The 255,779-nt window shown below is 37.3% G+C and overlaps 1 protein-coding gene across 1 annotated transcript; it reads left to right on the forward strand.

Moving 5' to 3' along the window:
• Window positions 1-35,807: 35,807 nt before the first annotated feature.
• dntt (deoxynucleotidyltransferase, terminal) lies at window positions 35,808-169,680 on the forward strand. The gene is made up of 9 exons (XM_041267774.1): window positions 35,808-35,972; window positions 39,803-39,973; window positions 48,527-48,598; window positions 50,518-50,641; window positions 52,898-53,030; window positions 76,144-76,246; window positions 88,267-88,515; window positions 99,963-100,046; window positions 169,053-169,680. The coding sequence occupies exons 1-9, from the start codon at window positions 35,904-35,906 to the stop codon at window positions 169,137-169,139; spliced, it is 1,092 nt and encodes a 363-aa protein (XP_041123708.1). The 5' UTR covers window positions 35,808-35,903; the 3' UTR covers window positions 169,140-169,680.
• Window positions 169,681-255,779: the final 86,099 nt, after the last annotated feature.

Consider the following 255,779-nt stretch of genomic DNA (forward strand, 5'->3'; position numbering starts at 1 on the left):
AATGCAAAGTCTTCCACATAGGACGCAAGAACATTAGAGGCAAGTACAACATGAACAGTAATGAAACAGGACGCTCTTGGCGGTACAGCACTTGGGGTAGTAGTGGACGAAACTCTTAAGTTAAGTAGACAGTGTGGAGAAGGTATACAAAAGGCAAATAAAATGTTAGGTTACATAGCCAAGACAGTTGAATCCAAAGCTAAAGAAATTATATTAAAATTATACAATACACTGGTATGACCACAACTAGAATATTGTGTACAGTTCTGGACCCCATATCATAAAATGGCCTAGAGGCCTTGGAAAGAGTATAGAGGAGAGCAACATGATTAATTCCAGGATTAAAAGGCATGTCATATGAAGATAGACTGAAAGAGCTGAATCGAATAGAGGCATTTAAAATTGTAAAGGGGTTTACCAAAGTAACTGCTGAGTATTATTTTTCACAGGTCACAGAGAACAGAAGCTGAAGAAGGGTATATTCAGAACGGAGGGGAGAAGGAGCTTTTTCACAGAAAGGGTGGTGAACCATTGTAACAAGCTGTCGGACAGTTGTTATTGAAGCAGACTCTCGGATCCTTCAAGAATAGACTGGGTGCAGTCATGAACAATATTGTGTAACCCTCTCTGTGACCACAATAAGACCTTTAGCTAGCTGTCTGGAGGAACAGCAGGGGATTTAGTCATGGATTCCCAGAGATTTGATTTCCCCTTAACCTGGTTAATATTTTTTTTTAACTTGTCTGAGTGCTAACAGATCACGCTGGCACCAAGGCGAGCAAGCATAGAAGGAATGAATGGCCTTTTCTTCGTTCTTATGTTCTTATGTTGTAGTAAAAGTAATTAAACCTTAAATGCATCTGCCTAGCAATCAATTGTTTTAATGATCTTTCACAAATTTTTGCATGAAACAAACATTAACATATTAACTTTGCATTAGGCAGCTTACATTGTAGCACCTTTGCTAGGAACAGATCATTTTGCGACAGTATAAAGGTTTCAGTAAAAGAAGTTACTTACGGTTGATGAATGAAATTAAATCTGATCAAATCACTGTCTTTTAGGTTCTAAAAAAAAAAAAAAGAAAAAAATAGCAGATAACAAATCCACAAACAGATTTCATACAAACTAGAAAACTAAGTACAGTATATCAAACAAACAACTGCCAATTTGGAAAAAAAAAAAAAAAAATTATATATATATATATATATATATATATATATATATATATATATATATATATATATATATATATCACAGAAGTCTTTAAACTTGATTGTAAAGTCATCTGGTCTTCTTGCAATTATTCTGTGGATGTTATTTTAACCAGATTTTTCAAGGGATGTGGAAACTGACACCGTTAAGGTGAAACTACCCACGGAAATTCACCTAACCTAACCTTTAACCTAGTGCAGTACTAGATATCATGTTTTTAAATGAAAATACATGTTTGCTGCAACATTTTTTTCAAAACGGAACATTTGAGATAGTGAATGGAAGTGAAGGCCAGGTAATGTGCTTGAAATTATTTTGTTTTCGCTGCAACCTCTTTAAGCATACAGGAGAACAAGAGACTCTCCTATTCACTGACTGTATGATTCAGTGATCTTGTCAAATTAATTTGCTAATAATGCTTTTACTGTTTGTTTTGAATAACTAAACTAAAACTGTTATAGGAATAGGTACAGTACATCAAGTTTTGTGCCACCTATGAGAAATGAAGTTCTGTAAGTCCAGTCCACGCTGCAGGTCCTAGGAAGCTTTTTGGTCATTATAGAACACAAGAGTCCAAGCTGCAACCACTATATACTGGATCATAAAATTGTGAAGACTGGGATCCTCTCATGTTAAAGAGCAATGGTGCAGGTATGACATATGCTACAAACTAGAAAACAAGCAACCCAGAAGGTTAATTTAAGGACCCTAAAGTGTGCAAAGGAAAATAGGATAAAGGTGGGGGGGGGGGTCAGTTTCACTTAGCATCTTTCCTGTACTTTGTCTTGGTAAATAAACAAAAAACACGGACACCTGGAGGAAAAGTATTGTTTTGATCCATTAAAAACACTGAAGGTGTGACAGAAACCGATAAAAGTTTCAAAGTTGTATTACAAAGTTGTGCTGAAAAAAAAAAATGCAATACATCTTTTTGTTTTACAAAAGCACCAATATTAAAAAAAAAAAAAAAACTAAAATCAGTTTATTTGCAATAAGAACCACTCAGAATGGTTTAAAAGAGGTATATTCTTCAATAACTTTGTCCTTCAAGTGTCCTGAAAAACTGAATACAGTTCTATAGCACCACCTGCAGGATTTTTTTAAAATTTGTATTTATTTATTTTTGTAGCACATGCCAATATGCCAAACTCCAAGAACTTATACTCTATATATAAGAGTATTAATATTGAGAACATTTCTGTGATGTCAGATTTAGTGGAAAACTAACCTTGCATTGAAAACATCAAAGTTCTTGATTCAATGCTTTTTTTTTTTTTTTTTTTTTATGTTTTACTAATGACAGGAAAAGCATCTAAACATGTTCTTAAACATGTATGTTTATAACATAAATTAGAGGCATTAATATGCACATGTTATTTCATATATTCCCAGATTGCGACACTCAATAACCTTTAGTGAAAATTACACTTATAGTGTAATGACAGTACTCTTATTTAACAAAAAAGCAAAACATATGATTTTAAAACAAATAACAGTAGGATTTCCATTATATCTGCTAGCACTCCTTAATGAGCCCCCACCTCTGCACAACTAAGAACAAAAGCAAGCTGCGGTCTTTATACCCTGCAGTCATGCAGGTGAAGCAACTTCAATCACCTGATTGGCAGTTGGTTAGCCAATCAGGGTCAGTTGATGTTAACAAGCAAGGGGTTAATCACAAACACCCAGCTGGTTAAAACCACACCATTTCTAACTATATTCAAAAGCTGTTCTCCAGATAAAGCAAACATTATAAATCAACCCGTCACATTAAGTATTCTAGTAGATATTTTCCTGTGTACAGATGCCATCCCATGCATGGGACACATGGCACAATTTTAAAGTTAAAAAACAAACCAATCTCATCAATTTTATGTTTAACAGTAGTACCTGAGTACAGTAAGTTAATATGTCATATGTCTTGTTATAATAGACATCATTTCCCATTGTCTGAGCAACCAGAAACCCTCAGACACCCAAACAAGTTACAACACAATTGGTCTAAGAACTGATGCAGGCTCCTCCTCCTTACCCCAGTCACTATGAATACTGTATGTATCAGCAGCTAGTGATAATAGGAACTGCCCCACAGCCCCACTCAATAGGCCAGCAATGCACCAAGTCTGTGTTCCAGCACACTTTCACAGTAGGGGCCTGTCAATAAAAGTTTACTGCTAGATACCACCGCAACAGCATGATTATCAGATATAAAGCCAAAGGGTCATATTTACTGAGCTTTATCTCATGAGTTGTTTAAAGAGTGTTTGTTTAAAGTCTGGTTTTATGAACAAAATACAGTTTGAACTCTATTACACTCAATTGCTCTTAACAAAGCTGATAACAGTTTAAAATGAACACCAGGCAGCATTTTATTGAATTAAAGCTGTATGAACAGGGGCCAGTGATTTTTATGTAAATGATCTACTGTGGATTAAACATATTATTATCATTATTATTATTTATTTATTAGCAGATGCCCTTACCCAGGGCGACTTACAGTTGTGTACAAAAAATACATATCAATAATTACAGAACAATTAAGAGCAAGATATAAAATACAATGACTTCATTCCTAATAAAAATCATGATTCATGATAGGGTATCCCCAGGTGTGATTTGGTAACTCCATTTTTATCACTGAAAACTAGTGCACAAAATTACCATAGAAATTTGCAACAGTAAACTTTTTTTTTTCTTTCTAAAGGCTGAAAATAAATAATCCCTTTAGAAATGGTGTGCCCATAGTGACCCAATAGCAAGTTAAAAAATGTGTCTGTGCCACACGAAGAAGTAAAATCTCTCCAAGGCAACGGTAGTTTTCACAGGTGCTGGATATCAAATTTATAGTATGCCATTCTTCAAAGTACCTGCGGGTGGTGCTCTAAACCAAATACTGCACAGTATAGAAATATAAGAGGACTGTTCTGTATTATTTATAAAGAAACATTTTTTAAAAATGGAAGTGTGTTCAGCCACAAATGAGTCAGGGCCACATTTTGCTGATAATTAGTTTAAGAAGACAGACTTTTCATTTTGTTTACTATATATTATCTAACCATAAACAAAAACGAAACATATATAAAAATATTGGTAAACTTAACAATGCATAAATAAATAAATAAATAAATAAATAAATAAATAAAGCCTGACCAAAATTATTCATATACAGAGTGGCTTAAAAGTGACATACAAGGGGAGAATTGTACAGTACTCTGCAGAAACCATGGAGAAAAGAAGAAAGCACTATTAACTATGGACAATCTGTGCAAGGCAAAGTCCCCTTGGTGATGTATTAGGATATACCCTATGAATATTTCATATATACTGTATATCTATGTCCTTTTGTTGTTTATATGTTTTATTTATAATAGAACTTCAGTAGAATAACTTTAGTAACTATGCAGTGGAATGCAGCCAGAAGTTCATGTATTTATACTGATATTGTCTATACTGATTGTGGTTAACACCATGTTCAATAAATCTTGCCTGTTGTGCACTGTCAGGTCCTATAAAGGAATGTCCAGTTTTGAAAGAAACACTTGTTACACTTGTTATTTGACAATACACTAGGTTAAAGAAATGCTTTCGGACAGTGGTGCAATCCTTTGGTCATTTCCCCTGCAATGTGATTTTGTCCCTTCTCCTTCAACAGCTTCTTTCCTGTTATTATTCAACCAGTTTTTTACTGACATGCAATGACCCAGAAGACACTACTGTGGTGAAATGACAGAGGAAGTGTGAGTGTAACAGATATCCAAAGGCATGGAAAACTTTTTTTAACCTAATGAAGTAGCAGATTTTTTAAAATTCTAAATAAGTATTTCTTTAAAAACTATACTTTTGCACATTTGAGACTGAAATAGCTAATGGAAGTCCTGAACAGCTAATACCATTGTTTTTAATGTTTTACCATGCCTCTCTGGGGGTTTACAATGCTTTCATGATGCTAAACTTTTATAAGGGTGTCGTCTGCTTTATCTGCAGTGTATGCAATATGCAACCTTTATACCTTTTTTTAATCCTATAGATTGCTATTGAAAAGCTAGGACAAACCTTGAAAATGTCCCTGACAGCATACTATATTCATAGCCCTCATGTCAAATAATGTTGAGTTAATGCCAACTTGCTTGTGACACTGGTAGCAGTGTTCTGGCAGGTGTAACTGTATAATAAGCTTTTAGCTACTGTATACAAGTACATAATTGTATCAGAAAAGCATTAAGGTTAGGGTTAGGGTTACGTGAGTTAGGGATAGGGTTAGGATTAGGTAACTACTATGTAAATACTCAGTAAGTAGAGACACTTAAAGTAAAGTGTTACCCAATCTAATTTAAATCTGTTGAAACTAAATGCTAGGAGTAGTGATCCAATTCTGTATATAATTCCATATTTAAGAAGTTGTTCCATTGTGCCCATGTTAGAAGTACTGTATTAGGTATACAGGATGTGTTTCCTGTAAAATATTATAATTATTAACACCATATATAAGAAATGCAACTCTTTTTCTTTTTGCCTTTGCTAGATCAGCATTGTGGAGTTTCCTAAGAAATCACATATAGTGTAAAGTTGTTAGTGTGTATTGACCACTTCATGTCTCAAGTCCATTTACATCACATATTAAAACAATTTTTGGTTAGAATATAGCACCATAAATAACCCTGGATGTATGTTATAATTATAATTTTAATTATTATTATTATTATGAAAATTATTAAAATGGATAGTAATTGATTAGTTATTATAACTTTATAAACAACAAAGCACATTAAAAGGGGAATTGATGATGCAGAAATCCTTGGTTCAGCTTGGTTTATCCCTTCAGGGAATCCACAATAACATTTCTTCCCAATATCTGTGAAGCCACGCATCCAAATGTGATGAAATTTGATTTTGACATTATTTAGCAAATGTTATTTAAGAGTATTCAATTCTGGTGTTATATGGGGTGTCTGTCCATACATTTCTCCATCTGTTTGTCACATTTTTACATGAATCTTGACATTGCAAGGAGTTATTCCACATACTATAAATCATTCATTTTAATTTCATTTATAATGTCACCTCATTTGCTTACCTAATGACATTTAGGTCTTAAATACAATTTATGCAATTTTCATTAAGTTATTCATTTAAATTCAATACTATTCTGTAAATATAGTTGATATACAGCTAAGGCCAAAAGTTTTGCATCACCCTATATAATTAACAAATTCTGATTCAAAGTCGAATAAAACCTGCTGAATAACATATTGAATTACATACAGCTTTGCTATTTTCCATATTCATATCTCCTCAATTAACAGTTGACAAAAATTATAAAATGTGATATTTCAAAATCTACCATGAAATACTGTGCTACTATTATGGCTTCAGGTAGACTTTTTGCCTTTCATTTTGTAGTTTGTTTGATTACATGATGTTAAAAAAAGGTCAAAATGATGTTAATTTATTAATTTTTGTATTATTATTATTATGTCTCAATCCTAAACTTCTCAATAATGCTACAGTTTTTAACATAGCTGTACTTCATGGTCATCCACTTTATGACATACTGACAGCTCTAATTTAGAATTCATAGCCATGACAGAGGATATATGTTACTGACACACTTGCTAAATTAGATAAGTTCAGACAGCCACAGGCTTTTCCTGTTACCCAGTATGTGTAATTTGAAACAAGCAGTTCAGTTTATATTCTGTCAAGGGGAATACCCTGAAGAACAAAATTTGCTTCAGAGCTATCTAGATGATACACTTTGAGAAGCCCACATATGGTGAAATAATGATAAAGGCGCTTTTATATTTAAACAAATATGTTCAGTCCTCTTACTGGGCACCCAGTTTAAAGCTCGTGAACCAGCACGGCCAGCTCAAAATCAGCAAATCCCCAGCACTGACCAGCAGTACCTCAATGGTCATTTCCATCCAGGGAGTCATTCATGTTATTGTGTAATATTAAAAAAAAAAAAAAAAAAAAAAAAAAAAAAAAGAAATAAAAAAATAAAATAAAATAAAAAAATAAATAATAGTCAAAGTGACGTGATTGTTTCGAATTTAACAAGACACATTCATGCTTATACAACTTTTAATCTCATTTCAGTTCACCGACAGGGATATAAGCTATAATGGCAGTGCATCGCAGCAACACAAACCACTAGCATAGTTGGCTTTGTTTTGTTGCTTGTCCTAAGACATTCTTGTCAGAGACGGTCAGATTATTTGAAACAGCTTAAAATGAATATATAAATTAACATATTAGTCAGAATGTATTATCACTCAATAGTATCCCATATAAAAGGTTCAGATATCAAAAGCATAGAAAAGTGTATTAAAACAAAGTAAAAGCATGGTAAAGCATAGGCAAGCCTTGTACACAATCATGAGGAATGGTAAAGCACATTAATGAACATGTTAAACCTGGGTAAGCTATGGTAAATGCATAGTATAACCATGGGAACAGCATTTGAAAAGTGCAAAAAATATTATGGTAAGTTTATAAGGGATGTTGCTCTTTATTCTATTTATATTGCATAAATGTGTTTATCTCTTGTTTGCTTAAATATATTGAATTAGTCCCTCTGTACATTTGCTGCTGTGGTTTTGAGCACTTCCTATATGTTTTTGTGTGCTTCAGGGCAAAACAAGAAGTACATTCATAGATATGAAACCCTGTTTTTCATGACTCATTCCAATCAATATAATACAAATGAAAGTTCCTCTACTGACTTTATTAAATACATAGAAGATGACTGTGTTTAACTCATTTAACTCACTGCTGAAGAAGCATCCATGCAATGCTCTGAATCTTCCCATCTAAATGTATCCCAGAGTAAAAGTATTGAAAAGTGTAATAAAGCATAGTGAAAGCATGGTAAGACATAGGTAAGCAATGGTAAAGCATATTAAGAAACATGGCAAACCATGATAAACTATGGCAAATGCATATTATAATTAAGGGAAAACTGCAAAATAAATGTACAACTTCACCTTGGCAGAAGGGCTATGCCATTTGTAGAAAAATGTTTAACGTCAGAAACGCATAATGGGTGTAGCTGTGGCTGGAGTTGATGAAAAAGCTCTTTGATGCTATTAGTTATCATTAGCTCCATGTGTTAAATATTGTACCAGTCTCATTATACTGTTGTGCATTGACATCAACTTTTCAAGCTGGCATCTTCCCTTAATTTGTTTGATAATTTATTAGTTAAAATGAATCGATGTTAAGCTTAGTCGGCATAATGAAGTAGCCCAAAGGATTCAGAAAGCTGTCAGAAATATGCTGCTGCTCAAACTGAAAAGAAAGCTTAATATTAAATGTCCTGAGCACACGACAGCTGTTAAACATCAGCGTAATGTCATAGAATTTTAAAGTTTTATAAATGGTTTAATGACTCCTTGCACATAATGTTTCCACCTGGCAAAACAATGTTGGGTAATTATTTAAGTTTTACTGGTTTGAGAGCCAGATTAAATATAATAATTTTCATTAGCAGAACTGGTACTGGGCCTAGTAATGTAAAAGTTAATGGAATTAAGTTAACAAGAACTATGTTATTAGATAATGGCAAGGTTTGCAATCTTTACAAGTAAGAATATTTGACATTTATGCTGTGCTAACCCTAACTGTAACTTTAACTCAGGCCTTAAATGGTACATTCATGAGAGTAATTTAATTGAGAGAAAAGGACACATTTCATGCTATATTACATGTTTTTTTAAGTTATGTTATAATTTAATGTTACTTTAAATGTTATAATTTTTGGTACTGCATATCCTGTTTTTACTATGACATTTTTTGTTATACAGTTAAAGGGATTTTTTTTTTAATGAAAAGGTTGATTAAGTAGAGATTGGAATAAAGCTTATTAAGATGTAGAACATGATAGATTTTAAAACTGTTGACAGCCACTGAAATGAGAGAGCCCAAGACATTTGGTTGATTGCTCTCTCATGCCTTCATGCCCCAGCAATTTTTATCTCCCTTCATTTTCAAACACAAAAGCTCAATTGATATGTTCCACTTACTTAGACCACTATCTTGGATCTAAACTGAGGTCTGGTTCAACACCAGTTAGACCATTATATAGGTGTATATTAAACCGTACTCCAACATTCAAGATACTTGAGATTAACCTCATCTCATCTCATTGACATGGGACAGAAATCTGTAATGGCAGTTGTTGACACAACACTCTCCATTACGTAGGAGGAGAGTGTTGTAAGGAGTAGGAAGGATTTAATATATCGAAAATACTTAGAAGATACAAAGGATGCATGGAAGGAGTATGAAAGTTTTTGCATGAAATCCTTCCGTGTCCTTGGGACATACTGCAAAGTTCTTGCTTTAGACTTGCCTTATGTAGTCTTGCGTGATCCTTTCCTAATCCTTGCATTTTTATTTGGTGTGGGGTCCAGGGATGTTCTTTGGCTGATAGTCCTTTTTAAGCTGTTAGCTCTGGGTCAGAAGTTTGTTGTTTTATTATGTTATTTTTGTGATCCACTTCCTGACCACTTTAACTGATTATGTCTGCCTGATTGGATTTGGCTTTACCCTCTTTCACCTTTGTAATTTTACCAAATCAGGACAGGCTTTTCCCTTTGTCCCTAAATGCTGTGATACAAACAGGGTTTATGAATACAGATCATGCAGTAAATGGAGAAAAAATATGTGGTTTTAGTATGTCTTCAGAAAGAAATAATAGTAATGCTGGACTAGCAACAATTGGGAATAGCTGTCACAATTACCCAAGATTGGCTCCACTGGTACAATACCCTGCACTGAGACAGTATGGCGATACAAGGTGTCAAAATATTTGTGGGAGGGTCATGTATATTTCAAATTTTAACTTGGATCGAGTCTACACCAACTGCTTAGGTGATCAAAACGTTAGATTTTTGTAATACTATAGGTCATATTCACTGTTTCAAGGGATACTTTACGAAATGTTTTTTAAGATTTTTTTTTTTACCTGTTTGTAGTTTGTAAACCTTATTTTAACTGTTTTATAGGGTTTATTTGTTTATTTTTTAAAGTATTGTTAAATCTAAGAAGATTATTTAAACCCATCTTGAAAAAACATTCCTTAAAACTGTTGTGTAAACAGTGCTACTGGGAGTGTTTAGTATTTCTTAATCTGTACTGTATCTTTAATTTATACTTTGAAGTAAAAAGCTTTGCAAGTCACCTTGTTGAATATTCTATGCGGGTTATTAAAAGGTTTAGCCAATAATACATTTGAAAATAATAAATTAGAAACTTAGAAGCATAAGTATAATTAAGAAATTAAGAAAAATACTCCTTCATGTTGACATGCAAATATGTAAACACATCTACATTTATACTCTGCTGACATCGCTGAATCAAGTTCAAGTACACAGCTCACAGTTGCTGTTGAGGTATAATGTAGTTTGTAGTGTTTCTCTGTAGTTCCTCAGTCATCAGTTGCAAGATTTCAGGTCGGTAACCTTGGAGACCACAGGCCACGGCTCACAATTTGGTCATCAAACTGTGCAATGGAATAATTAACTATGTGGGACACTGTCTTGCTGGAAATAGGTGTATGTTCTAATTTCATTATTCTAATTTATTGTTGGGTAATAAAACACCCTTGTGTATTACACCACAGATTTGCAGACAATAATAAAAAAAAAATAATAATTATAACTTACCAGAAACAAACGTCCATCAATCTTCATTCTCTCCACTGTTAGGGCACATTCTTTCATTCCATTCTGTTTATACAAAAACTTAAATGAGTGCACCTGCACCATCTACTACAAAACACACATCTTGTAGTGTGTTATAAAGTCTATGTATATTTAGCGTCACACAAATAGCTTGTTTTTGACTATTAAAAAGCTTTTTCTAGCCGAGTACAGTTAAACAAAATTACAATAAATATACCCAATACATGCAAATATAAATATACAGTACTATAAAAATAGATTTCTAGTGACTAGCTCCAAAAAGCCAATTGAACACTGTGCATTTAGATTACATAACCCTGTATACACACAGCTATGGCTATATCCAGGCTATATGGACATAATTTAGATATTTTATTTAACATCATATAATCAAAGAAACTACAGAATGTTATTGCAAAAGTCTACCAGAAGACATAATAATAGTACAGTATTTCAGGTTAGATTTCAAACTGTCACATTTTTCAATTTCCATCAGTTTTTTGTAAAGTACATGGAAAACTACAAATGGTATCTAATTAATTTGATAACACAACATTATTCAGCAGATTTAATTCAACTTTATGAAGTGAAATTAATTCTGTAGGTTAATGCATAATTTCTGGCCACAGCTGTGAATGCATAATCCTTCAGGATCACTTTGAAACCTGACATAGCATGCCCACAGTGTTCTTAACATTACTGTGAAATGTGTTATCATATCATTTGTTACTATGATACTGCACACATTATATAGTTGAACAGATATCAGTAAACATGTGTTAATAGCTACCATTCACTGTCATGCAGTTAAAACACTACATTTTCAATGAATATAGTAATTAGAGCTTTAACAAATGGAATGACAGTATGTTATGAATACTTATCTGGATGTAAGTTGATTTTCAAAGTGATTAAGATGTGTTATGCATGTAGTTATACAGTGTTATGCAGCCTTTATGAAGATGTTACAAATGCCACAGTGTTCAACTCAAATAGAGCATTGCCAGATCACCCTATCATAAAGATGAACCATTTCTTCAGTAATTGAGGTATTTCACTAAATGTTGTATACATATGACAGATTTAGATATGAATGTGTGTGTGTGTGTGTGTGTGTGTGTGTGTTGTCAAACCTGCTAAAAACGATTCCTGTTGATGTTACCCTCCACTTATTACTACCACATTGAAATGTCCTGGATAGAATATAATGGGAGTGAATGGGGGCAACCTGATAATATCACCCCGTTCATATCTCACCCTGGTTAATACCAAACCAATTTATCAGAATACTGATTTCCACCCCACTTATAGTAATATCCCAAATAAAATAATTACAAGGTTTAGATTTAAGTATGTAGGGTAACGTAGGCTAAGACAATATATCATATTGATGAAATCAATATTTAGGCCGTCATCTTTTGAAGTGATGTTCGTTTGTAAAAAAGTATATAAGTATTATTATGTTAAACACATTTGGCAATGGGTGAGACAAAATTAAAAAATGCCTATAGTTGTAGATATCCATTATTAATATTTACACTTGATATCTCAGACATGTCAAGCAGGAATACACATTAGATATTCTATTATCTAAATGCAACATGTTTTCAAACAAAACGTTGCTTGTTTTATGGAATATTTACAATTTTGTAAAGTGTAGGAAATGAACACTCTGAACACTGAGAATTCCAATGACGAATGGTTTCTATGGTGACTTCACAACACATAAACCAATTATTTCAAGAGGCTGTTCCTTGGTTGCATAGAAGAAGACTGAGAGAGTTTTACCTTACCTGGCTCAGGAAATTCGCCACTTGTTTCGGACTCCAGTTTTCAAAGCTGTGTCTTGCTGGAAGTCTTGTAGCCATGTTTACTGTCAGCAGAGGAAGTTTTCAGTCAAACATGCAATTTAAAGTGGACATGCACTTCACTCGGTTTCTGTTTTGTTCAGCTGCTTCACACTGACTTCAATGAGGAAGTTCTTCAGTTTGACAATGAAAAGTAAAGTGCACGCCTTTTTAGACTGAACTGTTTTTTTTTTTGTAGCTGGGTGGATTGTTCTTCTAATTTGTTTTGTATTAGTATTGCTTTTAATTTTTTTTAAGAAGAACACTTTACTTTTTATATGCAGATTTATGAGTAAGACAGCAAAATTAACAGCAAAGTCATATTTTTAACAAACACCACATGAAGGGAACTTTAGGTGGATTTTCCGGTATAGATATCTGCATCAATTACAAGGTAGACCTTTTTATGAATAAAATGCCACTTAATTATGTATATTTTCAATAAACAACATTTATAAGCAATATGCCATAAGAAAAAAAAAAAACTAAACAAAACCAAAACATTTATTTCAGAACTTCTTTGTTTTGATTCAGGTTTACAAGCTGACAGTAATGACAGAAGGGAAGGGGGACCAATGTTTTTTTTAGTTTTAGCCAATTATAATCCCCCCCCCCCACAATTTGGAATGCCCAATTCTCCTCATCTCAGCAATTCCTTAATGACTCAGGAGACCAGAGTATTCATTAGGTGTCCTCCAATCTCACGACCAAACCAGCTTCCTTTTTCATCCTGGAAACTGAGAACAAAGGTCAGCAAGCTACTGACCTCTGGAGGACAAAGGTCAATCCTGTAGGTGTCTTCTCTCAGCTCACTGGGCACCTGACCAGCAGGGTTTGCTGTAGAGCGATAAGGAGATACAGTCCCTGCTGGTTTTACCTCCTTAACCCAAGTCAATATTTTGTCAGACATTTTTATTTCCACACACTTATAAATTCAGTCTTGGGGATTTAAAATAATCTAGCTCATTTGTTATTCCCCCTATTCCAGTATGCATGCTGATACATCGGGTTGGGTGAATTTGAACACTGCAGAGCCTAGATTGAATAAATTTAAATAATAATAATACCAGAAAATAATACAATACCAGAAACACCGAAACAATCAGTTCTGAGTAACTACAGGTCTGGATCAATTAAGGCTGATATCAGATAACAAAATGCAAAGCACTGTATTGCTAAACATTCATCCTTTGAAAAATCAAACAGAAACAGGTGATCTTAAATTTCAACAACTGTAATTAAAAACATTTATTGGAAATGCTAGATGTGCCCTTTGGATAGGGATCCATAGTATAAAAAACAAATATGGTAACTTCTTATTTTGAGTTACAAAAATAAAGAGACACAGTCTGTGACTGAATGCAATATCATGTATCGGGCACTGGGTTATCATTGGTCTGCCAATATCTTATAACAAGTTCCCTTTTTTATTGTATTTTTTATGGGTCTCCTTATCAACTCACTTCCTTTGTAATGTAACTTATTGTTAAGATTTTATTTGTTCTGTAAAAACAAATTACCATGATTTTCATTACAGGAGAGTAGGTATTAAAACTTCATGCTGATTATTGGACTCAGCTCTCGACAAGATAAGCACCAACTAATACATAGCTTAACTTAACTTTTACTGTAAACTAATGTGATCCATCTGTGTTTCCTTCCCTCTGATGATGTAGATATCCTTCTGCCTGGTGTTGATGGCTGAAGTGTAATGCCGGCTCCAGGGGTCAGCCATTCTTGGGGCATCAGCATGACAACCGCCTGGACTGAGCCGAGTCGGGCACTTTTCTAGGATATTCAAGTGGACACCTTCCATCCTTGGTGTTTTGTCAACTAGCCCACAACACCTTAAGAGGGCTGGACAGTGATTCTCGCATCTCAGCATCACCCCGCTCCTTCCCCCACTCAGCTAAGCCCAACTTACTTACCTTCCTTTACATTGACGTTGCTTTCTTTCTACGATGCTTAAAGTCCCCAACCAGAATCTTTTCATCTCAACCACTGCCAGTTGCTACTCCTCTCTGCTGCTTCAGATAAGTTCTTCACTGTGCGTCGCAACTCTTGACCACTGAATCCGATGTATCTGAGAAACCGGGTTGTGGAGCGTGCCACAAATCCTCGACAACCCACCTCCACTGGGTAATAAAGATACCATCAACAATGGGAACAAAAGGGATTTTGTAACAAGAATTTCAGTGACCGTGAATTTGATAAAAGCCATGGTGTTGCAATGGGTGGCCAGTGTCACTACTTCCCTGGTCTCTAGTTCTGAAGCATTGCATTGATAAAACATTTTGTAGAACTGAGGATGCCAACTAACAGTTTGAAAATATGTTCATTTCATGTTTAACAATATATATATTTATTTGTAAAAAGCAGTTCATAAGTCACCTGACATGCAAGGTCACAGACATGTAAGAAAGCAAAACAATGGCACTGAATTTGCATCTCCTCCTAGTGGCTGATGAGTTAGTAACACTGAGATCAGCATAAGCCATGTACTTACCTCTCAACTATAGAGCTTGCTCTTCAGTTGAATGGTAAGGCGTTTCACTGATTCACATCCAGCCCTTACCTTTCTATTCAATCCAATGAGATCCCAGCTTTTTTCAGCACGCAGCAGTAAAACCATTGGTATGGCTGACACCTTGATACTAAGGCAGGGCTATTTTAGCATGTTTGTACCACCAGCCACAATGATATTTGACATTACATACTTTGTAATTTTGGTTTGTCAGTCTGCTTCAGAAAAGTGGCTTTATTATACTGCTTCGTAATGTTGTAGCCGTCAATCTCCAATAATAAAAAAAAAAAAAAAGGAAAACAACCTTGACTCCAGAATGCTTCAGTAGGAATTATCATAAGGAGAATTAACACATCAAATTCAGTCATGGGTTTATATATATTTTTTTTCACACAGAGTGCAATATTTGCTTTTGTGACTTTGATCACAATTTCTTATAGGCATTTTGATGCATTTGTTGGTAAATCGATTTATCCTGTCACTTTGGAACCAATGGTTTTACCATGTACTAATCAGTGCTGTAAGAAAAATTCAAGGTGACTGTGGCAGGCTGGCGAGTGGATAGAGGCCCAGAGACAGAATGCAGTTAAAAAAAAAAAAAAACTTTTATTATAAATAGATACAAAAATAAAAGAGGCCAAAACAAAGGAATTGAAACAAAAAGACAGACAAAAAACAAAATGTACAAAATAAAGTTTTCCAGGCTGGGCAATGCCTTCACTGGATTTAGAAAATTGAAAAATCACAACCAACAAAACACCAACCTGCTTCCTCAACTCCCTCCTCCCAAATGAGAAGCAGAGGCCTCCTTTTATGTCAGGTGTCTGGGCCTTGATTGATCATTAATTAAACTAATCATCTAATCAACCCCAGCCACCTGAACACAATGAACCCAGGCAGGTAGGGGAAATTAACCCCATCCTTGCCAATTTAAAAAGGGCAGAGCTTTGCTCTGCCACAGTGACATTTAAACTGATCTGTTCATTAATGTGTTTGAATTAGACATCACTTGTGACAGCATCTCACTCTTTGTAAAATTTTTACATGTGTTTATGAATGTAATCTGTCTTATGGAACAGATTATAAACACATTTCAGTATTTGAACACTGTATGGTTTTTTTTGGTAACATCCTGCTTATAATTTCTTTCATAAGATGTATGTTTAGTTCTTAAACATTTGGCTTCACAGTGTATCTGAATGGATCTAGAGTTCATATGTTCTGCAACAGCACAATATTTAACTGAGCTGAGTGCTGATCAGGACAATTAACTGAAATAATAATAAAAAAATCATTATTTAGGCCACAGTTTAATTAATTAATTGTTAAAAGCTAGCTCACTAATGTGAAGGAGTGAAACCATTTAACCCATCAAAGCAACCCAATAACTAAATATTAGCCTGGGATCTTCTCTACAGACTGATATAAGCTAGAAAGTTAATGATCTTTGCTGGAGATTCCACAGGGAGCGTTGCATTGGATCTGTGCTCTTGTAGGTTAGGGATGAACATCAGCAGGGACTGTTTCTCCTTACCCCGCTACACCAGCCAAGCACCTGGTGTGCTGAAAGCGGAAACCTGATAGCTGGCCATGGTGCTCCAGGGGGTGGTAGCTCGACGACATCTGCTGTCAAGCTCCTGGGTGTAAAGAGATAATTCTCTTGGGTGTGGGTTCGAAGGATGCCCACTGACGTTCAACAGGGCGTTTGTGGGACTGCTGCAATGAGGGAACATTGCACATTCTAAAGCGGGGGTATTATATTGGTTCATAGCACTATGGTACAACCTATCTTTGTCAATGTGGTTCCATTGTCAATTGGTAAGTGTAGAATAGGGTTACACCACTTGCTCCTGTTTATAATTAAGTCTACAAAAAACATCAGTTTTTCTTGTTTTTTTTTTTTTTTTTTTTCTGGCCTCCTCTCTGATACAGCCAGCACAGTTCTTCAGCAGAAAGATGGCTGTGCTAAGCCATGTTTCTAGTCTGAATTATTATATTATTACCATTATTATTTTTTTTCTATATAACAGGAATCAGACATGAATATGACAAGCAAACCCTTCACACCCCGTGGTTGCAAACATAACCCAAATCATGAGAAATATTATATATATATATATATATATATATATATATATATATATATATATATATATATATACACACACACACACACACACACACACACACACACACAGTATATATATTGTGGTGAATTGCCCTCTGGTCACAGATTTTTCTTTCTTTAGCAAAGACTTGACATCCAGAATGTGGTGAAACGCCGTAGCGTGTGTTTATTATTTACAATAATAAAAGAAAACAGAAACAAAAAAAAACCTAACCCGTTCTCGGGCTCTATCTAAACAGGTGTTGATATTATCTAAACGCGAGGCAGGCTAAGCCTGTTCCCTCATCATGAAAAACAAACCAAAATCCAAAGCCATAGTCCAAATACCTCTTTCTGGGTGTTTGTTTCCCAGTAAATCTATAACAAATAATTTTCTCAGTTTACTATCCCGGTCGCTAACCAAACTCCTCACGCTCGCCCAACATTCATAAAGACAGGCCTTTAAAATACTATTCAATTACATCGTTAACACAATTGACAAGACATTAGATTGATTAATTAATTTGAACTGGAGCCATCCCTGACTCCAGTAGTTTTCCCCATGGTCCTAATGCCCCCATGAATGGTCTTTGTACCATAGTAAGTATTTATTTTTAACCATCCTTATTTACTTTTTTTTTTACTTCTCCTTTATTAACAAAGTGCATTTTTTAATCCCACTCTAGGTTTTCCCCAAAACACTTTACATTATTTATTTACCATCCAGTTTGTTTATATTGTCTTTTCACCTTTTATGAGTTTCAACAGGGAGCCTTACTATATATATATATATATATATATATATATATATATATATATATATATATATATATATATATACACAATGTATACAATGTAATACAAAGTGTGGTTGTGAGCTTCTATACAGTAGTTGTGCACTACTATAGTTCTCAGGATATTTTGACAATTGTTTCCATGTTTCTCGGTGCTTTAATTCTTGGTTATTGGTAAGAGCATTGGCCTGGGTTAGTTGACATAATGTTAGATACATGGAATACTTTTTTTTTTCAGTATAACAATATGTTTACAGTTGAGGAAGAAAGTTAAAATAAAGCATTTTGTAGTATTCTTATGATTAATAGCACAGGTAGGAAAAATTCCCAGCAGAGCTGATATCACTGAAACTGTAAATTAGTTGCCTAGAATTACAGTTACAAGTTGGACTGTCTTCCCAGAAATGTTCAACCAGAGAACAAAGGTTGAACACAATCTTCTCTTCGCCCAGTGTTTCACTGTGTTTGCAGTGAAAAATCAATATCTAATAAAGGGCATGTAAAATCAATATACAAAAAACAAACACTACAAGCAATTAAAATCTGAACAAAAACACCTTCACAGTAAATTCAGTTAGAACTCTAGCAAGTGAAACTTTTTAAAAATAATTTGTATCATAAATGTGCAGCGGGACCTTATCCTTGACAGGTTTCTGATTTGAAGGCCATGAAGAAAATAAAAATCACAGAGAATTGTTTTTTTTTTCTCTGTTGTAACATCTAATCGAAAAGTCAAGGGAGATACAAATATGGTTCACTAGTTTCAAACCATACCCTAGTCTAATCTGAAAATACAAGGTCCTTCCCCGTGTTGCATTAACACAGTTTATGGCATAGCAATATTTCAAACACCCAGTCTCTAGTTTTTTATTTTACTGGAGCTTTTTGGTGCCTGCACAGTAGTATTATGGGCAACTACGAAATCCTGACTATAGCCCAGTCTATTTCCAGTTCTGTATCCAATTAAAAATCCAATTAAACATTTAATCAATGGCTTGTAAATATTATTAAGTTGTTTATTTCTAGTTTTGCATGTTTATTTTTTTTTTATATAGAGAAAATGGTTCTTGTGAATAACCCCATAATATAATCAAGTACTAGCTGTACAATAGTATCCTCTAGTGGCAGACTGTAACAGCAGATACACATTCATATGCAGAGGAATCATTAAAACATCTATAAACGTGTTATAAACATATAATACTGTTTTATAATAATAATAATAATAATAATAATAATAATAATAATAATAATAATAATAATAATAATAATAATAGGTTATTGCATTACACTGTTATATGTATATACAGTATAAGGCATTTATATGAAACTTTATAAAATACTTCCTTTCAAGAGAGCTCTGTATGTCTATGAAATGTGTCTATTAATAAAGAAAAGTAGACAATTACACTCTACAAAACACATGTAATAAGAAGTTAAATAATTAAGAAATTGCATAATCTGAAATTGTAGATGGCATAGCCCTGAAAGCAAATACCTGAGTTGTTTATTTATGATTTGGTATAGATGCTATTACTGTTTTCTTCATAAATCATTTTTGGCAGGTAATAAATTTATATATGTTATAATGTTATAATATTGCCACATTATGGACCAACATTTCTGCAAACAATCTGTAAAAAAATGAACAAATTCATCAAAAGTCCTATTAAGGATTCAACTGACAACACTATTTCGATTATTAAACTATTTCATTGAAATACAGGCCCTCTTCAGAGAGAAAGATCTTGATTCCTCAGTATACATGACACTTCATTTGTCTGCAGTAACATGCTTTCCATTGTCCATTTCATGAAGTTTTCAGCAAACTGAACAAACAGAGCTGTCAGCCTTGGCAAATCCAAACTGGTCTAAATGGTGTCCACTGACTGTAAACAATGTTCTGTTCCCTGGAGCTTCATGAACTAGCCTATTGAAGGTATAAATAGTTTCATGATTTTGTTAATCTGTGCCTGAGCTCTTGGCTGAAAGTTTAAACAGGAATATAAAATATAAGTAATGCAATGAAGGTTGCTTATAGAGATTACTAAATGAACTCCAACAACAATATACACCTATGGTCAAAAGTTTAGCATCCCCCAATGGAATTAACTGTTTTTACTTCATAAAGTCAAATGAAACCTGCTCAATAATGTTACGTTAACATGTTGAATTACATACCGCTTTGTAGTTTCCCATATACTTAACAAAAAAAGTTGCAATTCAAAATCTAACTTGAAATAATGTACTATCATTATAGCTTCCAGCAGACTTTTGCGATATCATTATGTAGTTTCTTTGATTATGTTAAATAAAATATCTAATTTATGTTCACATAGTTTTTTTTTCAAATGATGTCTCAATCCTAACATTCTAGGTGATGCATAACTTTTGGCCATAGCTATAGTGGCAGTACAGTGGCAATGCAACGGTTTTAAACCAAGAGTATCTCAAGGGCAGCTCCAATGGGAAATTTAAAGAATGCAGTAACACATTCATATTTCAACAAACCAGTGATATTGCAATAGTATGAACCAATTCATAATGGAAATCCATTGTATCAAATCAGTACCAGGATAATATACAGGGAGCATCTTTTGGACATTTTATGTTGGATGCATAGCACACAGCTGTATTATAGGACTTTCTTGTCAAGTTTATGAATATCATACAATAAACATTTTTTTTTGCTGCCACGTTTGTTTTAACTTGAACCACTCTTTCAAAATTTGATATCTGAAACATCATGTGAAATACTGACTTCATATTTGCAATGTTATATGTTTAAGGGTCATAGAGGCTATATGTGTGTGTGTAAGGTCACACTGTACATGCGTGTAGGAGTACCATACTGTACAGTATGTCCTGGGAAAACATGTGTCCCGGTACTTGTTAGATGGTACATTAGTATATATGCATTATAAAGTAACATTCACAGATGTTTCTTTGTTTTTGTTCATAAAAACTCTGATATCTTGTTTTACTGCAAATAGTCATCCATTCTAGATAGTAATGTGTACAACATGCCCTATTAAAACTGAATGTAGCTGTTTACCAATAAAGCCTTTCTTAGGTATTTCATTTTCTTCCTGTTTGGCACTTCAGGCAGTTTATTTCAACTGTCTGTAATCTAAAAAATAAAAGACAAAGGAACACAAGATCAGAGTGGGTGTCTTTCAGTTTGAAGAGGGTAACAACAACAAACACAGGCGAGGTATCAGACGAAGGTTTTGAAGAATAAGTTTAGCTCTTGAAATTTTATTCATGGCATTGCTTAACACTCCTTTTTTGCCGCCCATGAAAAAAAGGCAAAAGCTGAAAGTGCCATGTCCCTTGCCTAAATACGAAATGAAATTTCGTGAAAAGGGCATATTTCTCATTGAAAGGAAAATGGGGTCCTCCAGAAGACAGTTTCTCACCAATTTAGCAAGAAAGAAAGGTTTCAGAGTAGAAGATATGATCAGGTATGTATTGTTTTCCAGTTTACAAGTTTGACACGAGTGAACAAAATACTCAATATTTTACTCTATAAAGATAACCTTGAAGCATTTACTGCATAGTGAAATAATACTACAGCCTAATACCTTGCAAATACGTGTAAAACATGGTCAAATAAACATGCTGAATCAAGATAAATAAAAAATATGTAAATAAAAAATATATTGGGAAAACTGAATAATTATATTTGAAATGCACCTTTTTTTGTCTATTAGAGAATTTACCTATTACAATATACTGCAAGCTCAACCACTCAATCATAACCAGCTTTTATGATTGCCAGACACACTGTTTTAATGCAGTTATTTCTGTAGATGGGAAATAACTTTATCTTAAGGTCACAACTCTTCATCCCTGAAAAAAAAAAAAAAAGATTTGTTTTGACTTTAGATATGAGACATTTTGTTTATATGTTTTACCACAATGGTATTCATTGAAATAGTTTACAAAAGATAATATGCCATTTATTTTGAGCTATAGAGAAATATGTCTCTGTGTTGAGTGTTGTTAATTAACACAATAGAAGTTCTTAACACATCTAGTTGTGTGGAAGTGTCTGTCGGGTGCTGCTCATTTCAAAGCCACAGCTGCAGCACAGGTACCGGTGGGAGTTTATAGAAAACTGGTGTAGCTGCTGTTGGCTCAGTTAAAATGGCATCATTCCCAGATCTGCAGCTTGCAAGTTTATACATGTATACAATGTGCTTGATACGCGTTTGATACAAAACCACAGGAAATAGAATGTGTGCACCTCAAACTGAAATTTCTCACAAAAACAAACAAAACATGCCGGTACATAACTGTTATATTATCATTTTTCAAAGTACTGTTTATAGACCCTGTTAAAAAAAAAAAAAAAAAAATAAAAAAAAAGAGTCCTAAAAAAAAATGTGAACAGCGTAAAAGCATGGCCACATTGTGTACCAGGTGAGTTATACAAGGACTTTCTCCTCATCAGACTACAGTAGACCCTAAAGACCAGGTGCTTATTGAGTTCAGACGCACCTGCAGGGCTGGCCTTTGTCCTCCAGAGGCCAGTAGCTCGCTGACATCCACTTTCAAGTTCCTGGGTGTAAAGAGGCAATTGGCTCAGTCGTGATATTGGAAGGGATTGGAGGAAGTCCACTGACAGAATGTGTGTGACGCGTGAGTGTGTGTGTGTGTATGTGAGTGTGTGTGTATGGGAAAGGGGACACAATGCTGGAAAAATTAAATTAATTAATTCAGTTCTCCTGAACTGTTGGGAGGTTAGATAATTGGGGGCTCTAAATTATAAAAATAATACATAAAACATAGTTTAAACTCCTGAGCATCTCATGTGTAAAATAGAACTCTGCAGCCTAACACAACAAAAACCATATATATATAGTAATACAGCAGGGAGGGGGTTAATATCCTCCCTGCTAAAAACATGTGAAAATGCACATCAGTTTACTGTTTAATTATTAGTTATCCCCTGCACCTGGTGTTAATTGGAAATTAGAGCCAGGTGCAGGGTATTTATAGAGAGCAGCCAGTCTGTTCGGGACTGCTGGTGTGTGAGGAGCCCGATTGTAGGTGTGCGCAATCGTAGTACAAGGTAGAGTGTGAAGCCCTTGTGTGTGTTTTTTGGTGTTGACAGGGAAACGGTTTAGCCGTCCTGTGTGAGGTAGATAACGGCTTGTGTTAGTTAGGGCTCCAAGAAGGAGCTAGGTGTTTATCTGTTTTGTTTAATTTTTGATTTGCGTTTATTAAAAGTGCGCGTCAGCGCTGTTAAAATCCAGTTTTGGTCTGTTCTTAAAGGGGCAACGAACCATGAGAGTGGCATGGATCTTTCACTATATATATATATATATATATATATATATATATATATATATATATATATACACCACTCCCTCTGCAACAGGGCCAAACAATTTGCTGCATTCACATTCAAGGTCCTAACAGTGAATGCTAACAATTAAGAGAATTCCAGATTCTTTCACATACATTATGGGTTGTGTGACACTGCTGTTAATCTGTCAATTCCAGCAAACAGGGGTTGTCAGAAATCGTAATAACAAAATCTGCTGGATGATCTTAAAATGACTATGTGGAAGATATATGTTCAACCTTTAAAGTAAGAGAGTGCAAGCCTTTATTCCATCTGGTGATTACAAAGTCCTTTCAGAACTTTATAGCTCATACTTTCAGAATATTATAACATGTTCTTTAACTCCTAAAGACACGTCACGATTTTAAAGGGATACTTTATACTATTCCAGAAAAAATGCTCTTTTTCAACCACTTATGAAAGCTTAATTTCTGAAGTTAAAGTCTGGTGGAAATAACTTTTTAGTGACAGCATTCAAGTACAACACTTAGAGTAGTCCACTTTATTTAGATGTTAAAATATGATAGTTATCTAGCTATAAACACACTTTCATAGACAATTGTAAGTTTAGTACACTGTCTTCAGTAACTAACATACATGTATTATTTAAAGGTAATGCAAACCTCGATGTTGTGCAAATTCAGAACAAAGGCAATGGAAAGAAAAAAAAAATACAGGAGAGAAAAAGTGGCCATTTGCAAATCCCAAATTATTAATGTAACAAAGTGCATGTGCACTAAATTAGTAATACACAAATAAATACATACATTCATTAAAGTACATTGAGATACATTCAGAAATACATTAACATTTGTACTGTGTTTATGAAATCTACGTACATATTAAAATTCTAATAAAAAGGCAGCATACTGTCTCTGAACTTATCTACATTCAAATACAAAGTTTAATAACACATAAAGCCAAATGTACTTCGTTTCACTGTGTCTGTTGGCTTTAATTATCAACATCCATATATTTCTTCCTAGCAGAATTAAAATACTCACATTTCATTCTGATTAGATGGCATTTTATTAACACTTCAGTGCTGTATCTGGAACATGTTGCTATGGTTATTACAGTAAGGGTGTCACACATAGAGCTTGAACTGATAAACCTATAGCACAGATCATTTTACAGTGCCAGGGCATCCACCTAGATTGGGCATAGCTTGTGAGCTTGTGGAACCTTTCAGCTCAATGGGACTTTTCCTCTTGACCCCCTACTCTACATATATATATATTGAGAGACAGTAAGTGGGACCAGGTGAAAGACTTTGATTTGAAAGATCCCACTGCACATGACTTTGAATAAGGTCTGGTCTTGCCCCAAAACAAACAAAAAAAAGACAGAAGGGAATGTTGATGCTAATGAATGGTAACAACAAGAAAGCCTTGGTTATCTTACTTACAGTACAGTACACCTTGAACACCATAAAGTACCTTCTGTGATTCATGAACCAGTGGATTTCATTGGTACAGTACTTGTTATTTAATCTCTTTCACATAACTACTGAATCAGCTCATTAATTCATTAATACAGTGGATCGACTTTTCCATTATGGACAAGTGCACACCATCAAGAGTCATCTGTGAATCTAATTACATACCTTTAATTAGAATGGGAGAAGTCAGGAAATGCTGTTCTTGTGATCCATCTGTTATTAGCGTGGACAGCTTCTCTTCTGAGCCAAAGACTGCAATGAGAAATCTGGGTCTAACTCTTGACCCAGATCTTTCATTCGAACCTTACATTAGGAATGTAACCATAGTGTAATTTATCAATCCAAGAAATATTGCTAAATTAAGACACTCACTTTTGCAACATATCATCCAGAATTGATTACTGCAATTTCCTGTTTACTGGTGTTTCAAGTGATGTCTTATCCTGATTGCAGCTTGTGAAAAATGCAGCTGCTAGGATCTTAACAAAAACAAAAAACTATGACCATATCACGCCTGTCTTAGCATCCCTACTTACACTGGTTTCCAGTTTGGTTCAGAATTGATTTTAAGATCCTGTTAATAACCTACAAAACCACAAATAAATCAGTCCAATCTTTTTTGAATGACTTGTTGATCTTACATGTTCCCAGATGAGCACTCCCATCACAGGACGCTGGATTGCTCACTATCCCATTTTTTTAAAGAATATAGCCGGTAGAGCTTTCAGTTATAGGCCTCCTAAACTTTGGAATAAACTGCCTTGTTCCATAAGGGAAGCACAAATCATTGCTGTTTTTAAAACAAGACTAAAACAGACATTTTTATACTCTAGCCTATTTATCTTAAACATTACTTGTCTGCAGCTTTTATTGTTCTGTAATAACTGTTTTATTGTATTAAGCGTTTATTCTTGTTGCCTGCAGGATTCTGTTTTAAATTGACAATGCACTGTTTTTTTTTTTTTTGTTTAATCACACTGTTAAGCACCCTTTGACAATTCTATTGTGAAGGGCGTTATACTAAATGAAGATTGATAGATTGATTGATTAAACACACTTCTCCCATAACTTGGAAATCCCAGTGCTGTTCAAGACTATAATATCAAGCTTTAAAGCTGTCCTCTTTTGTTTGATGCCGGCAGACAGTTTAAGCAATTTTCGATTTGTAGTTCGAATCAGGAACCCACAGTTAAAGAGCAATCTCTCCCCTTAACTTAATTTTACAAAGCTTACAATAAATTTGAGTAGTTCTTATTGTACTCATTCTGCTTTTTTGTATGTTATTTTTAACATTCTTTGACAAGTCTACGTTAAGGTGCTCTTACTGGAGTTCAGTAGTTGCTCTTCATTTCTACCTGCCTTCCAAAGTATGTAACACAGTTTAGATCAGCCAGTGGTTTTTAAAGAAGAGCAAGCACCATCCAATGAAATGCTATTTTGGATCACTTTTGCTGTTGTATTGCTTGCACTTCACAGTTAAGCATTGTATGGTACTGGTACTTACTAATAAAAAGACACTTTTTTTTTTTTTTTAATTTTCAGAGTGACCAATTATTATTTTGATTTATTTTCCCCCAGTTTGGAATGCACAATTATGTTTTTTCTCCACTCTGAGGCTGTGTGAGTGTCCGCCGATCTCACAAGCCTAATGCCAGAATCACTTTTACGCCGAACAATCTGGAGCAGAGGTGGGCGGGATATTGATCCTGGAGAACAGTGATCAGCCCTGCTTTTTATCCAGTTTGAATGTGCTCAGTGTTTGGCCAGTAGGGTTCACTGTTGTGCAATGAGAAGTAATCCCTGCCAGTTTCCCATCACTCACCCCAGGAGTGTCAGAGCCAATGTGACACCCCTCTTCGGGGTCCCAGCAAAGTTCGGCCTCTTTGCACAGCCTGGACGAGAACTGGCACCGTCCAAGCCGTGTGACTCGTCCTGCATTCCCAGCGGAATTTTAACTGGATGAGCCACTCGGGAACCCCAAACTTTTTCATATTTTAAAATGTTTATCTTGTAATATTGAAGATACAACTAAATACAGAAACTATAATAATAATAACTCTTTATTTGCAAACCAGTCACTGTACTGTCTTCAAATTGGCAACAGCTAAATTGGAACTAGCACCCAATGGTAATTGATAATCTCTAGAGTGTTACTATGGCTAAGAAGCAAGGAGATTTAATTGCCTCCAGCTTCAGATGTGATGAATTTTGCACTTGCTTTCTTGCCCTGACCACAGTGTAAAGCTGACATTCCTTTAAAAGGTCTGTTGAGTTAATGGAGTGTTAAATAAGTTTTTTTATGGTTTTATTAAGCTCCCTTGTATCTTCACCCAGGACAGCAGATGGCTTTCGATGAACTTCCTGATAATTAGTGTCTTTTACCTGTTTTCCAAAGCAGAACAGAGCCACACCGGGAACTGTACAGAGTCTTCACAGTGCGGTTAACGGGAGCCTAGGTTGTTTTCCACTGCAGAGCTGAGCTGTGCTTCTGACATCACACGCAACTAAAGACAGTTGTTATTAATTATTGTTATTAATTAACTCAGCTTGCCAAAAGATGTGCAAACAACTGGTGTTCAAAAATTAATAGACTAATGGTACAGCTGTATCTTGTATTTCTGTATTTTGTAAATACAGTATATTTAAGAATCTCTTATCTACAAATTTAATGATTATATCGACTTAATTAAGTTCAGTTAGTTCTGTTGAAGGATACAAAACATGATTTTAAAAATATGATTTGCCAAAGATATTTCGTTTTAAGGATAGTTGCTTTTTTTTTTTTTTTAGAGTTGTTTTTTGTTTGGGTGCTTAAAAAAAGAAGCTGCGCCAGCCCAATGAGAGTCCTAGTTGTCTGGTATAGGTGTATTTTGTTTTACTATAATTCTGTAAATAAGTTTAGAATTTTTTGTTTTCTGCATTTTTTTCTTTATATTAATATAATAAAGGTCAAGGATGAGACATTTGGTAAAATTTTATGTTTTTGACTGTGTGCATTAAGTGTATGGTACCCGCGGTTTATGCCCATTTGCTTCAAATCGTCAGAAATTCAGGTTTAAACTTTTATCTGCCTACAGAGAAACTCGAGCCTGCACTTCCTTAGCGTCCCAAGGCTGTATTTTTCTTTCCTCATACTCGATGCCCGGCATGTTGTTTGTCTTTGTGGAGTGTACTGACTGACGCAACGTAACGACAAAAATCCTTAACCTTGCCCCTGGCTCGGCTTGGCTCGCAGCTGGATTCCGATGTCTTGTGAGGATAGAGTTTCACGGTTTGGTTCTTGCTCGGCTTGACAAACAGCCAGTGGAGAACCATCCATACCAGTATGGAGAAGGGGTATTTATCTGTTTGTGGAGCCTAATTCATTGCAATTGGTTATTTCTCTAAAGGAATACAAAAGTGCAGATTTTGCTTTGCTACAAAAATTATTTTGGTAAATTTGGGAGAAATGTACCTTTTTATATTCTGATTCCTTTTGGCATAACATTACAAAGGCATTGGGGCAGATGGACAAATACACTGGCTGCAGAATAAGTTTACCCCAATCAGACCATTTTGCTTGAATTATCCTTTTTTGCAGAATCACATTTTTGGGTGTAATGAAGGACAAATGATAGATAGCTTTCTGGGAATCACTACATTTGTAGATCATTTATCTTATAAAAATATTTAGCATATAGTTTAATATGAGTCTTTTCAAGGATACCAACATATTTATTAAGCAAGTGGTCTGTGGGGCAAAAAATAACCTATTTTCATCTTGTTTGCTTTTATTCACCTGTCCCAAGTGCAAATTAATCAGTAAAGTGAGAGACAAGCATTTACACAAATGACTATAGGTAGCACACATATAATATAATATAATATAATATAATATAATATATATATAATATAATATAATATAATATATATTACTTTGACAATTCAGATTTGCTACACTGGACAAACCCACTTATTGGCACCAAAATATTTTATTACAGGCCCACTTTTATTTGCAATTACCATTGACAGAAATGCTTGTGTTTTTCCCATGCTGTTTAGTGATGCTGTCACCCATATTGTGGCAGAGGAGAATTCCCCTGATGAACTCTGGAAGTGGCTTCACAATAAGAACCTGGGGGACCTTCCTGGTGTTGAAGTTTTGGACATAACCTGGTTTACTGAGAGCATGGCAGCAGGGAAGCCTGTAACTGTAGAAGACAGACATCGCATTGGGGTAAGTGCCAGTCCTGTTCATGTGAAGTCAAGTGTGGTTGTGGACATGAGCACAGACTCTATTTAGAAGTGTTTGGAGCTATTGAGCACTAGATGGTGCTGTATAGGCAAACAACAGATGAAATACAAGCTGAAAATAAGTGTGAAGCAAAGATCAGTATGCTTTGTTCCACTTTATAGCAACTGTGTGGTACATTTGTTGATCTTACTCAATGTTAAATTTGAATTCAATATATTTTGTTGAATGCGTATCTGACACAATGGTTGGAAACCCCTTATGACAATGCAATGATTCTGTACGAAGGAGCAATGGTAGCACATTAGCAGTTAAAATGGTAATATTTTCATATTTTGACAAATCAGTGGATTCTCAATCTGTTAATCGATTCACTGAAGTACTGTGGTACCACATCAGTGCCACTATGCTACTATACTGGAAACACATGTAATACGTTCAAATTGTGTGTAGGGTGTCTCTTATTGTTCTAAAATATGTCATCTTATGCATGGGCAAGAGGACCATGAAATGAAATGGAGAGATTTCTCTAATAATATGAGACATCTTTCACACAACATATTAACTTATGAATCACAAAACATAGATTTTTCTTTGGAACTACTATTAAACATAATAAAGTATTGTTATTCTCTCATATGCACTATGTGCAGGATGACATCTGTACACAAGATAAGATGTACTGGAATTTAGACAAACCCTTTATACAGCTCTCCTAATTCAGGTATCTACAATACTCTATGAACATTCATAGAGAATAATCTCTGTTCCAAATATATTGTGTTGCTAATGGTATTTTACACCCGTTTCATTGTGGTAATAATCACAAGTTGATAATGTCATACAATTGTTGTCATTACCTTTATTAATGTCTCAGTGAACTAGCATAAGTGAGATTCATTTGAAGAACCTCAAGCTTGCCATTTGAATCTAATGGCTATGATAAATGTGTAAATGGTTGAATTCTGAATGGAGCAGGCTTCACGAGAGGCATTAAATGCCAGTGCATTAGCAATAAGAGCAAAGTATTTGGTTTCTTTTTGCCTGAATTAACTTCAATGCCCATGTCCATTTTTTTTCTTGTATTCATTTTCATGTCAAGAATCAATGAAAGTAATTCAATTTCAAGAAAGACACTGAAGGAGATCTGCTTTAATTCTAATGGTAAATGAAGGTCTGATGTTAACTATTTGTAATGTAACCATTAACATTTAATGAAGATCACTTATACCATGAATAACTGTAGAACATAACATAAGCATACTTTGAAAGGGTTTCTGAATGAAAAGATATTGTCTGGAAAAACATGAAGAACAGTCTTGTACACCTGAAGGTAATCTGCATAGTAACAGAAGATCTGTAGCAAACATAAAGTACTACCAGCTGTATAATTTGTATGATTCTGTATGACACACACTTCCACAATGTTTAGAATTCACACCCTAGCCTTTTATTTAATGTATTATGCCTGTATTTAATGTATTTGCATTGTTTTTTGCTGTTTGTATTTAATGTACCATGCCCTGTATATCACTGTATTTAATGCATTTTGCATTGTTCTTCACTATCTTGTAAAGCCCTTTGTGATGGTGATCCACTATGAAAGGCACTATATAAAATTAGCATTCATTGATTGATTGATGTAATAGGAAATTATGTAATATTCCATTTCAGCTGGCAAAGTATTTGTATCTTGAAGATGTCCAGTCCATATAGGTAAATGAGGAAAACAGAAGAATCAGAAATAAATGTTGTTCAAGTATGATATTCTGGGAACAACAGAGCAACCTGTATGAAAACACTTTTCAATGGTGGGCTGCAAAGTCACTCAGTAGATGTTCACAATAGGGTGATATGCATGGATTTGCACAATAAGCGAAAATGTTGATGAAGAGAATAGTGTTAATGGTAGGTGTTCGACTGAATATGACATTATAGTTTAATTTGTGCTTTGGGATGGTTTGCCATGAAAGGCGCTATATAAAAAATATGAATGAATGATATTTGGTTTTATGCGGTTGTAATGCCATTGGTCTGTTAAAATGGAAAAATGTTACTACTGTGGTTCTGTTATACCAGTGGCTGATCCCATTGTAGCCGCCCTTGTCCTGTCCTTGCACTTTGTACTGAAGGTACATCCATTAAGGATCATTTGGTAAGAGTTATCATTTATAACCATAGTGTCTCACACCATTTTGCCTAACTGTGCTATGTTAACTAATATCAGAAGAAAATGAAATGTAAATTAGCACCATGTTCTCTATTCAAACTTGCACAGTAGCATCTTTATTTCAAGAGCACCTGTACTTTTGTATAATATGCCAAAGAAAATTGTTGCTACACAAAACATGTAATGTAACTGTAACTATTTTATTTTTTTTGCTTGAAGCTATCATTATAAAAATAGAAAAATGTAATGCATCCAATGACGCCTTTTCCAGTATGTGCTATGTATTAATAAGCTTGAGGAAATTTTGTTGAGAATGGTGTAACCGAATACATGGTTCCTAGTCCCCAATTTTCTTGGCCAGATATTTAAAGCAACCAGAACTCAATCAGTATGTGACACAAATTGCTGTGTGGTGACATCAGGCCAGATGCAGGAACATAAACAAGCAGGCAGGTACTGAGGGGCAAAAGCGCGGTGGCGTCGTGTTTATTTCAACACAAAAATAAAACAAAAGGTTTAAATAGAAGCACTGCTCACAGAGCAAATGAAACAGATAAACAAAGTCTCAAGCACAAAACAACCTGAACTAAACAAATACGGTGCTGGAGCTTCCAGCACTCGGAGCAGTTGTTTTTATTTTTGTTTTGTTTTGTTTTTGCTTTCCGTACTCAAACTCACTCGTGCTCTCACTCACTCACACAAACACACACACACACACACACACACGCACACACACACACACACATCCTTCCATCTTGGAAGTAGTCTTCCTCCAGATAAATTGAATTACCACTGAATTCAGTCAAATGCAGGACATATAAGAATTCCAGTGAACAAAGGCTTTTTCAAGGCAGTGTATTAATAATCATCAATTTACAAGCGAAAGACTTACGTCACTTTAAGATGAATTCCCTTTAAAATTAAATATATGTGAGCCTCTGGCAGTAGCATTTTTGAATGTAGCAGATTGACCTAAGATAGGTGTCCCAGCAGGAATCTATGCTAAACACATGTACAATTTACAAGCTGTTGGCTGTCTGCTTGACCGCCGGCATTAACTGAGTACTAATCACAGGCGTGTTGATAACATATTCTACCTCACTTTAACCTGCTTGTTTATTACTTCGACTTTTCTTTCAGCAAGTCTGCTTTATCCAGGAGCACTACAGACTTGTTTTAATGTTGTGTCAGAGCAGCATGCGACACAGTACGGTAGAAACCATGATTCCTCAAGTTTCTCTCGCAAAATCCATCATTATATTATTGACGTAAAAGTGACTTAGAATTTGCCATTTTTTCCTCAATCTTCAAATGTAAGGTAAGTTTTTGGAATAAGATTCCAAATGCCTGCAAGTGAAGGCAGGTGAAAACCCCACAGTGCTGTGGGGAACCGTTCAAAACCTTACTGTTATCTACAACATAACATTTTTGACACAGATATTTTTTAATAGTGACTAGAGTCTATTGCCAGGCTACAGTATTAGTACTTTACCTATATTTATTTTGGGTTAATGGCAAGATCTTCCTTCAAACTGGCACTTACCCAGCCAAATGCAACTGTGCCAGTTTGTTCTGCCAAAAACAATCTTGTTTTGGGCAGAAAACCAAGTTTAGCTTTTTTTGGCCTACACATTATTTAGACTACAGAGGAGGCCCAAATGCTGATACAGTGCTTCCTTGTTATAAAACACCCCTTTATACCATGGAACTGGTTTTAAGGCATTATGGTAAGGACTGCCATTTGCCCCATAGTGCCATTACACTAGCACTTATATTCTTGTTATACGGCAGAATACAAATTGCACAGGCTCTTAGACTACAGCACAATATTTTGTAAAAAGAGCTTTTTCCACCCATATTAAATACCAATTCAGTTACATCACAATGATAATGCATTATACCTGGTGCACATGCAGTAATAGCACGAGAGCTGCTAGTAGAATGAACCAAATAGTACCACAGTCGTTTTATCACAATTGTATAATCCTAATCCATATTTGCAATACCATGGTACCATATTAAGACCACTACACATGTATTGTTCAATGGCATTATAATGGTATCCCAATGGTATTTCTTTTCATTTTTTTACAAGGACAGTTAAAAAGCACAGCTTTGAACAGCACTAGTGGTTCATAGATAAAGGGTAATGGAGATTATATGAATTTTCAGTTTAATACAGATTTGCTTGAACACAATTGACATGGAAGCAAGATCTAATATTACTTCAACAGTATGCTTACACTACTGCATATTAGCAAACCCTCAAAAATAATTTAAGAAACATACAGACCTACAGTACATGTAGTTGGTGCACCCTCATTACATGTGCGCCACCTAGGGATTAGTGTATCTTTGTAATACAGTACCAGTACCAATATTACATTTTGTTAAGCTTTTATATAAATTTCACATGTACACTTTAAATTACGTCTCTAATTACTGTGTATTTACATAGTTAATAGTGTGTGCTTACACATATTTACAATGTTGTTATGCATAGTTACATTGTTATTATGCATAGTAGTTACAATGTGCTTAACATGTACATCTTTTTGCACAATATTTGTAATATATTTCATCAGAAAAGGGTTCGGGTTAGGTTTAGGATTACATAATGCAAAAAAACTTTGCACATTAAGTACATTGTAACTATGTGTAATAACATTGTAAGTACATATGTATTTTCTAAGTTACTATATACATACACAGTAATTACAGAGCTTGTGTGAGCTTATCACACAAGAAAACTCTTTTATTTTTGATCATTACATTATTTGAGGATCCTGTAATCTGCTGTACATGTACAAAGCAAATTCAACCCTAAATGTTGCCAGCACTAAATATACAATCCAATTAGATCTTTAAAATAAAACCCAGTGTTTTACAGACCTTTACAGAAAGCAACTGTACACTAAAGATATGTATACACTCATAAGTAAATATGCTGTATTTTATAGCCTAAATATGCTGGAAAACTAAAAATGCAGTTTTCTTTAGACATATAACTGTTGCTGTAGTCAATTACCTAGGTCCCAGCTGCGTGTTGGACATTAAGGGCTAAATAAAATAAAGAGCAAATCAGTCAAAACATGATTTTTTGAGACGTCGTAAACTGAAACAGACGACAGCATTAGTAATTCCTGTTTGTTGCCCTAAAATGTTTCTTCAACGATTTAAAAACAACACAGCCATTCTCCTTGAATGCATGTCCTTTAAATTTTCAAGCTTCTTTGTGACCCTACCTGCTTCAGTTTCTGCTTGAATGGACCAGTCACTGAGTGGCTGTAGTTCTCATCTACACCCTGCAGCTACAAACACCTGTTCAATTTTGTTGTCAATTAACTTGTTGAGTACAGACTGACTGCAGTCACACAGTGAAGACACTGAATAGTGCTGTAATCCTCTGTCAGGCCCAGATTCTGTAGTGCACACCAGTGATTTTGCCATGCATACCCAATGTCTAGAAACTGCACTTTTGGGTGACTGTGGGGACCTAGGCCAGCTTAGAGCAGCTGAGGGAGTAAGATGTCCCCATTCAATATTTTAACAACCAGAACAGCTATCTCCCTTTTGTCATTCAAGCCCTTGAACTCAACCGAGGAGAAACATTTAATAATGCTTTTCAAAGTTTATATGGTCCCATGCTTTTCCTCTGGTAATATGCACTTACCATAATCTGCTGTAGTTTACCATTTTTATAAATATACTTTACCACACCCATCTGGGCTTTACAGCGCTTACCTGCTGTAGACTTGCCATGCTTTCACTATGCCTTTTCATGCTTTGCTATGCTTTTTCTATGGGAAACATTTATAAGGGCATTTCAAAAATCCAATGTAGTTGTATGATTACTACTATATTTGTTCTACCAAAGGCCCTGTAAATATTATGAATATTATGTTTAAAACCCAACTCATTTTTAAAAATAGTATGAAGAACAAGTCCCTGTCATTGTTCGAAACATTTGAAGAGAACTGTTTACAGTATTGTATTATCCCTAAACATCCAAGTTGCCCCAGTATGGTGAAACCAAATGTTTTGTTAGGTTTTAACATAGATGAAAACAGCAATAACTGAGAATAAAAAGAATGACATTGTAATGTTAAGGAAATATTAAATATATTGATCTTACAAAATGTTATACCTAGTATACCTCATGCTGTATACTTCTGTATGCATTGCTTTACAGTAATAATGAAACATGCAGTAAATGGAAAACAGCTGCTGTTCTAATCGGGCAATGTAGTGTTATATAACCAGTGAAGTACTGTATAACTTTCCCTTATTTCAGTAGCATGCCAACGTGAGTCTTATGGGTCAAATTTAGAATCCTCTCCATGGGATTTGTTGGCAGTCGGGGTGACATAGCGCTGTATTTATATCCCAGACCAGAGGGATGCAATAAGAAACAGGATGCCAAAAGAGACAAACCGACATGTACAGTAGAGGAAACAACAAGCATGATTTTATTCTTGAATCTCTAGGTCCCAGAAAGCTATCCGGTGGTTGACAGCCTCCCAGTGCCTCGGGCCATGGAAACAGTTTCTCAATATGCATGTCAGAGGAGGACAACATTGAAGAACTACAACAACATATTTACGGTAACATATAGAGAAATACTCATGCATAAATGCAATTACACAGTAGCTGGGCAACTTGTCAACATGCTCCCATGAGATTATATGATATATATATATATATATATATATATCTATATATAACATATAGATATATTATATATATAGTATATATATATATATATATATATATATTTATCACCGTGGCCCAAAAATGTTTTCTAAAAGATTTCATTCACTTTTGAAATAAGAGTTAGGTGTCAAGAAATGATTTATTATAACAAAAAAATAAATAAATAAATAAATAAAAAATACCTGATTGTAACTGTGAGCAGATTTACATGAATATTTAACAAAGGCATTAACCAACAAATGTGTAGCATCTGCAAAAGTGCAGTGATGAAAGAGTAACAGCTGAAACCAACATGAAATCTGACATGTCCATTATAAAACAACTTGAGGTGGCACATCAACAGCAAAGGGCACCTTTATCAGAACCATCTGGACAGCATGCGGTTTGGAAATCAAGGCTGGAAGTAGCCCGATTTGGGAATATCCTCACAGGAACCAGAGACTGTGTTTTCCACATGCTGCTTTACTGAATGCCATCTACAAAACAAATCACAAGCATTCTATGCTCTAGTATTCGGTGCTGAATTTACACTGCTTACAACAGCAGAGTAATGACTTATACGAAGGAGATTGAACTGGGAGGAGTCAGACTTCTTTATTATACATGATAAATAAAACAGTTTAGAGAAATACTTTTGCATTGGTGCTAATTTATGGAGCTGCTGTATAAATTGAAGAGCCAGACTATGCCTTTTTCAACTGCCTGTCAATAACACTCTCCTTGACCATGGTTGATATACAGTACATTATTTAACATATTTGGATGAGTGTTAAACAACCACATAATACCCTATATGTAACAGTAGACCGCAGAATTACCAACAGTGACAATACAATGGATTTGTCACAAATACTGCTTTGTTTTCCTTGAATGGTAGCACATTGGCATCTATATCTATTTAAAAGTATTTTTACTGTTAATTTTAATGAATAGGCAAGTTCAGGGATCAGCTTATCATCTGTTGTGTAAAAAGATTTAGTTATTACAGATATGTTACTCAGCCCATTGTGAGTCATATTTCCTTCAATTGGATGTTCCTAATAAGCTTCGGCCAGATTGAAGGTGATGTATAATCAGAACAAAAGCAGTTATGCGTATATATAGACATTGACATTTCCATCATAAGATTTAATGTGTGTGTGTGACTGGTTCAGACCACTCATCTGCTGCCGACCCCTCAGAGATGTCCTTGGCATCAGCGTTGTTCTCTGAGGGTTCGATATTATATCAAGCAGATGTAGAGCTGACACAAAAATTCATACTTCTTCTGGCTCGGCTCTCGCTTTCTTAACTCCTCAAAAACTCTAATGAGCCTGGAGTGCGTCTTTTACATTCTATGGCTAGAGCTTTAATTACCCAGTAATACAATAATTACGTTAAGGCTCCAGCCTCATTCCCAGAAGATTTCTTAGGACAGCGATTTAACCCCGTCGATGCCAACTATACTTTATGAAACCGGGTTTTTTTCAAATAATAAATAATAATGACGGACGGTTTCCGTCTGCCTGCACACAAATACATATACTAACACTACTACTACTACTAATAATAATAATAATACTAATAATAAAAGGGGCGGGCACCTTGCTACAAGAGCATAAGCAAGGAACCGTACCATAATATCCATTCAATGCGTGCACATCATGCTATCACTATTGCACCTTCCATGCATTGACCGCACCATTCTAATATTGCTCAATGCAATCATGTGACATTTTTTACTAACAAGATTGGGCAGTATATCTGTATGTCTGTTTCTGTTTGTCCCAAATGTGTATTGAAACTCATTAAGAATTTGGCCAGTTGTGTGAGGAAATATGGATCAGATCATAAAATAATAAACACTTTGGCTATCTATTATAAGAGGCTGGTTTTAAGTTCATAAGTGTGTATATATGGCTTCTAACTCTGTATAAAGCACAAGGGTTTGAGGCTTTAGACAGTTTAACATAACTGTACTCTGCACGTGTTAATATAGCTTTAGCTTCTTACAGTTTTACTTCAGAAGTTATGATTGAACTTATGTATAAAGCCTGAGATGTATGCAGGCAATGCTTAAAGAACGTTGGTATCATTTGTAATTACTGTGTTGCGAACAAGAAATAATCTTATTTAATAAAAATCTAACTTTACCCGTTGATAAAATTACTTAATAATAAGGCTACGCAGTTACTTTGATTAATTATGTTATCATGTTTTAAATTGTTAGGTATTAATTAAATAGAATAATACTAACTTGTAAGGTAGGGCTAAGGAAAGGGCATGTGTATGCTGAATCAATGGCATTTGCTAGTTTTGCAACATCAGTTTATGACCTTGGGTATGCCAATAGAAATGTCAGTGACCTGGGTGAAAGTGCAGGTGGCTGTACTTATCACTCAATGCAGAATTGCCATTAATTGGCACTGAATTGTATAGGTGAGGAAAATGCAGCTTTTCTTGTTGTGAAATGCACACAATGTTTGCACACCCCAATTATGAACTATTTAAAATTTAAACTTTAAACTTTTACAATTACTGTTTCTTTCAACTGAATATAGGTTGATAACATAATTAAAATGTATCATGATTATAGGTGATAATATTACATTTATCTTAAAAATGTTCACATCAACTTTAAGCAATTGACTTAATAGTCCACTTACTACAACAAACCAATATATCTGTATGTGTTTGAAGACAAGTCTTATGTATATGTGTCACTGGCTTACTTGTGTACAAATGTGTAGAAAGCCATTAATTACCAAAGTTCAATAAACATTGCACAGTGGCCCTGGTAAGTCAGTATGATGAAGCAAGTGTATTGATTAACACAAGGGGTAAGCAGGAAACAGTGGCTCTTTCAGCCATTTCCATTATAGGACTTCCAACCCATTTCTTGTTGTTGAATAATTAAGGACTTGGTCTGAACAAACTCCAGTGTTAGTCATTCATAGGGGTATTAGGATTTCTGCAGGGCCTGATCCCACAGTAATGGACTGATCCTTCAGTAAAATGGCAATGCAAAGAGTAAAACTACTTGCAAACAATGGATGACGTGAAGGCAAATAACTGGCTATCTAGACTATCAGCTTCAGCACAGCAGTTCTGACACACAAGGATATTTGTGCTACACAGCATGTATATATATATATAGAAACACAAATGTGTATTATAAAAATGGTCATTCAAAATCTCAAATTGGTTGACAAAGGATACAACTCTGGCATTATCTCAGTATTAATCCTTGGGTCAGAACTAATTAGGTTAATGTATCAATTCATTGACTGCTATTGTCCCTTTCTCTATGTAGTTTTTATTTCTAGGGTGGTTATTGTGGTCAAGTAAAGTTGTTGTTGGAGCTGAGCCAGCCTAGAGGCCATCAAAGAGAATCAACTGATAATGAATGGAGAGACTTTTTTTTTTTAATATACAGTTCCCCCAGCATGAGAACCTGTGCTGAATGAGAGTAGAAATAACATTTTATTTTCTTATAATTCTTTTTTTTTATGTTTTTTTGTTGGTAAACTTGGTTATCAGTCATAAATAATTAAGAAAATAAATATACATGTTGTGATGGGGCTATTAGATTTTAATCTACACAAAATAAATACAAAAAGGACAGTTTCTTTATGTTGCATGATATTGCAGCAAGGGTTGAAATGTTTACTGAAATAGATGCAGTATTTCTTTGACATAAATGCACTAATTCTGATCTCTCCTGACATGCTTTACTCTACAGGATGCATTTGAGATTCTGTCTCAAAATTTCGAGTTCATTGAGAGTGAAGGACCTTGTCTGGCCTTTATGAGGGCAACCTCAGTGCTGAAATCCCTTCCTCGCGCTATCCACAGCTTGCAAGACCTAGAAGGCCTACCCTGTCTGGGAGACCAAATAAAATCTGTCATTGAGGTAATATTCTACCGTTTCCTTTTAAATTGCTATTTCTTTTGACAGATTCTCGGCTGGCTAGTCTAAGACCTTTCACACAGTGGTACCTCAGTACCAAACTGAATCTGGATTTTTGCTCAGACCACTTATTGTCCCTTCATCAAGTGTGGCAGTGCAGAATTATTGAAGCTGTCATTGAAGCAGCTCTGAATAAAATGTGATCTGGTTTATAAAAATCTATGTCTTGATTAGGACAAAGCTGAATAAGGATATCCACACACTGGATGCATTGCAATTTGACCTATGAAAAAATTGTACTTTCGCTGCAACACTACCTTTCACACAAGTAGCGACAGGTGCGCCCGATGTGATAAGCAACTCTCCTGCTGGGAAAAAAATCACAAGTATGATAGTCCTGTTATACAGCTAAAATATAGAATACATAATAGCTTTTCAGAATACTTATTTCAGTAAAGGTAAATGAATCATACACACCAGCTATATCTAGTTCCCTGGAAATGGACTGGCAGATGTTGAAAGATATACATTTAAAGTGGAGATTCAGCTTTATAATAATACAAAAAATATTACATATCATGCATAAAATGAAAAATAACATGCAAACACTAAATCTAGTGAGATAAGCTACCTCTGCTTATTGGGTTTAGGTAAGATTAGATTAAATGTCTTCTTACTGACTTTTAAAGACTCGCTGTCAGCTGCATAGCATAAAGAACTACCGGTAGTTCAAATCAAAGACTAATTTGCATTAAATAGTATTTAAAAATAATATTTAAAAAAGGCAAAGAGAAGAATTTCATACCTAGAAACTGGGAATCTAGGTGGTGTGGTCTTCATGGTTTTGACAAAAGATGTAACCTATTAGTCAACATATATATTTACAATATAAAAGTATGTACTAAATTTAAAAAAATGTAAAAAATAAAATGTTGTCACAACAAGATTCGAACAACATACTGTATTTTTAAATACTCTGGTGATCACGGGACAGGCGATTTTAAGCTGAATACTAACTATCTGCAGAATTTGTGGATAAAAAGAAAGAACTAAGAAAGTACTTTAAGATAAAAAGATGTAGGACACAGTTTACTATTCTGTGGATATGAATATATTCAGATATATTGTGGAATATACACTCAAAACATAATTATTTATTTTATTTATTTATTTGCTTTTCATATAGTAGTATCTCAAAGCAATGTACAGTACATAGTAGAAAATCAAACCACAGTACATTTGTAAAATATATTACACATCTACCACAATCATACCATTTAAATAACATATTTAAACAACAGTATAATACCCTTGTGATGCTAATATTAAAGAAGACGAGGTTCAGCAGTATAGTTCGGTTTTATTAAACGTGGTGTTTCAGTGCTGTACAGACGTTCTATTTTGTTATCCATTTCTCCAGTTTCTCTGAGTTATGAATGTACCAGCTTTACATCTTTTTTTTTTACGTATTCTCATTTTGTTGCTCATCAATGAACATTTCTGTACGGTGGGTGTTGTCAAGTGATTGAAAACAAGACATTTTGTGTTTGAATTGAAAGTGATGGTCTCGAGGAGTTGAATGGGTCAAAGTTCAAGTATATTTTCTACTAGAGGAATTATCATTTTTTTTAAATCATCACTACTGTGGTATTATGCCTATTTTTTTAGAATGGCTCAGGATGCAAATATTGCCTTCATCATATATATATATATATATATATATATATATATATATATATATATATATATATAGTGGTTTGCAGAAGTATCCACCCCCTACCAATGATGTCACATTTTGTTGAATTACAAATAATGTGTGCACAGTTTTTCAAATGAACTTTTTTTATTTAAAGCTGTAGTGGTTCAACTGAACACTGCTATATGAGGAGGAGGTTCAATGTCAGCAAAAAAAATGTCAGAAAATGAAATTTACTGGTTGCATAAGTATTCAGCCCCTTAAGTCAGTACTTGGTAGAAGCACCTTTTGCAGGAATTAGGATGGTGAAATTTTTGCCCATTCTTCACGGGAAAATTGCTCCAGTTCTGTTAAGTTTGTTGGGGAACGTCGATGGACTGTAATCTTCAAGATACATTTTCGATTGGATTCAAGTCAGGACTTTGACTGGACCATTCAAGAATATTAATTATCTTCTTGTTCAACCACTCCAGTGTGGCTTTGGCTTTGTGCTTTGGGTCATTGTCCTGCTGAAATGTAAGTTTCCTCCCCAGTTTCAGAGTCTTGGCTGACTCAAACAGGTTTTTCTCAAGGATTCACCTATACTTTGCACCATCCATTCTCCCCTCTATCATGACAAGCTTTCCAGTCCCTGCTGGAGAGAAGCATCCTGTGGCAATGTTGCCTGCCCCTGTGTGTATTTCAGTGTTATATATATTGCGTGTTGTGTGTTAATGTTGGTGTATAGTCATTGGTACACGGGATATAAATGGGTCTGTGGAACATGAGTTTGTTTAAAATGTATATTTGTATGTAGGCACGAGGATTGCACAACACTTCACGTGCAGGTAAAATGTAATAATATGTGAGCACGGGGAATTGCAATTCACGTGCAGTTATATCGATACTCCCATGATTGATTAGCAATCGAGTCTTGGTACAGCTGCATAAAAGTTGCATGTTTTTACTCTCTATGGGTTGTGTGTTCGGTGAGTGGAGAATGGGATTGGAGACAGAGGTAATAGTAATTATAATAGTAGCTCACCGTGTCTGTCTGTGTAGTCCGTTTTGTTTGTCTTTTTGTTTTGGCTACGAGTGCCGTGTCCTGTGTCTTGTTTGTCTTTCAACCTTTTATTTTCTGTTTGTTCGTTATTTAATGCTGAGTGAGAACAATCGCTCAGCTTCACCAAACTCCACCTCTCTGTTGTTTATTTCCTGGTTCCTGGTTTCTGGTCTACTGTCACCCACTGCAGCCGTCTTTGTGACACGTTGGTGCCAGAAGCGTGATTACCAGTGCCTCCTAGACGAAGACCAGAGCGGGAACAGCAGTGTTTTTTTGGAGAAAAAAAACCCCCCAAAAATCCCAACAACAAAAATGGAAGGCTGTAGAGATGGCTGCACTGAGCTGGAGGAGCTCCTCAGTGGTCTGGAGGACCAAGGCTTGTGCCTTGCCTGCAGGGTGTACGGGCAAATGGTGGCTGTCTTGCCTCTTCCAAAAAGAGGAGGAGGAACTGGTACAGGAGAGGAAGGTGAGGAGAAGGAGTGACAGGAAAAAGCTGCAGCAGCAACTGCAGCAACAGCAGGAGGAGGTCGGGGATGACTGTTGGGAGTTTTTTTTAAAGAACCTCGCTGCGGAGACAGGGGGACCATGAGCGTCCTGTGCCCAGGTGGGGGACCGTGAGCGTCCAACGCCCAGATGGGAGTACCACGATAATCCAAAGCCCGAGGGACTGCTGTTTCCACCTCCACCAGCAGAGGAAGAATGCCTGCTGGTTTCTCCCCAAGATGGAGAGCCGCACCAGTCCCCTGCAAGAGAGGGAGAGCCGCACCAGTCCCCTGCAAGTGAGAGAGAGCTGCACCAGTCCCCTGAAACAAGAGTAGACTACACGCCGGTCCCACCTCCATCGCCAGGAGACTACACACCGCTCCCACCTCCCACCTCTGGATGCCTACCTGGCTTCGCCCAAGGATGCCAGCCTGGCTTCGCCCAAAGATGCCTGTCTGGCTTCACCCAAGGATGCCTGTCTCGCTTCGCCCGGGGTTGCCAGCCGCTCCACATCGCCTAGGGCTACTGGCTCTGCTTCGCCTGGGGTCGCCGGAACTGCTTCGCCAAAGGTCGCCGTCAGCTCTGCTTGGCTGCAGAAATCAGTGCCGGCTGAGAATGGGAGAAAGGTCAGGAGGCCACCTTCCTCAGCAGCCTTTCCGCTGCTGGAATTGCCCCGGCTGAAGAAGCCTCGTCATTGGCAGCATTTCCGCTGCCAGTGGTACAGCGGGAGGAGAGATTCGCCCTACTGTCAGCATGTCTGCTGACAACATGGCCAATAGCAGCCTGGCTACTGGCAACATTGCAGCCCATGAACCCCTTAAAGTCCCCGTTCTTGGCCCAGGACTTTGAGCAAGACTTTTGGGATTTTAAGGGGGGAGATGGCCATGGGGGCGGATATGTGGCAATGTTGCCCGCCCCATAACATGATGGTACCACCATGCTTGACAGTTGGGATGGTGTTGACTGGGTGACGTGCAGTGTTGGGCGCCAGACGTAACGTTTGGAATTTAGACTGAAAAGTTGTCTAAATGTCAGCATGGTTAATAAGTAAATAATTATGTTGATTTTAACAATATTTTAACAAGTTTACTACTTTAGCTGTGTTCTATACGTTTAAGCACTGCATTCTTGAAAAATATGTAATTACGTAGCTCCATGAAATTTACAATATTCACTTGTAGACTTTAGAACACACATCAAAAGACAAAATAACTTTATATATTATTTAGTTTTTAAATCTTTCACTTATTTATTTCATGATAGTGTGTATGTGAGTGACATTTTCCTTACGTGTGTGTGTTTATTTAAGTACAGAGTAGCAGAGAGGAGAGAAATAGGTGAGGTGTAACTCAGGAGAGAAAGGCAGTGTGAGCAAAGGGAGGAAGACAGACTAACAGATGAGACTGCATACATAATGAGCCGCCTGATTCATGACTTTTTTAAAACAAACCCCCCAAAATCAGATTCTGAACAAGGTGCTGTTGCCACAACATCAAATGCTCCAACTACACAAACTGACCAAGATGTAAGCAGTGAAGAAGATGATTTAGACATACGTGATTCAACTCTGCAAGTCCGCTCCTCACAGGAATAACGAGCCAACCTCAAGTTTCTAATTTCAAACAAACAAGGCAGAGAGAACTACCTGGACCTTCTGATATTTCCCAGACAATATGTATAATTTATTTGAACTCTGACCCCCAAGCCCTTCTGTCTGGCACCCCTTTGCCTCCCCACTTTCAGAATCCTGGAGTCACTACTGATAGCACTATTTACACTATATCATCTTAAAAGCAAGGGCGGTCGTTCATTCTAAACCCTGGGTCTCCGAGCGGACCGATTTATAAAGCAGCTTTAAACCCGTGTTTATGGCCACAGTCATCATATAATACAACTTTTGCTGTCTTAGTCGTCAGCATTTTTACAAAAAAAAAAAAAAAAGGTTAGCCTTCTTAAAGTAGTACTGTAGTTTATAATAGAAGTCCCAAATGTTCTCTTCACTGCATCACAAGGATGACTGACTGAAATCAGACAATTGTGCAGGAAATGTGTAGTTGACTCTTGACTGCAAACATTTAAAATACGCGCCGGTTATCACAGACTTTGATTCGGAGTGTACCAAGAAAGCTGGTATCTAAAGAATTGGAGTGGACTCTGATTGTTTTTGTTCCTAGTGCCTATTCAATTGAAAGACTAATTTGATTTCCACACAGAGAATATTGCGCTTCATTGGTGTCAAGGCACCAAAATTAGACGGGTTGGGCGCCATATACACATTTTCATAACAAATCGGTAAAGATTCTTAAGTTAATTCTTAAGGATATTATCTTTAAGTATTGCTCATCCTTGTTAGACAGCTTTTTGGGTCTTCCAGTCCTGGGTTTGTGACTTACAGATGATGTTTCTTTGCACTTGTTGATTATGCTTCGGATACCACACCTTGAAAATCAAGGGTAACACTTTATATTAAGGTGCTGCTTATTAATGTTTTATACATGGTTTATAAATGTATAACATATGCTAAATAGCTATGTTATATAGTATTAACAAAGCATTATATATTGTTTATAACCATGCAATAGCCATAGACAGAATTAGTTTGTATAAAGGGGACAGTTTTTAGACACCTAACCTACTTTGTGATGTTTAATCGTAATTCTGTCTATGGCTATTGCTCTAATGATGCCAATGTAAAACCACCTTTAGTGTCAAGCCCATCATAAGCAGTCCTAAATGCATAACACCTTTGTTAAAATAACTCTAACAAGTATGTCATTAAATGCATCGCCCGCCACTGCTGTAAATTCTAAGTTAGGAACAGTTGAAGACCACGACGTTTACCAATGGCACAGGTATGTACAGAAAAAGAATTAGCAATAAAATATTTAATTCCAATCTGATAAGTGATTCTCCAGATATATGTAAAAATGTAAGAGTGACATACATACAGTACACATATGCCTACACTATATCCATTCTATAAATTACGAATTCATTCTTTAAAATTAATTGGAGGCAACATGTTGAAATAGATCCATTGCTGTTTGCATTAGTATATATTGGTTAAGTGATTGGCAGATTTAAAAGCTGGAGGGAGTGTGAATCCTTACAGCTTGAAACTATCTTTGGTGAATGTAAACAAAACAACTTTCTGAAAAAAAATCGAGAAGACTAATGCTTATCCAATTGACCTTTTAGTTTTACCTCATAATTTATGAGTGTTAGTTATGGATAAAGAATGCATAATTCTCAGGGTTTTTTGTTTTACCACTGGGAGTCCATTTAACTTAATGATTTAAGAAAAAATCTAGCCAAGTCTAATTAAATATTATTTAATGAGATAAGACATTTTTTAAATGCTAAATATCTTTGCCTCATCTTTTAACTCTTTTTCTAAGAAAAGATCTGAAAAGCCAACAGAATGTGACTTTATTTTGAAGAAATCCCCACTGTTGTTTTGTTGAATTTGAGGGAATATTTCTAGCTGAAATGCCATAAGGCAACATGTTTTGGGTAGGAAACTGACAAGTGAATTGTATTCCTGCTGTGAGCGTCTATCCACTCAGCCAACCCATAGTGTGCTGGCCTGAAATCTGTAGCTTTGCTCTCTTGCCTCAAGTTATATTATACCTCTCCCTCCTCCACGCTCTCTCTAGGTCAGAAAAAAAACACACTAAAAGACACAATTTGGTCTTAAAAACACACAAACGTTACTTTATTGCTTAACAAAAGCAGCATTTTAGGTTGTTAATGAGCACACTGCACATATGGTAACAATGTGAATCACCTGCCATAACACTGTCAGTAGGCGTTAGAACAGCCTGATTGGCACTGATTCAACATGATGAGTCTGCTGGGTGTTTAATTAGACCTCGAGGGATCTGTCAGCTTCACATTACCATCTCTAATTTCTTCAGGGAAACTGAGGGGCACAATCTGCAGCGCAGTCTGTTCTCTACAATTGAACTTAGAATCAATGCTTTTGGGGCTGTTTCTTGTGAATCATCATTAGTTTGTGCTGATCTGGATTTGCCTTCTAAAGGAACACTTACTATCAGCCCTTCATCAAATTTGATACATTTTCCCATCTGGACTGAAACTGACTTGCAATAAGGAGATGCAGCTTTTATCCTTACTCTAAGGGAAGCTGGGATTACAGTTTTTATATCAAAGTGTATCAGATCTTCTATCTTGACTTAAACCGAATTTCGACTAAAACATACTTTCAAAAAGGTGATGCAGCTTTTAGATATTAAAGAATCCATGGCAGGGATACCACTTGGAAAACAAATATCAGTGTGCGACAGTCCACTTATACAAAAGTGTTTGCTACATATTCCAGGTATTTAAAAAAACAAATAAAAAATTGTCAAACACCTGTAACAGCAACAACCAAAATCCGTTTTAGTGATTTTTTCTTGTTTTTTTTCTTTTTTTTAATGCTGGTGCTTTTGTATTTGGCTTGTATAAAAACAGGCAAAATTGAATATTGCTAACCAAATGCTACATGTTCTTCTATTGAATTTATTTCTGGATATATTCATATCCAAATAATGTGCCATTAAAGGAAAGCAAAATTGAGCTTTCCAAAAGGTTTCTACTTTCCTAATGGATGCAGAGGCCAGGTTTTTAGCGATAATACACCAGAGCTGAAAAGAACAGGAGGAGGACAAATTGCAGCAAATGGGCTGTCTGGTACATTGATTACTTGTTATGCTAGTACCACCCCCAACATTTTGGAATACATGAAAGTTATCAGTTACCCCAGTTGAAAGCTTTAGTTACAATTCAGTTTTATTCAAGACCATACCTGATTATCACTTATCAGAAGCTTCTGTAGCCATGACTGCACACACATAACTGATGTTTCCCGAGGAGCAATCCTAGAAATCAGGACTTGATGGGTTAATCTGAAGAACAGACTCCACTGCAGATTTCCAGGCTCAATTTAAAGGAAGTAGGGGCTGTAATCTTATCATTGTGGATGGTCACATGCAGTATCACTCTAGAACAATTTAGACAAGTTGACTATTCTGGCTGCCAGTGGTAGCCTAGCTGACAGCAGTCTAATAACATGTGTTTCGGTTTTATTGGGCCAGATTCATTTGTAAATGGAAAAACAAACCAGTGACAAATGATTATATCAATTTGGTATTGCAGTGGTCCTAGGAACAGTTTTCATATTTCTTGCTCACTTTATAGTGAATATAATACATTTTATTGTGTGTATCAAAGAATCATGAAACACAGACTGATCAAACCAAAAGTACTGTTTGATAATCTTGGCTGTTGTATTATATTAAATATTAACAGCACTTGATTGGTTTGATTTCAGGATATTCTTGAATGTGGAAATTCTTCTAGGGTTCAGGATGTCTTAAGTGATGACAGATATAAAGCATTCAAGGTAAGTTTAGTAAGTTATTTCTACTATAAAATGCCTCTGCTTTTACTGTTAAACTTCAGCAGTACTAATTTATAAAATTCCAGGATTCAAATACACTGTACATTACCCTACTGTGTGTCTCAAACTGCACTAAGTGCAAAGCCATTATTTACATACAGATAATGGAAAGGACTGACTTGTTTTTCTCATTGCATAGAAACACCTTGAAATAGTTAGCCACAACTGTTTGTTTAGAATATTTTGACATATTCTCAGTAATTGCAACCTTTATAAATAATAAAGCACAGCTTGATAAAGCATAGGGGATCATTAAAATGCACATACAGGTAAAGTAAAGCATATTAATAAAGGAAACTACTGCTATTTTTCTAATAGGCCTTCTAATAAAATAACTGTATACATGGGTTACAAAGGGGAAGTAGTAAGACAAATGTTAAAAAAATAAATTAAAAAAAACATTGAATCATAGAGAATCAAACTTTCAGAATTCTGTTTACAATACAGGTTTGTTCAGGCCACAGAAATGTAAATTAATCAGACATGCAATCTTATTGATGGTCATGGTCTGTTATGATCTGAGAACCGTGATTATTATCCTATGAGGAAGTGAATCGTGAAACTCTTATGTTCATGCAGACAAATGCAACCCATTGCCCTAAAAACACGTTCACATTCACATGTTTCCATTCATATAACAGAATTAAAAAGCTCCAAGTTGGTCATTACTTGATATAACATGTCTTGTCTTTTTTGCCTTTGGCTCTGCACATCTTCAGCTGCAGCTGCAAACAATTATCTCCCAGGTATAAACCCAGTGCATCAGGATTTAATGTTTAACGAAGAAACTGGAGCAAACTCATGTTAATTCTGGTCTTGAGGCTGTAAAATGACACTGTATAAGTGGATCAGAAGAACACAAGAATCATTGCCTGCAGTTCATTTTCTCAATTGATTTTATTGAACTGAATTCAATAAGAACAGTGTTAAAATGTACAAGTATATTTATTTTCCAGTTATCATTAAAAATTGATTTAAGGAGAATCTCTGCTTCCTATATGCAGGCAGTGGGTTACATATGGTAGGAGATGCTCATTATTCTACATAGTATACTGTGGTATTTATGTTAGGGTATTGCACAAGAGCAGAACATAATTTATTAAAAAATAATGTCTTTTTTTTTACAGTTAACAGTTAACATAAAATGAAGCTTATATATAAAGCAAAGCCCTGTCTAGTAAACGTTCAAGTGATTTCCCTATGTATAACTTGATAAAAAGACTTAAAAAATAATTCTCACCTTGCAACTTTCTCAAAACTGAACTATATCAAATGGATAAAGTAAAGAAAGTCAAGGGTGAAGTGAGAAATGTTTGTTTGCAGGCTTGGTTTTTAATTAAAAGATGATGTTTAGGTGGTAGATGATAGAACTTATAATTAACTATACATGAATTTATAATTAACTATACATAAATTAAGTGCTGAAAAATCTCTCATCAACAGTCCCTGTTGTTACACTAAAATAAAAATATTTTTAATACCACAGCATGCCAACTCCTTACTGTTAATTATCACAGAATCTGCTTAAGACTTCTCTTATAGCTGGGTGTGGGGGAGGATAATGATTGCAGTGTAAAAAGTGAATTACTCAGCACTGGAGATGGAGAAAAAGTTTCACTGCAACTGATCCAACTCAGTTCTGACACCCCTTTCTAATCGTCAGTGAGGTATTCCAAGATTATTGCTACTCAGGGTCTATGAGACCAGACGATAAAGCTAAAAGTGGTGAAAAGTAATTAACATAATTTAAGGTAGGTAGACAACTGGTATTCGAAGACACGCAAATATATAATTTGTGTTTACTCAATATTCTTCATAAACATTAAACTCAAGTGATTTTTATGGTTTGTTCTTCCTGATAGTTGTTTACAAGTGTCTTTGGGGTGGGACTGAAGACTGCTGAGAGATGGTACAGGAGAGGTTTCCGGTCCCTTGAAGAAGTCAAAGCAGACAACAGTATTCATTTTACAAAGATGCAGAAAGCAGGTAATGAGCACATTTCTCACTAATTTCAACGATAATAATAATAATAATACAAATAATAATACAACTAATAATAGCAATAATAAGGAACACACCGAACTGTACTAAATGAGGCTGCAATTGCTTCACAGGGTTTTGAGGACATGTGTCAATGACTAACACCTTTATGTACACTTTATTATTGTCTTTTCTGCTTTCCCTGGCTTCTCACATTAGTTTTAAGGCAGGTTACTATTTCGGACAACCTTTAGTGAGGGACTGCTGTATAAAGCAAAGCACTCCTTAGCCTACTTGGTTTCTTCTGTCACTTAATGTCACTTGTGGGCACTAAGAGCCCTGCATTCCTGTGCTCTCGGTACTGCAGCATAACAGACTGGAGAGGAAAAAAAGCAGGAGTCTTAATCTCTTTCAACACAGCTGGAAGCAGATACAAACACAGACACTGGGAGCTGTGCTAAAGCTGCAGGTGGTACTGTTTGCGAGGCTTAAAAATAACTTTTCAAAAATGTGGTCCGTGTGCAATCTGTTCATTTGGCTTCCTTTTATCTTCACTGTATCTTGTATGTGATTAACATAGCTGTTTTAATTTTCGTTTAAATTTTGAAAAAAAAAAAATTAAACATGAAAAAAAACATGTTTGTCCCAGAACTAACTAGAGCTTGCAAAAAGAAAACAAATAGCCCTTTTATTTTACAGAAAATTAGTTCATAATGTCCATAGCTGAAACACACTGTGCACTGAAGCCTGATATGACTACACTGATATGATTCCCCTTCTCTGCCATTAGGAACCATTTCAGAACAAATTTTTGCTAGAATAATTAGAAAATAAACTTTGTAAGACCCTTAGACAAACATTTCAACTAAAAGTATTTGAGTATTTGGTACTTATGGTGGATAGTTAACAAATAAGATAAAAAACTAAACAAAAACAAAGACAACTATAATGAATAATGCAGAACACATATACTAGGATATTAAGCAATGAAATGGTAGAAAAATATACACGAAGTCTCTCTTAAAGTAAGGAGCCATTTCCTCCTATATCAGGAACAAAAGAAATGCTGCTGGATTAATGTTTAAGTAAGTGCAAAATTCTTATAAAAAAGTTAACTAGTAACCATTCAAACAGAGCAGGGGATCTGATTTAATATGTGGGATCTTCTGTTTCATAAAATCAGGATATGTTGCATTGATGTCAGACCCAGCACTTTGAATTGAATGCGATTCTCAACTGGCAGACAGGAAATGCTAATTATTTTTTGCATTTGAATCCAGGGTGGCCAAACTACCTGATCAAATTAACGGTGAATAACATTTTAATTATTTAGCAGGAACAAATACTACAGAAAATGTAGAAGCTGTAGAAAGAATATTGTTCTGTGCTACCTACAGTGTACTTGATGTTTAATTTCTCTAATGTGTCATTTGGTTTGATTTTAAATAATCTGTATTTGTGGCCATGGATCCTATTCTCCAAGCTTTGACTTTAAAGAAGTGTTATAACCACAAAACTGTTCAAGGTCATTATTGTTATATTTAATAATGGTCTTGAAAAGTTTCAGTAACTCACAGGCTTAATCCTGAAAGCTTTTCACTCCAGATCATCATTACCACCATTCTTTCATGAGTAACACACACCCAGTAAAATCATCAAACCAGAAATTAACAATTCAGACATTTAATTTAGGATAAAACATGCTAAAAACGATTTGGAAGAAAAATATTTGAGCTTTGTGTTAAAGGCAATATCCCTAGAATAACATATTAGATTGTGCTGCCATTATACATATAGCAGCTATTAAAAAGTACTACATAACAAAAACTACAATAGTGTGCAATTATTTAATGCTACATTATAAATAAAAAGCCAAGAACTATAAGTTATGTTATTTTAACTTTTCAAACAGATTATTCCGTTACTTGGATTTAGCTGTCCACAGAAATCAGGTGCTGACAGTCAGTTGAGGATTGGTGCTGGCTGGGCTAATTTATCATTCAAAGTGAAACAAGAGAAGAAACCGCTGCTAGGATTTGTGACGATTGCTGCTTTTCTTAGAACAGAAATCCAAGCAGCCTATTCTTCTCTAGTTTCTCTTGAAATTGTAAATTTGCCCAATCAATACCAATAACCCTCACCTGATTGGCAGCATCTGATATCTATGGAGAGCTCAGTATGAATACGCGAATAATTCGTTTGTGCTGCTCTAATTCTAAGGTTTGGCTCAATAAGGTTTATAATGGGTTCTGCTTTTGACAGGTTTCCTGTATTATGATGATATTTCAAGGGCAGTCAGCCGGTATGAGGCCAATGCAGTTGGTCAGATTCTGGAGGACACGGTTCATCTGTTTGTGCCTGATGCATTGGTTGTAGTGACTGGTGGTTTCAGAAGGTACAGTATGACTCAACTTTGACTTTACAGAAAGGTTGACCCTTTGTCGATATTGTTACCACGTGGTAATGGTGCAGTGGTGCTATTCAATGGGCTAAACTGTCAAGTTTAATTGCTACCATAACATATCTTTTCTTACTTCCCATGGCTTTTGTAAATGTTTGAATACAGTTAAACTTCAAAGCTAAGAACACAATGAGAATGGATGAATTGCGTAAGAGGTGTACCAATATTCATGTTTCCGAGTATTCCCTTTAAGAAGTTTTGGAGGTTCCACTGTTCTACGTCGTTGCCTCCTGCGGTCTATGCATTCCTGCAAATTTATTTTTAAACACAATTACAACTTTTTAGATTTGTTTTATCCATGTTCCCTGGATACTTAAACATCCGTGAAAAACATTTTCCCTTTCATACTTTTGTATTTTCTATTGCTGGTAATGCTGTGATCTGCTAATGGTTTAGCTAGGGTTATCTCACTATTATACTTTTCAAACAGCCTGCTATATAAACCCTAGTTCAAGCACTTTTCCCTGTATGCTCCAAGTCTTTTCGAGGGTGGCACTCAGCAAGCTAAAGGGGAACCCCAGTCAAAACTCAAGACCACCAAGTACAGTTATTACCCCTGTCCAGTGACATTCGTATTGAACCAATAGGAATTGTGACTTGACCTCTCCAATTAGAGGAAAAAAATAAAAAAATACTTTTGAATGAAACAAACATACTTTGAGTTAACTGAATACAGAAACTATATCACAAATTTCCTCACTGTTTGTCCATAATACATCAGTCAAGCAGGAGATCTAAGAAAGTACTGTATAGATTTCAAATAATTTAATCTCTTTTGGGTTCTTTTTAAAAATAAATTTATACTCCCTTTCCTGTTCAAAAAAATCCAGAAGAGTTACAGTCTAACCATCCTTTAACTTGTCAGTGTTGGTCCTACACACAAAGTGCAGCTAACACAGCTAAGAACTAATTATTCATCCACCAGGAACATCATTGTCTTTTATCTTTATCTCGTAATTCTTCCTACACATTCGAGTTTAATTAGAAAGCAACTTCTTTCGGAAGATGTCATCTGAGGGATTTCTTGAACAGTCTCCAGCTCATTGTTAGAGTACCCGAGAGAGGAATCGGGTAATGATATTTCTTTCCTGTAACAGCCTGCTGTCAAAGGATTGACTCAGAGCTGCATTAAACAATTGCCTTCTAGGTTTACCAATCTGTTACTAGAAAAAAAATTATTTACTGAAGTTTACAGCAGGACCTGAATTTATTTATTTTTGCCCCAGAATACATATCAAGCTATGCCAGTTTCCTCTCAACAATGGAAGAGACTACTTTTTCTGATGTTTACTGCAAAATAATATATCATATTATATATATATAGATATATATATATATATATATATATATATACATATATATATAATTATATATGATATGTATATGTATATATATATTTATACATATATTATATATATAATAATATATATATATATAATATATATATATGATATATATATATATATATTGCTTGGCATATTATTTGAAATTGTATTTCAACTAATGCATTCTGCTTGTTACTTAGACTCACTTTGTATATCATACTCAGTCATCACACCCTAGTTACTAGGATACTAAACACCTCTTTGTCCTCAAAAGTACTACTACATTTGTTCTTATTGGTATTTCTGGGGGCAGTGTTGAATGGCAAACCGCAGAGCCATATATACAGAGAGTTTGGTCAACTGTCGGCATAGGCACCATGTTGTCACCAAACAGGTGCGTGAGGAAATCGATGAGGAAATCTGTGGTACTAAAACTTTTTTTTATTTCTAGTAATAAGTTATTAAAATCGCATTAAAAACATGGTGGCTGGGTTCATTTTTATTAAAAGAAAATATTACCGATCGATCATCTGTAAATTGAATGTTAACCCTTTGCTAAATTGATTTTGTTTCTTCATTACCCAGGCCTGTATCTTATAAAGAAATGCCACCTTTAATGTATATACTTTCTATTGATTTGGATTTATTTATTATGGGTACATTTTGTTCAACCAATATTTTAAAATTCCTATCGCTTTTATTTTCATTTTGAGATCTTGATTTCATACTTTTCTTTCAAACTCTTACAGACTTAAATAAATCAACAGGACACATCATATTTTGAACGATTGTAATTTGTTTGTATATTTGGAAATTTGCACACTGAAAGTCTGACGTGTCAGGAAACCTTAATGCCAACTCGATGTTAAGAAAATCAATGTGAACATAAATAAACAAACTCAGTTAATATGCCTTTTCTAGTTTAAAATAATCTAAGCTGTAAATTATATTAAAACATTGTCTTCTACCTGCCTACCCGAGTAGCCTAAGTGCTGTTTTGCTGGTTGGCTTCTGAGCTGTGATAGAAACTGTATGAACTTTTTTTTAGAAAGTTTATTATTACAAGGGAATCGGTGAAATGTCAAATCTTCTTGGATTACAACAGAGCATTAAGGCATGACGAAACACTTTTTAAAATGTTTTTTTTACCAGTATAAACAAATGAAAAAAACAAAAATGTTGATGTTTGTGTACATTCCCCATACAGCAGCACAGTATCTTTGATAACAACATGGCGCCTGTGCCGTCAATTTAGGTCACGTGAGAGGGACTGACCAATCACCTGCGAGGATTCGCTGATCAAAAATGATCAAAGGTTGGCCAGACTCTCTCTATATATATGGCTCTGGTAAACCGTTACATAAAGATTACACACTGCATATTACTCAGAGCTGTATGTTGACACCAGGGGTGTTTTAAACTTTTGAGTTTTAAAAAGTTACCAACCCATATAGAAAATAAATATACAATAAATATATTTTAAAAATATATTTTAAATCATATTGAAATATTAAAAACTGGACACAAAAATATATTGAAATGCATCATAAAAATATATAATCATATATTTTTAAATATATTTTAGACAAACATTGAAATATATTTTAAAATATATCCCACATATAGTATGAAATATAAGGGATCATATTTTAAAGTATGCTTCCACATACTTTGAAATATGTTGGGAATACAGTATATGTTAAATATATTTAAATACATGCATTGTCCATAAAATTAAATATCAGTCCAGAATATATTTATAATTCTCCAATCTATATAATATACCATTGGAATGTACATTTGGAATATTTAAACATATATTTGGAATGTTTTCCGAAATGTATGAGACATATTTAAAAATATATTGCACTATATGACATATATTTAAGAAAGAGATGACAGTATATTACCAGGTATTTTAATATATTTTACTGCAATATATTATTTTTCAGTATGGGAAGGTGTGTGAAACCAGACAATCATGTGCAGAACAAAGTGAATGTAAACAACAAGAAGAATATATTAGCTAAGATAAATGATCCACTATGCCACACCTATACCCTTCTTAATGGACATCTTTCCACTCAAAAAGGATATGAGGATGTAATTCTACATAGCATATCTGGTACAACGTATTCAAATTTGTACTTACCTGTCATTATAGAGTTGTTATAGAGAGTGGAGGAAAAGCTTAGGCAGGATCAAACTGACTTGTCTCATTTAGTGTAGTTCAATTTCTCTCACAAATTTCAGCTAGTGGGTGGTCCCAGTGTGGGATGCATACGCATGCAGACTTACAAAGGAATTCAGGCCATTCTGGTTGAAAAAACATTAAAGTGTGTGTAGCTTTTTAAATCAGTAATGGTTAATAATTCAAGCTTTTAAACTCAATTTTAGGTTTTATTTAGTAATGTCCCGTCCAAAGTGATTTAGTTTCATGAATTATTCCTAGTTAGTCAATAAAAATGTAAACTTTTACTGTTTTTATAAACCTGTTTTAAGGAATGGATTTATGGAGTATTTATTAAAGATTTTATAATAACGTTCTCTTAGGTTATTAAACACTGCTTTGAAGAAATAACCCCCTTTTTTTTTTTTTTAAAACAAACAGCATTAATTTAATCAAAATAGGTTTTAAAAAAAGTCTTAAAATCCAAATCCAAATCAAAATAGGTTTTAATATAGTCTTAAAATCTAAATCTACTGTATACCATTGCATTGTTATATGTATGTCTTTTTTTGTGCTACATCGTTTTATGTAATTACTAATGTCTTACAAGGTTACCAACAATCAGCTGCACAGGATTGTGCCCTGGTACTATTTAATAATGCAAAAACAGGCTGTTGTGAAAAGATGGTGTGTATCTCTCAGGGACTGGTTCGAATGTTGTTGTTTATTTAATGGTCTCGAAGGCGGGTTTAAATGGGATTCTCAGCACAGCAGGTAAAAAAGAATGAGGCATTCAAATGTCATCACTGTCTTCTTTCATTTTAAGTTTTCTATTTTTGATCAGATCAGAGATTTTAATCATGGAATTTTAAATAGCAAATCACCCAAAGCAGGGGATTGGGAATGTTTTAAGACTAATTTAATGCATTCACCCTCCAGGCTACAGTGTCATCGTTGGCACAGGCTGGCAATATGTCTAATCAGTATTTCTCGTATGTTTGGGTGAGAAAACACACTACAAAGTACAAAAGAAAAGTACAATAACAAATTAATTGAATACTTGTTTGCATTATATTATTACTAGCGAAAGAAATTCACTGACAGGAGACATTTCTTTTTATCAACATTTTCTTTTGGTACGTGACGCCACCAAGTGTAAAGTGAAGACAATACATAAAAAAAAAATAAAAAAAATAAATAAATAAAAAAAACAACTATCAAATTCTTGTGAAGAATTTGACACTGTATTTAGTAGACACAGGTTTTCTTGGGCTGCAATGGTTCAACTCATCACTGTCTGATGTATACTAACATGGGTCTCTATCATTGCAGTTTAGTCTTATTTTGCCTCTATGCTTTACTAATGATAATATATTTGCAATCCATGTTAGCAAGTGAAATTATAAACATTATATTTTAAGGAACCCTGAATCAATTTAGAAAATTCCTCTTATGAGATGTGCCAGACAGTTCTGGAATCGGTTACAATTTCACATAGTTTAATATCTGATTCAAATGTAGGCTACCGTAAAACTTCAAATAATTGTCTGTTTCCAATAAGCGGCAGGTCTGCTGGCAAATATTGTAAATAAATGCCGGGTCTCTGTCATTGCCATTGAATAAGAGGAAGATGAAGAGGAGTTTGAGAGTAATGACCTGCTAATAAGTGACAGCAAGTTTGTACAAGTTTGAGATAATACAATAAATAATAATATTGATACAATAATGATACTGATTGCATTTATTTTTCATTTTAAATTTTTTTTGTAAAAAAACATTTCAAACTTTTATTATTATTATTATTATTATTATTATTATTATTATTATTATTATTATTATTGTGTTTCAAGCATAGCCTACATACCAGTGTAATGATATCTACAGAGCTCTTTTAGTCGATTTACCATAAAAAACATGTATAAGTTTCTCCAGTGTATAAGTCGCTCCCCCCTTTTTAGAACCCCCTAAAAATACCTAGAAAATAGACATATACAAAGGTTTTTACAATAACTATTATTATATCTAATTCGGTTTCTTGTGCGTGTTTATTTTACGTTTTGCACACTGTATCCTTATTAACCAGTGCATATAAAAAGACTGTAATAATACTTTTGCTTTATACCTGAGGATGTTCAATACAATGTCATTTTGTTATAAAACAAAACTGTTACTTAGTTCCCACTGACACACAATCGTTTATTGATATTTTTAATAAAATTTCGGGAGGAGGGTCAGACAGCAATCTCTGTGTCACAAATTGAATCATTCAATTTACACATTAGCTAATTAAGATAGTTAGCACTACAAATACCCTCTTCACTTTCCACTCAGTTGTGTTTCGATTTCATCGTAAATGCACACATCACAGTCAATATTCTGGATTATTCCGTTTCGTCGGATGATGATCTATTTGCATTTTTCCTGGAGCCGAGATCCACTCAACCAGTTCAACCAGGCCTTCCTGGGCCAACTCCACGACAACGGTCGGCGGTATTTATCACTCTGAACTTCTCTGCCCAGATGTCTGCTTCTCCTGTCTGCCGTAGCTCACGCCTGGCCACTCATTCCCCCACAACTCCTGACATCAGAGACTGGACGATCCCCAGGCTCCAGCATTATCTTTGTAGCAACAACATCACTTTTAAATCTACAGCACGTCCAGCAGGCCCCCATAGTGGTCCGTCCATCTGTCCGTTCCCCCCCCCCCCCCCCCCCCCCCCCCCCCCCCCCCCCCCCCCCCCCCCGTGCAGTGACATCCCTGGCCATTATGGGCATCCAGCAGGCCCTCATGGTGGTCCCCTCTCCTCCAAATAGAACCTTTCAGCTTCTCTCCTCTCACTACAGGCATCCAGCAGGCCCCATAGTGGTCCCTTCTCTGTGAGATGCTTTTCTTCTTTCAGCTCAGCAGCAGTTTATTCAAAACGCTTATCATTTTTGAGTTCATTCTAGCTCTCGGTCATTTTAGGGACATCATATGCGAGTTCTATCCCGACCGCCGGTGCGAGTTGGTTATTGTATGGCCATCATTTTAGACTTCTCAGGTAGATTCGGAGGTTCCCATTTCTTTGAATACTGCAAAGTATTTTCTACCAAAGCCGCTGCCCATCTCCAATGGAACCAGAGCATCTACTGGGGCGCACTGGACCAATACATATTCTCCTGTTTTTCACAGGTCTTCTTCTTCTTCTAGTATGCTCGGCACGTAGTTCAACTGCTCACCCCACTGACCCTCCACCCTGTCCCCTCATGTCCCTCCCTGACAATCCTCCTCATCTTTTCATCCCCTCCAGATCAAAAGACGATCATGGCTGCAATACTGCATACTCTGGAGGCTGTCAGATTTGTAATAACTTTAACAAAGGAACCTGTACTATTCCGCCTGTAACTTCTTTCATTTCCGCTCACCATAACTCCAGCACACCAAGCATCAGTAGTTTTAATCCCTCTCGAAGATTTCTCCCTGCAATATGTAAAAATCAACCACGCCATATTCTTAATCAAAATTGTTGGGGAAGCCAGCCATGGGTTTAACAAACACATTTTTTAATCATGCCCTTTTAGCCTGCCCTCACGGCACCTCTTCAGGGTACAGTGGCTTTTCAAATGTTATCTTTCTGTTCGCTTGACGTTCGGCTGCAAAAGCCCCCTAGCATCAGAAAAGACCTTGGGTCCTCTCACTTCCATGGAGTTTCTAGGCTTCACCCTGGATTCCCAATCTTTTTCAGCCTCGGGGAGCAATCATATTGTTTCTATTTCCACTTTTCTGTCCGGTTGCCCTCCTACAAATGCAATCTTCAGACTCTCCTAGGCCATTTAAACTACGCAATGAGGATAATTCCTCAAGAAAGAGCTGTCTCCTACCTTCTCTTGATCTCTTCTGTTGATTCCCTCAAATATGTCATACTCATGGATCCTTTTAGCCGCAAGGAACCCTGCCTGTGGAAGCTCCTACTGAAAGTCTGGAACGGCATTACTTTCTTTTATGTCGAGTGTCTCCTGCTGCACGAAGACGTTCAACTGTTCACAGATGCAGCTCTCTCTCTCGGCTTTGGAGGATACTACAAGGGAAAATGGTTTTCTACTCCATGGCCCAAAGAATTCATCAGCATTCCTTTCTCCGATCACTTCTCATCATTGTACAAATGTATTCAGTTGCTGTAGCCGCATTCCTTTTGGGGGTCTTCCTGGGCCCCAAACATCCATTATTTTCCACTCAGATAATTCAGCTGCAGTTCAAATTAACAAAGATTGTTCATCCTCCCACCATATAATGATAATATTCAGAAGGATTATTTGGTTACCTGTTACTCATCGGTTCATTCTCAGAGTTGAACACATTCTCAGCCACCTGAATGTAATCGCTGATTCTCTTTCTCGTTTCCAACTGTACAGATTCAGAGCATTAGCTCCTGAAGGCGACCTCCTGCCAACTCAGTTTCCTCCCTTTTTAGACCTGATATTCATGCGAGCCACCCGCTGCTTTACCTAATTTTGCAGGCTCAAAAAACAACTCTTCTCAGCATCAGTCCCCGCTCACTGCAAATATACTGGTCATCTTGGAATTGCATTCCGTTCCCTTCATATTCAATTCCTGTAGTGTCATCCTATACTATGTCCATTAAGAATGGAGCTATAAGAGTTTCCTCCATCAATATTATAATTTCTGGCATTCAGTTTTTCTACAAACTCATTTTCGGCATCGCAGCTCTACACTTGGCAACTCACACATTTCTCTAATCCTGAAAGGACTTCAGTGGCCAGAATCTCTTTCTCCCCATGCTTGCTTACCTATCACCATCAAACCCTTTTCTCTTAGCCTTTTTGGGTTCCTTAGGTGCTCCAGAGTCTACATCGCTCTCAAACTCAACCCTCAGATTCACCCCTGTATCTCCGACTTTGCAATTACCTCATCTGATACCTTTTCCTTCCTGCTCAAAAGAAGTAAAACTGTAGAACTGAGCAGTTCTTCGGTTATTCCTTCAGAATTATAGCAGCTTCTTGCCACAGAGTTCCAGGATCCCTTAGTAAATGGTTAGGTTGTTGGTCATTCAGTGCTTACCAAGTTTACATTAGAACAAAAATGCTTTTACAAAAATGCACTCTTCAGCGTTAGTAGCCTGCCCGGAGGAAGGGCAATCGAATCAGCCATAGATTCCCAGAGGTTTATTTCCAAAAAATGGGTTTTGTTTTCCTCTCCTGCACGCTGATAATCATTTGTTAAAGGTTGGCTAAACCTTCAAGTGGGCTATATTTAATACTAATCGCGGCATTGAGACCGGCTTGTTCTTTTTGGGAGTCTTTGCCTCGTCCATTTGCCAGGCAGCGAGCCCTCAAACCAAGTTAGGTTTGATGCCAAATGAAAGCGTATATACAACATAATTCTCTGTAAAATTGCATACTCTGCATTTTCCACAATAAATAGTTATACTAAAACATTTCGTGATTGGTGTTTGTCCCGAACTACTGAAACATAGTTACTGGAATGTTAAAATTGAGTTACGATGTTGCTACAAGGTTGTGTGTTAGCGGCTTCTCAATGACTGCATGAAGCATGTGAAGCTAATGATCTAATATAAACTCAGGTCTCAAATAATCACCAGTCTCCAGTAAGTACCAGGTCTGCTGATAAATATTATAAATAAATGCTGGAGGCGTTTAATTGAAGTGTTATGGTATTTTCATGAAGTGTGTGTCTCCTTGCTACGTCTTAAGTACAGCTACAGCACTATACAGCACTAATAAAAATAATAATTAATAAATAAGTTATGGGGACTTTCATGCTTTTGTTCTCAGTTTAGTGAGTGGTAAAGACCAGCAACAGAAATGGTAACAGTCCAGTCCATGAAGAGAAAAGGAAAGTGGCCTGGAGTACAAGTTCACCACTATCCATGCTGTATCACAGACTAGTTTGGTGGCCTTAATTACAATACATTTTTGCTAAGATGTAGACCTAATTACAGCAATATCATAATTCACTACCTCAAATCTAACACCCAGGGGTCGGTCTCTGGTAGCAGCAGCAGATACAACCACTGCAAGTAGGAACATGAATAAAATGGCAAGGCTCCCCGGGTTAAAATGTATAAATAAAACCATGCAAAAAAGGAGACCAAGTACGTTACCATGTATGGTAATAGTGGAATTACAGTGCAGTGTAATACTGCCAAATTGGGAGTTTTAATGATTATGTCATGGGGATAATAAAAATATATTATTAACCCAAATGTGGAAACTCTGCAATCATTACTAAGTAATTACCAAGTAATTCTAGAATAATGACCTCATGATATATGAATAAAGACTGCAGTGCGACGCTGTATCGTTGCATAATTGACCATTACTCTGCAATTCTGAAATAATTAAACTATAATATTTCGATAAATGCCTGAGTTTAAGAATCTAATTACAAATCAGTAGTTACTTCACTACATGCGTATAATAAGATTTCACGTAGTTAATAAGACTGCAAGCGTCAATTTTATCTGACATCTGCTTTTCAAAACTGATTCTTTTAATACCAGTACAGATACACAACAAAACAATGTCGCTTCCAAAACAAACAACAGTGGCTTGCAGATATCAAGATTTATCTGAGCAAGACAAGGATAAATTTGTGGAAGAGCAAAATGTCACAATTATGTACAGTTAGGTGTGCTTTATTCCTTGTGTAATATACACCCTCTAATAGTGCACTCTTTTTGAGGGACAGGTAATTTTGGCAAGGAATTCAATCTGAGTATGCTTGCTGTTGAGAATAAAATATGGATGGAAATTGACAGCTAATCTTTAAGAAGTGATTAAGTATCATATGCTGCTTTGCTTCTGTGAAAATTAACACAGTGTACTGTAAAGTGCTTTGGGATAAGGCAGATATACTGGCAGAAAGGTATTAGTGCCAAACAAGTAGATGAGGTCACTGCAAAAGACACTAAGCGAACTGAAGTCTGTACTCAGTACCTGATAATACCAGTAGTCAAGCAGACATCAGAAACGTGTAACCCTTTACTACATTGCAGAAAATAATTTAGTAGACTGCTGATTTCAAATTGCAGCTGTGCTGTTTGTTAATATAGCTTAGGCTTCTTCATAACTCATAATAACTATTCATGTCAGCATGCCGTTTAATAACCATGTCATTCCCTTGTCAGTTATACAGACAACATATGGGTAACACTTTACATTAAGTGTCTCTAATTACTGTGTATTTACATAGGAGTTACTTATTAAATACATGTGCACTTACACATAATTACAATGGAATTACCCATTGTATTGTATTTATTTTTGCTGTTTCCAAAACAAAAAAAATACCCCCCCAAAAAAGAGTTAACATAGACAACGTGCTTGTGTAACTGTTACATTTGGAGGCTGTGTGGTCCAGTGGTTAAAGAAAAGGAGCTTATAATCGGGAGGTCCCCAGTTCAAATCCCGACTCACTGTGTGACCCTGAGCAAGTCACTTAACCTCCCTGTGCTGTCTTTTGTGTGAGATGTGGTTGTAAGTGACTGCTGTTGATAGTTCACACACCCTAGTCTCTGTAAGTCGCCTTGGATAAAGGTGTCTGCTAAATAAACAAATAATAATAATTTGTTTAATAACATGCTTACATGATATCCTACTCCCACTGCAGGCTCCTCAAAACCAAACCACAACACACATTAGATGAGTTCTCAGATCAAGGGTTCCTTTATTACTGTGAAAAGTCAGCAGTCTCTGCATTTATGACACATGAAGTTGTTGATCAACTTTAGATCGGATTTACAGGAGGAAAAATAAACTTGCCGTAAACTTATTGGATCCTGTTAACATTTTACATATATATATATATATATATATTTATATATATATATATAGATTAATATATTATATATAGATATATATATATATACACACACACACACAGTGGCTTGCAAAAGTATTCTACCCCTGACCAATTCTCTCATATTGCTGAATTACAAATGGTACATTGAAATTTTGTTCTGTTTGATATTTTATTTTTAAACACTGAAACCCAGAATCAATTATTATAAGGTGACATTGGTTTTATGTTGGGAAATATTTTTAAGAAAAATAAAAAACTGAAATATCTTGCTTGCATAAGTATTCAACCCCTGTGCTGTGGAAGCTCCCAGTTTGCACCGATGAAAGAAATTGCCCTAACGAGGACACAATTACCTTACCATTGGCCTCCACCTGTGAACCATTAAAGTTGCTGGACATTTTCTGGATAAAAACCCCACTGTTGAAGGATCATTGGTAAGGCTGTGAATCTGAAGGAAAATGAAGACCAAAGAGCATTCTACAGAAGTTAAAGATAAAGTAATACAAATGCATAGATTAGGGAAAGGGTACAAAATAATATCCAACTGTTTGGATATCCCATTGAGCACAGTTGGAACAATAATCAGGAAGTGGAAGCTGCATCACACCACCCAGGCACTGCCAAGAAAAGGCCGTCCCTCAAAACTCAGTGCTGAAACAAGAAGGAGACTTGTGAGAGAAGCCACAGAGAGGCCAACAATCACTTTGAAGGAGCTATAGAGTTCAGTGGCTGGGAGTGGAGTAATGGTGCACCAGTCAACCATATCAAGAGCTCTGTATAACACTGGCCTGTATGGGAGGGTGGCAAGAAAGAAGCCATTACTCAAAAGGTACCATCTGAAAGCACGTCTGGAGTTTGCCAGAATGCATGAGAGTGACCCAGCTGTGATGTGGGAAAAGGTTTTGTGGTCAGATGAGATCAAGATAGAGCTTTTTGGCCAAAACTCACAGCGCTTTGTCTGGCGCAAACCTAACACTGCCCATGCCTCAAGAAACACCATCCCTACGGTGAAGTATGGTGGTGGCAGCATCATGCTGTGGGGATGCTTCTCATCAGCAGGGACTGGGCATTTTGTTACAATTGAAGGAAGCAAAATTCAGGAAAATACTGCAAGAGAATCTGCTTCAGTCCGCTAAAAAAACTGAAGCTTGGGAGGAAATTCACCTTTCAGCAGGACAATGATCCCAAGCACAAGGCCAAAGCAACATTGGAGTGGCTCAAGAACAAAAAGGGTGAATGTCCTACAGTGGCCAAGTCAAAGTCCTGATCTCAATCCCATTAACAATCTGTGGCACTATTTGAAAATTGCGGTCCACAAGCGTCATCCAACCAACCTGAACAACCTGGAGCAAATCTGCCAAGAAGAATGGGCCAAAATCACTCCGACACTGTGTGCAAAGCTGGTATATACTTACCCCAAAAGACTTAAAGCTGTTATTACCAAATATTAATGTGTGGGGGTTGAATACTTATGCAAGCAAGATATTTCAGTTTTTTTTTTTTCTTAAAAATATTTTCCAACATAAAACCAATGTCACCTTACAATAATTGATTCTGAGTTTCAGTGTTTTAAAATAAAATATCGAACAGAACGAAATTTCAGTGTACCATTTGTAATTCAGTAATATGAGAGAACTGGTCAGGGGTCTGAATAAAAACGTTACAATGGAAATGTGTTATTAACACTAAGCAATCTTCCAATCTTAACAAAAGTTTTTTTTATAGCATCTTTTCTTTGCTTTAAAGTCACAATGGTTAACAGTTAAGAGCCATTAGTATCTCGTGTGTATCCAGTATCTATAGAATATATGAATCGTTTCGGTTATATATAATGATAAAATAAACATGCACAGTACAAATAAATCATATTACATTTGTTCATTTTTGACTTTTAACAAAAAAAAAAAAATTAAAAAAAAAAAAAAAAAAAAAAAAAAAAAAAAAAATAATTTTAATTAAAAAAAAAAAAAAAAAAAAAAAAAAAAAAAAAAAAAAAAAAAAAAAAAAAAAAAAAAATTAAAATTTTTTTAAAAAAAAAAAAAATTAAAATTAAAAAAAAAAAAAAATTTTTTTTAAAAAAAAATAAAAAAAAAAAAAAAAAAAAAAAAAAAAAAAAAAAAAAAAACAAAACTACTATATTACTGTATAGCACAGGGTAGAATTACATCTTGTTTAGTTGGTTGATACTGAATAGAATTTGTAAAAGAATGTACGTACCCTCAATTCTTCTTTTTTTAAAATGCTAACCTTACGTCTGGCAGAAATCCTTTCGTTTTGGGGGATGATGTCAACACAGATGAGAGACTTGGTTGTTTATCACTCAGTTAACTCAGTTGTCTTCTTCGGCGTGTGACACATTTGCTGCCGTATAAAGTAAACTACCCAATGGTGTGCAGTTGGTAGGTGGCCTGCTCGACAAACTAATATGGCCCTGTTTGCTTTCTCACATCCCATAGCTTCCATATTTCAGAGGTAATTTTTGTTTCTTAGCTCTTACTGTTGGTACAGTTTCCTCTCTTAATCTGGGAATGAAACCAAAGGGTCTAGCCGTCTCTAACGTGTTGAAGCAGTGGTTCACAAAGTGAGCCGAACACAGATGTGACCATTTGCTCAGCTTCTTCCAGACTCACGTAAGTTGAAAAGATTTTGTCAAAGCCCTGGCAGCTTTTGGATTCTTTGAACACTTATGCAGGTTAAAACCATCTTGGTTTGTATTGCTCCATCCACCTAAAACACATCGGCGTGGCATTATGGCAAAAACCGAACAACTAGTTAAAAGCAATTCACGGATTGTATCGTTGTCTTCAATGTGAATAGTAGTAAAATGTTGGATTCATTCACATCGTGATGATTTAATTGCTAAATTACCTATTTTTTAAATTGGAAATTGAAAAAAAAGACACATCATATCGTATTTATTTGATATCAAAGGATAGTTTAGTGTGAACATAGGTATGGGTGTTTGGATTCTCCTTTCAGAAAAGTCTCCTGGCTGGGCTGGAACTGAACTGACATATTCAGATTGTGGCTTTAGGTGACTGTGGTTTCAGCACCCTGGGGTACTCGCAGTGGCTCGCTCTGCTGCAGCACCATCTGCCCAGCCAACCTGCCACACACTAGGCTGTCTGAAACACGTAAGACAGACAAAATAGCCCACTAGCAGCCCTGCCACAGGCCCTTTTTGGCAACTTTTGTAGAGCATTAGCATAACCACACAAGCTAGTTGATTATGGTTTATAGTCTCTCTGCCTAAATGAGACTTTGCCACCATCAATCTTTTGATGAGGTTTGCACCAGATATTGATAGACTTTAGGGGCTCGGGTGTATTGCGTAAATTTTCCAAAACCCTTGTATCCAGCAAATAGTTACTAAATAAAATAGTAGTTAAAAAATAGTACTTAATTAAAGACTGTAGTACATGCCCCCATTTTTTATAATCATTTGAATGAAAACAAAAATAACTACAAGGTTGCCTAACATGACAAATTACCCCAATGTGTACATTGAAATGGCTGTCCTCACAGATATACAGTACAAAAGGCCAGTCGATGGGTATTTTAGGGGAAGGGTTTCTTATAACAAAATGTTGTTCTTCCACAAGGCATATACACATTTTCAACTGAATTCAACAAGCTGTTCACAAGTTATAAGAGTCACAAGCTTTTATACATATCAAAACAAATATCCATATATACAGAATAATATACAGTGCTCCCCCTTAATAAGCGTCCCTTTATACCACATAACCAGTTACAAGGAGGGATGATTGTGGTTCCCATTTGCCCCATAATGCTAGCACTTTCATATTTGTTATAAGGCAGAACAGAATTAGCACAGTCTTATTAATTAGTCATTTAGCAGAGGGGGTGAAACTGCATCAACAACTGCTGCTGCAGAATCACTTACAAAAAGACCTTGGTTTTACTTCTCATCCAAAGGACGAAGGACAAGGAGGTTAAGTGATTTGCTCAGGGTCACACACAGAGAGTCAGTGGCTATGGCCCCCGACTTTAGAGTTAGAAAGGGGGAGCAGTGTATAAAGCTTACACAACTGCTGTACTGTTCACTTATTCTTCTCTGTGTTGTTACACTTTTTGAATAATATGGAGATACTCATCCACTGTCAAGATTTGAAACCATCCAACTTGTCAACCATAAAGTTCCCACACAGCTCTCACTTTATCTGCTGAAACATCACAATTACTATCAAAAATGAATTAAATGGGTGCCTAGCTGTCAGAAACTGTAAGATTTAAAGAAGATAGCCATATTCCATTGCACAGCAGTTCTGACACCTACATTGAAAAATCTGATGGTTCGGTGGCTTTAGAAAAGGGAACTGCAATGCCAGTGCCTCCGGTAGTCAAGCCGGGCCCCAGAACTTCCCTGGCAGTACAGTACAAACATATTTATCTTTTGGATTTGGCATGTTTCATTCTGATATAAGTTCAAGTATTTCTGTGTAGTCAATTCTCATGAAATGTGACTGTCACACAGCTTTCCATACATGTCCTCTGCCAGTGGCTTGTGTGATGTTTTAGCAAACTCCCAAATCTCCAAAACACACTAGAGAAATTACAAAAAAAATACTGGAACTTGGAAACATTTGAATATGAAAAACAAAAGAAAATATAGACTGTCAGATGCACAGGACAGCTACAGTTATCATTCAACACTCAAAAGCACTGTTTGAATGTTAAAATTATTTTTTTTTAATGTTTTTATATGTAGGAAGCCAACTTAAGTGGTTGGCCGCTCAATGAGTCTTATAAATACTGTAACAATGGTGGGAGCTATGCTTTCCAAACCAAAAGCAAGTCATCTACCAGAAAGCAGGGGATGACGGTAGAATCTAGAAAAAAGGACACTGAGTGGCTTACAGAGCTGAAAATGAAATACGTACATAGATTGATAAAATAATACAGTGATCTATTGCCAGAGAAGAAACATTATGACATTAATGTGCATCGCATTTGTGAAATATTGTCGACATGTATGTTTCGCATCAGGATTTGTTGTAAATCTTGTTGAATTGCTGCTTAATTTATGGTACAACAATATTTTTTGAGCAGCACACTTCCTATTTTTTTAAGAGCAATAATGTTGGTATCATCCAGTTTACACAGTAGTCATTTATTCATTTGCAAGTCCTTTTTTACTGTAGCGTTTGGTCCCTACACAATAGTTGCCGTGACCCTTTTTTTTTTTACACTACCATATATATTACGAAGATCTGAATAGAATAAAACGGTTTTATTAAATCAATACTATGCATGGAAAAGGTTTAGTCTAGTCAGCATATTAGTTCTGTAATAGCAAAAGTTCCATCATGGCTGTATTTAACTTCTCAAGTAAAAAGTTATGGTTTCAGTGGTAACTTATGCTAAATAATTAAGTTGTCAAGATCCACCATTAGAAATAAAACATTTCATCAATGGAAAGAAAGCTATTGACATATGGTCACAATTTATTTTGCTGACAACTGAGATTTAAAAGCAGAATATGCACAGATGTATGGCAGATGAAAGCTCCGTAGCCTTTGCTCTGATGCACACATGCACCAGCTGAACTAACTTAATTAAAAAAAAAAAGATGTCATCTGTATTTTTTTTTTTTGTCGTTTGTTCTTTCAGCATTGATTCTCTTATTTATTGTGGTAAACTGCATGACTGGAAACTGTATATGCCTAATTTACATGCACAGCAAGGTTAATATTTTTTTTAAATGACTCTGGAAAGCAGTGACAATGTTTGCTGTTTTGCCAATTAAGAATGTGGTAGGAAATACCCAGAGTCTGCAGGTGCTTTGCGCTTTGCTGAATCACTTGAATTTTATTGTCCTCTTTAGTAGTTCATCTGTGGAATGAATAGATCATTAATCATTTTATAATCAATGTGCTGAATAATTGGGCACATTCATGAACCTAAATATTATTTAATAGCACAGTTATTTCTTAGCCCCCCCACCCCTCCCACATACACACACACACACACACACATACATTACATGTTTAAAAAAAAAATAAAGTAATTGTGCATTTTTTAAAGAAACACATTTTATAGTTTCTATACCTTATTAACAGGAAATCTGTTTTACGTCTTGTGACATTTCACCTGAGCAGCATTTTACTGACTGAATGCATGTCAGTTAATATGGGAAGCAGCTTGTTGGTTAAAGACAGGAAAGAAGCCACTGAAAGGGAGGGAACAATTTTACCATCCAGGTGTAATGACTAAGCAAGTGCAACAACACGAACACAAGAATTTTTACCAACGAGAGAAGGCCATTTGGCCCACCTATGCTTATCTGGTTCCTAGTGGCTGAAAACTTAAAGGAGGTTTCTTTAACCAAGTATAATACCAGATATCATGTTTTTAATTTAATTTATTTTTCCTGGAGCATGTTTCTTTCAAAACTGGGCATTTGAGACTTCTTTATGTGCAAATGGAAGTGCACTACAAGTACAATTTAAGTAAGATTTATGGAATTATTTTCTGTGAGATGACTACTCCTGGTTGGGTAACTTTACTGTAAGCAGAGTTATAAATATTCCGTTATTGTTGAATTATTATAAAACTAATGACTGTTGTGATGGCATGCTAAAGTAAATTGCTTTGTAATTATAACAGTCATTGATAGACCACAGGCTTTTAGAACTGTAGTGCCAGTTAAAACTAAACAGAATAGCACAGAGCACAGGCTTAGTCCATACATTCCCTTGTAGGTTGCATGATGGAACCAGAATTCACAGTTGTGTGACACTTGCCTGTTGGTTTTGTTGCCACAGCAAGCTTTACCCAAGACTCTTGCCGTCTAGGGCACTTATACTCACTCCCTCCCCCTTGTCCGGTGTCACCCGTTCTGCTCAACCCAACGCGTAATCCCAAAATAATAAGAAAGCAACCCTGTTCTGCATAATTACCAGAAGTAGTCGTGGTTTAGTTGGACAATGCCCTCTGGGGATTACAAATGAAATTATTTTTTAATCATATTAATTAGAATTAATTAATATGACCTAAAAAAATGCTTTGATTCTATTTACAGTGGCTCTCAAAAGTATTCACCCCCCCTTGAACTTTTCCACATTTTATTGTGTTACAACATGGAATCAAAATTGATTTAATTAGGAGTTTTTGCCACTGATCAACACAAAAAAGTCCATAAAGTCAAAGTGAAAAATAAAATCTACAAATTGTTCTAAATTAATTACAAATATGAAACAGAAAATAATTGATTGCATAAGTATTCACCCCCTTTGAGTCAATATTTGATAGAGGCACCTTTGGCAGCAATTACAACCATGAGTCTATTTGGATAAGTCTCTACCAGCTTTGCACTGGACACTGAAATTTTTGCCCATTCTTCTTTGCAAAATTGCTCAAGCTCTGTCAAGTTGGATGGGGACCTTTGGTGAACAGCAATTTTCAACTCTTTCTACATATTACTAAACAGTTAAAATTTGTGTTTTGCTATACAGTTTGAAACAGATTTATTTAGCTGCCAAAGCAGTTGATTTGACAGCTATAAATTGGAGATGTTACAGGATACAAATTTAACCATTTGCAGTCCATTTATTCAGCGCTTGTCAGGCACGTCAGGTTCAATTTATTTACACATACGCTGTTTATTTTACACACACTGTTTAAAATATTTCTTTTTCAGAGTAAAACCAGTTTAAAAGGCATTGAATCGCAAAAGGACACTCAGTACTGTATCTACAGCCAAGCCCCACCCCTTGTTTGCTGTATTTTTCACATACCTCTTTGTAGACATGCATTCTGATAAATCCTCTCCTGATCACTCGTTTTATCACCAAACTCCCCAATAATGCGATCCAAGTCATTATTTTATTACTACAACATCTCCAAAAAGCTCTGCAACTGTCCATGATATTCTTTGAGCGCTTGATGCAGAAGCAGCGACCTCCTTTGTTATGTCCGTGTTATCTCTTTTTCAGTTTCGTTCGGCTCCTATCGGTCTCACTTGGCCATTGAAAGGTTTTCTCGACTTTTTCCGGAGAAAAAACAACTAGAGACCTGTGCTTTTTGATGATGTAGGACCTGGTCCGACATAGGACTGCAAAGGGTTAAAAGACTGAAAAAGCAATTTAAAAATCTATTTATACAATGTGTGTGAGAACACATTTTACTTTACTTCTGAAATAAGTTTAGCAGAGGAATGTGAAAGGAATGCTTAAAGAAAAGGGTTCTGGGGTGAAAGTTTGCAACCATGGCAACTTACATTGAACCGAGGACCTCTTTTACTCTTCCAAGCTATAAGAAATAGAAGAATGCACCCTATTTAAACAATTAACTTTTTTACTGGGATTTCAAACACATATTATTTTTCTGGTTGGGATTATCAGGTTTATTTTAACAATAACATAGTCCATCAATTTCCCTCTTGCAAATCCCAAGCCATGAACTTTGTGCATAAAGTTCACTTGGGCCTTTTCAATTGCATTTTCACTCAAATCTCTTTTTTCCCTCTCACTAACTAATATATAGTATAAATCTTAAATGAAAATATTGGATTTCTTTACTCACAAGGTCACGAATAACTATATATAAAAAAATCTACAGTATATTTAATATATAACTTGGACCACATATTTTTATGGGTTATTGTGACAGAGATCGAATGATTCTTGGTATTAGATCTCCCTCCCAAAGCTGCGAGGGTGCTGTGTAAAGCTTTGGAAAACAAAATCATTAACCATCATTGCACCTGTATGTCGTTGTCTGTCTATTTCTTCTGCACTACTGCATTGCCTTCACCTGCACACACTTACCCACTTTGCCAGTTATTTACTAGCTTTGCTGCAGGAATACAGTTTCCAGAATTACAGTAAATCAAACTATACATATAAGCTGCAACATTTCTGTTTTTATACTTGAATGCTAGACCAGAGTCCTATGCGGGTCTGATTTTTACAACCCACTTCTGTCCCCTACTGTAGGACCTGACCTGAGCCTGCAACCCACTGCAGCACAGTCTTTTTACCCGTGACCTTACCCGACCCGCTTTAATAAGACCTGCAACCCGACCCGAACCCGCAAGTGTTTGTCCTTTACTTACTGCCTGTGCTGACTGTCTCTCTCATACTCTGACATTCACACAGATATCTCTACCATTTTCCACAGATTGAGTTTATACAATACAGGCTATACAGCATGGTAGCTTTCTCTAGTGGTCTGGATATATTTTAACATAGTATATTAACTATCTCTACTTACATTGCTATAAAATACCTGTCTATTCCTTACGTGCCACCAGTTGAAAGGGAGCTACACCTGTACTTTCACAGAGATGACGTACCAGTTTTGTGGTTGTCGTTCAGAAAAACATGATGACTGATTTTACAAGCAACAAATCCAAGTCACATGTTCATTATTTTCCTTTGCTATGAGTCCAGAACAATTCCACACTTCTGATTTACCTCTTGAACTATTATCCGCCACATTATATAAACCCCGCACTATCTTTTGTTTCACTTCATCTGCTTACACTTTTTTTATATCACCAAGCAGATAAAAGAAATCGAGAACCCTGCTTAGTCAGCTGACTTCTCCCTAATCTCCTCCTGCTCTATTGCAGGAAATACCGGTACATTTACTTTCTAATATATTATTTGGGTGAGGGTTACAGACCAGTATGCTGAAAGGACAGAAAAAGTTTTTGGTGATTCAAATTCAGACCCAAAAATTACATTTTCTGACCCGCACCCGAACTGCAAACCACAAAAAGGTTTGATGTTCTGATCCTGAACCCGACCTGCTTTATGGGTCACCTGCAGGTACCTGATCTGATGCGGGACTCTATACCAGACAACACACACAACAGGATGGTAAACAGGTAATAAAAAAAACAAAACAATGTAAAATGTAGAAGGTATAAAGTATTATCTTGCATGTGAACCACAGCAAGGAGATCAGATGAAAGCATATTCCCTGCAGTCTGTGATTAAACTACTTACTTTTTCCACTTTACTGTGAACTTGGCATGCCTCAGTGAATTCTAAATGTGGATCATTTAAATGTTTTCTATAGGCAATTAAGCATAACATGGTGACCTTTCAGGACTTCTTAGCTATCTCATCTGATACTGCTTGACAAATATTTCCCCTCACGTAGCTTTACTTATCTTTACCATTCTGATACCAGTTGTTGGTATGAAGATCAAAAAAGATTTATGCGTGGAAGTAACTACAAAAACAGCTCCTGCTTCTGCTCTCACTTATGTATTCCTTTGTTCTAAATCTTCAGCTTTCATTCATGCTAATATTTGATGATGCTGTGCAATGCTATAATTTCTCTTTTGAGTTCTCCTATTGAGTTCTTTAAACCTTGTATTTACTTATCACATTCGTAACTTTCATAGTGTGGTATTCAAGATTGTACTGGCATTATTAGCAGTCATGTTGTGGCATAACAGCTTCCTGAACCACACGCTTATAAAGCAGTATACAACACTCAAGGTCATTTCAGCTCATTAGAACAAAGATAGCTATTAATGTGCAGTATTACCCATCAACAGCACAAATCTGCCAAAGCCATGTAAATATACAATCAACTGTCATAGAGAATATAACCAAAATTAATTATTTCTGTTGCTTTCCCTCAATTTATGTCACTTAATAAGCTTACATTTGACAAGTCTGCCAAAATGCCCAAAGCACATAAGAAGAGTTTAGGTCATGGTCGGTTCATATCATTAAGATTTACAAATCAAGCCTAACAATCTATTTTCTTTTTAATTAGGTATTTACTTAGTGGTATCTCAAACAGTTTTAATTCAACTGCATAGGAAAGAGTACACCCAATAAGTATTAATAATCATATTCCCAGTTTGAAAATTCACTGAAAGATTACACAGTATAATCAATGAAAGCATGAGACAATATCATGTCTGTTTGTGTTTCAATGGAATGGCTTGTAAATACTTTCTTTTACTAATTTCCTTATTCTTTTACAGCACTGTATCTATTATTCATTTTATACCATTTACAAAACATTCAATAGCACAGAGAGGAAACATTGAATAATTAAACACAAAAATGGGGATTAAAGTTAGCTTCTAAAATTACAGCCATTAAAGTATGCGCATTGTAATATGGACAATACAATAAAATACAAATTGCTTTGCTGTGAGTGCACACATAAATCAACTAATATAAACATGTAAAAGTTGTATTGAAAGTTTTAATCGATATGCTGATCTTAAGTATCCTCAGTTTTTTGCAATGTCATGGGTAGTTCCATACTTACTGTAGGGTTGTAGGATGGCAAATGTGTATGAGGGAATATCAACACAAGGAGAAGTGAATGGGCTAAATGTCAAGGTCTGTTTACATACAGCATGTCCATTGTATAAAGAAGCATAAGGTTGATGAAGACAATACCGTTAAAGTGGCTGAGATTTGTGGCCAATTGTATTGTCATCGATTTAACTTTGCAGTTGAATGGTATTCAAGAGGCACCTATCAGAGGTGATAACAAGTTAAAGCACCACTCAATATAATAAACACTGATGTAATGAATTTGCTTTCTTTTTCATCAGTTATAGCATATAGCAGGTAAAAGTGGCCCTCTGATGGCTGTGAAGTCCTTAGCAGTCCATAATGTATGTTAATGAGAGAAGCTTTGGCTGTTATAACCCCCCCAACGTGTGCATTCAGAGGTGTGTCAGATTCTGATTGAATGTTCACACTTGATTGTTGTCTTTTGCAGAGGGAAGGAGTTTGGCCATGATGTGGATTTTTTGATTACTACTCCAGAGTCAGAGAAGGAAGAAGGGCTCTTATATAATGTGATAAACGAACTCAAGTATCAGGTAAATAATGTTTTTCCATAGAAATGAATACAGGCGTGACTTTAAAGAACATTGTTAAAACAACAGTATATTTATTTATTTATTTATTTATGTATCTCATTAATTTTGGAGATAAGTGCTCCTAGCTCTTTGTTGCAACGCTCTTGCTCAAGTAACAAGGAGTGCTCATAACCAAGGCTGTTCATTTTATTCCTGTGCTGGGCTAGAATCGGATGTGTGGGAAGCCTTTTGATTCTTCTTGGTTTCTTGGTCCTTCTTTTTTTCAAATTCAGCTTTATACATTATATCACAAAAGGGATGATTCCTGGTACTTTAAGATATATTTTCCTTGGTTGGAGGTGCAAGGATAGGCTTGGGCTGCATAAAGATTCCCAGTATGAACATTCATGTAACATTTATTTAACTATGTCCAGCGTGTTTCCGGCATCTAACAGTATTGTACAGAAGTCCTGTTACACCCTTCTCCTCCAATCTTATAGGAGACCGATATAATAACTAATGCTTATGTAAGCTCTCTCTGACTGAACTCCACCATCCAGTCCAGAACAATCTAAAGGGGTAGGGCTTTATAAGCGCATTTATTAAAGACAGGTGCACTAGATAGTTCTTAAAGGGATCATAACAGTACTTTATCACTTCATATAATACAGCATCACTTGCATGGAGCAGTCTCACTTCCATGGTCCAAGCTTTGGACCATGGGTTCCTGGCTATAGGACAGGAAGTCTTACTGCTATACAGGAAGCATAGATAAAATTAGTTTAAATCCATAATGCAATAATTGAAAATCCTCAAGTTTAAAAAATCAAGCTATGGACAAAAGGGGATCTGTGATAATGCCACTAATGCTAATAGGAAGTACAGTAGGAAAATAGATTTTAAAACTGTGGTTATTATCACTCCTTTAAGACTTGGAACTTAGAAACCACACAAGCACAACTGTCTTCCAATCTGTGAAATAATCTGCACTTGGATGTCTTGGGGTGTATTTATCATGCTGTTTTATTCAACACATGCAACACTGATTTATTCCCACCTGTTTGTAAACTAGGTCAAGCAATTTTCATGATGTAATTGGACGCAGGCACGGAGTATACCGTCTATTTTCTGTGAATTAGATCCAGTTTGATATTCATAAAAACAGTTTAGACTGCTTTTAGCTAACTTTAAAGTATTTCAGAAACTCTTACCTCTAAAACCAGATAATTGCCATTTGTTCAGTTTAAAATTTCTACTAATTAACAAATTAGTAAAGTACCCCTTTACTTCCCTATATAGATTAAACAGTAGAGCCTGGTCCTAGAAGTTTGTCTCATTCCAGGTTTAACAGGTGTCAGAGGTTTAATTGTATCAATTAAAAAATTAATGAAACAAAGAATAAAAAAAAAATAAAGAATTAATAAAGTATTCATTTAACCATAAATTAACTGTAGGTTATGTTATATTTTACATTTTTACATCAGTATAAAGTCATTATTGAGGAAAGGAAGTAACTTTTTTACTTAACACAGTGTGCTGAATGGTTTAGATCTAAAAGATTATAACATTTGCTGGGAAAGAAACTCTTTCAACCTTTTAATTCTTGATACACCTTCGTAACCTTGCTATAAAGCTTACAATCACATTTGACAAAAATGGTCAAAGGAAACTATAAATTTAGGAGAAAGGAAGGCCTGTTCACAGAGCATCAGAAAGTGAAACGTGTAGGAGAGGCCACACTGATAGAAATAAGTTGGGACTTCAAAGAGGACAAATAATGAGGCTGTATGAAGTTTGAGAAGTAGGAGGTTGCAACACTGATGTACAGGCAGGTCTGGGTGAGGAGGTTAGACAAAAGAGGTCAAATTGTCTAAGAAAAAGAGAAGACAACTCAGTGGTTACTATGGTTACCATGGTTGCAGTAAATGAGAGAGATGACAAGAGGCCTATCCATGTTGTCGGCTGAATTCTCAATTGTTCACTTAGGCAGTGCCCTGTTTTAAATCAGAAAAAACAAAACAAAACAAAAAAATTAGTGTGCTACTGTGTAATTGCATTTATGCATGAGTATTTCTCTATATGTTACTGTAAATATGTTGTTGTAGTTCTTCAATGTTGTCCTTCTCTGACATGCATATTGAGAAACTGTTCCTATGGCCTGAGGCACTGGGAGGCTGTCAACCACTGGATAGCTTTCTGTGACCAGAGATTTAAGAATAAAATATATTAAAAAAGTATCACTGAGATTTTAGCAATAAACAAGTTTCATTCAATGCCATTTGCCGGTTTATATTTGTGTTATCTTTAGTTCTGAAACATTGCTGCAGGGTTTCTTTTATCATCACTAGTTTTTTTAAATAAATACATTTTTGCTACTTCACCTCAGAGGTTCAAATCCATTGTCAACTAGCTTTACCCTTTGCATCTTTTCCTAAACATTTTTCATAATATATTTACCAAGAAAAGTGGGGAGATTGTAATTGAGCGCCTCTATGATAAGGTTAAAGGTCTGCTATCAAAGGACGACAAGAAAGTGTCCTGTTTTCTGTGAAATAAATGCAGCAAAATCTGACAGATCTCCACAGAGACTGGGGAAGCAGTGATTAAGTGGAGGTAACAGAGGCTGACTTTAAGTCTTGTAACCTTGTCATCTACAATCTCACCCTCAAGGAGTAAGCTATCACAGAGACCTAATATTTCAATCTTTTTTAGCCTGTGGGGTGGAAAAAAATCCCTTTTAAAATGTCCTTGTAAACGTGCATACATATTTTTGTCACAAAAGCAAGTATAGTGTGGATATGAAGGTTAACTTTCCACAAAAGGTCGGAAAGGTGGTTAGCACTGCTGCCTCACAGCACCAGGGTCCTGGGTTCGATTCTGGCCTAGGGGTCTGTCTGAGTGGAGTTAGTGATAATCGATGAAAGCAATAGTGTTATGCTTTTTATTGCAGGTGGTAGCATTATTGTGATTAAGCAATGACACTGGCCTAGAGCCACTAGGCTGTTGCTTAGTCAGAAAAATGAGTGCTGTATTTCATGGTTGTTTAGTGATGTGGACTTGTGCCCTGGGGGTTAATTTGAGACCAAAACACGGATTTGTACCCAGCCTCCAGGTATTAAATGATTTGATTATTGATACAGCCCCACACTTCAGGGTTTAATTTAAGTCTCCTATGGCATAGCATTTTGAGCCATTCTGGCTTTTAATGTGAGTTAATTAGACACACCTGAGATTAATCAGACAAAAAAATGAACCTTGTACATTTTCAATTAAGACTCACAGAAAAAAAAAAAAAAAAAAAACTTGGTATGGATCAAATGTCTATGCAATGGCAGAATTAAATTATTACCTTTCCTAAAGAATTATGGTTATTTTAAATTAGTAGTGACAACAAAACTTATTTCTCTAGAGGAGCATATTCCATAAAACTGTATAAAGTAAGAATGAAGTGTTTTGTGTGCTGCAGTTTCTAATAGTTCACAGTGAATTGTTTCGAACTGAGGCTTCTATTGCCATCACAGCAAAACAACCTGTCACTGAATGACTAATTTGGTCAGACTCAGAGCAGAAAGAAGAATATGACTTGATATCTGTCTTGGATTTTATCTACAGTACTTGGGAGATTGGTACTCAATCATTTTGTTGCATTACGACAATATCACTGAAATATATGTATAACACAATATATACTGTGTCAATATATTCTAATACATTGAAACACATTATATAATATATATATATAATATATATATATATATATATATATATATATATATATATATATATATATATATATATATATATATATATATATATATATGTATGTATGTGTATGTATAGCTATTATGTGTTTATTGTTCCATGTATTGGCTTGTTTATTACTACAAATATAGCAAAATACTGTGATTCATCCAATATGAGTGTTTGCTACCATACCCTCCCTAACTAGGAAATCGAACAAGATAACCCAATTTCTGGTGAAGTTGTTGAAGTAAAACTGATGTGGTGATGCAGACTTATTTTGAGGTATTTCGGGGTGCTTATAAGTAAAGAAACAAGGTAACACTTTTTCTCTAATTACTGTGTATTTACTTAGTAGTTACTTAGTACATCTATGTGTACTTACACATAATTACAATATTATTCTGCATAATTACAATGTACTTCATGTTTAAATCTTTTTGCACCACAGATGTAAGTACACAATTGTATCAGAAAAGGGTTAGGTAGGGTTTACACATTGTAAATATGCATAATTACATTGTAATTAGGTGTAAGTATACATGCATTTACTACTATGTATATTCACAGTAATTTGAGACTCAATGTAAAGTATTACCAGAAACAATAAATAATATGTTCCTGCCTTTAATAAACAAACTCAAAAAACAAAACTCTCCTTACAGAGATTCTTTGAAATTCTTGCATGTGTGTCAGTCTGCGGGCAGGAGATAGAGTGACATTTTTCTTGCAACACGTGAATTACAAGTCGCATGTATGCCTTCTACTGTTTACAAAACTCCATCACTTTCATTACATTCTATTGCATTCTTACAAAACAGCAGCAAGAGTATGTGTGAGTGACAGCTACAGTATATGAGGAGGCATAGAGAAGGTGTGATTGACACTGCCACACAGCATCAAGACACCACAGGGTGACGAAATGAATATCACATCCCAGCAGCTAGGTTGAACAGACCAGAGTGTTTTGTTTTAATTTTTGACATTGCCGGTAGAATAAAAGACCAGTAGATAACACTTGAGTTTGGTTCAGTCCAAAGTAAGCAATATAGCATGGTTGTGTTTGGGAATTGTATTTTCTATACTGTATTTGAAACAGTAATATATACAATAATAATGATTGCGTATCAGTATTAATTATATAGGAGGTCAATGACTTCACTTTTGGTTATGTTCACATTTAAATATGTACATATTTTAGTAACAGCTAAATTTAAGTTACAATCAAGCTGAAAGTCTTGACGTCAAGATGACAGCTCAGATTATTGTGGAGAACCTTTTTTTTTTATCAGTAATACACTGTACAATACATACACATTGGCTTTTATTTCAGAAGTTCAGGGTGTTGCATGCTAGGGTTGGGCTGAGTAAAGAGTGCAAGTCAGTATCCATAAGGAGTGTGTTAATTTTACAGAGAACAGGTTTAACTTGAGTACAACTCCTAAAACTATTTAGGACACTTGGATATTTATCTTCAGCTTCTGTTATAAAAATACACATTAGAATGATTCAAATCACTGTCATATAATATTAAAGCACTGCCTGGACACTTACTGAGTGCAAGTAATGCATTTGTACAGCCCTTCTGGTTTTAGCCACACCCATTTACAAGTAATAACGAGTACCTGTACAAGTTCTGCTTACAAGTAATTGCTCCTGTCGGTGGCATATACTAGAAAATATACTTTATTTCTGTAAGGGTAGACTTAAAATTATATTCTACCACTAACTAGACAGGAATCATATACTTATTTAAATCAAGGAGTAATGTCATTTGTCCAGGACTTTTATGTTTGATTGAACTGTGTGCCAATGAATTTTGTTAATAGCTGGTGTTAATACTTCCTACAACGTAACCTGTTTATGACCCTATGTTGGAAATAATAAAGCTGACCCTTTTAGCTTGCACAAGGTTACCTTTAATGTGTTTTTCTTGCCAGAGATGTGAATACATTTGCTTAGGGCTGCATGTGAAATGTCTCCATTTAATCTTAATAATTTCAAGTCTATAAACAGTTTTTTAGAAAGGAGCTCAGATTTAATATGCTTACAGGAGCATCTCTGAAGGTCACACTGATTTCACTCAGCAGTACTGTATGTTTTAAAAAGTAAATGTATTGTTTATGAAATAATGGATTACAGAACTGTACAGTGCTGTAAAAAAACAAAAACAATATTTTCATTAAGTGTGTATTTTAATTGTTCCCAACCCTTCAAAACTCTTATAAAGGCTTCTTTATAATTTCATATCCTTTTGAATTTTTGTAAATGCAAATATACTATAGATTTTAAAACTGGCTGAAAATGCTATTTATTCTCATCTGACATATTATTGAATTATACTACATGAAATACCTAGAATTTTAAATATCTGTTTACAAACATATATCATAGATGTTTTATGACAAAAGTTTTTATTATCACACTTATGAAGATCCTTTTGGAAAGGAATTAAAATTTGAGTATTGAAAATGACCTGTGTGCTTGTCCATTCAGAGACGTTTGTACCTATCTATTAAGCTGACCGTGTTACTTAAGAGTGTGGTATATTTGGGTCATTGCATCACTTTTAAATCACTTTAAATTTATATACGTATTCTAATTCAGTCAAATACAGTTCAAGGACAGTCCATAGCCAAAGACATAAATCATGCATAAGTTAATTTTCATGTAAAAATTTCAAGGCTGTTTTTGTTATTTAGTCTGTTAAATAAATGTTTATATTTATCAAACTACTGCAGTCGATTGCTGGTTTCTTTAACCGCTGTTGAATGTGTAAGCTGTTGACAGTGTAGTGTGACGAACTGCCATTAGGGATTCTGAACCTTGCCGGCTCTTTTAAATAGTGAATAAGATGCTCACTTGCAAGGTCCATGGCTGCCAGTTCGTGCCCACCCTCCGTCATGTTAAACATGCAATCAAAACTTTATTTAAAATATCAAACCAAACTAGAAAAAAAAATAAAAATAAAAATAATGAATTATTTATGACTATGGTCTGATTTACTTTTTCTTTCATTTCTTGCTTTTGAATCAGTATTTGAACCTGATACAGGTTGGGTGGTATATGCCATCTTGTACTAAAGCATTTCTGGTGGTATTATCGTATTATTAGTGACCACTATGTATTACTGTGGAAGGAAATGGCTGAGCGGTGACATCAGGCTAAAAGGCGAAAGAATAACACGCGCCAGGTAACTGCTCCAGTTCAAAAGACTTGCTGCACGCTCTGTTTATTAAACAACAAAAATAAATAAAAGGTTTTAACAAAAACAAACTCTTGCTCACAGAGCGAAATAAAAGAGAAGAACAAACAAATCACAAACACAAAAATAATAACAAAAAGGTACAGGTTGATCATAGACTTCACTGACTAAATAACGTTTGCTGCTCGCTCTCGCTCTCAGTACTCCTCTCAATCCTCCCCCGGAATGAAGAGAGCTGCAGGTATTTATACAGGTGACCATTAATTCAGGAGATGGCCTTCTGCACGAGTTTTAATTAACATTGACAGGCTTCCCATCCATGCTGCAAAAACAAAACAATAGCACACATGGCAATTTGTCATCATTCAAATATACAATAAGTAATAAATAAACACAAAACACAGTACAGGGGCGGAGGGGGAATCTAAAATAAATATTGAACAGGGCTGCTCACCCTGTTACAATTACTGTACATGTATAAAATAATACCGTAGCGACGGGTGAAGCTCACACAGATATTACAGTTTCTCAAATTCAATTATTTATTGCAGGCAGAGATTCTATACTCAACAAGTAAACATGCTGCATTCAAACGAGTAGTACAGCAACAGCTGAGTAACATAGTGTTACATGACTGTTACACAAAAATAAAACACACTGTCGGCCATGTGCCACGCCAACCAAGCTGCAGTCAAGTCACACCAAGTATCTACTGGCTCTCTAATCCCTGCTCTCCTTGGCATAAATGCCCTCACTCCCTTATATGCCCTCAGCCAATCCACATCCCCAGCACATCACCCACTAATCCCAAGCATGCATAATCTGATTACATCCTAAAGACAAGCCAAATTGTAATGACTTACGTTGTGAAACAGTAACATGCGTTCTGAAAGCAAAGCTATCAAAATGAAAATCTTCTAACATGTGTGGCAAAGTGCTCGCCCCTGTGTTTACTGTGTGTAACAAAACGGACTATACAGACAAAACACGGTGAGCAGATATTTATCTACTATTATTATTATCACAATTATTACCTCCATCTCCAATCCCGTTCTCCACTCACCGAACACAATATAACATATAATACAAAATACACACAGGGGCGAGAACTTTGCCACATATACCCCCCTTGTGCAAAGCACACATGGCCTCAATGGCCACCTCCCCCTTAAAATCCCAAAAGTCTAGCTCAAAGTCCTGGGCCAAGAACAGGGACTTTAAGGAGTTGATGGGCAGTAATGTTGCCAGTAGCCAGGCTGCTACTGGCCATGCTGTTAGCAGACGTGCTGACAGTGGGGGGAATCTCTCCTCCCGCTCTACCACTGGTAGCGGAAATGCTGCCAATGGTGCGGCTGTCAGCAGACGTGCTCACAGCTTCCAGACTGATTCCTTCAGCTGGGGCAAGTCCAGCAGCGGAAAAGCTGCTGGGGTTGGTGGTCTCCAGACCTCCCCCAAGATCTCCGGCAGCGAAACTGCTGCGGGGGAAGGTGGTCTCCTGACTTCTCCCCCCTTTTTCATAGCCGGCAGCTCACTCTGGTGAGGCTCCGGCCACACTGACCCATGACCAAGCAGAGCTGACTGCAACCCCTGGCAAAGCAGTTCCAGCGACCTCAGGCGATGCGGAGCGGCTGGCAACCCCAGGCGATGCGGAGCAACCCCAGGTGGCAGTTCCAGAGACCCCAGGATACAGAGCCTGGCAACCCCAGGCCATGCAGAGCAGCTGGCAACCCCAGGCGATGCAGAGTGGCTGGCAACCCCAGGCGATGCGGAGCAAATGGCAACCCCAGGTGAAGCAGTTCCAGAGACCCCAGGCCATACAGAGCAGCTGGCAACCCCAGGCGATGCAGAGTGGCTGGCAACCCCAGGCGATGCGAAGCAGCTGGCAACCCCAGGCAATGTGGAGCGGCTGGCAACCCCAGGTGATGCCAGGCAGGCATCCTTGGACGAAGCGAGGCAGGCATCCTTGGGCGAAGCGAGGAAGGGAGTCAGAACAAGCTGGGGTACGGGTGTTGGCCCTCTTCTCGGCCACTGCAGCTGGGCGATTCTTCTCCGTGCTTCCCTCAGCAGCCTATGCAAGGGCTGCTGAGGACTGCCAGCATCTCTTCCTGGTCCTTCTGATGCAGGGAGAGGCAGCTCCAGATCCTCTCCTCGTGATGGTGGGGGAAGTGATACCAGCAGGCATTCATCCTCTGCTGATGGGGGAAGTGATACCAGCAGGCATTGATCCTCTGCTGGTGGGAGAATTGATACCAGCAGGCATTCATCCTCTGCTGGTGGAAAGGGACCCAGCAGGCATTCACCATCTGCTGGTGGACAGGGACCCAGCAGGCATTCACCCTCTGCTGGTGGAGGTGGCGGAGGCAGAGGCAGTTCCTGCTGCTCTGCTCCTGCCGGTGGAGATTGCAGAGGCGTGAGGTCTCCTGGTGACGGAGGTGGGAACGGAGTGTAGTCTACCCTTGTTACAGGGGACTGGTGCAGCTCTCCCTCACTTGCAGGGGACTGGTGCGGCTCTCCCTCACTTGCAGGAGACTGGTGCGGCTCTTCCTCCTGCTTTGGAGACAGTGGTAGACCTCTCCCTCTGGCTCTGGAGAAGGCAGCAACGGCTTCTCTCCCTCTGGCGCTGGAGACGGCTGTCGGGTTCACGAAGGGCACTGGGTAGAAATGTTGTTCCCAGTGTTCCCCATCTCTGGCCCACAGCAGTAGGAGGAGGTCCTCCCCGCTCCACTCCCGGTCCAACACCCAGTCCAGCATCTCCTCAGAGGATGGGAAAGGCTCTGTTTCCTCCCTCCTGGGCAAACACGATGAGCAGATATTTATCTACTATTCTTATTATTATCACAGTTATTACCTCCGTCTCCAATCCTGTTCTCCACTCACCGAACACACAACATATAACACAAAATGCACACAGGGGCGAGTACTTTGCCACACATGTTTTCAGCTGGCTCACTGTAACAGGATTCTTTAAAAATGCACATATGGGACCTATGTAGCTAATGAAAGTGCATGACAGGTAAGATTTATGGAATTATTTTGTTTGTTACAAGTATATTAAAAATAAACACTGTCAATACTAACACTATGCAGGTTATAGCAAGATTGTATAAAACAATGGCTCCTGAAAAAAAAAGAAATAGAAAAATACACTAAATCAGCAGCTCTCAGGATCAATAGGGGCAGCAGCTATAAATAGACAGCACCTACCAGCCAGCCATTATTGCTTTTCAAAACTAGAGCCAAGCAGTTATAGTCATAAAAAAGAATAATATAACAAAATATCAATGTGTATCTTTAATAGCTATGGCTGTCATAAATGTGGGAATCTTAATGATACATTTGGACTTGACCTTAAAGGAAACCAGTTGAGCCTCCAGTTTATTCCTGGTTTTTCCCTGGCAGACGCAGAGTTGCCAATCTCTCCACTGTATTTTTATATTGTTTAAATGCAGAGGAGTCTATTTTTAAATAATTTGCTTCATTTTCATAAAAATCATATGAGATAAACAACTTAAAGAGCAACTTGGCACATGCATGACATATCAGTTATCATAGCTAATGTATTCTTGTTGTTATTAAGACTTACCATTTTTCATTTTAGTTATCATATCTTGGTGACTTTCTAAAAAATCTCTAAGTTCAGCGGTACACCAAAGTGTATCTATTAACCTGGCCCAGCTGCAACACTCTGCCCTTAATGGAAGTTAGACATATATTAGTAAGAAATACTACTTGGAACAAATAGTGTATTTCTTATATCCACAGGAGTGTTTCTGGGGGACAGGCTGATGGTTACACTCTGGTGTACCAGCTGAGCTGAGAAAGGAGACATGTTTGAGAGCCCTTTAGAGGCCACCGGGATGCTTTACATTCCAGAGTCAGGATGTTATGAAAATGATATACAAAGTAAATAGAAACAAAAAGAATACATTAGTTAACTGCAACAGACCATACCTATAACAACTTGCTCTTTAAATGCAGCACCATTAGCAGACAAAATGAATTACAAATGGGTTGTAAGAATAATTTCACTGAGCTTCTAATTTGGTAGCACACTGATACAGATACAATGGAATGTCACTGAATTACCACTGGGGTCAAAATGTTACCACTGTTATACATGTCTGCAGTTGTAAATAAACATTGGATTAGTGACTTTGCATTGCCATTGGAGATAAATGATGTTCTCTTCATATTACTGTAGTATTTTTGCCTAATGGATGGTATGTATATTTCCATGCTATTATTTAGACAACCAGTAAGACACATGTATTTTGTACATTTGTATTAATCATATTTTTCAGTATTGCATTATGTTTTGAGAGTATGCTTATTAAAATTAAGTTGAATTTATAAGTAGCTGCAAATGTAATTTCTTTTTTTTTTTTTTTTTTTTTTTTAACTCCGTTTTTTATTTTGTAGTCATTGTGAATGGTTCTGGGTTCTGTGTCTAAATCATTTTTCTCTAAATACACCTTTACCTGGCTTTGAACTACTTTGAGCTCGTCTGAACCCTAAATGGATTAAACTTGGATTGAACAGTCTTCCTTTAATCTGAACACTCAGCAGTGACAAAGGTAGAAATACTAAAATAAATGACAAACGTTTTGACTCTGACTCCTTCTCAATGTCTTCAATGTTACAGTCCAAATGTTTGCCATTGAATTCATTACGTTTATTTTAGAATTCACATACCTTTTAACTCTGCTTGCCTCACCTGCTCTCTCTTTATGTAAACTAAGTGGGACTTCTAGAGTTGAAGGATCACATTGTCATACGACTTGAATGGAATGAGCACAGTCTCAACACAAAGCCAGGTACAGGCAGATTTAAAGAAAAATTATAACAGCTTAATATTGGAGCAACTGAATAAAGAACCGCTCAGAATGACAGAAAATCCAACAAAATCGTAAATAAATTAAATTTGATGCCTTAAAAATAATCACTAAAGTGGTGAGATCAGAGTTAACCCCAATGGCATAATACACAGCTATTCATAGACTTGGAATTTGGAGTGAGTAGTTTTGCCTTAATTCATATTTATAATAAACTAATCAGCTCTGTTAATCTAATCAGCTCTCTCATACTCTCCCTCAAGGGCATTCTGCTGTACTATGATATCATTGACGCGACATTTGACAAGACCAAGCTGCCCAGCATGAAGTTTGAGGCAATGGATCACTTTGAAAAGTGCTTCGCGATTATAAAATTAAACAAAAAGCTTGTGAAGTGCGATGGGCAGGAGGAACTTGCTGGTGACAAAGACTGGAAAGCTATCCGTGTGGATCTGGTCGTCCCTCCTGTGGACTGTTTTGCCTTTGCATTGTTGGGCTGGAGTGGTTCAAGGGTAAGTGGACAGATATTAACGTGATGTGCCCCCTACAGTTTAAAAAAACTGGTTTTGAAATATTTAAAGGCGTGCTTGGCAGTGCATGCTCCTAAATCAATTTTCTTTACAAATATTAAAAATATTAAAACAAACTTTCAATGAAAATATTTTGATTGGAAGTATTTTTTTTTTATGTACTGCAGATGTTGGAATGGAGTCACACCATATACTATTTTGCAGTACATATACTATTTTTGTATTTCTAAATTCAACACTTGCGAGTGCTAAATCACTATGGATGATATTCCCTCCATTAGAACTAGAAACATCACCACATTTATTTTACCCCTGCTTTTATCCATAACTTATAACAATAGACAATTAAAAAAAAAGAAGCTATTTGAACGACTCCAAGGGTCTGAGAGCAATCAAACCATATGATATTGCATTATCATACTGTATGTATACAAAATGTACATGCCAAAGCTACCACCAAAATCTCATTCAGATTGTGTTTTTTTAACCTGGATTTTGCTCCCCTGAATAACTAGACAGTATTTTAAATGAAAATATGTTTGAAAAAATGAAATGTTCAAGTTCAGTCAAGAGTTCATCACATAATACATGCACACTACATTTATACTGTAACCCCAAACTGATGGGGTGATAACTAAATGCAATCGGTTTGATCGGTTAACGGTTAACATTACAGATGTATACGTTTTACTGATATAAACCCCTTTGTAGTATTCAGATTTGTTTAAAAAACAGAATTGGAGCTTGCTTGAGTAATGGAGTACGGTTAACATGTGGTTTGAAGTAGTATTGGAGTATTGAGATCAAATCAAAGGCTGCCTATATTGAAAAGAGCAAACTTAACTCACAGGCAGTAACTAAGTAGCTAGGTTGAATTCCCACAGTTTCATATATTTATGATTCAACCTGCTCTGATTACGCCTCCTTTATGTATTAATATTATTTTTGTTTGTATTATTATTATGATTAATATATTATGTTTATATGGGGGCAGACAAAAAAACGTCTGTCGTTATAATTTTGACCTGTTTGATTAATGGGTAATTAAGACTCCAGCCACAGAATATAAAAGGACCCACTGATTGTGATATTCAAAGATGCTTGTTTTTGTAACCTACAGTTAGTGCTTGTATTTGTTTTGTTTGGCTAATATGCCCTTTTCTTTTTTGTTTTTGCCAAAGTGTTTTAATTAAAGATTTAGTAATTATACTGCTGCGAAAGTTTAAGCCCCATACCTCTGTTTGTTTGTGTGCTGCTTCCTTGATGCTGACATCACCACCCATGCCACTCAAAGCCATCCTTGCCACCCATGCTCATAAGAATATGTTGCATCAACTCCTGAAGATAACATCTGTTTCAAAATAACAGTATAGTTGTGATCTGAGGAAAACAGGTCCAGGTTCCTTTTGCTGCTTGTTAGCAAATCCAACTTTTTGTATTCAGATTTGGTACACAGCAGTATTCTTCTTTAAGAATGTTATCAGATTTTAGTTTGTTAGTTTGGCTTCAGTTTCCAAAAAATATCATATGTTTCTTTAAAAAAAAAAATCACACTTTAAAATTATATCTGCTTAGTGAGCAAGTTTAAAGTCTGTAATAATACAACCTCACACAACATTTCTGTGTTTTGTAATCTTTCATTTAAATACAACAGGTAATAGGAGTAAACATAGATACAAATCTAACGGTGAATTATGCAGTTACAAATATCTAAACGTGTGGTCAAAGTAACTGGGCAGGGTGATGTAACCTTGTTAATATGCTTTAGGGATGTGTTTCAGCAATATCTTCTCACAGTAGCTCTTGTCAAATTTATTCACTTTCATTGCACCTCAAAGATTTTTAGTTATGCCTGCAAGCAAGCCACTTTTAATTTGTACAGTTGTATTTGAATTGATGTATGCAATTCACAAAAAAAAAAAAACAAAGCAGAAAATATCTTCAGCACAAGAAAGACCACTGAAAATGGTGACAGTTCTAACAAGAGGTAACAAGCAGATAATGTAGTTACATAGGGATCTTGTAGATAATGCATTTTGATTCGATTAAGGCAACATCAATAAAGAACAGGACACATACAAGTCACCAAGAAAAAGCAGTTCAACCAGGTAACAAAGAAAACTTTTGTGTAGATTACAGAAACAAACTAATAAAACAAAATACTTCCAAGACAGCATCAAATGCCATTTCTTATTGTTTGGTTTACTTGTCCTTACCCTTTAATGATGTTTCTAGCCATTCCGAGTGTACCTGTATTAAGTTGCTGCAACACTGAGATTGAATCATAATTTTACTCCATGCCTGTACTGCAGCTGCTCCTAACAAGCTTTGAGCGTATCCACAGTGGTTGTGAATGCCAGGTCCTTTATTCCTCATGCTAAAAATGAATATGATGCTGTAATCTTTCTGCCTTTGATCCATCGAATAGTATCTTAACAGTGGCTAGAAATGATTCAGTCACCCTAACTTTTGATATATATATATATATATATATATATATATATATATATATATATATATATATATATTATATAGTTTTAATTGTGTTTAAAAACAGACTTTCCCCACTCAAGCTATATCCTTTTGCATTACCTGTTACAGCATCCTGTCTGTTTCCTCCAGTACACTGTATTTTTGATGGCCATTACTAATACACCCTTATAATTGCCTATAAAGAGCTCGACAGATTGTGCAGTTGACAGTAATTAGTTTAGTATTTCTCAAAGTATTTGTATGATGTTTGCAATCACTGTGAGCTGTTCTGGATTTCAGTCGAAATGTTTGTCATTGAATGCATTAAGTTTGTTCAGACCTAGGCAGTTACAACTAATTGAAGAAGATTTAAAATGTTTGTCACTGAATTTATATGTATTATTTTAGTATTTCTAATTATATCACTGTTGAATGTTTAACAGTTATGTAGAACAAGGAAAAGTGAACAAATAAATGCAGCTGCATTTTAAAGCTACTTACTCTAGAAATAACCAGGGATGACTCTCCTGTGAATAGGCTTGTAGCCTCCTGGCGTGATGAGCAGTCACAGAAAGAACTGTCTACTGTGTTCAAGTCTAGAGGCTACAACACTCAAAGCAGTCAATCCATCTTCCCACTAAGGGCAAACTACTATTTTCATTAGATGTGCATCACTGTTCTGGGATGCTGTTGCCCCTTTTAACAGAATTTGTGGTGCTTTATCTAGCTTCTCAGACTCCTATCTCTGTACAGTAATACCTTATTTTCTTATTATTAAGTGTATATCTAAAAAAAGAAACTGTAAGAAAAAAAAAAGTATCTGGAGATAAAATGGCCACCTGCTAGACAGATGTGTTTCTTGACTCTCCGCTGAGCTGTATTTATTACAGCAATAAAAAGATCCTGCAGCTTTATTTAGACAGAGGCATCTGACACTCCCAACTCCATAAAATGTCCAAGGACCGATCTCGTAAGTTACAACTACCCCAGAATCCACAGGATAAAGAAATGGATGCTTCAGAAACTTTGGCTGTGTCATCGCCATCGCCGTCGGCTGAGGTGAGCCTTAAAGTGATATGGGATGCCATAAGCTTGTCCAAATCTAACTTAACATCTCTCATCAATGCTATAATGAATCTGATAATAAATAAATTGGATGCAATTCAAACCTCTATAGCCCAAGTGACAACAAGATTGACTGAGGCCGAGACATGCTATGAAAAATTAAAATGGTGGAAAAAGAGAACACTTACGGTACCTAAGAGAAAAGATAGACGACTTAGAAAGCAGATCCAGGCATCTAACTTTTGTCTTGTCAGACTAGCAGAGGAAGTAGAGGGATCCTGCCACTCTGCCTTCTTTGAAAAATTAACCTTCGTCTTATCGGACCACCAGAGGGAGTAGAGGGATCCTGCCACTATGTCTTCTTTGAAAAATTAACCTTTGTCTTGTCGGACTACCAGAGAGAGTAGAGTGATCATGCCACTCTGCAATCTTTGAAAAATTCCTACCGGAACAACTTGGATCGAAAAACTTTCCAATGCTGATTGTAATCGAAAGGACACATCACACTCTCACAGCTTGCCCCGCAGAAGGCCATCATAATTAATTTTCTGAACTTCAGAGATAAGGAAACTGTTCTTCGAGTCAGTCGTCCATGCAAGAAATAAACTCTTCTACCAGAACCTGCGAATATTTCTCTTTCCAGATGGGATACAAATATATGAAAATGGTGATGTTTTATAAAAGAAAATGGCTGCCACATATATGTTTACATTTTAAATTTAAACCTGCATCAGTTGACAAACAATTTACTTGACTAACTCCAAACTTCACAAACATCTTCCCTGATACTGTATCAATACAATTGACTTTTAAAAAAAACTGTGTTGACCGGAAACGAAAATGGCCGTTTGGCGCATTTTTTTAGAAACCTTTCGAAATCTTCTTCTTGAGAAAGGGTGAAGCGATTGATCTGACACTTGGCATATATAATCAGCACCAAACCCGCATCAAGTTTGCGAAGAAGTTTCTGCGATAAATTTTAAAGTCAAATCTTATCAAAAAGCGCCCTTAAAAGCAAACTCCTGCTGTTTGAACACCGTTTGACCAACAAACTTCAAACATGGTAGTTATTGTCCCAGTAACAATGGAATACAAATATGTCAAAATGTTTATGATTTATAAAACAAGATGGCCACCAGATGTATGTTTACATCTGTAATTTAAAACTGCCTAATATTATAATTACTATTTTTAGTAATAATAAGTATTTCATCTCCTCATCTCGTATATAACCCTTTGTTTGATCCATATATTGGAGATGGGGAAAAAATGCCCACCTATATTGGTGTAGAAGAGCATACTGACTGCGTTACTAAAACAGGAGGAGCGGAATGTTTATAACGTATTGGGGCAAAGTGGTGAATACATGCAGGTAAGTGCAGTGCAGATCTGATTAATTACACAGATGAATGATTTACAGGTGCAAGGGTGTTTATTAATGATTATAACATCCAAAGCCTTATGGCAAAACCTGCAAACAATAACAATGATGGAAGTGGTACAGCAAAGTGTATCACTCCTGTTTGTAATTATCCCACGGGTTTGACCCGCAACCAAAACACAGACACAGTTCCTACAACGCGTGAATTAAGTGCTTGTGGTGCAAAGACAGTTCCGTAGTGAAAAGTGAGTGTTGATGTCTGGGTTAATGCTGGCCTGCGGCTACAGCTCCGGATCGTGCGAGTACTCTTTAAAAACAAACAACACAAACAAACAGTGTTACAAGACAGACGAACACTCAGAACACTCACGATTTATTCACAAATGATGGGCTCCTTCTAGGTTGTTGCTAACCATCTACAAAGGAACAGATCACTGAAGCTACACCCCCTAGTTATACCCTTGCCCGTGACCCCTAGGTTAACGACCACTTCCGCTCCTCCAATCTTCAGTGAGCTTGGGTGCCTTAGCTCTGCCCCCCCTCCTAAATGGCCGACTTCCACCTACCCTACGGAAAAAATTGTCTTGCCATTTGCTTAAGGTTACTTTGTTCATTCTTTCTAGTGCCCTCACAGGTCGGGAAGGAGATCTAACACCAAGCATCATTCGATCTCTGTCACATGTATCTGTTTATTTACTGTCATGGCAGGATACTTAGTTTACGATTATCGTCTCATTGGGATTGGGCTGGCGAGTAGTTATGAGTAGTGGCTGATCTCTGGCTCGGCCTGGCTCACTCTCTAAAACTGCACTGCTTTGTTTCATCAGCTTGGAAAGGACTCGTTCTGATTGGGATTGGGGAACCAATTTGAGGTGTGGAATGCATGTCTGAAATATTTTCTTTTTTTAACTAAACAGCAGTGACACTTTCAACTATATACTATTGTAACCCTTCAGCTCATATTTTGAATATATATTTTAGATGTTATGAATTCTAAAGGAGGTATAATGGAGTGTAGAGTTATTTACTGTTAGGGGGTGTATTGTATTTTGGGATACTTTAAGATAGGGAACTCTGCCATGGACGAACATAATTTTTTTGTGCTTTAAAGGAAATTTTTGTAAATTTCTTCAAACGTACCTATGGCAGGGCAGGGCCCTGCCTGTAAATATTGTTTTGTGGTGTTTTGGTGGTGTTGTTTGTCAGGGATGGGGTTAATTTCCTATCCATGCCAAAATACATGTGAGAATGTGGCTGAAACTGATTGAATAATTGATAATTAGGCTCCAGCCACATGGTATAAAAAAGAGAGAAAATCCTTTGTTTGATGGAGGGAATTTGGGAGTGAATAAGTTTGTTTTGGCCCTTGAGCTGGTTATTTTTGTTTCTGTTTGTGTGTTTGTAACTTGTTTTTGTTAAACATTTTATTTTGCTCTGTGAGCAGTGTTTTGTTCAACTTTTTTATTTATTTTTGTTGATTAAAATGCGCAGCCACCCTTACACTGCAGCTTCCTTGTCTCTGAGTCTCTTTGCCTGCCGATACCACCTGGGCCCGCAACGCTATCCTGTCACAGTACCCATGTCAAACTTTGCTTCATATAAATGCCTAACCTGGAACATCAAAGGTATTAACCACCCTATCAAATGCAAACAAATACTAAACTATCTCAAAAAACATAATGTAGATATAGTTCTTTTACAGGAGATGTACCTTACAGATATTGAACACTCCAAATTGAAATGGGACTGAGTAGGTTAGGTGTTCTGTTATTCATTTACTTCTAATGCAAGGGGGGTAGCCATTATTTTTTTTATTTGTTTTTTTAAAAAAAAAAGGAAGATGAAAGATCTCTGATAGCTATCTGGCAAGCTCAGAACACGTTGGCAGGTGAATACTCCTACTATTCCCATGTTCATAAATGTTATAACTCAGTGTGCATATTTAGCTAAAACAATTTCAGTTCCCACCTCTGGACTACACAAATACCCTAAACGATGCAGATTTAGTTCACATCTACTTAATGATTCTGCCTTCATTAACTTTATAAATGAACATATTGAGATTTTTATGTAAACAAATCAGAACCCTTCAACCTCTCCTGTACTTCTGTGTGAATCAATGAAGGCATATCTAATGGGTCAGGTAATCTCTTACTCTGCAGGTAAATGGAAGCAGTACCTATCTGAAGTGACATCTCTATAGAGAGTGACTAAAGCCCTAGAAAAAACAACATTTTAAATCCCATGACAAAACTATAAAATGTAAAATGATTATCTTTTAATACACTAACCACCTGTGAGCAGAAAATGCTCTTATCAGAACCAAACAGTGATACTATGAACATGGGGATAACATTTTTGGCCTGGCAAATTAGAAAATAATAAATAAATAAAAATAATAATTAGAAGATTTTTTAATATTATTTTGACAGGATATGGCTAGTGGTGACATCAGGCCAGATGCAGGAAGAATAACAAAGAAGCAAGGTACTGCAGGGCAAAAGAACGCGTGGTGCGCCATTTATTTAAACAAAAGTAAATAAAATAGTTTAAGAAGAAAACACTGCTCACAGAGCAAAATAAAATATTTAAACAAAAAAACGAACACAAAATAATACAATCAGGCTGGGCAATAGCCTGATCTGTTACATTTCGTTTTAAATTTCTATTCTCTCTCGCCTCTCTCTCCTCTGTTCCTCCTCTGAGCTCTCACCCAGAGTAGGGAAAACTGCAGGCTTTTTATACCATGGCCAAGGGATTTAACTGGCTCGTAGTTATTCTATACCCCTCGGCCACAATCTGTACAAGTTTATTAATTAGCGGATGAGGCTTCCCAACCACACTACAAAACAAAACCGTTTGGCTATGCCGTCAAAACCATAACACACGGTGCTTCACCGTTATATATACAAATAACAATAACTAAATCATAACAAACAAAACACACGGCTTTTGCTGTCATTTATATAACACTAAATAAATCATAATACACACAAAATAATCTGCACAGGGGCGGAGAAGGAGAAAGCCTTCGACCATGTTGAATAGGACTACCTCTTTGAGGTTCTGAAAAAGATTAATATTTGCCACAAGCTAATACAGTGGATTAAAATACTATATAAACAACCGGTGGCTCAAATACAAACTAACTCTAATATTTCACCCCAATTTTCTTTATCATGTGGAACCAGACAGGGCTGTCACGTATCACCTCTTCTTTTTGCCCTTGCAATAGAGCCTCTAATCATAGCAATAAAATCCTATCCTAATAGTTCTGGAGTACTGGTGGGTGAGCATCAGCATGCAATACCCCTGTATGCAGATGACATGTTGTTATTTCTAACAGAACCAGACCAATCATTGAATGCATTGATTGAAGTTTTAAAATAATATGTGTCTTTCTCTGGAGATAAAATTAATATTACAAAAAGTGTTATTATGCCACTAAATTCGCTTGCAGGGGGTTGGTCATATCAGGAATTGCCCCTGATGTAGTCTCCCCACAAGCTTAGTTATTTGGGTTTGCAGATTCCCAGTTAAAGAGGTGACGTACTAACTTAACTATATTCCTTTACTGAAAAAAGATTGACGTTGAGTTGGATAGATGGAAGGCATTGCCTAGCTCACTGATTGGAAGAGTTAATTGTATTAATATGAATGTATTTTTCTAAACATTTTTGTATTTGTGTCAAGCACTACCTTTACCAGTATCGCAAAAGCTCTTCTCCAAATTAAATAAATAACTTTCACACTTTCTGTGGAGGGGGAAGCCCCTAGAAAAAGACTCAAAATTCTATGCAGATCTTACAATGAGGGTGGGCTGGGAGTACCCAATTTTCAAGTGTATTACTTGGCTTCCCAAGTGAGAGCCATCTGGCTGTGGCAAGCAAATTTGATAAAAACCTGTGAACGTGTGGGTGGCAGTGCGTGGGTTTAGAGGTGATGCAGGTTCTCCAGACACTGATAAACACAAAGTTCACTAGGTCTTTTCTTTTTCTTTTTAACGGTCTCCTTGCCTGTATGAAATAATAATGCTGGCTCTGCCCAACTATGGATATTGCCAGCTTATAAACCATGGGGTTGCAGTCCTGAAATAATAATACAAAACACAGACACATAACACAGATACAGACGCAGACAGTGCATGCTCTAGGTGCAGGTGTGGTGCTTTAAACAGTGGTGCTTGGTTGTTTACAGGTGCAGTGAAGTCCAGGCTTATTGCTGGCTTGAAGAGGCAGCTCCCACTAATATAAGCTAACACATGCATTGCTCTTTGCTGGAAAAGTGATAATACCCCTTACATATCTATGTGGCTGTGGAGAGATTTCCTCATATCCCCTGTGAGAAAATACTGTATAATTTTAAAAAGAAACCAGCTCTATTTGAAAAGGTATGGGGTGGATTTCATAATTTCCTTAACTCCTTACCTACCACATAGTATAGCTAATGTCTATTTTATTTTTAGGTATGTATTTATTTATTTTTATGTATTAATATATTCATTTTTATTTATTATATTACTATTGCATTATGTTATGAGTGGGGGTAGGATGGGTGAAGGTCATTGGGGGGTCAACAGACAAAAGATTTGTAATTTTAATCCATGTTTTATATATGTTACACCTTTAAAAACTAACAGCTGCACCCTCCAGTGAACCCCATAGACTTTTTGATATCAAAATATAGGCCTACTCACCGCAAAAGTTGTGTTTTAATCACTTTGTTTTCTTTAAAACCAGAATTTTTTTTAACTTTAAATAAATGGATCCCAGTTATATTCTGCCCCTGTCTTCAGTATCATTTATGGACACTTGAATTGTTTTCTGACTCCCTATCCCAGGGCCTTGTCCTGTTCAAATGGCCAGTAGTAGCATTTTTTCTGTTACTTCAACAGGGCAAATAGCTAAATGCAGAAAATATTTAGTCTTTGAGAGGGAATATAATCCTCATAGATCATTTCAGACAGGGTGCTCATTAATCTACAGATACCGTACACGCTACCATAGGTGTTCTTGACAAGAAGTTGCCAGAAGTATAAAGATAATTACCATGTTTTGATTTAAGGTTAGCTATTTCTTTTTATCTACTGGGATTAATATACTCTACCGGAGCATTCTTGCTTCATAATATCGTTCAGGCATGCTGTGTCAGCTACTAATATTTAGGTAGTAGGTCAATTTGTTTTTAATGGGATGTTGTTAAATTTATTGCTGCACGATATGTACTCTGTTGGCCTTATAATATGACAAGCTCATGTACTGTACAAGTTTTGCATATCCAGTGATGTAAAAAGCTGTGCAATGTACTAAAACAGAAAAAAAGCAAACCTGTAATTAATCTGTGGATTCCCCCGTTTAGACTTCAGACTTGATAACTGGTCAAGTGGCTGCTCAGGTGATAACACCACATGTTGTTGCTTTGGGAGTCATGGCTTTTAATGATGTCAGGTGGTGGCAGGGAAGGTTTTTGACTGAAGTTCAGACTGCAGGAGCTGACCAAATGCTGGAACCTGGAGATACACAAAGCCCTGTGACTGGTCGATTTGGTCCGACTCGGCAGCCTTGTCTTTTGGGGGGAGGTGGCCCTACGAGCCACTTAATATCTGTGGCATTAGACTGCATGATGTCATCGTATATTCGCTAGTCGGTCAACATTGCGGATAGCTGTCAGCACCCATGGACAAGGTCTCCGGCCAAATTCATGATCTGTCATTAATTTGTCTGTTCAATTGCAATTTAAATCATCCACATTGCAGATTCTCCGTCCTGAATATGGACAATTTTCAAACTGTGTGAAGCCAGTAGCCATTTTGTTTTCTATGGGTCTTGTGTCACTGATGGGTGTTCCATAAGAAATTAAAGTCTTTTTAAGTTAATTCTCTTAAGGGAAACTAATGTTTGAAATGTTGGCCCAATCATTTTTTGAGTAACTTGTGTGTGTGTGTGTATATATATATATATATATATATATATATATATATATATATATATATATATATATATATATATATATTATATACACACACACACACACACACTGTTCATGCATTTACATGCTTTAAAAAAATAGAAAACAGATGTTTCATTTGGGCTTTTTTAGGATGTAATTATGTACAACATATCAGGCTAAGATGTTTATACATTTTAATTACTTTATAACAGCATTGTTGAGTTAGGAAAATTGGTAACATGCCATTTTAAATTCATGTTGGTGCATTTCTTATAGATTTTTCCCACTCTTTTCTAAAATGGTCTTGCATACAAGCCTATGCGATTATCTTGTGTATAAGCACATTCGCCTGTGTGTGTGATTATATGCTACATAGAATAAATCAGGCTGCCTGATGAATTGTTACCTACCAAATAATATGCTTAAAAGTTAATGTGATACAATAGCTTTTCTGCTTTAAGGAAGAGGGAAGGCAAACTGTGATAACTTTGATAATGGAGACATTTCAGGTTTCAACCTGCACAAAACGTTTTTCTTTTTTTTTTCTTGTTGCGGTTTTTAGCAATTTGAAAGAGACTTGAGACGATATGCCCATCACGAGAAGAAGATGATTCTGGATAACCATGCCCTTTATGACAAATCTAAGGTATTTGAAACTAAAAATCTTTCAAGGAAAATTTGAGGTGCATCATGTCTTATTTTAAATTGTAATTGGTTGTGCATTTAGTACTGTTTGTACACCCAGAAATCCTGGGAATTTCCAATTTCCCCAAAGTGTATTTTTATCTATAAAAGTATTTAAAGTGGGAATCTCTCCTGTAGGCACGAAATACTAATTCCACTTGATATTTAAGCCCTATTTTGAATTCTAAACCCATACATATTCTCCTAATAGCCTAAAACAATCATATATACCGACACATCTTTTCAATCTTTATTTCAGTAATTCATTTTTCTTAATCTGTTTATTCTGTTTATGTATTTCTAAAATGCAATTTCTCATTGAAATTCTCAACTATGTGGAATTAGTATAATGTATAAAGCCTAAGGGAATAAAAAAAGATCCAAAATGCATCATACATGTTAGTCTTTAGGAAAATAAAACAATGAAACATCTTTAAATGCATTTCTGCACAGTTTACAGGAACACAATTCTATAAAGATAGCTCTCTTATGATTCTATAATGCATACAAAGGCTATTATTGGGAGAGGGGCTGATCAGTGATGTGATGTGGAATTCTAAGAGTTTGGTAAGCAGATAAAATACACATAAAATACATTACATTCCCAGAGTACCCCACGGCTCATCTGGGTGTGAGTTGTTCTTTCTGTGCAAAGTTGTCGATTCTTGCTGGGGTTACATTGTCTATGAAGGTTCTATAGGTTGGGGAGTCAAAATACACACCCAGTGATCTTAAAGTGACTTACAGAGTCTAGAGTTTGTGAACCATACATCCGCTGCAGTTACTTACAACAACATCACACCTGAGGAGCACAAGGAGGTGACGTGACTTGCTCAGGGTCACACAATGAGTGAGCCAGGATTTGAACCAGGGACCTTCTGGTTACAAGCCCTTTTCTTTAACCACTAGACCACACAGCCTCCTAATACATGAAGGGCTATGAAGTACCTGGGTGTAAATTAGCTTGGATGTGGATTCTCCTGAGCTGCTGTGGGGGATGCTACAGTGAGGTAAAATACTTGGAGAGAAAAAAAAAATTGACACTTCAACCCTTTGCAGTCCATTTATTCAGCACCTGTCAACGCATCGGGTCCAATTTATTTTCACAGAAGCTATTTATTTTACACACACTATTTAAAAGTAATTTTATTCAAAGTAAAACAGGTTTTAAAAGGCAATGCATATCAACAGGACATTCCGTACTGCATCTCAAGCCCCGCCCCACTCCTTGTTCACTGTGTTTATCACATATCTCTTCATTGTAGTGCATACTCATCTTCCCATCGCTCATTATATCACCAAACTCCTCAATAATGCTATCTAAGTCATTATTTTATTACTATAACATTTCAAAAAGCTTGACAAATGTCCGCTATATTCTTTGAGCGCTGAATGCGGTAGCAGCTGTCTTGTTTGTTTATGTCCATGTTATGTCTGTGGGGAAGCGACTATGCATGTTGCTCAGATCCACCTCACTCGGCCACTGAAAGCTCTTCTACCAGATCATGTCGATTCCAGCTCCTACCCTCCTCTCAATCCCAACCGTCCGTTTTACTCTACATGGGATTGAGAGAAGTCTCCCTCCTTCCTTCCCAACCAGACTACCCATCACCTCAGATATTCTCCTTAACCTGATCACATCCTTCGCCACGGCTGTTTCAATCCTGTCGATGATCTTGTTATGAAGTCCATGTGCCTGACCACCTTCTTTAGGTTCCAGAGATGTGGAGAATTAACCGTGCAACCCGTTACCAGCTTCCCAGCCTCAGGCATACGATCCAGCAACTTCTTCATCATTAAGGACCAACATTTCCTCCTATCCTCAAAAGCCGTCCAGCTTTGATCTGGACACTGTATCCAGCTCTTAAAGATCAACTCCCCTTTCTGCCCTTTGAGCTGGAGGTTCTGTGTAAGGCCAGAGGAGAGCCCTGGCCACACTCTCTATCCTGTCGCAGCTTGTGCGGTTTCTCTATTTGAATTTCTAGAGACGCCCTCTCCTTCTTAGCTGTCTACACAAAGTCTGTCTCGGCGACCTTCAATCTCTTACTATTCTCTCTACTTCTTTCTTTCTAGCTCCAGGACTCTTGTAAGTTCTGTTCCATGGTCCCTCTAACTTTTTCCTTTCAAAGCGCTCCTTCGGAGGTCCATTCGGTCCTGGTGGGTAGCTCCATGCCCAAGTTACTCAGAGCAAGACTCTTGTTCTATCCCTTCAAGTATCCTCTGCTCTCCGAGCTGTCATGAAGCACTACACTTTCTACTCAGCATTGCCCCATGAAACAGTCAATTAAACATAATTTTTTTTTTTTTTTTTTTTTTAAACTTTACAGACAATGGGCTTCATTTTTCAAGGCTTGTTGCAAATTAATTCCTGGCAGAATATGTTTTAATAGTTTTGCATATTGCTACATTCTTCTAATAACCTTGATTCTGCAATGATATTCTAATTCACAATGCAAACGAACAATATTATGGTCCAGGGCTGGTAGAGATCGCAGTTTGACTGGTAGTTATGAAGCCCCACAGGCCCAACTGGTCCGGTAACATTTTTTAACTGTATAATGTATACAGTATAGTGCACATTGCTTCCGTTTCATGAACGCATGAAAATGAGTCAATGTGCCAAAAAGCTGAAAACCTAAGTACAAACCCATTTTAAAAATATATCCATATAATGGCGTAATTGAATTCGTCCTAACTTTCCCACCACACGTCGTATTTGTTGTTCAGTCATTATCAGAGACTTTTTTTTTTACAACTAAGCAACCAACTGCAACAATAAGCCAAAACTAAAGCGTTTAAATCAATAATGATAAAGAAATAAATTTATCATTGCTCAGGGTCACACAGATATAGAGTGGAGTGGAAGAAAGACTTAATCTGGCTTCATGATGACAGTGAAACAAATGTCAGTTTCCCAGACTTGCAGATAAAACAGCGTTTTTTTTGTTGGGAATTCAACATTTAGTTTCCCTCATATCCAGTCTCACATTAATAGTTCACAAGATAGACAGTGTTTGTCTGCTGCTGTGACTGCAGCGAAAAAAGATGCACCAATGAATACCCAGATATGCCATATGGAAGCTGGACAACGGGATCAAATTGTCTAACATTTTGATTTCCGGGGTACAATGTGTTCAGGTCAGAAATGCCATTCACAATCTTTTCAGGACTCTTTTGTATTAGCAGTAAGATTGGTGCTGACTTGGAAGAGGCTACATGGATAATTGCGAAGCATATGACATGGGTTATTTAAAGATCCAGAAAGCTTTTGACAACGTTCAGCACAAAAGATTAATTCTCAAACTGAACGCAGTAGGGATTCAAGGAAATGCATGAACATGGATTTTAGGGAGTGGTTAGCATGTAGAAAACAGAAAGTACTGATTAGAGGAGAAACCTCAAAATGGAGCGAGGTAACGAGTGGTGGACCACAGGGATCAGTATTAGGTTCTCTGCGATTCTGGTATAGTAAGCAAACTTGTTAAATTTGCAGATGACACAAAAATAGGAGGTGTGGCAAACACTGTTGCAGCAGCAAAGGTCATTCAAAATGATCTAGACAAGATTCAGAACTGGGCAGATGGCAAATTATATTTAATAGAGAAAAGTGTAAGGTACTGCATGCAGGCAATAAAAATGTGCATTATAATGTCATATTGGAGATACTGAAATTGAAGAAGGAATCTATGAAAAAGGAATTTATGTTGACTCAAAAATGTCTTCATCTAGACAATGTGGGGAAACTATAAAAAAGGCCAACAAGATGCTCGGATATATTATGAAAAGTGTTGAACTTAAATCAAGGGAAGTAATGTTAAAACTATATAATGCATTAGTAAGACCTCATCTAGATTATTGTGTTCAGTTCTGGTCACCTCGCTACAACAAGGGTATTGTTGCTCTATTAAAAGTGCAAAGAAGAGCGACCAGAATTATTCCGGGTTTAACCCATTGCCAGGTCCGACATTACAATTTTCCCTTTCCAGTCCAATGTCGGACCCTGTCTGACATCATCAAAAAGACATAAAGCACAGGTTTCTAGTCATTTTTTCTCCGGAAAAAGCAGAGAAACCCTTTCAATGATGGGTGTGACCGATAGGAGACGAACGAAGCCGAAAAACAAGGGCACATCTGATAGCCCCATGCACCATGGAGATAACATGGACACAAACAAAGTAGATAGCAGTTTCTGCATCCAGCACTTAAAGACTATCATGGAAATTTGCAGAGCTTTTTGAGATGTTATAGTAACAAAATAATGACTTAGTTTGCATTATTGAGGTGTTTAGTGATAAAACGAGTGATCAGGAGAGGATTTATCAGTATGCACGTCTATAAAGAGCTATGTGAAAAATACAGCAAACAAGGGGTAGGGCTGGGCTGGAGATGCAGTACTGAGTGTCCTTTTTTGATTCAATGCCTTTTAAATCTGTTTTACTCTGAAAAAAAATTAAATGGCATGTGTAAAATAAATAGCATGTGTGAAAATAAATTGGACCTGATGCACCTGACAAGCGCTGAATAAATGCACCGCTAATGGTTAAAAGGCATGTCATATGCAGAAAGGCTAAAATAATTGAATCTATTCACTCTTGAACAGAGAAGACTACACATCGACCTGATTCAAGCATTCAAAATTCTAAAAGATATTGACAATGCCGACCCAAGGGACTTTTTCAATCTAGAAAAAAAAAACAAGGACCAGGGGTCACAAATGGAGATTAGATAAAGGGGAATTCAGAACAGAAAATAGGAGTCACTTTTTCACACAGAGAATTGTGACGGTCTAGAACCAACTCCCCAATATTTTTTTTGCAGTTGACATGGTAACAGCTTGGTTGTGGGTTTGCTTGTAAAAAAAAAAAGATTATCATTTGTATACATACATTTTCAAATCTTGAATACAGTATTTTCATTTTCTGACAAGCATGGCAATATGTGTATGTTAAATGGCTGAAATAATACAACAGCATATATTGAAAGGCTTCACATGTTTTACATTCTTACATATTTCTGTGGAAGAAAGCACTGGAGGAGCACTTTGCTAATTTAATGGATGCCCTGAATATGCAGCTTTCATGAACAGAAATGGCAATTATCAAGCAGTGAAACTGAAAACTGTATTACCCTTTATTGTTAAACAAAATCTAGCATCATTAAAATGCATACTATAGCCAGTATTCATTCATAATTACCACCATTAAAATACGTGTTGTGGCCCAATTGATCAATATGCAGCTTTCACACTGAAAGGAAAATAGATACGAAATTATTAGCATAAAACAGCTTGGAAGATACGAATATTATTTTCCTTTCCCAAATTACAAAGAAAAGACCTTGCTAAATATGAATATAGTGTATGTGTTTGAAGAAATTGCTTTTAGACACTAACAAATACCAATCATAAAGTGTTCATCTTCACTGTTTGATATTTGAATTCCAGCTCATGAAAGCTACAAATTGTTCATTTTTATTTTGAATTATAAAATCCTTCTAGCAGCAAGTCTATGATGAGGATTTAGTAATATGCAAAACTATTCATAATGTATTCTGCCAGGAATTAATTTGCACTGCTAGGCTTATTAGATATTATATGTTTCTCCAACAGACGACTGGGTATAACTGTAGGAACAGGAATGCTTTCCTATAGAATTGAGGCATTTTTGAAGATATTGCAACTGGAACGTTTGCTATAATAAACTTTATGCTCTTCAGAGCTTCTCCGAAAACTAAACTAACTACCTCAATGAATTTCCATATTTGTCTGTTAGCAGTATTTGTTGAAGTGAGCTTGAACTGAATTCAATTAAATAGCACCAGTGGACTTTTTCTTTTGATATTACGAGTTAAGGGTATATATAGTAATTGTTTTGTTTTTTTTTAATTCTAATTATTGAAACAGCCTGTAGCTAATATGAAATGTGAAAATTAGCATCCACAAATGAGCATGCACAACTTAAGATGCAGTAAAAGAGAACTGTACTTTATGTAAACATAACCTACTATTTATAGGGTTTTAGGATGGTGAATGTCCTTAAATGAGGGAATATTGGCATGAATAGAAGTGAACAGTTTATATTTCATGAGAGTCAATATAACCAATACACACAGGGTCCTGTACCTCACTATTTTGACTACATGGTTTTATTAGTTTTTTAAAAATATATTATTGTATTATTTATGTAATTACTATTATTGATCATCCTCGTTGTCCAATAACACTGATTTGGAATATTTTCCAACCTGTTCCATTAGCTGGCACAGCATCAGTTGCAAAAGTATAAATAACATCAAAACAGTAAACTAGGGCGTTAAGTCCAGCTGGTTGGTTTGACTGTGACCACAGAACAAATATACAAATAAACTAAATTTTTATTTCAAACATTCTAATTTTTTTATGTCTTGTGGCATGTCTTGAAATGTTTGAATTTTAAGTTCCTTTTAGTATTACTACAAAGGCTGTAATTGAGTGTTTTATAGTATGGGTAATAACAAGACATATAATCTAAACTGATTTCTGTGCAATGGATTTTACATCACCTAATGTTGTAGAAGTTGCATTAAATGCATATACATTTGAGGCTAAAATTTAGCAACTCAATTCTCTATGAGTAAGTGTCTCTGTAAGTAACTAGCTGTGCATTAAACCAAGGGTCATATTTTCAAAGTGTCTACTCTGTCGTTAACTTAGATCTTTTGATCTGAGAACATTCCATGCTAATGTTAATTAAAAGCTGCAGTATTGAGTACATGCCCTGGTTCTGGTTAAATGTCTAAATACACGAATAAGAAGATACATTCACAAGGTATTCACATGTATACAGTGTTGAAAGTCCTTACTACTTCCTTAGGCTTTTATGGCAGGCAGTGTTTGATGTGCTCATTGCTATGCTGCCTTCGGGGAAAAGCTCATACCTTGCACACATATACTTATACATATGCATCAAGTCATTCCATATGCAGAAAGCAGCTAGCAGCATGTGGATCTCCACTTGACTGAAGGAGAGTAAACCCTATTGTCAGAGGAAAGGCAGCATCAATTCTGTTGGGACGGGAGTTCACACACTTTGTGACAGATGCATGACAGATACAAACCCATCAAAACTTAGCTTTGCATATTTAAATAATAATAATAATAATAATAAAAAAGAAAAACACAGACTGGCTAGACACATGCTGTACAAGAAGTGAAACAGTTTCATATGTCACTATGGCTTTATGAGCTGTAAAAGTAGATTCCATCTTGTTTCATACCAAAGTAGGTTTACACCTACAGGCTTAAATCCTGCCTGTTACTAAGACATTAAACCAAGGTCAAAGAGTGTCTCGACAGTGTATGTAGAAATAAAAATGTCTGATATCCATGTGGTCTATGGTTGATTATCCCTGGTTTGCTGTTTGCTTGTTGTGTTTTCAGTAGTCCTAGGTTTTACATCCAACTTTTTATGTCCTTTTCAAATGGACACTGCAAAACATTTCTTCCATCAACGCATTGAGTGATGCAGATGAGAGAAATTAATCCATTTAAAACAAATACACATGATGCACGTTACATAGAAGTTGTGCGTTATACTTGAGTGCATTTAGATGTGTATCATAAGTTACAACCTACATCAATACTAACACATTTTTCATGAAGTTGTCAGCAAAAGCTGATGTTACAGTCCAGCTTTTATTTATGTTTGAGATAAAAAATACTTTCCAAAACAAGTGTACAGTTTATGCTTATTGGATACTGTGACAGGGTACACCCCGCCCCTGTCTGCATATGTATTATTTTGTATTTGTATTTATTGTATTATTATTCTTATTTAAAATGTAATGTTTGTGTGTAAAAACACACAGTTTATTGTGATTGTTTGGCAGCCTGGATGGGGTTAAAATGCCCCATCCAGATAAAATCATGAGAATGCGTCATTAACAGCGAATGATTATTGATAAACTAGCTGTTGACCAGGTGTATGAGAAAGCTTGTGCCGAATGTGATAGAGGGGAAAACTAGGTAATTGACAGTTGATCCCTCGGCCACAATATAAAAGACCAAAAGCTTTGACTGAGCGGGGAGTGTGTTCAGGGAGAAAAAACTGGAGAGAGATGCAACTGAGAATCAAAACTGAAAGAAAACAACTGCTACGCGTGCTGGTTCAATACTAGCACGATACTTGTTTTAGTTAGTGTTTAGTTTTGTCTGTCTATTTTGGCCAACATGCCGTTTTCTTTTGGAAAATGTTTTGTTTTGTTTAAATGTTGTAACTAAATTAGTTAAAGTTGCGCATCAGTACTTTCATTTACACCAGTGCTGTCTGGTGTGCTACTCCTTTCTGACGGTACTCAATTTTTGTGATCAGTCAACTGCTATATGTTCTTTTTTGTGTGTTTATCAAAAAGACAAGTTTCGGTCTGAGATTCGTTTTCATTTTTTAAAGCAAGCCTCATATGCAGTAATTTTAAATATAGCAACCTAATTTATCTTGTTTCTGAGAAACAGAATGTGAGGCAACAGAAAAAAAGAAACATTTACTACAAATGTGTGTCTCTTTTGGTGCTGTTTCTAATAAGATGCCCTACTCACAACATTATCTATCCAACATATATATATATATATATATATATATATATATATATATATATATATATATATATATATATATATATATATATATATATATATACAGTACTGTGCAAAAGTTTTAGGCAGGTGTGAAACAATACTGTAAAGTAAGAATGCTTTCAAAAATAGAAATGTTAATAGATTATATTTATCAATTAACTAAATGCAAAGTGAGTGAACAGAAGAAAAATCTACATCAAATCAATATTTGGTGTGACCACCGTTTGCCTTCAAAACAGCATCAATTCTTCTAGGTACACTTGCACAAAGTCAAGGATTTTGTAGTCAGGTGTATGATTAAACAATTATACCAAACAGGTGCTAATGATCATCAGTTCAGTATGTAGGTTGAAACGCAATCATTAACTGAAACAGAAACAGCTGTGTAGGAGGAATAAAACTGGTGAGGAACAGCCAAACTCAGCTAACAAGGTGAGGTTGCTGAAGACAGTTTACTGTCAAAAGTCATACACCATGGCAAGAATGAGCACAGCAACAAGACACAAGGTAGTTATACTGCATCAGCAAGGTCTCTCCCAGGCAAAAATTTCAAGGCAGACAGGGGTTTCCCGATGTGCTGTCCAAGCTCTTTTGAAGAAGTACAAAGAAACGAGCAATGTTGAAGACCGTAGACGCAGTGGTCAGCCAAGGAAACTTACTGCAGTAGATGAAAGACACATCATGCTTACTTCCCTTCGCAATCGAAAGATGTCCAGCAATGCCATCAGCTCAGAATTGGCAGAAAACGGTGGGACCCTGGTACACCCATCTACTTTCCGGAGAAGTCTGGTCTGAAGTGGCCTTCATGGAAGACTTTCAGCCAAGAAGCCATACCTCCGACTTGGAAACAAGGCCAAGCAACTCAACTATGCACAAAAACACAGGAACTGGGGTGCAGAAAATTGGCAGCAGGTGCTCTGGACTGATGAGTCAAAATTTGAAATATTTGGCTGTAGCAGAAGGCAGGTTGTTCGCCAAAGGTGCTGGAGAGCAGTACACGAATGAATGTTTGCAAGCAACAGTGAAGCATGGTGGAGGTTCCTTGCAAGTTTGGGGCTGCATTTCTGCAAATGGAGTTGGGGATTTGGTCATAATTAATGGTCTCCTCAATGCTGAGAAGTACAGGCAGATACTTATCCATCATGCAATACCATCAGGGAGGCATCTGATTGGCTCCAAATTTATTCTGCAGCATGACAACGACCCCAAACATACAGCGAAAGTCATTACGAACTATCTTCAGCATGAAGAAGAACAAGGAGTCCTGGAAGTGATGGTATGGCCCCCACAGAGCCCTGATCTCAACATCATCTCCTCCAATACATGACTGACACATCACCTACCGAATTAGGGTAATGACTTCTGTTAGTGTGGTTCCGCCCCCTTCTTCAGTGGCCGTCTTCCAGTTGACTCTGGAATGAACTGTCAAACCATCCAGTCCGGGGCACATTGTTCCTGTATACACAGCGCCCTCATAGGTTGGAAGGAAGATTGTTGACTGGGCTTCATTTGCTCTCTGTCGCACATGGTTATGTCAAGAACTGGGGATCTTTCTTACATATATTTGTTAAACATTTGACACAAGTGATAGGACTGAGAGTAATTATCTCCTTTATGATGAGAACTTTAAAACAACCAGCTGACCTCGTCTTTGTTTAACGAATCTGAGTCAGCCGTCATATTGAGTATATATAGTTGTGATGCCATTGGTTTGTCAAAATATGAAACTGTGGTGTAACCACGCTGGTATGTCCATATCCATTGTTGCTGCCATATTGCCATTGCCTCTTAGTACAAAACCATTGCATTGTCTTTGTTGTGCCACTCATTGCCATTGAAGATCATTTGGTACAGTAAGAACATACGGTGAGGGATGGGGAGGACTACATTTCTGGGTGAAATTTTCCATGTCTCTATTCTCCTTGCCCCTGTTGTGTCCAGTGTAACCAATATTTGAGATTATAGAAATACAAATGTTAGATCATTTCTTTGAACAATAACATTGCGCTACACCACCTGAAAGAGACTGTAGTGAATTCCATTAATCTTACCTGCTGTGTGCTTCAATTCGTTATTTAGGTCTCAAGTTCCAGTTTAAAAAAACAAAAAAGTAAACATGTAGCTTTATTTTAAAATATGATATCTGGAACTACACTTGGTTTAACAAATCTTTGTTTTTAAGCCATGCTTTCTGTTCTGCATCGTTTCCACTGCCTGGAGCTACTGGCTTCGGCTGCCAAAATTAAATGACCGTTTCAGTGATTTTTTCCAAACCTGGCCAAACTTGTTATTGCTGTGCATCAAAGGTCAATGGGGGATTGTGGGATCATATTGTATTCTGTATTTATCATGAGTCATAATTTTTTTAAAAAGCAATGATAAAATGGCTTGTGGCGGGTGCCTAATTTTTGGGCTAGTTTTGGGCATTTGTATGGGTATTACATTTGGATATATTTTGTATGGTTTTAAAGTCTTAATGATATTTGAAAGCGACATACTAAACTACTGATACACAACCCTTTGTGTTTACATCACTGTTGTTAAACATTGTAGCAATAACAAGCATCAATATCTGTGGCTATGACATGCATTGCATTATGGGTAACGTACGTTTCGCGCGCGCGCCTGGTAACAGAAGCTATATACAGTACCGATACAAAATATATAGGAAGCAGTGGTAGTCTGATGGTGAATTAAATGTAGGTCGTATTCTCTCGGATGTCACTTCTTAGAAATGGGACTAAAACTGCTGTCAATCACATACTCCATTTTTGTTTTGGACTGCAAAGAAACAACCTAACTTCAGCCTCATTTACAGCAAGCCTCGTCGGGAGTTGCTGGCAAAGTTTGACAGCAGCATGTATAATGTGGCTAATGCAAACCATTTCAAGGTGTACATAGTTTAATGGAAGTTTAAAGACTTATACATTTCAGTTCATAAAGGTCCTTTTTTTTTAAATCCTCCTCACACAGACCTGTAATCAGAATTCAGGTAAGTTAGATTTTCTTTACTTTTTAAATGCAAAGGTTTATTGATAGTATAAATTATAATAGGGAAAGCAGTATTTTTTTAAATTAAAATAGCTGTGTAGCGTTACTAGTCGCTTAACCCTGGTTACAACATGTTTTTTTTTTCCCTTTGAAGACTAAACACTCTGCTACCCATAGCTACACAGTGTGTGTGTGTGTGTGTGTGTGTGTGTGTGTGTGTGTTTGTGCACTGCTGAGTTCTGATCATTCTAATACCTGAAGATAAAAATATAGCAAGAAACTGGAAAATACCATGTTTATTTGATTACTTTTAGAGCTAGTTTAGGCAACATTATATTGGCTACTTTTGGGCTGGTATTTGGTTGACTTTGGGCTACAAATGTATTTAATTTTTGGCAACCCTGAATGCAACACCTGACCAGATCGCTGCACTCAGCCGCTTGGGAGAGCAGGAGAATCGCCATGTTTTGCTGCAGTTGGCAGCCTTAGCCGGAAGTGCCAGGCAGTGAAATGACCCAGATATCTTGAGAATAAGATCTCAAAGTTGTACCAGATATCATATTTGCTGTAAGACGTGCTCTTTCAAAACTTTACTTTGAGACCAACAGTAGGTAGCTAATGGAAGTGTTTTTGAAATTATTTTGTTTTGCTACAATTACTTTAAAATCATAAATACTTACTTAACACAATTACAGCCTATCGGAAAACTATTCATTCTTAATTCACTAATTATATGTATTAACTATATTAAATGAAATCATATGGGTGTGGTGGGGGGGTGAACTTATAAAGTTATGCATTCTCTGTCATCAATTTAATAGAAAGGTAAAATATTTGCTAACCTGTCCTCTACTGTATTTCTCAAGGTGTCATATAATTAATAAGGGCTGCTGCTTGATAAATGAGGACAGGCACAGGATTTAATCAGTTGTAGGCAGACAGTCTCCTCCCATAGAAAGACTGCTCCATGACCTATGCAACACCTCTAATGTAAAAATCTGTTGTTATAAAAAATACCCTTGAAACTTTTTTGCACTTCGGTAATTACTCAAAGCCAAGTAAAACATAGTGATTAATGAGTTCCTTCTCCCTAGTACCATTCCTCTACATTTGGATGCCTAATGATCAGGATTATTATACCAATGATTTTTTTTTTTTTTTAAATTAACATTCCCTCATCTATTATCTTTAACATAATTACTGACATGCCATACTGGTAAAACTGTAAGGGATGAACAAGTGTTTGCCATAGTTTGGAAGTTTAATCCCTAATTGAAGCATGGTAACTCTGGGGTTATTAAAATAGCTTTGGAGCATTAAGATTTTTCACTTGTGTCTTGAAATGTCAGTCAAGTCAATGCGAATTGGCAATGGAAGCTTCAACATTAAAAGCCATTGGTAGAATGGTACCATGGGAACTTTATATTTCAATATGGTTTGAGCCAAAAACACACTACCATTGCAGCACCATGGTTCTATATCATTGCTAGACAATTGGGTCTATTTTAATGATCATAAACATTTTAATTCCATTATCTCCATTTAACTCTATATTGATCTCAAAGGGGAGATGTAAATACTTGTGTACTGATATATGCAGTACAATACCAAAAATATACAGTGAAATAAATCCACATTAGGTTTACACATTGTAGGGTGAAGGTATTAGGATGTGCTACCATGTCAGGCGCACTGTTACTGTAAAAATGCACTGCCTGCCCACTAACAACGGGTTTGCCCTCATCACAGCCTTCACTCGATGCGACATGGTCTGCACAAGGTAATGGAAGGTGTCGAGGGATAATAATCCATTCAGTCATTAATATTTCAGACTTGACAAGCCTCTCTAGTCTTTTCCCTCTGACCATCATTGTCTGTTTGTGGTTACAGCTGCCTCTCTTGGCAAGCATTTCCCCTTCATTTTGCAATTGCTGATACTCTTTGATTGCTGATGTCCTGGAGCTGCCTAGCAACATAGCTGTCCTTACTACAAAACCCATTGTGTTGCCATGGCTGAAAGTGCTGTGTTCTGCTAAAGGTTAATCGACTTGTAGTATTCTCTGTAAAGATATGGAATGCTTATTACATACTTTTTTTTGTATGTCAATTTGCCCATTATTTGACTTCCCCTCTTTGTTTGATTGTTTTTGTGTTGTTTGTTGTTAATCTACATGTCATCTATTGTACAGACCAATTTGTCCATTCATAAACCAATATCTGCATTGTTTATGTGATTTCATTTTTTATTTAATAAAACATGATAAATGGTGCCCCAAATTTAGATGACTTGATGATTAATAGGACGAATTATAGAACATACAGATAAAATAGGTTAGCTTAAATTTAGAAATTCCTCACTAAACAGAATACCCAAATATGCTCTCCTGAACCCTCATTTGACTTATTAGTTCCCTGACAAATACAAATCATAAAAAAACACACAAAGTGTAATTAGCGTACAAACATCACACATCAAGAGTTTTTAATAGAAATCCAAATAAGCCTTCAACAGAAACTCCCTGTGTAGTACAAATCTTGCTCATACTGTAGTTCAACATAAGTTAAAAAATGATATGTGTTTCCACTGCAAAGGACAAAACCAGCGACCCCCACACCCCTCCACACACACATTGTTGACTTCATCCCTAACTGTAACACACTCAATCATGCTAAACTTAGAAATGACACCACTGAAGACTGATTGAATCTATGGCGTTTCTTTTAGTATTTCTAAATACCCAAGTGTTTCCAAGATCCTTACTGTGCATCTAGAAATCGCAGTAGGTTATTCACCTTTACCTCTGATAGTGAATAAGTGAATAAACCTCTTTAATCCTTTATTGCTTACAACCCTCAACTTGCTTTTAACACAGCAGGTTTTATTTGTGTGCTGACTTCCTATTATAAAAGCCTCTTGTGTTTTGTGCATCACAGGGTACAGTACTGTTTGTTAAACTGAATACGAATTGGGTCTCTCAATAATGACAAAGGCAAGCAAATCATATTCTAAATGCTGGATTATTCTTATAGAGCTCAATCCATTGACTCCAGTACTGATAAAGTGTAAGCAGATTTCCATAAAACATAAAGCTAAACGACTTACTTACCTTTATAAATGTTTCCTATAGTAAAATCATAGAAAAGTGTAATAACACACAGTGAAAGCATTGTCATGCCCAGAGAGGTATGGAAAAGCATATCTAAAAAAATGTGGCAAACCATGGTACACTATGGAAAATGTGTAACTGTACAAATTTACTATTTTTATTTTTTTTAAATTTAGTAATTATTTTCAGGCTCAGCTCACTGCTACCATCCCTGTGCTGACTCAATGAACACATGCTGTCCACTGAAGCGTGTGCTGTCAGCCACCTGCTTCTTTACACACTGCAGTCTCACCCCTGGGAGCTCCCATCCATGGTTGGCAATGGAATAACCTGGACTCGAACCAGTGACGTCCAGGTTATGTGGCGCATCCTGCACTCCACTTGGAGTGCCTTTACCAGATGCGCCACTCAGGAGCCCCCAAATTTACTATTTGTTGAAAAAAAAACACAAGGTTGTCTGGATTAAAATGTTGGTGGCACCCTATCTTGATTCATTTAATTCAGGACAGATTAAAATGCATATTAACCCTTAGTGGTCCATTTATTCAGTGCTTGTCAGGTGCGTCAGGTCCAATTTATTTTCACATGCACTGTTTAAAATATTTTTTTTCAAAGTAAAACAGGCTTAAAAGGCACTGAATTGCATAAGGACACTCAGTACTGTATCTCCAGCCAAACCCCACCCCTTGTTTGCTGTATTTCACATACCTCTTTATAGACGTGCATACTGATAAATCCTCTCCTGATCGCTCATTTTATCACCAAACTCCTCAATAATGCAATCCAAGTCATTATTTTATTACTATAACATCTCAAAAAGCTCTGCAAAAGTCTGTGATATTCTTTGAGCGCTGGATGCAGAAGCAGCGATCTCCTTTGTTTATGTCCGTGTTATCTCTGTGGTGCATGGGGCTATCAGATATGCCCTTTTTTCGGCTTCATTCAGCTCCTATCAGTCTCACCTGGACATTTAAAGGTTTTCCTGTCTTTTTCCAGAGAAAAAAACGACTAGAGACCTGTGCTTTATGTTTTTTATGATGATGTCGGACTCTGTTGGACTGGAAAGGGAAAATTGTAGTTGACCACAAAGGGTTATAATCATAAAATACAAAGTAAAAGGTCTGCTGCACATCTGCAGCCTTGCACACGACCCTTTAATATACACTACAACAAGTATTGGGGGACACGGGGGGATTCCATTTACTCCAAGGTTTTAGAAGAACAGCCATTGAAGAAGCAAAACATGAAATGAACCACTCGGGAGTTTCATTCAGTAGTGTTTAGGTATTTTTTACTTGCTTTTTTTTCTTGTTGTTTAACTTTACCAGGTGTTTTTATCTTTGTTGGTGCTCATGACATTGCCCAACACAGACCCGTAACCCTCGACTCCAAAACTCAACAAGAAGCATTGCCGGTAGACTTTTATAAAAGTTTACCAGGGTCAATTCGCATGGTCATTTTGTAGTTTGATCATGATCATTTTGCATGTATCATATATCATGTTTTTTAATATGCTTTATTACACTTTGTTATACTTTTACTCTGTGAAACTTCTATAAGGGCAGGCAAAAGAATTACACCCCAAACTATGAAAAGTAGAAATGGTCATATTAATGGTTCTGCACTCTTACGGTTTGGATGTGAGAGTGAGAAAGCTTTGATAAATACACTGAATACATTATCTCAAGCAGAGGGCATAGAACACAATATATCTTGACATATCAGGCATGTGGTTTCGGCCAAGTCACCCTTTTGCCTCTGGTCTGTATTTCATTATGGAGCTTTTCCCTTAACTGGTGACTGTTCTTGTATAATGTATAAATCACACACATTTAATGTGTGTGATTTATACATTAATGTATATGTATAAATGTATTAATGTATAAATCACACACATTTAAAATAATATTGTACACTATTAAACCATCAAATGTATTTTTATCAGAAAGATTCAGCAGTATCTAAAGCTAACCCTCGGGGATAGAGCTAAAACCTTTTGACTCATTTTACTGCTTTTTTATACGTCAAAAGCTGACTTATTAAATCATTATAACAAGGTTGTTTTAACCTTTGCTTATTTGTACACAAACAGAAGAAATCACCTTAAGATGTTGTTCCAGGTGCTTGATTGCAAACAATAAATTGTCTTTAGAGTCATAGAACTATACCTAATTACTGAACATGAAAAACACAAATTATTTTGTGCAGTAGCTAAACTTCTTGGATTGTGAGTTTTTAAATTGTAACACATTAGTTTAGCAAAATAACAGCCCTTTTACATTACATGCTATCCCTAATAAAGGGACGTATTGAAAACTACTAGTGATTTTTAAAATTTTCATTACTAGCACCCACACAATCACAGATGCGTTAAATGTAAAAGTTCAAGTTTCTTCACTTCTGGGAATACAAACTGTGAAACGTTTTTAATGTAATTACTAATGTTTAATTTATTCACATACATTCTGCAAAAAAAGAAAAACAAATGCTTAAAGTGACACTATTGCCCTTTATTTGAATGGTAAAATGTTAAACCTTTGCGGTCCTATGTCCGACATTATAATTTTCCCTTTCCAGTCCGATGTAAGACCCTGTCCGCCATTATCAAAAAGACATCAAGCACAGGTCTCTAGTCGTTTTTTCTCTGTAAAAAGCAGAGAAAACCTTTCAATGGCCGAATGAGACTGATAGGAGCCGAATGAAGCCTATATATATATATATATATATATATATATATATATATATATATATATATATAGACACACACACACACACACTGAGTGTACAAAACATTAGGAACACCTTCCTAATATTGATTTGCACCCCCTTTGCCCTCAGAACATCTTCAATTCGTCGGGGCATGAACTCTACAAGGTGTCGAAAGTGTTCTACAGGGATGCTGGCCCATGTTGACTCCAATGCTTCCCACAGTTGTGTCAAGTTGGCTGATAGCGGATCTCTACTCCGAATAGCTCGTTCCATCTCTTCCCACAGATGCTCAATTGAATTGAGATCTAGTGACTGGGCAGGCCTCTGCAGTAAACTGGATTCACTGTCATGTTCGTGGAACCATTCCTGGACAATCCTAGCCTTGTGGCATGGGGCATTATCCTGCTGAAAAAATCCATTAGCAGATGGATACACTGCTGCCATGAAGGGATGCACCTGATTGGCAAAGATATTCAGATATCCTGTGGCATTCAAACGTTGCTCCACTTTTATCAAGGGGCCCAATGTATGCCATGAAAACATACCCTAAACCATCACACCACCACCACCAGCCTACAGTGTGGACAAGTGGAGTGATGGATGCATGTACTCATGTGGTTTTCTCCATATTCTAGTCCTCCCATCAGCGTGAAACAGCAGGAACCGGGATTCATCAGACCAGGCAATGTTTTTCCAATCTTCCAGTGTCCAGTGTTTTCGTTCCTTAGCCCACTGCAACCGCAGTTTCTTGTGTTTTGCTGAAAGAAGTGGAACTCTCTTAGGTTGTTGGCTGCCATACCCCATTCGTGTCAAGGTACGATGAGTTGTGCATTCTTTTATGTATCTTTCGGCACCAGTGTTGTACTGGAGGGTCAGTTGACTAACTGTAGCCTGTCTGTTGCTCTGCACAATTCGTGTCAGGCTCCTTTGGCCTCTTTCATCACTGAGCCGTTTTTGACCACTGGCCTGTCATTGGCTGGATGTCCTTTGGGTGGTGGACCATTCTTGATACACACAGGAAAATGTTGAGTGTGAAAAACCCAGCAGCATTGCAGTTCTTGATTCGTTCAAACTGGTGTGCCTGGCACCTACTACCATACCCCATTCAAAGGCACTTAAATCTTTTGTCTTATTGTGTCAGGGCTTAATATTCCTTCTTTAACCTGTTTCCTCTTCATCTACACTGATTGGGGTGTATCTGAGCAATACACATAGCCCCTGCACCACAGAGATGACAGGGACACAAACAAAGGAGATACCTACTTCCGCATCCAGCGCTCAAAGAATATCACAGACATTTGCAGAGCTTTTTGAGATGTTATAATAATAAAATAATGACTTGGATCACATTATTGAGGTGTTTGGTGATAAAACAAGTGATCAGGAGAGGATTTATCAGTATGCACGTCTATAAAGAGGTATATGAAAATTCCACAAACAAGGGGTGGAGCTTGGCTGGTGATACAGTACTGATGTCCTTTGGCTTTGCAGGGCCTTTTAAACCTGTTTAACTTTTTTAACACATTTTAAACAGTGCATGTAAAATAAACAGTGCGTGTGAAAATAAATTGGACCTGACGCACCTGACAAGAGCTGAATAAATGGACCATAAAGGGTTAATCTTTGAACCACATGGTGTGCAGATCACATCCAACCCTTGTCTTTCCATTCAATTCAATTGGCTGAGATACCAAATCATTATAATTGTATTACTGTATTATTTATTTATTTATTTATTTATTTATTTATTAATTCAGCCTGATTTTCCTCTTTATAGAGTAGCAACAGCAATACATGAACCTGTCTAGAGCTGGCACTATATGATTTGCTGTCGGCCGCTACTTGTGACTGCTCTACTGCTCTGTCTTACCCAACACTAGACAGGGATGTTTTGTGCATAAGATATAAAAGCTGTGCACTGCACTGATGTGCAGATTTCCATACATATTAACCAGGACTGTTAACTGTATGTTGTAATTTATTGTTAATACTCAGTGATTTAATTAAGTGGTTCACAGATCCACATGTAGACTACAATTATCATGGCAAAGTGAAAGAACATAAAAATGTTGACTTGCATTTTATTTGAAAAGTTATTTTCCTATCAAATATCTTTTTCAAATAAGCAAGCAGCAGGCATGACATCCCATGAACTGAGACACTATTGGTACACATTCCATAATCACCTAGCAACGACAACATAGCGAATGGCAAGGAAGGCATTTTACAAAGCTGGGCAAGATAGCTTCAATTATGCCTGTAAGTTCCAATGTGCAGCAGGTGCACCAGTGTAAATCACAGGTGGGGGAATGTACTGCATAGTGTTGAACTACCCCATAACATGTTGATGTGTGGTCTTTGTACTCCACAACATCATGCTAGCAGCATTACAGATTGAAACCTTTTCTCTACCTCTTAGAAACTGTAACAACAAGGCTTTCTCAACAGCATTTAGAGTTGCAGAACTATAATAGAAAACTTTGAAGAGCTGTCTGGAGCCTTAATTGCAGACTGATTCACAGGCTGTCAAAAGCTGTCATTGCAAGGCTACTAATCAACTACATTAAAAGGCATCATGTCTAAAGTGCAGAGGGTTAGAGTCTTCAGCTTTGTTGCTACAGAATTATTCTCTTTAGACACCCCATTTACCAAGTCTGTCTTGCTGATGTATGGTAATCTTCTAAGGTAACTAAAACCAGAAATTATTAATGTTCATTTTTTTTACTTTCTGGTCATGAATTATCTGCTTGTTAAAGAATTCTGCAAGTGTGCTTTATCTACTTAGTGTTTCAAGTGGCAGAAAAGAATAGCAACAAAAACCGCCCCCCAGACTTCATGCTGGCTGAGAGCCTAGCCATTTTTATCAGGACTTAATAAAAGTGATGTGCCAAGGTCCTGCATTTCAGGCTTGTCTTGCATTCAAAGGCTGGGGAAATCATTATTTGTCTCTCACAATTATTTAAACTCTGACTAGTCTGACTGAATGTATTGTATCTGCCAGTACTCATAGTGCTGATGCTGCTTCTTAGTCAAAGAGCCACTGGACTGTCCATTTCATTTGCTCATGTGTTTCTACAGCTAATCAAACTTTAATCCAACATGTCAAATCACTGCACGAGTTGAGCGAGCCAAAAAAACAGGAGACGTTTAATGTGGTAGGATAGACATTCTGAACCTAACATCCAATGCTGTTCTGGCCTGAAGAACCTCTCCTGATATTCTTTATCAAGCAAAAGCTCCCACCCATGACCTGTGATCAGATTTGGACAACTGTCAAGAGGGTGCTGATTTATTGCACTTATATATCTCTTCTGGCAGTCCTGGGCCATTAATTAGACTGGGATTGCAAACATGGACATTTCACTTTTCATTTTTGCAAGAGCGCTGGAACTAGGGGTGCTGAGGGTTTGGTAGCACCCCATGGCATTGCATGGCTTCCATCATATACAGGGGTTACAGTTTTGTTCAGCACCCCCTTTAAAATTTGTTCCAGTGCCACTGCATCTTTGTGAAACATGCATCTATAGTTTTACTACGTGCTACTGCAAGACATAGACAATATCTTGAATAAACACAGTAAATAATAAAAGATGCATATCCCTTGCCTAAGCTATTGGCAAAATATTACTATTAAAGAAATGAAAAGATAAGATCCCTACATATAAAAATGATTGCTTTAAAAACAAATGCTTACCAAAATACCAAGCTGTTAAAAAGTAATCTATCAAAACATAAATCATTCTTTTTTGTCTTGAGAGACTGGGTCTAATTCCATAGTCATGAAAAACATACAGCAAATGTACCTGTACATCATCTGTTTTCTTTGATGCAGTCTGAGACCAGGAAAATAAATATGTACACATACAAATCTAAACTATATAATGAGTAAACTGTATAGATAATAGGAATGGGCAACGATATAAAAATTATATATCGATATTGTGTACGTATTTCGATATCAATAATATCAAAGTCTTCCAAAACACAGAAAACTATAGCAAAATTGCAATATGAAACATACAGTGCCTATAGTAGGTATTCACCCCCCTTTTGTTTGTTGTGTTACAACCTGAAATCTTGATGCATTTAAATGGGATTTAACAAAAAAATAAAAAACTGAAATGTCTTGGTTAGATAAGCTTTCACCCTCCTGAGTCAATATTTGGTAGAACCACCTTTGGCAGTAATTACAGCTGTGATTCTTTTGGGGTAAGTCTCTATCAGGTTTGCACGTCTGGATCGTACAATATTCGCCCATTCTTCTTGGCAAAATTGTTCAAGCTCTGTCAAGTTGGATGGGGATTGTTGATGGACAGCAATCTTCAAGTCTTGCCATAGATTCTCAATCAGATTCAAGTCCGGTCTTTGACTGGGCCACTTTAGGACATTCACTATCTTGTTTTAAGCCACTCCAGTGTCGCTTTGGCTGTGTGCTTGGGATCATTGTCCTGCTGAAAGGTAAATCTCCGTCCTAATATTAGGTCTTTTACAGACTGAAGCAACTTTTCCTCAAGTATTTGCCTGTATTTAGCTCCATCCATTTTGCCCTCTACCATGACAAGCTTCCTAGTCCCTGCTGGTTAAAAGCATCCCCATAGCATGATGCTGCCACCACCGTGCTTCACAGTAGGGATGATGTTACCTGGATGATGTGCTGTGTTGAGTTTGCGCCAGACATTGCTTTGCATTTAGGTCAAATAGTTACATTTTTGTTTCACTGGACCACAGAATCTTTTGCCACATCTTTTCAGAGTCTCCCACATGCCTATTTGTAGATTCCAAGCAGGATTATATGTGGGCTTTTTTAAGAAATGGCTTCCTTCTTGCCATTCTTCCATACAGGCCAGAATTGTGAAGTACTTCAGCTATTGTTGACACATGGACAGTTTCTCCCATCTTAGCCATGGAACACTGTAGGTCTTTCAAAGTTGTCATTGGCCTCTTGGTGGCTTCTCTGACCAATGCCCTTCTTACCTGGCTGCTCAGTTTGGGAGGACAGCCTGCTCTAAGCAGATTCTGGGTGGTGCCATATACCTTCGTTCTTCTTAATACTTATCTAATGAAGACTTTTCAGGTTTTTATTTTTAATTGATTTGTTTTTTCACACCCCATTTTTTCACACATTGAAAGTGTTGATTTGATTGTGTAAATTAAAGGAAAAAAATCCCATTTAAATGCATCAAGATTTAGGTTGTTACACAACAAACTGTGAAAACATCTAATGGGGGTGAATACTTCCTGTAGGCATTGTATACATATAGACGTTAACAAATATTTACATAAGAAAAACAATAACTTACTTTAACTCACTATCTTAATATCCATGGAGAAAAACAAGGTCTTGTTATATTGTTTTACTATTCCATGCCATCACCAGCCACCTCAAAACAGAAATATTTATATACTTCACTGCGCAGGTTGGCCAATCAGAAAGTAATTTAATCTTCTCTAATACAGGACACATCTAAAAGTATTACGTATGGTATCATGCTGAATGTTGCATTATTTTTAGATGTGTTTTGATGTTTTGAAAGTACATCTCATCTATAATACTGAAATTTAAAAAATACATTAATAACAGTGTAAGTAATTCTATGGAGAAAATGCAGTGAACCACATTGACTAGGTGTGCATTCTAGACTGTTGGCCACAGCTGTAGCCTAGGTTAAAGAAAATGTGCCTTGAACTTCCTGGGTCATTTCACCTGGATAGTGAAATTGTCTCCACCCCTTCAGGGCCTTGTTTACTGGAACCAACCAGATAGTAATTATCAGGTTATTTTTTATCCAGGTAGCAAATTTAACATACAGGGAACAAGGTTAAGAAGAAAAATCAGTCGATAGATTAAAAAAATAAATAAATACAAAAAAAAAAAATAATAATCTAAGTTTATTTATTGCACAACACGTTTAAAAGTAGCAGCAACATAGTTTTCAGGGCCGACTATAAATACAGAGTTCACACAATCGCAGCAAATAGTCACTACAGATTTACGATTGACTGGTTCTCAGAATTGATTGGAATTAGTTAAAATATTTCTCTGAAATGCATAACTTGGTTCATCCAATAAGGTTAAAGAGTTTTAATAAAAGCACAATTGAGGATAATGATAAAGGAAACAATGACTGGTCTAAAATCAAGACACACACACACACAGAATTGTAGTAATAAAACATATGTGTGAAACATGTGAAAGATAATGGGGCATTTTTGACCAGTGCACACTTCAATGAAAACTAGATGTGATTTAAATAAATAAATAAATAAATAATTTCATCATACCAGGTTTAAACAGATACAAAAGTTTTCAAAACACCAAATGGAGGTCTTTTTTTGTATTCCGACAGCACGCTAACATTATTCTAGACTGTGGCTGGTGGAACAAGAATGGATTTAATTAAAATTGGATTTGTGACCTTTTTCCTGAAGACCCAGATGTATGACTTGATTCAGAGCACGCTATAATAAAATATGAATCATTGCAGATACAGTAGTACAGTATACACACTTGAAATATTGCCTGGCAGTAACTCATGGTGATGGGTTTGGAAAACCTTCCACACAACCCAGAATACTACTTGGAGAATAAACTGTGAGACATTATAGGATTAAACTAGAATACATTTAATGAGTTTTGAGATAAATTAAACAATTCTTCAGTTTTTACTTCAGATGCACAAAAAGGAGAATTGGAGCTCACAAACTGAAGTAAATTTGTAATGTAAATTTATGATAAGAACTGAAGAAGCACTTTTAACCGGGTACGTAGAATAGTTTACAGGACAAAGTCATAAATACTTCCTTATGATGTTTCAGGTTAAAAAAAAAAAAAAAACACCAATTAAACAGACTATGGCCCTATGCCTTTGCAGTTAAGTAATGTTAGTAATTTTGCTCATGTAGTGCAGTAACATAGACTGTGACACTTTATTTTAAGATGATGAAAAAAATGGACCAACATTTAAACAAATAAAAAACACAAATTTGAAATCTTTCAGCCTTTCATCCAACCCCACCTCATACAACGTGAATGGGATTATCAAGAAACAGTAATACACAGGGACATAGATTTAAAATACATACATCTACCAACCTATAGTTTAAATTATGTCAATATAAACATTACTAGTGATTGTGTTTTTTAAAAATGTATGTAGATATGGTACCAATACTAGTAATCCTACTGAGTTACACTCTGGGTTGCTCAACCAGAGTGATAACGAAGATCCACACTGCCTGGTGACTTACTTTATCAGGACATGCTAACAGATTGGATTTCCTATCACCCTTGAATTAGAGATGTAAATTAGGTTGGTTATGTGATGAGACATGTGATCTCTCAGCTGCCGCAGTTTACTTATACATTGCTGCAGATCAAGCCCATCCAGCAATGCTGCACTTATGCACTGTGGCAGAATTATGAATTAATAGTTTGAGAGCATGACAGAGTCTTTAGGCACGTTCCACGGCCACCACAATGCTAGGAACTCAGTCCAGTTGAGCATGTTTGGGATGAACTCGAACAACACATTTGTCACCACAATCCTCCACCAACTGTATGAAATATTAATAAGAGACACCTTCCAGCACCTTGAGAAGTTGTGGCAAGGCGTGATAAGGGCAAATGGTAGCCCAACCTGATAGTAAGTACTGGTCCTAATAAAGTGGCCACACAGTTTGCATATCTCATTTGCAAGGGTGGCCTGTCCAATAACACACAAATCACACTAGTTTACAAGTTCAAAGAATTATTAAAAAAAAAAATCTGCAATTTAATAGTTACTACTTCAATAAAAGCAAGCTAAAAAAAAAAAAAAAAAAAAAAAAAAAAAAAAAAACTTTCATGAAAAAATCAATTTCCTAGCTATAGTAGTTTAACATTAATATGTAATACAAGAAGCACTTTCTTTAATAGATGGTAAACAAATACATAATTTAATATATTTACTAATTCAGAATAGTTCCCTCTCATTTCTTGTTATTGACTAAAGCAGTATGGATAGGGAATTGTCACAGCTTCATACCTAACTCCTAAGTAAATACTATAATGCTTTGGTAGTTTGTGGTCTAAAATGATTGGCTTGGACTGTATGAAATGTCTAGGTAACTATTTGCTTCTACATAAAATAAAACTAGTAAACACAATGACAATGGTTTCAATTAGAAGTCTTCCTCAGGATCTTCAAACATTTTGACCATGTCTTTTCAGTGTCTTGGAGACACTGAGCAAGACTTCTAGTTGTAATTTTGTTTGTTGAATTGTTTTAATTTTTTTTTTAGTATTTCTATATTTAGCACTATTGCAAATGCAGACAACTATACAAATTATGCCCTGTGCTACAGGTTTATTAAACATACAGTTATTATTGCTGACTATACAGTATACAATAAACTCATTGTTCATCAGATAATTACTGTCTTCTCTTGTTTGTTTTCCTCCTTTGGGAGATGATCATATCTTGGCTCAGTCAGCAACCAATCTAATTTTACATCTGCATCTCCAGTCACAAGCTGAATGAGGCCAGGTGGTATTTCTAGTTTCAAGTGTCAATACACATAAGAACACAAGAACATAAGAAAGTTTACAAACGAGAGGAGGCCATTCGGCCCATCTTGCTCGTTTGGTTGTTAGTAGCTTATTGATCCCAAAATCTCATCAAGCAGTTTCTTGAAGGATCCCAGGGTGTCAGCTTCAACAACATTACTGGGGAGTTGATTCCAGACCCTCACAATTCTCTGTGTAAAAAAGTGCCTCCTATTTTCTGTTCTGAATGCCCCTTTGTCTAAACTCCATTTGTGACCCCTGGTCCTTGTTTCTTTTTTCAGGCTGAAAAAGTCCCTTGGGTCGACACTGTCAATACCTTTTAGAATTTTGAATGCTTGAATTAGGTCGCCACGTAGTCTTCTTTGTTCAAAACTGAACAGATTCAATTCTTTTAGCCTGTCTGCATATGACATGCCTTTTAAGCCCGGAATAATTCTGGTCGCTCTTCTTTGCACTCTTTCTAGAGCAGCAATATCTTTTTTATAGCAAGGTGACCAGAACTGCACACAATATTCAAGATGAGGTCTTACTAATGCATTGTACAGTTTTAACATTACTTCCCTTGATTTAAATTCAACACTTTTCACAATGTATCCGAGCATCTTGTTAGCCTTTTTTATAGCTTCCCCACATTGTCTAGATGAAGACATTTCTGAGTCAACAAAAACTCCTAGGTCTTTTTCATAGAGTCCTTCTCCAATTTTAGTATCTCCCATATGATATTTATAATGTACATTTTTATTTCCTGCGTGCAGTACCTTACACTTTTCTCTATTAAATGTCATTTGCCATGTGTCTGCCCAGTTCTGAATCTTGTCTAGATCATTTTGAATGACCTTTGCTGCTGCAACAGTGTTTGCCACTCTTCCTACTTTTGTGTCATCTGCAAATTTAACAAGTTTGCTTACTATATCAGAATCTAAATCATTAATGTAGATTAGGAATAGCAGAGGACCTAATACTGATCCCTGTGGTACACCACTGGTTACCACACTCCATTCTGAGGTTTTTCCTCTAATCAGTACTTTCTGTTTTCTACATGTTAACCACTCCCTAATCCATGTACATGTGTTTCCTTGAATCCCAACTGCGTTCAGTTTGAGAATTAATCTTTTGTGCAGGACTTTGTCAAAAGCTTTCTGGAAATCTAAATAAACCATGTCATATGCTTTGCAATTATCCATTATCGATCCTCAAAAAAATCAAGCAAGTTAGTTAGACACGATCTCCCTTTCCTAAAACCATGTTGACTGTCTCCCAGGACCCTGTTACCATATAGGTAATTTTCCATTTTGGATCTTATTATAGTTTCCATAAGTTTGCATATAATAGAAGTCAGGCTTACTGGTCTTTAGTTACCTGGTTCAGTTTTGTTTCCCTTTTTGTGGATCGGTATTACGTTTGCAATTTTCCAATCTGTCGGTACCACCCCTGTGTCAAGAGACTGCTGCATGATCTTGGTTAGCGGTTTGTAAATTACTTCTTTCATTTCTTTGAGTACTACTGGGAGGATCTCATCCGGCCCAGGGGATTTGTTTATTTTAAGAGCTCCTAGTCCATTTAACACTTCTGCCTCAGTTATGCTAAAGTTATTTAAAACTGGATAGGAACTGGATGACATGTGGGGCATGTTGTCAGTATCTTCCTTTGTAAAAACTTGTGAAAAGTAATCATTTAATATATTTGCTATTTTTTTTTCTTCATCTACGATTTTGCCATTTGTATCTCTTAAACATTTAATCTCCTCTTTGAATGTTCTCTTGCTGTTGTAATATTGGAAAAACATTTTGGAATTGGTTTTAGCTCCCTTAGCAATGTTCATTTCTATTTCTCTCTTGGCCTTTCTAACTTCCTTTTTGACTTGCGTTTGCAGTTCTGTGTACTCTTTCTGCGTACTTTCTTTTTGGTCCTTTTTTAATGCTCTGTAAAGTGCCTTTTTTCGCTGAATATTTTTTTTAATTGATCTATTAAACCATTTTGGCAATTTAGTTTTACATTTAGATTTGTCTACTTTAGGGATATAATTGTTTTGCGCCTCTAGTACTACATTTTTGAAGAACAACCATCCTTCTTCTGTGGGTGTTTTCTCTATTTTACTCCAATCTACTTCTGTTAGTCTCTGTTTCATACCTTCATAGTTTGCTTTTCTAAAATTGTAAACCTTAGCTTTAGTCATTACTTTTGGGGATTTAAAAAACACTTCAAATGAGACCATGTTGTGGTCTGAGTTTGCCAGTGGTTCTCTGACCTCTGTTTTAGTTATTCTATCTTCGTTATTTGAAAACACTAAATCAAGGCATGCCTCCCCTCTAGTCGGTGCCTTGACAAATTGTGTTAGGAAGCAGTCATTTGTCATTTCCACCATTTCTATTTCATCCTTCGTGCTACCCACCGGGTTTTCCCATTTTATTTGGGGGAAGTTGAAATCCCCCATTAGTATGGCTTCTCCTTTGCTACACGCATTTCTAATGTCATTGTATAACAGATTATTGTGCTCTCCATCTGAATCTGGCAGTCTATAGCATGCTCCTATTATTATGCCATTTGAATTTTTGTCCGTTATTCTGACCCATATTGATTTGGTTTTATTTTCTTTGTCCAGGTTTAACACCTGGGCTTCAAGACTGTTTCTTATGTATAGCGCTACCCCTACTCCTCTTCTGTCCTGCCTGTCTTTCCTATGCAGTGTATACCCACAAATATTATATTCATCCCCATCACTCTCAGACAACCACGTTTCTGTAACACCTATCACATCATAGTTACCTGTTAGTGCAGTAGCTTCAAGTTCTAGAATTTTGTTTCTGATGTAGGTTTCATGTACCTAGCATTTTCTTTTCTGTCTCTACATCATTACATTTGTATATGCTTCTCAGGATTGTGTCTGTAAACAATAAAGTAGTGTCCCATGTGGTTTTCAAAGATAAAATAGATATATTTTTTTACAATATTAATAGAATGTTACTGTACTGCAAAGCCCTGTTGACAAATATCAGGAACATTAAAGCCTGCATCCCACACCTACAGCTAAATCCTGGAGAATGAATATGGCCTTCCAGTTTACAAAGGACATAAGCCTGGCAGGCAAGTGACAGGCAAAAAGTTGTCTCACCTTTAATGGAGCTACTATTTATCACACCTCTTAATGCTAAACAACATACTGGGGCTTTAGTCTCAGTTCGGCACAAAACACCAGCTGAAAGGAGGAAGTTGGTTCTTACTGCAGTGCAAAAGCAGGAGGAGAGGATGAGGTTGAGTCAAGACGGTGTCCTTTGCTAAGCTGGGAGAATGTGGAACTGTGGTCAATGTGAAATCATTCAATAATTGAAATTCCCTTCCCTTATTGAAATCAGTCAATAAGGGAAGCAGCTAGTTGGTTAATCACAGGAAAGAAGCTCAATAGTATCTGAATGCATGTCTTGCAAACAGAGATCTCTTTAGCTTTGTGTAGTACCAGATCACGTTTTAAAATAAAAATACTACAATGTGTGTTTTTCAAAACTGTACATTTAAGACATATAGAGAATGAAAGTGAATGGGTGACACTTTATATTAAGGTGCTGCTTATTACATAAGCAACAAGGCATGACAGTGTGTGGGATATACTGTAATATCCACACGCCCCAGGTGCGTTATAAGTCAGACAGCTGCCCAGGAGGTGGGTCCGGTGGCAACAGGCAGGCAGACCGAAGAATGGACAGTGGGAGCAATGGCAACAAAACATCTTTTAACCCCAAAGTCTCTTTTAAGAGGGACCCAAATCTTTTGTGAAATGCTGAAAGTTTAGAGATATTTTTTAAACTATTTATTTTCAAAAGGACACGCCGTAGTTCAAGGAGAAGGAACAGAGCAATCAGAATGACGAGTTTTAATATCTTGTGCACTTTGGGTCCCAAAAGTTCAACATTTACATAAATATCGTCGGTCATGTTTATTGCGATAAATTCCAATATGTCTGCCATTTTTGTTTTTAAATTCTAGTGTATGGATATCTGCCAGTGGTTTGCCCGTTTTTGGAAAAAAGTGCCGACCCATGGTGATATGCTGTAATACCAACGCCCCCATGTGACCTGTTTTGACCAATCAGGATAGAGTATTTAAAAAAACAATTTTATAATGTTTTATAAATAATATATATTAATAATATAATAACATCTTAATAACAGTGTTAGAGTATTAATAAATCATTATAGATGGTTTATAACCATGCAATAGCTATAGATGGAATTACAGTTAAACATCCCAAAGTACAATAGTGGCTTAAAACTAACCCCTTTATAAAACTGTGATTCTGTCTATGGCTATTGCATCTATAATGCTTTATTAATGCACTATAACATAGTTATTAACCATCTCATATTTATAAAACATTAATAAGCAGCACCTTAATATAAAGTGTTACCAGTGAATGAATTTATGCCGCTAGCTACAAACGTAAAACCCCAAACCACAACCAAGTCAAAGGAATACTTCAGTAATACTATTATTGCCTTATTGGTGTTTCTGCTTAAAACATTATTTACCAGGCTTACAAATTAAAATAACTTTTTTCAGCCTCAACGGTTGCCTCTGACAAGCTGACCTTGCTTTAGTCCAGCTAATAGGAGTCTTTTGAGAAACAAAGGTTGAACAATAAGTGGTGGACTAATTGTAGGCCTGGTAAATAACACATTTTTCAGAATCAACAATAATTCATCATACAGGACACACATAATAAGATATTAAGTGTTTAAGAAAAACATATTGTAAAACATGCAGATGATAAGCATCAATTTAAGCATGAAACTGATTATCAGGCTGTTATGAAAGTTACTTTTTATTGCTACAATGTAAAATGTGTTTGTGTCCCTGTGAAAATCCAGTTTACTTTTTTAAAATAAGTCCCTTATGCATGTACTATGTTTACCTGCATGACCAATAGACTTATAACCACTTATTTGGATGTTCAGGCAAGGTTCCATTATTTGTAACCGCACATGACATTATGTTCTATATAATTGATCTCAGTAGGAAAAACATTCCCCTGTGCCTCGAGTTCATTAGTTTAGATCCCAATTAGCAGGAAACCTGGATCTTATGTCACAGTAATTGTGTTGGCTGTTCTGTTAGGGGATCCTCTCCTGTCCTACTTTCTGCATTTTGGATGTTACAGCTCTTCAGAAACTTTTACAAGGCAGATGGAGATAGTGTATGGTGTATTATTACAAAAAAGAAACTTTTGTATTAAAAATATTTGACGACTGTCTCTTACAGTGTAATGGCACCGAGTTTATTAATTAAGCAATAGAACCCGAAGAAGAACGCTTCACCTCCTGGTAAGAACCGACTCATGCCTGTAAATGTCCCAAGCGAAAGGCCTACTCACAATTCCATGTGTGGTCTGGTAGCCTTCAGGCTTCATTATACCAGTTGAAATGGGTAATTCAGAAGCCTTTACAATATTAAAATTGAGTTCCTCTGTACTTTTTGTAGGTTTTTTTGTGACTGTTAATCTCAGGTTTGTGTGCTGTATCAATTTTTTAACTACCAGCAGTGGATGATGTTGTGTCACTGGTCATTTCCATCAACATAAACATGAACGTAATAGTAGAACAAAAATCTTCTACTTCCATGGTTTGTGATCTATTTGTTATACCTCTTCATTTGTTTTGTATTTTTTTTATTTTGATTTGAGTGAGGCTTGTTTGCTTGTTGAAGTATGTTTTTCTGTAAAGTATTAAGATAAAATAACCTACATGTGCTTATTTCACAAAGCAGAAAAAGGGAAAATGACAAAAATGAGTACTGTGTTTACATGATTGATTTGGAACATAGATTACTTTTGTCTTTTACCAGAAAGTAGAGACCTCATTCTAACCAATCAGGTTAAAATACATCTCTGGTCCATTTTACTAATATGTATTTAAGGATGTGTTGTTGGCTAGATCCACAGGTTATTAGGTGTAAAGGTGCTTCCTTATACACTGTAAATTCGCCATAGTAAAAGCATAGCAAAGTGTAATAAAACACAGTGAAACATGGTAAAGCACAGTTGCATGGTAAAGCCCAGAGAGGTATGGTAAAGCATATTATGTGCATAGTATAACCATGAGAAATGCAACAAAAAAAAAAAATTATCATGCAAATTTACTGTGATAAACTTTTATAGTGGTTGGTACAATAATTAAATGGAGTTCTTACTGCTGTATTTATTACGTTCACTTGGGGCAGTGTTGCAGGGGGACAGGTTAATTACAATCTGGTGCACCAGCTGTTGCAAAGGGTGGGTGGTGGGTAATGGTTACACTAGTTGGTTGACCAGCTGTCTTAGAGAGAAGACAGGTTTAATAACAAATATACACATGGGAATCAAAATACGTTACTAGGGATTGCATTGATTTCAATAGTGTTCATTAATAAAATGTGTTTTCAATGTACACTTTACTATACTGTACATGTACAAAACATAATAATAATAATAATAATAATAATAATAATAATAATAATAATAATAATAATAATAATGACAAAAAACATAAAAAGTAGGCTACATTGTGCAGCCATACTTGTTGAAACAATTCAATACTGTTAAGCAACTTATTTACAGTAACCCTTTAATCTTATGCTGTTCTTTCTCTAAATGATAATATGGTGCCTTTTCGTGTACATGTAAAGCCTCTCATTTCCCCTTGGAATGCCTACTTTTCCTCAAACGCTATGCAAATGAAAGAGAGAATTAGCCATTCGGACGGCCCACTTAGGTTCTCGTGCTGTTGACTATGAAAGTCCCCACTGTTTACATGAGTAGTTTCACGAGAAAGAATCCACGTGTCATAATGTGTGACGTAAATGTTTTTGTAAAGATCTTATTTGCGATGGCTAATGCTTGCTTTTTTAATACTTTGTTTTAATATTGTCACCCCCACTGCTTTTCACACATGCTTGTTCACCAAATTATTACAGCCTGCTGTATCCTGCACAATCTGTGCTAGGACTGTAAGGAGGTGTTCAGGCAAGCGGAGGGACAGCTACCTCAGCTTCTAGCAAGAGCTGCACAAGAGCAATATGAAGAGGCTCCTGCTATTAGAGATGCACGGCTCTCTTTATTTTTGTAACCCAACGGTGTACTTTTATTTTGCATCACAGTGACTCCTGGAAAAAATAGATAACCCACAGAAAATTAATTTTCCAGAAATTAAGGTTTTGTTAGTAGTAGAATTTGTAAATCCTACTGAAAAGATATTAATGTGAAATTAGGTGTTTATGGAGTATGAAATATATAGTTCAAGGTTCTAAATCAGGAACCTCACCACCTTAAGCAATTAAGAAATTAGTGGGTTAACATGTTTTTCATATTCAAATTTACTGTACATTTGCAAATTACAAACCTCTTTTAATTAAGACAGTTTTGTAAATGTGTAATCCAACCAACGTGGTCTACAACAATAACAGGTTTTTCTTATTAAAATCAAAACACATTAGAAACAAACATTGGACTGTATGTTTTTGCCCATAAAAAGATTCTAACATTCATGAACATAACTTTAAATGCTGTTTTTTAGGACAAGGTATTGTTTCGAACTATAGCCAACATTGTTTACCAGAACTGTATATTGTTGTTTTTAAAACGGAGCATAACATTTCAAATAGTTTAATTTCCTTACAAAATTGTATACATGCCCACAGAGCTGTTCAAGGCAATCTTAAAATAACCAAAAACTGTTTTGTTTTTTAAACAGAAAACATGGTTTAAATATTGATAAAACTCCTTAATATGAGAAAAACTGAACTAAGCTCCTTCCAACTTATTAACCATGAAAATATCCTTGGAATAAAACATAACACAACTATTTCACTCTCTAGGAAATGAAAGCCCAATTTGACATTTTTTTTTTATAAATGGGATGCAAATTCAAAATAGCACTCTTCTTTTTTAGTGTATCTGTCTTTAGTTATCATCAGTGTCCTGATCTTCCTCATTTTCACTTACTCCAAGGCTTTCACACCCAACATGACAGAGCACATACTTGTAAAAACCTTCAGTGTGGACCCTTGGAATGTAGTCATACAGAGAGTCAATGTCTTTAGCCTTTGCTGAAGGTATTTTCCTGGTTCTTGTGTATTTTTGGGTCAAGAGTTTAGGATCAGCCATAGATCTCTGCCTTCCCTTCTTTGAAAGATTGACTGTAATCCAGTTGTATACTGTTATATAATTCTTTGTTTCAATTATACAATGGCAACATTTGCCCTCTGATTAATTTTAATAGGCTTGTGACATCAGACCTAAGGCGGAGTGTCCCGTCCCTTTGATCACTGTGAACCAGCTGCATTCTGCGGTTCGTTGCCCCTTTACAAGCAGACCTAGGACACAAGAAATTGAGTTTAAAAGCACTTACGCGATAGTTTTTTAATAATACAAAAATAAACAAAAACAAACACCTAGCTCTACCTGAGCAATAACTGAAACATAGGAACAGAAATCAAAACTATAAAACAGGACAGCTAAGCTGCTTACCTGTTAAAAAAACCCAAAACACAGTCTTTCACAATTTATCAAAAAGGTTTTTCTACGGCTGTTCACACACACACACACACACACACACGCACACACGCGCACACGCGCAGTCAGGCTTATTCACACAGTAGTCCAGAACAGACTGGCAGCATGCCTTTTAAACCCTGCACCTAGCATTAATTTGCAATAATTACCAGGTACAGGTGATAATTAACAAAACACATTATAATTTACAAATAAAATAATTAACAATAGGGCTTTTCAGCCTGGGTCCTTCTGGGAGGTGTAGTCCTGCGTTCCCCCCATGTACTACATGTTTAAACATAATACTTAGCTGTACTTTACAATAAAGATTTTTTGACAGTTGTTTGAATAAGCTATTTGCAAGTACTGTACAGTAGCTGTAGCCACCTGAATTCATCAGCCCACAATGCATTTTATCAAACATTTTTAGTAATAATTTTAAAACAGAAACTATCTGTATGATACTTTACAAACACATTTAGATCAGCATTATGCAAAGTTCTAGGGAAGACGGAGAAAAAAAGTGGTGTTATCTGCAACATCAATCTGATAAAGGAAATACTGCAAACAAAGCATTCATTTCCCTGCTGCCATCTTTGGACCATGGTAACTTACGTATTCCTATGTGACTTTTATAGCAGCTTTAGGAAAGGACTTATCATGCTGCCTCATCATATCCTCTTCCCTTACGGATATTAACACCCAATCTCTTCATCACTCTAACCGAAGTAAGTGGAGGACGGACACAGGTTTTGCTCAGACATAAGTAACTAGGAGAAATTGCACTGGAATACAGTTATACATATTTAAACCTAGTACTTAGTAGTACTTTATAATAAAGTAATTTTGGCAGTTTGGAAAGCTATTTGCAAGTGTATTCTGAAGTACTGGACAGTAGCTGTAAACACCTGAATTCACAAGCCCACGATGCAGTTTATCAAACTTTTTAGTAATAGTTTTAAACAGAAACTTGGTAAATATAATCTGTATGATTTTACCAACACAAACACATTTAGAGACGTGTATGATTAGCATTATGCAAAGTTCTAGGGAAGCCAGAGAAAAAATTGGGGTTATCTGCAACATCAATCTGATAAGGGAAATACCTCAAACGAAACATTATCTTTGCTGCTGCCATCTTTGGACCATGCCAACTTATTTTATAGCAGCTTTAGGAAAGGACTTGAATGAGCTTATTAACATTTTCACGAGAAACTCGTGTTTGTAAGAGTGCGTTGATTTCACAAGCATTTCATGTAATCTCACAAGAAATTGAGACTTTCAGTTTTTTGGGACCTTTTCACCAGCTTTCCCTGCCAAGTTTCACATGCACTGTCCATTCACATGAAACAAACCAACATGTAAACTGGCATAGTGACTCCCAATAGAATCCGTTTGAGACATGTGGTGATAATATGTGGATTTTTTTGCTAGACAGTAACCGGAGGAAATATGGTAGCGGTAGAAACATTTTTGCAGCCTGCCGTTTAAAGAAATATACCTTTATGCTTCACCATTTGCAAAATAAGCCTGATACACAACTGAATAGTGTCAGCACCTGAACCGCTGGCAAAGATGTTTACTCAGCGCTTTAAAGCAAATGATGTATTCATGGAGTGAAATTAAAATCAGATTGATGAAACGTTTTCTTTTGTACTACTGAGTCAGGTTCAGAAATAGAAAAAGTTTTACATGTTATCACTGCACATGACAAATGCTCAATGTTAAAATGAAAAAGATTTATGATTCTAGGTTCTCAATAATCTTGAGATCTATTCATGCTTAGAGTTACTAGAATAAATTCCACACTTCAATCTGCATCTATTCTGTTATATGTGATCTGCCTGAGGACAGTGATTTAATGGATAAGGTGTCTAATACTGTATTGCCATTTCAGTTATGGTCTGTTATAATGTCATTTCAGTGAGACTTTTTATTTTTTATTTCTCTCCTCATAACCTATGGCATTTGTGTTAGGCAAAGCGGAATGCTCTTTATTTAAAAATAAAGTTGACTCTGAGTATTTTATTTACAATGTTATTGACTCATGTCTTGTTTGCCAGCGTTGCTGTATAAACACAAAAAGTTGACTTCTTTTTGATTAATACAAAGAATGTCCACATAAACGTCCATTTGCATAGTTTAATCAATGTACGGGTTAAACTGGGGTTTTACCCCATTGTACTCTGTCCCGGGGATTAATATATATATATATATATATATATATATATATATATATATATATATATATATATATATATATATATGCAAATTACGCTTTAGCTTAGGGCCCCCAGCAGAACTGGGGCCCCTGCAAGGTCACCGTTTGATTGGGACATTTTACAAAAACTGCATGCAGGCGGACGGGACCACACACACAGGAAGAGAGCTGCACAGAAGCTTGCTTTTGGTTAATTTTGATCTATTAAGGCATTTCTTTCTCGATTACAGCACAGGTCTGAGTCTCTCACACAACCAGCTTCCTGCTATTTTACAATACCAAATGCCCCACGCCCTCTACCTCCTGGGCTCAATTTACGTATTCACTGATTTCAGTTTTAGGGCCAATTTAAAAACCCTGTCTTAAATGTGCACAATATACCTCTCTAAATTTTAGAAACTTTCCTTTTTCATTTGGGGGTTGGAATTTTAGAAAAAAAGGCGGACAAAGGTAAACGTGTACAATGCAGGAGGCTGAAGGAAATTCAAATGTGGATGTCTGCAGCCGGCAAGAACGGTTTAAGTCCTTAGTGTTCGTTTCTCTCGCTACAAAAATCAAAACAAAAAAAAAAAAAAAAAGAAGTAAAGGACAGATAAGTTATTCCCTTTTTTGTTAAACTGCGTGTTCCATTAACCTCAATGGATGTTATGTTATACACTTACTATAATGCTTTTGTACTTTACTACCTGGGACTGAAGCTTTCTGTGATCCATATTGCATAGTTTTATGTTCTATGTTCCCACTGATGTTTGAATGTAAATTAAAATGATCATTAAGTGAGATTTAATTATTATCACTCACATGTGATTTCTTTCATATGGTACAAGGCAATAAAGGCATAGACAGCAAAGAGAAAAGCATACATAAAGTGCAGAGATAAGTTATCTAATTCAGTTTCAGAACCCTTTCACATTATTATTCAGTGGCACTGAATAATAATGTGCAAACGTGTAAATTGACAATAAAGTACAAGTTGGGATCCATTTCATTAATATGTATTTTAGGATGTGTTGTTGGCGATATCCCCAGGTTATTAGGTGTAAAGGTGCTTCCTTATATACTGTAAATTTGCCTTAGTAAAAGCAAAAATACAGTGAAAACATGGTAAAGCATAGTTACATGGTAAAGCCCAGAGAGGTATGGTAAAGCATAGTGTGTGCATAGTATAACCATGAGAAATCCATCAAAACACTAAATTGTCAAGCAAATTACTGTGATAAACTTTTATAATGGTTGGTACAATAATAAATGGAGTTCTTACTGCTGTATTTCTTATGTTCACTTGGGGCAGTGTTGCAGGGGGACAGGTTAATGTAGTCTTTTTGCTCACTAGTTTCTGTCTGTTCTTACAGGTACAGTAGATGGCTCCCCGCTGAACTGAATCATTCCCTTTCATTTGTTATTGGGTGGTTTGGGTTCAATCACTTTCTGAGCACATGTTGACTTAGGATTGTTTACTACACAAGACTAGACCTGTGAATCCATCAGTGAAGCAGAAGGGACTGGAGTGGAGTGTGAATTCTGCTTGCAGTCTCCCTATTGCAACCTAATAAAGGGTCTCAATCAAATCATATGTATCTTACCTGGATTCCCAGTGAAAACATTTACAGCCCCAAATGAGAATTTGCTTGCTGCAATGAGGAAGAGGAGTGAGCTTCTCTTTCACATAATCATAGTGGAAAATAATGGAAACTTACAATGAGTACAGACCTTATTCACTCTTCTCTGTTTAAGAGTGCACACAGGAAACCCTGGTTATACTAAACAGCGGTCTGGGATGGAGAATCCCCCCTTTACCCCCTCACTGGAATCGTTACAATATTATATGTCAAATCTGTCAGTTTGATTGTTCCCAAAATATATGTTTCCTAGATATAATATTTGTCACAAATCCAAATGAAAATCTGGGTTTAGTCTCATCCCAAGCATTGTAACCTTACAGTACTGCTACATGTGGTACCATGCCTGTTTGACTCAACAGAACTGAGAAGCAGGCTGTGAGAGAAATCCTTCTGTCCCTTGAGCTAACAATGTATTTGGAGAATTTATTTTTGTTATTAATGTGCATAGATGGCTGTAATAGCTTAGATCTATTGCCAATACTTAAATGTGGGGAATTTTCATGTGTGTTCTAATTGTACTCGAGCACATTGTGCTTGAGCCAAATGGATAATGGTCCTATACATTTCGGGTTTATCTTCAGCCACAAACCTGATCCTCTCGAGCTGTTCTCCCAAATGTGCATCACAACTTCACGTGTAAATAACCACATGTAGAAACTCACCCAGTGTTTACTGGTAACTCAGCCAAATGCTGATGTTTATTATTTATGCGGTGTCAAGCTGTTAACATGCAAAATTAAAAGAGAAGATTAGTACTGGATTGGGTTCATTGTTATCACATTGTATACATCTGAATTACATAAATCCCTAAGTATGAAAAAAAAAAAAAGTTTTAGATTCAGTCCTTTAATCTTCCTTTGCTGCATAGGATTACCTAATGACTAACTAAAAGATATAGGAGTTAATATGACATATTAAAGAATCATTATTGCTGTAGGAGTTAATTATAAAAAGAATAACGTGGGCTGTCACTTGAATTTTTTAGTTAATTGGTTCAAATCAATCAAACCTTCGATACATCTCCTTGTATACTGTGTCTGTCTCTCTCACACTATGCTGACTGGTATCTGCTAACAATATCATAGCTTCTTTCATCTGAGAGTTTACCTGAATCACTAATCAATCTGTGAAAACTGCCAGAGAAGTAAAATGAAAGCAATGTCTAAAAGTGTGTAACCAGTGTGGTGTCACTGGCACTCAGGACAATTTCTGGGCCACCAGAGTCTCTGTATGGAGTGTGAAGTCAGTGCGAGAGCTAATGCAGCGTTCCTCTGGAATCCCCAATAAAGATAGTGGTATCCCACATGCCCAATTAATCAATGTTCAAAATCCCAATCCTGATCGATGCTAGACATATTATTAGCAGTTGGAATGTGACAATGTAATTCTATCAAAATTACCATAAAACAGTTTGAAATCCCCGTTTCAAATTGAACCTTTCAAGGATTGCTTTGTGCTTCACGGAATACAGTTTTTTTTTTTTGTTTTTTTCCCCAGTTTAACAAAACTGCATAAGAGGACAATTGTCGTGCTTGCTCTTTCATTGCAAAAGATGTAGAAACAGAAGAGGTCACTGCTAACTGCTGAAATTCAGCCACTCAAAAGTAATATCTATTATTCATTACTAAGTAATAATAGCTGCCTTATTTCACCTTGTGCAGAAAACAAATAAAAAGAAGGGTTATTTATCATCAGCAATGAATCACTCTAAGAACATTTTGGTACAGTATTAGACACTAAATTAATCATGGTTAATTTTGCACTTAGGTGTTGACATTCTAGATTTAAAAAAATATTTAAAAAAAAACACCAGGTCACATGTTACCTGCTGACCTTGTACAAAGATTTTTTTTCAGGCCTAAAGCTCCATTCCCCAGTTGCTGCTTGTGAATTAATTTGAATCTGTTTAATACTACAGTGAGAATCCTTGTTCAGATCTCAATGATGTACTGTACATACTATGCCATATTGAGTCCTATATGAACAGTGCATTTTACAAGCTTCAGAATGCTACCTAGGCAAAGGCTAAATAAAAATAAAATCATGTAATATTGATTGTCAAGGTGCTCCAAAAAGAATATTGTTCCCTTTCAATTCGAAGACGACCACCAACAATACTTTTGGAATATGTCTGCCATAGGTCAGGTATTCACTGAGCATTTCATGTCAGAGTTGCTGATAGAGTCTGCGTGAAAGAGCTCTCACTTGTGTTTTATGGAGTTCTCCTGCAATATATATTCCTGGAAGTTGACTTGCCACTTCCCTGGAATTGAAAACTCGCTCTACTCTGGGTTATGCGACTGCACGCTGTTAAGGCTAAGCTCTTGCCCAATACCCTTGATGCCTACGCCCTCGGTCCTCAGAACTTCAGCACAACAACAGGAGGGTGCCGAACGTAGGATCCCTATGCAAGAGTGCTCCTGGAGGCAGTTTCAACACTGCCCCCTATAACCCTGCAGCGGGACCCGCCCCAGCTTCAGCAGCGTCCTTGAAGGCTTGTGGCCTCAGACTCAATCCTTCACACAACACCAGCTACAGTACTAGTGCACTTGCACCTCAGACAATTGGGTGCTCGCCACCATACACACCGGCTACGCACTTCAGTTCCATGCAGATCCTCCTCGAGGGATTATGATTACATCCGTGAGCGACCCTCTCTAGGTCTCAAGCAGCAAGTAGCAGCACTACTTCTCAAGCAAGCCACCCACCTAGTAGAGACCATCTCCCAAGAGAAGGAGTTCTATTAAAGGAACTTTTTAATGCCAAAGAAGGATGGCAGCCTTCGCCCCATCCTAGACCTGAGACACCAAAACAGGTTCCTGAGGGAGAAGTGGTTCCAAATCATCACTCACAGTCACATTCTCCAGTCTGTCCTGCTGTGCAACTGGTTTATTACTACAGAAAGGACACATATTTGCGTCTGAGTTTTCTGTGCTGCCATTCTGCTCCTTAGCCCCCTGCACGTTCTCAAAGTGCGTGGATGCTATCCTGGACCCCTTGCGCCTGCAGGGGATCAGGGTTTTGAACTAGCTGGACGACTGGTTGATCTGTTCCCAGTTGCAGGAAGGAGCAGTGGCCTACATGGTGATCGTGATGGAGCATCTGTCTCACCCTCAACGATGCCAAAAGCCAATTCATTCTTTTATGGATAGATAATGTGTCGGTAGTGGCCTATGTCATCCACCAGAGAGGACTGCGGTCCCCAGGGTTGCATCGTATAGCCTTCCCGCTACTGACTTGTGCGCAACGGAACCCGCTATCCCTACAGGATGTTCATTTTCCCAGAGTGGTGAATTGGAGTGTGGACCTCCACTGAATGGAGGATCCTCACCTATCAGAATGGCGACTCCACCCTCAGGTGGGATAGCACATTTGGGAATGTTTTGGGAAGGCCAGTCGATCTCTTCTCCACGGCAGAGACAACTTACTGGCCCCTATGGTTCTCCCTCCACCTCTGCGGCGGTCCACTGGGAGAACGCCATAGTCTACGAGTGGCCCAGGATGCTCTTGTACGCACTCCTGTTACTACCGTTACTCACAGCCTTCCTAGAGAAGGTCCGAGAGAGAAGGCGATAATTTTCCTGGTGGCCCTCAGATAGCCCAAGAGAATCTGGTTCTCAACCCTCTACCAGCTACTCAAGGCCAGCCTTGGGAGATCCCACTGCACCTCAGATGGGCTCATTAGTACACAGCAGAACACTTGGGCCTCCTCCACAAGGTCGTTGTACACCTACAAATTGAGATATTTTCAAGACTGGTGTCTGACCACAGGTCATGACCCTATCTCTTGCTTTATAGCAATTATGTTACAATTCCTGCAAGAACTGCTGGAGGCAGGTAAATCTCCCTCTGCGTTGAAAGTGAACCTGCCTGCCATATCTACATGCCATGTCCACTTTGACTTGGTGTCCCCAGGCGCTTGTTAGCTGGTGACCCTTTTTGTGAAAGGCAATCTGTGGTTACATCTTCCTAGAAGGGATGTCCTCCCCGAGTGGAGTCTAGATGTGGCACTGGGGCTCTCACTAAGGCCCTGTTTGAGCCTATACATTCCACAGAGTTGAAATACCTCTCTATGAAGATAGCCTTTTTGTTAGCCATCACCTCCGCTAAGCAGGTCAGTGCTACAGGCTTTGTCGGTGCACTGTGGCTAAATGGGCTATTCCGTATACTTTCACCAGGTTCTCTCTACTTAATGTGGTAGATCCCTCTATGCCTTCATTAGGCACGAGGGTCTTTGAGGTTGCACGTTTGCACTGCTAACTGTGGTTTGTGGTTTCGAGATGTCCCTCATCTGCTGTCTCCGCTTATGCTTCCTCACGACGGCTTTGGTATACTTTTCCCAAAAGTACTGTTGGTGGTCATCTTCAAATTAAAAGGGAATGTTAGGTTAGGGATGTAACCCTGGTTCTGAAAGAGAAGATGACCACCAATCTGAAAGGTCACATCAGCCACTTTTGCGAGTTTGATGCAAAAGAGGAAGGGAGCTCCGTGGAGTAACTGTTTGTTCCCTCGGGAGGCGGGACTGAGGATGTCACTTCCCGGAGGGTCCTATCGGCAGCTCTGACATAAAATGCTCAGTGAATACCTGACCTGTGGCAGGTATATCCCAAAATTATTGTCGATGGTCGTCTTCTCTTTCAGGGAACCAGGGTTACATCCATAACTTAACGTTTTATACTACAATTGAGAAATTCCACTGTTAAAAACTGTTGAATAATTCTCGGTATTGCTTGAATAACATGGCATAACATTCTAATTTATGAGGAATTGGGAGGCTGTGTGAGTCACTGTCCAGGTTCTGAAACTCCCTGAATTAAAATAGTCGATTAACAAGCATTAAACGTTAGGCAGCATAACACACAGCAATGCACTTGTGCTGGCCCTGTGGGCACACATAGAATAAAGTAATACTGCATACTATGACTAGCTGCATCCGAAACATCAACTTACCATTACATTAGTACTGCCACTGCAGTCAAAATATTTAAACCTGGTGATATGTGTTTTAAGTACACACAGTCTTACCTGTGGTGACAGTGACAGCGTGTCTTTATCTGCACAAGTAGAACTGCAGATCCATCCAATCTATAAATGTACAGTTTCTCTCTGCTGTCGGCATGATGATTTTAATGTGCTGGCTTCACTGTCAGCTTCCTTATTTAGATTATCCCACAATGCATTGTGCAGCGGTTGCTGAGGAACCTTACGTGATTTGTATTTAACTACACTTCTACAAAGAAAGACAGACAAGAAGTTAAACACAAATGTAAAGTTCAAGTTTACACATAGATACTTAAAAAGGTTCTGTACTGAATCTTCATTGTGTACAGAGAATTATCCCACTCATGATCCGGATGTCTTAATCAACCCCAGAAGGGTATGAGCTCATTCGTGGAATCATTCTTGGTACACAATGCATGACAGAAGAAATAACCACATGCTCTGGGTGTCTTCAACCACCCAAGAAAAATGGTAAGAATCATCTTACCAAACACCCTGGACTGGGTTATTTTGCTTCTAAAATGGCTACATTTTTTTTTTTAAATAATTACATAAACTGGCTTTTTTAAGGAACAAAATAAGAAACAAATTATGTATCCTTCCACTGAGAAAACATAGTCCCTGAAGACTGTTTGATTGTAACATATTTTGTACTTTTTTATTTTTTTTATTTGCCATAAACATTACATTGAACATTGCCATTATAGTAACATTCTTCGAGATGAAATGAAATTTGTGAATTCAATGCAGGCTGATTTCCCACATCTGAGGTAGGATTCATGGAACAGCCAAACACTGCACTGGCACTCGAGGGAGGGGCTTCTGACTGGTTTTTTTTGTAAGAAATAATTCTGTTCGGTAACCGGCTTAATTTTCCAAGATTGTAAACTAGCATTAGATGATATGTGGACTAAATGACTTCTGTGTCAGTTTGCGCAGTGCTGCAGTCCTTCCCATCCGCGGCGAGCACAACAGAATTCTATGCCGAACCCGACCTTGTTTAAAAGCCCAACGGTTGTGTCTGCAGAGAGCAGGAGAGATTTTAATTTTGTTTTAAATGTTTCTGAAATCAGAGGGTAGTGGTGAGATATATCTGTTGTGTCATGTTTGAATATTGCATACTCGCTAGTCAGTTTTATAAGGCGCTATTTAGTTTAATAAGTAGATGCAGCTGCTGCATATACAGTATATTACATGCTAAGCGAGACTTGTGTGGTGATTTCTCAGATGGCTTTTGAATAGTGTTACTGCTACTTCTTGCCTCTGAGTTTTCTTTGTTCTGTTCTCTGACTAAATAAATATCAATCTGCCAATTTTTCTGTAATTCTTAGTGACAGAGATAAAAAAAAAACAAAAAAAAAACAGATTGTTGTGTGATTTAAATGCTGTTTCAGTTGTATGTTGACATTTGTTCCTACAGGAACACTGTTTAGATAATTGTTACTATTAAAGCACAGTAATATTAATAGATCAGGTAAGTAAGTTGGTCTATGATGTCATAGCCGTGTGGTTAGACAATTATTACCACATGGTCATGTGATCTTGTTTAGCCAATCACAGCACTTAATTGATCCAAGCCATTTCATAACTTCATGTATTCCATGACACCTGGTACCATATCAGTTACAGTGTTGTATGTGTGCAGTGTGCACAGGCCAATATTCACTGTGCTGCCATTGCTCGTAATTCTTTGGTCAGCTAGCGGTTCTGAAGACTTCTTTCCTACTGCTTTAATTAAAAACTTTCATAATGTAAGTTAGTATTTTATTTACCACAAGATTGTTTGAAATGCATTCTATTTGGTATTTACTTGAAGATTAGTTGATTTAAGTCCCCTTTAATGCAGACTGAAAGTTGAAAAGGTGGATATTATCCCTCAATCATGAGGAACATGTGCATTCATATATTAATTTAAGTGTTTAGAGTGCTCTAAACTAGTACAGTGGATAAACCTATACATAGCAATTGATATTGTTACTGCAATATCTTGCAGAGCGGGCATTACAGTGATTTCAAAACCATTCAAAATATAAGAAAAAACTTTGAAAAACTTCAAAGATATTTCTCTTGACTTATTTTTTTGTGACACAAAATATATAAATTATTATAAACATGCCTTTTTCTTTTTTTTGTATGTTTTGTACTATTATATTGTGTCTTTAAAATGCAGTCTCAATTATTGTATTGGTGTTTAAAATATGTTATTATACAGCTATATTTATTAATCCCAAGTATAAAGGGAAAATCAATTTTTAATATTAACTTAATGGTACAGATCTAATTTATTGTTTCTTTTTTTCTAGAAGTTGTACTGTTCTTTTTAAAGTCTCCTTTATTTTCTAAAAAAAAGTCTGCTATGATTAGCTAGAAATTTATTTTGAAGGACATCAGAACAGATTTGCCCCATTTTGCCAAGAAAAAGTCACTTTATCTTGGCACAGCTAGGTAATGCAAGAACAAATTACACTGCTATATCAAAATATAGGAAAACAACTATCCCTTTTCCTAGTTATAACCCAAGCATAATGGTCTAATTTGAGTCCTGCCTGTACAAAGAGCAGAATGCAGTTTGTGAAGATTGTAAATTGGCATGGCAGTTAGTACTACCTTAAAGATTTGCAGTAGAGTTTTTGTTTCAAAAGTCAGGACTGACATTAAAAAAAGATTAGCAACCTCCAATATTCGTGAGAGCTGAAGCTGTTTTTAAAACAACTTTCATTTTAATAAGGCATATCTCAACAGTTTGGTTTCATAAGGAGGAAACTCGATTAATTATTAAATACACATCCTTTCGTCAAATATTTAAAGAACAGTTTATTCTTGACAGGAGTGTACTTTATTTTGAAGAACCTACTCCAGCTTCAAAATGACTGTAGGAAATATACCGTGTATTAAAAGAAAAATATTAACATGACTCGTGTACTCTCATTAGTAATTCATACCAATAAACTATTTAAACATAAAGTGCATTTTTGAAGCAGATGCTCCGATCTGAGCATTGTCACAGTTTTCCTAAATGATGTATATTCAATGTGTTTGCTTGGCCTATATCCAGTCCTGTTTAGAGCTGTCTTGACTTGTTAGTCTGTTTACTGTCTGGAGACATCATCACAAAATCTTCAACAAAATCATCAACAAAATTAGTCAAAACTTTTCACGCCAATGACGAAAGGGCACAGGTCTTTAGAATTGGAATGTTGCGACCAAAGTGATGAAATATGTAACATTTTCAGAAATGAACTTGTCTTCTATCATGTGTATTGACTCATTCAGTAGGTCTGGTTGTAAGAGTTCATTTTTCCTACTTTGCATCCATTTTTTAGTGTGAGCATCATCTTTAAACAATACAGACTATCTTTTAATATTAATCACATCTCATAATGCTGAACAACATGCTGAAGCTGTTCAAAGGTGGCACTCACATTTAAAAAAAAAAAGATGCAAAATAAGAAGAATTATTTTAAAATAATCAAAACTGCCCACGTTATAAATCCTGGCAATTTGTACGAGAAATTTTTAAAAAAACAACCTGTCAACTAGCGAAATACCCCAAATCTCTAAGTTGTAAGGGAGTTGGGTAGAGAGAGAGAATCCTAATTATGAAACTTTTTTTTTTAATTTTTTTAAATTATAAAATGTAATGAAACAACAATGCTGTGAAAAACTGGCGATACAAAACATCAAAAACATTTTTAAATAAAGACATGACATGTGGTGACAGACCATGAGGTCCAGTGGCTAAAGTCCAGGGATTGTAACCAGAAAGTCACCAGTTCAAATCCCACCTCTGCCACTGACTGACTCACTGTGTAATCCTAAGGAACTCACTTAACCGCCTTGTGCTCCATCCTGCGGATGAGATGTTAAATTAATATCCTATTGTAAGTAACTCTGCAAATAATGCACATTTCACAGCCTACCTCTGTAAAGTGCTTTGTGATGGTGGTCCACTATGAAAGGTGCTATATAAAAATATTTTATTATGACAGCAAAACCCATACGAGTCACACAAACTACATAAAACCATAAACAAAGTACCATAAACTGAACACACAAACACATTAATAATATACTGCCGAAAATGGGCTTCCATACTTACATACATAGAAGTGCAAACAGCAAAGTCACAATCCACATAGAATCTTGCAAAGGGAACAAGTTTAGTAGATGTCATATCACCATATGTTTCAGAACAATCAATGTATAAAATGAGTGATAACTGAATTCCCACTATATTACATTTACTACTTTGACAGTAAAATTACTATTTTACAGCAAAAAAAGCTGTCAGTTCAACAGCTGTCTTACTTTTACTTGTGAATAAAGTCTGCTTCTCTCTTTCTGAGATGCGAAATGGTCAATCACATGGTCATGACGGTGGGGATTCTTCACCAGTGCCTTCACAATTCCCTTCTCAATAGACAGACTCGCCAAGTTCTTCAGTTGTTCTTGTCCCGTTGTGTTTCTGGTATAAGAGTCTAAACAGTTGAGACACCAGAAGCTCTTTTCCACAACAGCTGAAGTTGCACCTACTGTTATTACTAAAGAAATGAGCTTGTAAAGCTGGTGTATAGCTGTGTCAAGACCATAATCTTTGTAGTACCAGCAGATCTGCAATTTTGCCACTCATCTTGCAGCTCTGTTAAGCAATCCATGTAAAAGAATCGTCCATATACTCTGTTCAGGGAATCAAATGCTTTATCTGGAAATTCCCTATTCATCCTAGCAAAGTTGTCAGAATTTAGTATGTCAAGGAATCGCGTTTCCTCCATGCATGCAAACCAATTGCAAAACTGAAATATTTTATTATCCAAAATGGAACACCTTGCATCAATCAAGCATTTTAAAATAGCCCTGTTTTTTCTTAGTTTTCACAAAACTGTAAATAATTAGACTCAGGGTTCCAATCACTTCCCATGGCAGTGTTCTGTGCAGAGCAGCAGTAATTCGGTTGCAAACATCAATTGAAGTTCAAATGTTTTACTTTTAAAATAAAGCAGTCCAATTATACATACAGAGCAAGAGCTGTTCAATTCAGCATACCTCCGGCGTTTCATTAAATGCGGTACAAATCCTAACAGAATAAAGTGTGTAGTGCCGTGTCAAAAATCACATCCAACAATACAAAAACAGTGTCCAAAGTTTAAAACAAACAGGTTACCAAGTCACAGCTTCACCATTTATAAACACACGGTCCACTCTCCTATTGTCTAGCGGACATCTTTCTTTTATTTACCCTGTTGACCTCCGACCTCCCTTCATAGGTGAATACGTAAGGCTTTACTTGTACACAATGTAATATCCCTGCCATTAAATGTATATAAATAATAAAAAAAAAAAAAAAAAAAAAAACAACATCTACACGTTATACTACTGCTATACCAATTACATTTAAATAACCTTCTCTTTCCAGAATCTTCTTGTACTGTGTTTACTTTAGGCTGAGGCCTACCTGCACCTTTTATAGAAACCATCTCCGTGTACTCCAGCATTCTAAATGGATTCTCTAACAGTCGATCTACCATTCTCCATTTCGGATGTTGCTTTAAATAACAGTTTTCAGTAACACTGTCTGGTATCTAAATACTGTATTTCACTATTGACTTTGCAAAAGCATCATTACATGCCAGTACAGGCAATCCTCGCACTTACCACACAATTGGTTCCTGAGTCTTGTTGTAAGTCGAAGCGTCGTAAGTCGAAGGGCATTTTCCCATAGAAACAATGTTATAAATTGGGGTTATGTTCCTGATTCTTCAGCCAGATAATATAGTTTTACAAAAATGACCCGTTATATTGTACTCATGCAAATATCTATTTAAATCTTTACACTCAGCCCGGTGGTTACGTGCATATTACTCAGACACCTAGCTGTCTTGTTTAAAAGTACAGACTAGGTGCTTCTCAATGACGTGTTTGGTGTGTGTATGCAGTACTCCAAGCATGATCGTACGATCGCCTGAACAGCCCCTCATCATATGACAGAGCTCACAGCTAGGTTTCGTTTTGAGTCAATTGCTCTTATCAGACATTGTTAACGGCAAATAAAAAATTAAAAAAAAATTGCTAGACTAAATCAGGGCGACCATGACAGGTACTGCGGGTCGGACACCGAGCATGCGCACATGACTCATGGCTAAGGTCTTGGTGTGTCGTAAATGCCGTACCGATGTCGTAAATCGAAGCAGGGTAATAATGCAAAAGAGTCGTAAGTGCCGTGCGTCGTAAGTCGAGGATCGCGTCTGCACGGGAGGTTGGCCTCTGTGAAAAAAAGAATGCGATTCATCTAATAAAAACCTGTTTCTAAGGTCAGGTGACAGTTGGCAACTTGCAAAACATATTTTAAAATCTTGCATTACAGTATATTGGTGATATGAAAAACAACAGAGCTGTGCCTCCATCTAACTGCATAGTGTGAATGTAAGGTGTTTATGTAATCATCATCAACATCATCATCCTACTGCTATATTATTATTATTATTATTATTATTATTATTATTATTATTATTATAGTGATGAAGATTATGATATTTTTGGGGAGGGATTGCCTCCCTTGCCTCCTCTAAGGAGCCTCCACTGCCCAGAATTACACACACACAAACCCATTTTTGTTTGTTAATAGAGAGGGACAAAACAGCTGACTCTGGAAGACGTTTAAGTTGGCCATACAGGAAACCATTGGTTGAGTTCACACAGATCCCTGATACAAACCTGTTGAGAATGTGATATTCTCTTTTGTATCTGATTATTTTCCTGTTAGCCTGCATTGTAGGCTCTTTAAAGTTGCTGTGTTTTATCTGAATAACCTTTAATATCTGATTTAGTTTAATGACTCTAAACCATAATTTCTCCTGACAGTAATTATTTCAGTGACATTAAACATAGAAACATACAAAACAATGATGAAAGACTTCAATAGGGAAACCGTGAGCCCTCAATCAAGGCTGCAAAGATAACTTTCATATCAGGCTAACTGTGAGATTGTAAGTGGCAAACCATCAGCCCATTTTGCCTTCTGTTTATTAAGGATATTGATCATCTTGCCAAAGTGACAATCATGAAGTCACAAATCACACAAGAAAGGCAGATGTTTTGCATTACATGTGGCTAATGCATATGTTTGCTGTTACAAAGGCAATAATTATAACTAGTGTAAAAGGCAGAACTGATTAGCTGAGTTGTTGACAGGAAATCATGCAGCTGCTATAAAATGTGTGTTACAGTATATGATAGGGTACTGTAGCTGTACGATGGGCCGTAATGAGAGGGCTGAGCAGTTAGGATTCAAAGCTGCTCTTGAATGGTTATTTACTAGCGTATATGACATGGTTAGCTTCTGTAACTCTCACTCACAGTTCTGATTCATAATTCACAATTCTGTCTCATAATTCCAGGTTGTGATCAGAATTGTGAATTATGACTTGTTGATTGTAGTGGGATGCACCACCTAGACACCTTGCATTTGAAAAACACATCAGGACAAACCATAATGCTTAAAAAAACACCAGACTGTATTTACTTGTTTTTGGTCTTGATTTCTAGCAGCCTAAGTGCTCTGTTCCAAAATACATTTTAAAAATGTCCTCCTGCACATAAACCTGTTTCCATTATAACAGCACCAATATTCACCGCATCAGTCCTTACCTGTAGATAATTGACCTTAGCTTTTATTAAATTACCTCATCTATAGCTTCTACTGTGCCAACGCTGTACAGACCTTATTAAATTCAAACCATGTGAAAATATGACCTTTAAAATCTGCCAGCCCCACCTTTTCTCTTTTTATGTATTTGGGCTTAGCAGAGTTGAAAGGTCACATTGACACATGATTTGAATGGAATAAGGAAGTCTGTTCAGTGCAGACACTTACAATTCTTCAGAAAAGCTTAAAGCTAATAATATTGGAGAAACAGAAGCCAGAACCACAAGTATTGCAAACACCACACAAGTGTAAGGCAATGTTCAAAGGCAATTGCAATGACATTTGAAGCTTCTTACTCATTAAAGAAGTACCTGGTATACTAGAAAATCAAAAAGGTTGGGGAGTTGGAAACACAGCTATTTAGTCTAGTGGTGTAAAAGTAAATCAAAGCTTTCAGTGCTGAAATAACATTTCATGGTTCTTTCAGCAAATGGTCCTTTCATCAAATGCTGTTTTTTTATTTTCTTTTTTATTCCATGTTTCTTTAACATGGATTATTTAATGTACCTTTTAGGTTGTCTTAGGTTACAGGTTTGCATTTTTATGGGATTTATATATGTATTCCCCTTTTAGTATAGGAGTATTTGGCTGAGAATAATTATGAATTAGTGGAGTTGAATAGTGGCTACTGGATAACGTGTCATTTCCATCTCCAGTTCTTACCAATAAAATGTTTGATCCTGCAGTAAAATGTGATGATCTTGTGATATTAATAAAAAATATGACTCATGTGCTTTGACCCATTTATAAACGGCTTGCCTCAGAATAAACCTGACATTGTCAATGCTTACTGTCCAGTTATTAATTGGTATTCTAAGAGCTATATGTAACATTAATATATTGGAAATGCAAATGCTTGCTTCTCTGTTATTTGACATTTGAACCAAAAAGCTTGAATAACACAATTAAGCAATAACGATTAAGGCCCAGGGCATCTGCTGGGGATTAATGACTAAATAAACAACCTGAGCAGTAATAAATAATATCATTGTTTTTGTTTCCAAAATTCTGTAGACTTCTTATCATAATTTCCCATGTTTAATTTTTTTCCTTGCCTACATGACCTGTTGTAACACATCCCATTCTCATTCTGCAATGCTAAAGTCTAATACATGCAAATCATCACATGCACGCTCCTATGTCATGTCACGAGGCAGGAGCCTGGCTTGCATAAAGGGATTACTAGAATAAAGAGACAGTGCTTGTGACTTTAACAACAGAATAGGGGTTTCCCCTTGACTACACAGAGAACCACCTTTGCTGTATTATTGTAAGTGCAACACTTTATTATCACAAATGTATATTTGAAGACCCCAGAGATGAACCCTACTTAGCTCAATCCGGACGATTGTCATGCTGATGCGCTGGGGAGACCGCACTGGGTTGATCCCCGGAGCCAGCATCACAGCCATTGTGTGTGCTGATGCGCTGGGGAGGCAAAATGAGCTGATCCCTGGAGCCAGCATTACACTTCAGCAATCAACACCAGACAGAAGGATATCTACATCATCAGATGGAAAACAACGCAAATGGATGGAGATGCAGATGGATCACATCAGTTTACTACAAAGCTACATCTTAGTTGGTGCTTATCTTGGCAAGACCCGAGTTCAAATCAGCATGAAGTTAAACATCTACTGTCATGTAATGGAAATCATGAAGATCTGGATACATCCAGTGACTGCTATGAATAGTGCAGCTGGCAACAAGGGAAAGACCTTGTGACAGCATGGAGAGACAGCTGACAGGAGAAAAGAGACCCCATTGGGGCTGGCAAGGGTTAGCTACCCTGGTCGGCAGTATCCAGCTCTTTGTTTTCAAAAGGTAAACAGGATGCTGGAGACACCCGCCCAAGGCTTCTAAGAAATGTAAGAGAAAAATACCACTAGAGTCTGCGAGAGTGGGGACGGAAGATGACTCAACATTGGATAACACATTGGATACCGATTTAGGAACGGAAACGGATATGAGAATGGAGAGTATTTCACAAAAGACTAGTTCAAGATCTGCAGTTAGCAAAGACATGGAACTCCAGGTTTGTGTCTGCGGCTGGAGCAAGGCGACAATGGTCAGGGGTTTGAAGACTCATCAAGGGAGAATGAAATGCTTGAGGGAGAAGGGACAAGGGCCTTGCATTGATCAGTACTTCTTACAAAGTCAGGCAAGTCAGTTGAATGAAATCCAGCAACAGGAAGCAAACCACAGTTTGCAGGATATCAGCACCCCTGTTATAGATGTGAGGAGGACTTGCGTGGATACAACTAGTGATGAACCTAATGATCCGTGTGAACCCAGTCAGACGAACCAGCGTAAGAGAGAAAAGACCCTCAACAGGCAGAAGCCTGGAGTTAAATGGCCAAGAGCTTGTGAAAAAACTGCGTAGGACACAATAAACACGGATCTCTGTTTTACTTTGGAAAGGTTAAATGGAACAGTTGAAAAGAATCTGGATAAATTTGAGGACATCATCTACGCATATGGAAGCGAGAGGTTTGGAATTGAAAAAAGGAAGGAAAAAGTACAAACTATTCCTGGAAAGTCTAGACGGCAGCAACTATTGAACGCTTAGTTAGAGAAAGGAAGCAATTGAAGAGGCAATGGAGAAAAGCAGAACAAAGTCAGAAGGCGGGACTCCATCTGTTACAAAGGGTCATAAAAGATAAGCTTGCAACATTGCGCAGAGCTGAGCGCCTACGGAAACGCTACAAAAAGAAAGCGTGCGAGAACTAACTTTTATAAAGATCCATTCAAATTTCAAACTCTACTTGGATGAATGTGAAGTACATATTTTTTCATCCTGACACATCCACCATGTATTAATTATGATGTACAAGCTCTAAGTATATCTGTTGTAATCATTTCTTGACCCATACCAACACTTATGTGCAATTAATTAAACCTTTTTGTATTTAATGGTTACTAATTGCAGAAGGTACAGATACTTTGGGCCACTACCTTGTTGTCCTTATTGAGGAGAGACGCAATGAAAACTTACAATGGCAAATGCTATTCAAGGCATATTAATAATCATACAATTATGAACTTAATGTGCCAACATTGTTATATGTGTAAGAAAGCACAGTGGTGCTTTTCTTACTTCAGGTCATCCCAAGCTGAAATGCATCCCCAACCTCATCGGCTTCGTGTTAATTACATTTTTAGAAAAATGACATCTTATTGTCTTCAGCTTGGGGTTCTTGAGAATGTAGAAAATTCACTTTAACAGGAGACGATCTGAAGAAGAACCGATACCAGAAGGAGATCCGATCATCTCTTCAAGTCAAAGTGAGACTAGTTTGAATTATTCTAGCCCCAGATTTGTCAAACTAGGCTACTTTAGCAATAAACATTAAAAAAAAAAAAACCTTAATGCGGTAATAAATAATGCAGACCTATGCTTTTAAACAAATTGATCAAACCATCTGATTTATTTATTTATTTATTTATTTATTTATTTCAGTAGTAAAAAAGCTAACTAACCCATATGGAAATAATTTATGTGCCTCTTAGTTTTCTAACATTTTTTAATTTTTTTATGTGTATACAAATATGTTCATATATAAATTGTGTGCAGATTGGTTATAACATTGGTATGATTTTATAATTTTTTTCATATAACAATGTAACATACCGTGCTCTCCATGTTTTTAATAATCTAAATACATGGTTTCTATAATCTAAATATATGATGTTTTTATATAATCTAAATATATGCCTTTCATTTGGTGAATGTTTTATACAAATTACTAATATATATTAATATATATATTATCCATAATTCAAATAAGAAAAATGTGGAAATTAAGCCAAACTATTTCACTTTATGTCTTTTCATGAAAATGTGTTCAAACTGGACATTTAATAAAACATTGGTGTACATTTAGATTAATGAAACAATAACAATCCATAATACAGTAAGCGTTCAGCCCAGCACTGGACAATAAATAACCCAGGCATTTCTTATGGGTGTGTACATGATGCAGGCTGTGGTCAAAGCAGCAGGGCCTCTTTGTATAGTATCTGATCAAAATATTACATGTAGAAAAAGCCAAGTTTGAAAGGCCTTAAAAATATCCCTAAAAGGGAAAAATTAAAGAACAGACTTGTATTAAATTAAACAAGAAACCATTGAGGTTTATCTTCCCCTGCCATCATATGCAAGCACAAAGTATTATAGTGACTAGTGACTTTATATGACGTAGCCTACTGTTCAATGTACAGTGAATATCTATGTGTATTTTGCGTGTTCATAACTAGAGAATAATAACTTGCAAATGATTGATACATGACTTACATTCCCCAATACTTTCATGAGGTGAAATGACATTCCTTTGCGTGTTTATATGTAGGAGCTATGAACTATTATTTGACGCAGAAGTCAGTGAATGTGCGAATATCGAAAATCCTCGCAAATATGCAATATCAATCTAACTTTACTGTGGCTAAATGACTCCGGTGAAGTCAGTTGATATTAGATATTCGCAAGCAACTGTAAGGTCAACTTAATATAACTGGATGAACTGAAATTATACAAAATTGCATTTTTGTTAAGGAACAGCAGTTTCAGCACTAGCAAGAACAACAACACAGTAACATGCCAGGCAGCACCTACCGACAAAGCGCTGTGACACTGACAGTTAAAAAAACAAAACAGCAAAGCTAGAAAGCAGGCAACAATTTACCATGCGGTAACCTGGGTGGTGCATGCTAATAAGGTTTTTTAGAGCATGGTATTTAAAAAGAAAAAAAAAAAAGAGCATAAATAAGGCAATAAATTGGAAAAAATACCAAATTCAGATCATGTGTAGTACATACGAACATTTGATGCTGTAAGCTTAACATGTCTGTTTCGCTTCAACTGTTCGCACAAGATACATGCGAGTCCAGGACTGTGCAGCTGTAATTTCTGACCCCTATACAACTGAGCTTTTCCATTTGCTAACTTAGTTGCTGCAGGTGTAACAATTGCAGCTGCACGCCGCTGTCATTTAAAAAAAAAAAAAAAAAAAAAAAAAAAAACACCTCACTTCAGAAATTCAGCTTGAAAATAATCAAAGCAGAAACAGATTGAGAATATCAGAGAACACAAATAATAGGATATTAAAAATGAAATATTAAAAAAAGTATAAATATAACCCTTTAAAACATGAGACATACAATGCGAGAAGCAAAATTGGAAAAGTGACAGCCCATTCATTATCCATCTTCTCATTTGAGAAGAAAACCAGGAGTGAGTCTGACTAATACTTAAATATATGCTACCACATTAACTGTAAAGAGGCTGACAAAATAGAAACATAATAGATTATGATTTACATCAGAATATACATATAAGGGAATTGTAAGACAGCTAGCAGACAGTTAAGTGATGACTCTTTCAAATCTCTTATCCTGATCAGAGTGATTGAAAATTGAATTCTACCTCAGATAATACCACTGTTCTAGAATCTTTGTTACTAAGCAGATTCCACTTAATTACAGTACAGTATATACACCAGTATTCCCAGTTCAGATATAATATGGTGGCAATAAACAGAACTGGCTTTAGCAGGATTTCTTGATTGTGGGACTACAATATAGTACTAAGTGCTACATTGATTACAATAGTGTTTATTAACAAAACTGCATTCATCATAACTTTGCACGTTTACAATACATTGTAACAGTTAAAGATGTAAACATGCATATGGCATTGTTCTGAATGTTATATTTTCCTACCATAAGATCAGGAATATTTCAATATTGTACAGCAACTCATTTAAATGTAAGCCTTCTAATCCTACACTTTTTATCTAAAGTGATATTGAGAAGCTGTGGGGGATATTACCCAGAGTGTGTTAACCAAAGTGATATTATAAAGTCTTATCACAATTGACTCCTATTATAGTAATTTCAGTGTGGTGATAAAAGCAGGCAGTTACAATAATATAACAGCAATATTACACCTGCTTCAGTTAAATGGTACATAAACATAAAATCTAGCATTACATCAGATTACTGTACATTCCTATAAAATTGCTGTCTTTACCAGTTTCTATGAGGAGTGGACTTTAACCAGTCTTTTTACTAGTAATAGATAACCTGAATGACTGTCATTAAGTTTTACAGTATAGTAAAGTATATTGGAGTTTCAGTTTCCTCTGGTTCCCTGCTGATCTTTTTAAAGTATTATTTTATTTATTAATTACATGTAGGACTTTAGTGAACGTGTTAATATGCCAGGGATAGCTCTATGAAAATAAAAGACTGCCAGTCTCACATATTTCAACTGATTGTTGTATGAACGATCAAATCATGGTAAACATACTCGAGAAGGTAAAGAGAATGATATCTAGGCTGATCCCAAGACTTAATGACATGAGGAAAGATTAAAAAAATTAAATCAAGACACTATTTCAAATTTAGCAAAGTGAAGAGAACAACAGAGCATAAATGGAAGCTGAGTAAAAGTGAGTTTAGAACTGAAGGCAGGAAGTACCTCGTTACACCGGGAGTTATAAATGCCCGGAACAGCCTACCAGATCAAGTAGAAGGATATAAAACACTGGGAGTATTCAAAATAAATGTCTTTGTTCTGTCCTGTTAAGCTAGATCTTCACAGTAGGGGTGAATGGTGCGCTAACTTTTCTTATGCTCTTATTTAATAATGTTTTATTTCACCTCTCCTGGGATATTGATAATCCCTTGCCCCTGCTGGACAAACCTTGTCTTGCAACCCCCCGTACCGGTCTGACCAATAACCATGGCAACACCAATTGAAACGTTCTCTCACTCAACATACTAAAGCAAGTTGAATTTGCATTTGATTTCTCTGTAATTACACCATGGTTATTTATCCACATTGAAGACAGCATGTGAGATCAACTCTAAAGACTACACAGATGTTTCTCTGACAAGACAAACATGAGGTGTGCAGAATGCATCCCACTGAGAACAGTCTGAGTTGTGTTTAACATTGTTAATGACATTTTTCTTCAAATTGTAATTACTCACCAGAATACAGCAAAGGAGTGGAGACTTTTTTTATTTTTAGATTGCTACATAAAAAGCAGCATAGCAATGCTAAATAGGTGTGTTGAACAAGTAGATATCTAATGCTGGTATTTAGAATGAACTCTTAAGGCCTTGTCACACAGAAAACTTTTGTTGATGGCAACAAGAGGAACACATTTGTTGCCTGCATGCTGCCTTGCAGTCTGAGGCGGTCACATGTGGGACAAGCCTGCGGTCGACAAGCTGGCAACACACAGGCAACAATGTAATGTAAACCAATCATAATGCATGTTTTTGTCACAAGACATAAACATGCTGCGAAGAAAGACCATGATATAAAAATATACAAATTCCATTATAACAAACAAAATAAATGAATACATAAATAAACAAATAACAAAATAAATAAATAAATAAAAATCGAAATAACGAAATAAATAATCAAAATAAAATCTATTATTTATTTATGTATTTATTTTTTAAATTTTGGCACACATTATCCTCCATAACTGCATACACGTTATTGTAGAATTGTATTGATAGCTTAAATATGTTACTGTAATCTATAGACGACATCTAATTAACTGGATGAAATGCAGAAATCAGAAGGCATCATATACGCTGTCTGACGTTATGGGTGAGCCTTATCAGCATGTGACACTACCATCAAATTTGATTGGCTGGTATTTAAAATGTTGCCCTCATGTTGCCTGAAAAACAGAGCATCGTCCTAAGTGGGAGAAATATCGCCTGTGTACCACCAGGGTGCTGCCCAAGGTGCTCACATTAGGTGACAAGCTGGCAACATTTTGTCGACAAATGCCGCCCTTGTGACCAGGCCTTTAGAGGGAAGCCTCATTTCATTCATCTTAATGTTAATACAATGTAAATGATGTATTAATTGCTGTAATCATGACAAATCGATACTGTTTATTAGTTTAACTGTTAGATACAAACACTAGCTTTCAAGACCTCAAAAATATCTTCTTTAAATTTCCATGTACACCTGTAGCAAACACTTTTAGCTAAGGTTGCACAGACTGGTTAGCACTAATCTTGGACTACCTAAATAAACATCATCACTTTTTCAAATGAATTCATCTGAATCTGAATCCCCTTGTTGAGTATGCAGGTAATTATATGTAAATACCGAAAACGCCGACCAAAGAGCTTAGATGCAAACTCATTTTCTGGGGATTAACCACTTCAACTCCAGATGTAAAAATGAAAGCCCTTCCCAGGTACCAGATTTTGAAAATAATATTTTTAAACCTGTAATTTCTATAAAATGTTAACATATGATGAATAAATCACAAATAAATGACCTAAACTGTGTTTTTCATTAACCCTTTATGCTCCTGTGTATTACATACCCATGTTCAATATAGAGATAAAACCAAGTTTTTATTTTTTTAATTTTATTTTTTTTGCTTAAACAATGAAAACAAAAATGTTGCTAATAATGCTAATAAAAATAATAATAATCAGTAAACAGTAATTATCAAATAAAAAATCAAACAACATGAAAACGTTTGCCATTACCGACTTGCTCTGTGCCATTTATTGAAATGTTCAATACAACAGAACTTCGCAACCCCTGCACATTTTTCTTGTGTCCTTTCTTTTGTTTTCATTTTTGTAGCAGACCCTACATCTTTTTATTGCGGTCTCTGCTTCCCTTGTGTTGGAGGGATAGTCACAAATGCGTGTACAGGGCTACTTTGCGCAAGCATTGTGATGGGTCTGGCTGTCGCAGACACCTGCTTCATTGCCTTGTACCCAGTATTGTGTTTTGATAGTATTTCGTCACAGCTCTGCTATTTCAAACCAAACACCTTCCTGTTTGCAGCTGGCTAACCTGTAAAGAAATTGCATGCTCTTTTGTTTGTACAGTCAGAAAGATAAGTGATTAGTTTTTCGGGAACAAACGCCAAGACCCGCTCCAATGGAGAAGGCTAACTTTCAAGTTCCACGGTGGGGTGCACATCTGCCTTAAGGTATGAAACCTGAAACGCTAGACTGAGAAGCCACTCATACACGTACGCCGTGGTACTGTAAGTGGGTTTTCATTTGATGTGCGTGTGTACGTCATGGTGTTGAAGTGGTTAATGACCAGCTGGGAGAGTTGGTGGCTTGTAGACAAAATCAAAGGTTATTAATTGTCCTTGGTAAAAGCCATATGCACAGATCTTGTTTGCTGTTGTAAGCTGCTAAGCACAACCCCCCCACCCCCAAAAAAACAAAAATGATAAAAAAATAAACATTAAATTACCTTTGCTCTGTGAATTTCATGAGCTCATGCTTTGAATATTTTGCTCTGTACCAGGCACTTGTAGAGAATTAAAAACAAATTATATTGCTTCTTTTATTTTATGTTTTGTCAGGCTTATAGTATTAGTTGCTTGTACACAGGGTTGGGGTCAGTTCCTGTTTTTCAACTATAGGAATATTTTACGGATTGAGCCCTTGGGCACTAAGGCCCTTTGCCAATGTTGCTGAGGATAGGGCACTTAGCTAAACACAGGTAATGGAAGCATTCTGCACTTTGCAAGCCTGTTACACCTATCACAAAACTTAGCCATTTGCATTCGAATTTGGCCTTTGGAGCAATAAATATAATGTTGTGCTTAAGCATATGCAATTTGTTCACATGCATACATTTGTATCTAATGTTTACCATTATGACAGGTATTAGCATGGCTAATAAGTTAAATATTTAAAGTGCCATCACAGAGTCTATGGAAATCAAACAGATGTATCTATGCTGTGCTGTTTATGATTTCTCTGCTTCTGTCTCCATAGTTTTGACAGGTGTCACACAAATATGAGTACATGTTACCAACTGTATACTAATTAATTTACATTGTTTGACTTTCTTGTTTTCTGTTACAGTACCACCCATTTTTTTTCTTTCTCAGTATTAGTCATGATCCTGCTTATGGACTGTCTGCACTGATCTGATTTTTGAAATGTGTTTTTTTGTAAGAACTGTAAGTCGCCCTGGATAAGGGCGTCTCTTATACGAAAATACACTTACATTAACAATCTCAATCTCAATCTCGCTCTCGCTCTTTCCTCTGTACATCCACCACGAAAACTGCAGGGTTTCTATACAGGTGACCATCTCCCGATTAGCAACAAGTTAATCACTTAATTAATTTGGGAGATGGCTACCTTCTGCATAGGTTTTTAATGTGGATGGGGCTTCCCATCCACGCTGCAAAAGATGTACAAAAACAATAACACACATGGCGCTTTGCCATCATACAGATATACAACAATATAAATACAATGAATAATAACACGGCGCCATAAATACAATAAATCATACAACAAACAAATACAACATAACACAGGGGCGGAGGGGGAAACCGAATACAAAATAAAAAGAAAACAATAATGTGGCGGACGACTCCACGCTCGTCCTCTACAAGATATATATATTTTTGTCTGAAATTTTATCGTCCCGAAAGGATGCTACACGATGTATATATATATATATATATGATATATATATATATATATATATATATATATATATATATATGTTTGAAGGCAATTAATTCAACTTAAATAAAACGGGCTGAACGGGCAGTGGAATAAGAAAGGAGCACCTTTCATACATTTTACATTCTAAATGCTGACAAAATGTACCAATACAATAATCTGCAGCCTAGCCTACTACTGTATAAGCAGTGTCTTTGATATTGAAATCTATGTGAATGCAAGGTAAGGGGGTGCAAACTGTTGCTTGATCGATCTAGGGTTGATATACTGCTGCATGTGTGTATTAAAGTAAAGCATTATACAGGCAGTTGTTTAGTATCTGCCTGCTCTGTCTATGTTACATACCAACGGTATGTACTATAAAACTGTGCTGTACTCTTGGTTCTGTTTTGGGAGTTATTCTTTCAGCACCAAGAAAGCGCACTTGGGAAAGTGATTAGTTTTATTTCAGTCCGAAAGAATGATCACGATTGCAGCTTTCATGTTTATTTTTTAAACATGTATTAACACTAGTGATGCTGCTATCACAATTGTTCTTTTGAATATAATCATTACATAGATGTGGACGGAACCTTGTATGATCGCTGGGCGTTTTCCATTGTTGTAGTACCTTGGAAAGCTCCTGTATTTCGCTTTAGTGATTGGGTGAGTGAGTACGGGAGTGATATGCACGAATTTAAGGCTTGCTTTTTAAAAGCGTTATTTTGTGCCTTGCAAAACTGGATTTGTGCTTGCCGCATAATTTCGAACATGTTGGCCGCTACTGCCATATTGCGCTATGCATACACTATATTTGTGCACAGCTCAAAACGGATTGTGGCACACAAAAATAGGCACATTTTGCGCATTTGCGCATAACATTCATTTGTGACGCGCATAACCTTCTGTGCAGTGCACAAACCTATCGAATATCTGGGCCATTCTCTTTTGTATAAATACAGTACGTACAGGAAAAGCAGAAGGAATTTCATACTTTGGAATAGTTGGGCAACCCTAGATTTTCTAGTGTAAGGCTAGTGTAAGTTGCTCATGTAATCTACTGTTAGATTGTTTTTCCTCTAAATGGATACTGCGTTAAGCATTTTGTAGGTTGTGTGTTTTAACAAAATCTAAAAACTATGATTAATACAACATGCTTTATTTCCTCAATGTTGAAGGTTACAAATTATAAAACGAGGAGATATTTGAATAAATAAGTAGATGTTAAAGTGAGCTATTAGCGTATATTACATTGTGAAATGTTTCAAAAAATCTGAAAAGCAACCCAAAACACCATCCACAGAAATGTTCTGTTTAGTAGTTGCAAGCCCATTGCAATGTAATCAGCCATAATCTCTTGATTAATAATAGCAAGGTTTTTCTGTGGCTTGATAAATTGCAAAAAAAGACTGTTCTAGTCAGATCTTGCATGTCAGACATTAAAATGTCATACATATATTAAAATGTGTGATCATTGAAGTCTGCAGTCCAGATCTAGCTTACTCTTTCAGACAGGCAGTTTCCAAATTGTATTCATAGCTTGCTGTTTTTTAATCTTGTATGTTATGCGGCTCAGGATAATCTTTAATTAATGAAGCTGAGTTCAACTCCTTTTATAGACTGGCAAGAGAAAGAGTTAGGTATGTTGCTGCATTTGCAATTTTGAAATAATTTGTACCCACCTTTAGGCTAATATGCAGGTTAATTTTTGCTGCTGTACTGCCATTGTTGACTTATGTTTCCAAGCAAAACATATATTACCACCCATATCATTAAGGGTAAATAAATGACAAAAACTCACAGCAGCACCTCATGATAAGAGTTCAGCAAAATTAATAATCAACGAGCATTATACGATCCCACCACCAAGTCAATCACCTCTTACACCCGGGAGCTTGACAGCACCCGGCCAGTATGTACCGGTGTAGAGCGGTGACTCAGTCCCTGATGATTTTTGCCTCCCAGTGCCAATGTAACACTTCCTGTGCAATCCCTAGAAAAGAGCAGTGACTTTGCACAGCCTGTACACAGATATGTGCTTCTCTGACTCTATAACGCACCCTACATACCACACTGTCGTCAAGGTTGCTTTTTGTAGGGTGTGTGAACAAAGCATGACCGGGTTCATCACCTATGAGAAAGACAGTGTGTGCGTGTCATCAATTCAGCAGTTTTGAAATCGATTTAAGATTATTCCAGTAGTCATCAATAGCAAAATAAATATATAGACTTTTCGTCCACTAGACGTCGGTCCTCCAAATATTCTAAACATCTCACAAAATATCACTCTTTGGATTGTACAATTCACCTAGATTACATTCGGCACAAAAAAAAAAAAAAAAAAAAAAAAAAAATCATATTTTTGTAAATGGATTTTATTCTATATCAGTTTACAAAAATCGATTTAGTCTTCTATTTTTTTGTTTTTTGTTGGATAAAATTATGTTTGACCAACATACTTTTATTTATCTGGAAAACCATGTCAGTGAATTGAAATGAGTCAAGCAGCTTTTACAACGAGTAGTCTATGGAGTGTAAGGAGCGTGTTGTTAAAATGGGAAACACATAAAGCAAAGCATATTCTGAGCTTATAGTAACACAGCTTTACTTTTTAACCAGCAGCAATATATCAGGTGCTAACCTGTGCTGATCAGTACAAGAAGAAAGAGTCTTGGCAGTGAAGGCAAAGATCTCATGTGTGGGCAACAAGAAATATTTTAGGATCCCTGTGGTCCTGAAGCCCTGTAATTACATGAACACCCCATCACAAGGACTAAAATCACAAAGGGTCATTACAGTGGCCACAATTGGGTTGAACCAAAAAGAATGAAAAGGCAAGATACTTCATGTACCATATAACCATGCAAGTAAGGCACATGATGCTTATACCGGGGTGTTTTTTGGGGGAGGAGGGGGAGGTATAAGCTGTTTTCTATGAAAATGCAGTTACTCCTTTGGTTTCACATATTTTGCCATGTCTTTTGCACTAGCACTTGCATATACATCCACCTTTTTTCATGATTTTAATGTGCTGGCATGCATACCTGTTTTAGTCAGATCTTGCAAGTCAGACATTAACACATTAGTGTGTTATCATTCACATCAGCAGTAAAGATCTGGTTTACTCTTGTAGACAGGTAGTTTCCAGATGGTATTAATAGCTTGCTGGTTTTTAATCTTGTATGTTATGTGGCTCAGGATAACTCTTATCTTTAATTAATGAGACCAAATTCAACTCCCTCCTATTCATAGGCTGGTAAGACAAAGAGTTCGGTATGTTGCTGCTGTTTGCAATTTTTAAGTAATTTGTACCCACCTTGTAGGTTAATGTGCAGGTTCATTTGTATTACTGTGCTGCCATTGTTGACTTTTGTTTCCAAGCAAAAGCATGTAAGTTATCTGCCTTTTTTTGGTAGATTAGAGGCACTGGCAAGTTTGCCTCTGTAGTGGGGCTCGTAAACTTTAATGGAGACTGCAGTAGTGTCTCAAAGAGGTTAGATGGTAAACAAATACTTGGTGAACGGTGTTGCTTCCTTGCTGCATGGAAGCTAGATTTGTGAAGTGTGATAAGGCTGACAGCCTTGACAAGCAGCTTTGTTGGGTTTGTACAGTTAAAACGTTCTGACATGATGTACTGCCAGTCAGCAGGTTAAGTCAAAATGTGTTTTGATTTCTTTTTTTCACCAGTATTTCAGGGTGAATGTGCATACGTGTAGATATTTAAGCTGTTTTGTAACAAACAAGGCTGCCTAAGTTTTTATTTTGTGATTTTTCAAAGTAGGAGGAATGTTAAATCAGTTTCAACTAGCCCATAAAAAAATAAAATAAAAAAATAAATAAATGTATTCACCACTTTGGATATAACAACCTTGAAATGTCAGTAATGAAAATTTTGCTTCCTTTGTTGTCAGGTCGAATAGCTGCATGTTAATTAGTCTTTTTGATGGAGTCAAAACTTAGATTCAGTGTTTTATTATATTGATTTACTTGACAAAGACTGCAAATGTACAACTCAGGATTCTTATATTAAATCACAGAATACATTAAAGTAATGGAGCAGCAAATGAGACTTCAGATTTAATAATGAATTAATAAGGGTGTGCTCTCTGTAGGGGTAGAATGACTACTAATTTGAGAGTTGATTAGTTGAAGTAAAAATGGTTGAGTAAAAATGCTGAGAAGTAAGCAAAAGATTATAATAATGAATGCAGCATTGTTCATTCGAAACATGCTTAAATTCAACTGAGATCCAAGGATTGTCGAGTTCATGGAAGACAGCTAAAATCTCCATCATATTCCTCCAACCATTCTGCACAGTAGCACGGTGGCTGGGTGGACTTGATCAACAATGATGCAGACTGCTGCATTCATTCATCCTCCAGTCCAATTGTAGGGTGCCCAAATAAAGCTTTAAGTGAACATAAACAGATTTTTATCATCTGTTGCATCCTCTTTAGCAGCTGCAACTATCCCAGATATAATAGATTTGGTTATATTGTCTACCATAAGTAGTTTAAGTAAGAAATAGCCCACGACAGGGTGTGCGTTAAGACGATTCATACCGCACGCTCTGGGTGTGTTGTGCCTTCAACCACCCAGGAAGTGAGATAAGAATTGTCTTGCCGCACACCCTGGAGTGGGTTATTTCACTTATAAAATGGTAAAAAAAGAACTGAAAATAATTACACAAACTGAACTTTGATTGTAACATATATTTTGTACTTTTTTTATTTGCGATAAAAATTACATTGAACATTGCCATTTATAGTAACATTTTTCGAGATGAAATGACATTTGTGAATTGAAAGCAGACTGAATTCCCACTTCTGAGGGAAGATTCAAGGAACAGCCAAACACTGCACCGCACTGGCACTGCAGGGAAGGGCTTCCGAGTGTTTTTCTTTTCTTTTTTTTTTTTTGTAAGAAATGATACTACTCAAGGCTTTGCGGTCTTCAAGAGAAGCCGACCAATAATTTCTGAGGCTCTTTTCACACTGATGGTAACCTACATAATTTCCCTAGATTGTAAACCAGCATTAGATTGTTATGTTATGTGATGTTATGTGGACTAAATGACTTCTGTGTCAGTATGCGCAGTGCGGCAGTCATTCCCGTCCGCGGTGAACACAATAGAATTCGATTCCAAACCCGACCTCGTTTAAAAGCCCAACTGTTGTGCAAGCAGAGAGCAGGAGAGATTTTAATTTTGTTTTAAATATGTTTTGATTGATAAGGCGCTACTTCGTTTAATAAGTAGATGCCGCTGCTGCATATACAGTATATTACATGCTGAGTGAGACTTGCCTGGTGATTTCTCAGATGGCTTTTGAATTGTGTTACTGTTACTGCTTGCCTCAGAGTTTTCTTTGTTCTGTTCTCTGACTAAATAAATACCAAAGTATATTTGCCAATTTTTCTGTAATTCTTAGTAACAGAGATGAAAAAAAAAACAGATTGTTGAGTGATTTAAATACTGTTTCAGTTGTATGTTGACATTTTTACCTACAGAAACACTGTTTAGATAATTGTTACTATTAAGGTGATGGAATATTAATAGATCAGGTAAGTAAGTTGGTCTATGATGTCTTAGCTGTGCGTTAAGACAATTATTTTTGTGCTAAAGCAGTTTTGTACTAAAGCAGGGTCAGCTGTTACAGGGACAACTATGTTTATTTCTCAAACTGACCATTTTAAGAAAGGTGAAATCAGAATGAATAGAAATACTTTGGACTAATTAAGAAGTGTACTGCTGATAAATACATTTTTTAAAAAACAAAAAACAAAAAAACAACAACATTTAAGGAATTCAAAATGAATTCAAAATGTACTGCAGCTTTCTTGATTGCAATTTGATTACAATAAAAACAAAAACTGCCATTCACTAAATTGAGCTCTCAGATTGTGCTAATGAAAATATCTAAAAAGACATGATAATAAAGATGCAAGTAAGCGTCCAGATATATTTCCATGCTGTACTTCCCCTTGAAGGAATGCATCCAGAACTGCTGAGTTGCTTCTGGGAGTATATATATATATATATATATATATATATATACACACACACACACACACACACACACACACACACACACACACACACACACACACACACACACACACACTAAGGGATTGGTCAATTCAAAAATGGAAAAGGCAATATAAACAAATGGGTTGGTAAACAAATTAAATAAAGTGTTTGGGATCAAAACTAAAGATGGGTTAATTAATAAACCGCTGATGGATAATGGTGTGTTAAATAAACACGTCTTGTTTAGCAGAGACCATACATGGGGGGGCATTAGGACCTGGTAGTAGTTACAGGAGTCAGGACCAACTCCAGGTTTATTTAATTGACTAATTAGCAGATTAATTAATAATGTCTAAAAGGGTGTGAGTGTTTGTGTTTCAGTGTGGGTGATGGTAGGAGATTGGTTGGGAGAGCTGGAGAGCAAGCAAATTATTGTGACTATTGTGAAACTGGAAAACAAACTATTGGAAAAGGTATTTGGGATTACGATTTGGTTTGCGATTTGGTTTTGGTGACGAGGTAAAAGGCTTAGCCTGCCTTGTTATTAGTTAGGGAAACAACTGTTTAGATAGGGCCCGAGAACGGGTTGGGTGTCTCTTGTTTATTTTCTTTTTGTTGTAACTAATAAACACACACTACAGTGTTTCCTGGCATCCTGTGTCTAAGGTTTTTATTTGAAGAAGAAAAAATGTGTGACCAGAGGGCAATCTGTCACATATATATATATATATATATATATATATATATATATATATATATATATATATATATATATATATATATATATATAACTTCTAACAAGGCAGGAAGGGGGTTAATATCCTCATGTGCAAATACATTTAATTATTTAATTGTTTTATAGTTAATTATCACCCGCACATGGGTAACATTGTAAATAAGAACCAGGTGCAGGGTATAAGCAGTGTAGTTAGTCTGCACTGGGCTGCTGAGTAGCAGGAAGCAGAAAGGGTGCTCTGTTTCTGAGCAGTCATACAATAATGTATATATTTATTTCTTTTTTTTAAATAAACCTTTCCTATGACATGTGTTTTCAATGTTGACTAAATTCCTTCATGGGACCTCTTTTAAGTTGACCATAAGTGTTGAAGTATCTTATTTTTTCTTCACTAAGCTTCAAATAATATCATTACATTTAACTTTACCATGTGTGCATTTTTCATGATGGAAAATGTAAGACCTAAAACCACAACCACAGAAATTAACCAAAAACTGTTATTTTGTTGGATATTACCAGACTAGTATATTAATGGGTATTTGAATATGTAAAAATCTAGTGGAATTAGTAGTGTATACCTTCATGGGGTATTCCCAATTTAAGACAGGTGTTTATTGAAAGTCTTTGCTAACTCAAGATGGTTTGCACTTCCACTGATATCTTCAATAAATCAAGTAAAATGTATTTTCTTTTTACAGAAAACATTTCTATCGGCTAAGACTGAGAAAGACATCTTTGATCATTTGGGGCTGGACTTCATCGAACCATGGGAAAGAAATGCATGAGAGACATTAGTATGTTATCAATAATGCATTCATCTAAAGTCTAGCAGTCCTCTACAATTCATTGTATAGATCTGTTGCTTTTTGGCTATCACACAACACAGCATTTTGTATACTAAACTTTTATTGTTTGAGGTGCTTTCTTCTTAGCTTAACTAATCATATTATAAAACAAAAAATGCTTTCTGGCTTAATATTGTTTAAAAATAGATTCAACATTTAAATTCTTTGTGTTATCAGACACATCTTGATTGAAAAATTGAATTTACGAAATGTATGAATGAGATCAGGCCATTGGCCCATCTAAGCTTGTACGGTTCCTAGTAGCTGATAGTTCTCAAAATGATGTGTCTTAAAGGATCCAAATGTTTTTGCCTCAAAACATGACTATACCCTCACCATTTTATGAAGTGTCTATTTCTCTCTGTCTTAAGTCTATCTCCACACAATGTCCAACTGTGTACTCTGGTCCTGGTTTCTCTACTGCCCTTAAATTATTGGTCATGATTTACTCCTTTTTGTAGACTTCAGTCATGCCCCCTTCTGCCCCCCCCCCTCTAATTCTTTTTGGTTCTAGGCAAAATAGATATAGTTACTTTATTTCCCCCTTTTCTCTTTCTATTTAACTGTTGAATTTATTGAAAATGAAGTTGATTTTCATATACTGAATGAAATTACAGAGGTTTATAATGCATCAAAATACTATAAGTGAGTAACATTTTTGAAAAATATGAAAATCCCTAAAATATATTTTAGAGCATTATCCCTAAACATTTAGAGCATTATTTTTTACGTTTTTGTTTTTGAAACATGAAAACCAGTTGCTTGGTTTACATGTGTTAGATGTTGACTAAAGGGTTAATTTAGCCGAGAAACATTATTGTCAAGGGAAAGTGACATAGCAAACACATACCACACTCTTTGCTCAAATAATAGAAAAGGCACGACCAAAGTGCAGTTCCAAAGCTGTACCATATATTCACAAGACTTCTGCAGTTATAATGAACTTTCCAGCAACAACACCACCTTACTAAGCAATTATTTCTTAGGAACTGAAAACTGCTGATACTATAAAGGCTGGTTTATACTTCTGATTGCGTTTTGGTCTCAGTCAGTGGTCTCCGACGGTCGGAATGAGCTGCGTCTTTTTTGAGAAGTCGTACAGCTTTTTCTTGTGTGTCTGAGACCGCAAAACGCATAGGATCGGATGATGTTGAAAAAACGTTTGTCTCATGGTTGCAAGCCAGTGAAACGCGATAGAGCAAGTTTTTATGGAACCCAACAAACATGAACAGCAGAACAGGAGTTTAAACTTGCCTCTAAACAACGAAATTAAAGCGTAAATGAACCTTTGCTAAAATGAATATAGGCTACGCAGCAACCACTTGTATAATAATAATAATAATAATAATGAATACAATGTATTTTTATTTGCATTATTGTTATTCTTTTTATATATTTGAGTCACGTTAACGTCGCTATTTATTTTCTGTATGCAATTACTTTCCCCACCAAATCAGTAACATTGCTCTGATCAGACTAGCTGATCAGTTGTACTTGTTTGCTGCTCATAAAAATATATATGAGCCAATTTACGATTCACTTCATTCATGCGACAGGCAATTTTAAAATCCCGTCTCAAAGTGTTGCGGGATTGTGGAGTCTGCTGGCAATCTTAGTCACAAGTCGACACTGGCAGCAATGCAGACTGGCTGAAAGTATGACTGACAGCTACGACCACTTTGCTGCATCAAAAATCCTGCGAACTCGGGGTTGCTTCAGTCCTTTTGGCGCACCTGTAGAAGTGTCTGAAGCTGACGATGGCTTTTGTCTGTGAGAGAATTATTAACCAACCTTAAGTCATCATGGCAAGCTATATGACCAAACAAGTAGAAGAGATAAGAGCAAGAGTAACTTAATGTTTAGAGCCTCCTTCACACAATTCATCAGGCCTTTTTTTATCGACTAAATTATAGCAAGTCATTTCCTCTTTTAGTTTGATAAGCAAAGTAATAAAAAAGCAATTACTACAGCGGCCATAAAAAAGAACAGAAAATGAATTATGAATTGTATTAACATTGGTACTTTATATGTAGCAATGATTTGGTGATCTAATATCTGTTTGCTCTTTAAGCCTTTTAAACATTCTAGTCCCTTATCATAACTTATAATAATAATGTCAGTACAGTATACAGAATAATCAAGTAGCAGCACCTGGTTACTGAGGGAACGTTTACACACAGTATTAGTACACACCAGTAAGAAGTGGCAATAATCAAGAAGCACACACTTGTTTAAAACAGACAATAGTGCTGTCCCATTGTTTTATCAGTACTAGATGGATGGCATTTAAAAAACAGGCATCATCATCACTGGAATAATAATATTTCAGTGTAAAAAAACAACAACAAAAAAAAAAACATGTGGTGGCTGTACTTTTACTTTTAATGATTTATTAACTAACTCAGATGTCCCACACTCTCTTTATTTGCTGCAGAACTTGACTGCTCAGCAAAATATACAGTAATAGTTAAAATCGCTGATTGGCTCACAAAAAGAAATAGCATGTGGTCGCAGTAGAGTTGGGGACCCTGCAATTATGTACTGTCATCTTGGGTAGCAGTCTAATAATGTCTGTCCAATTCTGATAAATTAACTTATCTGGGGCTCTCTGGAGATGAATGCACCAGCACTCCCCTGTTGTCATTAACACATGTCAGAGGGCCCTTTATACCCTGATGTTTTCTACCTGAAATCAGATTAGGTGTTTTAATGTCGTGAACTGATGTTGCTGTCCAAGTCTAATGTAATATATCCTACAGTTTCTGTCTGCACTGTCTCCTGGATCCTCTCAGTGAGCTGTTACTGGTGAAATATTATATGAAGGAAGTAAAAAATATATTCTCCATAATTTACAGATAAGCTGATTTTCTGACACAGTGCAATTCAACACTCAATTGTGGTATACCTTTGTTTTAAAGTAATGCAAAAAGACCAACTACACAAGGATAAGCTATAGTATTGACCTTGAAACTGAAGCTAATCAAAGGTAGGAAAATTTATTTTACAACCTTATTGCTGTTAAATATTTCTTTCTAGTTATTAGGTTAGAAATATTTTCCAATTTCCCAATTAAAGTACTTATTCCTGGTAAAAGTAATAAAGAAATGATTACCTAAAATAGATGTTGCCCTGCATGAAGTCCAATATATTCATGTTTGTTCAAAGCAAATGTATTTTTAAATTTACATTTTCATTGAATTAGTGGTTGATCAGTAGGGTAAGAGGGCTTAATAGTGCAGCAGTCAAAAATAGTCCTCTTCATTAAAACACAGCTGGAAAGTTATTGTTTTTTTAGGTGAAAGTCACTATTGACCAGTAACAATTAGATTAAATAAAAATTGTTAAAACTGTTTTGTATGAAACAGACATTAAGCTATTGGATTTCATATATTAATTTCTTAATTACCTTTACCTCGAATAAGTCATTTAAATCATTGCTGTATAAAATATACAAAGGCCTACAATATGTACTTTCAATGGGAAAGACATTTTAAAGTGTCACAGAACCCCATGCAGTGTTTACAAGTAATATAATACTATATATACTCTGTCCACTGATGTCTTTATCACAATAATACATGTTTCAACTTAATCAATGGATCTATTCAATACAGCTAAAGTAGTGTATTTTTGTCTTTGAAAGTAATTGATAACACCTGCATCATATCTGCAGGCATTTGGAAACTGGAATGGAGACTGACATTTTGTTTAGATCTAAGACTGTCATGCTGATGGTCACTACTCCTTCACCCCTGGATTGACTCTCTCTCTAGACTTGATCTTTGTGGTTGGCACTGCCCTATTGGAGCCAGGAGCTGATTCAATACATTTTTTTTACATACTGTTTTTTTTTTTTTTTTCCCCAAATACGAGTAATAGCAAAATTACTTCTGTGATACTTGTACTCGTTACGAATATCTGTTTGTACTTGTTCCTCAGCATGACAGACTATATACATATACACCACATTTGCAGGTTTACAATTAGAAACCCTTTCGTAAAAACACTGCACATTGTGAGTGTACATTTGCAAACTAGATTAATGCACGATGACCACAGTAAAAATAAATAAACAAGGATTCACTTTACATGTGTCCCCTGTCCTCAACCTTGCTTCTATTCTAATAACTATTCTGGAAGTGGTATTACTCTGTAAACATGTTTACTGTAACTAACCACAGAGACTAATGTGTATATTGAAACAAAATAATGTTAAAAAATGTATTATAAAATCAATGTATTGTTCTTTATAGTAATCCAGAAATGGACAGAACTAAAATAAGGTTTATTTAGAGATCAGATATCTAGGATTCCTTAACTCTGAGCTTCTTTGTCTCCGTATTACTCGGGCAAACAGCTCAATAGTACCAATGTACGCCACTGTGATAGAGATGCCATAGAGGGGTTGTAATTCATTATACTGCAGCCTAAAGCCATAGAGTTGACAAATATGCCCGATGTATCATAAATCAGTTGGGGAATGTATTTATTTGCTTTAAATTGGGAGTGTTTGCTAGGACAAAGGGAATATATTTTTATGTATATATATTTTAATGGGCATTGTAGTGTATCATTGATTTGATGATGATGATAGGCTTTATCATTTAAAGCAAAACATTGATTTGCAGGTTGGCCCTAAAGATTGTTGATGGAAACTAAAGATTCTTTAGTAATAATTTATTATAATGAATAATAACCTCACTGCTCACCTGGTAAAAGCACGGCTGCATGGTGTGCATGATGAGGCATACAGTCCGGTGCACTGGTTTGTGTCCTGACTGATTGCTTGTCTCCTCTGGAGATTCTGGATGGACTCTTTCTTCTCATCATACCAGTAGACCCTACTGACAAGGAGCCCGGTGAGCTCTGGTGCACACCTGCAGTGGTGGGCTTTGTCTTCCAGAGGCTGGTATCTCGCTGACATCTGCTCTCGAGTTCCTGGGTGTAAAAGAGAAAGCTGGATGGTTGTGTCGTCGTCGGAGGCCCATTGAATCTATATGTCTCCTGAGCTGTGTGGGGAATTGCTGCGATGAGGGGACATAATTGGACACTCTAAATATATAATTTATTTTTTTAAAGTAAGTTTACTGTTAAAGAGGATATTGTTCTGTATGAAATGTGTGACTTGGTGTATGTGGAAATCAGAGGTTGTATCCTTTACTTAATTTATGTCAAACATGGTTATTAAACTCTAAAACAGTTCTGACGGCTGAGTATGGAAAGTAAAGCAAATCTATACCATCAGAGGCTTTAAGATACAATATATTGTCTAAGAAAACTAGAATAAATCATTCAGTATGTTATAGTTTATATGTTGATTACATTTCCAAGTTTCTCGTGCTATAATCATGGTTTGGGACAAGTTGCACAACAAATCATGAAACCCACAGGTTAAATACATCTTTTTCCATGGTGTTTTTTAAAGTACAGCTCATAAAAAGTCAAACACAGCTCATAAAATGCTACTGTTTTACTGTGCACAATAAGGGCAAACAGGACAGTGCCAACTGTATATCGACAATGGCTGCGTCTCATTCAACCATGTCAACTTAGACTGCTTAAAAAAAATTGTGTCCATTTATAAAGCTGACAAATGTAAGCAACTGTGTGTTAAATATACCTTATTTAGATTATTATTGATTAACAGCATTGAAAAGAAGAACTGCATTCACTCACTACAATTGCCATTCATTATTGTTGGTGGAAGCCGATGTTGCTGCAGGACGCTACTTGTGGAAAAAATTAAAGCAATGAAAAAAATCCCTTTGCATCATACATTCCTACTCTCCTATAGATGTTTCAGATTGCATTCATTATTAATGTTATTGTTGTTGTTATTATTATTTGAACGTGTTTTGTATGATGATTGTGTGGCAGTGAGGCAGGTGAAAGTATAGGGTGGCAGGTAGTAATAGAGAATTAGTTTTGAGAAGTAATGTTGGTGATAGAGGTGGAGGTTCATGTTTTGTGTGCTGGAATACATTGTGTAGACTTCTTATGTTATTCATTTCGACTTTTTTTTTTTTTAAAGTAACTTCTTGTTTTATTAAAAAAATAATAATGTTTTAGTTTTAGTAAACTGTTTAACAAGAAGCAAAAAAAAAATTAAAAAATAAAAATCTAATCTAGCCCTGCTTGTGTTTATTGCCTGATTATTTACCCCGACATGGCTTGCTCACTAAAATATTGGGTAATTTATATTCCGAAACACAATTGCTTTGTCGATAAGACCCATGTGAGATATTTAATGAGCAAGCAGTAGCACAGTTGCACCAACAGCCAAATAGCTGCTCTGACAACATACCATAGAATCCAATGGAATCCTATTCTCAACTTTTATTTTTTTTAAAGGGCCTGTAGGTTGCCGGTAATAAAATAAAAATACATGTCTCACTCTCCAAATTAAAGTATTAGACTAGACTAGTCTCATGAAGCCTGACAAATTTTAAGTGCCTATCATAAAACTGAATATATGCGTTGCTAAGGACATAGCAAATGTACATAGCTGAAAATTATTGCTTTACTTTATTCATGGATTTCCCAGAATTAGGAATTCTTTTATGCGAGACTTTAAAATGTTGTAACTTTGTCATTTTTAAAGATATTTGAATACATTTAGTGTTATTTGAAAGAGCCAAATCTGTACTAGTTTATAGAATATGTAACTCATTTTGTGGGAGCAGGTCACATACGAGGAAATATCATGGGTGTTCAGGGGAGTTTGTATTTGTGGAGCCATGTGTATGCTATGGAAACAATGGCTCAGCCTGAAACCACAGGACTTAAAAGTGTTTTGTATTGTTTTGTTTAAACTGTTTATTTTGGCCACATGCCGGTTTATTTTGTTCCAGTGTTTTGTTTATTGTTTTGTATTTATGATTAGAGTGCATTTAAACCTGCAGCTTTGTTGTAACTGAATCTCCTTCCTGGTAGAAACAGCGTGCTTGTGATGTCATCCTGCCACACTGTGCGGTTATGAAAAACCTCTGAACGTGGTTAAAAAGAGTCTTAAATTGTAACAGTTTCCCTTTAGGTCTGATGGTCCAGTATGTACAGCTATGGCCAACAGATTTACACCACCCTATAGAATTAACTCACTTTACTTCACACCGTCGAATGAAACCTGCTTATTAATGTTACATTAACATATTGAATTACATACAGCTTAGCAGTGTTCAGTTAACCAAAAACTGACAAATTGAAAAATGTGACATTTTGAAATCTAAGATAAAACACTGTACAACTATTACTGCTTCTACTAGACTTTTGCAATGTCACTTTGTAGTTCATCTAATTCTCCATGACCCCAAATTCAAATTCATTAATGAGAAATGTCAAGCTAAAGGGGTCATATCTAAGCTTTATGTAAACCTGTATTTCAAATAAATGAATAAATAAGCCTTACTTCAAAAGTCCATCCATCCAAATTTGCAAATTGGTTTGTGATACAGTATTTGTTTTTTTTACACTACCAAAATAAAGGATAAACTTATTTATACTGTAGCGGTACAGCACAATGTGTGCTGCCTGATGGATGTAACTGTATGAAATGCATTCCAGCATTTTTAATAGCACTTCAAAATATTTATTTTGTGGGTACCATATACTGTACAAAAAGCATGCCTACAACCATGATTAATATTTGTATTGCACAAAGTGGGGTGTATTTCTCACTGTAATTTATTTTTAAAAAATATTATTAGTAGGCTATAAGCTTATTTAAGCAGTGGGACTTGTGGAATATAACCTAATATGAGAGATTTCTTTTTTTGACAAGAAAGACCTTCTTTTTTGTAAATAGACCAAAAAACATAATATAACTACAGTAATCCATCGCATATCCAACTGCGGTGGGACCAGAGTAAGGGTGGATATGTAAAAAGGCGGATAAATTAATCATGTTTTAAATACTATTATACACAGCTGAACAATTACTATATTCATACAATTATTGTTTTGAGATTCAACTTTTATTAGGGAGCGCGCCTAAATCCTTTGTTTAGAAAGATACAGGGTATTAATGCTTGTGACAGGGTAGCCGTCTGCCGTGTGGGTGCGTGTAACCTATTTGTCCCCTAATCTGTCTATTTTACTGAGTCATGTATTGTTCTGAAAAAGCAAGGTCATTTAATAGCTCCATTAATTTGTCAGTTTAGAGATTAAACGGGTGATGGAGGACACTGACAGTATGAAACTCATTTCCTTTGAACAAGCAGTGTTGCACAGCTTCCAGAATGATTAGAGAACCTGCCCGTAACAAAAGAAGTTTCAACTATGAGGCTCGAGAGAAAATGATACTTAGGTTCAAGAACAAGCCATTACAAGCCGAGCAAGGTATGAAATGAAATTTCAATTAATGGGGATAATTATGTGAAGAATGTCCTTTCATGGGGCATGCAGGAAAGATAAGAGCAAGCTGAACTCATTTCTGATATTGCCTGTCAGCACTACCCTTACCACTAGTAATCTAAAATAGAAGTGAAATTGAATTGCAGAATACCACAATGATGTCCAGTCACACACTATAAAATAATTTTGTGTCTGTTCACTACTTTTTAGCCTTTGTGTGTTCTCGTCAGAACAACCTTCTTGACAGTTATTTACATTACGATTCAGCTTCATGGTCAAAATACTGTGTTACTCTATGTAAGACGAACTACTATGTCAGTAACATTCACTTTGTGCCCACAGGGCCAGCACAGGCACATCTCAAAAGTGCAACACTAATACAAAGAGAGACCTAAGTAGACCATACTCAATAACAAACAATACAACATTATTGTACATCCAAGTAATATTAATAAAAACACACATATATACACACATGTACTGCATACATATAACATGCAAATATATTAAAAGATACAAATATGTATATTTAAATTTCATTACAACTAAAACAAGTTCACCTCAAACGCAGATGACGCTGAACTGCAGCTTTCAATCTGGAAAGGCTTGACAATAACACAATGTTACATTTACAATACATACAATAAAAATACAATTTTCAGCAGCAGTATTAAGATTTGTTTAGGTCATTTAAACAGATCACCAAATGCTGCTATGTGTAGAACAGAAAAGCGGCCCTTACAGGGCTGACCCAGGGGAAAGGATGGGTGGAGACTTGTATTTGAAAATGAAGCCAGTGTTTCATTGATGGTATGACTACAGACCAACAAATAATATAACTCTATCTGGGTGGAAAAGGGAAAGGAAATTAATGTCATGTTTTCAGTTTTGCGTCAGCCACAAACTGATATCAAACTGATTTCACTTTGGACTCTCTCAGCCCCAGTAGGGATTGCGGGCTGACAGAACTCGATCTCTTCACGTCACACCGATGGAGGAAGTCACTAATCAAGTGAGAATTGAACGGGAGAGGTGGATTTTAAACCACAGACATTAGATACAAAGTAATGAAGGAATAATTAATAATTATCAGTGCTGTAAGACTTGAGACCGGTCTTGTTCTTAAAGGTTGTCTCGGACACGTCCTGTTGGGACTCGGTTTCGGTCTCGGACTTGGCACCCCAGGACTTAATGTCTTGGCCGAAACCATAGAACAGTAGCCAATAAAATTAATCTTTCACGCAACTTCATTTCTTGTACCTACCAGTTTGCAATACAATGCATCTCTGTTATCTTTAACACAATCGCTTACAGCCAAGAGTAAAGCAGGTTATTTTTTATTAAATAAAATCATATTATAAATGAAAATAATGATCCTTTTCCCAGTTATTGCAATTAAAAAGTGTGTGTGTGGGGGGAGCTATGTTCTTACCAAACAGTTTTTTTTTTTTTTTACAATTCAAAATCCTTGCATCATTGAATTACAGTCCTGGGTTAAACACAGTCATGCCCACAATACCCACGTGGTTATTATTATTATTATTATTATTATTATTATTATTATTATTATTATCATTATTAGCAATGGCTGCTTGTGTATACGGGCGCAAAGGGCGCCGCCCCACCAGTTTAAATTACTAAGTAATACACTGAATAAAAATATAAAAGTGTTTAGGGTTAGGGTTAGGGTTAGGGTTAGGGTTAGGGTCTCGTGTTTTATGAGCTGAAATAAAAGATTTTATTATTTTAAGGTATCTGTGACCAACAGATGCATATCTGTATTCCCAGTCATGTGAAATCCATAGATTAGGGCCTAATGAATTTATTTCAATTGACTGATTTCCCTATATGAACTGTAACTCAGTAAAATTTTTGAAATTGTTGCATGTTGCGTTTATTTTTTTGTTCAGTGTAATAATAATGTAAATTAAACTGTAGCTACTATTATTAACATTATGATAATTGTTACCTGCATTACAGCGCATTATTTTCATCACCTCTGCCACACACAGTAATGAGGTGGTGTGACAGAGATCGAATGATGCTTGGTGTTAGATCTCCTTCCCGACCTGTGAGGGCATTAGAAAGAAGGAACAGAGTACCCTTAAGTAAATGGCAAGACAATTTATTCCGTAGGGTAGGTGGAAGTCGGCCATTTAGGGGGCAGAGCTGCGGCACCCAAGCTTACTGACCCAGACGGTAGACAATGTAGAAGCCAAGGATTGGAGGAGCGGATGCGCTCGTTAACCTAGGGGTCACGGGCGAGGGTATCAATAGGGGGGCGTAGGTTCAGTGATCTGTTCCTTTGTATACGGTTATACCAAACGCCCTAGAAGGAGCCCGTATTATTGAAACCGAAAGCTGTGAGTGTTTTGTCAGTCTGTGTTCTAACACTGTGTGTCTTGTGTTGTTTGTCTTCTCACTAAAGAATACTAAACACAATCGTAAACCCGGATATCACCGTCACCTGTCCACTACAGGTACTGTCTTTGCACCACTAGCACTAAAATCACGCACTGTCAGAACTGTGTCTGTGTTTGTGTTTTGTGTGGGTGAGAAAAGACAGGACTTTTTGGTTGCAGGTCAAACTCTGTTACTGAGTTACTGTTTACAGGTTTTGCCATAAGGCTATGGACATTATAATCATTAATAAACACCCTTGCACCTGTGAATCATTTGTCTGTGTGATTAATCCGCTATGCACTGCACTCACCTGCATGTATTCACCACTTTGCTACAGGTGGGCAGAACAGATCAGAAGCCTACGTTTCCAATTGGTTCTGGGGTGCAGAAGCCTTTCGCCCCTGGAGCACATGAGCAGTAATGAACCCAGCGCCCATGCCAGTTACGAAAGTGCATAGCTGTCATGATTACAGTATGATATTCCAACCAATCAAGCCCACTTTAAAATACTGTAGGTGAAACATGTTTAATAATAATAGAATAAATAACGGAGATTCACGAGTGTGTCATCTACTGTCTGATTAAACCTTGTACCTTACATTTGTTTTTCCTCTGCCCTAAAAGTAATACTTAAGCATATGGCGATATGGTTATTCATACCTTATTTATATCAAATGCTATGGTGTAGTTTTAAAGCAGTCTGAATATGTTTTAATACAGTTTTAATACAGTTAGCTAGTTATTTACATAGACTACTACTTCTGTATTTATTTGAATATACAGAAATCAGTAGCCTAGTATCTCTGGTCGGTTATATCGCAGGCTTTCTTTTAAGTAATGTAATGCACAGTCAAGGGATTTTCAAAAATATTTTGGAAAGAAATGGACACTGGGTGATTTCAAATCACTGATTTGACACAATGTAGGATAAATGAAGAACAGTTAAATACAATACATTGTGTGTAAGTAGTATAATTTTTTTTTATGTTATATGTGTATTTGGGGCATGTGAAATACAGGGTGCTATGGTTGGGAGATAAAATAAGAGTTGGTTCTCTGTTGTCTCACCCCTCTCAAAGTTCATCAGCCACCACTGATTGTTATTAGTATTACTACTAGTAATTATTCTCAATTATTACTATACAAATATCCGGCAGTTACATTTTTGCTGGACTCAAGGACTCGACTTGGACTCGGTCCTATGCAGACTCGGTCTTGACTCGGACTAGGATGGTCTTGGTCTTGACTCGGATACAGTTGACTCAATTCCAACACTGATAATTATAATAACACGTAAAGAGTGGAAGTCCATGAATTATTTGATAAATAGCAGCTATATACACACAAGTAATTTGTGACCTTTGCAGATTGCAATGTAAACTGCAGATGGAACTGGCAGCAAACCCAGCTGAAACATGAAAAGATTTCGTTTTACAGAAGGGTTTCATAGTGCTGTACTGCCATTAAACTTATAATGGTGAGACAGGATAAATGACTTAACCTGTGTAGCAGTAAATGAAAGAGCCTTGGTTATTACCCTTTTATGGGATAAATGTAGACAGTTTCTGGCCAATTATTGCAGACCAAAGACCACTGTAAAAAACAAAACAAAACAGCAGTTACTTTTTAATTTGTGCCTGTGTCTGCAGTTTCAGCACAGAGTTGGAATATGACTGTATATTGCTGATGTAAAAAAGAGGGAGCGACACACACGAAAAAAAAAACCTACACTACTATTTGAAACACCTGAGCCACTAAAAGCAAGACTGATTAAACACAATGTTGGTGAACAAAAGAGGAACCTTTACATCAGCATAGGAAGTGCAGTCGGCAGTAGGTATTGTAAGGCAGCTTCATTCTTTGTTAAAAAAAGAAAATGTAAATCTGGCACCTGGTCATGTGATTTTAGTTTAAAAATAGTATAAAATACAAAACAGTAACAAGACACTGTGCATCTGCTCACATGTCCTGCCAATGCTAGCGCCATTCTTAATTGTGCAGTTGTTCAACAGCAAATAAAATGTATAAACTTCCACACAATCTCTTGAAAGAAAATGTGCGCTTATTAAAAAAGCTGGAAGTTTACCAACACCAACACAAAAAAAAAACATTTTTGAAAAATTCAAAATTACATAGCAAAATGTTTCAGACATTCTGAAAAGAAATCATGCCTACTATATTTAATGCTACACAGAGGTACAGTACGAACAAGTGAAAGTCTTTCTGTGGGAATGGTTTTAACAAGCCTGTTCTAATAACAGATAAAGATTCTGTTGAAGCTTTGTTGTGTTTAAAGTTTGTTGAGGCATTATTGTGTTTACTATATCGTGTATATGAAGTTAAAAAATCAGGAACTTGTCCCCATTGACTGCTATTATATTCTTTCCAGGACATTTTAATGGGGTCATGATAAGCCAAATGTGACATTAACAGGATTTATATTTAGTGAGTTTGACTGTGGTTTTGAACGTGAACACTGCATGACGGAAAAAGGTGATCACGGGATCACTGCCATCCGTCTGGGCTGCTGAGTTTGTCTCTTTGATATTTCAGAATGCTGAAAACTGTCCTTCAGCAATTGTGTCTTTCTGTTGTACCATATGCTAATGACAGCTGTCTCCAAGCTGGCAGGTGGCATGCAGTCAGGGTTGCCAGATTTCTGCTGGGTTTATAGCCCAAAGTCACTTAAAAAACAACCCCAAAATAGCCCAATTATTTGTTTTAACTGAAAGCAAGCTTATTAACATGTCGACCTATACATCAAAAACAACAATCAAAAGCTTTCGTAAGAAAAGATACCTAGTACAAATTTGACAAAAACTACAAACCCCAGTACATCTCATCCACACGTCACCGTCAACAAATTTGTACGGAAGCTCTGAAGGGACATTCATACCAGGCCAGCAACCGAATTACAGCATGATCCCTTTATTGAAAAACTAATGCTGGTACTGTGTCCCAAACAATATTGGAAACATGAAAACAGTTCAATCTTTTAAAGTCACCAATCTAATTACATTATCAACCCCCGACTCCTTAATATTTCCCACGGCTGTGTTTTTGAAGTAGCCCAATTCCAAGGGAAAACCACGGACCTGGCAACACTGCATACAGTCAAGGGAGTGCTGCCCTTCAGTGCGAATAAGAGCTTCAAAAGTCATTCTGTTATAGTGTTTTGGCACTCTGGCATATGGATGTATTGTATCAAGAAGACTATTGAAAAAAACACTAAGATACATAGTATGACATGTACTCATGTGGAACCCAAGGATTATTAGGAGCTGAACAAGTGAGGCAAATTTTCTGGGGGATATTGAATTCCGTGATGGTTTACTCATGTGCTGGTATTTTACAAAATACTGGTCTTAACAGCCCTACTTTCAGATTGTTCTGCGTCAAAGAAAATCTTAACACAGAGAACGCAGGAGAAAACCCCCTTTTTTTTTTTTTACCACATACATGATGAAATTCATTGTTCATGCTTTGTTCAATAATTAATAGGAAATAAACCTACTTAAGGTTAATTACCTCTAAAGTATATCTTTCAGTAAGGGCAGTTATTTGCCCACACTGGAATTGAACAAAACTTTGCAGACATGTAATGTCTTGTGTACTATGAAGGAAAATAACAAGCCTTACACCAATCCAAAATGGCAGACTGGCCTAGCTGTGAAAACATGGACTAAATCATTTTGATCTTGCTGGTTTTCCAAGCCTCACAGCCAGGATCAAGCACATGTGTGAGGGGAAGTGCTCATCACCTGCTAGCTCCATACAGCACCGTTGTCTCCATACCTATTTCTGAGAATTACATTTACAAGTTTAAGTCACATATGTAAAATCAACCATTACCGGCGATGGCTTCTTTTTTTAATTCCTGTACCTCTTATGTACAGAGGCCATCTTGTCCATACTGTAGTATGAATACGTTATCAATCTATTTTAGTTCACTTCCCACATTTATACCGATGTGCATTTTTTGTTTACAAACTCTTTTTCACGTCTAATTGCCAGCTTTTTCATGTTCAATTTTGCTATTTTATAATGACTTGTCTGCATTTTATTGTATTGGCTATGCACATATGAAATTCTAAAGCCTGGTGTTTTGACTATACTTTGTCCTTATTCTTTCAACTGTAGTGTATCAAAAAAAAAAAAAAAAAAAAAAAAAGCTTTTCTTTAAACTTAAGTTTGCTTCACTGGAATTATAAGAAAGAAACTGTTATGTAAATGTTAGAATTCATGGACTGGAAGACTTTATAAACAACCACAATAGATATTTTAAGGGCCACCACAGTGTTTGTTTCCATAAATCTGTGCAGTCATATGTATCTTTGTGTGTGACTTCTACATATGAATTCTATATCCTGTTCCCTGGAACACAAAGTCTTATAGTTCTCTAAATGGTTGAAGATTATAAACAACACAAAAGTATTCAATGTATTTTTATCTGTTCTAGACATGAGGCACAGCAGGGACTACAGAAAAACCTCTTGAAGTACAAGACTATTAATCAGAATGAATCGTTTCATATGTACAAGCCCTGTTTCTTATACTTTTGGCCCTTTTTTATATATCACACCTTCATATGACTGATGCCTTTATTTTAACTTGGCTGCTTGAACCTGTCACCAGGAGAGATTAATACCTGGCTACAGTGCTATAAACAGATAGGCCTCACTGAAATCCAAAATTGTTTTATTTTAATGCAAATTTGACTAATTCTAGGTGCTGCCACTGTATAACTCCAGGGTTAGAAACTAACTAAATTGTAATATTAGTCCTAAGGACTTACTTGTCCTTGTGTAACTCAATAGTTTCAAAATCCACTATCTTAAAGGGAGACGACCCAGTCACAAATGTGCCACTCTGGGTTTTGTCATACTGGACACAGACCTTGTAGTACTGTACTCTTATTTTCTAAAGGTGTAGACTTACTATAACCTGTCAAATATTGAAAGCCAGCTTACTTGAAAAACATGCTGCCTCTTTTCTCTGCCATATTCCTTGTCTTAGCTGACGCATTCGCATATCTCAAAATAATTCAAATTTTGGTATGACAAATTTCAGTTCTGAGTAAATGTTTTGTAAGCATTATGAATGTTTGTTCACCACTTTTACACCCTGTTAGAGCATTGAATTTTCCTGCATTTTTTAAATGTAAGCATGTGAACGTGAGAGTATATCTGTACATTTTTTAAGCACTGGTCTATTGAGACACAGCCATTAACTAGTCCTTATCAGTTGTAATTCAGCAAAATTGGTGGGACTATTTGGGATAGTAGGTTCCACCATTAACTTCCAAGGTGGTAATTGAACTTTCAGTTAATATATATATATATATATATATATATATATATATATATATATATATATATATATATATATATATATATACAGTACATACACAACATTGTCGTGGAGGTTGATGTGCAAAGGAAAAATGTCTATGACAGAGACACTGTGACACACCATTTGGCCACTAGAGGGTTGTTTAATAATGTCAACATTTAAGTGAATTGAAAACAATACACATTACAAAACGATTCAGTACCATCAGGCAATCAGCTTCCAGTTTTAGTGGACTCTAATAGATGGAAGATGCCTGCTGGAACACCTCAGCACCAACTGTGAATCAAATTTAAAATCAATCCACGCAAGTGCTGCCTTTATCTTTCTGACTGGCTGTATTTTTAAGTGTATTTCACATCTATTGGACAGTAAATGCTAAACAAAACACAACTGGTCCAAATTAATTTTATTATCCACCAAAACCAGCCAATCAATACTTTGAATCGAAGAAAGCAACCAATCCTGTACCTGCAACTGCCGAGAGCTAACACTGACTGTCAGCTCAACTGGAGCACAGACACAGCATCTTTCAACAACAACAAAGCAGGACATGGACAGTTCAGTAATATTGCTCCATTCATATATAGATTCATTTTAGAGTGGTATTTAATGAGGGATTGCATTGATAGTTCAGACTCCATCCTACATGGAGTGTTCAGTAATTGCTCCGTTCATTCTCTTTATATGTTTGGGACTATTTTCTTAGAAGGTCTTTACTCAGAGGAAAGGTACCCGACAAATTAGTACAAGTTCAAAGTAAATCTAGGTTTTAAGGTGTTGTTTTTTTTTTTTAAGAAAACAACGGTAAAAATAATTTAATAATAGCAATAGTGCCCTCTCGGGCTCTACCGTGTAATAGTTGACATTGACTTTCGTTAGCGCCCTTGCTCGGGGCACAACACCTGTCACAGTCAACTATCACACGGTAGCCATCATTGACAGGCACTGTTGCTTAAACAATATATAAAAAGAGTTATATGTTGCAGAGTTGCATTTCCAAGCTTTGCTCAATCCCTACAAACATGTGAAGTTTCATGAAGATACATCTTGATTCAGTCCAGTAGAGAGAGTCAGAGTAGTTACTACTACCATCAAAAACTTACAGTAAAAGTCTCTTAAGAATGTAGCCTCATGGGATGGAGGGGTTAGAGTCAATGTTTATCTTTATAGCTTAAAATGCAGAGAGTACAAATGGTATAATCAGTAAGGCATGCATAGAAATACCACCCAGACATTGAGATTGGCAGAGTATTTAATATGGGAAATTGTATTGAAACTTGATGTTGACTGATTATGGTAGAGACGACTTATGACACTTTCTGGTAATTGTGTTTTGTTGTAAAAATTACAGATGCACTTCTCTCTGGGGAATAGTGATGCAAGTGATACTGTACATACCATTGATCTTATCTGAAAACTGTCAACCTAAATACCTTGAACTTCCTGCTCATAACACATTTAAATGATACATTATCAAATCCCCTGCTAATAGGAGGAATATTAAAATATCATATTGTTTTTTCCAATATTACACACGCCTACATTGTCAACATTGCGAAAAAAATAAAATAAAGACATTTTCTACCATGGGAAGTGTTGTAATCAAATAAAGTTTTTTTTTTTCTTGCTTTTCACATTTCATATGGAAGTGGAATTAGAGTCTTTGTCTTTGGTCTGATTTTTAAATGTTGAATTTAAAAAGGCTGACAAGGGCTAAGTCGCCCACAAGAACTGGGTGACTGATGCATTATACTGCATAATGGCTGCTAGAATTTCATCTGTTGTGTCATAAAACATAAAATGGGAACAAAGTGATGGATTGTGTGGCTGTATGCTTTCACACACACACACACAAAAAAAGGATTAACTGTTTCCTTGGAATCCTGGGATTTTAACTGTGCCGCTGTCCTTATTAAAGTTGTGCTAATTTATTTAACCTCTTATTAGCATTAGCATGGTTTCCATTGCCTCCTTTCTTTTTCTGAAGATCTTTTTTGTTATTTGCATATAATTTGAATATGCTGATAGTTCAAAGACAACGCTATAGAAGTTAAAGTTGCTGTTATTTTCGGATATGAAATTAATTCATGTGCTGTAGCTCAGTTTTATGGCAACTCTTATCAACAGCATTGCACTTGAAAATAGGTATATTCAAAATTAAAAAATTGAAAAACTAAAAGATAATAGGGGCCACTGGTAATGGTGCTAATGCTAATAAAATGTAAATATATTGATTAGCATTCCTTTAAAACAAATATAACTACAACTATGTTATGCAAACTGCTAGATAAACTTGCCAAACACATAAATGATCATGTTTTTTTTTTTGTTTTGTTTTGTATTTAAAATGTAATTCCAGACACAAAAATAAAAATGGACAGTCGGATTCTGTCAGTTCTAAATAGACATATGGTATGTCGGCTTGATCAGCCAAAGGGACTTTATAAAAGCACGAGCCAGCGCCATCTAGTAAAAAGGTATGAAGGTTCCCTTTCAATTTGAAGACGATCATCAACCAGTACTTTTGGGATATGTCTGTCTTAGGTAGCTATTCGATGAGCATTTTATATCAGAGCTGCCGATAGGCCCATCAGTGGAGTGACGTCCTCGGTCCCGCCTGTCGAGGAAATAAGCAGTAACTCACTTCTTGTTTTGCATTGAACCCGCTAATGCGAGTGATACGACCTCACGAGGTTTGGGTGTCATCTTCTCTTTCAGGGAACCACGGTTATAATAAACCTAACGTTCCATTTCAATTCGAAGACGGCCACCAACCAATACTTTTGGGACAGTATACCAGAGCCGTTGCGAGGGAGCGTGAGAGGACAGCATACAAGGGGTGCCTTGCTACTGCCAACTAGTGTTGGTGGTGTGTGCATACAACCTCAAGGACCCTTGTGCCTAATAAAGACTTAGAGGGATCTACCGATTAGGTCTGTAGAAGCTGGTGAATGTATGCGGCGTAGCCCAGCTAGAGCCAACGCCATCTAAAAAAAAAGGTATGAAGGTTCCCTTTCAATTCGAAGACGATCATCAGCCAAAACTTTTGGGATATGTCTGTCTTACGTAGTTATTCAATGAGTATTTTATGTCAGAGCATAAAATGCCGTAGGCCCCTCCTTGGAGTGACGTCCTCGGTCCGCGGAGCTAACTTCCTCTTTTGCCTGTCACTACAGTAAGGTAATCAATCTGTGCCATGTTTTGAAAGAACTCCTCTGAGTCAACCGCAGTTCCCTTGCATTCGTGCTGAGAACTGGCTTGCCGCTCTCGTGGAATCAGCTGCTCCATTTGAGAGTCTCTTTTCTGTCTCATGGCCTGGCCCTCTTTTCTCAGCTGTCCATTGTATGAGTGTGACTGCCTGTGCAGTATTGATGTGTACATGTGTTGTCTTTCAACCTACACCTTCAGGGAGAATATCGTTCCTCCACCAGGGCTCGGCTTGCCACCCCCGCCGTTGAGCAATGTGTTGGGGCTGTTTTCTAACCTGCCCTGCTATCGAGTAGAACTCGCCGGCTGCCTCGGCCCACCCACCATCAGGCCTTCAAAAAAAAAGTGTGTTCTCCCTTCACCTTTTTTCTCTTACTAACTGAGCTCTTGCCTGCCACGGCTTTGGCCTGTGTGTCTCCCCTGGTGCATGCTTCACACTGACCAGGTGGCTGACTACATGTGGTTGGGTAGGCACCACTGCATTTGCTGCCCCCTTGTGCTTCGGTACTTCGGTGCAGGCTCAGCCTTTGGTATTTTGATGCCTCGGTGCACCTGGTGCTTGGTGCACACGGAGTGAGCACAATACTCCAGTGCCTCGGTTTACATAATGCCTCATTACTCGATGCACACGGTGCTTGGTGCACTCAATGCACACTGTGCTCGGTGCACTCGTCTGCCGTTGTGACTGTTGTTCTCCCATAGCTTGATTGCTGTGTGTGTGTGAGCCTCTATTTTCTTTTCCTATTACTGTCTTTGCAGTTAAAAAAAGCAGTACACTTTTTCTTCCTGTCTAACATGCTGCAGCTCCTTGAGCCTGTGCTCCACTCCGGTAGACGTTACGTGCTGCCCCATTATGTGACTGCATGTGGTCCAGAACCAGGTGCAACACTGTGTGCTTCCCTGTACTGCTCTCCTCTTTGCCTACCGCAGCCATTTGAGCCTGTGTATCCACCCCTGTGTATCCTATGCACTATCGTGGGTTGTGTTGACTACACGCGGTTAAGGGTAGGCGCCTCTCTGTGCCTCCGAGCCTCTCTAGCATGTAAATAACACCTGCACTTGGTGCCCCGATTCTTTGGTGAACCGGTACTGTATTCTACCTCACTCAGTGTCCTCAGTGCTTCTGCATCCTTGGTGCTTGAGTGCTTCAATACACAGGTCTCCAGCCTCTGGTGCTTAAACAATGCCCTTGGGGCCATACAAACATCAAGCACAGTTAATTTCCATGCTTGCACAACGCCCCCTGCTAGCACAACAAAGCTGTGCGCCGTGTTGGGGGCACCTGGCCAGGCAGCAGGCTCAAGCCTTTGCTCTGACCCCAGCTCAGCTGATAATGCCGGGCCCTGAGCTGACCCCGTCTGCACCGGTGGTCACCCTGGATGTTATCGTAGGAGGACCATGATTCGATTTTGATCGATACCTTTGAACCAGTGGTAGAGAAATTGCTGCAGTGCTCTGACAAAGAACACAAGGCGTCTCGGCAGGTAGCCTCAATGCTCCCCTCCTGTACTCACATGGTGACTTGGATGGTTCTGATCCCTACTGTCCCATATGAAGACCTGAGGCACCACCTTCAGGCTTCCACGACTGGTTTAAAACAGTGGACTGAAAGGACGCATATTTCCATGTCCAACGAACAGGAAGTATCCCCACTTCACCTTTCAGAGCAGCATCTTTGAGTTAGGGTTAGGGTTAGGGTCAGCACCCGCAGCGCAAGGATCTCCTTAGTCTGGCCTAGGCACCTTCTGGCATCCAGAACCGGGCAGACTTCAACTGTGGGTCTGGCCACTGAACAGGACCGTCTGTCCACCTTAGGGCTCTCAGATGTGAACGTTAATGCACTGCAGAACGATAGGGCTTCCTCCGCAAGAGCACTATATGTTTACATTTTCAAAAGTGGTGTATGGCCAGAGGTATTTTACAGTTTCTGCAAGATTTGCTGCAGGCAGATCCACCTCTATGATGAAAGTGTACCTGGCAGCTATATCTGCATGCCACATCCCTAAGGACTCAGTCTCCCCAGGCACCAATATTCTGGTGACCTGTTTTCTAAAGGATACTCGGCTGCTGCGTACCCCTAGAAAGGATGTCATCCCCGGGTGGAGTCTGGACGTGGTATTAGAATCTCTCATTAAGGCTCCGTCTCAGCCTATACATTTCATACAGCCTTTTTAGTAGCCATCTTCTCCGCTAAGCTTATCAGTGAGCTAGAGCATCTGTCTGTGCACGGTTCCTGTATGCGTGTTTGGGATAATGGAAACAAGCTATCATTGTGCACGAACCCTGAATTCCTATCTAAGGTGATTATAGCTTTTCACTGGAACCAATCAGTGGAACTAGAGGCCTTCCATCCTCCTCCCTTTGATTCAGAGGAGGATAGGAAACTGAATTCCCTCTATCTAATGAGGGCATTGAGAGGTTATGTGGATAGGACAAAAGCGCTGCATCAGTCTGACCAGCCCTGGGTCAAGCCCCCACATGGGAGGGTGGCCACACACTCTACCACAGGTGTGGTTGCATCATGGGCTCTCTTTCAAGGTGCCTCATTTGGCAGCAGTTACAGCTGTAAGTCTGTTAGGATAGGTCTCTACCAACTTTGCTTACCTAGATTTGACAATATTTGACCATTCTTCTTTACAAAACTGTTCAAGCTCTGTCAAGTTCCTTGGGGAGCGTTGATGGACAGCTATCTTCAAGTCACGCCCCACATTGGATTTAGGTCAGGGCTCTGACTGGGCCACTCAAGGACATTTACCTTTTTGTTTCTTAGCCACTCCAGCATAGCTTTGGCTGTGTGCTTTGGGTCGCTGTCATGCTGAAAGGTGAACTTCCGTCCCAGTTTCAGCTTTCTTGCAGAGGGCAGCAGGTTTTCCTCAAGGACTTCTCTGTGCTTTGCTCCATTCATTTTCTCTTCTATCCTGACAAGAGCCTGTGGCAAAGTGATTTGTAGTGCTCCGGTGTATAGGTGAGTTGAGGTGCTCCAACAAAGGACAAACACAAAGTCTACCGGTCAGGTTTCTTTTAATGCCCTTTTTAAACCGGGTTTCAAATAATAAAGCTGGCTCTACCCAGCAATTGTATTGCCAGTGAAAACTGGACCCAAAATAATAAAGCTGGTTCTACCCAGCAATGGGTATTACCAGCTACAAAACAAAGGGGTTGCAGTCCCGAAATAGTAAACACAAAAACACGTCTCCAAACTGGGTGCTCTGGTGCAGGTGCGGTGCTCTGAGTGCTGGTGCTCGTGCACGTTCAGGTCCGGGCTTCTTGCTGCAGCTCCAGCTTCGTATCAGCCGTCTGGCAAAACAAACACAATACTCCTCAATGAACCCACACTTCATTCAAGATTCCGTCCTTGTCTCCTCCCATTAACCACAACAAAAGGAGCCAATTACGGCGTCACGTCCCCCTAAAGTACCCTAAGAGGGAGATTTTTGATTCGGATTCATTTGCTCTCCATCACAGTGCCCCAGTCCATGCCGATGGGAAACATCCCCATAATATGATGCTGCTGCCACCATACTTCATAGTAGGGATGGTGCTCTTTGGGTGATGCACTGTGTTGTGTTTTCACCATACATAATGCTTTACATTTAGGCCAAAAAGTTCCATTTTAGTTTCGTTGGACCACAAAACTTTTTGCCACAAGGCTACAGAATCTCCTGGGTGTATTTTTGTATTCTTGCTTCCTTCTTGCACACTTTGACCAGTCTTGGCCATAAAAGCCTGTAGTTCTTGCAAAGTTGCCATTGGCCTCTTGGTATCCTGTTTGATCAGTCTCCTTCTTGCTCGTTCATCCAGTTTGGAGGGACAACCTGATCTAGGCAGAGCCACATACCTTCCACTTCTTAATAATCTTCTTGACCGTGCTGCTACTGCTGGAACTGGTAAGACTGGTGCTGCCACTGCTGGGACTAGTAAGACTGGTGCTGCTACTATTAAAAACATTGATTTATAAGGCTTTACTTTAAACAGAGTTTTCCAATCCTCCTATGGCTGATCTATCGGAACACTGTAACACTTCCTCCTGGAATCAAACATATAGAAAGGATGCACTCAGTTAAACTCTTTCTCGTCACGAACAGGGACCTTAGAATCTGCTTGCTGTGGAAAACACGGATTGTCTCTGTGCTGTCAGAGAATTTTTTGTTTTACACTTGGGGAGGGGCAAAAAACACGCAAGGCTTTTTTTGTTTGCTTGTTTGAAAACCAAACCAGTACACTTATCATATATAATCATCAATGTTGCTTTAAATTTACGTAAATATACTTTAAACAAGGTTGAGAGAGGAGCGATGTCACATTCATGCTGGAATGTAGCTGCAGTTTACTTCAGTATCCGATGAGTTGTTACTACTGAACAAGCTGTTTAAATATATATATTTGTTTAAATCACCGCTATTAACAGTACTTCCTGGGTTTTTTTTTCTGTAACAAAAGCATTAGGAAAACAACTTAAAAAAACCCCAAAAACTACTGTTGCCAAACAGTGAATTTTTAATTAGAATTACTTCCAATTCTTCTAGCCCATGGCATCAAATACAATTCATGAAATGTACTACAGCTATGAATCATTATATCAGGGGAGAAAAGGTGTTGCCATTGCACAAGAAAAACACTGATTTATGAAAACGTATTGCAGCTAAACATCACATTGCACAGGACTGTTAGCAGAAAAACAATATTAATATAAGAAATACAATCACTAAACATTTGTACCCAGAGTTGTCTTCTTCTGAAAGAAATGCGTTACAGATTGGTTTCTTCGTTTCATCTTTGAGTATGTACAGTACCGAACCATCCACTAAATAATATACAGGACTACTTGCTGCTCCAGTGGCTGGTTGCACTAATAAGAACAAAAACTGGGATTCATTAGGCTCGGATCATAAACAATTCTGGAGCTACACGCGTCATAACTAGAAGTGAATATGTCTGTTTGGCGTAAAGTTTCAATACCCTGGCTGTCAAATTTATATACAACCTAAGATCACAATAATCTTACGAATAATAATAATATGCCAGTCTTAAAAATGTAATGCACATTATTTTAAATAAATAAATAAATAAATAAAAAAATTGATATATTTTCAGATTTTTTTTTTTTTAATGTACCTCGCTGATTTTTACTGAGGCAGACGCCTCAATGTATGCTATGCCTCTGGTGTGCAGCACTGCTGTTTGTATTTTGATTTAATTCATCCCACACAATATTCAGTAACATGAGCCAAAAAGCTACACTGGAGTTGCCTTAATTTCCAAGCTGAAAATATTTGATTGATTTGTTTGTTAATGCAGCTTCCCAACTGTTAAATATTATGTTTGCAGAAGCCAACATTTGATGCAGTGGACCATGTGGCCAAGCTATAATACAAAGAAAAGCTCTCTTTCATCCTTTAAAAAAAACAAAACAAATGAGAATGTTAGCATCTAGACCACATTATGAAGACCCAAGCAAATACCAACAGACGCCGAAAAACCTTACTGATCATTTCAAGACTTCATGTCTGCAATTCTGATAACATGATGGAATGCAATTGTCTTTGTCAGTCTCACCACTGAGAAGTTCATATAAACCGGCCTTTACATTTTGTAATATGGAGAACAAAAGCTTATGTGTTTTACCATTTAAAGGCATAAGAACCAAACCACCTTGTTTTCTATCCTGACATTAGCTTAGCACCACAACTTTTTAAACTTATAATGCACCATCTATATTCTGTGTGTTTTGTTTACTTCTATATTGATGTTTCTTTTTCAGGGTAATGTCTTTTTTCAAACACAAGACTTTTTTCAAACACAACACTTTTTTCAAGTGCTGCTTCAAAATAGATCCCTAAAAGATGAATGACTTGAGGCGTTTTTTTCTAGGGGTCTGCAAATATAATTTCTACTCTTTGTGCAACCATGGTGACTGCTTAACGTCAGTAAATCACTATAGAAAATTAAATATTAAATATTAAGTACAATTTTCAGAAAATATAATCTTGACACTGTGCTGTACCTTTGATGATAAATCTATTGAAGTCTAAGTTCACCTCCTGTGCTATAACTATTAGAACCCAGCTTTTCCAAGATACTGTAGAACACGTTGCACAATTCTGGTCCTGTGGTCCAGTGGTATACTGGTTTGGGCCTACTTATTTATCCTAATTTAAGCACTTTCCATGTCTTCCATAGATCATAATCTGCAAATTATTTTGAGGACTAGATTTGTAAATTAGATTAATCCAAGTAAAGGTTAGAGTCAGCAAATTGATGAGAAAGTTTTGGGTGAAAAAGTCTAGGTTCACTTTCAGAATTGTATTTGTTAAAAGCAGGCTTCTTGCACATGACCCTTCTGTGACCGCATTTGTGTAACATGCATGAAAATTGAGTTATGAGATAGAAAATTGATTACTTCCAAACCCAACCATGCCATTTACTGCATCGCCAGTTTTCCACCATTTTTCCACTTAAAGCATATTTAACTGACGGAGTAGCATGTATTCTGTGTGTTTGTAGTAAGTGGTATATAATGTAGAAACACTGGAGTTTATCCAAAACCAATGTCAGTTTCCCCATATGTGCCACAAACCAATCTGAGGGAGACCACTCCCTTGTAGCTGATACTGTGAACCAGAAATCTATTCCATACCAGAATTGTGTACTTTAATTATGATTAAAGACACTGCTCTCCCATTATTTTCTATGGAGATCAGCCGTTCTGTTGTTGCTCATTAACGCAAAAGAAGACACAATGACACCTGGTCTAAAACTAATACTTATTGATGAAACGCTTCACCAGGACACTTGAGCCCTTCTCTCAAAAAGTCTTTCACTGGATTACTAAAATAGCTACACACTTTTCAATTCATCCAGCTGTTTTTAATAAATCGTCTCACCATGACACAGCAGCTGAGGGCCTACAAACATTATTCAATTGATTTTAGACTGAACCATTTCATGACTAGAGGAGGAGGGATAAAAGGTTTAACAAATAAACAAATAAATATTTTTCGTTTTAAAGATATTCCTAAGTACAATCTTCATTTGTGTGATCTATAACAAGGCAACACATCATGCGTAGGGTGTTTCTTATTGTATAATAAGAGATGTCATGTTACACAGTTTGAGTAGCCAGAGCTTCACTGAAACTGTGCAAGATAGCATCTCTAATGTAATAAGAAATACCCTACACGTGAGATTATTGGTGTGGCTTGTTTTTCGGTAATAACTCCCATTTTAAAATAATGCCCTCAACCTTTCGTCCTGTGCTTTATTGACTTTGACTTTCATTAACCTTCAAAACCATGGACAACTCAACACACTATGTAAGGGCACGATTGGAACAAGTCTTTACTGCCTCCATCTCTAGTAACTATATGTGTACAATATCATACACAAAATCTTTTCAATAAAATTCACTGAAATCCATCTATGGTGGTGTGTTTTTTAATCTTACAGGTCATCTACTGTAATCATCCAAATATAACGTGCATCCCTTGTATAACCTTCACCCGATTAGTTTACATGCATTATTGGAGAAACAAGAGAATAATTTAAACAAGACAAGAAAAAGAGAAATGCATTTGAGCTACACAAAGTTCTTAAATTTTACCGCATTTAGTTTATGTTCCTAAATACATACACAAAAAAAAAATTATGAAACGTTTATACCCACATAATAAGAAATTGTGCCATGCAGCTTCTTATCTTAAAGCGCTTAATAACAAAGATTCAGATATACTCCAGTATAAATTAAGATCAAGATTTTCAAGCATCAAGCATGAAAGAGACACAGATGAGCTATCATAGATAAGTCACATTTTCTCTCCGGCAACTGTTACTACTACTAATAATAATAATAATAATACTACTACTACTACTAATAATAATAATTTAGTTAAGGCTTAAGGTCAGATCCAAATTGACTTGGCAATATTGTATGACAATGATAATTCCTGGTATTTTTAGCCCAGCTAACACCAACCATCCCCAGACTGAAATACATATGACCCTTCGCCACCGTGTACTATTCCACCACCGTGGCTAGCAACTAATGAAAGAGCCTTAGTCAGCTGGCTCATTTTCCTTGTGCACTGCAGTCAGCACTCGTAGCTCCTGGGGAACAGAGCCATGGCACCAACATAAATTAACCTCCAGAATAATAACCCATTACCCTTCAAATGTTGGTTCAGTAGCTCACTTAACATTAAATATTATACAATTGTAAAATCCATGCCCTTGAAAAATGGAAATGATTCAGAAAGAAACAGCATTAGCTTTGATGGTTTCCTACACCCATTTAAATTCTCTTACTTGGATACCTACTGAAGGTTATTAAAGTAGAAAGGATTGCGGCTAGATAATTCTCTTGCTAGGAGGCTCTCTTTAAAAGGGGGAAAAAAGAGTCTTTTCCAAATCATGACAAATAACAATTTAACAGTTAGCAACATTTATTGTTTGTCCAGTAAACATGGTAATACATATTCTTATCTATCTAAAGGCAGGACATATTTAATAAGGAATAGTTGACTTTTTTTTTCTTGAAGGATGACCTTTACAATATTATAAAGCATATATGGGGGGGAGGAAGTGATATCCTTAAAAGCTTCAGCGATGTATTAATATTTTGATGAGTGCAACGATCATTTTTCTAAAATGTCACTAGATTAAATCTTATACTTCAAGGAAATTCCTGAAAAAAGCCCATCCATAAAAAAAAGCGGATGCAGTAGATCTACTTTGAAATGTAATTGTGATATTTAAAATGCCTTTCTGCCAGCCACGTTGTTGGAAATGCATTGCCATCCTTCAGAAAGCTCCATTTGTAAAATGTATTATTTTTTAAACATATGGATGGAGACATGATATATTATTTGCACAGTCTGGTAGCACACTGTAAAATGTAATACCGACTATCCTTCTTCCACAAGTTTCATGTCAGCATGAGGCCAATGAAGGGAACGGAAATTGCTTCTAACCCTCCAAAATGTCCTTTCTTAGCTTGAATTAATTTTAATCGAATTTCTGTCTGAAGCTTTAAGAGCCCTGTAGAAACACCATCATTCTAGTAGAAATGTGCTAATTTAATTCAGTGTAAAATGTTAGGGAAATGTGGAAACCAGCTTTGAAGCATCTCTAGTTAGGAATCCTGCTGTTCTGTTAGTGTGTGTGTGTGTGTGTGTGTGCGTGACCGAGAGTGTGCTGTGATGTTGTACGCTATATGTGTCTGCTTTAGGTTACTCATACTCTGCATCTGATGAAAGAATCTTAATACTTCATTAGATTTTAATTGAAAGTGACTTTGCAGAACTTAATTTATAGGGGAGGTAAGGGGTTTGAATAATGCATATTTTAAATAAAAACATGACCGATCTTATGTACTTCTTAAAATAAATCATTCTAGTCCAAATCTTAATGCACATTCAAATACATTACAGAAAAAAAATATAATTTGAATAACATGATAATACAAGTGCATTACAAGAGATGCCATTACCAATACTGATACAGAAATACATTGGTACCATGATGCTATAATGGATTACCAGTGTACCACTATATTGGTTCATACCATTGTAGCTGCCTTTTTGCTACAATTTCCCTTCAGGACAGAACCGTTGCTATTGAAGGTAAATTGGTTGATGGCTTTTGATCTCAAACAGGTAAGTTGATTATTTTGTATATTATACAGAGGTTAGTGACTTTTTGATTGTAATAATTATGTATAGAAATACGAACTGCTTTAACATTTGCTATAAAAGAAATCCATTAACTTATGAATAGACCAGGCATTACTCTCAAAGTCCTCCACCTATTATTCACATCCTGTCAAACTGAGATCTGTATGAGGTGGAATGAGCTTTGAATGGGTTTTTAAAAGAAGTAATTTGTTGTGAATAGTGGCAAAATTGAAGCTATTTTATTCCTCATTTCTTCAAGCTCTTCAACAGCTTCATTACAACCTCATTATTCATGTTGGTACCAAATGACAGAGTTCTCTTTACACCAATTAAAAATACACAAAACACTGATTTTCCAATAGATCATAAAAAAAAAGTGAGAATGTCTTATGGCAGGTGTATTTTCCTGCAGTCCTTGGAGACCTTAATGTAGCAGTCTGTCAGGTCTGGTCAGCTGTGCTGTTTCATTCTGCAGCTATACAAATGGGAAGATTTCACACTTGTAATTGCTTATTTTCTGGTTCTTAGAAAATGGCATCCGTAAAATGTAATTTTATTTGTGTTTCCATTCATTTGAGCCATATTGCGGAAACACCTACTCATTCCAAAATGCTTTATTGCATTTGAGTTGTGAAAAAAAAAAAAAAAGCATGACGCCTCCTGTTAAACAGTTCTAGTTTGACTGGTTGGACTGACACTCACTGCTTGTGTGATAGACTTTCAGGAGCTAAAAGAGGAAGTCTGCTTTTTTTTCTTTCCCAGAGGAAAACCTCTGAGCAGTGCTGATGGGAATCAATAAACTGTCATTCAAGTGCAATTCAATTGGAAGTGTAGGCTTTTAACAGGATTTTAAAATCAAATTCCTTACCTACAAAAGAACCACAAGCAGAAAATTATACTTTTATTAGACAGAGATCAAAACGGAATGATACATACAAATAAATGTAGGACATGTGACACCATAAGGTTTTTATACTAATTATGAATTTTGATGTAGCAAAACTCAATGAAGCTTGCTCTGGGGCACATGTGTCTGCTGTTATTTGGACCACTTAGACCTTTTATACTACAGTGTTATAAAGGGGATATCGGCACAAGTAGACGTTAACAGATTACCTTACACTTGTGATATAACCCATACATAGACACTTGTCATCCTATAACTCTGTGATATACTGCTGTAACACATTTAGTGGATATGATGGAGAAATATATTGGGGCTCCATTAGATCCCCAAGAGGAAATGCAGTACTAGTAGAAACAGATAATTGATTAATCTTGCTCTCTAATACCTTTGCATAGACAACTTTCTCTTGCTGCATTGATAATGATGTTTTTGTTTTATCATACAGTGCTTTTTTTATATTTAAATGTAATTTTATGTTATATTTAAGCTGTCTGCTCCTGCCGACAGGCTGTTCGCCAGCTTTTTCCTGACTGTTTTTATTGTAAATTCATGATAGAAATGGAAAGGGTGCATGGAGTCCCCTTTTCTTCAATTTCCCCATCTAATTTTTGTGTTTGTTTACCTTCTAGTAGATTAATATGTCATTATCAATATTTCATGATGTGGCTCCAGTGTGATTGACCAATCAGAGAGCAACATCTCTGCCTGCTGTTTTAGAATTTTAAATCATTAATACATATATATGAATATATGGATGTTCCAAAGCATAGGCATATCACTAAATGGTTTGCACTGCAATCCTAATGCAGCAGACAAATTTAATATCTCCAAACTCCAAATTACAAATTCCAAATGACACAAAGGACCATAGAACAGCAACCATGTGCCAAGCCTAATGAATGATTAGATTAAACTCAAACTCAGTGTGGAAGCAGCATGTAATTGACTTTTTATTATAACTAGAACTACAGGATGCATCTCGTAAAATCCATGACTCCATCTTGGATTTTTTCCACTTCTTGTACACTTGGTAAGCTTTTTCTTCATATATTAAATAAATACAGCATCCCTATGATTTTTCTCTCACTCTCCAAACCCCTCTGGATGGGGTGGGGGAACAGAACTTCTAGTCTTGCCCTCCTGCTCTTTTCTGTCCCCTATGCTCTCTTCTCTCTCTTGGTTAGCACCTTTGAGTTTCACACTGTTGAAATCATCCCACTTGTCACCTCCTCCTCCTTGTTCTCTGTAGACCTCTTGGACCCCTTACTCACTTTTGTGATGAACCCTACTTCCTCCTCTCCTCCCCCTCTCCCTTCACCCCTGTTGGGGATCCACCTCTCCAACCCTAACCACTCTGCTGGATTTTTACTCCTATGCCTTCTATCTCTCCTCATCTCCACCCCACCCCTACCCCCCCATTCATTCAGCGGGCCTGAATGAATCTTCACTAGGGACTGCTTGCTCCCTGCTCTCTCGGTCAATCCTCTCAACATCTCTGATCTCTACTTCATCTCCTTTTCTCTGTCACTCCTGACCCCCTCTGTCACCTTCCATCGAAACCTCGATTCCCTCTCTCGCTCTGTCTTCTCCTCTGCTGCTCACTAGCACCTCCATTCTATCGACTCCTTCTCCCAACTCTCTGTAGACTCAGCTAACTCCACCCTCTTCTCATCTCTCACCTCCTTCCTCAACTCCCTTTGTCCCCTCACCCCTCGACCTGCCCACCACCCTGGCCCTGGCTCTCCTCCATGCTCCTCTCAGCTCATACCAAACTGTGTACTGCTGAAAAGAAATAGAAGAAACAAGCTTCTGCCTTGAATCTCTATTGTTTCTTCCTCGCTTCCTTCTCTTCTACACTCACCTCTGCCAAACGTTCCTAGTTCCACTCTGTCATTCAGTCTTCTGCAACAATCCCTGTAAACTTTTCTATACTGCTGCTAATAAATAAATAAATAATAATAATAATAATAATAATAATAATAATAATAATAATAATAATAATAATAGGTCCTTTGATACTGGGGACAGGGCAAACTTAAAAAATGCCCAGTGTAGACTCTACCAGTAGTAAGGCTGACCCAGTCTAACCCTAATGCAATCATCCATAAATGCAATCCTTTTACATCCTTTCTCATATTACTCTTTTATGATACTGCTAATGCAACCTGTAGGGCATCTATGCTGCTAAAACCTTTTGACAGCAATTTTATATAATGTTTCCTGATAGGTGTATTTGATGGTAACCGAAGGAAATAATGCAGATGTTTAAACTACAAAATACTCTGCTGCAAAAAGGATGAGACCACATTTTGTTGCTCATTTCCTTTTGATCTTAAGACCTGCTGCTTTACTGAAGCTTCATTTGAAATTATGTGGGTCTTCAGATAATGTAAATAGCGATTGGCACACTAACATAGACTAAAAATATTCCATTGCCTATAATCATCCAACTCCTAAATCATGAATAACTTACAGTTAAATATATTCAGGCAGCTTTTGGTTGAATAAGAAATCATAGAGTCTCAAAAGACACATTCTGCTGTGAATGTATTATTCTGAAAGAAAATATTTAAGTTTTGTGCATGTGATTCAGAAGTGTATAACTAATAAATGAATTGCTGTATCTCCAGGAAGGCATCTTTATATCTATGGCTGTATTTACTGTGCTTATGCCATGTGAGGTCTTTGTCTGTGTATTTTAAACATAGTAGGAACGTTAATGTACAGGTTAACTAGAATTATTTATTTGTGCACAGCTTATTGACTTTCCTTGAAGCAGTGGTTTGCCTGAGGGCAGTGTGATCCCATAAGCCGTGTTCATTCTGTGATTCTGTGTGTGAGGCCACTTCTTTAAGTTCAACCCTCCCACTAACAGTTATGCAACTGCTACCAATATATTGAAATGAACAGAACTCATATTCATGGGAATAGTCTTGAAATAACGTAAATAAATTACTAAAATTACATAGTTAGGAAAACAATAATTATATTGTATCACAAACATTGGCTGGAGTCTGTGGCTGGCTGTGTGCATATAAAGCCCTTTATATGAAGGAACATATAAAAAAGGGAAGAACAGGAACTCACAGTAAGGGGATGAAAATGTCTGCTGCTAAGGGCCAACAGGCAGGTAACCAAATAAATAGTCAGGTGGCACATTGAGAAAAGGAGATTAACAGGAAATACTCTACAGGAGCATTAAATGAGTTTCCTGCTGGAACAGTTTTTATGCATGCTGTGGGAATATGTGGAAAATAAAATGGCTGCCAAAGAGACAGGCCTTTCTGAAAAGCTTCATAAAACCTGGCATAGAAAACTTCAGAATATTCTATTTGTAACAAATGTATATTTATATATATATATATATATATATATATATATATATATATATATATATATATATATATATTGTGACAGGGTCTTCCTCGAGTCACGCGTGTGGGTCGCCGCTGTTCAAGCATACAGAGAGACAGAGGTGGTGTTGAAACGCCGGCACAGGCGCGCAGGATTTATTAACAACAAAAAGAAAGTGAAAGTAAAATAAAGGCGGTCATGTGACGTTACCAGCGATGGTAACGCACAGAGGACAAATACAGTAAACCGTACAAAAAGTGCAAAATAAAACACAATACCCCAAACTATAACTCAAAAGGTGCCGTGAAAACGGCAGGCCTTGCAGCAGCCCCGATCACAGCGATCGCCATGCTTTTATCTTGACGCTCTGTTGAGACACGCCCACCTGCCTGCTGGAACAGCTGATTGCTTTCAGCTGCTGCTCCACGCAGACCGGTAATCGTCCCCAGCGGAGCGCCACAGCAGCTAAACAATTAAATCAATTGTAACAATTAACACAAAAACATACAATAAACTACATATTTCACTGTGCAAGGCTTACGCTTTGCCACACATATATATATATATATATATATATATATATATATATATATATATATATATATATATATATATACACTGAAGGTAGAAAACATTAGGATCACCTGCTCTTTCCATGAAACAGACTGATGAGGTGAATCTATGGGGAAAGCTATGATCCCTTATTGATGCAACCTGTTAAATCCACTTCAATCAGTGTAGATGAAGGGGAGACAGGTTAAAGAAGGATTTTTAAGCCTTGACACAGTTGAGACATGGATTGTGTATGTGTGCCATTCAGAGGGTAAATGGGCAAGACAAAAGATTTAAGTGCCTATGAACAGGGTATGGTAGTAGGTGCCAGGCGCACTGGTTTGAGTGTGTCAAGAAGTGCAACGCTGCTGGGGTTTTCACGCTCAACAGTTTTGCATGTGTATCAAGGATGGTCCACCACCCAAAGGACATCCAGCCAACGGCAGGCCAGTGATCAAAAACAGCTCATTGATGAAAGAAGCCAAAGGAGGCTGACACAAATTGTGTAGAGTAACAGACGAGCTACAATTAGTCAACTGACAGTCCAGTAAAACATTGGTGCCGAAAGACCCATAAAAGAATGCACAACCCATTGTACCTTGACACGAATGGGGTATGGCAGCCGACGACCTAACAGAGTTCCACTTCTTTCAGCAAAACACAAGAAACTACGGTTGCAGTGGGCGAAGGAACAAAAACACTGGACACTGGAGAATTGGAAAACCATTGCCTGGTCTGGTGAATCCCGGTTCCTGCTGTTTCTTGCTGACTAGGGTATGGAGAAAAGCACATGAGTACATGCATCCATCATGCCGCGTGTCAACATTGCAGGCTGGTGGTGGCGGTGTGATGGTGTGGGGTGTGTTTTCATGGCACACATTGTGCCCCTTGATAAAAGTGGAGCAATGTTTAAATGCCAAAGGATATCTGAACATCATTGCCAATCAGGTGCATCCCTTCATGGCAGCAGTGTATCCATCTGCTAATGGATTTTTACAGCAGGATAATGCCCCATGCCACAAGGCTAAGATTGTCCAGGAATGGTTCCACGAACATGACAGTCAATTCAGTTTACTGCAGTGGCCTGCCCAGTCAACAGATCTCAATCCAATTGAGCATCTGTAGGATGAGATGGAACAAGCTATTCGGAGTAGAGATCCACTACCAGCCAACTTGACACAACTGTTGGAAGCATTGGAGGCAACATGGGCCAGAATCCCTGTGGAACGCTTTCTACACCTTGTAGAGTCCATGCCCCGACGAACTGAAGCTGTTCTGAGGGCAAAAGGGGATGCAACTCAATATTAGGAAGGTGTTCCTAATGTTTTGTACACTCAGCGTATATATTCTCTCATTTTGTATGTACCGACTAGCGTTGGTACTGCTTTAACAAATTAGTTGTTGCACATTGCAAGAATACTGCTGCTAAAACATTGCTTAATTACATACTAGCCCAAGGCTGGTGCCACTTAGAATAGATGGACGCGGTCTATCGGGAGCTTACCTTTTTATCTGATGTGATTGTGTAATTGTTTGTAATTGGGCACCTGATATATGATACATGTTGCATGTTGTGTTAATTTACTCTACTCATGGTTTATACTATTTGTTAATTATGTAATTGGCAGCTAATTTCATTGTTTGTCTTTTCTGTATATACACACACACACACACACACACACACACACACACACACACACACACACACACACACACACACACACTGTGTTGGAGAGAATCAGGGGAGGTCTGAGGCATTTTAATCTGCGAGCGTCTATGGAAAGAAAGTGAGGATATGTTTTGTGAGCTGTATAGACACAGGATTGTTTGTAGTGAAACAATCTGTTTGAATGCTATTTTGCAGAAGAGATTATCGCAAGACTTAGACTTACTGCTGTTTGTGTTTCTTTGTTAAGATTCAGTTTAACCAATTCACTGCAGGGCAACTGACCTGTTTGTATGTGGTCTGTATAATTGCTGTCTGAAGCCCGCTGCCGCTGTCCTTGCGATTCCTCACTCTCGGTCCCTTTCTTTATTGATTAATTGTGTATTTATTGATGCATTTTATTAGAACATGTGCTTTTAAGTATCTTGCCTATTTGTTCATTAAATGTTGTATACTGTTTTAATTATAGAATAAATATAACTTCTAAAACTACAGTTTAAAATATAAACCTAATTTACTACAGCCATGTCAGATACTTTGCAGGCTGTCCCACCAGTGGCTTGGGCTGGTACTGCACCCTGACAACAGTACACAGTATTTAATAGTAATAGTATTTTGTGTTTCCTTTGTTATTGTGATTAATTATCTGGTTGAATTTGGGTGGTTTACTTTATTGGTTTATTTTAAGTTATACAAGATTTACAGCTTTATTTATTTGAGTGATTTCTGGGCACTAGAATTCTTCTTGTTTGCACTTTTCCTGTGGGTTGGACAGACCTGCATCTCCAGCCACACACCCCTTCTGGTAACACCAAGGTTTACTTGTATAACCATACACCCTGTGTCTTGGAATTCATTGAAAGGATATTGTGACAACACCCAACCTGATTTCCAAAAGAGTCTGTGATGGTGTGTGTATAATACATATAAATAACTTGTGTACCTGGGTTATAATATTTCCCTGGTTTTTAGTTGCTATAGCCCTTGCTCTATTAGCAAGGTGTTACATATTCACCATGATGTAAGAGCATTGTTAGAAACTAAACATGCTAGTGCCACTGTCACACATACTAATAATAAAGCTTGGCCGCTGCAAGGCCAGGGGTATAAGAAATTTACTACATCAATAAAATAACCATGTCACAGTCTATCTAGATAGACCCCATTATAACTGGTTAACTCTATTATCCAATGATAATGTATTCCATCTTGTTCCATTAACCTTCTAAGCAGAATCTTAACACTGCATTTTCTTGCTCTAATTAAAATATTCTGCTTTTTGCCAAGTGTCTGTGAAGTAACCAACAACAGATACCTGCTTTTAGGCTGATCTCTTTCATGTTTCCCTAAAGTCAGTTGGTTGCACTAATGCATAAATTAAGCTACTATAGTACAATAGTTTAAACAGCCTGCAATTCTTGCATAAGAACATAAAGTTTACGAACGAGAGGAGGCCATTCGGCCCATCTTGCTCGTTTTGTTGTTAGTAGCTTATTGATCCCAGAATCTCATCCAGCAGCTTCTTGAAGGATCCTATGGTGTCAGCTTCAAAAACATTACTGGGGAGCTGATACCAGATTCTGTGTAAAAAAATATTGCCTCTATTTCCTGTTCCGAATGCCCCTTTCTCTGATAACCACTTGTGACTCCTGGTCCTTGTTTCTTCTTTCAGGTCGAAAAGGTCCCTTGGGTCGACACTGTCAATACTTTTTAGAATGTTTGAATCAGATCACTGCGTAGTTTTGTTCAAGACTGGATAGACTCAATTATTTTGCAGTACCTTACACTTTTCTCTATTAAATGTCATTTACCATGTGTCTGCCCAGTTCTGAATCTTGTCTAGATCATTTTGAATGACCTTTGCTGCTGCAACAATGTTTGCCACTCCTCCTATTTTTGTGTCATTTGCAAATTTAACAAGTTTGCTTACTATACCAGAATCTAAGTCATTAATGTAGATTAGGAATAGCAGGGGACCTAATAGTGATCTTTGGTCCACCACTGGTTACCTTATACCATTTTGAGGTTTCTTCTCTAATCAGTACTTTCTGTTTTCTATATGTTAGCCACTCCCTAATTCACGTGCATGCATTTCCTTGAATCCCTACTGCGTTCATTTTAAGAATTAATCTTTTATGCAAAACTTTGTCAAAAGCTTTCTGGAAATCTAAATAAAACATGTCATATGCTTTGCAATTATCCATTGTCGACGTTGCATCCTCAAAAAAATCAAGCAGGTTAGTTAGACACGATCTCCCTTTCCTAAAACCATGCTGACTGTCTCCCAGGATACTGCTACCATATAGGTCATTTTCTATTTGGGATCTTATTATAGTTTCCATACATTTACATGTAATAGAATTCAAGCTTATTGGTCGGTAGTTACCTGGTTTGGTTTTGTTTCTCTTTTTGTGGATTGATATTACGTTTGCAATTCTTCAGTTTGCCGTTACAACCCGTGTCAAGAGACTGTTGCATGATCTTGGTTAGCGGTTTGTAAATAACGTCTTTCATTTCTTTGAGTACTTACTTACTATTGGGAGGATCTCATCTGGCCCAGGGGATTTGTTTATTTTAAGAGCTCCTAGTCCCTTTAACACTTCTGCCTCTGTTATACTAAAGTTTGTAAAAACTTGTGAAAAGTAATAATTTAATATACTTGCTATTTTTTTCTTCGTCTAGATTTTGCCATTTGTATCGCTTAGACATTTAACCTCTTCTTTGAATGTTCTCTTGCTGTTATAATATTGGAAAATCTTTTTGGAATGGTTTAGCCCCCTTAGCAATGTTCATTTCTTTCTCTCTTGGCCTTTTTATCATCCTTTTTGACTTGTGTTTGCAGTTCCAAGTACTCTTCCTATGTACTTTGTTTTGTTCCCTTTTAAACACTCTGTAAAGTGTCTTTTTAAGCTGAATTTTTTTTAATTGATCTATTAAACAATTTTGGCCATTTTGTTTTAGATTTGTAAATTTGGGATGTAATTGTTTTGCGCCTCTACTACTACATTTTTTTTTTTTTTAAAAACAGCCATCCTTTTTCTGTTGATGTTTTTTTCTATTTTACTCCAATCTATTTCTGTTAGTTTCTGTTTTATTTCTTCATAGTTTGCCTTTCTAAAATTGTAAAACTTAGCTTTGGTTATTGCTTTTTGGGTTTTAAAAAACACTTCAAATGAGACCATGTTGTGGTCTAAGTTTGCCAATCGTTCTCTGACTTCTATTTTAGTTATTCTGTTTTCGTTATTTCAAAAGACTAAATCAAGGCATGCCTCCTTTCTAGTTAGTGCCTTGACAAATTGTATATTTTGCATTCATTATGTTGTCCTCTTTAGGCATGTGAACCACCTAATTTAAATGTTTAATCTAAATGTTTTTGATCTCTTCATTTGAATAGGTTCATACATTTTTTATGCTGCATAATTTATTTCTGTATATTACTACGGGCAGGCGTATTTTAAATATTGCTTTTTAGCAATGCTAAATAAGTCATGGCTTCCTCAAGTGCCTGTTATCGATTTGTCCTCTGGGAACATCCATGTCTCCAGGAGTAACTATGGAGGAGGAACCTACTGTACACATAAACAGTCAGACTCAGGTTGCTGTTTTGTTTTAACTGAAAGATGCAAAATGGCACAGGGTAGCATCCATGTTTGGCTAGGGCCAAATCTTGGCTGAAGAAATTGCAATATTTATATTTTATTGGCCTTAAAGGGATTGTGGCTAACAAAATAAATCCATGCACATTAAATGAATATACTGGATTCTGCCATGTCAACGTCCCGGTTTGAATGATCACTCCACCCCAACTTTTAGCAGAAGGTCAAATTTTCACCATAAATTTCCATTTTTTAATAACCATGTGCTAATAATGCCTGATGGGGAAATATAATGGCTCTCGTGAATAGAAAAAAAATCCCACAAAACTGTAGAAGTAGTTGCTCTGTTCATTGAATGATTCAGGGTTAGGATTATCTTCAGATCAGTTAACGAAGATGTGGAGTTCGGTGGTTTTGGATCAGATGATACAGACTAAGCAATCTGTTTGATTATGCTTTCTTGTGATGCTACAATCCATATTTTGGTTTTAGATTTTGTTTATTATTTTTTTAGACACTGCAAGAGCTTATAGCTCAGGTACAATGTATTGAACATTATAGTGCTACTATAATTTATTATTGTTATAATAGTACACACACACACACACATATATATATATATATATATATATATATATATATATATATATATATATATATATATATATATATATATGTGTGTGTGTGTGTGTGTGTGTGTGTGTGTGTGTGTGTGTATTTGTATTTTGTTACATACGTATCTTGTACTATACTAAGTTAATGAAGTCTCTGCAGGATTTGCACTCTGATATCCTTGCACTTTTCTAGTCATTTCACCTGGGGAGTTAAATTGTCCCCACCCCTTCAGGGCCTTTGTTCCTGTCAATATCCAACCAGCTGCTTCCCCTGATGACTTGCATACCTTTCCAGTCAGTTCCATGCTGTAACACAAAAGACACTGCTGAGGTAAAATGACTCAAAGTGTAACAGATTTCCTGGAAGGCAGGACAAGCAAACTGGGCTCTTTCTTTAACTGAGTAGAATACTATATGCCATATTTTAAAATGAAAATACTTGTTTTTCTAACACTTTTGAGGCATACAAAAGTAATGGAAGAGCACAACAATAGGAGTTATGAAATTATTTTGTTGGCTACAACCACTTTAAGATTAGAGAAAGGGAAACTGGTAGTTATATTAACAATTCCTAAGACTAAGAACATGTTTAAACAAAACATATTCCAGGATGGGGTTTAAAGAATGAAGAAAATGCTTAACAGATTGCTTAAAATAATAAAGCTTTAAAGCTAAAGATGAAATATTCTGTACAAGAATGCATCACTGCTCTTACTCACTGGCATTTTCACATAGCCTACACAAAGAAGAAATTAGCAGTTTAACCCTGAGGTCTGTACTGAAGTTAGGGAACTTTGGGCCCTATTTCCATACAGGGCTAATTTTTGTACAACCTGCCCTGCGACTCTGCACAGTAAATGAGTACTTAAATGTACTCAGAAAGTACAAACATACCCAACTGGCTAAGGGCTGTGCTGGAGAGGTTTGAGAGACAAACAATGGCGCCAACGGATTGCCCTAAAAAAAATTTTGGGTTTATTCTCAATTCTTGTACTCAAACACTGGCACAATTTTGAGTAGAAATCCCATAGTTTCTTACTGGATAGCCCACAGGTTTACAGCATTAAGGAGAGTAGAGAATAGAGGAAGAGTGACCACTTGTTTGCCATAGTCGAATACTTGAGGTAAAAATACAAAAATAAATATAAATAAATAGAAAATCATATGTTTGATAATGTCTGATGCTCTATTTGTGAACACACAGTGTAACACTGCTGCTTGTGCACTATATTTTAAAACTGCTGGATTTTTTTAAAGCTATTTATTAATAGTCTAAAACGGAACTGCACTTCTGTCCACCTGAAACCGCAGTAGAGAACAATAAATTTACTTTTAGATTTTACAGTAAATGGACTTTCTTATTTTTTGAACCAGCATACAGTAAATAGCTCTTCAACCAGTTATAAACTAATAACAAGCTCAGTATGGATTAAAGCAAATATTCTTCAAATTAAATGTACTTTACTTTATAAGTATATAGTGTATGAAATTTGCAAATGTTAGGTCACCTTTTAAATGAATTGCATAGACTCAAATATCTAGCTATTTGGACTAATGCAATTAATGATATGTACATAGTTGGCCTTAGGACTAGGATGAGATGCCTTTTCTCATTTTATCATGGATCACATATAGTTTGATTTAGTTTGCACTATTATTCAAGGGGTAACTACTCAGTTATCCAGTCATATTTCATTATGATTCCTCTTTGGAACAGCAGCTTACAGAAATATGACAAATAGGCTGGACGGTACCTTTTACAAGGACACACAGCAAAATGTAATTTTCCTTTCAAAAAATTCTGACCAATATCAAGGACATGTTAAAAAGACACAAAAAAATGAAGAGAAATGGAATACAAAGGTTTTCGAAGGGGAATACAAAATTAAGCAATTTACAATGAAGCCCCAGTTTCAGTGTATTCAGACTTGATTTATGTTTCTTTTGTGGTAAATGATGTGTGACCAAAGCCTTTCTTTTAAGTTTTGGATCATTTGAAGATTTATTGTACATGACAGAGAGCGTCAGAAGAGCTTAATGCCAGACTATCAAGCGCATTGTAGATTCGGGAGACAGGTTTGGAAAGCCTTATGTTTATAATGCTGTTTGCCTGTTCAGATGTAGTCACCCATACAAGTTCAATGCTGGAATTTCTTCAGAATACAAATTGCAAAGCATGTAAATAAATCACATTTTAGCACTTCCACTTGTAAGTCATCTATATGCTAAAGGGATTTCAGGTACTTTCACCTATAAAACTAATTTTATTAAAAACAAGATACTTTAAAAAAAAGAAAATCTTAATAGTACATTATGCATACTATTGTTTCAATTATAGCACTGGATGCAGTTATAATTTGTGTTACAAGAGCACATCAGAAGTCACCACAGCTGCTTTGAATAGGCACCATTGCAATCAGTTGTTGCTATGTATATACAGTCACCACTGCTTAGAACGGGTGCGTTTGTGTTAAAGTCATTCACCCACAGTACGAAGGATTGTATAAACTCCAACACAATATCCTGGTATTCAAAGTGTCCCCCAATCACCAGGACAGTAATCAAAACAAACAAGCGTGTGTGCGGCTAAATCTTAAAGACACTCATTACACTAATAAAAAAGATTAAAACCTATGAATGAAACAAAAAGCAAGTGCAAAAAAGTAATGCAAGTGCAGAAAATTCAAGAACAGGTAGACTACATTACTGGAAATTGTTTCCCAGCTCTTAGGATTCTGTAGACAGTAAGTAGCTCAAAGCCAGGTAAACGCAAATCTTATGGAAAATAATAGTGCAATACTGGAGAAACAGAACCCAGAAGCATCCAGTTATTGCAAATACCCTAAAATAGGAAAATATAAACTGTTGTCTTATATACATTGTAACATTGTAAAATTAACTGAAATGTCACACTTGCAGCAATAGGTCACATCTTCAAGCTTCTTAAATATCTGTCAACTAAAACACAATTGGTATTTTGAACATGGTCTTCTGTAACAAATATATTGGACCTGTGACCCTGTGCTTTATTAAAGTTTTTAACCACAGTATGTGAATAGCACAATCTTGCACTATGTTAAATGTTTGGATTTTGCAATTCACTTGCTACTGCAGATGTGTGAACAAGAGCATTTTATTTCATAAGGGATGGCGGAGAGATCATTCTTATTTTTTGATGTTTACTTGACAGGATAGAAATAATTTATGATGCCTTACACGATCTTCTCATATCCCAGTAAAAGTAAAGGTCAGCCTTGAGCAGCACATGTTGATTAAAATCACTACCAACATCAAGGCTAAATAAGATTCAGTTTGTGGTTATTGGTGTGCTTATGTAATAATAAATACTGCGATTGAGTTGAGGAAAACAGCATACTGTTAAAATTGATGTAGTGTGTTGTTTTTTACATGATTGCATTGATTCTAGGCTTATGCTTATTGATTTTTCAAATTGATTTATTGTACAGTATGTGTTATATTTTCCACTTGCTACCTCCCCTGGTGCAGTAACTAGTGTACAATAAAACCTGGATACATAATATCAACAAAAACATAATATGCAATACAGTACTGTTTTGGGCTGCAATTATAATTTTTTTTAAATCCACAAAATATGTGCCGCATAATTACTACAGTATATGTATACTTTGTTTATGCAAACATTTGTTGTTGTAAAAATGTCCATAGTGGGACAAAATTTGCCAAAGACATTTCCTGTTTTACTGCCTGTCTACACATGCTTATGTACTGAAAGCAGAGTGCTTAATTTGTGTACTGACACAGAACAAGGCATGAGGAATACATTGACACAATATAATAAAGCCCATGTTTATCAGAGTTTATCAAACGTGATATACACATAGTGTCTTCAACAGAGCCCTCACAAACATTATTATTATTAAATCATTGTGTTCTCCTTGGCTTTGTCAGTGCTACATTTCAGATAAATAAGCCACAGCATGTATAAAAGCAGCCTGGCATTTTTTTTTTTTTTAGCATAACAGTTAGTCTCTTAACCTGAAGGATTCTTGAATGTCTTAGCTCAGTCACTTTCTCTGTGTTGTGTTAAGGACTTATCTGTATCGATTCAGTAGATTTACAGTGGTGCCCAGCAGGTGATCCCCTTCAGAACTGTTGTATTCTTCCTCATAGTGGTCTTGCTGTATTGTTGACAGTGGATAATTGTGGGTTTTGCTTAGGTAGAAGTGGATGTGAATATGAAATGACTCTCTATAGTAGTTTTTAGAGCATTCTACAGCACAGGATGTTCACCTAGGGTTGAATTAACCGCCTATAATAATGAGACGAGAAGCCATACAAATGCAATTTTAGCTGAGATTGTGTGCAGCTGTAACTCTGGTTCTATGTCAGCTCTATTTTGTATAAATGGAACATAATCAGGAAATATGATTCATATAATAGAACCTGGGACACTGTTTCTGTGTATTAAATTGCACATGTATGGTTCTCTGTCTGAAGCTTAAATTAGTCTATGTAATTCAGGGGCATTTCGAGGAAATGTAAAATGCTCTAACAAAATATAAATCCAGCTGTGGCTTATCTGGTGAGTTATACCATAGGTTGATCAAATCAACCCATAAATGGAGCAATTTAAGGTCACGCCTGTCCAGTCCATATAGAAAGCCTGGGTCTTTTGGAATAACAGACATTCTGTAAGGGTGTGCAGGACAATGATCCCAAGCACAAGGCCAAAGCAACACTGGAGTGGCTCAAGAACAAAAAGGTGAATGTCCTACAGTGGCCCAGTCAAAGTCCTGATTACAATCCCATTGAGAATCTGTGGCACTATTTGAAAATTGCGGTCCACAAGTGTCGTCCAACCAACCTGAACAACCTGGAGCAAATCTGCCAAGAAGAATGGGCCAAAATCACTCTGACACTGTGTGCAAAGCTGGTACATACTTACCCCAAAAGACTTAAAGCTGTTATTGCAGTGAAAGGTAGCTCTACTAAATATTAATGTGTGGGGGTTGAATACTTATGCAAGCAAGATATTTCAGTTTTTTATTTTTCTTAAAAATATTTCCCAACATAAAACCAATGTCACCTTACAAAAATTGATTTTGAGTTTGTGTTTTAAAATAAAATATCGAACAGAACGAAATTTCAATGTACCATTTGTAATTCAGTAATATGAGAGAATTGGTCAGGGGTCTGAATACTTTTGCAAGGCACTGTATTTTTAAAATGTATTTATTTTTTTAGTTTTGTAGATTTCAATGCACTGCCTGGCTGAAGCTTTATCCAGTGGAACTATGCTACATGCATTGGTATGTCATCTTTCTACACACTCTTGGGTATACATCACTGTGGCATACCGGCGAATCCAGGCCTGCGTTTCAGCCCCGACCACATGGCAGAACTGCTCCATAACAATGGCCTCCCCCATCTGAACTCTGGTTTTCTGGCTAGGGTTCAGCCATTGTGCCATGTGGTTGCATAGCTGCTGGGCCACCGCCCTGGGCCGGGTGTTTGGTGGCCGCCGGAACTCCCGGAACCTGACCCGGTGAGTCTCCCCCGTGATGTTAAGACGGCGGAGGATAGCCTGTTTCACCAGGTCTTACTGGACCGTGTCGTCATCCGTCATGGCCCGGTATGCTGCTTGTGCCTCTCCAATTAAGCAGGGGCCAAGTTGGCTCATCCAGTACTCCCGGGGCCATGCTGCGGTGGTGGCTAACCTCTCAAACGCCACGAGTTAGGATTCCGGGTCATCCTCCGCCATCATTTTCTGGGCCTGGGCCTTCGGGGCCACCATCCCGGAGCCCGCTACCGATGTCATCCCCATCCTGACCCTCTCTATGAGAGCTGTGTACCGCTCCTCCCTCCTCCATTCTTCAGCCTCCCTCCGGCTGTCCAAAGCCTCCAGGACCTCTGCCAAAATGGCTGGATCCATCTCCCGCTTCTGACTCCAAGTGTGGCAGACTGTGAGTAGCAGCGGTGTAAATCAAGAGAGACAACGATGTGTAACCCGACCACACAGAGTGTAACGGGGTTGCAGTCCCAAACAATAGCAAAACAAACAAAAGCAATTCGTCTTTCTCCTTGTAGTCCAAGTCACGGAAAAACAACTCGCTCCCGTGAACCCAGCACTTCCAGGTACTCGCTCCTCCGATGTACTTTCCGGAGCGTCCCGTTAGTGCTCTAGAATGTAGAAAAGGAGAGGAGGTTAGCAGGACAACAATAAAACGATCCGTCTTTCCTTTCCTTTCCTTTCTTTTCTCTCTCTCTCTCTCTCTCTCTCGGTACCTTGCCAGACGGAACAGAACCGTGGGCCACCCCCCCATTTCTATGCTCCGTCCCGTCCCGACTGGTCAGCGAGGGCAACCACTGTCAACCAATCCCTGATTGCCACCGCGCTTCCTGACCGGGTCGATGACATTAAGCACCGTGGCTCCGCCCCCTTTCCAGGTGGCCGACTTCCACCTCCCCTGGGAGTGACTGCTCCTCCTCCCTAACGTCCTCACCGGTCAGAAGGGAGATCTAAAACAAGAATCCACTCTCTCTTTGTCACAGTCACATATAAAGTGAAGTCTACTTGTGTAAAAATGAATATGTTGAAATGTTACAGGAATACAAAGGACCGTATGTAGTTATCTTTTTACATTTGGCAAACCTCAGTTCAGTGGCATTGCCTTAACAGTTCAAACATTTGTCATGATCAAAGCAAATCTGGACAGCCCCTAGCAATAACAAGTGAATCATTTGTTGACAGGAATAATTTAGCATACCGAAAGCAATTTGTAATGCAATAGCAATGCAGTTACTTTAGTTTTTCTTTTTTTTTTTTGACTGAGGCATCTGGTAATAGAATAATATTGCTTATACAAGTGTAGGCGCATACAAATGAATAGCCTAACCTTCACAAAACTGCTTGATGTGTGACCTCGGCCTGTGGCGAGTCTCTAATGTATCCATTATTAGTCAGTGGCCTTGAGTGAGACATAACCCTCTATAGTCCATGCACCAAGAACCATTCCTTACTTTACTCTATAGTTGTTAAACATCTTCATCAGAGCTGTTGATAAGACCCAAAAGGCTAGATCTGCAAAACTTTTTAATCTAAATCTTTGAACACATTCTTAAAGAAAAAAAAAAAAAAAAAAAACACTAATTACAAATTTCAAAACTAAATTCAGTCAAACTTGAAACATCTATTATAAAATAGACTGGTAGGATTCCTTGAAATGAAGACTTATTCAGGAAGCTTGAGGCATTTGTTGTTAAACATTGGTAACAGCTTGTTCTAACATAATTTGGACCTGATGCTTTCCAAAATTAAGTTTGGCAAGCTCAATTTAGAGTTTAAAACTCTAAGCCTAAATACCAACTATAGTGATGCTACCAAAATCCCAAGCAATTGTTGTTTTCATTTTAATAAAATCTGTAAATAAAGCAGTACTGTGCTAACAATACCACATTAGAAACACTTAAGAAACAGTTGTTTGGTGCAGATACTGTAGACGACACACAAGATAGTTTTAAAAGTTTACATTTATTTTGCAATTTAAAACTGCTGAAATACATCATGCTTTCAATTGGAATGGTGATGCTGGCACAGCAGACTTTGGATTCCATGTTCTTGATGAATTTTGTTCCTATCGAAACCAGGATCCTCATAAGAAGAGAGCAAATGTTGGAAACTAGTTTGTACAGTACTTTTTAAAAAATTATTAATACATATTATTTAGTGGTTTTAGCATTAAGAGGCTTGGTGGTCCAGTAGCTAAAGAAAGGCTCTTGTTAACAAGAGGATCCAGGTTAAATCCCAGCTCAGCCACTGACTGTATGTGACCCTGAGCAAGTCAGTTAACAAAACTGTGTATCTCCCTTTCTGTCACAGCTGTCAGGTACCAACACTGAAACACTCTTGATTCTGGTGGCTAGCTGTGGGCAGCTGAAGTTTATAGTGCCAGGTAGTGGCAAACGAGGCAGAAGACTCAGTGTGCTGTCTTAGTTAAGGTCCACAAAAAAATAGATGAGTCCAAATTTAGTAAGTGAGAAAATTAAATCTGGCCCAATTTGGCCTTTACTCCTGTGAAATAAAGAATTGGACTAGCTTTAACCCCCTGACTCGTCGGGAGTTATCGTGAGTGGTGTGCCCTGGATACGACTCTATTCTTAGTTCAACCTCCATATTTTATTAAGAGAATCCATCATACGAACAAAATCATGATGCAAGAAGAAAAAATTTATTGTTTGCTTCAAAAAAGCACCCTTAGTGTATACAGAATAAAAAAAAAAATCTTTATTGCACCTAAATTACACATATTTAATTGCATGTTGCTTTCAGTATATCTGCATTTTCAAGGATGAATCAGTATTTTATACTTGATATGAAAGCTTAAGCTTACAGTAAGCGTTTTCGCTATATATATATAGCAAATATAGATATATATATATAGATATATATATATATATATATATATATATATATATATATATATATATATATATATATATATATATATATATATATATAAAATTGTAACAAGGCAGGGAAGGGGTTAATAATTTCCCTGCCAAAAACATGTGCGAATGCACATTTTTGTTAATTATTTTATTGTTTAATTATCACCCGCACCTGGGGACTATTGCAAATTAGGACCAGGTGCAGGGTATAAATAGTCAGCAGCCAGTATACTCGGGACTGCTGAGTAGAAGGGAGCAGTCGGAATTATTGTGAGATTGGTGTCAACCCTGTGTGGTTCTTTTTGTATGCTGTTTTGTGACAGGTTAAACGGCTTAGCTGTCCTGCGTGGTAGTCAGGGACTTGTTATTGTATAGTCCCAGCTCCAAAACGGAGCTAGATGTTATTTTTTGTTTGTTTATTTTGTGTTTATGCTTATTAAAAGTGCGCGCAATCGCTATAAAAATGTAATTTCCATGTCCTGGGTCTACGTTCTTAATAGGGCAATAAACTGTGTGAAACCTCAAGCTAGTTGCAAAAATATATATATATATATATATATATATATATATATATATATATATATATACACACACACACACACACATATACATACACACACACAGAGTAGCAGCCAAAATAATTAAGATTGTTTACATTCCCCTTTCTATGTGATAGTGTTTGCAATTATCAGAAGTGGGTCATATAACTCCAATATGGACTGCGTAGAATTGTTCTCTAAAATATGCTTTTACCTGGCTTTGAGTTTATTAGTTTTTCGGAAGAATTTTAAGTGCCTTGAATTAACATCCTTCCATTTTCCATTAAATTCAAGGCATGTGACAAAGTGACCTTTCAACTCCATCCCCACATACTCTACATTTGTCGAAAGGGAGGAGTATGAGGGGTTGGCAGCTACAGCAGTTTGGGTTCTCTGAAAACAAGTTTAAAGCCAGGTGAAACAGAGTTAGAGAGCACATGGTAATTCAATAATGGAGCAAGAGAGCCCAGAACGGAAATGTACAAAAAATAAAAATAGAAAAATGTAGAAATTAAAATACTTCAATCTGCTTACTCTTTAAATGTTTTAACACTAGGTTGGAAACATCAAGGATAGTGGCTCATTATCAACTATTTTTAAATCTAACACAGCATTTCTGAATCAAGTTGAAGATTTATCCAACAAGCTGTACATGCTATCACAAGCTGTTTGAAAGCTGTGAAATCCTAAAGGAAGCAATACCAAATGTTAATTAAGAAACACACTAAACATATTATTCATATTGGACAAATGACAGCAAAATGATTCGTGTATTCCTGGGCCTGTAGAATTTTAACCAACCTCAAATAACATACTGAGCGACTGAGTTAAGAATAGTGACATCATGATAAAACCTCTTGACTACAGAGCTTGAGTTAATCTGTAACATTGATACAGGGTAACTTCATCTGCTGTACACAATTTGCATTCAGAAAGAACAGAGCATTAACCGCGACATTTCCCGGGTAAATGAATTATTTATAAATGTTTTATTACAAAAAAAACTTTTAATAAACATGGATACATTCCCAGGAAAATTTTATATAAAAAAGGGCATTACTTAAATGCGATTACATGAGAGTTACAGCATTTTTCATTTTTCTTTCAATAAACGACAACAGTTAAATTAGATTGTTTGATTATTGTCTTCACACAAACAGCACTGAATCATTCTTAGCAAATTTAGTGTAGTATATTTTAAACTGTATGTTATCACTCACCCATTTATATATTTTCCAAAGTGACAGTTTTGAGTTCAGTCTACCAGTTATAAAGTGATACAAATGCAAAAAAAAATGTTGACCCAGGACTAAGTTGATGAGAACAGCATTAAAAGCTTTAACTGTGGAATGTTCACTGGTACACTACTGAACCTAACAGTTTTCTTATGTTTTTTCAAGGGTCCAGTATTGAACTGGAGGGTTCCGTCATTTTAATTTGAGGTGAAACTTCAGTAGCCAAAGATTTCACCTGCTGCCTTCAGTATTATAGCATATGTTTTTTTTAAAAGCTTGAGAACCAGCCTTCTGTGTCATTTGGCTGACAGAAGCCCTATTCACTAAGGTCCAGATTTATAAAGGGGAAAAGCCGACCGCAGAAATCCATGTAATGTACGTGTTCAGCACGGCCGCACTCAGCATATAAAGACCTATTTTATAAGACTAATTAGGTAAAGCGGGTGATTCCGCAATCAACCAATTTAAATACCCCTCATTGCAATTAGAGGTGGAGAATTACACACCTCTCACAATAAATAACAGGTTTGGGTCAACCCTGCGTGTGTAGACTACACATTCCAAAAGAAAATGAATGGCACACAAAGACCTCAGCCCGGTACTAGCCATGGTGATGAGGATGCTCGGAAGCGAAAACTGAAATTTACCTATATGGATTTGAAGATTTTGGTACAAGCAGTACTTGTAACACATGAAGATGTGTTACAAGCTCGAAATACATCACAAGGACAAAGGAATAAAATATGGAACGTGCGGTGGCTTTATAATAAACAAGTGTACCACTTCAGAGTGTGTATTAGGTTGCTTATACATTACGACGCATCATCCAGTTGCTGTGCTTCACATTAGTTCAACTTCTTGTGTAGTATAGAATAATTCCAGGCATATAGACTTTTCAAACTTCAGAAACAATAAGTTTTATTTACTTACATCCATGGCAGTCAAAGGGGTGGATAATCTTTTCATTGTTGTACAGCAACAATAACTCCATACAGCTGCATACGAAGTGTCTTCAGTTTAACTACGACTTATATCTTCTTAAAGTCTTATGCAGTTGCAGCTCTCCTATTACAACTATCTTACTAATATATTCGTTGTTGCTATTTTTTAATGCCTAGTAAAAAATATTGTAACCAATTTATAACCTGATTTAAAAAAAAAAAAATAATTCCCCAAGAAACATTATTTTAACTTAAATGAATCGTACTGTGCATTTTTGGGAGTTGGAGTTTAAATCAATCAGGAAGCAAAGGTGTTTCATAAGATGAATAACTGTCACGTAAATTGAATATTACATTTCCTCTTGATCTATGGTAGGGGAGACCATTACACAGTACTCTGAGATTCTTGTAAATGGCCTGTCAAAGGACATCAAAACTCAATTAGATAGAACCAGGTTAGGACCTCAATATACCAACACGGTGATCCACTCAAGACCTAAATAGGTTAAGGACAACTTCAAATATAACCCATAGTACAATAACTGAAAATGATTGATTGTCTCTACTGGGTAAAAACCCATCAAAATGTTAGAGCTGGTCTTTATATTAAGCTAATTGCATGGAGTGGGTCTATTGTGTTTTTATTTTTTATGATGTTAACATTGTTTTAAACTACAGTTTTTTTATGTATATTATATGTAAATATTTTATCTATATTAAACATGTTTTATTTTTGCATAACATACAAATGCCAGAACTGAAAAGTGTCTTACATAAAGAATTAGTAGGAAAGGAGGGAAGGGTAAAGTGTGTGACAGTCATGTGTAAACATTTAAGCTAGAGTATGGGGAGCCTAAAAAGTATTTGAGATGCTACTTTGCAAGTCACCTCATGTGGAGCGCAGGCAGTGCTTCCACAAAAGGAGAGCTAGAACTGTCTTTCTGCATGTTTGGGGCTTGGATAAGTGTGAGGTTGCACTCCTGACAAGCTTTGTTAAAATGGGACAGTATGTAATGTTAAAATTGGACAGTATTTAATGATAAAACTATTTGCACCCATTTGCACCTGAAAAAATAACTGAAATGAAACTAGATTAAATACAAAGTTAAATTAGCTGTAACATTTATAGGTTATACTTAAATGGCTGAACGAAGTGCAAACGTAAAACAATTAGAACATTTAAATAACATTTATTAATAATAATTGAAAGTACCATGTTAAATAAAAATAAGAAATGCCTAATTTGTTCTTTACTAATAGAACTTTTGAATGTACTAGAAATTACCTACAGTAATTTCAAAACAGAAAATGAGACTGGTATATGAAACTAAATTATCTGATGTATTTATTAAGTGCTGTGAATGTGATGTTTGAATTTAATTGGCTAGCTAGACATCTTTAAGAAGTGACTGCTGCCTAACTTTGATCTGCTGTGGTCAGTGTTGCAAACACCTTTAAAGGGAAGAGCTGCGTGTTATAACCAACAAGATTCCAAACAAAAATTCCAAAATCTATTTTGTGAAAATGAAAAAGTCAACACCTTTACAAAAAGTGTTGACATGGTTTTGATTATACATAGCAAGGCTTGTGTCTCAAGAGAGGGTTCTGTGTGGGTGCGTGAGAATGAGAGATAATGTATTTCTGCAGAATGAAGATATATCAAATTATTGTTCCGTCCAATAAGATAGAAGAGTTTATTGTTTCCTCAGGACCAAGAAGCAAAAATTTTATTGCCATTCCCCACTCACAAAGTCACCTTCAAATACAAATTGAGGAGAGCCAAGAAGCCCAAAGGCTCTGGATAAAATTGAGCTACACTTTAGTAGCATCAATACAAAATGCCAAAGTAAAAGTATGGCAACCAGCAAACCATGACTCTAAAAACATTTCTTTACCTTCCATTAGCATACTGCATTTTCACAAGTCCCTTGTTGGTTTGCTAGACCACTTATACTGAATCAAAATACATTTGATGGAAATACTTAGCCTCCTCTCCTTGTTCACTGTCTGTGTTACAGACTATAGGCCCCACTTATATCTGCTCCTGACTTTAATGAGTGGGGAGGCTAAATAACAAAACCTGCTTTCATATCTATTTATCTATCTATATATACTGTCTACATCAAATGCATTTCAATATTATTATTTATTTTGTTAAAAAAAAAAAAAAAAATGAGTGTGTTCAATTATAATTTGCTCTGGAGACCCAAAGATTCAGTGGGTTGCCCCCAATCCCACGACCAAGCCAGCTTTCTTTTTCACCCAGGAACTCGAGAACGGATGTGAACGAGTTACCGACCTCCAGAGGACAAAAGATGCAGGCCCGAAGGTGTCTGCTCTGAGCTCGCTGGGCGCCTGTCCAGCAGGGTTCGCCATAGAGCGATGAGGAGAAACAGTCCTTGCTGGTTTTACCTCACTAACCCATGGGAGTGCCTGAGCCAATACGATGCTCCCTTTGAAGTCCTCAGCCTACTTTGCACTGCCAGGACGGGAACCTGCACTGTTTGACTCCTCCTTCGCAGTACATGGCTGTGCTTCTATCAGGTGAGCCACTCTTGGACCCCTTCAGTGTTATTTTTAAGTACTTTTTATTATATGCAATAAAACGTTGCATGTTTCAAAAGGTACTTCGCAATTTAAGAAGAAATGTAATATTTTATACGCAGCACATAAGGCAAGCAACTAAATATAATTAAAAAAAAAATTTGTGGACTCACTTGATAAGTGATGTAATTTGTAGTAAAAAAAGCCTATCTGTCTTTCTCTCCAGCAAAATGGTTGTGACCCATATCCTGCCTGGCAACTGATACGTCAAGATTAAGTTTAATTATGAGTGGTGGAAGCTATCCGTTAACTTGTAAGGTGTAACTAATATAAATACACTAAAACTTGAAAAAGGGTGATTGAAGGTGGACTACACACATAATCCACCCATTTAGAAACTACAGAAAACTCAAAATGGGTGGGATTTTGTCATGTAGCCAATGGCAATACAGTAGAAAATATGCATATCAATCATCATCATCTTCAGCTGGATGAAGAGTCTCCAAGATTCTTCCACAAAAGCTTGCCTGGTGTGTCCGCCATCCACGATGCTCCAGCGTGTTTCACCTTTATTCAAATGTTATTCTGTTGCATTGTGACAGGGTGCCTACCCCTGTGTGTATTTTATTTATGTATTATTATTAGTATTATTATTATGTATATTGTATTTGTGTGCAGGCAGATGAAAGACGTCCGTCTTATAATTTATTATTTGAGAATGGCGAAAAGAGTCTCCTAAAAGTGTACTTGGCAGGTATGGGGTTAAATACCCCTTCCCTAGAAAATCTGTGGGAATGTGGCTGGAGGTCATTTAATAAAGGTCATTTATTAATGGATAATTAAGGCTCCAGGATCAGATATAAAAGAACCCACCTAAATCTACCGACCAGCTAAAAAGGAGCTTGTTACAAGAAAACATATTAGTTAGTGTCTGTTTTGTTCAGCCAACATGCCCTTTCTTTTTTGGCTTTTGTTTAACTGTTTGTTTGTTTAATTAAATAAAACACTTAGCACCAATGCACTCAGTTTCAGCCCCCGTTTTGTTGCTGCTCTTCTTCCTGGTCCGTGACGTCACCACACACGCCACTCAAGCCCACCTGATCACATGCACTGATACACTTTTACAGGCAACACCAATATAGCTGATAATTTGGGTGTAACAAGCTTCTTAAAACAATAACAAACAAATCAAACTGGAAAGGGCTTTCCCCTGTTAAGGTGAACACAGCAAAACTGCCATATCTGACTTCTCATCAAAACAGTCATTTCACGGGGGCCACTTTTAATGAGTTTCTTAAAGCACCTGAGAAACCAGGTGCATACATTAATTGGCAATTAGAACAGAGAATAAAAAATCAGATTTTAATTACTGGTTGCTAAATTTAAATCTGCTAATTATAGTGCCGTACACCTGCATGTTTATCACATAATTGCTACATTTTCAAATACGTGTCAGTTTTTTATGGCTGCAAAGCTAGGCTGCTCCTTAATGAAAATACACTTGATGCATTATTTCAGCTACTAATTGTTATTGTTTTTCCATTTTCTGTCCTCTCTATTTATTTTTTAATATTTAAGAAGCAGCTTAGCTGTTTTCTATATCTAACAGCTGGCTTCTTTTTTAAATGAATTGCTTTGAGAATAGGAATATTACTTTTGTCTGTCAGTTTGACTTCAGTGGTTTTTTGTGACACCTCTTGGCAGACTGTACTTTTTCTAAGGCTGAGTCTTGAGTGCTTTTATAGTTCAAGTAAATCCCAAAGATGAAGCACAGTCTAATCCTAAACAGAGGCTTCAGAGGAGGGAAACCCTCTGAACAGTCCAGACTGCCTATTACAAAACAAGTCTTCCTCAGGTGCTGTACAGACTGTATCCATAGAGATATTGAGCCAGAACTGCTGAGGGAGATTATCAGGGTATAGTCTGAAGTATTTTTTTTTTTTACCATCTTCACATTACCCCTTTGTCTACCCTAGATAAAGATGTAGCTCACACGCAATAAGTACACACCTTTGGTTTATTACTGTAAATGTCTGCAAACATATTAACAGTTATGTTTTTTGGTGTTGGTTAGTTAGAGCAAGTGTAGCTAACAAAATAATTATCTTAATCTTACTGGTACCAGTTTTGCACTTTCATAGCTACACAGGTCTCAAATGCGCAGTTTTTAAAGAAATAAATGTTATAGTGTGATCCAGCTGCCAAATGAGGCTATGCGTCTCCAACAAATCAAACAGTGTTACTTTATACTTTGTCTATTTATAAAAACCAAATTATTTGTGACCTAAGCCAGTTTAAAGTTTAAAGAGATTAAGCAACTCTATTGTAAATCGTCAGGTATCTTTTTAATCTTTGCTGGGGAGCATTCTAATTAGGATTACAGGCTTGTAAATGTACCTTGGCTTAGATTAATGTTGGTAGAAGCAGTAGCCTATCTTTGCACTTCATGTTGTGTTTGTTTATAACTTGTACTTGTTGTATAAATATCTTATTGCATACAAACGTGTATTACCATTTACTCTTGTAAGTCGTCTTTGATAAGGTGTTGGCTATAATAATAAAATAACAACAACTAATGTTTATGATGTTTCTTTGAAATTTGTCAAGTATAAGAAAAGATATTAGGGGCCTACTCGTTTGGGATGGTTGCATTAAAGATATAAACAAAACATTTACAGTGAAGGTTTCATTGTAAAGTATAACCATACATATAATAGTCATAGTATTTAAAATGTACTTTAAGTTCTTGAAGCATTACGCGTCTTTGTTTCACAGCACAAGGAGGGAACAAAGCCTTATTTTTCACTTGTCACGTGATAGGGATGCAAGATATTCAGCAAAGACGTATTTTGAAGCTGCGCACATACAGGCCACCACGAGCGAGGTCTCTGAGCCTGCAGTTATACACTCTTACAACACGCAGTCAGCAGTCACCCTGGGATAATTTCGACTCCGGGGGCATGCTGGATTTCTTTGGCTTAATCCACTCACGCTCACTGCAAAGTCTTGTCATGTCGTTTTCTTTCTGCTCTCTGTGGTTGCATTTTCCTTTCCCGCACTCTCCTTTTTCTTGTTTCCTATCTGTGTCTCTCTTTTCCTTGCTTTTTCTCCCACTTTCTCTGTCTCGTCTGGTAAACCTGCCAACTTTAAGCTATGCGGGCAGGCACTCAGTCTCAGGTGTCGGTCCTTAATCAATTTCAGCTGCAGGGGTGTGATTAATAAAAGTCAAAACACACAAATTATATATTTAAAAAAAAACATACCACAAATAATTGAAAATGAAACATAACCAAATCAACTGTGAAATGAACACGTGAAAATATTTTAAAGTGCAGTAATATACAATTTAAAAAAATAATCAGGCATGCCCAAAAATAAACTAAGCATGCCCAAAAATATCATTAATAAAAGTGCACCCTGCAACACTAGCAAAATGTATTTTCTGTTCAAAACACGATACCTGTTACTGCTTTAGAAAGTGCTCCAGGCTGGTGGTGAGTGGATAGAGGTCCAGAGACAGTCTGTAGTTCAAAAAAATAATTATTTTATTATAAATACACAAAAATAAAAGGGCACAAGGGCCAAAACAAAGCGATTTAAACACAAAAAGAAAGATAAAAAAGCAAAACTAACAAAAATAACAATTTCCAGGCTGGGCAATGCCTTCACTGGATTCACAAATCTCAAAAATCACACACAAAAAACCACCAACCTGCTTCCTCAGCTCCCTCCTCTCTAATGAGAAGCAGAGGCCTCCTTTTATGTCAGGTGGCTGGGCGCTGATTGATCGTTAATTAAACTAATCATCTAATCAACCCCAGCCACCTGAACACAATGAACCCAGGCAGGTAGGGGAATTTAACCCCATCCCTGCCAATTTCTAAAGGGCAGAGCTTTGCTCTGCCACACACCTCCCCCCATGTACAACGTACACCGGCCGCAATCGGCCAACTCCCCCCCTCCCCCCCCCCCCTCCCCCCCCCCCTCCCCCCAAGAGTCCAATTATGTCCCTTGGGTGGGCTGTTATGGTGAGTGGTGGTGGGCGGGGTTGATGTCGGAGCCCCCAAGCCTTCTTAGGTTGAGGGGGCCCCGGATCTCAAAGGTAGTACGGCGACGGCGGCCCGGCTCCCTCTAGTGGCAGCAGTCCCAGGCGATGTGAAGCAGCAGGCAACCCCAGGCGATGCGGAGCAGCAGGCAACCCCAGGCGATGCGGAGCAGCAGGCAACCCCAGGCGATGCTGAGCAGCAGGCAACCCCAGGCGATGCTGAGCAGCAGGCAACCCCAGGCGATGCTGAGCAGCAGGCAACCCCAGGCGATGAGGAGCAGCAGGCAACCCCAGGCGATGAGGAGCAGCAGGCAACCCCAGGCGATGCGAATGTGTCATCCCTGAGCGGAGCGGGCGTGGCATCCCTGGGCGGTGCAAGGCAGGCATCCTTGGGCCATAGCTCCTCCCCTCTGGGCTCTGAGAGCGGCGGCTCCTCCCTCTCTGGGAGCGGCGGCTCCTCCCTCTCTGGCTCTGGGAGCGGCGGCTCCTCCCTCTCTGGCTCTGGGAGCGGCGGCTCCTCCCTCTCTGGCTCTGGGAGCGGCAGCTCCTCCTCCCTCTCTGGCTCTGGGAGCGGCGGCAGCTCCTCCTCCCTCTCTGGCTCTGGGAGCGGCGGCAGCTCCTCCTCCCTCTCTGGCTCTGGGAGCGGCGGCAGCTCCTCCTCCCTCTCTGGCTCTGGGAGCGGCGGCAGCTCCTCCTCCCTCTCTGGCTCTGGGAGCGGCGGCAGCTCCTCCTCCCTCTCTGGCTCTGGGAGCGGCGGCAGCTCCTCCTCCCTCTCTGGCTCTGGGAGCGGCGGCAGCTCCTCCTCCCTCTCTGGCTCTGGGAGCGACGGCAGCTCCTCCTCCCTCTCTGGCTCTGGGAGCGACGGCAGCTCCTCCTCCCTCTCTGGCTCTCGGGAAGGCGGCTCACCCCTCTCTGGCTCTCGGGAAGGCGGCTCACCCCTCTCTGGCTCTCGGGAAGGCGGCTCACCCCTCTCTGGCTCTCGGGAAGGCGGCTCACCCCTCTCTGGCTCTCGGGAAGGCGGCTCACCCCTCTCTGGCTCTCGGGAAGGCGGCTCACCCCTCTCTGGCTCTCGGGAAGGCGGCTCACCCCTCTTTATTGGAGTGACCGGGGCATCTCCCATGTCTACCGCCAGGTAATTAACCACCATGAGAGCAACCTCTGGGAAAGACGCTGGGTGGTGTTGTTCCTCCCACTGTTCCCACCTCTCCCCATCTCGACGCCACAGCGTGTTGATAACTATGGGGAGATCGTGGATGAGGTCTGCCTCAGGTCATGTGTTTCCTCCCAAATTGCACATTTGAGACCTGTATATGGAAAGGAAGTGCACAATTTAATATAATATACAGCATAAGATATATAGTACAACTAAATAGAGAATAACAGTGGAGTACCACAGGGATCAATATTAGGTCCTCTGCTATTCCTAATCTACATTAATGATTTAGATTCTGGTATAGTAAGCTTGTTAAATTTGCAGACGACACAAAAATAGGAGGAGTGGCAAACACTGTTGCAGCAGCAAAGGTCATTCAAAATGATCTAGACAAGATTCAGAACTGGGCAGACACATGGCAAATTACATTTAATAGAGAAAAGTGTAAGGTATTGCACGCAGGAAATAAAAATGTGCATTATAAATATCATATGGGAGATCCTGAAATTGGAGAAGGAATCTATGAAAAAGACAGAGGAGTTTTTGTTGGCTCAGAAATGTCTTCATCTAGACAATGTGGGGAAGCTATAAAAAAGGCCAACAAGATGCTCGGATACATTGTGAAAAGTGTTGAATTTAAATCAAGGGAAGTAATGTTAAAACTGTACAATGCATTAGTAAGACCTCATCTTGAATATTGTGTTCAGTTCTAATCACCTCGCTATAAAAAAGATATTGCTACTCTAGAAAGAGTGCAAAGAAGAGCGACCAGAATTATTCTGGGTTTAAAAGGCATGTCATATGCAGACAGGCTAAAAGAATTGAATCTGTTCAGTCTTGAACAAAGAAGACTACGCGGCGACCTAATTCAAGCATTCAAAATACTAAAAGGTATTGACAGTGTCGACCCAAGGGACTTTTTCGACCTGAAAAAAGAAACAAGGACCAGGGGTCACAAATGGAGATTAGACAGAGGAGCATTCAGAACAGAAAATAAGAGGCACTTTTTTATACAGAGAATCGTGAGGGTCTGGAATCAACTCCCCAGTAATGTTATTGAAGCTGACAAGTCGTCAAAATCCACCCACAAGCTTGCATTTACTCTCCTATACTATGGAGCAAAGCCCATAAGAACTGTTAGTAATGCTTGGAGTATCAACATTGTCTTTGAGTGAAACCTTTTAATAGATGCCCACAGAGTCTAGTTGTAATCCAAAGAGGAAAATGTTTTTTTGTATTGACAGTCACATCACAGACTTAAACACACACAGATATTTTTTAGTCTACCTGTGACAGGGTAGTGTTGCAGGCCCAGATGGTATCGGCAGGGAAGGAGACTCAGAGGCAAGGGAGCTGCGGTTTAAGTGCGGCTGCGCATTTTTAATCAACAAACAAAAATCAAAATACAAAACAAAGCACTACTGCTCACAGACCAAAAATAAAAGATTTAAAAAAAGGTCACGCACACAATAAACAGGAACAAAATAACCAGCTCAAGGGCCAAAACAAAAGGCTTAAACAAAATTCAAAAACCGTAGGCTGGGCATTAACCTTCACTACAACATTTTCAAAATAATAACAGCAACACAAACACTCACCAAAAACGCCTTCTCCAAACAAAGGATTTTTCAACTTTTGTCTACCATAATTAGGCTGGAGCCTAATTATCATCAATTATTCAATCAGCTCCAGCCACATTCTTACATGTATTTTGGCAGAAATAGGAGATTAACCACATCCCTGCCAACCACCACCAAAACACCACAAAACAATATTTACAGGCAGGGCCCTGCCCTGCCACACTACCCATAACTGACTATTTAAATATTTTAAATAACTTCCCTAGAAACATCTTGGAAAGGATCATATAACTGAGCAGCTAGACATAGTGTTGCTTGTTTACAGTACAGTAGCTAAATCCTGTAATGTACTGTATATGGGTGGAGCTACCACTATAGTAATTAAAGTAACAGTACACCCCATAATAGTTGTTACAATTTTACCTTATCAAATCCAGCCAGACAGGAGCTTCAGAGTACAGCCTGCATCCTCAGAAAATCTGAATATCATAGCATCAGGAGGCTGTGTGGTCCAGTGGTTTAGGAAACAGGCTTATAACCAGGAGGTCCCTGGTTCAAATCACAGCTCAGCTACTGACTCACTGTGTGACCCTGAGCAAGACACTTAACCTTCTTGTGCTCTGTCTTTCAGGTGAGATGTTCTTGTAAGTGACTCTGCAGCTGATGCATAGTTCACACATCCTCATGTCCTATCTTGTAAAGCACTTTGTGATGGTGGTCCACTATGAAAGGTGCTATATAAAAACAACAATTATTTATTATCTATAAAACAGGGGAAAAAACTTTTCTGTGAAGGAATGGATCCCATGTGGGAAGTGACAGCTAGGACATTGTATTTACAGTGCAATACACTAATATTAGAAGTGTCCCTAAATTCCACAGTAATTGACTCTAGGTCATATGGTGACATACATTTTCCCCCAACAAATGAACCCAATTTATAGTAAAAACAGCTCCAGAATGATATAGTTTATAAATGTCATCCAAATACATTGAAAAAGCAATGACAGACAAATCAATGCTCAAGTATAAAGTAAGCTTTACTCAGAAGCTAATGTTTACCCAGGGTTAACAATGGGAATTGGGCTGAGTACAACTGCTGTCATACTATTAGGATGGATTCTGTCCCTTGCTAACAGTATATATAGTAAAGCTATTTGTATTATAAGGGAATTTCTCTATTGCCAGTAAGAGGCTTACCTCCACTTGGCTGTTCACTTCTTGTAAGAGCTATGTCCTGACTGTAAACAATATTTCAAGAAATAGCTAACAAAATAATTCCATAATTCTGTGTGTCAGGCACTTCCAATCCAATTTAAGGTCTCACATGTGATCATGTTATAGCAAACATGTATTTTAATTTTAAAATATGACACCTGGTACTACACTAGATTAAAGAAAGCTCTCAGTTTGTTTGCCTTGCCTTCCAGGAAGTCTGTTACTGCTTTACTTCTTTGGTCATTTCACCCGAGAAGTGGGGTTAAAAGCATCTAACTGGCTGCAAAACAGCTAGTTGGTTGCTGACAGTAAAGAAGGCCCTGAAGGTGTGTGGACACTTTCCCTCTACAAGTAAAATGACCCAGGAAGTCAAAGACAGTCTAAAAGTATGGCTGTGTTTTAACATTTGAACTCTTGTGAATATTGCATGTTGTCTATATAACAAACTAAATTATAAACCACATATGAGATATCAACCAGTCCTCATTAAGGATTTGTAAGAAAAAAATAAAATCCTTATCTTGTGTATGCATGTCATTCTATGCATAGAAAAGAGTAGTTTAGGAGTACTTTGTATTTATGATAAGGTAATACATTGTGTGTAGGGTATCTCTTATTGTAACATCTTCATTTTGCGAACCTCTCATGCATAAAATGATTTTTTTTTTAAATAAATTAACTCAGTTCCCTGCATTTTGTTTGGTGTCTGTAATATTTTATTTATTTATATGCAATTAAATATCTGTTTGTGGCAGGCTGGCGAGTGGATAGAGGCCCAGAGACAGACTGCAGTTCAAAAAAATAACTATTTTATTATAAATAAACAAAAATAAAGTGCACAAGGGCAAAATAACAGATACTCAAACACAAATAAAGCAAAAACAAAACTCACAAAAATAAGGTTTCCAGGCTGGGCAATGCCTTCACTGGATTTAGAAAATTCAAAAAAACCACAAAACAAACACCAACCTGCTTCCTCAGCTCCCTCTCTCCAAATGAGAAGCAGAGGCCTCCTTTTATACAGGTGGCTGGGCGCTGATTGATCGTTAATCAACCTAATCAACTCTAGGTAGGGGAAGTTAACCCCATCCCTGCCAATTTAAAGGGCAGAACACCTCCCCCCCATGTACAACGTACACAGGCCGCAATCGGCCAACTCCCCCTCCCCCCCCCCCCCACCCTCCTCCCCCCAAGAGTCCAATTATGTCCCTTGGGTGGGCTGTTATGGTGGGTGGTGGTGGGCGGGGTTGATGTCGGAGTAGCCTTCTTTGGTTGAGGGGGCCCCGAATGTCCAAGGTAGCATGTTTTGGCGGACACGGCGGCCCGGCTCCCTCTTGGCGGAGGCGGCGGCGGCGGCCCGGCTCCCTCTGGTGGCAGAGGCGGCGATACCGGCTCCCTCTGGTGGCAGAGGCGGCGACGGCGGACCGGCTCCCTCTGGTGCTCCCTCTGGTGGCGGAGGCTGCGACCGGCGCTACCGCTCCCTCTGTGGCGAGGCGGCTCCGCTCCGAGGGAGGTGGCGGAGGTGGCGGAGGCTGCGTCGCGGTGGCCCGCTCCCTCTGTGGCGGAGGTACCGGCGGCGTCGGCCCGGCTCCCTCTGGGTGGCGGGCGGCGGCCCGGCTCCCTCTGGTGGCGGAGGGCGGCGGCGGCCCGGCTCCCTCTGGGCTCTGAGAGCGGCGGCGGCTCCTCCCTCTCGGGCTCTGGGAGACGACGGCAGGCTCCTCCTCCCTCTCTGGCTCTGGGAGCGACGGAGGCTCCTCACCCCTCTCTGGCTCTGGGAGCGACGGCGGCTCCTCACTCCCTCTCTGGCTCTGGGAGTGACGGAGGCTCCTCCTCCCTCTCTGGCTCTGGGAGCGACGGCAGATCCTCCTCCCTCTCTGGCTCTGGGAGCGACAGCAGATCCTCCTCCCTCTCTCTCTCTGGGAGCGACAGCAGATCCTCCTCCCTCTCTCTCTCTGGGAGCGACAGCAGATCCTCCTCCCTCTCTGGCTCTGGGAGCGACAGCAGATCCTCCTCCCTCTCTGGCTCTGGGAGCGACAGCAGATCCTCCTCCCTCTCTGGCTCTGGGAGCGACAGCAGATCCTCCTCCCTCTCTGGCTCTGGGAGCGACGGCAGATCCTCCTCCTCTCTGGCTCTGGGAGCGAAAATCCTCCTCCCTCTCTGGCTCTGGGAGCGACAGCTGGCTCTATCCCTTGTGTATCCTCCTCCCTCTGCTCTGGGAGCGATGCTCTGGGAGCGACAGCAGATCCTATGCTCTGGGAGCGACAGCAGATCCTCCTCCCTCTCTCTCTCTAGAAAAGACAGCAGATCCTCCTCCCTCTCTGGCTCTTAGCGACAGCAGATCCTCCTCCCTCTCTGGCTCTGGTACGACGGCTGCTTTGTATGGCTCTGATAAGGTAACCCATTGTGTGTAGGGTACCCCTCTTATTGGGAACATCCTTCATTTTGGCGAACGGCAGCTCCTCACCCCTCTCTGGCTCTGGGAACGACGGCAGCTCCTCACCCCTCTCTGGCTCTGGGAGCGACGGCAGCTCCTCACCCCTCTCTGGCTCTGGGAGCGACGGCAGCTCCTCACCCCTCTCTGGCTCTGGGAGCGACGGCAGCTCCTCACCCCTCTCTGGCTCTGAGGACGACGGCAGCTCCTCACCCCTCTCTGGCTCTGGGAGCGACGGCAGCTCCTCACCCCTCTCTGGCTCTGGGGACGACGGCAGCTCCTCACCCCTCTCTGGCTCATGCTCCTCACCCCTCTCTGGCTCTGGGGACGACGGCAGCTCCTCGCCCCTCTCTGGCTCTGGGAGCGACGGCAGCTCCTCCCTCTCTGGCTCTTGGGGAAGGCGGCTCACCCCTCTCTGGCTCTCGGGAAGGCGGCTCACCTCTCTTTATGATTTTTTTTTTAAATAAATTAACTTTAGTTACCATATGAAAAATGCTCAGATCCTCTATTTACATTCCAAAATGTGTGTCTATGGAATACATTCCAGCGGTGGCTGCAGCAGCTTACATGTTCCCTGCATTTTGTTTGGTGTCTGTAATATTTTATTTATTTATATGCAATTAAATATCTGTTTAAAATCACTCCTGTTAATGTTTTTAAGTTTAATTCTTGCAATGTGTTTTATGTGTGCATTACAGTAGATTTTATTTAGATTTTATTTATTTTTACATTTTTATTAATGAACATTATTTTAATAAATGCAATAGAACTATATTTTAAATTCTACTGCAAAAATGTTTGTTGTCTGACGTGTTTTTATGCTTATTTTTCCAGGTTATTGGTGAACTCCTGACTGTCAACTCCTCTTATTGTCACAAATTTAGTGTATTCTCTTTCAAATGATAGTAACAAGGATTGACTGTTCAATGTACGTTCTTAGGCTTGTAGTGAAAAGCTTGGAGCGTGGCTCGGCTCATGCTTGACTGGAGAATTCAGGGGGTTACTCTGATAGACTTAACAATTACCGCCTCTAATTCCTTCTGGGAAGTTGGAAGTGGAGACATAAAAAAATACTTCTAGTTGAAACATTTGTCATTAGAAGACATTGAAAAAAGGCTTCTAGACCAAAACATCAAGACCAGTGAAGTCAAAATAGTTAACAAAGTTGCACTTAACTAAATAGCCTCTTACATCAGAGTTATACAGGTGCATGAAACGCAAGAGTTAATAAGTATTAACAAAGATAATGTGCTCAAAACCATCACATAGTTGAAAACACCTTATTAATGTATTCATAAAATAGCTGGTGTCCCACTATAATCAGTGGTACATACTTAAGTATCACTTAACACTTTATAGTCTCATACAGGTGTAATGTGTTTCAGTAGCTTCATTACAGTAATTAGTAAATATGGCTCTCACATTTGAGTCTCCTGTGACATTGTCTTGGATACAAGACTCACAGAGAGCCTGCTATCAGCTTTCTATCCAAATCCAAACCATCATGACGAGAACTTGTTTGAAACTTGTCATCTGTATAACAAATAATTCACCCCTGTCAGAGACAGCACTGTGTACAAAATAATTTGTTACATTTTACAGGTTTTAATTTGTGCATTGTTTAGATATGCAGTGCCTGGTCGCATTATTAGCACCTGTACTGCACCTAATATCAGGTTAGGCCACCATTTGCCCTTAAAACTGCCTTGACACAACGTGGCTCCAAGGTACTGGAAGGTATCTGGGACGTTAATCATTTCAGAAACTACAAATATTTCACTGTTTGCGGCCACACCTGTATCTCTTGACGACCTTTGTTTTGCCATTAATACACACTGATGTCTAGTAGCAGCCACGTTATTGTCCTTGATCACTGTGGCACCTGATTGACATGCATCCACAGCCACTATCGAATTCTGTTAGGCCCTCCCCATTTTTGGAAGACAGTTTGCATTTGTGCTGTTCCCACAGCTTTTTTAGCCTAATTTGCAACTCATTCAGGACACTGTTGAATACAATCAGTTAGACAGGTTCTAAAAAAGTGCCCAGGCAGTGTATAGTATACTCTATTGTTGATAGAATGTATGTGTGTGTGTGTGTGTGTGTGTGTGTGTGTGTGTGTGTGTTGGTTAGATTTATTACCCTTAGTTGTCTGTTCCTCAGAAGGAGATCCTTTGTTTGCTTTAAAAAGTTGGGATTGCTTGGGCTGAGTTAGCTATCTACTCCCAAGCCATTTCTATCCAGGTCTAACTCTCATTAGCAGCTAGCTACACAGCTGGTGGAGAACACCATGCACAAAAGCTGTTTTCCTTTTTTCTTAAGGCAACCAACAACCCCATCTGTAGGGAATTTGCCTCCCATGCCAAGTAGGATTAGAAGCTGGAAATATGTTGCATTCCATCTGTGAATCTAGAGAGCACCTGGCAGTCGAACTGGCCACCTTCTAAAGCATTCGGGTCAACACACAAGTATCCATGGAGCCTGCATCTAATAAAATATTTAATATTCTGAGAGGGCATTCCAAAAGGATGAATCTGCTCAATATCCTTGGAGCCATTTGATCGATATGTTTTGCAGTAACTATTCTACAGAATTAAATAACGCTTGTAAGACTATGTTGTGGTGAAGTTTTTGATTTTACAATTCTCACTTCTTATGATATAAATTAAAGAAAAAACAAAACATATTGGTCACCATGGAATAGTGCTACAGTGTACAGTATCTGCGTTTTTGTTTGTTTTTTTAAAAGGAATTATGAGGAGCCCTATGAAGACCAAGAGTTTCTAACATAAATAACAATACAGTACTGCTCATTTACTTTTTTTTCGCTTCTTGGAGAAATTCTTTAAAATTTTATTTTAATCTGATATACATTTCTTCTAAAACTGCTATTGGAGAAACAAAATGAGAAACAAATGAGACATATTTCAGAAAGATAAGCAATAAAAGAACAATGAATGTGTATATGTGTAAAACGAAACGAGAAAGAAATGAGAAATAGTTAAGATTCTAACACTTTGCCAGCTTTATTAAATCCAATCAAATATTTTACATTTTATGATAAGTGGAATCACACTGTTGCTCCCTTTGGGATTCCAAATGCTGTTATACTGCAGTAACATAACATAAGCCAGTTTGGATAAGCAAATGTTGTAAAATGTCCACAGTGACAGCACAGGTTAGTTCACTAAAAAAACAATTGTGACATCAGTAGTTGCAGTCAAACTGAACACACCTACTCCTGGAGTACCACTCAAGCAAAATAATGGTAAACAAATATATAGGATGCTCCTGAAATATTTTCTACTATAAATAAATATTCCTTAAACCTAATCTAAAGAATTGTTAATATAATTACCCGTTTCCCTTTAACTAAACTTAAGACAATTCAGTATAACTATTTCAATTATATCTGCCCTGATGTTAATCAATGAAACCCTTGTCAAACTAAGATGCACCCTGGGCCATTACAGCAATAACAAGACATGTGTAGGTACTCTTGGAATTGTAGATGTTCCCATGTTTTGAAGTGGACAAATTGATAACCTGTGACAGTAGTCTGTTGCCGACCCGAATGACTGATTCGGTTAAAGCCAGATTCAAAGCAGAAGCTGCACATATTACTGCAGATTTTATTTTTTAATCCAGGACACTAAAAATATAAAGACCAAAACACTTGTCACATAATGGCTAGAAGTACAGGATTCATCTAGTGTACCTGGATACAACATTCTCCCTCACTCGGATCCTCATCTCCATGTATAGTACTGGGGTAGCGTCACGGCCCATGATGTTATTGGCAGGGAGAGAGACTTAGAACTAAGAAACTGTAGCTTAAGCACTATTGTGCACGTTTATTAACATTTACAGTAAACAAAATAATGCACATGAACGAAACAAAGGGCACAAGGGCCAAAACAAAATGTCTACACAAAATCTCATGCATATAAACAGGAGAGCAACATAGCACGCACCTCCACCAGCACCGACATTAACCTCTCTAACACCTGTAATTCCCCTTCTATACACCGGTGGCTGGAGCTCATTAAGGTGGCTCATTGCCCCTTAATCATTCAGTTATGGCCCCAGCCACATTCCCATGTGTTTTCTCCATACACACACATACACCTTCTACAGTCAGGGCTTCCACCCTACCAGACTATTTACAAAAATGGACTGGAATTGAGACATATAGTGGAAAATTCCTGCTCCCAAGGGATATGCTGCGGTGTCTCAGGGGATTATATTGTATCCTGGACACTATATCAACATGAGAGGATAACAGTTTTCCACAAAACAGGAAATATCCAGTCCATATGTGCTATATTAATGCTTGAAAGACAGCTTTACCTGCTTTTGGTATCCGGACAACAGCTCTCAGCAGTCTTACAGAAGGCAGTTCAAGTCTTGCGTCTCAAGTCTGTGATTTTGGAGTGGAGATATTGCTGGAAGATGGTGGTAGATGTTTTTATGTTTTTCATTTAGAATTTGGTGAATATCAGGTGTTGTGAGGACTGTTGCTATGGAAAAAAAAATACAGTATGTATCAGTTTTCTTTATATTGTTTATTAAAGTTAAAATACCTTTGAAGTCATATTTGAAATATGCCTTCCATGAAACAGATCTAATTTTGTTCTCATTTGGTTTCTCCAGCAGTGGTTTCAGGGTAAACACTTGAAAATGATATTACATTTAAATGAGAACATTCTAAAGCCCATCATGGAATATTATGACAAACGTGGGTATGCTTGTGCTCTAAACAATTAAATTCGACCTTACAACACTGAAAAATTCCTGTATGTACTTTGAAAAGCATGTAGATTCAAATTTCCATTTTTTTGCTTCACCCTTTGATGATGTTTGCAATGATTGTGCATAATGCTTCTTGCAATTAATCAAATACAGTTTTTGTATTGATTTATTTAAACAATCTGTGTTGAGGTGCTTTCCCCTGAAAACAGGAGCCGTGCAGAGTAAAAGCCAGTGCGATCTTGTGATCTGACACTTGGTATAAAGTTTCCTTTTGTTTTGCTGGCAACACACTGCTGTGTGCTAGAGGGCTGCAATGCCTACCAATGTAAAGACACTTTGACTGATTCAGCCTACATTAGATGTGTCAGTGGCAGGCAATTACAACTGATATATATATATATATATATATATATATATATATATATATATATATATATATATATATATATATATATATATATATATACACACATACACACACAGTGGTTTGGAGAAGTATTCTCCATCCTGCAAATTTTTCATATTTTGTTGCCACCTGAGCGTACGCCACAACGCTTTTAAATTAGACTCTGCACAAACTATTCCACATTGAAAAAGTAAAAAAAATGCATATAGAATATAAAAAAATACGATATGCAGAGAAAAAAAGTTTAATCTCAGTTGCATAAGTGTTCAACCCCATTGCTACTGCAGCCCTAAATCAGCTCAGGTGCAAATTATTTGTTTGAAAGGTCATAAAATTAGTGAAATGGCTTCAGCCTGTGTGTACTCAGTGGTTTAACTGGTAGATAATTTACCTCAAGTATATAAAGACTTTCAAGCTGCAACTTACATAGTGATCCAACAAAACAACCACGAAGACCAAGGAGCTTTCAAAACAAGTCAGGGATAAAGTGGTAGAGAGGCTCAGAGCAGGAAAATAGTATAAGAAAATTTCAAAAACGCTGATCAGGTCGCCCTCCCAAACTGAGTAGCTGGGCAAGCAGGAAACTGGTCTGGGATGTCACTCTGAAGCCAATAATGACCTTGAGAGATCTGCAAAGTTCTGTGTCTGAGATGGGAGTCAATGTTCACACAACAGCAATAAGCCGGTCCCTACACAAAGCTGGCCTGTATGGACGGGTGGCAAGAAAGAAGCCATTACTCAAAAAGCCTCATCTTAAAGCACATACGGAGTTTGCGAAAAAGCATGTAAATGATACTGCAGACATGTGGAAAAAAATTTCAAGCATTACGTCTGGCGCAAGCCCAACACTGCACATCACCCAGTCAACACCATCCCAACTGTCAAGCATGGTGGTGGCAGGATCATGTTATGGGGATGTTTCTCTTCAGCAGGGACTTGGAAGCTTGTCAGGATAGAGGGGAGAATGGATGGTGCAAAGTACAGGCGAATCCTTGAAGAAAACCTGTTTGAGTCAGTCAAAACTGGGGAAGAAATTCACATTTCAACAGGACAATGGCCCGAAGCACAAAGCGAAAGCCACACCGGAGTGGTTGAACAAGAAGAGAATTAATGTTCTTAAGTGGCCCAGTCAAAGTCCTGACTTGAATCCGACTGAAAATTTATGACGAGTCTTGAAGACTGCAATCCATTGACGATCCCCAACAAACTTATTTGAACTGGAGAAATTTTCCTTTGGAGACTGGGCAAAAATTTCACCATCCCATTGTGCAAAGCTAGTAGAGATCTATCCAAAAAGAGTCATAGCAGAAATTTCTACAAAAGGTGCTTCTACCAAGTACTGACATAAGTTGCTGAATACTTATACAACCAGTAAATTTCATTTTGTAAATTTTCTTTGCAAGTTTTCCTGACATTTAACCTCCTCCTCATATAACAGTGTTCAGTTTTACCACTACAGCTTTAAATAAAAAGGTTAGTTTGAAACACTGTGCACACATTATTTGTAATTCAACAAAATGTGACATTACTGGTAGGGGGTGAATACGTCTGCAAACTACTGTATACTCTATATACAGTATAATGATGCACAGTGAAAGCGTAACAGTCTAAGTTTTACATCAATAGCTCAATGGGCACATACATAATGTTACTTACATTTTAAATAGTGAGCAGATAGGTTTGTTGATTGTTTGAGTAGTATTGTCCCTTGGGATAACAAAATACTGAGCTCAAGTCATTTGATTTCATAAAAACGCTAGGTGCTCAGTGTTTGGTAGTTGAATTGAGATAAAATTGCCAAAATGAGTTGATTAAGAATCTGTAGAAATAGCCATTCAAAAAGACATGATATTAATAAACGCAAGAACATATGTTAATGCTTAGGGAGGTCATGCCTGATACCAACTTTGTAACGTTTTCATTTTGACAGTGTGCCACATTTCATACTGAAAACTTATGATTATTTTTATATCAAAGTTTAAAGTATTTGATTAAATCCATTAGACCAGAGTGTTGTGTTTGTTTTGTGCATCAGTATATATCCGGTAAACTATGTCATTTCTTTTAAATATTTGCGTGTTTTATTTTGTTTTGAACATACCTGGGTGTAGTTTCTTGTGATAGACTCAATCTATCATTACAGCAGTAAAGTGGTTTAAAGTATTAATTATTTTTGTATACATTACAAAGCATGTTAAACACTGTAATGCATTTTATTTGAAATACCTGTAGGTAGTAGGTTTACTTTTTACCAAAATGACATGGTGTCATTGAACCCCTCAACCCCACATTAAAATACTCTAAAGGCACCAGTGATGGATTATTGCCAAATGCTTGCAGAATATTACATTTTTCTACACTTGGTTATGAAGATATATTAAAAATTACTTTTAGAATGAAGTATTAGAGCCACTATTTCAGAAAGGTTATTTCACCCACAGTGGGTCAATACAAAGGAAAAGGCCTCCCGTTCTGCTTAGGTTATCTCTAGGAGAGCAGAATGACCTCAATTATTTTTTAATTATTAATAGAAGAATATTATAATTCCTCTATCACCTGGAGAGTACAACAAACTGTCAAGGTCAAATACATCTCTTGAGCCTCTTGAACCACTTTTCTGAATGGAAAGTGTTCAGTTCTTCAACCCCAATTGTGGAGAAAAAGCTCCTGCTGCAACTGAGACATTTTCACTATCCATCCTCTTCTCCCCGAGGCTTCTCAGAACTGACACAACTAATCAGTGCCAGTGAAGCCCTGCTTAATGACATGCACTTCATTGAAAAGAATTGGGGCAAAGCATGTCATGCATTTATTTTACAAATGACTAAGAGGGCCATTCAAGCAGAACTTAGTGATATATATATATATATATATATATATATATATATATATATATATATATATATATATATATATATATATATTATATATAGGGTGTCCACCTCCACCCTACTCTTAGGCCCTAGATTATGGCGAGACTTCAAACTGTGGTTCCCACAGGTGGAGGTGTGATGAGAATCCGGGCTCTCTGAAGCATAGCGCCGATATCCTTGCAGGAGCTGGTATCAGGCTTATGTTTTCTTATTTGATTGCATCACCCGCCAGCCCTGACCCCTACTTCTGTGAATGCTACACGCTCCCCTGCCAGCTTCAAGTCTGCCCTCTGACTTGCTCACCAGACTACAGGCTTCCAAGCGCATGCCGGGGTATCACTTCTCACACCAATGTAATGAATTTAAGTTCCCGCAAGCAGGGGCTTTTCAGAGGCAAAAATGAGATGTAAACCCGATACCTCCCGCTTTGAAGAATAGCACTGATACCGCTGTACAAAGAGAGCCGAGCTCCCTTGCAGGTGGTCCCAGGTTCGTGTCCCACCTCCACCTGTGAGAAGCCCCTGCCTGCGGCAACCGCAGAAGTGATGTATCACTTCAGTATATATATATATATATATATATATATATATATATATATATATATATATAGTAAAAAGCCCAAATATTGGCAAATCTTAAGACATACTAGTAAATGTTGACATTTACTAAGCAAAACAGTAAATGTCCAAAATAAACATGATAATGCTTATACAACCACAAAGTGGCTTTGGCTAATGACCGAATGTCTTTCTTTTGAGCATTGCAAGGCTTCAGGAGTCCTGTGTAAATCCAAGTGCCACAAAAGTCTACCATACTGCAGTAAGTAAGTACATATATCTGTTAGTGTCATATTTCTCGTGTTTTGTGTCATAACCAAAGTGTGATTTTCTATTGAAAAAACAAAGGTCCTTGTTTAGTACCATGTTGAATTGTTCAATTGTGCATTACTGTAAGCTCATTAATGATTATTTTGTTAATGGAAATGTGTATGCGTAAATAAATATATTGTATGCGTAAATAAATATATTATATGAGGAAATAAATATATTGCGGAAATAAATATTTTGTTATATGCAGCAATCAATACATTATTTGAAGATATTCCATGCATTTACCAATATGCTTCGGTAAATCATAAGATTGTATATAATTTTGCATTTACTTTCTCTATAGCCGTTGTTTGAATTAAAAGAGCAAATTATGCTTAATGCATTGGTGAGTTTTGTACAGTTTACAGAACAAAAGCTCAAACTGCCACTCACATTTGAACTTTTCTGCCAAAGCTCTTTTATTAAGATTATAAATGTATGATAAAGCTAATGTCAAGCTGGTATTACATGAAGTGCCTTATAAGCAGGCCTCAAGACTGCCCTGGAGGTACCAGCCTCTTCAGGGAGAGTGAGCAGGTGTCTCTCTTTTATCTCTGTGTTTTATTTTAGTGCAAGTTCATTTGTAAACAAACTTTAACTGGAAAGGTGCGTCAGGCTTCCTAGTTTCTTTTGACATATGCCAAAGCAAATTAACTAAAGTTTGCTTGGTTGGATCAGTTCCATTATGTTTTTCTGAGAGCAGATTCTTGTTTTATAACATGAATGTAATGACATTTACTGTATTTGCAGATGTTGAGTTCAATGTTGTATTGGGTAGCACATAGCAAAAATGGATATGATCGGTGTAAATATTGTGCCTGATTTTGGCAAGGATGAGGTTGAAATTCCATCACTGCAACAGAAATTATTGTGCACTTCCCTCCCCAATTAGGTAGGCCTTCATGTGAAGATGGTATTGAATAGGCTTAACCTGCTTGGAGGGGGAATGAAAAAAATATGTGAGAATGTGGTCAAGCTACATTGGCTAACTGATTGCCAATTTAGCTTGACCATATGTGCAAGGGAGGAACTGGGAGACAGTTGATCCTGCACTCTTTGTGATAGCCTCAGCTTGGGTGACTATGTTTTGTTTTGGATTGTATTTAATGTTGCTTATCAAAATAAAGATGTGCCATCAGTGCTTAACTTCTGTGTCTGCTTTTTCCTCTGCTAGATTGGCTTGACCACCAGCCAGATGATAGGGATAAGTATAACCCATTGGTGAATTGTAGACAAACACAACAGTTATGGTATACTTGGAAACAAACTTAGAGATGCCTGCCAAGCTCCTAAAACCAATTTTGCCGGAGTGTGTGGTGGTTTTGTGTCCTACTGTTGTACACTGAGAACACAAAACTCATTTCACGTGTGACCTAAGTTAGATTCAAACCCTTGGCTCTAAAGCTTGTGTAGCATCCCTCTGATTGCATCACTTGGTCCATTGTACCTAATAGGTCAGTGGGTTAAATGAAAGCTTCTTACAACAGGGTTTGTTTAAATCCACAGTTATAATACAGCTATCATAGTCAAATGGTGATGTAATTATGAAGCAGAGACAGGATGACTTTGAAAAGCTCTGGTCTGCTGATTAGAGATATGAATATTACTCAAGGCCCAGATAAAAGACTGTTTTAAGCTCAAAGCGCTCTTTTTGTCTCAGACACTTGTCTACCACTCAGAAGCAGACAGCATTGTGACTGCACTAGTCAATGACATGACTCACAGAACAACATTGCCACAGTATGTGATGGTTTTAAAAACAAAACACAAACAAACAAATATTTGTATTAAGATGCTTTTAAGTTTTGTATTTTCTTTTTTCAGTATATAACTATGAATATATGTGTGAGAGCTTGCAGTTTGGATGTTTGTTTATTTCAACGGAAGCTTGTGACAATCTTGTGAAAAACATTTGTATTACATATTTTATTTGAAAAGATTTTTACTAAGGAGCTGTTATGTGTTAACCTGTACGTCAACCCAATGCCACGTGACATCAGCACAAAGATCATGATGCTCATTCCATTTATCATGGGGCCTACATGCTACCATTTCAGAATAAGGACTGCACGGTGTGTGCCAACTGGTTGAAGTGAAAGTATGATGTGGGATGTCAAATAAAAACTTGAGTGGCATTGTGGTACTCTTTTTCAATGTTCTTGATGTTGGCCATGGTGTTTGGTGGGACACAGATGAAAATCAAAATGATTAAGTAATTCATCTGCTGGTTTTGATTGTCAGTCCACATCTTCTCTCGTGTGGTGAGGTAACACACAGGTCATTCCCCATCACAGTACATTTGATAATTCATGTCTGCAAAAGAAGTACACATGGCATTGTAAATATTGTTTTGTGGTGGTTGGCAGGGATGGGGTTAATTTCCTATCGCTGCCAAAATACATGTGAGGATGAGACTGGAGTTAAAAATAATTGAAGATAATTAGGCTCCAGCCACATGGTATAAAAAGGGGAGAAAATCCTTTGTTTGTTGGATAGAGTTGGTGAGTGAACAAGTTTGTTACTGTATTTTGGATAAAGTTCATCGAAGGCTCTGCCCAGCCTGAACAGTTTTGTTTTGTGTTTAAACCTTTTGTTTTGGCCCTTGAGCTGGTTATTTTGTTCCCGTTTATTGTGTTTGTAACTTGTTTTTGTTTAACCTTTTATTTTTTGCTCTGTGAGCAGCAGTGTTAGGTTAAACCTTTTTATTTTGTGTTTATTAAAAATGTGCAGTAGCGCTTAAACCGCAGTTTCTTTGTCTCTGAGTCTCCTTGCCTGCCGATACCACCTGGGCCCGCAACGCTACCCTGTCACAGGCATTAATAGAGTTTTCTGGCTGTTCATAATTTAGATATTTTTAAGCTGCACCTGCCCCATTGCCATACCAGCAAAGGAACAGATACTTAACCTCTGCTCCCTCCTTTCCCCCTGCCTGTTTTAGATGCCACCAACCAGGACACCAAGCCAAGTCATGCCCATCTGCGATGGAGTGTGATGTGGCGATGTGTAATTGGGAATCAGGAGCGGGTAAGCGAGGGGAAAATGGTCAGGAGGGAAATGTGAAAACCCGTGCATTAGTGGACACAGGGTGTGGGCGGACCTTAATTAAGGCAGCTCTCTTAAGCAGTGTTTTGTGGCAGCCACAAGGTCAAATGGCTATCTCTTGTATCCATGGAGACACGACAACATACAGCACAGTAAAAGCATACTTATCGGTAGGACCAATACGATAGTTGGGGTGGCAGAAAGGCTACCACACCCAGGTAGCCTTTTAAGCTGAAATGTCCCCCCCCCCTTTTTCATCCAAGTAAAACTAACAGAGAGAGACAGATCAGAAAATGGGAGGGAGCATTAATGAGATGAGGCTGGGGTCTGGTGGGAGAAAGCTCGAGTCATCACTAACGGCAGTCAAAAGGAGTCGGAACGGGAGGCCTTATTTACAGCCCCAGGTGAAGTAGAGGATGATTTAAGCCCCGGTCTAGAGACCTCTAGCACTAAAGACATTTCAATGGGGCAACAGTTACTTCCAGATCAGCAACGAGAGTTGTGTAAGTTAATTGAGGAGTTCAATTATGTTTTTTTCTGACTTAGCCGGTAAAACTAACCTTGTTGAATATGACTGTGGCAGGGCAGGGCCCTGTCTGTAAATATTGTGCTGTGGTGATTTGGTGGTGGTTGGCAGGGATGGGGTTAATTTCCTATCCCTGCCAAAATACACGTGAGAATGTGGCTGGAGCTAATTGAATAATTGATAATTAGGCTCCAGCCACATTCTATAAAAAGGGGGAAATTACTTTGTTTGGTGGAGATGTTTTGGAGTGAGTGTTACTGTGTATGTTTGGTACAAAGTTTAGTGAAGGCTCTGCCCAGCCTGAACCGTTTTTTGTTTAATCTTTTTATTTTTGGCTCTGCGAGCCGTGTTTGTTTGACTTTTTTGATTTACTTTTTGTTGATTAAACAGCGCAGCAGCGCTTTCACTGCAGTTTATTGTCTCCGAGTCTCTGTCCTCCCAGCTATCCTTTCACATCGTGGTGTTAGTAGTGGGATAGCACCCCCTAGAGACTTGGTGTGGGACTGTAGTTTAATTTTTTTTTTAATATGGAGCTGAGGATGACAGGTTGAGGATGACAGCTTTGAGTTTTTTTTGAAGAGCCTTTCAGGGGAGTTGTGCCCTGGCTGTGGGGCGTATGGACACACGGTGGCTATCTGTCCCACGCAGTACAGAGAGGAAGGAGCCACCGTCCCCAGAGCCAGAGAGGGAGGAGCTACCGTCCCGAGAGCCAGAGAGGGAGGAGCTGCCGTCCCGAGAACCAGAGAGGGAGGAGCCGCCGTCCCAAGTGCCAGAGAGGGAGGAGCCACCATCCCGAGAGCCCAGAGGGAAGGAGCCACCGCTCCCAGAGTCCAGAGGGGATGAGCCATGGACCAAGGAGCCAGAAGGGGAGAAGGCTGATGCTCTACAGCAGCCTGTACATGTGCTGCTGAGAGGAGCCCAGCGGAGGCGCATCCGATCGTTACGGCAGGTACCAGCCCTGCCTCAGAGGCCACTAGAATGGCCAGAGCCCCCACCGCCAGTGGTGTGGGGGCTGCAGCCATTGCCGCTGGAGGAGCTGGAACTGCCTTCTCCGGCCGACAGTGAGGAGTAAGTCTGGTCTCTGCCACCCTGGCCAGAGGTTCCTGCACTGTTGGCCACGCCTGTACCACCCAGGGATGCCTGCCTTGCACCGCCCAGGGATGCCTGCCTTGCACCGCCCAGGGATGCCTGCCTTGAACTGCCCAGGGATGCCTGCCTTGAACCACCCAAGGATGCCTGCCTTGCACCGCCCAGGGATGCCACGCCCGCTCCGCTCAGGGATGCCACATTTGGATCTCCTGGGGTTGCCTGCTGCTTCGCATCGCCTGGGGTTGCCTGCTGCTCCGCATCGCCTGGGGTTGCCTGCTGCTCCACATCGCCTGGGGTTGCCTTCTGCTACGCAGCGCCTGGGGAGCCGGCGGTTACAGGGTATGAAGGAGAAGTGGAGCTCCCGCTGCCGTCTTCATGGCCAGGGGATCCCCTCCTGAGTTCGCCTCCCGAGGGTCCGCTGCTGCTGTCACCTCCCGAGGGTCCTCTGCTGCCATCGCCTGTGGTCACTGCAGGCTTCGCTTTGCTTGGGGTTGCTGCCAGCCCTTCATAGCAGCAGGGAATACTGTGGCCGGAGCTGCACAAAGGGGAGCTACTGGCTACGAAGAAGGGGGGGGAGGTGAGGAGACCACCACCCCTGGAAACCAGTCCGGCGTCAGGTAGCTTGCTCCCTTGCCCCAACATCGTGGTTCCCCTGTCGGAATGCCCAGACCTCCCTTAGCTGGTCCTAACTCCCAGGTCGCAGCATTGCCAGGCACAGTTGCTTGACTGCTCCCCTACTCCGCGGCACCTGGACTTGCAGATGTTACGACGTGAGGATCGGACATCGTGTGCGCTCCCCCTGTTCCTCACTTTGTTCCCCCTAAAGCTTCAGATGTTGCTGCGCGGTTCCGCAGTCGCACACCTCTGCCTGCTACTGCTTGCTCCCTTTCGCCAGCCTGCACTCCAGCCTCCCTGGTCAAGCTGTCTGGGTCCCCCCTTGTTGGTTCGCTGTCCCTTCCAGAGGACGCCAGAGGGACCGACCCATCCCCAAGCCCGCCCGCAGGAAGGGGCAAAGATTAAAGTTTGTGGACATGACGGAGAGTGGCAGGGTAGGGCCCTGTCTGTAAATATTGTGCTGTGGTGATTTGGTGGTGGTTGGCAGGGATGGGGTTGATTTCCTATCCCTGCCAAAATACATGTGAGAATGTGGCTGGAGCTAATTGATTAATTGATAATTGGGCTCCAGCCACATTCTATAAAAAGGGGGAAATTACTTTGTTAGGTGGAGGTGTTTTGGGTTGAGCGTTACTGTGTATGTTTGGTACAAAGTTTAGTGAAGGCTCTGCCCAGCCTGAACAGTTTTTTGTTTAATCCTTTTATTTTTGGCTCTGCGAGCCGTGTTTTGTTTGACTTTTTGATTTACTTTTTGTTGATTACAACAGCGCAGCAGTGCTTTCACTGCAGTTTATTGTCTCCGAGTCTCTGTCCTCCCGGCTATCCTGTCACAATGACATTATCTCTCCCCCAGGTGTCACAGTATTAGAGAGACCTTACCGGATCCCAGAAAGTCAACGAAGTGGCTTTAGCAAAGAAATATGGGTGATGCTTGAACTTGGGGTGATTGAGCCTTCCAGGAGCGAGTGGTGCAGCCCAATTGTGATAGTGACCAAAAAGGACGGCAGCAATGGCTTCTGCGTTGATTTCCGTAATGTAAACACTATTGCCAAGTTCAATGCCTACCCCATGCCTCGGGTCGACGAGCTTCTAGATACAGTGGGGATGGCGAAGTTTATCTCTATTCTGGACCTGACAAAGGGATACTGGTAGATCCCTATGACCTGCAGTTCTATTGAGAAAACCACATTTTCCACACCAAAAGGGCTGTTTCATTTCAACACCATGCTGTTCGGGCTTCATGGTGCGTCTGCTGCCTTTCAGAGACTGAAGGACCAGGTTTTACACCCACATCGTGAATAACTTGCAGCATATATTGACAATGTGGTGATTTACATCTCCACCTGGTGAGAGCCACGACCGTCCTGTAGTCTCTAAGGCCCGACTGACAGCTAACTTGAGAAAATGTATGTTTGCCAAAACATACATTCCCCATTACCACCAAGGTCCAGGCTTTGGTGGACATGGAGATCCCCAAAACCAAGGCTCAGGTGAGGTCTCTACTGGGGTTAGTCAGTTATTACCATAGATTCACCCCCCGAGTATGCCACAGTGATCATCTCTTAGTTGAACTCACAAAAAAAAAGCACACCAAAATAAATTAAGTGGTCAGTAGAATATCAGGAGGCATTTTATATTATTAAGCAGAGATTCTGTCAGGCCCCCATCCTCATCAAACCAGATTTCAGCAAGAGATTGATCCTCCAGACCGATGCATCGGATGGTCTTGTCCCAAAAGTTAGACAGAGTCTGTTCATTAATCAGTGCTGCATTACCTGCACCTGCACACTGTTAACCACTTTACCACAAGGAGTTACAAAAGTAAAACATGGTCAGAATGTTAATAATGAAAACAACAGTTACAAGTACATTATTTAAACAGTTGTAGCAACATCTGGGGATGTATAACACTATATTTTCCTGTACCTCGCTACTTTCTTTTTAACCCTAATGAATACTTTAAGCACGGTACAGAAACCATGATCATTGGACACAGTTGGAAATTAGGTAAATATAGAGGAGACTTCTTCACACAGAGAGTGGCAAGAGAAAGGATTGGCCTACCTAGACATGTTGTTGAGGCAGAATCACTTGGATCTTTTAAGACCGAACTTCAAAAAGTTCTGAGATGAACCAGGCGAGCTTAAATGGGCCAAATGACCTCCCCTCTTATCTTCATATTCTCTAATGAAAAAAATGAGAAAGGAAAATTAAGAAAAAAGAAAAGCAGAACTGAAAAAAGAGTGCAAAGGTTATATTAACCTTAGATACTAAATGGGTTGGTGTTCTGAACTTTCATTGTGTACTCCAGTTCATATCTAAAACCGTGACTTGGCCTTATCTATATCATTTAGGATTTTATAAACTTCAATCAAATCTCCCCTTAATCCGTCTTTTTTCTAGATCTATGAGATATTAATTCCTTTAAACTTTCCTCATAGCTCACAGTATTTCGTTCTGGGATTAGCCAAGTTGCCCTTCTTGGTAAATTCCTGATACTCTGGGGCCTTTTTCTCTAAACATTTTAGTAAGAATATGAGTAAATTTAGAGGCTGTAGTATCCAGTTCTGTTGCTTAAATGTCACAGTGTATGAGAAAAAGTGTATGTTTTAAAGGTGCCTTTTTTGTTCTCCTGCTGCTGATAAATTAGTATGCAAACTATAGAAGACTATAGTATAAAGTACAGTAAACTTTTTAAGGGTTTACCAAGATTACCAAGAATAATGTCGATTTTTCCCTTACTAAAAAATAGGAATAAATGAAGAATGAAACCAGTGCTCTAAATATATGGCCCCTTACTTAAGATGCTACTTTTTTTAAAGTACCTCCAGAAAATACATAGCCTACAGTATACTGAAATCCACATTGATTGTAATAGCCACTTTGCTGTCTGTGTCAGGATACAGAGTAGCTTAAACTATATTTATCAATACATTGAATGGATATATTTCAGGGTGATGAATTACAGTGCAGAGAACATTGCATTGGATTGTAAGATGTATATGACACAAACCAGGTACTTATTCCATGCACTATGTTCCCTCAATGAATCAATGTACATCAATGTACAATTTCAGCAAATATTAACTATGCATTAAAAAGTATTTGCCAAACACTTAAAGTTAACTTGCTATGGACATTCTTTAATATAAAGTTTTTTTTTTTTTTTTTATTCAGACAAATTATTATTAAAAATAATTATATGCCAAAAGTATTTCAAAGTAATATAAATTGCTGTGATAAAATAATAATGGAATGCAAACCCACATACACCTACTCTCTGCTGCTTCCTGTCCCAACTACATTAGGTATGGCATAAAGATGCCATTACACTATTAATGCACTTTTTAAAAAGGAAAGTTCTCTTGCCCTTTTATAGGTTTGCTAGCTGCTAAAATATACATGTGACCTGCATCTACCCTTTCCATGCTTCTCAATATTAGAACTGTGATGGACAAATAGCATGACATATTGTATATCTGAAATGCAATTCTATGTACTATTTCTTCACTCTGAAGTAAAATGCTTCACTTCCTTCAGCAGTTATTGCTCACAATAAAAAAAAATAAAAAAAGTTAAAATAAGAAAGTTGGGCTTGTAAGTGTTATAGATTTAAGCAAGGAAGGGGGCTCCCGAGTGACGCATCTGGTATAGCGCAGGATGCTCCCTATAACCTGGAGGTTGCCAGATCGAGAACAGGCTATTCCACTGCCGACTGTGGACAAGAGCTCCCAAGAGGTGGCGCACAATTGGCCGAACGTTGCCTGGGTGGGTGTCCTCGGCTCACCCAGCACCAGTGATCCCTGTAGACTTGCTGGGCGCCTGCAGGCTTGCCTGTAAGCTTCCCAGAGCTGCGTTGTCCTCCAACGCTGTAGCTCTGAGGTGGCTGCATGGCGGGCCTGCAGAATGAAAAAAGCAGACGGCTGACAGCACACATTTCGGAAGACAGCATGTGTTCATCTTCTCCGCTCCCGAGTCAGCGAGGGGGTGGTAGTGGTAAGCTGAGCCTAAAATAATATAATTAGCTATTTAAAATTGCAAGAAAAATGGGGTAAAATTAATTGGTGACTACTAAATTAATAATAATAGTATTAATAATAATAATAATAATAATAATAATAATAATAATAATAATAATAATAATAATAATAAAAGATTTAAGCAAGGAATAAATGAATACTTTTAGACATTTACTATACAATGTTCAGTTTATGAATTTCCATTTTTTGGGTTCATTTTTCTTGTTCTCAAAAGAACAGCTTGTGTGTCAGGGTTTTTATTTTGTATTCTGTCAGAAATTTGAATTGGCTAGTTGTAAGAAAAGGGGCTCACAAAATAATGTATCTTATTTTTGAGTTAGTTCTTTATTGAAATATCATATAGCCAGTTAATTATGCAGAGGATTTTCTACTTAATGTGATCATTTTCAATGTATTCTTTGCTTCTGACCAGCAACTGACCAAATTCAGGCAAGGGCAGAAATATCCCAGCTAAGGAAAATCACAGGAAACTAAATGGATGTCATTTACACCTGATGCCTTTTTACTTATGAGTCATTTTCTGCTGCTCAGAAATTAATCATAAAAACTGAACGTGGCAAAACCTGTTGTGTAATAACCAATGTTGTAAAGAAGAGCACCAGTCAAATACCTACTCTAAAATGTTAGTGATTTATTACAGTATTTTATGGTTGGTGTATCCCATCCAGTCATGTCCCTTATGCAATGCAATCTTGTAATCCTGGCTGAATAAAAGCAAGGCAATGTTAATTAACCTGAAGCCTTGAATTGTCCTTTACAAATACAGTAACAGATACAAAGTATCACCCCCTTGTATATAAAATGCAGCTATATTCACCTCAATTATAATGTTTGTAATTGTTTGTCATGGTCTCACTTTAATTAAATGGATTGATCTTGATCTTTTGCACTTCTAGATACAATAGATGATTACATTCTTAGGAAAGTGATAGAGATGTTAGAAAACAACATTCTGGGTCTGATCACTTGCAGATTGTCTGTGCTGTATTAAGCGTATAAATCTATCTTAAGTGGATAATGAATGTTCAAAATACCCAACGTCTTTGAAAAGGATGTCATTCATAATTCAAACAGCAAATTGCTAAATAAGTCCTGGTGACATACATGCTTAACTGAAGATAAGGTTCCACCCAGTATGTGTTCAACTTTACCACTTTTAGGCACTCTCCACACTTCAGTTTAGCTTGTAGCAGCATGCTACAATGAGAGCTTCAGATCAAAATATATATCCATTATTTATTTATTTTATTTATTTATTTATTTTATTTATTTATTACTTATCCTACAATAATATATGCTGTATGCTTCTCAGTTGTGTTTATGTGTAGATTAAGTACCATAATCTATTCCAGAAAAAAGATGAGTGTCCTGCCCTCAATCAGACAAATACAGAAAAGCTGTAGAGATCTCATTGGTGGAAATTATCCTCACAGGAAGTAATTCCCATCCTCTGAGAGGTGTGTGCGTTTGGTAACTTGTAATCAAAATAATTAAATTCCTTTAGCGACAGTTCACACAATTCACACTCACTTTACATGTTCAATAAAATCACTTAATTTGCTGTTTAGACAGCTGAATTGAAAAACTTGACCGTTCATGCCTAAATTTTCTGATTTAATTTTCTTTGTTGTACTTGTGTGCAAAGGTGACTTATGAACATTTCCAGTGTTTTTTTATTTTTTAAATCATATTTTCTTTTGCGTCCTATATATGGGACGCCAGGCACTATTGTACTGATTTTTTTTTATAGTTTTTTAGTTTGGTGCAATACTTTTTATATCTGGTTAAATATTTGTTGTGTCTAGCTCAAAACCTATATATTATTGATAGCTGATGTACATGGCTCCTTTATAGGACTCAAGAATATAGCAAATCTCTGTACTTTTCGAAGATAAAGTAATACATGAGTAAAGGTATACTATGAATCATATTAAATTTTTTTTTTTTTTAATTGAAATGCATCAAAATACATTGCTCAAATCATCCATTACATTTTCACACATATCTGTGGAAATATTTGACCACTGAGCCAACAGCAATTGACTAAGCTCTGCAAGAAATGTGGGTAGTGGTGAACTGTGTCTAATGCAGCATTTCAAAATGCCCTATATGTGCTCAAAGAGGTTGAGATCCTGGGGCTAAGGCAGAAAGGGGAGAGCCTGAGGTCTATATCATATTCTGATTACCACTCCTTCACACTTGAGTGTGTGTGCAGTGGCACTGTCAGCCTGGAATATGCCATCCCCATGTGGATAGATGGGGACCATTCCTGAATGAACCTGGTCAGTGAAGATGTGCTGAGGTATCCCAGAGCATATTATCCAGAGTGATCTACATTGGAGCTGTCCCATTCCAGCAGAACATACCCCAGAGCATGACAGCCCCACCAGTGTCCTGAACATTAGACACTATGCAATATTGGTCTAATGCTTCATGGACTCTGGGTTGGACAGCTTTGTGCACCTTCTCCCCTCTTTGGTGTCCTTCAGTGAGTGGCCAACCAATACCAGAAGCATTCTTGCCTCAACTACAGTCTACACATATATTACTGTACCTCTTTTATAAAAGCCAAGTACAGAGATCTACTGTAGTCTTGTGCCCTTCAGAGTCCTATACAGGAGCCATGCAAATCAGCTATCAACAATATACAGGTCCTGAACTAGTCACAACAAATATTTAACCAGATCAACAATTTTTGTTCCGAACAAAAAAACTATAATAAAATGAGTACTATGTTACCATAGAAAATAACTTGTACCAATCTGTGCCTGGCTTCTCATATATGGGACGAATCAAAAACAACGCTCAGTTTAGACAATATGTACAAAATTGTTATAAAATGGTGATGTACATCTGTGGTACACCCAAACTAACATAAATCCATGAATAAATAAAAAAGAAAGATAATGGGTAAATAGATTGGCATCAATATGTTTGATCGATCATGTCTTTGGGTTTTTTGCTCAAGTTTTTTGCTCAAGTTCATTTGATGCTGAGGGAGACAACCTGGCAGACAAATAATAAAAGCAGGAATAATACAGCTATATGTGAGGAATATTTCCAGGTTTCATTGTTTCATTTCAGTGAACACATACCTGGGAAGAGGTCCATTTTTACCCTGTCCCATATATGGGACGCTAGACATTAATGGTTAAATTAAAGCGTCCCAGAATCATGGGACCAGTTGGCAACCCTAATTCCAGTCCTCATAACAGAAAATGCTAGGATAACAACAAAACAAAACTTTGATCACTATACTTAACATTTACAAATGGGGCCAGTGTTTGGAAAATGTGAAGCACATCTGCATCTGTATCTCTGGCTTGTCAAATCTGAAGCAGCACTTTGTTGATCCTGTTTTTTAAATATTAATCCCTACTGCCCCACACATCACTTGCAATTTTAGAAACTTTCACGCAAATTCTGGCAAGGAAATCTGTGCAAGGCAAAATGTGATAATTATTTCTAATATTTATGTATGTAATTTATGGCGGACGTTGAAATGGATTCTTGCCTTCAAATTCATGTGCGCTATGTTGTGCTAGTGGACTGTGTGAATGGATGGAATGCATCCACATTGGATGAGATGGAGCAGATGACATAAGTCCTGGTACAGAGTACTAGTGAGTACCGAATTTCACCCCCGGTTAATGTATATTTATTTGCGTTCTGTAGCTGTTCTTCAGATCTAGTTGCCTTCAATAAATCTATGTAACACAGACCAGCCAAAGTACCTTTATAGAAGTAAATGTCAGGGCCAGCTATAGTTCCTTTTGTTTGCTGGAGATATACTGTTGTGTACAAGAGGCTGCTTGCTCTTATTAATATAGACACTTTCTGGATCCAGCCAATATAAAATTAAGATACAAAGAATATATACAAAGAACTAGAACAGAAGAGCAACTCCTGAACTCACACATTTGTGTTATTGCATAAAGAAGCTCTTGGAATGATTGCAAGCATGATAAAAAGGTTAGAGGAAAGTAAACAAAAAAAGAGCTATTTCCTCTTTAACAAAGTTATACAATTCAAAGTCTCCTAAGCACTTCATTTTTTTTTTTTTTTTTTAACATTAGATTGTTCACTATTCAGAAAGTAGAAGTTAACTGAAGACTGGAGTAACTATTTGAAAATATTCCCCACATCTTTACACTGCTGACTTTCTTCATACTTGGTCACCTGTAATTAAGCCACACCAATACACTCCAAACTCCACACCAATACACTTTAGCACAAGTGTTACAGAAATCAACTCAACACATTAAGTCAAAAGTAATTCAACCTACATTTGTTTTCTGTGATTTTGTCCGCATGTTACGGGACAGGACTACTTATTTAGCAATTACTCCCCTTAGACTTCTGATAGTATCAGGAAAGCTGGTTTTGGTTTCAACACTATATTCAATATACTGGCCTTCCTTTCCGATGGATTGCTTTTGACAAACATTATTAATTAATGAATTAGGTTTGCCATTATCACTGTGACATATTTGTTTGATATATCAAGTAGTTCTATCACTGGGAATCTATCCAGATATATTCATTCCATATCTAATCCGTATATCTACTTATACTTCTGCTTTA

The sequence above is a fragment of the Polyodon spathula genome, chromosome 13 (genome assembly GCF_017654505.1).
Source record: "Polyodon spathula isolate WHYD16114869_AA chromosome 13, ASM1765450v1, whole genome shotgun sequence".
NCBI classification, from domain to species: domain Eukaryota; kingdom Metazoa; phylum Chordata; class Actinopteri; order Acipenseriformes; family Polyodontidae; genus Polyodon; species Polyodon spathula.

Coding starts and splice junctions, on each gene's coding strand:
- dntt (XM_041267774.1), top strand. CDS start 35,904: ATGGAAACAGTTTCTCAATATGCATGTCAGAGGAGGACAACATTGAAG. Junction 48,599..50,517: donor ACAGATATAAAGCATTCAAG/GTAAGTTTAGTA, acceptor TCTTCCTGATAG/TTGTTTACAAGTGTCTTTGG. Junction 100,047..169,052: donor CCCTTTATGACAAATCTAAG/GTATTTGAAACT, acceptor TTCTTTTTACAG/AAAACATTTCTATCGGCTAA.